The sequence below is a fragment of the Hetaerina americana genome, unplaced genomic scaffold (genome assembly GCF_022747635.1).
Source record: "Hetaerina americana unplaced genomic scaffold, ioHetAmer1.1.p SCAF_40, whole genome shotgun sequence".
Lineage (NCBI taxonomy): Eukaryota > Metazoa > Arthropoda > Insecta > Odonata > Calopterygidae > Hetaerina > Hetaerina americana.
In genome coordinates this window covers 3,268,901-3,512,693 of record NW_027286986.1, presented here as the reverse complement: position 1 = coordinate 3,512,693, position 243,793 = coordinate 3,268,901, and the positions used below count along the sequence as shown (strand labels likewise).

At 38.5% G+C, this 243,793-nt stretch overlaps 2 protein-coding genes across 5 annotated transcripts; one reads left to right on the top strand and one right to left on the bottom strand.

The window, feature by feature from the left end:
• Positions 1-701: 701 nt before the first annotated feature.
• LOC139692752 (kelch-like protein 30) lies at positions 702-19,300 on the bottom strand. The gene is made up of 11 exons (XM_071591003.1): positions 18,986-19,300; positions 18,704-18,863; positions 18,293-18,403; positions 17,953-18,195; positions 12,890-13,151; positions 11,655-11,870; positions 11,424-11,576; positions 9,205-9,447; positions 8,821-9,027; positions 7,608-7,787; positions 702-1,226 (listed from the first exon to the last, which is right to left on the bottom strand). The coding sequence occupies exons 1-11, from the start codon at positions 19,042-19,044 to the stop codon at positions 1,033-1,035; spliced, it is 2,028 nt and encodes a 675-aa protein (XP_071447104.1). The 5' UTR covers positions 19,045-19,300; the 3' UTR covers positions 702-1,032.
• Positions 19,301-19,613: 313 nt separating this feature from the next.
• Nf1 (neurofibromin 1) lies at positions 19,614-158,981 on the top strand. 4 transcript variants are annotated; one of them, XM_071591041.1, is made up of 55 exons: positions 19,614-19,754; positions 39,698-39,841; positions 39,971-40,154; positions 40,336-40,450; positions 40,615-40,721; positions 44,305-44,423; positions 45,865-45,993; positions 47,033-47,272; positions 47,900-48,078; positions 49,690-49,834; positions 49,933-50,061; positions 50,608-50,801; positions 55,221-55,404; positions 55,811-55,997; positions 56,495-56,536; positions 56,985-57,058; positions 61,250-61,423; positions 62,669-62,907; positions 66,825-66,996; positions 67,098-67,237; positions 71,160-71,375; positions 73,862-73,978; positions 76,692-76,870; positions 83,044-83,255; positions 83,437-83,693; positions 83,837-83,929; positions 84,078-84,211; positions 87,363-87,537; positions 90,369-90,608; positions 90,787-90,831; positions 91,037-91,228; positions 91,426-91,548; positions 94,435-94,573; positions 94,768-94,932; positions 95,361-95,600; positions 99,060-99,240; positions 100,075-100,258; positions 101,669-101,801; positions 104,019-104,180; positions 107,495-107,753; positions 108,607-108,745; positions 110,987-111,086; positions 111,232-111,355; positions 111,473-111,606; positions 114,847-114,987; positions 117,207-117,294; positions 117,551-117,721; positions 120,547-120,674; positions 125,063-125,275; positions 139,332-139,487; positions 141,143-141,238; positions 148,443-148,645; positions 150,498-150,684; positions 150,821-151,013; positions 156,138-158,981. In XM_071591041.1, exons 1-55 carry the CDS (start codon positions 19,695-19,697, stop codon positions 156,332-156,334), a joined length of 8,673 nt encoding a protein of 2,890 aa, XP_071447142.1. In that variant the 5' UTR covers positions 19,614-19,694; the 3' UTR covers positions 156,335-158,981. The 4 variants fall into 4 exon arrangements, with proteins under 4 accessions (XP_071447142.1, XP_071447143.1, XP_071447146.1 ...); XM_071591042.1 differs by lacking the exon at positions 139,332-139,487; XM_071591045.1 differs by lacking the exons at positions 90,787-90,831; positions 139,332-139,487.
• The last annotated feature ends 84,812 nt before the right edge of the window (positions 158,982-243,793 follow it).

The window sequence follows — 243,793 nt, the reverse complement described above, 5'->3', positions numbered from 1 at the left end:
TGAACTGCTTGAAACATAATGCTTTGATTTTTTCCCAATGTAAAAATAGTTTTAAATCAATTTAAATGACCCAGCAGTTGTAGATTGATCTTAGAAACATGTCATCTCATTGTAATATTGATTAATATAACTTAAAATGGTTGAAAAAATACTGAAAATATAGGAAAGCTGGAAATTCTGTAGGAAGTATTTGTGAATACATGAAAGAAGCCTTTAAGTCTTACTTCAAAATTTTTCAGTTAGGCCTTTTTTATTTAAATGTATTATATCTGATTGTATTAAAAATTTGTATGTAATACTTATTCTTTTATAATCCTGTGAAATATTTCAATTATAAGACTTGACAACACATTTGATAATATTTTCTACCAACCTCAATTTTACACATTTTTACATTGGTCTTTTCATGAATGTAAATTTGATAATGGCATGAACTTTAGCAAGGGAGTTGGCCATTCTGCTCTCTTGGCTACAAATAGATGCAAAAGCTGATACACACAGACATGCCTGCCTGCCTAAGAAACATTCATAAACACTGACAAAACATTATCCACACTGACATTGTGGAAAATGTCACCACTAAACATGAACTACCACTTTCCCCAAGTATTCCGGAATAATAAGTCAACAAACAATTATAAAAATATTTATTCAATAAACATTTCATTAATTCCAATGAAAATTTATTACATGGTGTTTTACATTACTTCTGAAAAGGCAAAAATTTAAAAAAACAAGTCATACTTTATGAACATTTTATGAGAAGTTAGGCAGTTCCTTTAATTAAATGCTTAGCTTATTCTCAGCTGTGACTAATTGCAAAATGGACAATCAATCATCTCAACATTTGATTGAACACTAGGAAAATACTTCAAATTAATTAATTATATTAGATAAAAATCAAAGCAATAAAACACTGGTAAACTTTAATGCCAATACTGAACATGAACATAATCACTGAAAACAACTATACAAATCAAGAGGCCTTAATCAGGAAAATACTAATTTAACAACATCATCCAGACACAATAGTCAAAATTTAATCATAGAAAAACATCCAGCACAATGTTGTGTCATAAAATCTTTAATCTCCAAGCCATTGCCTAATTTCCTTTCATTTGGTCCACCAGTCCAAACAAGTTCAAAAATATTTTTTTCAATATCATACATTTCTACAGCCAAAAACTTTTCTGCACTATTATCGGTGGAATCTTCACTTTCAGAACCTAGAAATAAAAAAATCATTATTATTAAAACAGTGACTTATCAGATTGACTGTCATCAGAGTTGACCAAGAAAGTTGGAGGTAAGAACTCATAAACTGCATATAATATGACTCATTTTGGGTGAGTTCAGGAATGATATTCTCCAAGCTGGAATGTTAGGCACATGCATTCCTTTACTTGAAATTTTAAGTCATTAATGGGATTTGCTTCTTTGGGTCCACTACATATAGTGATGTTGTCCAGCAATAGACCAATGGGGAGCTATCAATGGTAAGGAGATTATAATTTTCAAACAGCAATCCCCACAACACACTCTTGACCTACTTGGGTACATATTTTCCATTAATGCATATGCATGCATCATAGTCTGAACTACAGTCAATGACCATGGTCAAGCATCTCTAATAGTCATTCTTACCAATAATATGGGCGGACTCATATGTGCTCCATTATGTACTTGCACAAATCATTTTATTGAATAAGATACTAGCTGCATACTTTCACACCTGAAGGAGGTTGGGTAGGGCAGGTGCACTTTTAAAGTCTAAAACACGGGATGTAGAGATTAGAGTGCGTACCATCACAAAATAACTCAATTTGAAATGATAAACATGCCAGAAGCAAATGAGAATTTTTTTTTTCCAAAAAATCGCCTGTTTATTTAAAACATTTCCAGAAAAGTATATCCAAATGGGACCTAGCCTAAGTTACATTGTGTATTTTTAGTCTATACATGCACAAAATTGAAGTCCTTACTCTATAATACCATGCTGGTGTGATGTGTCCCCAAATGAATTTTGGATGGACACAGAATAAAAAATGTGCTATTATTTTGCCCATACATCTTTTAAGTATAGAAATTTGAAATTACTCAAAGTTCTCTTAAGTTACTTTCACTGTTTCAGAAGCAATATACCACAGCAGAGATCATACATGAGATGCAATTCAGTTCTTTTCTGAACTAATCCAGTAAATAGTACTATTATGTCTACATAATGAAATAAATATGCACCTATACGGCAAATATAGTCTATGAGTCTTGGAGGGGGGACCAAAGAAGCAAGCTCTTTAACTAAAATCATATAAGCCACAGTAATCTTCCTAAAAACATTTGTAATCATGTACATATTAGTCTGTGTTTTGAATTATGCACAGGAGCTAACGAAGTACTAAAATTTCCAAGCAAAGGACTTTGGGATATATGAACCCATGTTACCCATTAAGTTCAAAATTCTGTTTTCGCATATGATTTGCTAAAATTTTGACACTTCAAAATTGACAATAACAAAGTTTTTCCTACTGGTACTATGTATACATTATGAATTATTTCATTTTCTACTGCTATTCATAAATAAATGAGGAATATAAAATTCTATTAATAAATGTTACCCAACAGATCATCTGGAGTGAATTACTACAAGTAAAAGCTTAAGGGTTCTCTTTTGATATTCTCTCAATGTAGATGGTTCTGTGGAATGGATTCAAGTTTTGAGGTGACAACTGAATGTATACCTTAAGGCGACCAGATTAATCAAGCCCTGCTACCAGCCTTTTTTATTTTTAACAGTAGCCGTAGGTTAGACTTTCGTTGGATCATGACATTACACACTGCTGAAGCCCCAACTAACACAACACAAAATATCCTTAAACCTTTAATATACATTACATTCACTCATTCTTTAACCCTGCACACTTTCTGCTCAGAATGTCTTATCCTTTTCCTCCCTCTGCCTCTTTCCCAGGACTCTTCCCTCCATCACAGTCTCCAGGAACACACTGCCTCTTAGTATCCCTTGAAATCATAATGGCTCGGACCTTTTTAACCTTCATCCTACTTGGTTTTTCAAACTGTATACTCTGATAGGTAAGGTTTTTTTTCTTTTTTAAGTTTTCATCTTGTAATGTGTTGAGTTAAGGTGAAAAAATGTAACAAAAACAATTCAACATATTGTAATGAAATAGAAAGCATTTTGATCCTAGCATATTTTTTTGAAAGGGTTCATTAAGAATTATTTTCCATTATATAATATCTTAGATTAAAAATTAAACTTTGATCCCATCTGCAATTTTTGACGAAAATATTGAAAAATATGTTTCATTGAATCATTAATTCTTCAGATAGAAGTTTTTTAGCAAGTTAGTCAGAAGGTAACCCTTTCTTTTATCTTCCCTAAATTATGCACATGACGCTCCTTTCCATCGTGCTTTTTGATCTCTTCACTGCATTTTTAGAAATTTGGCCACCAATGGAGTGGCATCCCTTTCCTATTTGCCTTCCACTTTCACTTTCTCACAAGCAAAAAATCCTTTTTATGCTCTTCAAAAACATTAGAAGATTTGAAGTATTTGTCCACATACTAGGGTTGCTATTTAATTTTCAGCCTTATAATGAAAAGACAGTAATTTATTGTTGAAAATAGCTTTATTGTTTTTCGGAGTATTCTCTATGATAATCAATACACTTTTGCACACATTTGAACCAATTTTCATAACACTTTTTCCTCTCCAATTGAGATACCTCCAAAACATGGCTTTTGAATGAATGAACGGCTTCTTCAGGTGCCGAAAAACGTTGGCCACGCATTTGTTCTTGATAAACAGGAATAAAAAGAAGGCATTTGGAGCTAAATCAGGGCTGTATGGAGGATAACCCATCAATGCGACGTTTTGGCCAGTCAAATAGGTAGTTGTTCCAGTCGATCTGTGACCGCTTGCATTGTCATGATGAAGAATGATACCTGCTGATTGCTGCTTCTCTTGCCGTATTTCACCGAGCACTTCTGGCCAACAAATGCTCGTGTACCATTCAGAATTCATGGTTCTCCATTGCTCTAATGGTATGGTTGCCACATGTTCAGTTATTTAACAGGCGATCGTTTGCTTCGATGTGTGTGCTTTGTGCACGAATCACTTTTGTCGGATTTGGCTCGTCCTTGGAAGACCCATACGACAGTGGATTGCTTTTTTGTTTCGGACTCATACGCATAGATCCAACATTCATCACCTGTGCAGATGTTATACACAGCTTTTGATTCATCGCAATCGAATTTCTTGAGCATATCTTTGCACCAATTGACACGAGCATCTTTTTGAGCTTTTGTCAAATTATGCGGAATCCAACACGAACAGATTTTTTTCACAGCTTAATGTTCATGCAATATCTTATTGAAGCTCGTCATACTAATCCCCAACGATGCTTCAGTCTCACAGTATATCACATGATGATCTCCCTTTACTAGTTCAGGCACAGCATCAATGTTTTCTAGCACAACAACTCACTTTGAACGACCTTCACAACATTCGTCGCCGAGTGAAAGGCGGCCATGTTGGAATTCTCGATACCAGCATTTCACAGCGACAAAGGATGGGGCTTCACTGCCAAAAGTGGAAGTAAGTTGATTGATGCACTCCTCTCTTGATAATTCTCGTCAAAAGTCTTAAACAATCATTGCACCGAAGTGTTCACGAGTCAACTCCATTTTTTTGCTGAGACCAAAATTTTTCAAGTCACTGTAAACAACACGAGTGATGATCAGACGACAAAATGTTCGGAAGAAAGTTAGCCTCAAAAGGGTCAAACTTTCAGTTGGAAACGTCAGATGGTGCCTAAAGCACTTAGTGTTATCAAGGCTCAAAATATAAATAGTAACCCTCGCATAGCATATGCCTCAAGTTCTCTAATTTTTTAAATCAGATCTGCACGGTGCTCTTTGTCGCTGACCAACTTGAGCCAGTTAAGCTATCAAGGCGTCCCCTGACACTCTGATGTTTTGGGGGCTTTGAAGGAACTAGATGTTGTGATGAAATACCGTACATACAATGTCACAGGCATTCATAGTGGTGCACGAGGCACTGCAGTCCATGAGTTTAAAGCCAACTTTAAACACTAAGGGTTTTTACCTTTGAAAAATTCCAAGAAACTGCGGCAGATTCTGTGACAGTAACTATTGACGGAGTCATCCGCTACATGTGCATTAAAATGTAAACATCACAAAATAAGCATACACCAGTCTCAGGTAATGTGCTTCCGGTAGAATGCAATGTCCTGCCAACCATGCATTGACCAGTACCTTCAGAGCATACCTGCAATCATGTCACATCAGGATGGTTAAAGCCAGATATTTCAACATTTCTGGGAGAGTATTCTGGAACCCTCATTGAGGCCCCTTCACTTTGCATTAACTGATCATACTATTTATTTGATTTTGTGACCAGGAAGTTGAGAACTACTTCCCAAAAAAGTCAAGGTAATTAATTTCCTTAGTTAGATGTGCTTCTGGCATTTCTAACCAAAGTGGACGTCCGATGAATGAACAAAGTTGAGGGCTAATATCTCATGAAGGTAAGTACCATGAGGACTCAATATAACCATCACTTGCCTCACCATTGCTGACATCCAACTATCTCCGCTTCAGAGCCAGGACATATGAGTATTTTCCTCATGACTTCATCATTGGTGACGAGCTGCCTCTGATGGATCATTGTATATTGTGTACCCACTAAGTAAGAAACCACTGTGATATGAGGATAGTTTGAAAGGTTCTCAGAATCACTACAAGGTGTCAGTGCTAGAGTAATGAGTTTCCGGCATAGTAATAAGTAATCCTTTATCAGTAAACACGTAGCACGTCAGGGCTCTGGGGAAGAGATCTATAGTGTGGACGCTTCTCTGCTGGTGTTCCCCTCTAGTGGTTTGTGAAGATGGAAAAATTTGGAATTCGAGCAGTGATTAAATACTCTCTAAAGAAACGTTTTAAAGCAAAGGGAATTTAAGCTGACTTTCAGAACATTCTGGGGGACTCAGCTCCTTCATATTCAACTGTTGCCAAGTGAACAAATGAGTTTAAGTTTCGTCGGTACAGCTTAGATGATGACCCACCTAGTGGTTGGCCAAAATGTGCCACTACCCCAGAAATTATTGCAAAAGTACGTTAAATGGTCACGGAGGATCACTGACTGAAAGTGCAAGAAATAGTTGAAGCTGTAGGGATGTCATCTGAACGGGGCATATCACATTTTAACAGTAGAATTGGATATGAGAAAATTATCTGCTAGATGGTGCCACACCTCTTGATGCAGGATCAAAAACACATCAGAAAGTAAATTTCCGAATAATGTTTGACCCATTTCAAGAGCAACCAAAAAGATTTTCGGGGGCCACAGATGAAACTTGGTTCCACAACTATACTCCAGAGATAAACAACAGTCAAAGTAGGGGAAAAATGTAGAGAACCACCTCCATCAAAGAAAGCAAAGGCAATACAGTCGGCGACCAAGATGATGGCTTCAGTATTCTGGGATGTGAAAAGGATTCTGTCCATAAATTATCATCCCGCTGATCAAACAATTACTGGACAATACTATGCTAACATCCTGGACCAACTACAACAAAAGATACATGGAAAAAGTCAGGTTTGGCAAGGAAGAAAGCCATCTAGCATCAAGTCAGTGCATGCCCACACACAAGTGTACTTGGCATTGCAAAAATACATCAACTAAGATATGAATTGTTGCCACACCCCCGCCTTATTTGGCTCCATCAGATTTCCATCTCTTCCTCAAGCTCAAAATTTCCCTCGGTGGATGGAGATTCTCTTCAAACAAAGAACTAACAGCCGAAGCAGATGGGTAATTTGTAGGCCTGAAGAAATCTAATTTTTTAGATGGCATCAAGACAGTGGAACATCGCTGGACCAAGTGCATTAGCGTACAGGGAGATTATATTGAAAATTAAAAAAGTTTCACTGAAGTAAGTCGTTTATTTCTATTCAAGTCTGCGAACTTTTCAAATTACCCTCGTTTATTGAGGAGTAGTGAAACACTTCAAGCCACACAGAACAACATAAAACATGCACTGTTTCAGAGGAGAATGCTCATAAAAATAAGCATTTCCTGGCTAAGCAGAGAATAAGAGTGCCCGATTTTTATGGAAGAATGATGACTTCCACGGGACCACCTACACAGAAATGACCATCTCTCTAGAATAAGAATATCTATTTGGCAGTCTATCTTCATTAGGACTTGGAATAAACATGCAGGGTCCTTCTTACACTCAATGTAAATAAACCTAGTTGATTTATAGTAACCGTGTATCAACTATATAACATGCATGTGATTTTAATATTTAAAATGACTACTTGTACAGTTACGTAAGTACAGTTACGTAAGTTAAGTACGCTCATTATTTTTAGATCCTTCTGGGCTCTAGTAACCATAACATAAAAGCATGAAAGAAAATATGAATGCATCAGGTATTATTCAACTGCTGAAAAAATAAAATGGAGGATGGCACAGAAAACTAAATGCATGCTGAAATTAATTCTTTCCTGAATAGCCATGCATGAAAGATATCTGGTTTATAACTGAATTTTTGAAACTCACTCTGCCAGTCAACGGGAAGTCCAAAAGAATATATCTTCGAACCAACAATGCAAGTGTTTAATGCTTTGTTAAGAAAATATCCCACGCGCTCCGGTACCCATAGCTCTTCACCATCACCCAAACTCCTTTGCTGGACTGCATGCTTTGGAGAGAACCGCAATAAATGTGTGGTGTATATGCCTGGGACATAAAATGGAACCATCAATCAAATCCAATACATAACTCAAACACTATTGTTTGCCACATTTGAAAAAAAAGAAATGACACTCAAAAGAATATATGATATTGGTTGGCTATCTCCTGAAATACCATTTTCATTGTTATTTTTAATATGAACAAAGATGTTTGCAACAATGAATATCCTTCAATCTATTAGTTTTTTTTAAAATGTCTAGACATTAGTGAGAAATTAAAGTATTTACGAGTAATCCATTTTTTTTAAACTAAGAAAACATTTAGAATCAACTCATGAATCCTATATGTAGGAAAGGGAAGCGGTAGGAATGGCAATGGAATCCATTCATATGAAATGGTCTCATGCCACGGCAGAATCCATTATGGTGTCCAGGCAAAGGCTTTTGCTCTGAACCAAATCTTTTGCTTGATTTTATGCTCAGTTCTGGTCCACAAAATTTAGACTTGGCTTCTGCAAAGCAATTGACTAAGTGACACGAGGGTGGGCATAGGGGGTGAAGGTATAGGGACAAGCCACTCTGGAATGGGTTAGGTCCAAGTTCCAAACTCTACTTGTAACATCCTCTACAGAGACAACTTAACAGGACTGCTTCTAGACTGATGTTTATTGCATTTGGTTTCCCTGTGCCATAAGGTATGCTAAACATATTCATGATCCATGCAGGATTACTTTCAATTGACACACCAAAAAGATTGGAGAGACATTCTCCAAACAATAGCCATCCTGATTTCCATGTCATGGATGGAAGATTTGACTTAAACATGCAACATGTTCTGCAACAGTATTTTACATGAATGGATATGTTATACACCAGTGACATTCAATTTAAATTTTGCATGTGCACAGTCAGCAGACTGAATTGCAATGCTTCTTCAGAATAATTGCAAAAAATTACTCCTGTTTGCTAAATGAAAGTGGCATTTACCCCCTTAATACATAAGTACTCGGTTACCTGCTAAAGTAAGTATAATACAAATAAAGTCATGATTGAACGATAGAACTATTAAAATACTATACCCGTCAGATATATCCAGTCTTCATAGACCATTGCTGATGAAAACCCAATGTTCTTCGGAAGTTTCAATTCACTGATTGTAGTCCAAGAGTCAGACAACGTGTGGTAACAATACACATTGGAGCCAATGACGTAAATATTTCCATCGAAGACGCAAGCAGCAGCAGAATACAAAGCTTCTGGAATTGGCTTACACGTACACCATTCACCTGAGCAAAAAAAGCGTCAGTTCTGAAGCAGTTGAGAAATTGAAGAAAGCATGAAAGGTGAAGTACAATGAAATGTAAGATATTTAAATGCGTCAATATAGTTGAACAAAATTCTATTTGCAAATTTGGTAGCTGATGATTCAACAAACACAAGACTCCTTTGGTGAGAATTAATACCTGTTGGAATGTGGTATTTATCCATGGAATCGAGAAGCACTCTATGCTTTCCAAAGCCACCAATCAAATAAATGCTGTTGCCCACAGTGCACACGGAGTGGTGCCGCCGGGGACTGAGAAGCATCCCTTCTTGGCACCAATTTCCTTCACCAAGGCGGCCCAGAGTCTTGAACCTCCACATTGACATTATACAGCTACCATATCCAATATAATTCTGCCCACCCAATATAAACAGATCTTTACCTACATGGAGAAACGAATGACATAATGAAAACCAGGAATCTCTCAGAAATTCCATTGATCAATTTGACTGACAAACACTCAGGAAGTACTTCTTCCTGATGTCAGTGACAAGAAATACTTGGATATGGTGTTTCCGTACCCATTTGATGGAGCAACAAAGGCTATTATCAGCGAACCTGACCATGCAACTAAAAGTGAAGGTTCACTAATAACCGTTTGTGCCATATTTGGATGGGGAAGGGCATCGAAACCTTACGGAAGTCATCTCAACCATATGCAGGAGAATCATGAGGCATGCAGTGCCTAGTGATGAGAGTAGGAAGCCTGCATCAGTTTCTCTGGGCAAATGCACCTGCCTTTGGATCATTCTTCACAAAGTGATCTCTACTTTATTGCAAGAGAGACATCTACTTTACAATATTTTTATTGCTATTGAATCATTTTTTACAGTTATTTCCAAACTCTTTATGCGGCGTACATTTCCAACTCCACTCCCCTTTCATGAAGGAACACAATAAAAGCAACCATGCTCTTGGAGTGATAAGTAAAAAGTACTACACTCCTATTCTTTTGGAATCCTTTCCAGGGAGGAATCAATCTCTTCTTCCTATTAATGCTTTCATTCCCTAGTATCAACGTACATTTGCCACCAGAGGGTTTCCCAACTAACTCTGTTATCTCAAGTTAACTTCCTTTATTCATGTGTTCTACAACTTGGAAATCACCTTATAATTGGCCGATCCAGTCAAGTTGATGTCATGCAGTGCAATATAGCACCAAGATTTGAAGAGATAATTTGTCTTGGAGTCAAAGTGAAAAAAGGTGAGTGAAGGAGGCGATTTAATGTTTGGCAATGATGGCATAGCAATGCGCATCCTTATTTTCATGCCAAGTTATCTGCATCTGTATCACTCATTTATGATGCATAATTTTTGTGAAAACTTGGAATCAAATTCTCTTCATTATTTTTCCCCTTTCTTCCTGCAGTCTATTTCAGATGATTTGCCAACATGATTTTATTTGCTAGTTACGGCTTTCCAAGAGCAATATCTTCACGTTGGTTCAAGCTGAAAATCGAGATTGGTGCTATAAGCTATTATAAGATTGGTGTATATGATGAGATAGATTTCTTTTTGTTTGCCACCCACAAATTTGGCCACGTTGAACAAAATGCTCAGTAGCATCGCTAGTGCCTTTCAATAGCTGCTATTTTTAATGCAACAGTTCCATTTTCTTAGTATTAAGTATCAACATTTAAATACTTTGATCCTTTTCTGTCTGATCCAAGTATTTTTTTGGAAATTCTACCCTGAAAAATCACAAATGAACTTAAATTCTTCTCCTGGTGCATCTTATGGGCTGGGAAATATGGTGGCAAGAAAGTTACGTCATACATCACTGGCAACTCCCAGACACCACATAAAATGACAGACTGAGAAGTTTTTAGATAGAAACCTCCTTTTTACATCTACTGGTACTTCAGATAATGTACTTATATGTTCTCAAATGTTTGTTTGCCAAGATAAGTGAGTGAGGAACTCGTCATAGACCAGTCTCTGATGCTTTTCTGGTCTTCTCACCAAGGAGAGTGCCTTGATGATTTGGCCTTGCTCCTAACAATTGATCTCTCTGGAATGGGTGCACCATCTCTTTGCCTTGTTCAATATGTTACTTCATTAATAATCAAATTATGAAACTGACTCTTGTTAGAGTTTCACTTGAGTTAGCTTCGCTAATTTGTACTCGAGGCAACTCTAGCTGTTATTTCAAACGGAAAATTAACATTAAATTTATACTTAGCTCCTTTTACATTAAGTTATCAGGCTGAAATCCTGCAAAGGTATTTCTAAAATTTTATTTATCACGACTGAAAGAATTGAAAATGCACTGTTCTGCTTATCTTGCTCAGTTAAGCCTCGTTTCCATCCTTATTTCTCAAAACAATGCCATGTCTGATGCTGTGCTGAGTCACTCACCCACACTTGCAACTTTGTAACCACTGGGTTCATATGGACCAAAACTGATGTTGGAAAGAGGCAGGAGAGGCACAAGACTGGTCTTTTTAGTGCCAGTGTCATCCAATTCCTCAGACAGGTACAATATGTAAGGTTTCAACTCTGAATGCGAGCCTGGAAAGGAAAAACAAAACTTGAAGGATCAAAGAGAAACATCAACTGAGAAAACATTCAACTGAGAGAGATGCTCACACTCTTTCCTAAATGCTTTTATTCTTCTTGGGTTGGGATCACTACTCTTGGGGTTTATGTCGTGGCAAGAGGAGGATTTGGAATCTGCAACATGCCCCACTACACAGGGCACCTGGGGCGGTGTTCGCCCGGGATATCCAAGAATTTTCTTCGAAATTTCAATTATTTTTTCATCAAAGGAAACATTTTTCTCTGCACTAGCTTCACAACTCTGGCCTGGAATAAAACATTCATAAGATCAATTTATTTAAATGCACACATGATGCAAACAGGGTTCAGAAATATGAGGATCTTTATGAACTACCTTTTTCATTATATTTTTTTTAAGCTTATGAGTTGGAATACTTCCAAAGACAATGCTCCATTATTAAGAAAAATGTATTGATCACAATTTTAATTTATATAATGCTTTTTAATAGGCAAAAAAAACATCTTTTGCATTTTTAAACTTTTTTCAAGAACTCCTCATGCCCCTGTGAATTTGGACTCTCCAAGATTAATTCCACGATCCATTCCATGAAATAATAATTTGGAAATTTGCATTAGGCAGAACAGAATACTTTGCACATTTAAGAGGGTGATACATATAATAATATGCTTTTTGCAAAATGTATCAAATGCAGAATTGGTTTAGAATAGTGCGTGGAGAATTTAGATGATGGCTGGAGTGCTGCGAGATGCAATCTAGAAAATTCGAATTAACCCACTGGCTTGCAATGACAACATTTGACCAACACACATAAAATACCTTTGCATGGTGAGAGATCAGTTCCATACATCTATATATATATATATATATATATAGATATATATATATATATATATATATATATATATATATATATATATATATATATATACATACAGATACATATATACACACACACACACACATATATATATATATATATATATATATACATACATATATATATATACATATATATACATATATATATATAAATATATATATATAATGTTTTAATACTGTTTATGATGAAGAAATCATTTTTCAGTTTGTACAATTATTATTTTCTGCCTTATATTTCCAAGGTGAGATAACTAAACGGCTCACAGTTCACTCATGTACTTATAATTGTTATTTTAATCTGAGACTTTTCCAGGATACTTAAATAATTCAGGGCTTCACCTGGTTCTCCCAATTTTTCAGATCTATAGTAACCCTGTTAAGATTCCTTTATAGCCGCATGTAATATAACTTCATTTATTCATACCTGCACAGATATCTGGTCCATCATTTGCCGTCGTTTGTGAAGACGACTTGTCTTTATTTTCTTTTGAATGGATAACATATTTGAGTATGCTGGAAGCTAACGGGTGGGATGAGATGGTTGGATAAAACAGGAATGTCTTGAGGTCCCCCACACTGAGGGAGGAGAGGCGAACAGTTGAAAGTGCCCGAGGCAACAGCTCAAGACGACTGCCCTCCGTCTCTGGCTCAGACTTTTGCACCCAACTTAAACCAGCTTCAAATACCTGCAAATTACACAAAGGACGACTGAAGTTCCAAAATTTATTTTTTGAACCAAATCATTAATACTTGAGGAGACACTTGAGGAGAGGAGAAAAACATATATACTCAAAGCATTTTGAACAAATGTTATTCCTTATATCACTTCTGATATTAAAATAAACAATTGTTGCCAACATATACCAGAAACATACGAGCTTAAACACAGAGCCAAGAGTTCAAAGTACTTTGTAACGGCCATGGTTCGTTAACCTAGCCGGTAAAATATGAAAGTCCTGTTAGAGGCAAATCAATTATATACATCATTACATTTGGATGCTGCTTTGCGACGTAAGCCGCAAGGTGATGAAGTGGGTTTCGGACAACAGCTCTAATATGAAGTAATTGGGTTTCTAAGTGTGCTTGGAACCTTACTTGATGCTGTTTTTCTAAGGCACAGGTAATATTTTCATAATGAGTTTATAAGTCATCTGCTAGTGGACTACATCATTCTGTTTAAGATAAAAATTTTCCAGCACATATCAGTTGATTGATTAAAGACAAAACCAGTCAAAGCATCAACGGCTAACCTTTTCTAACATAACATGATTTCATAAAACACATACACCGATAAAAATTGACAAAAACATTTAGGTGTTCAGGTCATCATGCTTGGTGAAGATGGGTTTCCTGCATTAAAAACTTAGCTAAAACGTTTTGTGACTGCCACAACATACATATTATGTAAAGGGATATCGGGAGAGGAGTTATCCACTCTGGCAAATGCTACTGCATTGTGGCAGAGTGAAAATCAAAAGTGATAATTGAAAGTTACCCACCAGAAAATGTATTCAGTGCTGATTGAGTCTGAACAGAATAAATAGGCTACAGATTTTCTTGAATTGTGTAATTCTCGAGGTAAAAAATTGTTGGGACTGCAAGTACTTATGTAGCATGATATTGCAGGGGGATACTGGGAGAGATGAAAGGTGAGGGTAAAATGACAAGGTCGTGAGAAGGGAAGGATGAGGAGGTACCCATTGCATACAGTAAATCAACTATGTGGGGAAAATTGCTTCAGATTAAGAGAGATAAGAAAAATGAGAACACACAATAGAATAGAAGGTAAAACACACAAAAAGAGATGAGGCTAACTGTATGTATGCATGGGCAGTTAAGCCATAGAGATAAAGCAACACTGTACGAGGAGAATTTCATGGGGTCACAATGGATAGAATGCCGTGAAAATATACAGTTGCCTATTCTAACGGGGGAGATGGTAGTCCAGGGGGTAGGGAACTTACAGGGTTTGTCCGGAAAATAAGTGTACTGACTCCTGGGCTGGGCGCGCCGCTCCAGGCGCGCCCAGCACCGCTCTGACGGGCTGCGATTGGAGGGGGGTATGTTGGCAAGCGACGCTGAAAAAGGCAGTCGGCTTTGAGCTGTGGTGTAGTGAGGAGCTGTGTTAACGCGAACCTCCACGCTCGACCCACGTCACGGAACGCGATGCCGAAGTTTTTGGAGCAGCGTTATTCCATCAAATTTGCGGTAAAGCTTGGGAAATCGTCTACCGAAACTGTCGGTATGATTAACCAGGCTTACGGGGAGTCAGCCATGTCCAGAAACATGATCTTTCGGTGGCACAAGATGTTCGTGGAGGGCAGAGAAGAGGTCGACGACGAGTCTTCGAGAGGTTCCCGATGATGCCTTCGCGGGAGCGTTCCAGGAATGGGAACGCCGCTGGAACAAGTGAATCGACTCACAAGGGTCCTATTTTGAGGAATATTAGCTTAAGATATGTAAAAGTGTAATACATTTTTTTTCCTGAGCTCAGTACACTTATTTTCCGGACTAACCCTGTATGTACTGACAGGAGAACCAGGGTTGAACTCCAGGCGATGCCTTCAGGTTCACACAAACTGTGATTTTTTCATTCCTCAGGAACCAAAGGCAGCACAGGGAAAAGAACTGACCAACCTTATTACCATGATGAGTGAATTTCACACATCATTGGGCTTAGCACTAGGTGAGCTCTACCCTCACTTAAAAAACCAAACTTTAGGTTGATTATTGTGGTGGTTTATACTATAATGGGCATTAGAAATTGTTAAAATGTGACACTAGACATGGGTGATTGGGTTGGTGCGGTGGCTAGTTTACTGGCTTTCCACCCAGAGGGTTTGAATCCTGGATCGGGGAGATTTTTTGGTGATACCACATTCCCTCCTTGAGTTGCTTTGTGGAAAGCACTTTATGTGAGTGTGGCACCCATCAGATGGGACGTTAACCTTTCGGCTCTAATTATTTATTTGGACAGGATGATAGATCTTTAACATAAGAACTTGAAACCATAAATTATTGGCATTGAGGTTTTAATTGGTTGACTTGACAACTATATTTAGGTAGGACCAATGAGACATACCAACACCCCTCACTAGCAGAGGAAAATTTTGGCAATGAATGTGGCCATACAAACTGAACTACAAGAGTGGTACAATAAGTCCTTAGAAAAAAGTAGAAGAACCATTTTTTGGGAAATTTTTTTATTTTCAACATAATCTTCTTTCAACTCCATACATTTGTCCAAGCATTTTTCCAATTTTATGAAGCCGTCTAAAAAGTAGGATTTTGGAATCTCCTCAAAATAGGCATTTTTTTGATCGATTACTTCCTCGTTAGACGTAAACCTTCGTCCGCCAAGCCATTTCTTCAAGTCTGGAAATAAGAAATAGTCACTGGGGGCCAAATCTAGTGAATACCGTGGATGTTGTAATAATTGGAACTTTAATTCCATAATTTTGGCCATCACAATTGCGCAGATGTGAACCCGTGCATTGTCTTGATGAAAGAGAATTTTTTCCTTTTTCAGATGAGGATGCTTTTCCTTGATTTCATTGCTCAGCTGTTCCAAAAATGATGCATAATACTCTCCTGTTATCGATGTTCCCCTTTTCAATTAATCAATGCAGATGATTTCGCAAGCATCCCAAAAGACCGTGGCCATAACCTTACCGGCCGACTTGACCGTCTTTGCCTTCTTCGGAGCCCGTTCACCTTAAAAAATCCACTGTTTGGACTGTTGCTTTGTCTCTGGAGTGTAGTGGTATATCTCTGTTTCATCAACAGCTATATATCAATGCAGAAACTCATCAGGATTGCGACGAAAAAGCTCAAAACAACCTCAGAGTCGACCACACGATTGCGTTTATTCTCCACTGTGAGTAAAAGCACCCATCACGCTTTCATCATGATTTTTTTCATGCCCAATTTTTCATACAAAATTGAAGCTACTGTACCTTGTGATAGGTCTATGGTTTCTACTATTTTGCGCACTTTGAGTCGTCCATCACTTAAAATCATATCGTAGATTTTGTCAATCATTTCAGGGGTGGACACTTCCACAGGGCGTCCAGATCTGCATTCATCTTTTGAGGATGAGCGACCACGTTTAAACTCATTCACCCAATTGCAAACAGTTGCAAAAGAAAAGGAGCAGACGTGCCATGAACGGCGTCCAACTCAGCTTTGATTTATTTCAGCATCAACCCTTTCAAATGCAAGTGTTTAATCACTGCTCAAAACTCAATTTTTATAGACAAATTAAAGTTGTTTACTTCAATCGATGACACCAATGATACTATACGATGCATACAGCTGAAACTTTAACAGCTGACTCGTTAGGAGTGCTATTTAATGGAAAAAGTATATTTTCAATTCACGAGCGCCATCTCTTTGATTTTCTAAGGACTTATTGCACCACCCTCGTATAATCCCATGTGGATTACAACAGAGGTAGTGTCTTCTCCCAGAATGGTCAAACGTACTTAATTGTGGAAAATGAAAAAAAATTTCTTCTTTTAAATCCTACACATCTAAATTGCTGAATCTTCCCTCCATGTTGATATGATGCTCTGCATTGATGTTTCAGACAAGTTCCAAAGGAGAATCTTCTGGAGGTGACTGGGGGAAATGGGCTCAAATCTGAACTCACTTTGCTGAGCTAACCAAGAATCCTTTCACTGCAGCTCATTGCCTGCAGGTGTAAACATACCTCATCAAGCTGAGAGAGAACGACTAATGTCATGAAAAGAGAAATAGGGCCCGAGACTAAAGGTGTCCAGTGATTGGGAAAGGGAGTTCTACCGTGTGCAGATGGTAAAAGCATGATTTTGCACCAAGGGTAATCCCATGTTTCCATGATTATCACATTAACGTACATTTTCAGCAAGGAAGATATACATGAAATGATGACATTCATATCTTCATTTATGGAAGTATATGACCACAATTATTGACTTAATTTTCAAAAGGCTTTTCTTTAGCGCAAAAACTCATTTATTTATTCCAGAAAAAAACATACTATTTTTATTTTAGATAGTAAACGTAGATATTTTAGGCTGATCTTAGAATGAATTTAAATAGGGGAAATTTAAGTTGCTTAGTAGCATTGTGGTTTAGAAGTGCGGCAGTGTGTCAATAAATTAAAACCAGTAGACTATGGTGATTGACTGAAATTTAAATCCAATGGCTAGGCCTTGAGTTTCAATGATGAATGGCCATTAATGAATTTTCATATGATACTGTATTATGACTGACGTTATAATGATTTTATACCATCTTAACATGTGAGAATGGTGTTGTACGTCAAAATGTAGGGGAAAATTGCTATTGTTGATCAATCATTATGTTCTAATTCCAGCATATCATGCCAGAAAGTTCAATATTTTTGCGGTTGACAATTAAGTTCTGGACGATAGAGATTTAACAGAATATATCATTATGTTTCTATTATTCTCAGACTTCCCAGAATATTAATAAGTACATTACCTCTACTTCATCTGATGCTCGAAGAAGGTCACTGGATAAATATGACTCCAGGTAGTCAATGGGAAGTTCTAGAAAGTCATCGCTTTCTTTGACTGCTGAAAATTCCCATAAGGCAAAGCATAAGGCCTTGCGGAATAAGCTGGACAATGAAAGACTATCAGTTATTTGTAAAACCCTTAAGCAGGTGTCAGCACTCAATGTTCTCTCCACAAATTCAATGCATTGCTTTTCCACATCAGTGAACTAGAAAATTAAAACATAATATAGTTACAAGTTGTAAGTAAACTCGCTGCCTTTTGTAGGGTGCTTTATTTTTTGAGAAATAATATTTTTTTATCACCTGCAACATTGATGCTGTTTGAAGCAATGTTAAGGCATTTTCTTCTGTGATTTTTAAGTCATCCGAATAAATTTTAGACAATACTGTATCCATTGCAACAGGATCAACTTCCTAGAATGAAGAAACAGCCACTTTAGCAGTTGTTTTACCCTTGATTAATGATACCCGGGTAAATTTTCCCAAGTGTATCTTATACTCCATGGGCCATTGCCACGACAAAAGAAGATACTTAAGATGAATGCTTAGTCACTATGTTTTTCGAAAAATCGACTAAACTGCAATACTGCATGAACACTGGAGGCTAGATTGAAGTACCTTCAGCTGAGCGAACGAGTGGGTAACTACCAAGATAACGAGACCAATAATTTTTAGTTCATTCAATGCTGCTTTAAGTACTAGTTCTTGACCTACCTTTATTTCAATTATGTCTTTGTCCTTTTCTAGAAAATTGTGACTAAACATTGCCATGAAATAACTGCTTTGACTAATAAGCACCTGACGATGACAATGAAACTGTTCACCATTAACAACAAGAATTACGTCATTGTCACTGGTACTATGATATATTATGCTGCAAATAAAACAACCGCAATTTTAATGCCATTTGAACACATTAAATCATTCGTAGTACAGATAAATAGTTTCACTCGAGACCACAGTAAAATTCACACATATTATTGTCAACAAACTCACACTTTCTCGTGCGGTAAGACTGTCTTTACACCACGGTCACCAACCAAATGCCTTTCCATTTCTAGAGTTGCTATCTTTTGAAACTACGTTTTAAACCACACTTCCTTACCATAGTTAATTCCTTGAATTCAAGGATTTGTTTTACCTATTATTGACAGGTTAAAAACTTGAACAATACGATATCCACAATAACGGTCGAAGCAATGCGGGCTAGGATTATCATAGGATGTAGCTGTGGAGTGAAAATAACTCTATACAAATAGTAAATATCTTTTCAAGCTCATATTGACTTTGAAGTAACTGTTAATTTGCCGGGTTAGTCTTACTTTCGACGCTCGTCAATCAAGATTTATTAAAATTCACACGCCCTAGATGTCACCAATATCACCATAAAAACATTTTGAAATCTAGCGCGAAACATGAAGCAATTTTCATAAAACCACGTTGTCGAATTCAAACTATTTAGTTCTTTTAAATACATATTTTACTTATTTTAATTTTTATTGATGAAATTAATGAAGTTCGAGTTACAAATGATCGGCTCTTGCATTATTTAAGCGGTTATTTCACTGCGGTGTGGGTTGAGCACAGGAAGCGATCGATGCGACCTCTAAACGGTGAAGGCGGCGGTGTGAGCGAGCGAATGATGGCGGAAGATAATATGATGTGAGCTCAATTGTGCACTCTTTGTGGGATATTTACCGATACAATGGCTACCCAAAAGCCCGTGGAATGGGTGTCGTCATTAATCATCAGATTTGAAGATCAGGTGAGCGATTTGTTACCATTCTTCACCCAATCTTCATTGATGTCGACTGTGCCGCATACTCCCCTGAAGTTTATTTATTCGTGAATTCAGGTGACTCTCGAGTAATACAGTGCCATACTCACGTCCTTGAATAAACCTAGGACATCATAACACATAAAATTATGTAGTGGCGTGTTTTTTTTCCTGTTAGTGTTGTCAAATAATCATATCCCGCTAACATGATTCGATTCACCGGAGATGTTTAATTTCTTCTGTCGTTGAAAATATATTCAAACTTGACGATATTAGCCAGAGGGATGCCTTAATTCAACATTTAATGTATCTATGTTGTTAGAAATTAAATGACAGTCCAAAAAAAGTTTGTTCGGGATGTCCATTGATATTGCTCTGTGCAATAATTTTCATTCATAATGGTTTTGAGGAATGAATAAAGAGTCCTGTCATTCACTTCTTCTCTACGGCAATAGAGGGATACCCTGCTGCTATTTTCTAAAGCCGTCGAAAATGTTATTTTGAACCAAGTGTTTGGAGATTCAATGTATAAATTCATACGAATGAGATAATTCATATTAATTTCACTTCCTTTATTGTAAATTTGATGCTTTTGATCGTATATGTCGATACGTAATGTCTAGAAGAGGGTGTGGGCGTTGGGGTGAGGGTGGGGGATGACTGGGGGTTACGTGAGCTTTTCCTCTGTGAGGCTGGTTGCCATGGAGTCAAGATCAATAAATTCCTACCAATATTCTGAGTGGGCCGAGCTCTCCAGCTGTCATGTGGAGGAGCTGCATGAATGGAAGTATCGGAGTACCGTGATTCATTCAAGATCTGCGGCCTTTTCCATTCGTGATATATGAATTGTACATTTATTATTTCTTTAAATGCCGTCCAGCGGCAATGTGATGATAATATGACTGAACATGACCGTGCTGATATAAGTGGTTTTCTAATACCAGCAGGTTTTTATCAGGGTTTGCGGGTTTATATTTGGAAATAATTATAATCATAGAGCTTTCCGTTTATAATGCGTAATTCCGAATTAGGTGAAACTCGTTTTAATAATCGCTTTGGTTGAGTAGCAATTTGAGGAATAATTGCCACACGTACATGAAACATTTCATGGAGTACACAAGAGGAGAATATGCGCGTCAGCCTATAAGAACCCATGTTTCACCAGACGAGTTTTTTTATTGAACGCGGAAATGAAAAGGTATTAGAGAGGTATTACTTTGCTTTATTTCGACCTCAATTGGAATACGCGGCAAGTATTTGGGACCCACGGAAGAAACCCTAATGAAGGCATCGGAAAAAGTTACTTCGCCAGGTTTGTTGGTGTTAATTTCTATGAGAGTTAAGCGTAAAAGGTAAGAGAGAAAAGCAAGTAAAGCAAAAGACATGAGTAAAATTGCTACGGGAAAAGGGTAACGTGTCGGGAATGCTGGAGGTATAGGATGGGTGCCCGTCCCTGGGGTCACAGAGAGAGCAAGCCGTACTAAGGCTATATGTGAGGTGCGGAACACCGGAGATTACTGGTGACTCCGAGATAATTAGTATAACTCCACCTTGCATTGGAAGATTAGACAGCCAGAAAAAAAAAATCAGAAACACTGACGTATTCAAATTCTCGTACCTCCTTCGCACACAATCTTAATGGAATCGATTTCATGCTCTCGAGTATATTTACTTAGAGACCGACATCTAATGATTTAGTACACACACATCAATAATGCATGATATGCGTAGGAATATATGTGTTTTCATGGGTGTGCCACTTTACATTAATTAATTAATGGATATTTATACATATATGACTGGTGCCCGACACCCACTGCCATACGCCCTGCGTGGTATTGTGTAGATTAAAATTGTGTAGCAAACAAACTTGTGTGTTAGCTAAATTGAAAGCCACTATTTTTATGCATTGCAAGAAAGTATACATTCGTTTTTAAGTAAGAAAATGTGGAGAAAGTGAAACTCGAGAGCTTGGGTTTCACTTTAAGATTTATTGCATGGATTAAAGAAGAAATCTTCAATTTCTAATTTATCCCTAGTCTAAAAACTCCGTAAATAGAAAACTATGTATTAATGCCACTGTCAAGCTTTATTCAGTTTTTCTCCCGAAGCTGTTGGTGTCAAGTTGTTTTGGAGGTAGATATTTTGTTGTGTGTGGTAAGGACGTGATCACGCATGATTGTTATAGAATTTATTTGATTTCCCTTTCAGTTTTTTAATTTTTTATTTCGAAATACCCTCTTCAAAGCCAAGTTTTTCGGCCTTTTGTCGAAATTTATGGTTAGAATATTTTCTTCTCACTTTACTAGGGGAAGGCTTTCAGTCGTTTACTTAATCGCAATGTTTCTTTTTTCGGGTAAGATCTAACCGCCTTCAGGGGCTTGCACTACGTTTTATGGAGGTAAAATGTCAATATTTTTCAGGAAAAGGTAAAGGGTTTTTTTTATCTGTGTGCCTATTAGTTTGAGATGTATTTTTTTGAAGATGCGAATGCTTTTTATTCAGTCTCATGCAAAAATGTAATATTTTCTTATGGTAAGAACTAATTTTTATCATTTAACCTCAGAACTACTGGCATAATTTTTATTCAATATTGTACGTTATTCCTCACTATCGTTTGACATTCCATGAGGACTCGAAGGCGTGTGTGGATTTATCAGAGAAATAAATAGAATACTTTCTCGCTGTGGCCCCGATGTAGTGTGGGTTTCTCGGAAACCCCCACTATCGGTCAACTCTCCCAAGGAGTACCCTTCAGCATACCAGACAATGTATGGTGATGTAGCGCGGGTTTCTCGGAAACCAAGGCAAGGCAATGTCCGCAACCCAATTCCCTTGTTGCTACAATGTAGCTACTTTGCAGTCGACCCTCCCCCCGAAGGCGCGATGCTTTATGAAGCGAGACGCTCCTGGACCTAAACAATGCGAAAAAATAATTAAATAAATAAAAAGAGAGCAATACAACGACGCTGGTGGTGCTCCAGGAAGATATAGGAACTAAATATTGTGACATAGAGCATAAGCTCAACTAGGCGACCTCTGAAAAATAAAGCCGCTTAAAAAACGGCAAGGTATGTCGCCGTCGCAGGACCCCATCCATAACCCCTTCCTCACGCGATACCCTGCCTCTGAGTCCGTCGGTCGAGCCTACGACCACACCAGATTTAAAGGGTTAAATAAAAGACGCATAAATTGAATACGACTCTCTCATTCTGTGCTACGCTCCCTCCAATGATGTCGCGGCCGCCAACCACGCGACACCGAAACACTTTATTCTTTTGAGCGCACAGTAAAAGAAAATATGATCGAAGTTCAAAGGAAAAGAAAAGGCTCAGTGCGTCTGGAAATCAGTTAGTTTTTTATAGAAAATGTGTCTCTTTTGTACAAGTAGGTTCTTAATCATCATCAACAAAAGGCGGAGCCTTATCACTGTAGCCATCTCTCTCCATTGCTGTTATTTTCTTGTTAGGCTCAGTCATGGTTAATCAATGCTCGGATATAGCGAAAGCAACTTAAGGTAGATAATTCAAACGAGCGGTATTTTCCTGTTACGTACATATACACTCGACCCCGCAATCTGTCGCAAGGGCTTGTGGCAGGGGTTGTTCGGACGTCAGTCATATATGCAGAAATATTACTCATTTTCAGAAAATAATTTTTTTGCTACATATCCTTGGAAATAAAAGCCATCAAGGATTGCGATTAACAATTGCGAAGCGTTCATTTGTTGGTAACTCGCAATTCAAAAATGTGTGATAGCTTAGGATGAAAATTTATATCCACGACGTCGCGCTGGCCTTATTTTGGTAAAAAAATATAAGGGTTCATAAAACATAATGAAAATTTCGTTGAGGCTATCGATGTTGAAAGAAACGGATGAAGCGAAGTTCATCCTCTTCGTAATTCGTCGTTGAGAACGCTTGGAATACCTTTTGAAGTGAGGTCGACCCGGCCGGTAGAAAAAACGTTCATTGAACATTGAACGAGCCTTGTGTGGTCATAGCTTGCGCTGGCATGCGTCGCTTCTTCAGCATTTCCAGCCTCCAATCAGCCATCACCAAGGATTCTAACCAAGGAAGCCCTAGCCGCGCGGTGTGTTGTTTAGGGGCGGGGCTGGGTTCCAGACGCCGCCCGGGAAAGCCGCGAGGGAATTATGAGCTCAGGAATAAGTGCGGCGACCCTTGCCTCCCGGCCTGCCCGTGTGTTATTGCGCGATGCATATTTATGGTCTCTGACCCGACCCTCTCCTTCCCAACCCATCGACGCCAAACCAAATGTTACTTAACGCCTGTCTCATTACATTGCTCTAGGAAGACGAACGAACAACTCGAGTTAAAAGTGGACCAGAGAACTGTTGCATGGCGGCGTGGACTACTGACGCATTTCTTTAAAATATAAATCTCTTTTCCCTTACAATATAACATATTTCGGTTACTTATATGATACTTTTTGTCGCCCTTCATGCTGGGTGCTTTCCAAAAGTAATGCAATTATTTTTTTCCAAAGTAATTGATTGAACATATTTGCACAAATACTTAAAATTCTTCAAAGTACTGTCCTTAGATCTCTGCACATTTTCTTTAGCGACTCTGCCATGACCGGTACGAGCCCTGGAAGTCGTCTTCGGGGACCTCTCGCAAGGTCTTCATAATGGCTGATTGGATCTCGGCATTTCCTAAAATTCCCATTCTTTTCCTCCCACACCCCCGTCATTGCCTTGCTTACTGGGAACAGTTGGTACACTTAACGCATTTTGGAAGTATTTCAAGTGAAATTTTGAGGTTGAGGAGATTTAAGTGGAACTAAGGTAGCGGAAGAATAATTTATAGAGGTGGGAATTGATGTCGGATTCTCCAAGCAAAGACGTAGCAGGGAATTTCTAGAGACAGACCTGAAGCGTAGCCGCAACATGGTCTGTAGAAAAAGACGATGAACGAGATTTTAGGCTTTTAAAATATGGATACGGAGCAGGATGGGGAAAATATGCTGGGCAGTGGAGAAGTGTGTGTGGGACAGAGAGAGAGCTGTTTAGAAATCATAACGACGTATGAAAGATGGTGGATATAGGAGCGTTTGAAAGATGATGGGGTGATGCAAGTCTGTCCTCTTGCTCTAATCACCCTAACTGGTCTGTGATGTGATATGTATTCCGCCTGTGTTATTGGCTGTCGGTCATTAGGGATTAATTGTCGTCCTCGCCCTGGATTAGGGAGGTAACTTGTTTTAGTGGCATGTATCATGAAAATCATTTTAAAAAGTGTGCTTTTGACGGAAGTTACTTTTCATGCAAACTCATCGTTTTTGCTTATTGTATCAACATTACTTAACTTCGTTTCGGAGTTCCTATTTGTTAGTTCGCTGAAACTGTTATTATCAATGCTAGGAAAATGTGCTTAAAAATATATATGTATATTTTTCTTATTTTGCGTTGCAAAAGAATTCTGTTATTACTTATGGCCTTAAAAGATCAGTTAGTTTTTATCTGTAATTTCAGTATGAGAAACAAATTTGCACTTTTCCACAGATTTATTGTAACGCAGGACGCGTTTCAGTCCATCGAACTATCTTCAGGGACAAGACAAGATTCAACATGTGATGCATCATATTTATACCCATTTGAGGAATTGGGGGGGGGGGAGAAAAAGAGTAAGGAGTAAGGTGGGAGGGTCGTTTCGGAAAAGAAAACACTCCGCTCCTCTGCAAACAATCCAACACTCACGACCCAGGCCTCGACTTGCGAAGTCATCATCTCTGCAAATCGAAACCTAGGTTACGAATAACAATTTGTGTGTGGAAGAAAAAAGCACCCTCCTTTCCTATATTAATCACTTCTACAAAGTGACGCCTCAAACCATTCCGTTGTGGTCATCATTTGAGTGGACAGGTAATTTGTGTCCTGGCGGTAGGAAGGAGGGAAAAATAAATAAGGATTGAGCAGGAAGGGGGCGTGGTAGGGATTGGGAGGGATGAGGTACGAGTGATATTAAGGAGGACATTATCAGGGAAGGGTTGTTCGACGCATGCTGAGAGTGGAGGGTAGGGGGTGGTTGGATGGGAAATACGCAAAGGGTGGAGTCAATAGGGGAGAGGGAGTTTCACTGTTTGCTGTGGAAACGGGATTCTTAGGAGAGGAGAGTGGATGACAAAAATATTGTCGTTTAAAATAACATTCATGATGTATCACCTGTTGAATCTTGTCTTCTACCTGAAGTTGGTTCGATTAACTGAATCGCGTGTACGTTACAATAAATCTGTGGGAAAGTACACATTTTTTCTCATAATGACAAACTTCCACTACATCTCGCCTAAATATGTTGAATGTAATTTTAGTGTTTAGCAGTTCGCAGTTATGAATCCATTATTATGTAATAAGGAGTTGTTTTCAGCGCCCCGTCGTAACAAAATAACGAGTGTATAAATTATTCGAAAGACAGTTCAGCGAAGAATCAAAAAAATCTGTTTGAAGTGCTACAAAACTTTGCCGAGCTTGGAGAGATCATGAGAAATGGACTATCACTACAGTGAACTCAATGACACTTCGGCGACAATACTGTAATGCCTCTTGAAAATAGTCTAAAATTGGAGCAGTGTCAAAGGGACCAACAAAAGAAAAGGGAGGTAACTCGCGACGAAACTGACTTACTGACATCTGGTAGTTACGAAAAAATGGAAACGATTGAGCTGTCAGAATCACCGTATCGAGCAAGGCGAGGATGGGCAAATTTAAACTCCTCCTAACGCTTGCCCGTATGTCCCACGCACCGAAGTTAGTGGCAAAGATAATACCCGAAAAGGAATACTTTTTCTCGTTGAGTGAAAAGGAAGGGACTATTTAAGCAAAGCTTTTCGACAAGAATATCGATTAATTTGAATTTAGAGTAATGATAAGAAGTGGTGACGAGATTTCTTCCCTCCAAATTATAACGAATAAGGCAATGCGGCAAACCTAGTTTTGTCTGCGGTTTTAGACGTAAATGTTTTTCAAAATGTTATGGTGTAAAAAGCCATAAATTCCGAAGGAACTTTATGACACATCAACGAAAGCGGAGTGCGGCACGCTCTGCGTAGAGAGAGAAATGGTAATCGGACATCTTGAATGGAGAGAAGCTTTCGTTATGAGTGGGCTAATCTCCGCCCTTATCTGTTACCCTTAAAAACCCGTACGCCTAGTGGGCTTACGGATGAAGTCCAAGCTCATATGGCCCCTCTTGGATCTCTCTCTCTCTCTTTCTCTCCAAAGCAGTGAGTTAGTGAAACCAATTGCTGTTTTAAAATCAGCCATATTGATGAAGTATTTCTCTTCTGTGGGACCGGTCGGATTTACAGTTATTTTAAACCAAAGTAAAGGTTTATTCTTCGGGGTATGAGAGCGGGTACCACCTTCACGCCGTTCGTCACAGACTAGGCACGTCATAAAATCTTGTTTTTGGGTCATGATCAAGGGAAATGTATCTTATTATACTTATTCTTTCCATGTGGCTCTTTTCCGTGGACATTTACATCATTTCAGTCGTATTCATATAATGTTATATATATATATATATATATATATATATATATATATATATATATATATATATATATATATATATATATAATATATATAATATATATTTAAGCTCATGAAGCTCCTAGTATTGATTTTGATGAGTCTTGTCAAAACAATTCACCCGTACGTTCACAGTTCCTCGCCAACCCCTTCTCTCATGTATTAGTTTGGCGCCTCTTCTCTATTCTATCAACATGACAAAACGGGAAAGGAACACTTTTCACACTCGTACATTACCAAAATATGAAATCTAGTGTCATTCGCGACCCGGTAATTCCTTGCCCCATCTCACTTGTTCATCACTATTTTACAGCTTCTGTACTTGATTGGTTTTGCCTCGTTTGAATTCAGTGAACGTGAGGTATTTAGAGAAGTAATTACTTGAGACGCAAACTACATTTTTCTCTATTTCACTAGCTTCGAAAAGAACATTTGAGGGCATAATAGATACCTTTTCCGGTGACAAAATGCAGCCTAGGCAAGCGACCTTCCCTCACCTATAACTGTTATTAATATATAGTGGTAGTGGAAAATGTGTGCATTTTCACCGCTACATGTCGTGCTTAATTCTTTAAGCTTACTTAAGGCGGCGGGGTGAGGTGCTAGCCTGCCAACTTAGAGGTCGCGGGTTCAATGCCCGCCTAGATGGGTTTTCCACCTAGGGCTTGTCTACCACCACATGCCAAAAATAAATTTCGACTCTCGGCTTGCTTAAGCAAAGCACGATACCATTCCCCTTATCCAAGTTTGACTCATCTTCTCTCAATATCTTTACTCAAATGTTCCTGTCATTAATTCCCTCCTCCCCGTGAAAGACTCTTTTCCTAGCTCATTTCTTCTATGCTCTCGTTAGTCCCCACCCACTTTGGCCATTTTAGTCCAAAACACTTCCGAGATAAGTAAACTGTTCCACCTGCTGTAGTTCATTAACTACTATTTTAATATTTAACTTAGCTTTCCTTTTTCTCAAAAATCGCTTCAAATTAGTCTTTTTTGTATTCATTCTCAGCCCTTGTCAATCGAACTGACTTTCCAATGCACTCAACAACTTCACAACCCATTGGCGATTTCCGGCTTCCTTTTGAGGTTCAAGATGGCAGTTGGGCCTGCTTTCGGCGTGCGGTCGACGATGGTTCGGAATGCGTCTCTTTCTCTCTCTCTCCCTATTTTCCGCTCTCGTCCTATTCCATTCATAAATATTCACTCATTTTCTGGCATTCACCTTTTCACCCCGCCCTGAAATACGTCTTCCAGGGGTCATTACCTTCTCATTTTCAGCGCATACCCTTCAGTTCTCTTTCTTTCCCGTTCAACAGTTTTTTCCATCTCTAGGTTTTTATCTTATGTTTGGCCTCTACCCGAATCCCCGTCTCCAAATTCGCTAATACTCTCGCTTCCTCTTCTCAGTAGCGTCCATGTTTATGGAAAACACCTTGCTGTAACAACGCCTTTGAAATCCCAACTTAGCGTTCCTGCTTGCCACCATGCTTTTATTTCTGAAAGAATTTACCGTGCTCATAGTTTTATTTAATCCCGGTGTTCACCTTTCTCTTTGCTACAACCACCACTGTACGTGTATTTGGGTGTTACGCTTGCCGTCACACTCCTACCTGCTGTCATCTATTTTTTATTACAATTCGTCCAATTTAAACGATCGTTTTTTTAAAGTCATTTTTTTGAAATGTCTGCATAGTTTCTTCTCTACTTGGGAGCTTGCATCTTATTGAGATCTTATTCCAGTTTTCACTCTCTCCGCGCATAGATGATCGTCTGTTCTTCTTTTTCGACTTGAGTTCTGTGGATTTATTTCCGGTGTGTGCATTTTCATTTCTCACGGACATCTCAACGTTCTCTTCATAACCCACATGATTTTTCCAAACAAGCTCATCTCATCCGCAAATCCGACGGACTTAATTCTTTTCTCACTTGTGCTCACTCCCTTTGTCTCTCTGCTGATCGTTTCCTGTGCACTTTCGTAATGAGCTTTTTTCACCTCCAGCATACTTACTTGCCTTCTAGAATCTCCGCAATCTTTCCATCGCTTGCAATCAATTACCTCCTCTTAATACATACGTTGAATATTTTTTCCATGTGTTTTCATCATAGGTATTATAACCTTCATCTTTGTACTAATTACGTGTATTTCCCCCAAGCCTGTTTTTGGCCCCGTATTTCTATCGATCTTACAACTTTCATATTTATAACTCGCAACAATGTCGTCACTGCCTGTTCCATCATAGTAATAGTCCGATGCCTGCTACGATTCCCTTCTCCGTTTCTGGATATTGCGTTCGTTATTAACTGGTTATTAAATTCACCGCTCCTGATTCAATCCAATATTATGAACCCACGTTCAATTTCTCTATCGTCTACTCTCGACGTTTCGTCATTCCTCTTTCCTTTCACAGCAGATCTCATCTCTACCATGCTGCACAATTTTCACTTCCTTTTCCATATTTCCAGGTTATAATTTTTTCTCTTGTTTTAAGTATCTAGCCGGTGAATTCTTTCAATGTGTTCAGTGTATCCTTTTCTTCCTTTAATATATTTACTTTTCTGTTCTCTAGTTTGAAATCTACTCTTATACTTCTACGTGCTCGTAAAGTGTCACCTGAAGTCCCGTACCTATTGTATAATTATTCGCATCCTACAATTCTGTATATTCGTTCCATCGATATGCATTTTTCCTCGGCCACTTCAATTTAGCTTTGCCATTTTATTTCCCGTGGTCTCAATTCTTCGAAATTCCTCCTATCTTCTTTTATATTTAGCCTGTAGAGCGTCCTTATTTCTTTCACCGTGTCAACCATACATGGAGTTCTATTCGTGTCTTCATTCCTCCCTTCCTTCTTTTGCATCATCCTACAATTTACCCGTTCGATTTGATTTCATATACTTTATTTATGCTTTAGTTTTCATTCGAGGGAAGTGATCACAATTGAAATGTCTTGCCATGTTTGGCCGTGAGAGTGAAAATGATAATAGGCTATCGAAGGGTGGAAACAGGGTCGAAGAGGATAATTAAGTTTATATGTGTCTCTGTTGAAAAACCCAATATTATTGAACTTTCTCATAAACATTTGATGAGGGATTATGTCCGTTTTACGTTAGATCGTTTTATCAAATTGTATTTCAAATAATAATTCATTTTGTGAAATTTAGTTTGGTAGAATATTAGGATTAGTATAATAATGTCTGTTCTTCAATTCATTCTTTTAAGAAAGTATGTTCATTTAGGCGCCTAAATACGTTGTCATTTTATAATATTAAGGCTATTTTTTGATAATTTCCTGAGGAGGGAAACGAATAGAGCAAAGAAGCGTGGTGGAAGACGCAGTGCGAGGATAGCGAGGAAAGAGTGCGTAGGAAGGGTGAAAATAGGCGCGATTTAGAGGCAGGAGAATGCATGCCACGCAGTAAGAAGTGAAAATCTGTGCCCGCTATTGAAGATATACCATTGAAATTATTATTTGCGCCATGAAAGTTTCAAAAGAGACTGGAAATATTACGAAGAGGGCCTATGTGGCAACTTACGTGCCTCTATATGTAGTCGGAAATATATTTATACCGATATGTATGTCTATGTATTCGGCCAGCAAGTTTAAATGTAGAGCGAGAATGTACCGTAGGAGGAGGTAGGTTCGGTCCAGACACGAGGTCGAAAGGGCATCAAGGGAATGGAAATGTAATAAGGCTGTGGGGATGGATAAAATTCTGTCAGAAGGAAAACTTGAGAGGAAGTATATTCATGAACTAATTGGTATCATTTATGAGGGAGGAATTTGGTCGGAACATTTCATCAGATCAGCGTTAGTTCCCATGCCAAAAAAAGGGAGAGGCAGCCATATGTTAGAACCAATGGAAGAATGAATGACCTTTATTTCGCTCGCAGGTTAACCGCTACTGAGGATCATCAATATGAGGACCGAGAGAAGGATAAATGATTACTTAGGGGATGATCAGTGTAGATTGAGGAAGGGGTGAGGCACGAGTGGTGACATAGAAGTAAATGGGTCACTAATAGAGAGGAACGTAGAAATAGAATTCAATCTGCAAAACAATAAATGGGAATTAAAGTTAATGGAGATTTCATAAAATCAGGTTTGCGAAAGATCAAGCTCTGTTTTGCCAGGCAGCCTAGTGGTTGCAAGCATTGCTAAACCCATGGGAACATCAGTGCAGTAGGTATGGGATGAGAATTAATGTGAACAAAAACAACGGCCTCCGGTTTTCTAGAAAGAGAAAAGCTAACTTAAAATTTTAAATGGGATATCTCAAACTAGAGTAGCTGGAACAGTTCACCTATCTTGGAAGGGCTTTGGGCCATTATGGTCAAATTACGAGTAGAAGGGAAACGCGAGGGTAGGAGAAGCAATCTGCTAGGAAAAGAATTTGTCGAGGTAGAGAATTTATGAGAGGGACGACGTTGGGTAAGGTTTAGTAAGAATAGGTAGGGAAAACTTGGATAGGGGAGATGGTTATGTGCGGCTCGGAATCTTGGTCGTTGAGGCAAAACGATGACGGTAGGTGGGAGGCTGTTGACGGGTGGAGGATGGAGAAGATGAAAGGGACGGGAAGGAGGAGAGATGGAGGGGAACTGGGTGTGTGGCGTTTGGGAGGGGAGAGGATTATGTATGCATTAAATCCAAATGAAGCAGGAAGGTTGGATGCAGAGCTGCATTGCAATTAGTGATGGCTCGTTGAAGACTGACGGAGCGTTGGGCAAGCGAGGAAGGGGTAAGTATAGGATAGGCACAGAGTTGGACAGAATGAAAGGAGGAAGAAAGCATATGGAATTGAAGAGGGTTTTATTGTAGTGTTGGATGTCGGGTTGTGTTTTGTCGGGAGTAGTAAGGAAATGCATCGTTTTTATTGGCTATGGCCATCTAAAACATGCTTGAACCGGTGGTATACCAATAATAGTAATGAGGGGATTTCAAGAATAACAAAACATTTAAATCTATTAGAGCTCGATTATAAAAGCCTTTGTTCACCATGCAGGGGAGCTCCACGAGCAGACAACACCGGCTTGCCTAGGCATTCCCGTTTCTAGCAATCTGACGTGCATGCGGCTAACATAATATTTCGTAGGAAAAGACGTGACCATTTTTCGGAACTTTTCCCGCATCCTGTGGGCCACGCAACCCGCAAATGCACGATCGTCACAAGGTTGCATAACGCTGACTCAATTCGGGCTGGCGGCCTGCCCCCGCTTGCTGACCAACATTTCTTTCTTTTCGGTTTTTTTATCGTGATTACTTTTCATTCTATTGTTATTTTAATATTCGGCCTCGTCGGGGGCGGGGTAACGTCCTCGCCTGCCAACGCAAAGGTCGCTGGTTCGATTCCCGCCCGGGCGGGTTTCCCTCCAACTAGGTATTGGTTGTTAATAATTTTCTTTAATGTAATATGTGGGGGTTATGTGGTAGAAGGAGCGATAAAGTCTCAATCTCGCCCCAATCTCTAAATAAATAAAAATCTAAATAAATAAAAAAATATGTTCAATCTTCTCTCGAAGATATTACTTTATTTATGAATGATCATGTAGGTGTCGCTAGTCAAAATTTTACCGGTGATGACCTACTCTGAATCTTCGTTTTGCCATTAATAATGATAATTCGGCTTAGGCCTGGCGAGATGGACACTGTGGCAGTCCCTTCCTCCATCTAACCCATCACCATCTAATCATTACGGTGGGGATCGAGATGGTGTGGTGGCAAACGTACTTGGTCACCCAGAGTTCATCCGAGTTCGAATCCTGGAGACGGCAGATATTTTTAATTGGTATCCCGATCCCTCCTAGAGGTGCCTAGTGGATAGCACTTCGATTGAGTACACCATCTGTCGGATGGGATACATAAAACTGGAGACCTCTTGGCGCCTTTCATTAAGAGTAAACTAATGCCGACGCCGGGTTTCTCTTCACCCTTCCTCCGTAAATGACCTCAGCTCTCGGTTGCCTCCCCTAAAACTACTTCTTTCACCATTTACGTTGAATATTTATGGTTATCCAGAGCATTGGGTGAGAGTTTCTAAATCCTAAGTTTAAAGCATTGCCCTGTGGATTGAGCTTCAGTGTTATAGTCGCCTTTGGGTGTTGCCTGAAATAATGCTGCGTGTGTGAGGCTAGAGGAATAGGAGTGTTCAGAGAGTGCTATTTTTCTTGATTCCCACTCAAGCTATTGAGTCGCAAGTAGGAAAACTTGTATTGTCACATCTCTGGTGTGATAACATTAATTGGAGAAATTTCTCCGGAAATCAATGGGAAATATTTTGTATAAATTTATTAACATTTTTCTAGTCAAAGGTGTTTTATGTCAATTAATTTCGAATTGGCCCTGTGATGCGTGCTTATGCTATTGCTCACACTTTTTGTCAAGAATGACTTGGGATAAATAAAAATTCAACATTGATCTGCTCACCATGCGTCTCTACTTGCTTCAGCTTCGGTACTCTCCTTTGACGTGACTAAGCTTATTCCTTATTATGTAACTCTTAAGTAATGTATGTATTAATTGATTGATTAATACCTTAACCAGCCAATTATTAACCAGGGAAAATTGCTCCTTTAAAATGCTTAAAAATCATTGAAACTTGGAGTGTATTATCTTAAGAGGTAGAAGTCCCAGAGGGAAAAAAATATTGTTTATCATCATTTATCATCAATCATAAGACTCAAAAAGGCTTAATCTTCTATGGGAAATTCTGTGTAAATGTTAATGGCATTGGGTTAAATCAAAAGATTTTTTGTAATACGTTTTATAATGAGCTAAAAAATTAGCAAAATGTAGTAGTAGTTTCTACGGGAGGCAACCGACAGCTGAAGTCATTTGCGCCATTAGGGATGGGCAGAAAAGGGTGTAGGGTGGAGAGGAACCTGGCATCGGCATTACCCTACTCTTAATGAAAGGTGCCAAGGCATCCGCATCCGATGGACGGCGTATTCACTTTAAGTGCTCTCCACAAAGCATCTCAAGTTGTTTTCGGGATACCACTGAAACATATTTGCCACCGCCGGGATTCGAATATGGGCTTCTGATGTGAGAAGTCAGTATGTTTGCCACCGCACCATACCGATCCTTGACTTGCAAATGTAAATATGTTAGTTTTCCATCATTGTTGTATCAATGATGTGTTTTGAAAGCAATAAATTGTGACTGGTAGATGTAATTTGTTTTTAAAAAACTTTTGGGACACATTAAGATTCAAATTCATGGTAAAAACATGTTAATGTTACTCATGGTTTGAAATATGAAAATTGCATTGAAATGGTGAATGAAGAAGAAGTAAATGTATTGGGAAGATAGCATCTGCCATGGTATTTATCACTGTAATTTTATTACCGTAATTTTCATATTCACTCATCTATTACCAATCTCTCTGCTAATGCCATTCATCCAAGTCTGCCTTAAAGTCTTGCTTGCTGTCAATCTTGGTACCTGGGATCTTTGCTTCCAAGTTGAATTTAACGTTACCAGAATAAAAACCTAAAGTTGAGATGAGGCCCCTCCGTAACATATTAAATTCCTGCATCCTGGAATAAGCCATTTCTTTGTGATTTCTTAGCGATGTTTCGTTTCTACCCAAGATCACCTGAATCTTCAAGATTTTTGACTTCAAAGTAAAATATCGACCCCCGTTTAATATATGTCACACAGCCCTATGCATAATCTGTGCATGATCATGGAAATTTCACTCTGGCCCACTCAAAGAGGCAGGCGTGCTGATGGCTCTGGTGTAAATTGTGGGCTGTCCGCATCAAAGGGGAAGAGATTTGGGGTGACCTGCTGCATTGTTGCCATTTTGTTAGCAGATGTGCTTGCAAATACTTATCATTTAAGGATGATTTCTACTTTTTTCAGTGTGTGGCACCGATTTGGTTCTTCCCCATTGGCTCTAGATAAATGGTATCAATAATAGACATTTCTATTATCTATATGCTTCTTAATCTTTGAAAAATTACTGCCTAATTGAAAGCCTATTGAAGTGACTTTAATATTGACAAAAATCAAACAAAATCATATGGAACAAAAAGGTATGAAGAAGCGAAGGAACCATTGAGCAATCAGCTAATAGAATATTATTAGTAGAGGTAAAAGCAGAACCAATAAACTAGGTCATCTCTCAGTTCTACCTGCTCCCGAGCAATCATGGGGAGGAAGAAGTCGATAGGTTATACAATCACTTAGGGGACATAATGGGGTGTGTTCCTGGAGAGTGACATTTGATAGTGATGGGGGATTAGAATGCATTGGTAGGCGAAGGAAGAGGTGGTGGTGAGGTAGAGTACTATTGTTTAGGAACAAGGATGACTATGGGGAGAAAGCAATGGAATTCCATGGGAGACAGAAGTTAATCATGATGAATACTTGGTTTAGGCTTCACAAAAGGCTTAGCTGTGCATGGAAAAGGCCTGGGAATTCAGGAAGATATTAGTAAGATTATAATATGGTTAGGTATTGATTTAGTCACAAGGTAGTTAATTATCACAATTTTCCGGGAGTGGAAGCAGATTCCGATCATTATTTATTACTAATGAAGTGTAATGTTAGTTTGAAGAGGTTAAAATAGGGAGGGCGATTGAAGAAATGAAATATACAAATATTGACTGGGATGATAAGAAAGGAGTATCAGCAGACTGTAAAGAAAGTTATGAGTGAGGAAATGGGGATGCATGCAATAGAAGAAAAATGGGAGTATCACAAAGGGATTCTGAAAGCTGTGAATAAAACTAAAGGAACCTGAAATAGGAACATGGCAAGAAAGCAATGGATTTGCCATTGAGATGACTAGATAAAAGATGGGAGAAGGAAATGGTAGAATGTAAACACAGAGTTAGGTAGAAGGAAATACAAAGAGTTGAATAATAATTAGGCGGGAAACAAAGAAGGTGAAAGAAGCAGGTTGGAAGATTCAGTGCAAGAGTATGGGATGTTTACAAAGGAAGGCTGAAATTAGTTCACCGCACAGGAAGGTGAAATCAGTAAGTAAGGATCTGTGCAAATAGTAATAAATGAGCCAGGAAAATTATTAGTTTAACCAGGAAAGATTCAAGAGAGGAGGAAGGAATATATTGAGGAATTATATGATAAAGATATCAGGCGGGGATCGAGATGGTGCGGGGGCTAACGTACTGGCTTCCCACCCTGAGGGCGCGGGTTCAAATCCCGGCGGTGTTGAATATTTTTCAGAGGTATCTCGATCCCTACTTGAGGTGCTTTGTGGAGGGCACTTTGAGTGAGTACGCCGTCCGTCGGATGGGACGTTAAGCCGCGGACCCCTTGGCGCCTTTCGTAAAGAGTAGGCTAATGCCGACGCCGGGTTTCTCTCCACCCTTCATCCTTTCCTGTCCATCCCCTATGGCGCAAATGACCTTAGCTGTCGGTCGCCTCCCCTCAAAACTACTACTAGATATCAGGCGTACAGGCTTACAGGTTCGTCCGGAAAATAAGTGTACTGAGCTCAGGAAAAAAAATTTATTACACTTACATATCTTAAGCTAATATTCCTCAAAATAGGACCCTTGTGAGTCAATACACTTGTTCCAGCGGCGTTCCCATTCCTGGAACGCTCCCGTGAAGGCATCATCGGGAACCTCTCGAAGACACGTCGTCACGGCCTCTTTGACGGCGTCCAAAGTCCCGTATCGCGTTCCTTTCAAACTCCTCTTTATCTTCGGAAACAGAACAGTTCTCTAAAAAATGTGGATCATTTTTGCAGTGATCCGCAAGTTGTGTCGCGATTTCCAAACGATTGAGTCTTTGATCATCACTGAGCACTTTCGTTACCAACTTTGCACAAATTTTTCGCATCTGTAATTGCTCCCTAATAATCTCGTGCACTATTGTTTTTGGCACATTACACTGCTCTGCTATCATCCGAACACTAAGACGACGATCAGAGTTCAGTACATCGCGAACTTGTCGCACATTTTCGTCGGTGAGTGTCGTTGATGGGCGTCCAGGCCGTGGTTCGTCGTCGACCTCTTCTCTGCCCTCCACGAACATCTTGTGCCACCGAAAGATCATGTTTCTGGACATGGCTGACTCCCCGTAAGCCTGGTTAATCATACCGACAGTTTCGGTGGACGATTTCCCAAGCTTTACCGCAAATTTGATTGAATAACGCTGCTCCAAAAACTTCGGCATCGCGTTCCGTGACGTGGGTCGAGCGTGGAGGTTCGCGTTAACAGAGCTCCTCACTACACCACAGCTCAAAGCCGACTGCCTTTTTCAGCGTCGCTTGCCAACATACCCCCCTCCAATGGCAGCCCGTCAGAGCGGTGCTGGGCGCGCCTGGAGCGGCGGGAAAAAATCAGTACACTTATTTTCCGGACGAACCCTGTAGTCGTAGAAAAAGAATATGATGTGTTTAAGGATGGCTACGTCCAGGCATACTTGATGTTAAGATAGAAAGGGCATTAAAAGTAATTGAAATCAAATGATTCCACAGGGATAGGTAACATTCCCATGGAAGGATTTAGGAAGGCGTGGGAGGAAGAGTTTTATGGACTAATTCGTAGCCTTTATTGAGAGAGGAATTTGACTGAAAGATTTAATCAGATCAGTGTTTGTTCCCAACCCAAAAATGGGAAAGAAAGCCGTATATGAGGAATATAGAACTGCATTAACTTTGATTTCAATCACAAATTAAGTGGTTCTGAGGATCATCATCAAGTGGATGGAGAGCAGGGCATATGGATACTGAATGGGTGATCAGTTTGGGTTCAGGAAGGGGAGAGGCTTGCGTGATGCCATAGCAGTAATGAGGTCACCAATGGAGAGGAACAAAGGATACAATCAGGATATATTTGTTTGTTTAATATATTTTGAGACGGCATTCAATAGAGTCAATTGGGTAGAAAACATGAATGTGGCACAGAAAATGAGAGTATATTGTAGGGATAGGAGACTTACCTGCAACCTGTACATGTCTCAGTCTGCTCAGGTGCAGGTGAAGATTCAGTAGTAGCAGAAATTAAAGTAAATTGTGCTTTTTGAAGCAAGACAATAGTTATTGCGAGGAAGCTTTTGACGTCTGGCCTTTGGAGAAGGATGGAAAAGGTAAAATTGACGGGAAGGAAAACAAGTGAAGAAGTGCTAGGCATGGGAGGGGATTGTTGCTCTTTATGCAAAGGGAGCAGTGAAGATGGATGTGGAGCATTTTTATTGATACTGGCTTGTTGAAGACTGTGATGGAGGGGAGAACGTGAGGCGAGCAAGGAATGGGTCGAAACAGGATAGGAGTGTTGGGCAGAATGAAGGGAGGAAGGAAGTAAATGGAATTAACGAGGGGTGTATTTCAGTGCCGAATGTGTGATTGTGTTTTCTTGGGAGAGTAAATGATTTATAATATTGTACCCCTATAGTATAAGCTGTTTCCATCCAAAACCTACCTTAACTGTTGGAATACCAATAAAAATATAATCATTATATAATTTTACAAAGTATTAATTTTAATATAAATTCAAAATATTATGAACTGAGCATGTTGACTCAATTTCATAATAACTCATGGTTTTTTCTTTCATACACTTTTACAATTTTTATGGTTGATTTTCAATACCCTCTGGTTCTAAGGTGCAGGAACCGACTGGAATCGGTGCCTGAACTGTCCAATCCTTAATGAAGATGTTTGGAGAAGCAAAATACCACTCCCCTCATTCCTTAAGTAGTGAGCATTAAGCATAATTTGCAGTAATTTATTTTATGATTACGGGTCGCGGTAGTCCAAGGGGTAGAGCGTTGGACTACTGACCGGAGGGGCCCAGGTTCGATTCCTGAGCAAGGCACTTTTAGCACCTGCAGCTCCACCCAAGCTGTGTGATTTTTCGGGTACCAGATCTTCCTGCGAAACCATAACAGGCACAGGGAAAGGAACTGGCCCTCCTGCCCTGATGTGTGAATTTCACACGCCGTATAGGGCTTAGTACAGGGTGAAATCTGCCATCACCTACCCAAGCGACCTTCGGGTTGATTACTGTTTTTATGATTTTTTTATCATGGCTGTACTGAATTTCTTGTGTGTTGCCCCAGAATTCTCCTCTGTATAAGATACAATTAATTGTAACATTGTAGAGTTTGTTTGATGAGGTTAAACACCACCTTGTATGAAGACCTACAGTGTATGAAGAGAACACATTCAGGGTGGGGATGCTGGTAACTTTTGAAGCTGCTGGTGGTTTTTGAGGAAATGCTGACAGTAACACCTCCTGTGTTAGTTTTTGTGCATCCATATTTTACCTGTAAAATTTCAACTGGTGAAAAATGAGGGAGAAAGACTTGATATATTTTAATAGAAAGCATTACTTTGTGTAATTTTTAAAACGTATTTTACTTGTAATATTTCCTTTTATTACCGTAATATTCTTTTCATTTTTCAGTTGCCATGCCGGACTGGACCTCAAACCACTCATTCACGGGTGAACGTCGAGCAGAATAAAAATTGCCTTATACAAATAAGCCGGTATCGTTTTTCTCTAGTTATTTCTGGCCTCACCAAAATTCTTCAAAAGGTCAATGAAATGGTGAGAATCGTTCCGAGAATTATTGCTCTTGGATGATATTGTGGTCTTTTATCTTTTTTCTAGTGATTGTCTTCTGTGCAAGTAGTTTTATGATATAAGTTAAATAGAATTGTGATAACTGCCTTTCAGTATCCATCCTTAATGGCTGCACCAAAGCAACATGGTCCAGATATTGAAAGAAACTACTATGATTCCCTCTTAATTGTGATGGATACATTAGAGAAATGTTTGAGTGGCCAGCCGAAAGATACCACACGTTTGGATGAGACAATGAATGTCAAGCTCTTGCTCCGGGAAATCTGTCAGTTCATAGGTAATATTTATTAAAAATCTCACTTACAATAAACTCTCTTTTCAATGAAATGAATGACATTAGCTTAATTGTAGGACTTGGTGTCTAATTTATGGTGTAAAATAATAATTTTTTAGGCTAACTGCATACTTCACATTATAAAAAATCAATGCTTTATTTTGCCAATCCTCTTTTTTTACAGATGTGCATAACAATGAGAATCCAAATGTATTACAGTTAAAAAATTTAGCATCCAAAGTATTATTTGCATTAAGTTTAAACTTTTTCAATGCAGTATTTAATAGGATATCGGCTCGGTAAGTTAGGTTGTGTGGATGGGAGAGTTTAGTTTTTTAAACACTTAAATAACAATACATTGGTGTTTACTTTAATGTATCACTCTCTTCATTCTCTGTCAGAGTAATTATGTCAAAATAAGTTTCCTTTACCATCGCTAATATTTCCTAATCTTTTTCTACAGGCTTCAGGAGTTAAGTGCATGCAATGATGAAAATCCAGATTACAGTGATATTGAGTTGATTCAACATATTAATGTTAATGTGCACGGGCTAACTAAATTATTAAGTGGTAAGTATCTCCTTTAATACCCCAATGGATGATTGTTGTGATGTTTGAGTAAGCATATGGCCCACATTCAGTGATAGAGCTGAAAAACTATCAAATGAAATCAATTAATCCTTTGGCTTCCACGATGTCTATCTGATGAAGGATCTATGGTGCTACGGAGGGAAAACTGTCACATAGGGGTTAATTACTACCTACGTGATGGTAATTCCCGGGAGCAGAATGGATCCTTCAAATGAAATCAATGTATTTTATAAAAGGTATTGTATTCATGATGCCTCTTACTTATTTCTGGTTTGTATGGGGAATGGAGGGTTGCCAGTAACATGAATTAGCTGGTTACATGAGAAATATGTTCATAAACATGATATTTGATAGATTCCCTTTTATTCAAGCATTAATTATCCAGAACAAGAGAAATGAGGTATGATATCTTAGTATATATCTTTGAAAACATTGTGATTGTCTGAATTATTTCCCTTGAATGAATTTCTATTTTCTGTTGACTGAAAACTGACTGTGGAAACTTATCTGCTTTTAATGATGGTGGTTGTTGTTACAATTTGAGTCTTGAAATGGTTTTACTACTAGTATCACCTGAAAATTCTGGTTTAAAACTTTTTTAATTTTAAAGAATAATTAGTACTAAAGTTGGTGGAATATGGTATAAGACAAATAGATTTCTCTGGAACAGAAAATATGGAACTGGTTAAATTGCAATGTTAGAAAAAAAACTATAGGTTTTAAACTATATGAGCTTTTCCTGGGTAAATTCTAGAAACATGGTTGATATTTTTAGTGGGTCTTCTACAGAATTAAGATTTGAGACTTCAGCAGCAGTTGATGCCAAGAGTTTTGAGGTGCACCTTTCAGCCATAAATTTATTCCATCCTTCTGCCTAAATGCTGTACTTCCCTCGCATTTGGAATTCGGTGGGTAAAATTGACTTATAAAATGGCCTTGGAAGCATTTTGCTGGACTAAAAATTCCATGGCATTTTTAAAATTATTGTGGAGGTCTATATTCTTCTTTGACGACATTAAAAATTGCTCGATGGAAAATTTTTGTTTAATGACGAAAGATTTAACGTATAGTGACTCCCAGGCATGTTTGGTATATTCTGATAAACTATAGACTATCAGTCAAGGTAAATTAACTGTGGAAACTTAGACTGGCCACTGCTTAACACAAAACTAAATACTGTCAATTTTTATCACTATAAGAATCCATTCTTCCTCTCCTCATTCTTTGTACTGCCTTTCATCCCGTTCAACATGTCTCAACTTTTCCTAACTGTACCTCAATGGTCCAACATTCTGCCCTCTATATATAACAGTCTACAACATTCTGTTGCTAATCAAAATGGCCTACATTCACTTTTTGTGTGCTCTTTGAATTTTTCCATACAACTTGCTCTACTCCCCTACCATGCCTAGTATTTCTTTGTTCAAATGTTCTTTTTATATTTCCATTCTTTTCCACATCCACATCTCAAAACTATTCCATACTCTAAAAATGCTTCCATTTCAAAATGTAAAAATCATTTTCCTTGACTGGGTTGATTTTTTAACTTTGAAATTAATGGATTTTGATGTACATTAGTGGGATGCCTCCATTAAAGCTACTGTCGCGACATCTGCAGTTCTTTGAATCTCTAATGCTTGTTCTTCTGCCTGAATGACCAAGTTTTGGATCCATGCAAAACTCGACTCCATGCCAAATTTTTCTACATCCTTTATTAATATCTTTAACAAATAACTCACACTTCTTGAAAAAGCTTATTATTTCCTAATACATTTTTCCTTTAACTGCCCTTGCCACTCTTCCCATTTTCATGTAAAACACTTCCTAGATGGCCAAACTGTTCTGGCACTTGCTTTAGTTTATTCTTTACAGTTTTAATGTTTAATGTATCCTTCCTATTTCTAGAGCATTATTTTCTTCTACATTCATTTTCTTATCATTGATTCTTATCCTATGTCTGTCATTCTGGAACTGTAATGTGTTCAGCAATCATTAAAACATTTTGGCTAACTATGACTCGATAATCAACAAATCTATCTGATTTAATGAGTTTCTTACCTGCTCCTAATCCTAACTCCAGCCCTTCCCTTGTCCTTTTTACAATTTCCATAGCATATACATTTAAATGCTTGGATGGTACAGGGCAATCCTGTTTAAGGCCCTTGCCTATCCTGATTCTCCATGTGCAACCCACTTGTGCAGTCTGAGACATACAGGTTTATGATAAGTGCCCATGTACTTTTATCCTCCATCATATGCTCAATAACTGTGCACAATTTACTTGGTTGAGTGCATTCACCACAAGATCCAAACCACAAGACAAGTCATAGTGGTTGTATCCATTTTACATTTTTCCTATCTGTGATCTCATGACTGCAATGGAATCGGTCATACTCCTTCCCTTTCTAAACCCCAACTGATAATCCCCTTAGTAATTTTTGCCCTCTTCTCCATCCGTTAGATTATAATACTAAGTATTTTTTTAAATGTGAAATCATACTCACAGTCTTAGAGGATTCACCTACTGGGATTCATATTATTTGGGACTGGAGTTAATGCTGATGGAGTGAAGCCTTTTGGCTATTTTTTTCCCTCAAAAATTCTACAAATGGGCCCATCAAATGCTTCCATGTTTTTTCAAATCGTTGAGGTCCTCATATGCCATAATCCTCTCTCGATCTGCTGCTTCATATCTTCTTAACTTCCCTCTATTTGATATTTATTGAGCATTACACGTTACTATTCTGGTAGTTGTGTTTGTCCTCTTTCTTGCTGCTGTCAATTCCATTGTGAAAGGTTTCATATGTTGACGTCCATGGAGGTTTTGCCTCTCTTGTGTCCAACATTCCCATGGGAGAAATAATGGAGGTGGTTTCTCACTGCCTACCTTAATTGTGGTTTTATCATGCCACCATACCGTTCCATGGTTGGCTGTCAGGGGGTCAGGTGCCTTTCCTGCCATCTCATCTCATCCTGAGGAACGGATGCTGCATGGACTACCTTTCATCTTTCCCTCCTATCCTTTGACTTATGGATGACCGTGCCAGGCATAATTTGTATTACTCTCACCAGTCCAGTTCTAGATGTTATGAATAAATGAAAGCATGAACTCTTCCAGTGAACCAGAGTTGCAGTCAAAGGATGTTTAGTTAAAGGTTGTCAGAAAATATTAGATTTATTTAAAACATAATTGGTATGAATTGTTCATTTTTCTTGTGGTTGAAAACTCTGTCATTTACTGTCACAACTCAAAGAGCTATCATGAATATTTAGGTGCCATTCAGAGTTGAAAAATTCAACCAAGTTCAATTCTTCACGATGAAAAATCTAAATGCTCTAGTTCCTAATAGGTGATTGGGTGTTGTCTCTTTTCGTATTTGCATGGGTGAGTATCGGACTTTAAAGTGTGAAATGTGACTATAAAATAATGGATGAGGATGCGCAGAATTAAATTCAAAGCTAACCTCATTTTCATCATGTGATGGCATATATTAAATAAAATAAACAGAGTTCAGTACATTGATGTGGTAGTAGCATTCACATTTTATATCCATTATTACAGAAACTATTCAGAAATTTCGCTTGTTGAAAAAGTCTGCTCATCTGGTCCTCATAACTTCACTTGAAAAAGCAATTTGGAATTGGATGGATACCTATCCTCCTGAGTTTGCAGAACTACAGGTAACTTATTTATCATTGCAGTTATTTTCCTTTGATAATTAGTCTTTCAATTTATAATGTGATAAGGGGAAAGTAATGCCATATTGTAAATTGTTGATGGAATTTGAATGTAGTGTATGTAATCCTTCAATTGTAAGTTTTTTGTAATTTACCAGCACATATTCTAATGAACCTGTCAGTGGGTAAAGTCTAAGGAATCATTGCAGCAATGAAAGAGTACCTGCTTGATGTTTGAAGTTTTGGTTGGTTTTTGAAGTAAATGCAATATAATTTCAGCTTAACCGCGTAAATTCTTTAATGATGGTTTTGTTGAAGGGTTTACTTATTTCCTCAGTTCAGCTGATTTATGAAATTTTTATGTAATATTTAAGAAAATTGCCAAGAATTTCCATTGTGTGATTTGTGATGAAGAGTTAAACTTCTCTAGAGTCACAGAATTATTTCTGAACAATGTGGAATTAAAAGGGACAAATAATAGCAGCAGCATTTTCAAATCCTAAGGACTTGGCTTTCCCTGGGTTTTTAAGTTGATTTTAATAGTAATAATCTTCAGTTATATTGTATGTAACATAACATAAGTTAAATTTCCAAATTGGATATTTTTTTTGGATGCATAAATCACATTTCAAACAATGATCCAATAGATATGAGTTCATTTTCATTTCGGGCCATTAATATTGAGCATAGTTGATCATCTTTATCCACCTAACTCACCATCTGTGTGTATTTCTAGAAAGATTCACAAAATTTGATTCTCTTACGTATATGTGTAGCTAAATATAAATGTGAATATTGAATGCAGCTAAATAGGAAGGTATATTATGTTCAGGTAATATAAAGTATAGGCAATATTTATGAATGGAAGAGGAGATAATGCTGTCGAAATAAAAAAGAAATATTTTTCAAATGTTGGATCTTGTTTAAAATGTGTTATACGTGATAGGTATCACCAACAATTCCTTAGGAGTCCATTAAAAATAGGGCATTGGCTGGTGTGATATATTGTTAAATCAATGCATAAGTCCTCTTATTAGTTTAAAAGATATGCCGCTGTATCAGATTTCTGTTCCTGGCATAATTTTAGAGAATAAGTGAATTTGTGTGTGCACCCCTTATATATATGTACGTATTAGTATGTGTTCAGCATGTGAATTTCCTTCCATGTTTCAAATGGCATGCCATTGGGATGGCTTTCTTATCAAGGATTTCTTTGACCCCTCTGTTACTCTTGCTCTCATTGCTCATCTCAAGCAAATATGTAGTGTGTAATTATTTCAGTTGTTGAGTGAAACTAAGTTAAGCACTTCAACTACGGTTGCTGATATTATCCCTTATTGTCGTAAACCTGTTTGGGGTTGAACAAAGAAAGTGTAGATATTGATTCCTTTTGATAAATTTTCCGGGAAGGCTTATCCTTAATGTGAACCTTTTACTTCCACAGAGAAAACCAAATGAAAATCTTTCCAAATGCTGTGAAGGATTATTTGACATTCTGGATAGTTGTGGCGATAACAGGAAAATCAGAGCTGCTGTTTGGCCGTTACAAATAATGTTGCTTCTTCTCTCTCCAGTAAGTTATTGTGTTTAAACGTCTCTTTGGTCTTGTGTACGAAATACCTTTTAAAAAACATATTTTTATGATAACCTTCTATGCAGGAATCGTGCCCTGATAATGCACCAGAGGTGCCTATCATGCAAACATAAGAGTTGCAATTACAGGGTGACTCTGAGAACCCAGTGCACTTATCCAATATAATTTTTCCTGGGTTGACCTTTGACCTGGTGAAACCATGAATCACTTCACCAGAATCTATGTTTGAACACTTGAGCTTTACATTAGCTAACACCACCCACCACAAGCTTATGGGAAGGAAAAATTTGAATCTCACTACCTGCTTGTATAACATGTTGTTTTGTTAGAAATATTCTGAATTAAAATCAGGGTTACATATGCCTCAATGGCTTCCAAACGCACTCCAGTGAATGTATTAGATGGCCTGATAAATGATCCATACTCTTTTTCTGCCTTTCCAAAACCTATTTTTAGCTTATTTCAGGGGCTTACTCCTTTTTGTCAATTTCTTTCTTATTGCCCTGTTTTGCATGTCCCTTTTGCCTTTGTCATTATCTTAATTAAGATTTATAAATAATTAATTTTTGATTTATGTGCCTTGTACCTCATCCAAAAATAAATGAAGGCTGATGGAGGCAATTAAACATTATTAAAAGCACAAAAAAGTCATCATTTTGAAATAATTTACTTCTGAAATAAACAATGTAAACTGTGGATAATTATCTGCAAAGTATCCTAATGTGTTGACTCATTTCTCCGTGATTTCCATATAATTGATGCTACCCTGTCTATATGTTCTTTCCAAAGGATATTTCAGGGACAGGAAAATAAATTACAATATTCTAGATGATTTGGGAGCTGCATTTAAAAATCTAGTGAACTGAACACAATACATTGTGATGTAATTACAACTTCAGATGCCATGAAGGGCGTGAAATAATGAACATATTAATATTTTTGCCTTAAGGGTAACACATATTGTGTATTGCAGTGTTTGTTATACTTTTATATATCAATCAAAAATTTTTCTTTGCAGAAAGTTTTGGAGGAAATAGTGAATGCTGATATGGGGGCGCCTTGCTCTCCCCGTCACTCTAAGAAAAAACAATTCATAGATTCCATAAAACGGGCAGTTGGTCAGCATGGTACAAATAAATTCACTGAACCTGCTGCCTTAACATGTGTAAAGTTGTGCAAAGCCTCCACATACATCAGCAATTCGGATCCAAATAATGTTGCGTTTACTCTTGTTCAGAGTGTCATCAATGACTTGAAGGCAAGGAATACGCATTTTTGATCAATTAAAATATAATCTTGTTTTGTCGTGCTTGTTTTTCAGATGATGATAATAAATCAGGGTGTCCACTCGGGCGGGGGATCCAGGTATCTCAAATCAGGAAACTTAAGTCTGGAATTAGTCCATTTTTCGAAGACTGGAAGAATGGGGAAAAGAGCCGAGTGTTTTGAAAATGTCAGGGATTAATTATGTCAATTGGATTTTTGTATGAGAAAAGGGAATTCCCCATGAAAACAGGGTTCCTTTGAATTGTCGGTTAAGTTCATGTTTTCTGTTGGTCATTGCTTTTGCAGGCGCTTACGAAAACTGAAAGTAGAAAAGTAATGCCAGTGACATGTGAAGTGATGACCCAAAAGGAAATACCTTAATCAGATTACAAATATTTGAGAGAAAAATGACGGAATGTTTGCTGAAAAATTTGGGAAAAATTTGAGCCTGGGAATTTTGAAACAAGCGGTCACACTGTAAAATCTCTCTCAATGTTCTATTGATGATGGCCACTATGTCTTATTCTATGTCATCTCTGCCAAAATTTAATGTGCAATTTATACCATGTTGCCAAAGGTGTTTTTTGCAACATTTAATTTAATCAATTTCTCATTTCAGGCATTGCTATTTAATCCCATAAAACCATTTGCACGGGGCATGACAGACTTGGATTTAATGGTGGATTGTTTTGTGTCATGCTTTAGAATAAAACCTCACAACAACGAAGCACTAAAAGTGTGTCTCAATCCACATTTTCCTTCCATATACCATTTTGTGCTTGTGAGCTCCTTGTATAGGTAACGTTGAAAAATGTGTTATTCTCATTTTTTCATGGCCCTCATGTTGTAAATGTACTCTAGGCACATAGATGCCAAATCAGATGTAATCCTGCATGTTTTGTGATAATTTTTTGATGCATGACTTTATTAAAAACACAAAAAGTGTAGAATGTCAATTATCTTTTTACTAATTTAAAATGATGTTAATCACCGTATCAGCATTACTAGGTATATTGGATAAGGTGGAATTAAGCTGGATTGGCAGAAGATAATGCTGGTGGTTGTAGATCAATTGTCCAGTTTTGTTACTGGTTATCAAATCTGTCCATGGGAATTTATACAAATTGATTGCTGGTTAATTAACATAAAAGATAACTTGCCTGCCAGGGATAAAAATTTAGATGCTGCCATATACTCCAGAATTGTGACTCCTTTATGGGAAATCTATTTTGTGGATATTAATGTTTACCACAAAGGAAAACAAGTCCATTAAAGTAATGCATCTTTTTCTGGATGTAGCCATCAATTTTAGAATTATACCATTTGCTGGTGTACTTTTCCACAGACTTTATTTTAAGACACAAAGAGTTTCGCTGACTTAGTACATAATAATGCCCCAAGTCAGTGAAATGTATCATATCTTAAAATGAAATCCGTGAAAAATTACAAAATCTTTTAATATGGATATCAAGAACTTCCATGAAGTGAAGCCTGAAACTGTAGAGCATATACTGTTTGCTTGTTTTTTGCTCCATACCTGTGAAGATGGAGCAGAGGGGCATGCAAAAATATTGTTCTTGCATTCCTGATCTTCTGGGTTTTATTACCATTTGTGTTTTTTTTGTTAAGTTTGTAACATTGAAATTTCCGATCTATGAATTGGCATTCTTTAAAAAAATAAAGGTATAAAATATTTCCTTTATTTATCGCACACAAATGTTCTCTTGGTAAAATAATATTCAATTTATATCAATTACTTACATGAACTTGTGCTGCAGGCGGCAGATGTAAATCTTTAAGAGATTTGCATCTAATGAGGAAAATTATTACAAAACTTGAGCCATAATTGAGGAGGCCCTGCCAAAATTTTTTTGGCTTAAGATAGGGATTAGAAAGAATAATTCGGATTCAGAATTCAGAATTAAGGAAAATTAGAATAAACTCATCCCTAGTAATTTTGGATGTATCATTTCAACCACTCAAGGATCTGATGCATTTTTTCTGCCCTGTTAAAGTAACCTTAGAAATCATAAAATTTGTCAGACCTGTCATAAAATCTGTCAGATATTTGGCAATTTATAAGTCATCCTTTTTTTAAACTAACTTGCCATTTCTGTGTTACCTTTTATAGAAATGTGTTGAGCTCCCGAATGCCAGGATTTAATTCTTGACGCTGAAGATGTTAGATTAGGTTGAAATCTCAATCTTGCCTTCTTTCAGAGAGATAGGTACATGTTTTTGGGAACACTGTCATGGGGAAATAAATTATTCATATGCATGTGTGGAGAAGTGCATTGATTTTTAATGGCATGTAATGCATGGAAATACTGGACTGAATGTATAATAAGGAAATTCAAAGTGTATAACTGTATTTTTATATTATCTTATTTTCATGAAATCTTATTTCAGAATAATTACGCAACCACGCTTAAGTTGGTGGCCTCAAATTGATCTCGTGTACAATAGAGCATCAGAACTTAGGTCAATGTTCACCGATACTCTAAATAAAGTGACTCAGGGATACATCTCTCATACTCCTTTAAGGATGATTCAGGTAACAATAGGCATTAGTGTTTTGTTCTCAAGTAAGTTAGTTGATTGTCTGTGAAGTGATTGTCTGATTTTGGGTAAATGAGTTCTTCTTCCTTGCAGTCGTTAACTCTAAAAGGGAAGGACAGCACATCAAAGTTCAAAGACAGAGGAGAAGAAGGGCCTGGATATAAAAATCTCCTCCTGTGGATGGTTCGGCTGATTCATGCAGATCCCATGTTAATGCTTAATGTAAGTGCCGAAGACCTGGTAAAATGTTTATTTAAAAGGAGGAGATGAAGTTCGATGATCATTGTCATAGCTATCAATCAGAAGATTGGTTGTGATGATGGCTGTACAAAGGAGCCATATTTTTAATATATGTGCTCATTTTATAATAATATATTGATAAGTTAAGAATCTCTTGGCGTTAGAGTGAAATGAAAACCTACTTTTGACTTAAGTCAGACAGTAAGATTGTTTTCTGGGTCACAAAGTCCACATATATCTAGCACATAGTAGTTAAACTGTAGAATTCATTGTTCAGGTTTATAAATTGAACAGATTTGTGTTTTCATTCTTATCAATTTGCCTAGTTTTTTTAATGCTTAATTTCACTGTTGGTGCATTCTTCCTAGTTACTTCATTTTCATCATAAATTACTAAACTAAATTTTGCTCATTTCCCATTCCGACAAAATTTGACTTATACTCATTTCATGCATATAGTTGATATTTAATGTTGTAAAGACCCCTTTTACTCAGATTGCATTTACCTGAAAATGTATGTATGTTTTAGAATCAGGGTAAAGCTGGGCACGAAATTCAGAGTTCTACCCTGGAGCTTATCAATGGGCTTGTGTCTCTTGTCCACCAACCAACTATGCCTGATGTGGCCCAGGAAGCGATGGAAGCACTTTTGGTTTTGCATCACCCGGAGAAGATCGAGGTTTGGAACCCAGAGGCCCCAATTAACACATTCTGGGATGTAAGGTAATTATTTCTGCATGTGCATTAGGATGCCTTCTTTGCTCTTTGCTCATTTAGAATCCTTAAGAGCTATTTATGTAATTAAATGACTGTCCCATGCAGTGATTGTATTTACATTCATTGAAACATTTTGATTCAGTGTTTCGGTTCAGTCTTCCAGGTTCAACCTTTCTTTGGGGGCTTCATTTTCTAATAATCTTTATTAGTTGAGCTATAACCGAGATCATTTTGATGTGATGGTTTTTTAATAGTATTTCTTCTACCTGTGCCTTGAGGCAACCCGTTACTTGGAAATATAAGTTAAAAATAATTTTAAACTTAAATATGAAATACTTTTTATTTTTCCACTCCAAATCCGGTAGAAATTATTACTCTTGTTGAGCAAGTCCTCTTAATGATATATTTTAAACAATTTTGCATTTCACAATTTGATTAAGAAGCTAAGTGTATTATATTTTTGAGAATAATACATTTTTTATTCTTCTCTGAATTTCTTTCTCTGATTTCTTATAATTTTGTGGAATCTGATTTTTTTTGTTTTTTCTAGCAATGGTCTAAAAACCTAAACAAAAAAAATCCAATCTGTGATCACCTCCACTTGTGTTTTTGTGGTTGTATTTAATAAAACATAATTAATATAACAGTAGCAGCACAGCACAAGTCCATCCACTGTATAAACATGTCCACCATTGATATTCTTTATATCCATTGAATATAGATTCCATAGTTCCAATGAATATCCAAATGCCCTCCTTTTTGGTTAAATTTTATTTTGATATTTGGTTAATTTGAACAGTAATTAGAGTTTTTCATGTTACTATGCTAAGAGAAATTACTATCGCTAAAATTGTATTGCAAAGGTTGTGTTGATTGCATTTTATCAATGATCAAATACTGGATGTATTTAATGCTTATATACAGGGTTCGTCCGGAAAATAAGTGTACTGAGCTAAGGAAAAAAAATTTATTACACTTTTACATATCTTAAGCTAATATTCCTCAAAATAGGACCCTTGTGAGTCGATACACTTGTTCCAGCGGCGTTCCCATTCCTGGAACGCTCCCGCGAAGGCATCATCGGGAACCTCTCGAAGACACGTCGTCACGGCCTCTTTGACGGCGTCCAAAGTCCCGTATCGCGTTCCTTTCAAACTCCTCTTTATCTTCGGGAACAGAACAGTTCTCTAAAAAATGTGGATCATTTTTGCAGTGATCCGCAAGTTGTGTCGCGATTTCCAAACGATTGAGTCTTTGATCATCACTGAGCACTTTCGGTACCAACTTTGCACAAATTTTTCGCATCTGTAATTGCTCCCTAATAATCTCGTGCACTATTGTTTTTGGCACATTACACTGCTCTGCTATCATCCGAACACTAAGACGACGATCAGAGTTCAGTACGTCGCGAACTTTTCGCACATTTTCGTCGGTGAGTGTCGTTGATGGGCGTCCAGGTCGTGGTTCGTCGTCGACCTCTTCTCTGCCCTCCACGAACATCTTGTGCCACCGAAAGATCATGTTTCTGGACATGGCTGACTCCCCGTAAGCCTGGTTAATCACACCGACAGTTTCGGTAGACGATTTCCCAAGCTTTACCGCAAATTTGATGGAATAACGCTGCTCCAAAAACTTCGGCATCGCGTTCCGTGACGTGGGTCGAGCGTGGAGGTTCGCGTTAACAGAGCTCCTCACTACACCACAGCTCAGAGCCGACTGCCTTTTTCAGCGTCGCTTGCCAACATACCCCCCTCCAATCGCAGCCCGTCAGAGCGGTGCTGGGCGCGTCTGGAGCGGCGGGAAAAAATCAGTACACTTATTTGTATATACTTACTTATACTTACTTATATATATATATATATATATATATATATATATATATATATATATATATATATATATATATATATATATATATATATATATATATATTATGTATATTATTTATTATTAGGTAATCTAGGTCTAGTTATCTAGTTAATGTAGGTTTTGGATGGACACAGCTATTAAATAAATATTTTAAGACTCCTAACAAAACACAAAAATCCAACATTCTACTCCACATCAGGTCCCTCTTCATCTCTGAGTACTTTCTTCCTCCCTTCATCCCGTCCAACATCCCTAACCTGTTCCTTCCCTTTCTCGTTTGCCTAACATTCTCCCCTCAATTACAGTCTTCAACATCCCGTTGCCGGTCAATACCCCCTTTATCCACTTTTCCTGCCCCCATAGGATTTCTCCCAACAGACCCCTATCTTCGCCCACCATACCAAGTACTTCCTCATTTGTTTTCTTCTCTGTCCATTTCACCTTCTCCATTCTTCTCCACACCCACATTTCAAAAGCCTCCAGTCTATGTCTATCCTCCTGCTTCAATGACCATGTTTCCGCGCCGTACATAGCTACGCTCCATATCAAAGTTTTTAGGAGTCTTTTCTTAACATCCTTACTCAAAGTCCCTCTCATCAACTCCCTCCTCCTTCTGAAAGCCTCTTTACCTAGCGCAATTCTTCCAATACCTCTACCTCTTGGTTGTATTCTATATTTCTCTCGATTAATTATCTCATTACTGCAATGGCATCACGCGTACCTCTCCCCTTCCTAAATCCAAACTGATCATCCCCTAAGTAATCATGCATAATTCATTTGGTGATAGTTCTTGTAAAGGGAAACTTTCATTAAGTGAAACAATTTTTTGCATATAAATTAATGTAAAAATGACAATGCATTCCATGCCAAAAAAAGTATGCACAAGATTTATTCAAAGAAAATTATATATACATGGTTTAGGACCATGGGTCATCTTCATTCCTTCTTCTATTTCAGAATGAAAGAACTGAGAATTGAAACTTGATTTGTAAACAGAGAAAAGGATAAAATGAAATAGCTTATCATTTATGATATGCACCAAATGCCTTATTACTAGGTAGCAGTCTAGAGACATTTTTTTTTGCCAATGCTTCAAAATTTGGAAAAATACCACTCTTTGTGGCTTTACACCGCTTTAAGGCTGGTGGAGTTTGGTAAACAAGTAGTGGTGTAATTTTCAAATGCCATGTGCATTGGTACCAAATAGCAGCGTGAGATACCTCTTTATTGGCTTGTGGCCAGGCATTGCATTCTAGTCTGCTGTTTTGTATGCATATATAGCTTCACTTAGGCATCTTATTCCAGGAGGTACCTGCCATGTCACAATTAATAATCTATTGTGGCAGGTAGCCCTCAGAATCTACGAGATACTTGAAGTCACTGATGAAGTTCTCTGCTACCTTTGACCTCTGCTACCTTGCTGCTTCACCATGCCTCACCATACCATGGCTGACTGGCTCTTCTCTGAAACGTCTCCTAAACTCTTCTGCCTTCTCACAAATGATACTTAGCAATTACTTTTTATTTATCCATATGAGGCCAACCTTTTAACATTGTTGAGAATATGTAACCATTTCATTGATATTCTTATCAAGCTATTGGACATCTATCTCCTTAATCTTGTCCTTGTTGGTTTAAATGGAAGAAGGACCATTAAGTCTCAATTTTGCCCAAATAAAGACCTATATCTATCTATCTATCTTGAAGAAAATGCAAATTGTTTATGCTGACAGATTGTATGTGCATGCTCATGCCTTGTTCTTACTTTTCAATGATTTTTCTTTTCATTTCTAAGGTTATTTTTAGTCCCTTATGGTTGTCTTGTGAGTTTTTCCATGGGGACATTTTTAAAACTATCCACAAAGTATTATTAAACTTTGCGCCAAAAAATCACAAAAATCTGAACTCGAGTTGGAAAAATTTTGTGATCACTAGCATCTTCAAAGTGGCTAGCAAAATGAGTACCAAACAAAAACTGAATTAGCAGACATGAAATTACTGCAGGAATTTCCCTCTCCTCGTCACTTATTTTGTGAAAAGTTGCTCATTAAGTGGTCATTTTTGGTCAAAATATTTTTTCTTGTTACGCTAATTACTCACTGTGCAAATTGCTTATTAGGCAAGGTTCTCCTTTACGTGAAAATATGCTTTTCAATGTGTTGGAAAGGTCATACTTTGAGCTTTATCTTGGGTGTGAGCTTATATCTGTTGCTTCAGTCATTGTGGTGTATAAGTACAGATTCACATATAGCTCTGAGATTAAAAGGGATCCAGTTTTTGAAGAAGTGGTTACATCCATAATTAGAGTCTGTATGACATGGGTCGAAAAATTGTATAAGAACCATCAATATTTAGTGGGCCATCACCACTTTCCCTGAAATGAACATTTTGGTTGATTGATACTAAAAAACAAGTGTTGGGAGTATAATTTTCGGCATGAAAGTTGTATAAGTGTTGTTTATCTCTATTGGCATGCTTTGATTAACTTGTGGGGGTGTTAGTTCTGTAGTTTGAGTATTGTTTTCTTTAATTATCTAATACTATATTGTGATACAGTTCACAGGTGTTATTTTCAATATCACAAAAACTCATCCAGCACCAAATACTTAATTACACTGACATTCTCAAGTGGCTAAGAGAGATATTGGTGTGTCGCAATGCTTTCCTGCTCCGCCATAAAGACTATGCCACTGTGGGAAGCCAAATTGCAATCTGCAGGCAAGCACACATCAAACTGGAGGCAAGTCTCAGAGTTTAAGCTGTTCTGTCTACAATATTTTCTAGAATTTATTTTGTTCATTTTTTCCGTTGAATATTGTTTAAATATGTATTTAAGTATTGACTGATTTACAACTTTTTAATTGATGCACAATGCATAAAGTGTTCTCTTTAAGGAAACACTGGGACTACTCTGACCCTGCCTGACCTTAACAAATGACTTAATCTATTTAAATTAATCAAAAGTAGATGAAGTAAAAAGAGCATTAATGTCTGATTGGAGCCAAAGTGCTGTTTAAGGAATTAGTTCTTGGGGTTTTAATGAAACTGGTAGATTTTTTCAATGCACAAGTTTTTACTTTAAATTTTCTCACTTGTAAGACATGGACATTTGGAATGATTTACCTAATTTACGCATGTCTTTTTAGGTTGTTTTCTTTATGTACCTGTGGAGCATAGATATGGAAGCAGTTTTAGTTTCCATGTCATGCTTCAGTCTCCTGTGTGAGGAAGCGGAAGTTCGCTGTGGCTCTGAGGAGGTTTCAGTCACTTACCATTTACCTAATTATCACGTGTACCAGGAACTTGCTGCAGCATCCAATATTCTCACCACTGGTAAGTAATTATTTTAAACCTCGCCTATTTAAGCGTTTAATGCTGGTCAATAAGTGATTATAAATGCTTGCAGTCATGTAGAGTATACATACGATACCATTGAATTAGCCAATAGTTTTCATATGCTTTAGATATTTTCCATTGCTTATTTGTTCCTGATATGGCACTCTGGAATATCTATTCAAGAAAAGTAACAAGTGACCATACTTATAGATGGAGTTTTTACGAATTGTTTCAAATCAAAATTGTAGGACGTTGTCATTTATTTGTGGTATCTTTAACTTTCCCGTGGATATGTAAATATAAAAAGTTGAAGACCAATTGTTTTCTGGAAAATTCCTTTTTACTGAATGATGTTCAATGTGGAATTTGAGTTATTGTTATTATTTCAGTTGTATCTTTAATCACCAGAGTGTTGTGAGTGTAAAATAAATGTTTTTTTCTTTGTGGTTGACAATAACAGTTGTTTAATTTTTGAGTGTTCTGTTTCAATGCAGCCAGCCTGGAGTCAAAAGCATTTTCTCGAGAGTTTTATCAGGGTAGGTGTGACTATATTTACATTATTATTGCTGTTGTAATGTGCTGCTGAAGCATCTTTTGCTGTTTTGGTTTGTTCCATAAATACTCTTACGCCGCTAGAAAATTTTCATGCTCAACCGTACAGTTATTGTCAACTCCAGAATTTATGTAAGTCAGGCCCACACGTGATGGAGAGTATCTTGAATATATATTCCTCTCTTTTTATTTGCCTATTTCATGCCGCAGCACTCACTTCTGTTTGTCAACTGGTCATGGATCTTGGATCCCAACATGCAAATGAGAAGTCTTTCAATTAGACTGAGTATGAAATTTAAAAGCCATGTGTGTGTACTGTTTCTCTTACTACTTAGCTTCCTTTCCCAAATGGTATAAGCTGTTATCATTCATTATCAAGTAGGTTCCTCTTTAAGTTCACACCTCTGACTATTAATATGTTTCTACCCCAAGGTCGAGCTGCTTTACAAAAGAGAATAATGGCTCTGCTTCGCAAGATAGAACATTGTGCAAATGGAGTACAGCCTGTAAGTTTGATATTTAATAAGTCATTTGAAATGTATGGATTTAATCAGTATGGCAACAGTTTACAGAAATAAGTTGGGATGTTTTATTTTCCTCCCTAATCAATTTGAATTTTATTTGTAAAATACGCATTGACATTTTTCCATGTGAGCACAGTTGTAAAATAAATACATGAGTGTGCGTATTTCAGATATTGCGATATCCAATAATGCAGTGGCCTTTTCATTTTCTTTACTCTTCTCTTTCATTTAAGCGTATCCTGAGATGTCGTAACAATTTGTGTGTATTTTATAGCATCCAAAGTAGGTTAATCAAACTTCTGTCTATTAAATAAACATGCTCTCGAACGTCGGATGCATAGTTGAATGTGCATTCCATATGAGGAGTTGTTTTTCAGTGTCATCAAGGGGTCGTTTGCTTTAGTTGATGTGACCTTAGGCCTAATTGAGCATGAATTAAGTCAGCATTTAAATAATAGAAGCACATGCTTTTATTTGAAACTGTACCTAATGCTCAATATGTAGGTTCTTTTAGGTACTAACTTTTGTATTCAGGGAGGTTTTTGTAGTACCTATTGTACCTTTGTGACTCATTCTCTGTGTGTATTGATGTTTACCACTACATGCAATGTCATTGAATTGGTAATTTGGCCCCTTGGGCATTGGATGGCACAACTAATAAAGAGTGCACATATTAACACCTCTTTATAAAAAATATATCAGCTTAAGTATCTGTATGTGCTTGTTGCCTCACTAAACACATTTTGTGGGCAGTTATATTATATATGGTGTTATATTTTACTCTAAATAGTTAATGATTTTAACAGTTTGTAAAAGCATGCTCTTTTAATCATTGTAATAAGTATAAATCATTGTATTTAATTATAATGTGTGCAATGTGATAGTTTGCCAAGTAGAATAAGAATTACTGTGGGCAAGTCATTTCCTCAAAGAGGTAACTACCATGGCAAGCCATGTGTCACATGGGCATCACATGCTAAATTGACAAAGTAAAATAATTCATTAATCGTTAATAAGATTTAGTTTAAAAGGATTGCGTTAACAATCATTAAACATTTATTTTATCTGCCAAGTTTAATGAAGATTTTTCAAGACAATTCATAGCGTCTTCCAATCACTGTGGACTGGTTAGAAGGACATGAATTTGAGAGCTATTAAAATCATTTGCCATTTTAAGTAGAGTATGAATAAGTGTATTCATACTGCAGTTCTTACTGCCTTGGAGATCAATGCATGATAACTCTCCGACTGTTGTTTGTGAAGACACTACTTCAGTGCACGAGTCAGTTAATCTGTAACTGATATACATAATTAAAGACAACAGGGAGTCTCTGAGTTCGTTGAATTTTGATTTATGAAAATACACATTTGTACATAAGTGGACAGCGGGTCAAGCATCATTGTACCATGTGCCTAGATGGTCCATCGCCATATGACGTGTCCTATACACTTATATGATGTATCTATTACACTGTGTCAGTGTCTTCTGGGCAAATAAAGATTATTATTATTATTATTATCGCCGTCATTCTGAGTGACTGGGCTAGATAATTGTATATGCTTTGTTGGGTATAGTTCATTGTTACATACATAAGGCCCTACAACGTTTTTGTTTACCAAACGTGTGGTAATAGTACATAAGAAGATTCATTTTAATCCTGGAAAATGATCACTTTGAATATTAAAATTTTAATAATTTCTTCCTAATATATTTTTGAATTATCTTCTAAAATATATTTTAATTAAATTTTTTATTTTTTCATCATAAGACTGATTTCATACAGAATTTAAGGGCTAAACTGTGTGTTATAGAGAATTCTTTAATGTAAGGGAACGTAACAGGGGAAATCACCAACCTTTTTACTGGGTATAAATAGCAAATAGAAGCACAATTATAAATTTCTAATCATAGCAAATATGGCAAAGTGAAATTTTTTGCAGTATTCTCTGTATGCATTGAATTTGGAGACAAAATTCATGGTGTAAAATAGTAATTCATATTTCTTTGAAAATAAGGTGTATGAATTGGAATTTCAACATTCTCTTTGTGCTGAAATTACTGCAATATGGCACACTACATATGAAGCAAATCTTCCTTCTTAGCAGTGGGGACACCTGGATGCGTTATTGTCCGCAGTGGATGAAAACACTTATGAAAGCCATTCAACTCCAGCCGCAATGCAAGATGGTGGCCTATGTCAAATCACGTTGCCTTTTGCGAACCACTCACTTTGATGACATCAATTCGGTTATGACTTGCACTATTGGATGTAAATAAAACAGTTGCAAATATTTTTGAAACAATGAAAATGATTGATACCACTGCATTGTGTTTGTTTTGGATAATAGGTGCTATTCTCTAAATACCTATTCATTTTTGAAAAGTAACAATTTGGCCATTTTGAGATTTAATGAAGCTCAAATTGGTCAATCTTAAAAGCTCACCGTGTCTGTTTTACACTTGAGTTAAAACTCCTGATGATTGAATGCTCCCAAAACTGCAGCCAAACTGCCGAAGTGGTATGTTTAGATTATAAAAAGAAGAAAAGCTGAGTCACATTCCATCAGTGTCATTCTCATAGTAAAAGATCTTCTTTGGCTTTGTTTGCCCCCATGGCTGCATCAAATCGCAAATCACTTGTGTCTTTTGGTGAGAATAGTAAAACTCTTATCCCATGTAACTCCCTCAGGAGATGAATGAATAACTAGACTACTCAATCCGAGCAAGAACCGATGAGAATAGGTGTCTTTATCTGCAATTTCTATCCATTATGCAAAAATTGCTGCCGCTGATATGTGTGAATCTATTATAACAGTTGTTCACTACATGCATTTTCATCCATGAACATGTGCCCGAAGTGTGTAGGATTTCAATGCAACAATTTCAGAGTGTAAAAATCATTCGCCTTGACTGGGATAGTGCTTTAGCCGCTTAAGCTACCGAGGCGTCTTCTTAAACTCTGAAATTTTGGGGCTTTTAAAGGAACTAGATGTTGTGACGAAATACCGTACATACAATGTCACAGGCATTTGTATTCATGCGCGAGGCGCCACAGTCCACGAGGTTAAAGCCAACTTTGAAACACTTATGGTGTTTTCACTTTGACAAATTCCAAAGAAACTGCGGGAGATGCCGCAACAGTAACTTTTAACGGAGTCATCCGCTAATGTGCATTTCAATGCAACAATTTCAGAGTGTAAAAATCATTCGATTGATTTTTACACTCTGAAATTGCTGCATTGAAATGCACATTAGCGGATGACTCCGTTAAAAGTTACTGTTGCGGCATCTCCCGCAGTTTCTTTGGAATTTGTAGGATTTATTTTAAATGTATAAAGATAAGAGAAAGGAACTGATCATGGAATGCACTTCTGGTTTCTGACCAGTAGATGTGTTTAAATAAGTGGAAGATACTTAATATCCTTCCTTTTAACGTGTGGATGTGCAGAAGAATGGAAAAGGTGAAATGGACAGAAAGCAAAGCAAATGAGGAGAAGTACTTAGGCATGGTAGAGGAGGAGAGGGGTTTGTTGGAGAGAAATCCAAAGTAGACCAGAAAAGTAAATGTAGAGCATTTTGATTGGTGATAAAACATTGAAGACTGATATATCAGGGGTAGAATGTTTGGTGTGTTACGGAGAGGAAGATGTAAGGCATGTTGGATGGAACAAAGGGAAGTGGAGTCATGCAGAATTGGAGAAGAATTTATGATAGGGTAGGGTGAGACCTTGTATTGCTTAAGGGGAGCCTCATCAATGTAGCAGTGGTTGGTCAGTGTGGCTACTCGTATAGTAGACTGCCATTATTCATTGCATCATTTGTAACTAAGAAACTTCCTGTCGGATGTTAATTTTTGATTAATACTTTGAATGATTGTGCCATTGATATGCATTCTTTTGTGTATGTACTTCTGTGATTTTTTCTTATAATTAATTTGCTCTGAATCTGTGCTCTTGTCATTGAGATATTTTTCACATTAAAGTGCATTTGATGTACTGTGTACCATGTATAGATGTGATTGTGCTCTGGGTTTTTCCTGCACTGCATGCTCTTCTTGCTTCCTTTATCCTGCATATCCTTCCAAATGTCCTTGAGTTAACCATCCAACTTTCTGACAAAGAAATCCCAATCAATGCTTTATGGCCCACCTGCACAATCCTCTATATCACCAGTTTGTGTCCGTGCCCAAGGCGTGGGAAGAGACGTTCCGCAACTGGGAGGCCTCAACCAAGATGCTCACGTCGTATCCCAAGGCCAAGATGGAGGATGGCCAGGTGGAGGCTGCATTCCATCGAGGCATGGGCAAGAGGAGAGCTTCACACCAAAGCTCGGAGCATGAGCTGGAGGTATTAAGGCATTTACTTACACTATATTCACTCAATCCTAAATCATGAGGATTACAGATATGCTCTGCATATTGAATATTGGGAGTAATCTTTAGAGAGAATTGTGAATATTTTCATCAATCCGATGATGTGGATATGTACTCATTTATTTAGTCATGCGTAGGTATCATGCAGCAGTCTCAATCTTCATTGCGTCTCTTGCATAAATGCTGCCTTTTCTCGTTGTTTTGCTATGATATTGCCTCAGAATCTCATGGTAACTTAAACGGCTTTTGGAAAAGGGTTATTTCAAATCTTAAAAAAAAGGTGTAAATTTGAATTCACTGTTTAGAAGTGGGTACAAAGAAGATACCCCATCTACAAACAAATCATTCATTTTTGAAGATTGCAAGTAAAGTCTTGAAAAGCCTAAAATGGGGGAGTGCTGTGTTGTAATTCATGTCTATTTAATGAATACTTCACTCACTGGAAGTTATCTTCCTTAAACAAAAAGGCAATAAAATGGATATGCCTTTGTAATCCTAGAAACATAATCTAGACCAAATTACGAAGTTGTTGTATTACTATGAACAAGTTTTCTTGTAAAAATAAGAACACCATGTAGGAGATTTATCCACCTTTCCTTATTAAGCTCCTGAGATCAGAGGCCAACTTACATATTATTGTTTTCTCTATTAAAAGCAACTGATGGGGTGATTATGGAACATAATCTACATACTCAATAATGTTGGCAAAAAAGATAATTCTCTTAAAGATAATCTAACTTTTCAAATTGAGGCCAGACTGATAAGTTCTGCCTTTGGAATGATTAGCATTAATCGCATCCGCTACAGATTTTAGCTAGGCAAGAGGATTTTTTATAAATTTCATTCAGGTCACACTCATTGGACAGATTTTCCTTTAAAATTGTTCAAAATTTGTGTTTCTCCTGATATTCTGACACTCATTTGTAAACTCCTTGAAAATGAATAGATTAAAAAAAAATTATTTTTGGCTATAAAATTTTATTATGTAAAATTAACTCCCCATGCCGAGAGCATTCAATGTGTGGTATTCGTGCAGGGTCCCTTTAAAAGTTAAGAAAATTTTGTTTTTGGACACACCCTGCATTTGAACTTTTTCATCCTATTTTTTTCTTGGTTCCATGCTAATTGATGCAAATATGAGTCTTTGAAACATTGTAATATATTTCTGAAACTTGATTGACTTCATCTTTATAAAAATGTGCTCACTTTTGTCTTGCAGGATCAGATTAACGAGTGGGCCAATATGACTGGATTTTTATGTGCCCTGGGGGGAGTGTGCCTCCAACGCAAGTCTTCATCGCCTCGCCCTCCCCCTCTCTGCAGTATTGTTTCAGCTGTCTCTTCTTCTTCTCCTCCCTGTGTTTCCGCCATGGCTGGAAATGTTGTGGAGTCCCGTAAATCCAGCGGTGGGGTCCTCCCGAGTTCCAGCCAAGATGTCCAGTACTGCCCAGTCACCCAGTAAGTTGTCTGCTCGGTGCATTTCAAACTTTTTTGATTTCAGGTGATGTCTTGGGAAATACAAAACAATCTTGGTGAAACCAGTTTAGTGTGACATTTATCACTAAAGTTATCAGTAATTAGGTGAACATTTGGAATTGTCATAACGGCCAGTTTGATGTTATATTTAAGTTCTGAGGAAATGTGATGGACTGCTTATGGATTGCCTGTGGTGTTTTCTGCGTGAACCTTCTTCTATCTCAATTTATTTTAATGGACAAGCAACCAAAATTCTAAATTGAATAGATGCAGGAATGGGGTGTGACCTGCGACTGGTAAAAGGGAGCCATAGATTCTGGTGACTTATGTGATTCATTCTTGATTCTTCTTTTATATATATATATATATATATATATATATATATATATATATATATATATATATATATATATATATATATATATATATATATAAAAATCCTGTTCCTTCCCTTTCCTTGTTTGCCCAACATTCTCCCCTCTATCAAAGTTTTCAACATCCCACTGCCGGTCAATACACCCCTCATCCATTTTTCCTGCCTCCATAGGATTTCTCCCAACAAACCTCTCTCTTCGCCCACCATACCAAGTACTTCCTCGTTTGTTTTCTTCTCTGTCCATTTCACCTTCTCCATTCTTCTCCACACCCACATTTCAAAAGCCTCCAGTCTATGTCTATCCTCCTGCTTCAATGACCACGTTTCCGCGCCGTACATAGCTACGCTCCATATCAAAGTTTTTAGGAGTCTTTTCTTAACATCCTTACTGAACGTCCCTGTCATCAACTCCCTCCTCCTTGTGAAAGCTTCTTTGCCTAGCACAATTCTTCTCCTTACGTCCCTACTACTTTGACCATGTTGGTCCAAAACACTACCGAGATACGTAAACTTTTATACCTACTCTAGTTTTTGCCCTCCTATTTTAATGTTAAGCTTCGCCTTTTTCTTTCTAGAAAATTGTATAACCTTTGTTTATTAATATTGATTCTCATCCCATACCTGTCACAGTGAATTTCCAATTCACTCAGCAATGCTTGCAGCCCCTTGGCTGACTGACAAACTAACGTTTGGTCATCAGCAAACCTAACTGATTTTACGAATTCCCTGCCCACTTTCATTCCTACCTCCAGTTCTTCCCTTTGCCTCTTTGATCATTTCCTCTGCATACAGGTTGAACAACAGGGGTGATAATGGGCAACCCTTCCTTACACCTCTTCCTAACACTGCCCATCCGGACTCCCCGTTCCGTACCCACACCTGAGCAGTCTGAGACATGTAAAGGTTGCAGATTAGCCTCCTTTCCCTCCAATCTATTCCTATTTTCTGCAATATACTCATTAGTTTTTCCCAATTGACTCTATCAAATGCTTTTTCGAAATCTATGAAACAGGCAAATACCTCCTGGTTTTCTCCTATATTCCTCTCGATTAATAATCTCATTACTGCAATGGCATCACGTGTACCTCTCCCCTTCCTAAACCCAAACTGATCATCCCCTAAGTAATCATTTGCCCTACTCTCTATCCTTTATGATCCTGAGAACAACTTAAGCTGCGTGGGATATAAAACTTATGGTCCTTTAGTCCTCACATGATGTAGCCTTTACCTTTTTCGGAATAGGAACTAAAACTGATCTCACAAAGTCTTCTGGCCAGATTCCTTCCTCATAAATTCTGCAAATCAGCCCATATAGCCTCCTCCCACATTTTCCGAAACATTTCAATAGTTCCGCGGGAATGTTATCCATACCCACGGCCTTATTTAGTTTCATCTCCCTTAATTGCCTTTCTATCTCATCGTATAGTATGCCTGGACCTGAGCTATCTTCCTCTACGTCATATTCTTTTTCAATGTCTAACTTTGTTGGTCGAAGTTCTCTACTATACAGTTCTTCTATATATTCCTTCCATCTCTCCTAGATCTTTCCTATGTCAACTATTACCTCACCCGCCTTATCTCTAACTGTTAGCATAGATCTTCCTTTCTTACTTCCCGATAACGATTTAACTTTGCTGTACAGCGCACCGATTTCACCCTTCCTCTGCAGACTTTCCATATCCTCGCACTGGGTCTTCCACCATGCTTCTTTTGCTGTATTTGTTGCCCGCCTCAATTTATTGTTTAATTCTTTGTACTTCATTTTGCCTGACTCTGTATTTACATTCTTCCATTTCCTCCGCTCATCCATCTTTGTAATCATCTCATCCGTGATCCATGGTTTCCCAGTCCTTTTTGCGTTAACGGTTCCAATAGTGTCTTTTGTACTTGAACTTGTACTTTTGTAGAGGAAGTACTTGGTATTGTGGGCAAAGAGAGAGGTTTGTTTGGGAGAAATCCTATGGAGGCAGGAAAAGTGGCTGAAGGGGGGGGGGTATTGACCGGCAGCGGGATGTTGAAGACTGTAATTGAGGGGAGAATGTTAGGCAAACGAGGAAAGGGAAGGAACAGGATAGGGATGTTGGACGGGATGAAGGGAGGAAGAAAGTACTCAGAGCTGAAGAGGGACCTGATGTAAAGTAGGATGTTGTGTTTTGCTAGGGGTAACAAATTATTTAATTAATAATTATGTTCATCCAAAAACCTAAGCTATATATATAGCCTGTTGAGCTTATGTGGAGAATCCATAGCCACTCCTGCTTCTGGTTGTATAAGCACCTCAAGAACAATGATTGTCACCTTTCGAATTATTTTGCTATTAAATATTGCCTACATAATGAGAGATAAATTTTTCCTTAATATTCTGAATAAGCTTTCATATTTGCAAACTACCACAAACCTACCTGTATTAGCCACCAGAATAATGTTGAGACTTAATCTAAATAATCTCCTGGAGTCTAAACCTAATTTGTGAGGTCTTGATTTTTTCAGAAGCATCTCTAAGGCATCTATGGAATTATAAAAGTTTTCACTCCAAACGAGCCAAAAGGTTTAGTTTAAACATAGGAAGTCCATCCTTTAATAATGCTTTTTGGGAACAATTCCAGGATGATCAATTAGATTACTTTCTTCATGATCTCAAAAATGAGAAAAATAAAAAAAAAAGATCCCTCTTTTTTAAAACTCACTGTTGTAAAATATTTGAGAGAGATGCAATGAAGCCATTGGGTGCACAATTAATGACTCCAACTTCAAGTTTTGACGTTATTTCCCTATCTCTCCTCTTGCATCCTACCTTGGCTGTATTAGTATAAATACTCCTGTGCTTTCATTTTGCTATCTGAGTGTCTGAGAAGTTAATATTTTGATGCGGACCTTCCCATGCTTAGAATTTGTGAGTTACGCCAATGAGTCTCCAGGAGATGATGTTGACAAAGATTTCCAACGCTGTACTTGGTAAATGAATTGTTTCATGCGCTGTGCTGTTAGTATAGGATCACGTTTTAGATGGATCACATTCTGAAATATTTTATTCTACAGTAATAAATATTTAGGCCAGACCAAGAAAGATGAAATTAACAATAGAGCTGATGGGAATTTATTACACTGCTGCACAGCACCGCTGCAATGTCTATGAGTTTGTGATTGGGTTTGCTAAAAAAGTTATTAAATTGCTGGTTAAGTACCTAAAAAAATACTTGAAAATTGGGAACATTACTTAGTGGCTTGAATTACAGTGGCAATGTCTCCATGTTTCTGATTTTATTCATATAAAGGAATATTTTAGGTCTCATGGGACTGCACCATATGTTTGTAATGTCATTATTTTTATAATATTTTTTGTCTGTTGTACTTTGAAAATTATGGTTAATGTAAGGTCATTGTGAGGGCTTGTAACTGTGGATACTTTTGGTGTCAAAAGGTTTCTGTTTAATTGTTGTAAAAGTAGTTGTATATTTTTAAAAACTTTTTTGATGGAGAGGGATTTGCGGACTCTGACCTGTTTACTTTCTTTCTTATTAAGATTTGTGGGTCAACTCCTTCGCCTGCTGGTTTGCAACAATGAGAAGTTTGGCGCCCAAATTCAGAAGCATGTTAAGGAATTGGTTGGTCATGAAATGTCACCAGCTCTTTACCCTATACTCTTTGATCAAATAAAGGCGATTGTGGAGAAATTCTTTGATCAGCAAGGGCAGGTAAGATATGCAATCTCTCAATGCAATCATTTTGAAATGCATTCAAAGTTCTTGGCATATGTATCATGTATTGTTTTATTAAATTAACTTCAACTTTCTAGGTTATAGTCTCGGATATCAACACACAGTTTATTGAGCATATCATTTTTATCATGAAAAACGTACTGGATACAAAGACTGATCATCCATCAGAGCATCTTGGGGTGACTAGCATTGAAGGGATGATGCTTGCTATTGTCAGGCAAGTACATATTGATTTATGCTCTGTTATCATGCTAGTTCTATTATTGAAGAGAAAGAGAGGAAGCTGTGAGGAGTATGGTCTTTCTAAATCTTAACCATGTGTCTTCATTTTTCTACAAAATATATTTTTCCGTCAAACAAAAATATAAATGTTAAAATGAATTTTTTTAATTGTGTGATGCACTTTTTACAAATATTGTATGTACATCAGTTTGACTAGCTTGATGACTGAAAGAAAAGTTTTGCAATACATGTCCAATGATACATTATGGTGTTTTTCATTTTAAATGGATATTTGAAGCAACAATAATATTTTTTGGTTCCAGAAGCATTAGATGTAATATGGATGGGGAAAATCATTTTCAAGTCACGTACTGGCTATAGATAGATTTATTTACCATAGAACAATACATAATTGTATGGGCTTCATTAAGATTTGGGGATCGAGATGGTGCGGGGGCTAACGTACTGGCTTCACACCCAGAGGGCCCGGGTTCAAATCCCGGCGGTGTTGAATATTTTTCAGAGGTATCTCGATCCCTACTTGAGGTGCTTTGTGGAGGGCACTTTGAGTGAGTACGCCGTCCGTCGGATGGTACGTTAAGCGGCGGACCCCTTGGCGCCTTTCGTTTAGAGAAGGCTAATGCCGGCACCTCGCCAGGGTACGTGGATATGCACATATAATTGACCATGAGAAAAACGTGCGTTTTCTAGATCTAGACCACAAACACTCAACGATTGGCCTTGTGATTTGTTAATCCTCGTTGTGAATGCAACACGAATTGGAAATTGAATTCGTTTGAACTCAAAGGGCATATCGGTTGGGATCTTGGGAATCCTCGGAATAAGAACTTCATCATCTTTGAATTTTCCTTTGAGTATAGTAGCATGAATCACATTGATCATCAGTTTTTTTATCACCAAACGCGTTCCATTGCATAGTTTTGGTTGGTTTAGGTTTCGGAGAATCATGACTACTGAGCCAACCTTCAGCTGCTAACTATGCGGTGGTAAGCCAGGCACATCCAAGGAGTTTAAAAATTCTGATGGATGGTTGGTGACTTCATCTTCGTTTGTCGCCAAGTCAATAGATTTGAAAGAATGCAGAGTACCAACGATTTGATTCTTAATTACGAAGTTTAAGTCATCCTCATCTTTGTTCTTGGCCGCCAAAATTGCTCGCTCACTCAACCATTTGTGATTTTAATGGCTATCAATGTTGTTTGGGAATACTTTGTTGATGAGCTCATCTTTCGATGAAATAAAATTGCAAAATTTCCGAGGAAATGAAATCAATCCGCTCGATTCGTCGACAGGCCATTACCAATAGCCGGCCTCAGTGGCGGCGGGGGTAACGTCCTCGCCTACCAACCCAGAGGTCGTGGGTTCGATTCCCACCTAGGTGGATTTCCCTCCATCTAGGGTATGGTTGTATGTGATTGTCTTCAATGTAATGTATGTAATGTAGGGTTAGGTGGAAGAAGGGACTATTAGTCTCAACCTCGCCCAATTAAGTCGATAAATAAATAGTCAACAATTGCCTGGAGAAATCTTCAGCAGATGGATCGGTCAGCAATACAACTGTCATGTTTGTTGTCAGTTGAAGTTTCTTCACATATCACCATAGATTTGATGATTTGAGGCAAGCGTTTGTTTCATTGGCAGTCCTCGATATTGGAACAACTGGCAGTGTTTGGCGGAAATCGCCAGACAGTAAAATCAATGCGCCACCAAAGCATCTTGAGTCATTCCATGGATCTTTTCAATGTCCGGTCAAGTGCTTACAATGTGTGTTTGTGGACCATCGTGTGTTCATCCCACGTGATGATTTTAGATGCTAATAAATATTGGCCATTGCGGACTGTTTCGAAATCTCACACATGTCCCTTGTTCAGAATTTTGAAGGATTGATGACAACTTAAATGCTGAATGAGCAGTACTGCATCCTAGCCGTGTGCCAGAACAAGCAACTGCTACCGCAATATCCAATCTCACACAGACAGTGCTCAAAAGCAATGATACTCATATGAATGTCTTCCCAGTTCCACCAGGGGCATCGAGGAAAAATAAGCCACCATTTCCATCATCAATTGCCTTCACTTGCCAATGTATCATATTCTTGCTTCTGTTGGTGGTTCAGCCGGGGTACATTCGTTTGAACTGAATGTTCTAATTCATGTCAATCGTATTCAAGCTCATATTCCCATTCTCGATCAAAGGCATCCTTCATTCCACGATCTGGCGTTGGCATTCCTAACTTCACTAATAAACTGCCGCACATGAAGTAACACACGTCTTCAATCAACAGCTAAGCCTATTATGCAACTCCTCATTTACCTCAATGTCGAGATTTCTAGAACTTACCCGAATTTGATGTCAAACATCTTCTGACATGTTATCCTTGTATTTGTTCCACAGGTCAAGTGGATTGGATGGAAAGCATGTCGAAAGGATGATAGCAAATAATGTGCGTATCTGACTTTGAGATGCAGAAATAGTTGCCTCAGCCATTGTCCTGTCCCAATGATTATCGTTTTCAAGCAACTTGTGCTCTTGACATGCAGCACGAAATGAAGGGGTCCACTATACCATTAACAGATCGTAGTGATTCGAACGATGTTGGCCCTCGAGCATTCACCAGTACAAACCACCGCAAATAGAAGTGTTCAGCATTCTTCGGATGAACTGTATAAATACGGCCAAGAGCATCGGGAGAGCGCTCGTCCGGATGACTGTGAACCTCGTCGCCTTGCCTCCGACGTTGGAATTTATTAAATGAAGCGATATGATACAGTGTTTTACGAATGCGATATTACGATACGATATTTTAATGGTTATTCTGCTATTCTGGGCTGAGACGAATCCAGAAAACCCAATATCATTAAAATCGACGCTACTATATTTCACGGTGCGATATTACCATGGGATAATTTTAAAATATTTTATTGGTTATCCTGCTATTTGTGACTGAGACGATTCCAAAAAACCATATATCATTAAAATCGACGATATGATATTTTATAATAGTATATTTGACGAAACTATATTTGACGATGCGGTACTTTTACGATATTTTAATGGTCATTATGCTATTCTGGGCTGAGACGAATCCAAAAAACAAAATGTCATGAAAACAACGCTACGATATTTTACGACACGATATACACAATACAATACAATATCATAATATGATGCTTTTGCTTTATTTTAATGGTTATCCTGCTATTCTTGGCTGAGATGAATCCAAAAAGCCATATATCATTAATATATATATATATATATATATATATATATATATATATATATATATATATATATATATACTATATAAACATATATATATATATATTCATTTCATTTATATATATTCAATTTATATTTTGAATATATATATATATATATATATATATATATATATATATATATATATATATATATATATATATGTATATATATATATGTGTGTGTGTGTGTATATATATGTATATATATATTTATATATAAACATATATATATATATATATATATATATATATATATATATATATATATATATATATATATATATATATATATATATATATATATATATATATAAACATACATATATATATATATAATATGTGATATAATGTATAATATATGTAATATAATATATGTAATATAATATATAATATGTAATATAATATGTGTGTACAATATATAAATATAATATGTAGTTTTAATTGAATGGTGATCAACATCGTGCTGTTGAATTGAAAAGTTTCCTGGCAGAATTTGGAGGATAAAGAAAAGCATGATAAATGGGATATGTTACAAGTCTTCTGTCTAATATTCTAAGTTGACCCTTGCCCATTATGTTTGCATATCAAGTATACTTTGAATAAGAATGAGAAAAACTATTGTTTTCCTCTTAACAGGTACGTGAGGCACCTTGACATGACTGTGCATGCCGTCCACATTAAGACGAAGCTCTGTCAGCTGGTGGAGGCAATGATGAAGCGACGTGATGACTTGGCATTTCGGCAGGAGATGAAATTTCGAAATAAGTTGGTTGAATATTTAACGGACTGGGTCATGGGCACTTCACCGCAAATTGCTCCTCCCAGCTCAGGCGATGTGAGCATAATCACAAGGTTAGTGGCAGCTTTTGTGCACTAAAACTGGACAATTTTTCTGTCATCAGTTGAAAGCCACTTTTTGTAGTAAACGTATTAATACTCAAATGCTCACTTCTGAGATTAGTCGACATACCTTTTAAAGCATTTTTTATTGCTCTGAAAATTTATTTCAATTTTCACTGTGTTGGGATATTTTAGCTATACCAAACTGTAATGAATACCAGTGTTTTCAAATTTAGTATTATGTATTCCAATGGCTTTTGATTCAATTCTTGAGGTCATAGGTTTCCTCAATGGTATTTTAATTCATGTGTATTTGCTCTGTGTACCTTGTTTATCAGCTGAACCATTTGTGGGTGGCTTTGCTGGGACATTTTGATAATAGATTGCTTTATTTGTCGTCACAACTCCTTTCCTCTTCATCATTCTTGCCTAAGACTATCAGTTAATCCAAGTATTAACCTATGTTTATTAGTTGTGCAAAATTGTTCCGAGCATGCTGTTCCTTATTGAAAACTGCAGTTCTAATGCTACCTCTAAATTTTACTACTGATATTTCATTATCAAGGTCTGGTGAAAATTAGGAATTCATCCCTCGAGATCTTCAAATCAAAATTACGTAGGTTCTGCAGATAATCGCACTTCACTTATCTCATGGTAACAGTAAAATGAAGGTGATATGGATTATACACTATTTTATTTGCCATTTTGTCTATTCATCCATCCATGCAATTTTTGACTGCAATTCTCCCCGAAGGAGAATTAGAGGAATTCAAATGTGAAATTTTCCCAGAGTTCTCGTCATTATTGTTGAGGCCGGCATCCTTTGTTTTCAAAACATGAGTTGTACACTCCTGCGTGGTGGCACGTTCCTCTGTGTTTTTTTTAAGATGTGGCTTTCAGCCAAAGCTAAGCAAAAACTGCCCACCTCCCCCCTAAGCATCTGACTAGTTCGCCATGACCGCCCCCCGAACCACACCAAGCCACTTTTCATCTTTTGCATTCACCCCAACTCCCTGAGTATAAAGGTATGTATGTGTCAGAGCAGCTCACATTTTGTTTCCAGGTACCTGATTTCACCACCACACGTGGAACTGGCTGTATTATAGTTTTATTAAATTGTTTTGAATACTTGGACAGTATGAAGTAAATAAAAAAATCAATTAGCATTCATCCTTAAGATCATACAATGATGTACATTAAGTCAAGGTCTTGCTACGAATACACAAACCAATGTGATATTTCTACTGGCATCTCCTTTAATCAAGAAATTTGTATTAAACACTGTTTAACTATCTTTATGACTGTTTAATATAAGTTTTCACATTTAGCTATGTCTTCTGATTTGTTACTGTCAGCAATCCAGCAGATATAGAGTCATTGCCACTAGAAGTTTTCATTTGTAACTATGTATTGCCAATATAGTAGTTTTTAGCCTGACATTTAGCTATGTCTTCTGATTTGTTACTGTCAGCAATCCAGCAGATATAGAGTCATTGCCACTAGAAGTTTTCATTTGTAACTATGTATTGCCAATATAGTAGTTTTGGGCAAACATTAGTTCATGTCTCGATGTTGAAATGCCGTAGTTAACCACTTAAAATGGTAATTTTTTAATATTAGTATATATATGCTAATTATATATATCTCAAAAGTTTATATATTGTATTAGTAAGGCGACTTAATTCTGTTTGCCACAACCTCAGTAATAATATGCAGCTCTCAGTAGTCATGGTATACCACAAAAGTCTTCTAGGTTGATGGCAGGATGTGTTTCCTCCTTCCTAACATCAAAACTCTATTCCATCAAAGGCAGTTAGTTTGGATGGCATACTGAAAATTGATGATAATTAATGGGAAAAGAGATTAGTTCTAATTAAAGATTAATTAAATCAGCTTTTGAAAGTTCCCTAAAATACTCATGTTTACATTTTGTCTGTAAAATCATTATTTCCAGTTGATATTTGTGATCTTTACTAAATATATTAAATTGAAATTCATGAGTATCTAATGGCTCCCACTTTTGTGTTTTGATGTAATCATAGTGCTACTACTTACATTCCCTCATTTACATTTTGGGTTAGTGATGTATAACTTGCAAAATTTCCTCTTAAAAATAAGTAATTCAGTGCAGTTGTATTATCCCAAAATAATCCAAATTGCCAAATTAGTCATGGCAGGATACCTTAAAATTGATACCAAGTCTCTGGTTGAAAATTCACTCTCATGGCATGTATTTTTAAGAGAAATGTGGTTGACAATACCTGTTTTTCACCCATGAAATCAAGTGATGAGATACTAATTTTGTATTCCTTGAACTTCTTTACCTTTTGTCACTTTTGGACTGCAGCTCTGACTGCATGGAAACAAATCCTCACAGGCAAGTTTTCGAAATTTGATGATTATTTGAAAAGTTATTATTGAATTCCTGTTCCTGTGGAAACTCATTAATACCTGACTAACGCTATAATTAGTGTGTGCCTGTATCCATTTCGCCAAAGGGATTTGGATCAAGCATGCATGGAAGCAGTGGCTGCTCTACTGAGGGGACTTCCCTTGCAGCCAGAAGAGTCGGACAGGGGTGATCTCATGGAAGCCAAGAGTCAATTGTTTCTCAAGTAGGTGCACTTTTGTAGTTCTAATAATATTAATAATAGTTACATTAATTTATAACCTCTACGACCAGATTATGAAATATGTAGGTAGGTTGCTATTTGATAACGATGAAGAATTAAAGACAGTGAAAATCATGGCTTCCATGGACTGGAGAAGGGAAAAGTGACCACATATATATATGATATTTTAAAGTGAATTAATGTGCATGATAAAAGGGCAGCTGATTTAATCGGGGGTATCTCAGTAATTGGGCTAATGCTAATATTTAAAAATCACAAGATATATAATAGGTAGAATTATTTTAGAGCAAAATCATCATATTTCATTTACAGAATTAAAAACAAATATACCAATAGAGCAGTGAATATAAATATTATGGCAACCTTAATGGAGGCTGAATTTTATTTTAAGATATTGCAAAGGGCAGTGAAAGGAGTCTAACTCAAGTTCATTTGCACTTATCTTACATCTTGAAATAGATTACAGGTATAGTTACGTGCATGAAAAGAAAAGTCTGTAATTTATAAAAAAAAACAAAATTTTAAATTATTTAAATTATAAAAAAAATTTTATGAATCCGAATGCTATAGAAGAACATATTCTCCAAAAGGGATATCCGTGGGCACATAAGCCCATTTATATTATTGCACGCCCCTTATGAATGTCTTTGAGTCATGTCTCAGGTTTGGGATTGTTGTATTATAGGGTTTTCTGAGTGCTAAGAAATAATTTGCTCTTATAAAGATGCTCAATTCATTCCTCCCGGAATGCACTTTTGTAAATTACAAAATTTCATGTGTACATTTGTACATTATTATGCCCCTGACATGAAGTGTATAACACACTTGAGATTCTGGACAGTGAGATTGAATTTGAAATGGTTCTAGAGCCATCTTGGGTGATTTTTCTTGAGACTGTGACATTGGATGGTGTATTGCTGTCTCATGATATTGCGTGGCACTTATAAGTTCAAATTGCATTACTTTGCTCTTCTCTTGTGTGTCTTGGAGATACTTGGAGCTCTGTGCAGTATAGGTAGTGACCTAGAAGAGCATAAATAGGCAAAACTAACTTATTCTAAATCTCTACCTGTTAATTCAGTTAAGTTGTATGCAGTTTCTTTTGTTATTTTAAGTTTGCGTTTGTGGTGTTAAGGTTTAACTGTACCCTGTGAAGTCTATCACTGTTTTGTATAGAACTAAGACACTTTTTTAAATTGAACAATGATAGCATTAGTCACTGGACAAGTTTATAAAAATAACTTGTCTGGAAGTGGACTTTATCAGCTTACCACCACACAGATGAAATGTGAATCTCAAAAGCTAAAAATTTGTCTGGCATTATTTATTAACCATTGAAAATTGGTTGCTTCAAAGGGGATGATTTTTTTGATAGAATGCAAACATTGTTCTGATTTAAATGTAGAACTGCTTGAGGCAGCCTTTACATCCAATGTGTGACTTGTTATTCATGGAAAGGTTTATGGTGGATCATCGATCCATAGAGTTATTCAATAGATGGTAACATTAAAGCATAACCCATGGAAAGGTTAAACTTACCTCATACTTCTACCCTTATTTAAATGCTAATTATGATAAAATTATATTATCTGTTATTTTCATTGAATGAGGAATCAATGTTATTGGAAATGGGAATGCGTTAATTATCCAATGCCTTTATAATAATGTTACTTGCTGTGAACCAGGCTCTCTTGTTCTTTTTGATTTTGTGTTTTTAATGAAACACATTCTCAGGTGCATATTTTTATTTGCTGGTGATTTGGTCTTATAAATACAGGACATGAGAGAGACATAGGCGTGACAAAATTCATATATGTCAGGGTATAGTTACCTTGTAAATAAGTCATGTAGGTTACACTTGAAACAAATTTTTTAGTTACTTTACTTCCTTAAGAAGTATAGTGCATGAGAATTGAAAATTCTCATTGAATGATTGTTGCATTGTAGGCTTGTAATTGAAGTGTATTGAAAATAGACCAATGTGTCTAGGTAGATGGACAGTTCCTAGTTTGCACGTAAGTGTGGTGAAGGTTTGTGTAACTCCCTAGTGTTTTAGCAATAATAAATTTTGATTGAATTTTAATAAATTATTGATTGAAAAATTAGAAAGGTTTTACTTATTGTAGATCATTTAATCATGTACAAAGCAAGGTGGGAGGGTTTTTAAAATAAGAATGGGATGGCAAGGGAGGTAAATAGATGTTTTATGCTTAAGTCATACAATCCTCTCTCTGTATTCCAAGATTTACAGCAGCAGTGGATGCCAAATAATGAGGAAAAATGCCCAATGTAGCATGAGAATGGACTTCACCAGAATTAGGGATATTCCAGTAGTCAAACTAAATTTATCAAAATTTTTTCGGATAACAATCATTACAATAATCAATCTCCATTATACACCACCGGCATGGGTGAATAAAAAAGTGTGTATGATGGTGTGAGTGTGTACAAATGGTTTCGGTGTGTACAAATGGTTTCGGTGTGTACAAATTTACATGAAAGGAATGGAAGAGTTGTGGAATGAGTTGTCTATTAAATGAAGGAAGTGAAAAATATGTTGAATGCAAAATATGGTCTAAATGATGAAAAATATGGGCATGGGTCTTAAAATTGCATAAAAAATTGTTCACTAGTCTGCATTATGTTTTTCAGTCCCTGAAATACATAGTTTAATTCAGTTTTGGTTTTCTTTCAGGTATTTCACGCTATTCATGAACCTTTTGAATGACTGCAGTGAAGCCCAAGATGTAGATAAGGATGTTTCCAGGCAGAGAGTGCAAGCTGGCAAATTGAGCACTCTGAGGAACTCAACCATTCAGGCCATGTCAAACCTCCTCTCTGCCAACATTGACAGCGGTCTCATGCATTCTATAGGTTTGGCATAATGTTTTACTTAATCTTTTGATGGCATTTCCAATTTTTCATGCTCATTAAAAAATGCTATGACCAAATGGATTCTTTGAAGTTGTGATCCGAGTCTTAGCTAAATGACCTTCATTATTATTGAATGACCTGATATACCTTTTTAAATATTGCTAAACAGGACATTCTCAATCAGCCAGCCATCTAGCCTGAGCATTGTGTTAATAGTAAATGATTGACCTTTTGATGGTTGACAACTTTGATAAGTCGTTCCTTTAAATTCCTTATCCATGAATTATATGTTGACCATATTTGTAATGGGAAGGTACTTGAATTGCAGGTTAAGTACATCAAAATGCCTGGAACTTGGCAATGTAATGTAATAATTTGCATTTCAGTGTGAAAACAGCTTTTGCCCTTGCATTTGAGAAAATGAATATTTTTACTCATCAAGCCCCACACCATATGCTTGCGGTTTCAGTATTTTGTCACAGAGAAAGTGCAATATATGAGGTCTGGCCAATAAATACGCAAATTGGTGCAATATGGCAGCCATGACACGGACTATAACCCCATTGCCCACTACTAGTGGCGGTAGTAGCCTGAGACCCAATGAGCCGTCTGTGCTTGGCGAATCATCGAGCTGTGCGTATGGTGCCAGTTATGTTAGTTTCTGTTTTCTTTGTTTTTACTGCTCGTCGAAAATGGAAATTGATGAAATCATGGCGCTTCGAATCAACATCAAGTTTTTTGGTGAAGTGTGGTAAAAGTTATGAAGAAATTACTGAAATGTTGGCAGCAGCTGTTTACGGTGATAATGCTCTGAAGGAAAAACATCCGTGTATTCAAGTGGATTATGGGTTTTAAAGATGGCCGACAAGATGGCCACGAATGATGATGAAAGGCAGGGGCGACCTTCAACCCCCCGTGTCCACGACAACATTGATCGTGTGCGGTCCCTTGTCCTTACCGATCGTCGGAAAACTGTCCGAATGATAGCCGAGGAACTGAATTTAGGAAAATCAACAGTGCACACTACAATTTTGACTGAGCATGGCGGATGGATCCTTCCTTTGCCATGACAATGCACCTGCACATTCATTCAGCATTGATTGTTCGACAGTTTCTGGCAAACATTTCAATCACCTTGATCCTTGATCATCCTCCTTATTCGCCGGATATCACCCCCAGCAACTTTTTCCCATGCCCAAAATGCAAAAATGTGATGAGGGGACATCACTGGGAAGATGTGGACGGAATAAAGCCAGAAACGACGGGAAAACTAAAAAGTGTAACTGCCAATGAGGACTTCCAAGGGTTCTTTATAAAAAAGTGGAAAAGAAGAAGATGGAATAAGTGCATCGCAACGAATGGAGAGTATTTTGAAGGGGACAAAAGAGATGTGGGCTAAATTTTGCAAAATAAAGTTTATGTGGCCTCAGTTCCCATATTTATTGGACAGACCTCGTATTTAGAGCACTCATTTCTCCAGGAACAACTGATTCATTTCATGAGAATGAAGACATGAGTTTCATAATAATAAATTTTAAGTGTGCATGGAGGATATTCACAGATGCATTGTGTGGGATATGGTAAAGCCTTAAAGTTACAGGCCTTGATCTTACATGGTCCTCACATATGCATGCGCCTTTATTATCTGAAGACCCTACCTTACTAGGCAATTTAATCAACACTGGAGATATACGACGTCTGTCCAAAAAGTATCGTGAATTTTGAATTTCTGCGGGTTACGTGTATTTGATTTATTTTTGGCGTTATGTATGGTACTTATGTCTCTCCCTTATGCCAAAAGGTTCGGCCATTTTGAATGTTCCATTAATTTTTGACGGCTGGTTTGCTTGGATGTGATTTGGCTTGTCTTCGATTTTTGCCTGATCCAAAAAATGAATCAAAGAATCTGTATCGAATTTTGTGTGTAAAACGAAATTAAGTGCGCAGATGCATACCGAATGTTGACTGTGGCATATGGAGACCTTGGACCGAAGCAACGTTTATCGGTGGTACAAAACGTTCTGAGAGGCCGGAGGAGATGTGAACAATGAAGAGCGTGCCGGATGTCCGAGCACGTCATCGACAGATGAAAACATTAATTAAGTGAAGAAAATAGTATTGGCTAATCGTTGAATCATTATTAGAGAAGTTTCTGAGGACCGATTGGCTCGTGCCATTCAATTTTTACCAATGATTTGGGCATGTTTCGGGTTGCCACAAAAGTCGTACCAAAATTACTCCATATCGACCAAAAACAGGAACACATTAACATTGCTAATGAGGTAATGGAATGGCTGTCCGCGACGACCCAATTTGCTCTAGAGGATCATAACTGGTGACGAATCATGGGTTTATGGTTATGACGTGGAAACTCCCACTCATCCCAATGGAAGCTGCGGCATGAGTCAAGACCAGAAAAAGCACGCCAAGTTTGGTCGAATGTGAAAGTTTTGCTCAGAGTTGTCTCCGATTGCAGGGGTGTGGTGTATCATGAGTTATTACCACAGGGTAGAACAGTAATTAAGGAATATTACCTGCAATTAATGCAAAATTTGCACGAAGCAATCCAACACAAACGCCAGCATTTGTGGAAGAACAAAAATTAGCTTTGGCACCATGACAATGCCCCTGCTCACACATCATTACTTGTGCATGAGTTTTTGGCCAAAAACAACCAACTAATGATGCCGCAGCCACCGTATTCCCCAGATCTGCCCCCAGTGACTTTTTCTTGTTCCCGAACCCGAAGAGGCCCATGAAAGGATGACGCTAGGTTACGATTGGCGAGATAAATACTGCATCGAAGGAGGAGCTGAACAAGATCACAAAAAATGATTTCTTGAAGTGCTTCGAGGGTTGGAAAAAATGTTGGCACAAGTGTATAATATCTAATGGGGACAAAATTTGAAGGGGACAAAATAGATACAGTCAAATCTCGTTACTATGCCACCTTGCTACTATGCCGTTCTCGCTATTGTACCACTTTTGCTCGGTCCCTACAAAATTTAATACAAAATAAATTTACTTTGCCACCCCCTACTCTCGCTACTATGCCACTTTTATTCGGAGCTCTTCGAGGAGATGTTGTGTGCGTGGGACGGACAACTCAGCCAGCAGGGAAGCAAGAGTACTGGTCTGTCTCGATAACTTCCCCAGCCACCCTCCCGAGCTCCAGCTGAACAACATCCAACTGGTCTTCTTCCCACCCAACATGACGGCCAATTCGCGACTAATGGATCAAGGAATCATAGAGTACCTCAAGTGCCACTACAAGAAGCTCCTGCTATGCCGCCAGCTTGAGGAGGGAAAGGAGTTCAGGTTCACGTTGCTCGACGCTCTATACGTCATGCGGCATACTTGGGAATAGGTCGACGATCAGGAATTGTTCCGCAAAGTTCATCGAAGAGGAGATAAAAACTGAGGCACAGATGCAGGGATGAAGCTGCTCGAGATCTGGAAAGCTCTGCCTGCCGAGGAAAAGATGCTTGAGAACGGGGAGATCGAGAGCTGTCTGACTTTCTCAAAGCTGACGAGCGCCTCGCGACTGGCAGGATGGTCACGCTGGCAGAGATTGCGGAGGAGATGATGTGTAGCGCAGAGCCAGTGGAAAGCGAAGATGATGAGATAACTGTCGAGGAGGAAATTGTTCCGTTCATGCACCAGAGAAGTGGGAAGCCTGGTGTGTTGCAAGCGTGCGATCGGCTGGACAATGAGATCCGCCAAAAGAAGATGCACCAGCCGATGATTCTCGAGAGCTCTGGACTGAAGGGATACTTGAGAAAAAAAAGCCGTTTTTACAAGCCCTCATTACAATGCCACTCTTGCTCGGTCCTGACAGGTGGCATAACAACAAGATTTAACTGTATTCATGAATAAATAAATAATTTAAAAAAAAACACAGTCGTGATACTTTTTTAATAGACCTCGTACATTCCTGAAACCCATAATTTGTATGAAATTCCATTAAGATGATGGCTGATTTTTCTCCTTGGATTCATTCATAATTCCATGCTTTCATTCATTATATGTAATTTTTTTAATTTAAACGAGTTTTTGCAAATAAATTGGTCATTAATGGTTATGCATACCAATGTTTAAAATTGTCTTAAGATTAGTTATCTGTCGCGATGATAATGTGAGCTTCATGGAATGTTATGCTTTTTCTTATTCTGGTGGAAGGTTTGTCAGGTGTGACTGAGGTTTGTCAACAGCTTTACTGTCGATTTGCATTCCATAAATTAGCAGCACAGCTGTTGACAATCCTCAGTTTTATTTCTATTTGATATTTCTTTATATTATTATTTAATTATGAGAAACAAATTCACACTTTTCCACAGATTTATCTTAATTATCAGATCTGATAGATCATTATCTATTCTAGAGATAAATCTGTGGAAAAGTGCAAATTTCTTTCTCATAATGACGAACTTCCACTACATCTTGCCTGAATCTGTTGAATGTATTATTCAATTGGCTGAAACAAAATAAAACATTAAAAATGAAAAAAGCTGGAAATTTTGCAATAATATATGCAAATGTAATGAACCTAATTGCACTTCCAAATTTTCATTCTAGGCCTTTTATATTTTAATTTATTGCTCCTGATTGTTTGAAAAAATTGTTTTAAGGCAATTTTGTTATAATTGTGCACTGTATTTCATTCATAAAACATGAAAATATACTTGGAAAGTAATTTTCCCTCCAGATCAGTTTTCAATTTCAATTTTTTTACACATCTTACATTGCCATAAAGAAAATTACACCTACATGCAGCTCCAGTGAGTTGCATGCTTTATTTTGAGCCTAGAATAAGTTTTACAGTAATATAATTTGGCTATTGCAAAAATGCAAAATTAAATACAAAAGATGCATCAAGATAAATACATGATAAGTCCATCTCCATGTAATCACTCTGAAGAATGAAATTTACCCAAATTAGTTACATATTTTCATGTTTGATTTTATATTCAATGTACAGAAATGTATATGTCACATTCAGGATATATAATAATACGAGGAGGTACACAAGTCAAAAACTAGATAACAAGTTTCAGAAAGTTATTACAATAGGGTATTGGGCATTTATGATAGGTTATTGTTGTGATTCACACCCTGGCTCTTAAATTTGTGTGTAAGCACAATCAAAACAGTTATAAGACTCAGACCTGCCCCATCTGTGTGTTTTTGTTAGGCCATCATTAGTCTATTTGTCATTTTGTATTCTTCTACTTTTTCCTTTTTTGCAGAATATCTCCTTTGGAACAATTGCATCTTCTTGACAAATCATTGTCGAAAGTGAATTTACATACAATCCAACTTTTTTAGTAAATTATGTTCTTTTGTCAATTTTATCTCTCTTGGTAGACTATTGTATGCAGTCATAATTGTATGATATGGTCCTTTTGTCCCAAAATGTTTTCTTTCATTGCGACCCAGTGGATATAATATGCACTTAAAATTGTCTTTAGCGTGTGAGATCAGGTTCTTAGGGCATGAATTATTGTAAAAGACAAATTTAATTTTTTCCCCCAGTAACTTCTTTATTACTTTTAAGAAATATTCCCTAGATAGAGAATTCATCGCCATCTGGCAATAGGATCTTTTATATATTCAAGGTTGTGAATGTATTTAATTTGATTATTGAGTGTTGTAACAGCATTTGCAAATGGTATCCCTCCCACTCTCCCTCCCTAGATCTACCACTCTTTCACGTCCAGTGCTCCCCACAAGGGGTATCCCCCCCTCCCAACAAAGCGCCATTAGCAGCCAGTGAGTGACACCGCAGGCTGCCCTTCCCTTTCCTTTCCCTCCCATTTACATCCGACATTTTGACCTTTTAACCCCTCCACCCTCCCTCCCCCTCCCACTCTTGACCACACCCCACCCCCACTCTGAAGGTTTATATACAAAGTTGTCTGTTGTAAGAACTGCCTGATTATGATGACCGACGTCGAAACCTAGGTCATTGTTTTAAATAAAGTGTGTGTGGACTTAGGAAGTTATTTCCTTCATTTTAATATGTTGTGAAAATTCCATCAACTTATGCCTGAGACAACAAATTATCTTGAGTTAAGAATTTTTTGTATTACATATTTAGTCTAGCTAGTCGAAATACATCTGTAACAAATGATTGAATTCATAAAAGTGATTAACTTTGGTTACATTCCTTCCAGATCTGGGGTATAATCAGGATTTACAAACACGGGCTGCCTTTATGGAAGTGCTCACCAAAATCCTTCAGCAAGGGACTGAATTTGACACCTTGGCAGAAACTGTTCTTGCCGATCGGTTTGAACAATTGGTACAGTTGGTGACCATGATCAGCGATAAAGGAGAGTTACCAATTGCAATGGCACTAGCAAATGTCGTGACAACATCTCAAATGGTAAAGTTCTAATTTTCATAGAAATCTGAGACTTCTGTAGAACTCATGTTATATGTAAATGTATTTTGTATGTAGTTACAAACAATTTGGGTTGAATGCATGTATTAAATGCTATTTTACATTAAGGGTTTAATTTTTGCGTTAAAATTTTACCCTCTGTTTTATCCTTGATTTATTGTAGGATGAACTGGCCAGGGTATTTGTTACATTATTTGATGCCAAGCATCTGTTATCACCATTGCTGTGGAACATGTTCTACAGAGAAGTAGAAGTTTCTGACTGTATGCAAACTTTGTTTAGGGGAAACTCGCTTGGAAGTAAAATCATGGCTTTCTGTTTCAAAATTTATGGCGCTAGTTATTTGCAGAATCTTCTTGAACCTTTAATTAGGCCTTTGTTGGATGAACCTAATCAGAGTTTTGAGGTTGATCCTGCTCGGTAAGTTTGAATTTTTATATGGTTTTCCTACGTAGTCATCAGAGTGAAATTTAATCACGTTTATTTATAATTTTATATTCCGCATTCGTCATGAAACCTGTTAGTGACAAAATAATTCATTTGCCCCAAATGCTTCAATGTAGGTTGGATACAGGTGATGAGATTGAAGAAAACAGGAGGAACCTAATGGCGCTTACACAAAAAGTTTTTGACGCAATAATATCGTCCGCAGAAAAGTGAGTGGTTATGCACTGCAGTTACGCATTTCAGTGCTAAGTCATTGAGTGGTTTCTACTGAAAGTCTTGAGTGTTTGCTAATATGTATTTGGTAGTCTCATAAATGGTATGTTTTGCATCAAATATTCTCTTGCATGCTCTGCATAGGTTTCCGCCCCAGTTACGGAGTATGTGCCACTGTTTGTACCAAGTTCTGAGCAAGAGATTCCCTCAAATACCCCAGAGTAACATTGGAGCTGTGGGGACGGTAATTTTCTTGCGTTTCATCAACCCAGCTATAGGTAAGGGAGATTTTTCATTTTGTGTAAGCATCAATATTAATTGAAATGAAATGAAATCATTGACTTTGTTATTCCACACGCTTTATTCAAAATGAGATGACAATGTTAAAATATGACGAAGACGTTCAACGTCGAAGTGTGTGGAATTTCAAAGTCAATGATTTCATTTCAACATGTCATGTAAATTCCATAAAGTTATGTCAGAGACAACATATTTTATCAATATTAATCTTTATTATTTTTACACTCTGATCTATCCTCTAAGTTCTTTTCTCATCAAAGCCAGAAATACCCATTAGGATGGAACAAATTATAACTTGGCTTCAATTTTCACTTTTAATTTATTTGTCCTCCGTGGTTGAATGCATGTTTTAAGTCTTTAACATGATAATAAATAGGTGTAACTGAAATGAGTTACTTGATGAAACTATGACTGGGAAAATTGGAAACAACTCTATATGGTTCACTGAAACTGTTCTGAGATGCTTGTGTTAGCTCTCATTGGTTATTTCTAACTGGATTACCATGCCTCCATTTATAAATAATAGTAGAAATATCAAAATAATATTTTACTTACATTTTAGGCACTCAAATCTTATGTTTTCATGAAATTTGTGAAAAAATAAGAATATAATTTAAACTCTTACTTTTAAAAAAATTACACAGTTTAAATTCTTGTTATTATTTTGATTATTTTTAAATAAATTAGATTTGTTGTTGATAAAATAAGTAGAATAAAATATCAATCATCCGTGCTAATGGATGCATCACGAAGTATGGAATACCAAAATATACAGAAAATATGGTATTGATACAAACTGATTCAATTAATACAAATCGAAATCGTTAAAAAAAAGCAAGTGAAGTCAAAGTGAAGAAACAAATGTGATCAAATTCCTTTTTCCTTCATCTTGATTAATTTGAGTTTTTTCACTGATGAAAACATTAATTTTGTTTTTGATTTTTTGGCCATTTTAGGATCCCTGATAAGGATTCATTGTCTTCTCATGATGCTGGTTAAAATAATCCAGCATAGATGGTGACTTATTTGTGGCATAGTAAAATTACACATTTTCTCGCGTTAAAGGAGAATATAGGAATCTCAGTGCTAGTGAATGCAAGAGAAATAATAATAGAAAATTATTGACAGTACAAAAATTTTTAAAGAAAAAAATTATATTATAACTTTTGATTTTTTTGATCAAAATTTAAGAATTAAGAAAGCCAAGGGATATCAAACTTGTATTTTTTTAAAAAATTATGTCAAAGTTTAATGGTATTTACATGGTATGTCCCAAAAGTAGTAGGACTGACTGAGTTGATTACAAAAAATTTTATTATCAGAATTGATACATTCACTCAAAAGTCTTCGAAGTAGCACCCTTGTCCGTCCCCACACACCACTGCCAGCGGGTTTTCCACGCCTCGTGTGCCTTCTGGAAGGTGGTGCCTGGAATGCTGCTAAGCTTCCTCGTCACGGCCTGTTGTAATGCTTCCACCAAGCTGTGGTGACGTCCTTTCAGCAGGGTTTTGAGGTGGGAGTAGAGGAAGAAGTTTGGTGGAGCATTTTCTAAAAAAATTGCATCCTAACTCATGCGGTCGACAAGCCCTTGGCAGATCTATGCCCATAAGTAAGTCCGAGAGCACTCATGGCACCAACTTTGCACACACCTTCCTCATGCCCATGTTTTCAGTCACAAGTCGATGCACATCACTTTTAGGAATGCCAAGTTCATCAGAAACTATGCGAACACTTAATCTGTGATCCCTGTTCTAAAAAGCCTTCACTCTTGAAAGATTTTCGTCACTTTTTGAGGTCGAAGGGCGTCCTGACTGTTTGGGGTCTTTAACATCTTCTCTACCCTCCCGAAACAACTTGTGGCTCTCAAAAACACCTGAACTACCCATTGCATTATTACCATAAGCTGCCTTAAGCATGTCATGAGTCTCTTTCCTGGTTTTGCCCAGTTTCATGCAAAATTTGATGGCTTAGAACTGTTCCAATAACCAGTTCATGCTGGAGCCAACTGCCACTGGCATCCAGCCTTTCCTGAGGCTCCCCTCCCTCAAGCCAAGCCAGAGAAACCACCGTCAATCCATCCGTCTATCTAGGAAGAAATAAATCAGACTACTTTTGGGACAGTCCTTGCATGTTCATTCAAGACAAATGCAATTCCTGGGAATATAATAGTTGGATTTCATGTGAGTTGCAGCTCATAAAACTTTTTTCCACCTTCGATTATAGTCTCTCATTTATTTTATTTTTAAAAACCCAAAACAGATCTTCCTCAGATGATCTATTTCTTAAGCTAAGAGAGAAATTTCCAGATTTCTTCAATAGCTAATTCATGAGTCCAAAATTTACCTGATGTGAACATCTTAATGCTTTCTCAGTTATATTACTCACAGATTTTTGAATGGTTTGGCATGAGGAATTTCGGTGGCCGAGGCAGGAGGGTTATGAGAGGGTTGCTCTTGTGCATACCTTCAATTAAACTAACCCCAAATAGTCATTTTATGTGTAATAATTGCATGCAGTTTCATATAAATGGTTAATATTGACTGCTCCATCCATCCAATTGTAAAATGTCATTTCCCCATAGTGATAGGGGAAGGTAACATTGAAACCGACTCTGCAGTCATGCACCAAGCTTAGGGGAGTCTGGGGGTGCTGGCAGGCATGATGCACTCATTGGTAAACACCAAGGTTTTTAATTCAAGTCCCTTGTTGAGCATGGATATTCTTTTGCTATCTTGTGGTATTTAGTTCACATCAATAACAGTGCAGTGTCACGTGAATAAGGTATTCTCTCAAGAATACCTGAAAACACACATGTAATCATGTAATGTCATCGACTAGGAACACGGAATTGAAAGCTGTCATCGCTGTAATTACTGTGATGAGTCATGTTTATTTCATTAGAAACTTATTGTGGAGTGGAATGTGCTACTTTTCTGGATAACCCATTCTATTGTTATTTTAGTTTTAGGCTTCTTATATGATCCTAGTCATCAATAGCTCGGCCATTCAAAACCTATTGCAGTGTTAATTGTTCCAATCGCATATGCTTCATTGTATTATTTTTATGATACATTTTCTCCATTTGTGACCCCACTCCTGGAATGTATGTCTTTAACACTATCGTTGCAGTGTCCCCCCTGGAAATGGGAATAGTTAGCAAGCAAGCACCACCTCCAGTGAAGAGAGGCCTGATGCTGATGTCCAAAATTTTGCAAAACATTGCTAATCACGTGGAGTTCAGCAAAGAGCAACACATGCTTCCATTTAATGATTTCCTGAGATCTAACTTTGAGACCGGTCGGAGGTAATAATTATTTTTCAAATTTTGCTTTTCATTTTAAACTTGAGTAAATTATTTTATGTGGGTTTCATTTCCTACCAAATATTAAGTCTTGCATATTATTTCTTATTTTATCTTCCTTTCCTTCTTAGTATCTCTATGAAAACTTATTAATAATAGATATTTTTTTGTTCAATCACCATTGTCTGTTTTGCAGAGGTGTTAGTTTCATATTGATTGAGAGACAATTGCAGCATAATTAGTGTAGTTTAATAACTGAAGCTTACTGGTATTACTTCCCAAAACTTTGTTTTAACTGTGCTTTTAAATTAAATTCCCCCCTAATTTAAGCAATAGCAGTAATGTCTCATTTGATTTCTTGCTCTTTCTCGGTACAGTATTGTTTTTAAAACATTCATTTGAAATCACACCAAAGAGTAGACAATATATTTTTTGACAGCAGCCAAAATGTTCTCTTGTGTGCATGACTAAAAATTATACGGGAACTTTTTTGCTCATTCCATTAGCCAATAATATCCTAACTTAGTGCTCATTAGGAATAAGTGGGTGTGTGAAGTTTCAAGTCAATTGAGTCCTGGTAGATGGATTAAAAAGTGGCCCCAAGATTTCAATGAAACAAACAGATCCTAAGTGATCCAAATATCCAAAATAAAAGTGTGCAATGGCATAAAAATTTACTGAATTTATGTGACCATTTTTATTCACGTGCATGCTAAGACAATAAGTTTGTCTTTTTTGTAAAATCAAGGAATATGATTCCTGCAAAGATGCTTCCAGTGAGACTTACAGGGTTGTGATGAAGTTATGTGGCTTTACATGAATTTGTAACTTCAATTAGATTTTTCAGATAAAAGCACTTGTTACTTTGTTTATTGGATAACAACTCAATAATTTAATGACATAAATAGCTCAAAAGTTCACATTCAAATCCTTGTAGCCATAGCTTCAATATGTTGAGCTCACTCAGTGTTTGTCTACTTAGAGAATTATTAGTCAGAGTCTTCTAAATATCAGTCATACACAATATAAAATTTTCTTTATGCAACTCATCCTTCATTGAAATGGTTCTTCAGCATTTTAAACTTCTAAGTTTATTTCCATTGTCAAGAGCATGGTAGCATTTAAAGGGATATCTACTATTTGTTAATTTATTTTTCAAAACTATTCACGAAATCAATATTGCCAGTTCATTATGGCAAATATCACAAAACATAAAATAAGAGACTTACGTGCAAACATCACAACAAGAGCACTGGCAACAAAATGTGAGGAGCAAATGTTAAAATAGATGGTTTTAATTACTTTTGGATAAATTAAAGTACGGCTTGGGTGGTAAAGGTGTTCAATGATAAAGAAACAGGATCAGTGCTGTGAGGAAGTGGATTTAGGAGGAGAGAGAAGAGGAAGCGAGCGTATGGTGAGTAATAATTGAGGGACGAAGGGGGAATAGATGAGGGGGAGTGGTTTCGGGTAGTTTGAGATGGTACACTCGAGGATATCAGAGAAAGCAGTTTGGGGCCGTACGCAATGGGCCTGATATTGTTATAAATGAACGGTAAATCTGTTTTAAGCGTGCAGTTGGGAGGATCAGCGATAAATTAATGAGAATACGTACAGAACATGAATAAATGTATTCTATTGTTTCAGGCTTCACTTCGTGGAAGTAATTGATATCCATTATTGAAATAGAAAGAAAGACTCGTACTTTTCCACAGATTTTATTATACGGCACGACGCGTTTCACCGACTAATACTTTCACCGACGTACCTGATGATGCCGCAAGTCGGTGAAACGCGTCGTGCCGTATAATAAAATCTGTGGAAAAGTACGAGTCTTTCTTTCTATTTCAATAATGGATATGAATAAATGTATTTATTGGTTTTCTAGAATGGGTCAAAAATAGCTGCGTTTACTGCTAACATTTAAAGATTTAATATGTCATGACTGTATACTATGATTTCACTTCTAACTATATAAAAAGGGGCATAGGAGCAAAAAAATACCCATTTGAAGCTTGCCTTTCCCATTAAATTATGGGCAAATACATCACAGTAAATACTTAAATGAACATTGGAAATTGATGCAAAATGGAAAATCTAGATAAAATCATCAAAAATTCAGGTTCAAAATGGGCTTGTTCAGTTTTTTTTTAGCCAGATGCTTTTTAACCTCAACATAATAAGAAAGCTGAAATCTATACCTATTTTTGGCTCTAGTTGCATCACCATCAGTTAATAACTTTATCAAAATGAACGAAAGAAAATATTTCTGCATGGAAAAGTTTTATTTATCAACTATTTTTCATTGAAAAATATAATTGCTTGTGGTTTTTAAAACTGAACCACTTTCCTGGGTTTTCAATTTTTTCTGCAGCCATCCAATAAACAGGTGCATTCCATGAAAATTTCATCTCTAGCTTAAGTGCAAGTGTTGAGGAATTTGTGTTAAAATACAGATTGATGCAAATTTTGTTACACTTGAAGCACTCATTTTTTTGTAACTAGTATGTACTTTGTATTATCCAGGAAAGAGTGACTTGCTCCTGAAAAACTACCCTTTGCCCATAATACATTGAATGTCTGCGACTATAATTTGAAACTGTAATTTCCTTTGAGGTATGCTATATTTGTTCAACAAATCCTTGGACAAAATAAATGATTTGGTTACTATGGTTGTAAAAGTAATTATCATTTGCTCAGCATATGGCAAAGTTTTCATTTGTTTAAATTGACCTAATACAATTAATGAAGGTAAAATATAAACAATGGTTGAGATGGTAGAGCGTAATATCCAAGTGGCATTGTTTAATAGCTGTATGTTTTTATTTTTCCAGGTTCTTTATTCAAATTGCTTCAGATTGTGAAACGGTGGAGCAAACTAGTCATTCCATGTCATTCATAAGTGATGCCAATGTCCTTGCATTGCATAGACTTTTGTGGAGCCATCAAGAGCGAATTGGAGATTATCTCTCTAGCAGCAGAGACCACAAAGCAGTTGGGAGACGTCCCTTTGATAAAATGGCCACTCTGCTTGCTTACCTGGGTCCTCCTGAGCACAAACCCGTTGATTCACAGTGAGTGACATTTTCTGTTTCCTTAAACCTTTACTTCCACTCTAGATGACTCATAAATGTTTAACTTTCAAGTGCTTCTCATTTTAAGTTGCCTAACAAAATAGAAAAAAAAAGAACTCTTGAATTAAAAATGTCAGTTTCAAAATTTTTATTATAATATAATGTCTTTTTTTTCCAGCTATTCCTGCGGTACAAGATCAGACACATGCCTCCTTAATAATGTGTAAACAATTTTCCTTTTTCCCTAACATGTTATGTAGATGTCTGGTATGCTTACAAATTTTCATCTGAATGTGAAATTTTTATCGTTTCTCAAGGCTTGAAGCTTGTTAATTTTTATGGCTCATGTTTATAAGTGTGTAGACAACCCACATATTGTGCATAGCTCCCATTCGAGAGAACAGAAATACTGCACAATTAACGTTTAGTCTTCTCTTCTCCTCATACACTAGGTGGAGTAGTATGGACATGACAAGTACAAAATTTGAAGAAATTATGTCAAAGCACAATATGCACGAGAAAGAAGAATTTAAATCTATCAAGTCTCTGAATATTTTTTATCAAGCGGGTACTTCAAAGGCTGGATTCCCCGTGTTTTATTACATTGCCAGGAGATACAAGTGAGTGCTGCTTGCTGTTTTGCTGCTATAAATGAAATGTGAATAATTATTTCCTTCCAAGCATGAGAAGGGTGTGTGTAACATTTAAAATTTAAATTGAAATTTTAAAAATTGATAAGTGATTTTCTTCTATTGCTGGGACATTAATACTATATTCCTTATTGTCTCCAATAATGTTTTTACTCCTTTAAAAATAGGATTGGAGAGACCAATGGGGATCTTCTTATATATCATGTTATTTTAACTTTGAAGCCATTCTGCCACTCACCATTTGAGTTAGTAGTGGACTTCACTCATACCTGCTCAGACAACAGATTCAGGTGAGGTCAAGCTGAACCATGCCTTAGTTATCCATAGGAATGCAATACCGTATTTACAAGATTTTTTTTCCATCTGTAAGGGTGGGGTGTGTGCCTCAGGATTACTTTCTTCATTCTAAATGAAGTGTTTGCAGATTAACTCGTTAAATTACTTCAGAGTTAAAAAAAATAAAATTAGATTTTACATGCGATTTAATTGCACTCTGCATGGAAATAAAATTCTATGTGTGAAATCAAAAGGTTCTTTCTTTTTGTTTTTTCATCCTAGCTTCTAAGTGAATTTTAATACATTAGGAACACCAAAAGTTGTATTCTATTGTTTCAGGCTTCACTTAGTGGAAGTATTTAATATCCATTACTAAAAAGGAAAGAAAAACTCGTACTTTTCCACAGATTTAAATAATTTAAATCTGTGGAAAAGTAAGAGTCTTTCTTTCCTTTTTAGTAATGGATACCAAAAGTTGTGTATATAGTGGAAGCATTGAACAATCTTCAAATGAATTTGATGAAATATGAACAGGTGTAGTGCATTTATGGACATTTTGTTTGATATTTAACTATACTGTTGCTATAATTCACTGTACACATTAACAATTTTATTCATCATAAAGTTTTGGGTAGTTAAGCTCCTGGGAAACATAATAGCAAATAACTCATTGGTGGTCGTGGGGGTAGTGGAAAGTGGACAATTAAAGGCATTCTGCAAATATATGAGGGCTGTTGGAGAAAGAGTAATCATAAAAGTTTTATGCAAATGATTTAGTTTTCAAAAATGTAATTTTATGTTATATTTTGGGCTTATAACATATGATGTATATGTGGTACAACCATTGATTTAACTCCAGAATTGTATCAATGCCAGTTGTTGCTAGTTGAAACATGTTCAATTCTCATATGGCAATAATGGAGGTAACTTGCAGAGCTGCAATAAAATTTTACTTTCACCTGAAGAAATATTTGGCCGAGGCCTATTTAATGCTAAGGGGGGCTTGTGGAGAGGATGCTATTTCCATAAAAAACAACAAGAAAATGGTTCCAAGTGATCAAAGAGACGAGGCAATCAGTTTCTAAAAGGAAGGTGAATCCAGAGCCCTAGTCACTGCTCCTTTGTAGATAAACATTAACTCCACTGCTGGTACTGTGGGAGAAGGTCATCGATTACTGTTAAAAGCTCTCTCAGAAATATTTAATATTTCCTTGGGTATCTACAAATTGTTAATGGAGAAATTACCCTTGAGAACCGCTTGTGTGTGGTGGGATTTGCAAAATCCACCGCAAAATTGTGATTCTTTCATGAAAATCAAATTAAAGTGTGTTCCTCATCCTTGCTTTAGTTCGGACAAAGCCCCATGTGACTTTTTCCTGTTCTCCAATGTGTTGAAACACTTCAAGGGAATGAGTTTTTCATCCTCAGGATTTTCCAGCTAACTGAAAGTGTTACAATTTTTAATGGCTGCTACTGGTGCAATACAGGTGTCAAATCAATGAAACTTGCACAATGTGTGCATTGCACATTGAGGTAACTATATGATAAAATTAAAATTGGGCACGGTAAATTATTGGAATAAAAACGTTATCACCACTCTGTATTGGACAGCCGTCCTTTATAATAATACAATATTTAATGAGTGATACCTTTATAAGCTGTCAGCAAAGAGGAAAATACAGGAAAGAACTCATGTACTAAAAATATTAGAAAAGTTAACAGTTGTCCCCATTTCCAACTATCATTTTTAATGGGTAAAAATTACATGTTTGGACCCTGCAGTGGCTAATTAGATACTTAGGCATGCAGTAGACTCCCAATTATTCATTTCCCAGTTTGCTAATATTTCCTGTTCTCCTAACTAGATTTACCCATTTATTTTTCTGTATGTGGTGTATAAATTGCTTTTGTGGTGCACTTCAGTTCAGCCCAGGAAAGGAAGTTGTAGTTCAGAAGGAAATATTCGACGTGAGAACCAAGTTAGCAAAAAGACAAATATTTTGTTAATGAAAATGTCATTTTCAAAGTTGTTTAATTAAAAATATATGTTATACAGTGGCAAGACATGGAAGTATCTTTTATTATAATTTATGCTGGTATATACCCCTTCCCCATTATCTAATTGTTCAGTTATCTTAGTTAGCCTGAGCCCATGTAGCATTGTAAAATTGAGACATGACACTACCTATTTTGGCGCTATTGATAAAGCTGTGAGAGAAACCAATATACAGTAATTTGACATATCAAGAGGTGTGGATTCTTTTTTTGCGGCAAACATCTGAATTGAAAATTGAATTTGATTTTTGAACTTGTTTTACTGGTACTTAACAGAGCTGCTTAAAGTGAGTGATTGTTGAGAAATATTAAGTGGAATTAGTAGACTTGCTTTGATAGATGGAGAGAGACCAAAGCACATAGATACCTTATTACCTTTTGTGCTATTAGCTTCCAACAAAAGTATGTCTCTCTATTAGCAGTTGCTCTTTCTCACAGAGGAAAAGAGATTCAATTGCTCTTCGTTTATGGAGTGATATGGTGAGGGATGCAGCTTTGCAGGAGCCTATTAATTTGAAGATTGAAGTTTTTATATGTGATGTTTCATGCATCAATTTTCTAATTTGTACTTATTTGATTATATGAACATCATCTATACTTTTTGCAAATGAGATATTATACATGTGTTCAACTCTCATAAATGGTATTATCAAATAAATCTTTAAATTTACCCACATCTTTGGCGAAGATTGTATTGTAGATACATCAGTTTCATTCATAAATTTCAATATATATATATATATATGTTTTACATGGTGGAGATTCTAGTGGAATGCTACTGTTCACGCCTCCACATGTATTTCGACGATTTCTGTCACCTCATAAGTTGTATCTCTCTTGTGCAGAACGGAGTTTTTGCAAAAGTGGTTTGTTGTCCTGCCCGAGGTGGCCTATGAAAATATACATGCGGCGTACATATATAACTGCAATTCTTGGGTGAGGGAGTATACCAAATATCATGATCGGATTTTGGCTCCTCTAAAGGTAAATTCAGCTCATTTTAACTCAGCTTTTGTAGAAATTATGAATTTGAAGGACATTGCATAGTGATTATTGAATATGTAAACTTCTTTTCTTGTAATTTGTCTAATGGTACTTTCATTTGAAAGTGACTCTTAAATAATATAATCACTTCTAACAAGGTATCCAATTAATGCAGTTTTTTAAATGTCTTTTAGGGAAATCGTAAATTGATCTTCATTGAGGCACCGACGAGGCTGAATGACTTTATTGATTCTGATCAGCAGAAATTACCTGGTGCTACCTTGTCATTGGATGAAGATCTCAAAGTTTTCAATAATGCTTTAAAACTTTCCCATAAAGATACAAAAGTAGCCATCAAGGTGAGAAAGTAGTTTTGAAGTACTGATCTATCATAGAGCATTTACTGGTGGGTTGTGTGTAGGTAAAATGGCCATATAATTATTTTACAAAGTTGTCAATGATTCCATTTTGTAAAAAATTGCAAAAGAAGTCTGGCTGCCTAGGCTTTCAGTGTCCTTTGTTCAAGTCATAGTTTCAGAATTTGGCCAGCAATACCTGCACCAGACAAAATTTGGGAAATGCTTTGGACCAAAGCAACTTTTAAGTTTACTTTAGAAAAGGTATTGGTATGGAGTGCTTACTTTTACATTAATATTTTTTTCAAGTTTTCCTGTTTCAAAGGTTAGTTAAGTGTCTAAAGCATATTTTTTGAAATCATGATATGAAAAGATTAGTACATTACAAGATTAGTTTTTCATGCCAAGCATGCGTTTTCTTCATGTATTAGGTTGGTCCTACAGCAATACAAATTACATCTGCAGAAAAAACTAAAGTTTTGTCTCATCCTGTCCTACTGAATGATGTTTACTATGCTTCTGAGATTGAAGAGGTTTGTCTTGTTGATGACAATCAGTTTACATTGACAATTGCTAATGAAGCTGGACCTCTTTCATTCATACATAATGATTGTGACAGCATTGTTCAAGCTGTCATCCACATTCGAAACCGGTGGGAGCTCTCTCAGCCAGTAAGTACAGATTATTTGTTACAAGATTTTTAGTTTGATATTTTCAGTTATATTATTAATATCATTGGGTTTTATTAATTAATTAAATATGGGGTTATGGGAAAACCGTCAGCAGCAGGACAGAAGATGCAGGAGAAGAAGACCAAATTAGTTAGAATAGGAAGTAGAATGTTAGGACAATGATGAGGACAGGGAAATTGGAGAATGTTAAGTGAGAGATGGAAAGGGGAAAAATAGATATTTTAGGTCTATGCGAGGTGAGATGGAAGAATAGCAGGGATTACTGGAGTGATAATTATAGAATAATATACAGCGGCGGGGACGAGAGCCAATGAGGAGTTGCCATAGTATTAAATGAAGAGGTAAGAAGAAGCGTAGTCAACGTAGAGCAGGTAACGGATAAATTATTACTAATAGAGATAAAAGCAGAACCGGCGAACTTGGTTAATATTCAGGTATACATGCCACTGAGCAACCATACAGAGGAAGAGGTCGATAGGATATACGATCAGTTAGAGAACATAATCGCGTGTGTTGCTGCAGGGAAACATTTGATAGTGATGGGGGATTGGAATGCGACGGTAGGCGAAGGGAGAGATGGGGACGAGGTGGGGGACTACGGTTTAGGCACGAGGAATGACCGCGGGGAGGAAGCAGTTGAGTTCTGCAGGAGACAGGGGCTAGCCATCATCAACACTTGGTTTAGACACCAAAAAAGACGCAGGTGACCCACAAAGGTATCAGCTAGATTATATCCTGGTTAGACAAAGGTTTAGGAACAGTGTGATAAATTCGCACAGCTTCCCGGGAGCGGATGCGGACTCTGACCACAACTTAGTGGTTATGAAATGTAGCGTCCGTTTCAAAAAGATAAGGCAGGGGCGGCGGCGGCGTTAGAAAATGGAATGTAGAAGCATTAAATGGATTAAAAAGGAAGGAAAGCCAACAGGCGGTAGAGGAAATCATGGAGGATGGTTAAAGAGCTAAGTACTATCGAAGACAAATGGAAAAGTATCAAGAAAAGGTTATTGAAAGCCGCAAAAGACACTATTGGAACTGTTAACGTGAAAAGGACTAGGAAACCATGGATCACGGATGAGATGATTACAAAGATGGATGAGCGGCGAAAATGGAAGAATATAAATACAGAATCAGGCAAAATGAAGTACAAAGAGTTAAACAATAAATTGAGGTGGGCAATAAATAAAGTAAAAGAAGAATTGTGGAAGACGCAGTGCGAGGATATGGAAAGTTGTCAGAGGAAGGGTGAAATCGGTGCGCTGTACAGCAAAGTTAAATCTTTATCGGGAAGTAAGAAAGGGAGATCAACGATAGCAGTTAGAGATAAGGCGGGTAAGGTAATAGTTGACGCAGGAAAATTCCAAGAGAGATGGAAGGAGTATATTGAAGAACTGTATAGTAAAGAACTTAGACCAATAAAGTTAGACGTAGAAAAGGAACATGAAGTATAGAAAGATAGCTTAGGTCCAGGCATACTCGATGATGAGATAGAAAGGGCAATAAGGGAGATGAAGCTAAATAAGGCCATGGGGATGGATAACATTCCTGCGGAACTACTGAAATGTTTGGGAAAATGTGGGAGGAAGAGGCTATATGGGCTATTTCGTAGTATCTATGAGGAAGGAATCTAGCCGAAAGACTTTGTGAGATCAGTTATAGTTCCTATTCTGAAAAAGGTAAAGGCTACATCATGTGAGGACTACAGGACAATAAGTTTGATATCACATGCAGCTAAAGTTGTTCTCAGGATAATAAACAAAGTATTGAGAGTAGGGCAAATGATTACTTAGGGGATGATCAGTTTGGGTTTAGGAAGGGGAAAGGTACAGGTGATGCCATTGCAGTAATGAGATTATTAATCGAGAGGAATATAGAACACAACCAGGAGGTATTTGCCTGTTTCGTAGATTTTGAAAAAGCATTTGATAGAGTCAATTGGGAAAAACTAATGAGTATATTGCAGAAAATAGGAATAGATTGGAGGGAAAGGAGGCTAATCCGCAACCTTTACATGTCTCAGACTGCTCAGGTGTGGGTACGGAACGGGGAGTCCGGATGGGCAGTGCTAGGAAGAGGTGTACGGAAGGGTTGCCCATTATCACCATTGCTGATCAACCTGTATGTAGAGGAAATGATTAAAGAGGCATGGGAAGAACTGGAAGTAGGAATGAAAGTGGGCGGGGAATTCATAAAATCAGTTAGAGTTGCTGATGACCAAGCTTTAGTTTGTCAGTCAGCCAAGGGGCTGCAAGCATTGCTGAGTGAATTGGAAATTCAGTGCGACAGGTATGGGATGAAAATCAATATTAATAAAACAAAGGTTATGCGATTTTCTAGAAAGAAAAAGGCTAAGCTAAACATTAAAATAGGAGGGCAGAAACTAGAGCAGTTAGAACAGTTTACGTATCTTGGTAGTGTTTCGGACTGATATGCTCAAAGTAGTAGGGACATAAGGAGAAGAATTGCGCTAGGCAAAGAGGCTTTCACAAGGAGGAGGGAGTTGATGACAGGGACGTTGAGTAAGGATATTAAGAAAAGACTCGTAAAAACTTTGAAATGGAGCGTAGCTATGTACGGTGTGGAAACGTGGTCGTTGAAGCAGGAGGATAGACGTTGGTTGGAGGCTTTTGAAAAGTGGGTGCGAAGAAGAATGAAGAAGATGAAATGGATAGAGAAGAAAACAAATGAGGAAGTACTTGGTATGGTGGGCGAAGAGAGGGGTTTGTTGGGATAAATCCTATGGAGGCAGGAAAAGTGGATGAAGTGAGTATTGACCGGCAGTGGAATGCTGAAGACTGTGATAGAGGGTAGAATGTTGGGCAAAAGAGGAAAGGGAAGGAACAGGATAGGGATGTTGGACGGGATGAAGGGAGGAAGAAGGTACGAAGAGGGACCTGATATAGAGTAGGATGATGGAATTTGTGTTTTGTTAGGAGTCATAAAATATTAAATTAGTAGCCGTGTCCATCCAAAAAAAAACTTGCCTTAACTGGTAGTTTACCTAATAAATGAAATAAATTCAATAGTATGCTAATTACATATAAATTGGCTGCTAGGTGTCTCTTGATTTATTTGACTCTGTTGTCAACTTTTTTCCGAGTGGTCAAGTAGTGTCTCTTACAAATTGATATTATAAATTTGGAGAGAATTAAGAGATTTAATTTGGAGAACTCTTGAAAAGGAAATCCATGGAGTCGAGTCATTGGGTGTAAGGTGCAATGTGCACCTATGGAAAATATGTTTGTAAAATTATGCAGCAGCATTAGAATTATAATGGGTGAATGTTTATTTTTTCTGTTGCTCAAGATTTTTTGTGTAATTGGGAGGAAAGGGGAGATTTATTTATCATCCCTCAAGTCTTCCCATGCTGTTTATATAATTGACCATTGTTTAAGTTTTCAAGAAATTAGACCCAATGTGTGTTGGTGTTTTTGCCAGGATTCTGTCACGGTCCATCAGAAAATTAGGCCCAAGGATGTTCCTGGCACTCTGCTCAATATGGCTCTGCTTAACTTGGGTTCCTCGGATCCTAACCTCAGGACAGCTGCCTACAATCAACTCTGCGCATTGACTGCAACGTTTGATCTCAAGATTGAGGGGCAACTTCTCGAAACTTCTGGTGAGTTATCATTTATAGTATAGTCAAACGGTTTTTTAAATTGAGCTATTTGTTATGGTTTAACCTTGAAACAAGCATGCTAACCCACTCATAGGAAGATTTTCTAGAGGACAACTTCTTATTTACAGCAAGTTTTTATATTAGATAAATCGGCTAATCTTCATTTTGATTGAATTACCCTTGTTGAATGTTACTTATCTTCAATGGCTTTTTTGTCAACATGTTACAATTATCGAGTACAATCCCTCCCATTCCACCGTCGTCCATCTTATTTAATGTTTGAGTCATGGTAGTTCAGTGAGTAGGGCATAAGGCTACTGACCAGAGGACCCAGGTTTGAATCTGTGTCATCTCTATGGGCACCATTTACTTCAACCAAGATGTGTGATTTTTCAGCGACCAGATCTTCCTGGGAAATAACAGGCCGCTCACCTATCTAGCCAACTCGGTTGATCCCTGTAATTTGAACACCCACTAAACAATTCTGGGAATGCATGTTTGTAATTTTGAGACGTTCTGGAGTAGTGTATTGGGAAACTGTGACAAACCAATTTTGCTTCACCCTGGAGGTGTTATCTAATGTTCTAAGTTATGATAATGCCTCCTTTATTTATTTTTATATTTTGAACAACAACAAGATTATGTATATTTTGTACATACGTTTGCATCTCTGTAATGTAAGTTTTATGTGGAACCCACTGTCTAGAGGGTGTTTCTGTTGGTTATATCTTATCACTTAATTAAAAAGTTGTCTCATTCAGAGTATGATGTGTGGGCAGGTTTATTTGTCATTGCTTGTTTAATGTTTATAGTTGGAATATCTCTATCTTAAAGGCCTCTGCATTCCATCCAATAATACCATCTTCATCAAATCGGTGAGTGAAAAGCTAGCCCACAACGAGCCTCATCTCACTCTGGAGTTCTTAGAAGAGTGCATACAGGGGTTCAGGAGATCCAATATTGAGCTGAAACATCTCTGCCTCGAGTATATGACCCCTTGGTTAGCAAACCTAGTTAGGTAAGTTCCTAAGCTTTTGGCACAAATATGTCATGTAGCTGGTTGTATTAGTTCACACCTTGAAAACCTTGAGGATGACTATTAAATAAATAATGGATGATAAAAAATGAGGAAATGGTCTGTACGAGTAATATGCCATTCTTTTTATATTTTCTCATAATTTCAACTAGTTTTACTTGATTTAAAAAAAATTGGGAGTTCCTCTTTAGTTTGTTCCAAATATTTACTGGTGTATGGAGGAATGCCAATGTCAGTATAGAAAATTGTAGTTTGGCTATGAAATGTTGTTGTTAAATTGCATAATTATGCTTTAAATTGGGAAATCTTTGCTTTGGGGAACTGTATCTTATTGCTTTCAAAGTGCAGTGATCATTCTCCCAGCTATCACTCAAATGAAAAACATCCAGCCATCAAAATTTGTGTCGTCTTTATGTTATATGAGGCTTGGTTGGCCATTACTCCACTATTTGCGCAGAAGCCAATGTTGTAAGAGCCATTTTTGCTCCTGGAAAAGTTATATTGTGGTCCTAGAAGGGGAAAATTACGGGATTACGTTTTGTTTTTTGTGTGAAGGAGAAAATAATACCTTCAAGCATATGGTTCAAATTAACTTAATGATTACATTAGATCCAGTTGGTCTGGAAAAATGTCAAGGAGAGAGCGTTTGACTGCAAGGTCAGTAAGTGAGATAAGCAGAAAGAGAATCATTGTGTAACTATAGGACATTAAGAACAATCAGAAAATTGCAGTCTCTTCTTTGAAGAGTAATAATCCTGAAAATATCCAATGCGACCAAATGACTTAATGATATCTAAAAGGTCCCCCCTCTCTTCATACCTTTACTCTGTTTAACTAGCATTCTCCCTTCTATTTTGACCTTTAACAAACTGTGGCAGATTAATATTTCTCTCACCTACTTATTCTGCCTTCCTTGGATTTCACCTTGCACCTTCCTCTCATCCTCCACCATTTTTAAAACTTTGCTGTTAGTCTTCACATCTCTATCAACTATGTTTTTAATTCTTCTCCATGCCCACATCTCAAAAGCCCCTAATCTTTTCATGATGTAGTTTGGTCTTTAACCCAGTTTTTGATGAGCTGGTTTGGTATATGAGGGTAGAATTCATTTTATATTGAATATTATTGTATATTGCTAAGAGTCCACCCTCTATTTGTCAGGTTTTAACATTTTAAAATGTTAACACAGGAAGGAGAAGATTATAATGTTAACATTGCTGGGATCAGTCAGTGAATGCATTGCTATTTTATCATAATGAATAATGTTGCTACAAAACTTTGTAACTCCGCATGAACACATTTTTCATGTGTAGTTTTGTTTTAACTTTATTCAAAATGGCACAATTCCACGTATTTTATCATTTTACCAATGATTTCATGTCTTTATTTTAGGTTTTGCAAGCATTCTGATGACACCAAAAGGCAGAAGGTTGCCCTCATTTTGGATAAACTCATAACGCTCACAATTGAAGAGGTGGAAATGTATCCCTCAATCCAAGCAAAAATATGGGGAAGCATTGGACAGGTATCAAAATCTTCATCACAGCCATTCATTTTCTCATTCAGTCTAATCGAGTTTCCTAGAATACTTAATTTTATTCTTATTTATTTATTTAGTAAAAATTGTGCACATACAGCAGGATTGCCAATTTATAGTGACACGTATAACAGCAACATATAAGGACACAAACATACAAACATCAACAAATTAATCTGTGAAAAGTATTTGTGTCATAAGTGGATGAAAATAAATTAAAGTGAAGCAAGTTCATATGCCGTTGATTAGTCGTAATATTTATCTAGGCATGTGTGACTTATTCCAGCCAATGATGAAGTAATGTACTGTGGCCAATTTTCTTCTAATGAGCTATTGAAAATACTTATCAAGGGTCTGTGATATAACGTGCCAATTTTTTCTTTATTTGACTAGATTCGCAAGGATTAATAACATTGTGCCTTATGCACAGCCTTAATAAAATACTTTCGCTTTTAAAATGATACATTGTACATTTATGGTTCATAATTGAGCAGTTATCGTGTTCAAAATTATCTTCCAAAGAATCTTGGAATTGATTCATTTGCTATTTATCGTGCTAGAATCCATTTGATATCTGCTCTGCTTGAGTTAGCAATGCTTGTTTTTTATGCTAGAAAATTGAAAGTATGAGTTTAGATTATAAATAGTCATAGAGCATCCTAAGCACTAAAATGTACACCTTTAATATGAATGAATTAAGAGTGGTGAAATAGTCTTATTATCAATCTTGGGCAAATTGTAATGTTTGATGGATCTTCTTTTAGTGAATGTACTAAATAATATTGGTTGGAAAAGTCTGTGCAAAAATGAAAGCTACTTAATTTTTTGGGGTAAAACATTTTTATTTTTTGAAATAGTATGCTATAGGTTAACACATTTCATTTAAATAATGCAATTGTTCCATGTTTTTGGAAAAAACATTGTTTTCACGATCATTTCCTCATTTTGCATTGGTTCCTCAGGCAATCGCCTTCTTACCAGCCATCTCTTCATATTGGTGAAGAGGTGCTAGTCTAAGGGAGTCTAATCTGGAAGATAGGGGGCATGGGAACAAGTTGCAATTGTTACCCCTTAATAGCAGAGGAGTGAGCTGATGGAAAAGGACTTTTTTCGTGGACCAATATGGACATTTTTCTGGCAGCTCAGTTTTTAAACAGAATCATAATGATGCATTGTATGCACCTGCAATGGTTTGACCCATTTCAAAATAGTCACAGATGATTTTTCCTTGCGACTCACCAAAAACAATCTCTATGACAAATCCAGCCAAAGGTCTTTACTCTCTTCGGTGCAGACTAGCCGGCAACCCATTGGTTGGACGGTTCTTTTATTTCCGGTGCATAGAGATGCATCCATGTTTGGTCAACAGCGAATGATGCCTCAAGTCCTGTGTCTTTACCTGAAAAAGCGACAAACATTCCAAACAATTTCCTTTGAGGTCAACTATGAGTAATCGTAGCATTGCAGATTGCATTCCCATATCCAAATGTTAAAGGGAAATATTATATATCCATTCACTTATGATGTCTTTTGAGATGATTTGCCTTTCATAAAAAAGTTTTTGATCAACGAACACAAAATAATTTTTCATCCATTTTTGGAAATCACTCAACTTGCTCAATTCAAATCATTTTTAAACGAGGAAAATTTTAAATGCCGAGTAATGGTCCTATCTGACTGAAACTTCTTTTGTGTCTGTTCAAGAGATGCCACTGACTGAAAATGACTTTGATCTACATCAGTGTGGCCATCTCTTTGACTTTGGCATGGAGATATCAAGCTGCTTTGGTGGATGAATTCACTTTTGATTTATGCATTTTTCCACACTGTTTATTTAAAATTTTTAGTTTTTATTATCGTTCCCCTTTCAATGCATGAAAGACGGTATTCATCAACAATTATCTTGGTGTTGAAATTTACAACCTTTTATTCAGTTTGCCTCAACATAAGTTTCATTAAAGAGCATTGTTAAGGTAATAGCATTTCGGCATGGAGTTTTATCAATGTACTATATGTATATTTTTCCTGTATTAAGGCAGTTTTCTACCAATATTATCAGGCTGGTGAAATCAGTACATATGATCTTTTGGAGGGGCTAAAATTAATTGTAGTTTTTGATATATTTTAGAAAGAAATTCTGATATGTGTTGTATGTTTTGGCCATCCTCAGTGTGTAACTAATTTGGTATTTGGGTTTATTTGAAGGTGCCAGAGCTGATAGACATGGTTTTGGATAGCTTCATTAAAAGATCAGTCCTTGGGGGGTTGGGTTCTCCTCAGGCAGAGATCATGGCCGACACTGCTGTTGCTCTTGCCTCCGCCAATGTGCAACTTGTGGCAAAGAAAGTCATTGGTCGACTTTGTAGGGTGAGTATTTTGTCTAGGTTGGCAATTCTGCTACTGTCGCAATGCAAACAGTTTTTTTTATGTTATCTAGAGATGTTGGGTTATTCGTTGGATATGGACAACTAAAAAAAGTCAGGGACCTGAAAAATCACTGGAATTTTTTAAAAATTCGTTGCTTTTCCCATCTTCTCATTTTTCTATAAATGTAATGTGGCAGGATTTGGAAGTTGAAACATTTTCACTTTGCTGAAGCATGCTTATGAAAAATGCTTTCCATTATGCTAATTAGATTCTTGGAGTGGAATAGAAATAAACAGATTACCTCAGTAAAACTTTTCTTATTTTTCAATGTAGTCTCCCTGTACACTAATGAACTTGGTCCAATGCCTTGATCCCATCTCAAAAATTAGATTCCTTCAGGTCTGCAAAGTACCCATCTACTTTGGCTGTTTTGGATGCCCTAGCAGAAGGTCTTCGCTAGCAGACTATCAACTCTGCTCTTGGTAGTCCGTCAAGACCCTTGGGACAAGTTTAGCGCAGATCTTTGGTATCGCCAAATTTTCAGTGATAATGATGTTCAATGTTATTTTATCAATGCCGATACGATCTGCAATCATGTGTAAACTTAACCGACCGTCTGAATTCAACACTTGGTGCACACGTCAGGAAAAAATTGGTACCTATACTTTTGATACAAACCTTGTATCCTTCATTTACAGTTGTCTGTGCTGGTATATCATGCTGATACATATTTCCCCGATCAACAAAAAATGAAATGACTATAACTTTTTCCCAGTAGAAGGCACCACTTCTGCTTTTGTTTGGTGTTTGTAATGCTTGAGATTTTCACACTGAGCTTTGCTGCTTGCTCTCAAAATCAAAGTGATATAGTCAAGATATTATCTGCCGAGATGACCTTTAAAAGGAACTCTTCAACTGCAGATTGACTTAACACAAGTGTCATGCGGATTGTCTGTGAGCAGCGTCAAGAGCCCTCTGCACACAAGCATGTCTTATGTGCAGTTTTTCTGTTATTGATGCGTGGGTGGCACCTTAAGAAATCTCCAATATTTCTGATAGTGCTGTTAACATTATTCAAAGATATCCTCACCCAGGGGCACCAGAATTGCTAATTATGAGAAACAAATTTGCACTTTTCCACAGATTTATTGTAATGCAGGACGCATTTCAGTCCATCGAACTATCTTCAGGGACAAGACAAGATTCAACATGCGATGCATCATATTTATACCCACTTGAGGAATTGGGGGGGGGGGGAGAAAAAGAGTGAGGAGTAAGGTGGGAGGGTCGTTTCGGAAAAGAAAACACTCCGCTCCTCCGCAAACAATCCAACACTCACGACCCAGGCCTCGACTTGCGAAGTCATCATCTCTGCAAATCGAAACCTAGGTCTCGAATAACAATTTGTGTGTGGAAGAAAAAAGCACCCTCCTTTCCGATATTAATCACGTCTACAAAGTGACGCCTCAAACCATTCCGTTGTGGTCATCATTTGAGTGGACAGGTAATTTGTGTCCTGGCGGTAGGAAGGAGGGAAAAATAAATAAGGATTGAGCAGGAAGGGGGCGTGGTAGGGATTGGGAGGGATGAGGTACGAGTGATATTAAGGAGGACATTGTCAGGGAAGGGTTGTTCGACGCATGCTGAGAGTGGAGGGTAGGGGGTGTTTGGAAATACGCAAAGGGTGGAGTCAATAGGGGAGAGGGAGTTTCACTGTTTGCTGTGGAAACGGGATTCTTAGGAGAGGAGAGTGGATGACAAAAATATTGTCGTTTAAAATAACATTCATATTTAATTTTACAATTTCGAGTTCTAAAATATCAAGTCTTTTGCCCTTGTTTTTGTTGTGCATTAATATTAATAATAATAATAAGAATTGCTAATGCTTATTTCTATAATACCAGTTACCCGAGCTTCACTTTGCTTTAAAATTGATTGTCCCCCCTTGTTAAACATTTTACTCTATCTTCTAGTTGTGCTATTAGTACGGATTCTCCATGAGCTTCGTGTATCCCTAGTAATTAGAAAATCAGTGCTGGTTGTAGAAAATATATTTCACCCTTTGAGATCAGGAAAGGTCTTAGATTAATGATTCTCTGAAGTATCTAATAAATCATATACCTAATAAAGGGTAAATCATTTTTTAAATTAATTTTTTTAAATTGTTGACTTTAACCTTGATTTTCACAACATGCTAGAAAGTTATATTTTATGCACTGGTAGATTATTTAAGGCTATGAAATATGGAATCAATTCATTCATGGTGCTCTTAATTTAGATTTTAGGGAGGGTATGGGAAATGATTAGTGGTCTGGAGAATGTGAAAAAGTCAGTATTTTGAAGTTGGAAATAAGTGGCAACTCTTTTGTTCTATTAATGTGGGTTTTGTGGGCCTCTTGTAGACCGCTGTAAGGGAAAAAACCCTTGCATCAAGTTAGCTCTTGAGTGCCTGTGCTTAAATGAGGAAAAAATACAATCATAGTAACATGTCTGCTGAACAGCAGAGCAAGGCAGTGGTCCATGAATGCCTCATTTTGGTACGTCTTGTGTGTGCTACTGCATGGATTGTGGTATAAAACAACTGAATTAATTCATGATTTACTCTAGAATCATTGAATTATGTGTGTTTTTGATTGATAGACTTCTATGTAAAAACAGGAAATGACTTATTAAATTTTTAATGAATAATTTGATTGAAGTTTTTGAAACATTGAAGTTAATTATTAGGCACACATTGCTTTTTGGACAAACAGACCAGAAAATCAATTGGCTCCATCATCCTTAATATATTCTCTTGTTTAAATTGCACTCAGGGCATATCAATGAAATCACATATTCCTCACCATAATGTGATAGTGAAATCTTTCATTGAACCAATTACTCCTATAGCTGACAGAAAATTATTCTGTTGAAAAAGTTTTTTCACCTGCTGTAATTACATTGAAGAATTTTGAATTCCTTACAGTTTTCAAATTTGGATTCTGAGTACAACTTTTATTCAATTACTGTATCTTTTAAGATATTTCATGATGTTTCTTATAGTTTTGAATGAATGTTTTCCTTTGCAAAAATTGGAATCAAATTTGCCTGTTGAGTGCAGTTGCAATTTTGCCATTTTAGCTACCTGGATTTCAGTGGGTGAATATGGGCTAATTTAATAAGTCCATTAAATAAAACTCACTGTTACACTGAACAATTAACTGCAAATTCCTTAAAAAGAAATTGATGATGAATTTTTTGTGGATACAGTTTTCATGAAATTTTAGTCACTAACTTGGGTCCCTTGTGTAAAATGACACGTGTTGGTTTTGCAGGTCATTGATAAAACGTGTGCATCGCCTACTACATTGCTGGAGCAACACCTCATGTGGGATGATATTGCCATATTGGCTCGCTACTTGCTAATGCTGTCGTTCAACAATTGCCTTGACGTGGCGAGACATCTCCCCTACCTCTTCCATGTCGTTTCTTTCCTGGTGTGCTCGGGCTCTCTCAGCATGCGAGCCTCTACTCATGGACTTGTCATCAACATCATCCACTCCCTCTGTACATGTACCAAACCGTCCTTCTCGGGTACGTAACCGTGAGCCTCTGTCTGCAAATAATAAGTTAATCCTCTCCAATAGATTTACATTGATTCCTTTTGTCCCTTAGTATGTTTCAACTCAGCTGTATGCACAGTATATTTATACCTGTAATACATGCCAAAGGCTTTTGGTATTTGAGTAAAGGATGGTGATGGATGACTAAATAACCTAGGCAAAGATTATTTGCTGTCTTGCAGATGCATGCGGCTGGTCACCTCTCGGCCCCTTTTTAAAATCAAGGCCGGTTTAATAATGAAAACTTCGTTGCAATTTTCCACAGTTAAAACTTTATTGCCGACCATGGTTTCGATACACTGTATCATCTTCAGGTGATACAGTAACCTGAAGATGATACAGTGTATCGAAACCATGGTCGGCAATAAAGTTTTAACTGTGGAAAATTGCAACGAAGTTTTCATTATGTCTCGATTCCACAATATCACGCCTGACTCTTCACTTTTCGTAAGGCCGGTTTGTTTGAAAGAAACATGATCCTCTCTCTCTGTAAATCATGTGTAATTTTCATCATGTCGATTGCCTTGCAGCCATGAGTTCTATTCCTCAGCTTAGATGAGTTCTCCCTTCCTAAATTCTGCCTGTTTTTAAGTAAGGTCAACTGTGCATACACCGTTTGCAATTGTACATGGAAGGAATATTTCTTGGAATTATGAATTATTGCAATTATGTTTGTATGCATACACATGCATAGTTTCCCTTGGGCCCCTTGCTGGGAAGTTATTCTGAGTTTGCAGTAATATATTGTGTGCTTTTCCTAATGGTGGTGTACTAAAGGGAAAAAGCTACTGGTGATTATCTTGAAATATTGTTCACCCTTGCAGAGGAAACCCAGAGAGTTCTACGCCTCAGCTTAGATGAGTTCTCTCTTCCTAAATTCTACCTCTTATTCGGCATAAGTAAGGTCAAATCTGCTGCTGTGACTGCCTTCCGATCGAGCTATCGACATGCCAACGATCGATGGTAAGTGAGACCTAATTCAATCGAATAACCTTCTGTGAGATGTCAAACAGTAGTCTTAAGTAAAAGAATCATCGTTGTGGAAATCCATGGCCCAAATTCAGTGGACCCAAGAGGTGTGGATCAATCGTAGGATATGCCTCCTCATGCTTGCTTCCCTGCTGCCAGTGTCTCTCCTCATTCAGTGCATGGCGGCACTCACAAACCAATGGGAGATGGGTGGAGTCATAACTTATTGGTGGTCACGAAGGGAAAATGTATCTCCGGTAGACCTGAGCTGCCCAAAGACTGGGAAACTCTGTTGGATGTGAGCTCTGGTGTCCTGTTCACTCCCTGAGATTCCTGATTGAGTAGGTCACTATCAAATATGAACAAACAAGAGGTTCATTTTGTTAAAAATTTCTGGCTCTTATTACTTTTCCCTGTGAATCTTATGAAATAAGTCACCAAATATTAAATGTAATTAGTTTCATTTTGACATTATATATGATCTTATGTCTTTTGAAGAGCATTTAAAACAACCACTCACAAAATTAGGTCTTAAATACCCAGATAGCCCGTTAATGAATGTGAAAAACAATACTAAGACCAGGCACATGCCAAATCAAACAATGGCATTTTTGTGTAATGGATTAAACTTTTTTAGAACAATTGTGTATAGCGAAACACATGACACATGGTCCTTGTATGGCAGAATGTGATGGAATTCTTATGTGACACTGGTGTTCTGGTGTCCTGTGTCTGTTCTATAAATTGTTAAATTCACATGTACAGGGTGCGTTCCAAAAGTAATGCAATTTAATTTTGCGCATTGCATCTATTGGTTGGAGTAGGATCAAATTACTTGGAGTAGGTTGGGGGGGGGGGGAAGATTTGCCGCAAAACCGGTCTCAGTGCTCTCCAAGCTGTTAAAAATACAGAGGTAAACCCTTGGGCGGCGACCATGTCACGACAAAAATGGAATCAACGATCAAGCAACGTTACGCGATTACTACGTTTTGTCCTAAGCTGAAAAAATCTCAAGGGAAGAGTAACAAAATGATTCGTGAGGCTTATGGGGACTCTGCTCGATCCTATTCACAAATAAATTTTGAGGTGGTTTCGAGGCCTTGGAGGAGGGCCGGGAAGAGGTCCACGACGAACAACGCTCTGGGCGGCCGTCAACCAGCAAAACCTCCAACAATGTGGCTTGTGTTCGACAATTGTTGGACTCTGACCTGTATATATGTCTTGGGGTTAATACCCGTGGTTTGAAATATGGGGAAATGTAGATGACATGAGCATTGCAACAGGTTATTTACAATTTTGAAGACTTTAATAGCCAATCCTCAAGAACTTTAACAATTTCTCTGTATTTATAAGGAACTGGAATTCCATCAATCAATGTACAATACTCTGCAGCATGGTAGCCACTGATCCGGTGGTGACAGGCATGTCTCTCGTAGCACAACTCCCCTCCAAGGTCTCTCTATCCATTGTGATGGCAATGAATCCCCATGCTTGCTGTAGACGAGGAGATTTTCTAGAAATGTAGACCTTTCATGTCTAATGGACTTAGATGCAAATGCAAATGGCTCAATAGAAGGGCCATGTGTGCAGTGACTTAAGTTTTATGGATGCATGCCATGAACCATGTGGAGTAAACTAAAGGCTTAAATGCTTACTTGTGTGAGATCATGTGTATTAGTGTCTCATCACTTCATTATTCAAGCCAGTGAGGATCAACTTCATTCACAGGAATGCTTCCAAGGCAGCATGACTCAATGCCACAAAATCTTTTGTTCCATCAACACAAAAATGCTTTTGTTTGATTTGGCATGCACCAAACCTTATGTTCCATACAATTCAGTCTGCCACAGATCGTCATGTGTTGTGCTGGCATTGAGCCATGCATGTAACCAAACCTCCTTTTGGTTTGTGTTTAGTGGGCACCCATTGGCCCTTTCTGGTCTGGCTCGAATGATTAAGAGTGCATAGTGTAGTGTACATATTTCTGACAAGTCAGACTACGCAAGCAAATGATGTGGGATCCATAGCATTGAAATAATTCCTAAAGACTGCAAGGTTCTTAGCATATATAGCTGTTTAAGATATCAGCCTTTGTTTGTTTACAATTCCCAATTAGCAGGATAGTTTTTCCGTTAGGTATGGCCCATTTGGCATTTGATTTAATCTTTGCTCTTAATTGTTTGATTTTTCTTATTTTTTCATTAATTTGGACCTTTTCAATCTCTGATTCTCAAGGTTTGGCAACGATCGGTTCGCAGCAGCTAATCCTGACCGTGAAAGACTCTCCCTCACTTCTCTGGAGGTCATCACGGATGCTCTTCTTGAGATAATGGAGGTATAAATGCCTTGATCACTTTCAAATGACGCTGGTGCCTTATCCTTCCCATAGGTTCAATGTTGTTGAGAATGGGATTTGGCATTGCTCCTCACATAAATTTAGAACTATGAATTCACGTCTCACGCTTTGATTAAATTTTCAGGCGTGCATGCGTGACATCCCTGAGTGTGATTGGCTGCAAACGTGGACTTCTCTCGCTAAGAGTTTTGCTTTTTGCTACAACCCTGCCCTTCAGCCTCGAGCCCTCATTGTATTTGGATGCATAAGTGAGTTAATGGATGGAAAAAATAATTCTGCTCAACACTGATTTGAAGAATCAACTCTGATATTTCAAAATAAGGCAGCCATTCTTGTGGTGTAATGAATCAATTCCTTCCATGCAGGTAAAAGCATAACAGACCAAGATATTAAGCAACTCCTTCGCATATTGGTGAAGGCTCTGGAGAGCTTCAATGACATTGTTCTTCTCGAGGCTCTTGTCATGTGTTTGACGCGTCTCCAACCACTTTTGCGGCCGGTGAGTGTTTTGCTCTTCCTCTTTTATTAGTGAAAGTGAAGTTTGATTCTTGGATATGTTATCATTCATTATATTAAAATATTATTGAACTCAGATTTAATAATTGATTGGATGTCATTATTCAATGTCTTATGAATCCTGGAAAATAAAGAATGATCTTTAAGGGTCGTCATCTTATGCTACTCCAGTATTTGTCAATGTTTTATGGACTTTACTGGCTTGTTTGAGGAAAGATTCATGAACCAATTGTTACTTGAAGAATATTTTAATTCTACGATATCTGATTGGTGTAATGTGTACATGCCAATGGTAATTTAAAATTCTTCTTCAATTCTGAAGCTGGCATGGAAGAGCTTGTATCGAAGTGTTTCTTGAGAAATTGCTGGTCATGCGGAAGTCATAGAGGATGACTCCACCCAGTATGCACAGGATACGGGTTCCAGAATTTGGCTGAATCCTATCAAATCCGTGGATTCAAGATTTGATCGAATCCTTTCACAAAAATCACCAAATCTCTAATCTCAGTCATGTGGGTTACCTTGGACATGCACCACTAGTTGTGCAGTTTATTCCATTTTTCCGAGTATCAATTTGGAAATTAATTGGTTAAAATATTGAGAGGGAAGTATGTGCACCAAATCATGCATGTATGCTTGAACTGGAAAGCTTTCATATTTTTGTTAATGTTTTCCCTCGGTTTGAATGAACAACTGGAAGTGATGACAAGCTGGGAGTATTTTACCGTTACACGATATTCCTTCTAAATAACACTCTTTAATAATAATAACAACTGCAAAACTGAAAATTGCTTAATTTTTTAGGAGGGTCCATTTTTATTTTTCAGCATAGTCTCCTTTTAGTTTTGTGTATTGCATTCTATGCCATTTCAGTTTTTTGATCTCTTCCAAAATAATATGAGTGTTCAAACTCTGCAAAATAGGTATTTATTCTGCAATCTTAAAATAAAATCTTCATTCCATCAGTTATTTCCTTATATTGAGAGCTAGGAAGGGAGCCAATCTGGAGAATAAGGTAGATGGGGATAGAATCAGAAATCCATCAATTTTGTGGCCATGATGGCAGTTGATATTTTTGATGGAAAATGACTTTTTGTGAGCCAATCATGAGCGTTTTTCTTGCAGTTCACAAAGGTCAAGTCACCAGTTTTCAAATGGTGTTATAATGCTCGGTAGTACACAGTGCAGTGTAAACAATTATAATCTAGGGCCCAGATTCACCTAATGATCATCAGGTGTCTCCTCTTTCTGCCAAGGTGATTTGCCTAGCATAAAATAATATCACTGCATGAAATTCTCTTCCACCATTTTTTTGGAAATTATTCATCTTGCTTGAGTCAGACAAATTCTGAACAGATTAATAGACTCATCGGACTGAAACTTTGTGTGTTCCATCTAGATATGCTGCTAGCTTATAATGAGATATTGGTATGTACCCTGTTTTGCCGTCTCTTTGACTTTGTATGGACTTCTCAAACTACCCTCGTATAATAAGCCCTTGCTATTCCAGACTATATGGAACTAGAGGTTGTCCAGATTAAGTGAAATCTGGATTAACTCAGGATTTGACCCATGTGACCCCACAGAGTATTTTTCACCTCTATTCTTGTGCGTGCTTAATCACGGACTTAAAATGAATTTCAATGGTAAACAAAAAGCTCAAGTGTAGAGTCGATAAAATCTTATTTTTAAAAATACCTTGTGTAATGGCCTCGGAAATTAGCTCAGTTAATCTGAAGTAACTTCAATCAACAATGATAAAGTGTCATCAGCTACTTAAGCAATGACATTTCTTTGATTTAATTTTTATAGTAAGAAGAGGGAAATGTTTTGAGGAAGCTGCTTGCTTCTTTGGATGCACTTACAAATCTCTCGTAGAGTTCTTAACTGTTTTTAATATTGTTGCATTTCTGTGCCGAGTGGTTGATCATTAAAATTTATGATATTATCCGAGCTCTCCGAGACCTATTGACTGATTTTTCAGCAAGCCCTGCTTCAGATTCTGAAGACATTTTCCCCTGCCAAAACATTATCAGCTATTTCTTCTTCTGTTAATGTTTGTAAATCTGGATCTCATTGATCAACATTAAGGGATCCCTCAGAATCTTTAATATTCAATGATATATCCCTTGCAGACTGCTTAAGTCCCTGATAGTCATCAGATTCAAATCCTTTGCAATGGAGATCAAACTCCCCTTCATAAAACATTTTTTTCCATGAATTTGCAACATTTGCTTGTTTCAACTCCCTCCCAGAATCGGCCCAGTTGAAGCACTGAGACTTCAAGTTATAATTTTTAATTATTACTCTCCGTCCCCTTTTGTCTTCAATCTCATCACTTGACTCCAGCAATTCTAACACTTCATTGAAAAAGCTGTACGACCTCATTGCAAGAAATGCTCCTTGATTCATCAGCTTGTTTTGTGCAGGATTATTTGCTTCATATGATGCTATTAATTCATAATTTACAATACTACTGGAAAAGTCATAAATAATTTAAATATGGTTATCATTCATGTCCAGAGAAATTTGCCGGCAAAGCATATTTTATGGTAAAGTGCAACCATTACGTGGTCCCCCAAGAAACCACCCACACATGCTGCTTGACCAACTCCAGCCAAGTTAAGTGGGAGTCTGGATTAACCGCGCCAGGATTATTAAGGTTTTATGCTATTTTGATTTTGTAGCTGCGGTCATCTCCATTGTGGTGGTATTCTTATTATGGAGGTTTGTGGGAAACTAGAAAACATGTGTGTGATGTTTGAGCTTTAGAATCATATTGATGATATGGTTGCACTACATAACATAATTAAAAATCATTTCATAGTGCTGCACACTAAACTGCAGGTAACTTTACTGCTGTTTCTGTGATATTACCCCATATTTTTGATTTTCTGCGGTTCATATTTTGAGACTTGCAAGTTTTAAGAAATTATTAAGTGATAGTTATGCATTTGTAAGTCCTATTATTGCAGTGAAACTAATACTATTGACTTAATATGCACGATGAAATATTATAAAAACTACTTTCAGTTCATGCCGTAGCCAGATGGTAAATAATTATTTTGTTAATCAAGCATTGCCAGAAGATGTATCATGCGTAATTATTTTTTGCCTTGCTTTAGAAAATTTCAGGCAACGTTTTAGAGGATATGAAACATTCATGCAAGAAAAACAAGGCATTTCTTATCTCAGTTGTCAAGTGTATATTTTTATTTCACAGGAATCACCCATTCACCGTGCTCTATTCTGGGTTGGTGTGTCTGTTTTGCAGCTTGATGAAGTTACTTTGTATGCATCTGGCCTTGCTCTTCTGGAACAAAATCTTCACACATTGGATTCTCAAGGAACATTTGAGGAAAAAGTGAGTCTATTTGGGTTGCGTAATACTTTAGTTGGTATATTATCAGAAATTTTTGGATTTCATGTGGTAACTTTGTTGTTAGTCCTCTTCTCCATCCAAATGATTTTCTCCATGCCCACATCTCAAGGGCCACTAATCTGCGCTGATCCTTTTGCCTCAAAGGTTATTTTTCAGATCCATATTAAAGTTTTTACTCACCTTTTTTTGTTTAGTTCAAAAAAACTGGGTGATGCTACAACTGTGACTTAAATAGTCATCTGTTGATGTGCCTTACAACTCATCAATTTCAAAGTGTAAAAATCATTTGCCTTGATTGGGATTTAAATTTATTCTGGGGCCAGGATAAAATATTAGAGTGTATTAGGATGCCTTGGTAGCTTAATTGGCCGAAGCACTTAGCCTAGCATTGAGGGATCTGGGTCCTGGTCAAGGCCAATAATTTTTACACATTGAAACTATTACATTTGTAACCGTTTTGTTTAGCATTACTCAATGCATTGGTCTTCAATTTTCTCCATGCTAATGTTGTTTTTTGGCAATGCAGCTCTTCTTTTTCCTTAGTCCGCACTGCCATGCCCATTTCACTCAAAAAGACTGCCCCAGTATGTTGATACAGCCTCACGGTTATCATTGGAGTTTTCTTGGTCTCCATCTCTGGTTGTGGATTGTAAGAGAGAAAAGTCAAAAGGGGGTAGGTCATGGAGAGCCAACTCCTGCTGGGGCTAATTGTCTTGACTCCTTGAGATGGTATCACAGGATCTGTTGTCACATTTGATTATTTATAAAAAGAGAACAACTCGTTGCAGTAATTAAAGGAGAGAATATCACCTTTGACTTCACACAGATGTCACTTGACAATGGTCCATATTTCGATATAAGTGTCTTCTCGTGTCCCGATCCCTACTTGAGGTGCTTTGTGGAGGGCACTTTGAGTGAGTACGACGTCCGTCGGATGGGACGTTAAACTGCAGACCCCTTGGCACCTTTCGACAAAAGTATTCTAATGCCATCACCGGGTTTCTCTCCACCCTTCATCCTTTCCCCTCCATCCCTAGTGGTGTGAATGACCTCAGCTGTCGGTCACCTCCCATAAACCTACTACTGCTCGCTGTCTTCTCCATGCTCTGACTTTCTTTGCGGTGCATCCCTCCTGCCTGTAGATTGCCACCATGTTGCCTGAAATATGTACTAGTGTAGAAGCTTGTCAAGTCAAGGGGGAGAGCGTTGGACTACTGAGTGCAGGGCCCGGGTTCAATTCCAGGGCAAGCCTCTCTGGGCACCTGCAGCTTCACCCAAGCTATGTGCTTTTTTGGGTACCAGATCTTCCTGGGAAACCATAACCGGCACAAGGAAAGGAACTGGCCCCCCTACCCTGATGTGTGAAATTTCACACACCGTATAGGGCTTAGTACCGGGTGAACTCTACCATCACCTACAAAACTGACCTTCGGGTTGATAACTGTGTTTATTGTTTTTTTTTCATAGAAGCTAGTTATTTAACGTAATTATATTGGTTTGGGATATTGCTTCCAACAAATATGGAACATGGCAACTTTTAATTTTATTTGAGTTCCACAAGTCATCTGAAGAAACAAATGTAGACTCACTTTAGTTGAATTTTTTAATTGAACTGCTGACCGTCACTCTTCCCACATTTTCTCCTTTCTCATTGATTTGTTTGTTTACCTTTGTTCTCCGGCCGATTCTTGTCGAAAGAATTACAGTTTACCTTTTGCTTGATGTGAGCGTTGCCGGCTCTCTCTTGCTTCCCTATCATTCTCTCTCTCTGGACCCTTCCTCTCTTCCACAAGTGATCTAGGTTTGAGAGTCCTGGTGGTGAGGTTTGTCTTTTGCTTTGTTGGGCGGATAGATCATTCATATTTAATCAGTAGTGAGCCCATCAAGAAGAAAATAGTGATTTGTTTGTCAGTAAATATGATTTTACCTTTTCTCACTCTCTGTGAATTCTACACCCTATGTGCATGTTTATGTTTCCTGTCTTCTTGGGTAGTCAGGGTACTCGGAAGGATAACTGGTGTGAATTTCATCCCCTTGCTCACTTTACAATCACCAACACCATCATCCATTAATCATTAGGTCAATAATTGCTTGGCATTGAGGGTTACTCCATTATAAGTGGAAACCAAGCATAGTTTCAAAGTTTTAAATACCCGGCCATTGCATATGTATTGTTCTTACGCATATGATCTTTATTTCAGTCTTTAGAGCAAGTGATGCTACAGACGAGAGAACCGTTGGAATGGCATTTCAAGCAATTAGACCATGCTGTTGGATTGAGTTTTAAAGGTAAAAAAAAGTATATAAGTATATGTTTTCATACCTTGATTTAGTTTGTAGTGATTTGAATGCAAGCAAGTTAATTTGTGAACTTCATAAGTAAATCTTCATAATTATATAATCAATTGCAATATTGGTTTGTCATTGTGCGATGAACCAATTATTATCGCATTTCTCATGTGAAAAAAACCATCATAATTTTGTTGTCGATTCAATTATTTCTTGTTCCTAAGATGATTGAGCTTCTCTTTTCTTCCTCCATCAGCTAACTTTCATTTTGCATTGGTGGGACACCTGCTGAAGGGATTTCGTCACCCTACCCCTACGACTGTGTCCAGAACAACCAGGGTGCTCACCATGCTACTGGGAATCATTGCTCGTCCTCACAAAAGGGACAAGTTTGAAGTAACACCAGAAAGTGTTGCATACCTTGCCGGTATAAAATTTCTTGTCTTTGAAGATGCACAGATTTTTTGCACACGCTGAGTTTGAAATGCATGCAAATGACTTAATTGTAATTTCAGGTGAAATGTGAAAATGTTCATCCAGACTTTCATTTGGTTAATGGTGCAAGTATGTGTGACATTTAGTCATTAATAAAGCAGCCCACTCTCAGTAATTGACGGCTTGACCATTCCTAGTTGAAATGTTGAATATTTGTGAAGTACATTTTGAATGATGGGTGTCTAAAGGGACCCCTTGGAGGTTTTAATCACAGGAATGATGAGAAAAATCATTTCCATTTTTTTGTTTCATGATTATATCCCCTTTAATACAATCTGGTGGCAAAGTCAACAGTCATTTTATAAAGGAAGACCGCAATTACTTTTTTCATCATGTTTTCCAGATTGCCTGGCTAATCATAACAATTGACTGCAGGTTTCCTATCATCCTCTGATTATCATGCATGTCTTCATGTAACCACGCTTTTAATCCGAGTTAGGGTTGTGTGGTTGCAATTTGTAGTTCTTCTTTTGAAATTGGGAAAGGTCACTTTTGATTTTTCTCTGAAGTAGATGCTTACCTATTTATGATCAAAATAAATTTGAAAATTTGGTCAAATTGATCCTTTAATTTTCACACAATTTGCTAGACAATTCTATTTCATGTACATGCAGATTATTTATTGGCTGTAATTTATGGAATATGATTATTCTTGGTGCTTTTAAGCTGTTGGGTGGGGCTAAGGAAATGTGATTTTTACCTGTGAAATTTGGAAAAGTCAGGGAATTTTGAAATCGGTAATAAGTGGGAACCACCATTTGGTTCATCCCAAAACGTTGAGTAAATAGTTTTCAATTTTACAGAGAACTTTTAACTGCCCACGTGTGCTTCCAAATACTTGGATTACGTATGCATAGGATTAGAGACATAAAATTACCCACATTTCAGTGAGGTTAAGATTACAGTGTTGGAAACCTAAAACATTGCCAAATGCATTTGCTGGTATTAACTATCTAAAAGTGAACGGTCAAATGAATAAACAAAAGATATTTTTTAAGGAAAAACACCTATAAAGTTCTTGGATTTTAAAAGAAATTTAGCATTTGCACATGTCTGTTAAAATAATTCCTTTCATATAATTAGATTAAAAAAGATAAAAATGAGAATTAACCATGTTGTGGCGTGTGCAAGGTTATCGCCTGTATTTGATGAATATGGGTGTCACCCTACTTGTGGCATGTGAATTTTTGGACATGAAGACACTTTTCAGATATATAGTTTGCACAAAATATCATTTTATATTAAGTATATGCTGTGCTTAATCATTCTAGAGTTAATTTTTGAGGTGATGTAAATGAAACAATGGAAAAATCTAATATTAAAAGGTGAATTATTATTCTACTGTTTGTGTTTTAGCGTGTACAATGATATGGTAATTGATGATTAGCCATATTATATTGTTATATTGAATGCAAGTTGAAAATTGATTGTGTCAAGACTTAGTGCCTCACCAGATTACTGAGGCAGTGATTTAATTGTTGAGAATGATCAGAGCAATCTCTAGGTCTTAATATTTCATACCTATCTTATAAGGTAGTTAAAGAGTTTGTTTTTAACTCAATACATGGAAATGGCTGCAATATAAAGAAACTTAAATGATTGAACTTCTATTTGAGTAAAAGTTGAATGCAGACTCGCCTACGTGTCATTGGCCTGAGTACACAGTGCATTCTCTCTCCTCTCTGGTTTCATGTCACAATTACCCAGGGTCTCCCCTCTTTGCACCATATGAACTGTTTATTTGATAAATGCATTGATGCAATTTTTTAAACCTCTGTGCTGTTCATCCGTCATTGGATTTGATGCTTTAGTTTGTCTCAGATGTGCCTTTCTTCTTTACAGAGTTTTCATTGAAGCTATTTCTTAAACAAAAATACCATCACTTCTCCTTTCAATTGATTCCAGTCTTCTTATCTGCTGCTGTCATTGTGCATTCCTCACTGCCATAGGGAAACATGCAACAGATATGTAGGTTTTAGTAAATCATACAGGATTATATGGCTTCACAATGGGATGTGAAATCCGTTCATTCAGAGCCAGAGTGGAACATCCTCTCCCTGTGCTACCTGTGATTTCTCTGAAAATTTAGTGTAGTGTAGTCAGAAAATCTCATGGTTTGGTTTGATAGTGGGTGATTGGAAGCATTGTATGCATTTGAACTTGGAACTTTCATTCAATAGCTTACAAAATTTAACTAAACTAAAATAAATATTGAGTATGTTCTTAATATGCTAATAAACTAAATGCTATTTCACACTAAATAACTATTCAGCTACAAAACTTCAGGTTTACAATGAAATCTAATTTCTAGATACATGCTACACATATTGTGTGTAGCTAAAAAAATATATATTCAAGACTTCTATGATGTCAGATGTAGAGGAGCACTTATAATTTGTAGTATGTGCCATTTACAGAGTACTAATAGATGGGTAGGTAAACTTCTATGAGCAATAGTTTTCACTGTTATCTCAGGCATTTGCTTGGATGCTTTTTGTTTTGACAGTTTTCATTATATGTTTTCATACGTCAATCGTTATTTCTGTAAACATTGATACGGATTTATGAAGCTCAAATGAGAAACTTTTGACATGCCTTTGCTTTTATCCCCTATGATACAGTATAGTGCCGGAGTCAGAATCAGAGTGTTTTATAAAGGAAGGCTGTACTTGTGACTTAGAGGAATTCACTACCTTTGAAAACATGTCATCAAGGCTTCGAGCACATTTGATATTATTACATTTGAATTTTTTCCAGCTCTGGTCTCCGTGTCAGAAGAAGTGAGGAGTCGCTGTCACGCCAAGCATTCCTTTGCCAGGCCCATGCCGGATTCCGGATCTGCCGAAAATTTCCCTGGAGATATGCATATTAACCTTTTGCCTCAGGTAATTTTTTCTGTTGAATTAAGACCGATTGATGTTTATATTTATGTTTTTTAATCTAGCATCAATTGAAGGATTTCTTTCAATGAATTTTAGTGTTAAAATTTGTGTGTAAAAGATCATTGCACATTTTCCGGTGAATTTATCAAGGGGAGGTATAATGCTACAAAATCATGCCTGCAGTTAACATAGAATACTTGCCACATGTTTTGCTATTGCATCATCCATTATTTGTGGTCATATATTTGAAATACAAGGGTAGGTTCTTTCTCTTGGGTTTGTTTGAGGTAATTTTTTTGGAGGAGTTTGCGACTCTAATGCCATTGTCATTGAGTTTTCTTTCCACTATTCTGATAGTTACTTAGAGATAAGTTCCAAAATTGTTTTGAACCTTAACTTATTATATAGGAAAGATATAATTCAGAATGCATAATTATTTATGCAAACAAAATTCTAAAACTTAAGAAATTACATCATTTGTTTACACACAACTAATGTATACATAAATTAATGTTTCCTTGAAGGGCCAAAACAGCATTGAATAAGCCTAATACGTATGTGTAATAAGAGGGTAATTTGAAAAGTTCTCGGAGTGGAATAGAAATAAACAACTTCCATCAGTAAAACTTTTCTCATTTTTCAATGTAGTGTCACTCTACATTAATGCACTTGGTCCAATGCCTAGATCCCATCTCGAAAATTAGATTCCTTCAGGCCTGCAAAATACCCGTCTTCTTCGGCTGGTCGTTCCTTGTTTGAAGAGAATCTCCATCCGCCGAGGGAAATTTTGAGTTGAGGGAATAGATGGAAATCTGATGGAGCCCAATCAGGCGAGCAAGGCTGGTGTGGCAGTAATTCGTATCTTAGTTGATGTATTTTTGCATTGGCAACGTCACTTGTGCATGGGCGTGCATTTTCTTGATGAAATATGACTTTCTTCCTTGCCACACGTTGCCTTTTTCGTGTGCCTCTTGGTTTAGTTGGTCCAGGAGGTTAGCATAGTATTGTCCGGTGATTGTTTGAGCAGTGGGAAGATAAATCTATAAGCAGAATCCATTTTTAATCCCAGTAAACAGAAGCCATCACCTTTCTGGCTGACCTTATTGCCTTTGCTTTCTTTGGTGGTGGTGAATTCAACATGTTTCCACTGCTTTGACTGCTTGTTTGTCCCTGGGGTATAGTTATGGGCCCAAGCTTCAGAAACCGGTGCAGAAAACCTTGTTGGTTGCTCTTAAAAAGAGTCAAATATTGTTTTGAAATTTCCATTCTGATGCATTTGTAATCCTTTGTCAAGAGTCGCATCACCATCTAGCAGACAAATCTCTCATATCGAATTCATCTGTTAAAATGTGACATGCCCATTCAAATGACGTCCCTAAAGCTTCAGCGATTTCTCACTTTTTCAGTCTGTGATCCTCTATGACCATTTGATACACTTTTGCAATAATTTTTTGGGTAGTGGCACCACTGCATGGATCATCATCTAAGCTGTCCTGACCAAACTTAAACTCATTTGTCCACTTGGTGGCAGTTGAATACGATGGAGAAGAGTCCCCCAGAGTGTTTTGAAAATTGGCATGAAAATCCTTTGCTTTCATATATTTCTCTCCAAAGTATTTAATCACTGCCCAACTCTCAATTTTTTCGATCTTCAAAAATCACTACTCGGGAACAACAACAGAGAAGCATCCAAACCACAGATTCCTTCCCAGAGCACTGATGCATTATGTGTTTATTCATAAAGGATTATCCATTACTATGTGAGAAACTGGTAGAGCTAGCCCTGAGGTCTGTTAGTGATTCCGAGAACCTTTTAAATTACCCTCGCAATTCATGGTAAGGCTATAAGGACATCATAGCAGTTGGCCAGGAGCCTTTGGATACTCGTGGGCGATCAAATTTGTGTCAAACCATCCCCTGTAAAGTTTAGGCACAGCAGTGTAAGCTATATACTGGGCAATGAGGTGTCAGCTGGACCTTGCTGGTGGGTAACATTCATTCCTTCATGCTGCCTATATCATAATTTTAGTGTGAACTCTGTTGGTTTGTTCCCTGGTTGTTTTTTGATGACAGAATGAGATGGCTTATTTATGTAAATGATTTGACTCTTGCCATGTCTAGAATGCTATAAATGAAAACAATCATCCTTTAGGTGTGGACATTCCAAATATCCATCACCCACAGTAAATAATTTACTTTAAATTATAATCATCACCATAAATTATCAATCTGAGGGTTTGTTTGTGTGGACTCTCATATGTAATCTTATGTACATGAATGCTTGGAATGTTTCTTGGTGAATTTTTTTATTGTTAAACATGCATATGGAGTTCTTCACAAGTTTTATTGCAGAAATTAAAGGAGACTCAAGTTTCAATATTAATTCATTCATTTCACAGAACAGCAAGAATGTTCTGGTTACAATTGTCAGAGAACCATTACCTTCTAGCAACATTTGCTAATACAACAGAAATAAAAATATGTTTGTTTAGAAAACTCTTATTGATACACAAACAAACTTGAGCTTATTAATCCATGCTGGAGTATTAGAAATGTGGTTCTGAATACACTCAACTGCTCCAGGCATCACTTCGTGGAGGATTTGATATTCGTATTCATATCAGTGTTTCAACCGGTAAATTAGAAAATCTAAATTATCTGTGTTGTAATATGAATGTAGTCATTGGCATTCAAATTGCTTAGGTCTCATTCGTTGTGTGAAAGTTTTGTAAATATTTACATCTGGCTCCAAACCGCAGACCATGGTACTTCTTGAGCGTTATTGCTGCCCAAAGATGAGAGGCTGATTGACTTGCTCCATGGTGGGTGTTCCGTCTAACATCATACTTCACTGGGACTTATTTTATTTGCTCCTTAGTCTTTCTCATAGTACCTTACCCTTTATCCCTTTATTTTCCCTTCTATTGGGTTTGCAACAAAGCCCTTGTCTCAAGGTGTGCCCAACGTATCGGTTGTTCTCTTCGTTAATGTTCCATACTGTCTTTTCCTCTGTTATTCTTTTGTGTTACTTCTTTATTTTTTATTTTGTCTCTTCATTTGATCTTTACCATCTAACTCCAGCGTCAAGTTTTGAAGGTCTATGTTATTTTCTTGTCTGCTTTTCCAATGGTCCATGTCTCTGATTTATGGATGCCCATGCACCACACGAATACTCTCATTTATTACTGCCTTGCTTCTGCTCTTCTCTACCTTATCACTGTTGTTGCCACTTTGTGGTAAACACATTTTTTAACTTAAGATATTCCATACATAATGGGCATCAAGCTCCTTCAGTCACTTGTTCTGTTACTTCTGATATGGATGGAAGATTCCCAGTACTCTAATTTCTTTCCCCTTAATTAGACATCTGCCAGCATCTCCTGTTATTTACATAATGGGATTATTTAATTTTCTTTGTGTCCATATTAAATCTGTGATAATCTTCAGCGTGTTCAGTGATGCCGTCAGGCCTTTTGCATTCTCTGCAACTCCTGCATTTTATCTGCAAAATGGGGAACATTAATTTCATCCCCATTCCCGTGGACTCCCTTGGCCCATATCCCATGTATCCTCCAAGTGTTTGTTGAATAGACAAGAGGTTTTATTGCATATCCTTGTCTAACTCTTTCATTTATTTTTGCTTATAATTTTCTTCCACCTTTCTTTCATATTGTAGCATTCAGTTGCTCTGTGGCTGGCAGATTATTCTCCCCTCTTTGTAATCAAAGAGGGGAGAAGAGTTTTATCTTTCCAGTAATTAGAATGTCCTTCTCATATGCAAGGTTCAATGGCTGTTAGTTTACCAGAAAAAATGATGCGTGTTAAAAATTAACTTCTGAAGAAATTATAAGTTGAATTTTGCAGCAGCTGTCTACAATGTATGAAGCATCTGCTTAGCTGTTGGCATAAGTCATGATATGCTATAAGCCTGTATATGCTTGTGGAAGATAGAATAGTTGGAGAAAGAATGAGAGTTTTTCTCTCTTCATTGAAGTGAATGAATTGAATTCTTAATTCTAAGTGAAGTGCGCTGCCACTGTGTGTGAAAAGATGTTTTTCTTCAAAATATTGATTTTTATGGCATCAAAATCTCCAGGAAAGTTAATCCAAATCTGACCTAACGTATGTTACCTCTTGTATTGCTACCCTATTTGTGCAAAAAATTAGAAGCCCATATTGGCGTGATGTGTATCCAAACAAACACATTAATTTTCATATTTATGTCAGTGAGATATATAATGTATAAAAATAATAATGGTACCATGAACCGAGTTACATATCAAACGATGATATGAATGCTTGTGTCATGAGTTGACTTGATGAGTGGATCAATATTTAGATAGAATAAGTGATATAATTTCTAATTTACCTGTTTTCACTTTCCGGTGCAGAACATGAATTCGTCCGTGATTCCACCTGCAAACATGCCAGCAAATGACAGCATAGCGATGGTGAACAGAGGCGGTGGCTCCATGATCAATGATTCCTCCACCATTCCCAATCCCTTGGGGACACCCACCAATCGTAGGCAGAAGTCCTGGGACCTCCTGGATCAAGCGGCCATAGTTCAAGCTCGACAGCAGAAGCAGACTCAAGTGCAGCAGGTATGCCTTGAATGCCTCTTCAGTCTTCTCTCTTTGCTTTGCTCATCATGTGCCAATTACCTTGAATTTGGAGTTTGCAATTTTGGGTGTTTAGTGATTTTCTATTTTAGCTCTATGTTATTGAGCTGAAAAGCTCCTTTAAGTGAACTCCCTTGTAACTTTATTGTCTGCCAGATGAAATTAACTTGATTTTAATTCAGGTCATTGAGTTGACTTTTGCCTATCTCAGACAAATATGATTTATTCATAAGCTCGGTGATTTTCAAATTATGTTCAGCTAGATATGATCTTGAGTCATGATTTTTTCTAATATCCGACTACTTCTGCTGCTTTATTTTAGAGTCAGAGATTTGAACATATATTTGAATGCATTTTATAATTGAATGTGACTAATGTTAATTATCCCCCCAGAAAACTAAGCCATTGTTGGTTGATTTGGTATGTGGCAGAAATATTCCATTTCTGTATTCCACATTATTACATTCAATTCATGTTACCTATATTCCATTTGGTGAATTGTTAGAAGTGAAATGGTTAAGGAAGCTCCACGAGAAAGAATTAATACTTGGCTTAACCCTCTTAGTGCGGCGGGCCGATATATCGGCTTTCGTATCCCTGGCGAAAAGTGCGGCGGGCCGATATATCGGCTCTTGCGTAGGCATTTGTTTAAATCGTTGTAACTTATGGTTTTTTCTTTAATAATTTATGGTTTTTGTGCTATCGATAGGTTGAAATCCATAGAATTACGTAACTATTTTTTAAATTTTTTATTAGCAATTTTAAATGCTTTTAAAAAAGTATAATTCTTACCTTAATTTTTTGTTCAGTTTTGTACATGTCGGGAAGCTCAGCCTAATTGTTTGCTCGTTTTTTTTCTGAGTAGTCTTTCCACTATGAAAAGCCACTGAAAGGCTACTAATCTTTTTTCATCTGTAATCTCTTGAATGTGTTGTGGTGTCGTGGTGTTGATATATACCTGCTTATTCAGACTTTGTTGAGACGATGGAAATGAGAGCACTGCTTTGTAATCATTTTGGTTTCTCTTGCCGTCCGTCGTATCTAATCAATTGCGCCCAGTGTAATGGATTACATTGTCAGCAGTTCTCTGTGAGTTAGAACTTAGTTTTTTTCTGCCTTTAGATTGTAAGCACATTTCCGCAGTCTCAAGGAAAGGGGAAAAGTCCCAATTTGACTCAGTGAGATCAGCCTTTTCAACAAAATCGAACTATGCAGAGGCTGACAAAAAAATTTGTAACTCACTGGTTTTTCTTTATTTATTTATAATATTTTCTAAATGTCTTTTTGATTCTTTATTATATTTAAATATCGTAGTTTAATTGAAAAATGTTTTTAAAAAAATATTAGTTTTGTGTCTAAAAATCGAAATATTATTGCTAAAAAAATATTCTTCAAAGTTATGATACTGTAATAATTACATTTATTATTCAGATGATGTAAATGTATTACATCATTATTAACTACATTATTATATTTTAAAATAAAAAAAACGGCATATGGATATCTAAACGAATAACTTTATAATGTTTTTTTCCTAAGGTGATACATTTTCTTAAATTACGCTTCGCACTTCTCACTAGTACCCCTGAAATCCCCGCCGCACTAAGAGGGTTAAACCCTGAGTATTGAAGGGAAGATGTTGGATTCGGTTAGGTGTTAATGAAGTGTTGATGCTTCAAATCTAAATTTGAATTGAAATAATTGAATGATTCTGACTCGATTGAAATAAAATCATTCAAAATACAAAATTTAGCTTAAATTTTATTATTATTATTAAGTTAAATATGACATTTCTTACTTAGTGACTGTATGGTTAAGAAAAAATATAATATTGGTAAATGTTGCATTACTAATATATATGTTTATGCTGTCAAATTTGTGGCTCCAATGACGTAACTTTAATGAATACGTTTGAAACATTAAAAATATCAACGAGAAGTAATGGGGTAAGAATACAGTGAATGTGTGTTTGAAGTAGTAATGTGATTCTGTCGATTCAGTTTTTCCCTAAATTTTCTGAAAAATAAGATTTTGAAATAAATTATTGAAAATTACCTAATGTGTAAAAGTTTTAAATTTTAACTATTAAAAATGTAAACTTATAAAATACATTGAATTCCACTCAATTTCTTCTCAGATTCATAGAGTCTAAGCATACCTGATTGATTGTTTGTAATTGATGGCGGTGAAGTCTTTGGTGGCTTTGCACTGGTTCAGGGTGTCTATGCTTCAATGGCTAACTCCATCATCAATGCCCTGAGGATGGTGATGGAGTCAGTCATTTAAACTTAGGCAGCTAACACCCTGACCCAGTGCAAAACCAACAAAGGGGTCACCACAGTCGAGCACCAGGAAAATGCCAAATCATACGTATGGCAATTAATACAGACCAGAATTCAACTTGAACTAATGAATTCCTAAGAAACTGTGGGAGATGCCGCAACAGTAACTTTTAACAGAGTCATCTGCTAATGTGCATTGAACGGATTAGTTGTGGATGCGAGAAAATCCTAACATCATGGAGTTCTGAAATTACACTAAGAAAAATAAAGTCATTTTTCTACTTAAATTGAATGGTTCCTCAGCCATTAGTGTGTTTGCCACTTTTCCTGAGATTTCCGGATTCACATTGAACATATTGTCAAATTTTTATTTCAAAATTGTGTTATTAAATGTACATCAGGGACTCCCACGAGAATTATTTAGTGAGAAAATTGAATTACTTATTGTACGAGGGTCATCCGGAAAGTAGTACCCGTTCGTGCCGCATGAAGTGCTGACGACGCGAGTAGCCGCTGGACGAGGTCAGATAGCTTCAGTGGCTTGTCTGCCTTCTCTGAGCCAAGTTGCGTGACGCTATCATTGCCTGTGTTGTTTCTGTGATTGTTTACAATGTTTAAAAAAATTGAGAACGCCGCCAGTTGTGAAGTGAGGGCAGTGATTAAATTCCTCAATGCAAGAAACGTTCGCCCATGTGATATTCATCGCCAATTAAAGGAGGTGTATGGAGACAATGTAATGGACGAGTCGTCTGTTCGGCGGTGGTGTCGCAACTTCAACATGGGGAGGGGGAACACACACGACGATGAGCGTTCGGGGAGACCGTCTGTCATTACAGACCAACTGGTGAGCTCAGTTGACGAATTCGTGAGGAACGATCGGCGCGTCACAATTGATGACATCTGTGAGCATTTTCCCAATGTTTCTCGAACAATTGTTCATGAAATTGTTAAACACCATCTGCATTATGCAAAAATTTGTGCAAGATGGGTCCCTCGCGTATCTCAATGAGCTGGCGGCGAAGGACTATGCAGCAGGAATACAGAAACTTGTCACACGTTATGACAAATGCCTTAATTTGCTTGGAGATTATGTTGAGAAGTAGTTTAAAGTATCCTCTTTCAAATAAAATTTTTTATGTTTGTTAATATTTACTTTTGTGTCTTTATTTCACGAACGGGTACTACTTTCCGGATGACCCGTATAATCTTTTACATAAATCCCAAAGCTGACAAATGATAATTTTTAAATGATTTCAAATTAGAATTTGCACAATTTTTTCTATGAAGTTGTTGAATATAATATCTTAAATATTTGGTAAAACTTGTAAGTTGAGTTCTATGCGAGTTATTTCTCTAGTTTCGGTACCAGTGTTCATATTTTGCCAAAAAAAGAAGGAATTGAATCCAATTGTTGTAAATTCTCCAAAAAATAAAAGTCAGTAGTCTAGTGTTGTGATTGAAAAGTTTGCCACCCTGTGGACCAGGTGAAGGAATAATAAATATTAATACGTAATCTGTGCTATTTCAGAACTGAGCTATTAGTCGTATAATTTGGTCATGTGATGACTGTTATCATAGTAAACATCGTAAGATCATGTAAGCACAGAAAACTCTTGAAATATATAACAGTGTTGAAATTAATCTCGTACGAATAAAGTCTTGTTTTATGAGACTCATGCCTCATGTCAGGAGTCAATCTTTTTTACTTCATTATAATCTCAGCTGTTGATGTTTTTCGTATTGCTTCTTCAATGTTTTAATTGTCCATATTGCATTTACCTGTATTGAAGTACATATGGCTCCATGTACTTAGTGCATGAGAAATATTTTATGCTCACATTGAGATGGAAACAATATGATACATACATGCATGCTGGTATGTTGTATAAGAATTATGACTAATTACTAATTATGGATGTTTTTTTCTGCAGATATTTTTCAGCTGCAACCTAAGTTAGTAAAATGCTTAGAATCATAGAATAGGGTGGTGGGGCTCACATCCCATATACTGAATGTTTTTTCTTGAATGATCTTATCATCTCTCTCTATGTAATTATTTCTAGCCATTGCAGTCAAATTTTAACATGCTGTTTATGTGCTCCTGTTGAAAAATGTGTATGGATTTCATGTTTTTTAAATATTCTTACAGGTACCTGTTTCATATAATATTTCTAATCTGTAGTGTTGTAATAACCTATTCATTTTTCCTAAATCTTCATCTACATAAATAATTTTTGAAAGTTTCCAGGAAAAATCTGACTGTTGAGAACCGCCTTTGTCTGTCGGGATTTTTCTTGCATGTACAGATACTCTTTTAAAAACTTTCATTACGAACACAAACAAATTGCACAATTAGTGCTGAATGGTAATAATCATTCATTACTAAATTTAGGAGATAACTTGCTATAATGGTACCATGCTTGTGTTTGAAGAAGTAGGAACTAAAAAACTTGATGAAGGATATTACAATTATCTTCAATTGCAAAAACAATGTACCTTCATACAATTAGGAGGCTCCATGACATTTTCCATTTGTGCACAAAGAAAGAACAACCTGCGAGTAATTCATTCATTAACTCAGTAACTGCATTGATGTTTTTGGATCGTGTTTAGAAAGAAAGGGTGCTAATCTGACTAGTTTTACTGTTGCATATTACTTAGGAAAAACTTTCTTTTTCCATGGATTTAATCCGTGAAAAAGTGTGTCCTATTGTCCCATACTGCAGATTCATAATCTTCCTTGTTAATATTTCATTAAATCCCTCGGTGCATAGGTCATCTTTGCCTTGTTTCCTTCTGCCACTGCCTTTGACACAAAAATGGGCTGTGTTGATGATGCATGCAGTGATGAAAATGGAATGAAAACTGAATGAATGGCCATGTAGCTTTAATGTGTTGTAATTATGTGGTTTAGAAAGGATGAAAATTGGCAAAGATATGGTGAATGATTAGGAAATCTTTCGTTTTGAAAAGGTTAGTGGGTTAAATCTAACTTGATGAATATAATATCAATACATAATTGATTGATGTAGCCAGATGTTTTTATGCAGTTTGCAATAGTTGTAGGTGTTCTTGAATTTAAAAATTGAGAAAGAAATTTTCTTTTATTCGGCATCAGATCCCCACTGTGCTATTGGCTGGTGCTGCAATAGTGTGACAATGGACATTGTCAATGTACTTTATGCAGATGACTGTGGTGGATGTCATCGGAATTTGCTATTAATTGTGTCCAAGGCACAATGTAAGAATTGCTGGAGATATTCAGATGAGTTAGCTCAGGTTAATGAAGAAAACTGTCAGCATATATCTCATTCATTCCTCTCAAAATTTATCTTCTCATGATAACTACTCCCGTAAGTTTTTAGCCTTAAAGTCAAGGAGATTTTCAGTGAATGTTGTCATATATCCATGATGGATGTCCCATAAACATTTGCATGTGCACCATATTGATCCAATGATGGCTTCTACCACTCAAATAGAAGTTTTGGCCCTTAGGGTAAAACTTACTTATCAAAAACCTGCCCTTTGGCTTGGATTCTGCCCTGCAAATTATAGGTCTAATTACTGGTTCATGAAATTAGTGTAACTTTGCTGCCATAAAATCATGTCCTGCTAACATTAATGAGCAACAGAGGTGCACAAATGACAAACTTTTTATGACTCCATCCCAGTAAATAAGATGAGGCTAATGACATATTGCCATTCAGATAACAAATAATATTCTTTAAATATTTGCCGTTTTAACTTTCTGAAATTTTGACAAATTTTCATTTTGTTCATCTTTTGCATTTGTTCCTTTTTGAGCTAATTGAATATTTGTTGAGATTCCTATGTAATTCAAAACAACGCATAGTATATTACTCAAGATTTAGGACATTTATAAGCTTTCTCAGGTGTTTGTAATACTTGGCAGAAGTATTTATAAGCAGAAATAAATGCACCAAAGGTTTAAGGAAAAAGTATAAATAGGGGTTTTTTTCTCAAGCAGTATAACAAGTCCAATGTTCAGTGATCACTTATTTTTTTGGTTTCAAATGGCTCCTGTCTCAGTCTGTGGTGTTATGCAAGAGGTAGGTATTGAAAATTATGGTGGAACATATGGTTTCTTTTGTATTTTTCTCTTTTTCTTAAAAGGATGCTAGTGATAAGAAATTACTCATCATCAAAAGTTGTGATAAGCTTTATGGAGACTTCAAGTAAAACCTTGGGAATATGGAATGGATAGAATGTGGGTGTGAATGATGTGAAAAGAGAAGTTGATAATCTGTGGACGTTCTGGCTCCCTTAGTAATTATCATTTAGGATGCTTTCTCCCAGGATCAAATTAAATTTCTGCTGTGAAACACATTGCATGCACATGCCATGGAATACTTTTTTGTGAAAATATTGATTTTTGTACGAAGAAGAATGTAAAATTATTAACCTATTTGGTTAAAATTAAAATATACACGGCATTTGACGTTTAGTTAAAGTGCGTAATTAAGCATGGAGTTTAACATTGCTTAAGTTTTCTAGTATCTGTGTACATGATTCCTATTTTAGTTTGGTGACATATTTTATATATTTTTGTGTATCAACAGTTGAAGTTGTTTTGCTCTTTGAGTTCAGCTCATTCAATCAATTTTGCATCACAAACATCCATTTTGACCTGAAGCCAGGACAAAGTCACTTCTGTGTGTGACGTTTGTTAGAAGGCCTGTGACCATGTACTATTTGATGTGTTCTGTCATAACGAATGATAATTTTGCAGCCATTGCTCAGGCTTAGTGATATGCTAAAAATGTAGCCAGTTGGAAAATATGCCTTTCATCTGTGCCATTGAGTATGAAGAGAAGATGCAGGTGATTGAGAAAATAATTTCAGTAAGATTAGCACTCTTGTGACATGTCACATAGAACTCATTCATGAGGCATTATTACTATATAGGACCTTTCATTGATTCAAAGGTGACATTTTGATATCTGACGTTCAAACCTATTGTTTGTACAAAAAAATGGAGTTCCATATCAATAGTTTATAGCTGAAATTTGATAGACCATGATGATGTATTTTAGCTTACATCAGGATGTTGAATTGGTGGAGTTCATCTGAATGAAGGGAAGGCAGAATTGCTATCACACATCGTTATATCATTGGTAATTATCAATCCTAAGGTTGGTTTGGCACAGCTTGCCATTAAGGACTTCACCTCATGCTTGTCTCGCCATCTGTATACATTATTTTCACATCTCTGATAACCTGTTTCATATACTGTAGATATCCTGAGTCATACCCAGTGGTTCTTACTGATTATTAAGCCTTCCACATTAGTCTTGCCTAAAATGTTGTTGCTTGGTTAACATCTTCACCATTCAATTGTTCTCCTGAGGACACTTTTACCGTATCCTTTGCAGAACTTATTATGATCTCCATTTGACCTTCATCGTTCCCCCTCAATTCCATTTCTCCCAATCTTCTTCTCTCCTGGTGCTGTCTTCCACCTGGGCATCTGTCTTCCATAGAGGGCCATGATACATTTGTTGGACATTCTGTTGTTTATCGTGGAGGAAATGAAGGTCATCGAATTTGATTCATTTTTGTAGATTATCAAATGAAATACTGTTTTTAATATTTCCTCGTCAAGTTCTGTGGTTTTGCAATTCTATTGACATGATAAAGTAGTGATGGCTACTCTACCACCTACTACCTGGATAAGTAGCTACATAGGAAATGCAGTACATTGATAAAGGTTATTTAAAAGTCATTATTTGACTGAACAGGACATGGTAGTTCTGTAGGTGGAGCACTGGGCCACTGATTGGAGGACCTGGGTTCGATTCTGGCTGGTGCCTCTGGGCAACCTCAGCTTCACTCAACCAATGTGATTTTTCAGTTACGAGATCTTACTGGTAAACCACTGGCAGGACAGGGAAAGGAACTGGCCGCCTCCTTATTACCCTGATGTATGAATTTCACAAGCTGTTGTGATTAGTACTGTGGGGGGAGGGCTCTATTCTCACCTATCGAACTATCCGTTAGAGCGATAACTGTGGTTTGGGTTAATTGGACCTGAAGGTGTATGATGCATTTTTATCAAATTAAAATGATAAGCTTTGTGATATCTTCACAGTTGACTTGATATTTCAACTTTATTGTCTTAAGTCATCCCGTGAAGCATTAGAATTGCATGGCATTACACCTCAGAGTGTATTCTCCTTAATATTTGCTTTCGGGAAATGTTTAAACTCTATTGCCTTTATAAGTGAACGAATGCAATCAGATGTAATCGAGCTCTTTGCCATTGGGTGAAAATTCATTTAATTTTTATCTTAAGTGTTTTCCTATTTAATGATTCTTGTTCAATCCTAATTTTGCATTCTGGGACGGTGCCTATTATTGTGCAAGAGGGTGTGCATTTGCCACCTCTCAAGTGCATGTTTTGAATTATTTAATTAAATGTCTCAAAATAACTTCTCTAGTGTAGATCCTTTGATTTCAATGGCCTCAGGCTCCACTTTGTGAAAATTCATGATCATGGAATGATTTCAAAAACAAAAGGACCTACTCGGAATTATTAGAAATAATTCTGTGCACCAATGAAGACGTAAATCAACTGCGCGTGCCCGTGAGTTGTCACTATGCGGTTCTCTTCCTACCACAGTGATGGCAGTATCGATAGCAGCAAAGCAGCAGTGATGCCACCTTTCATTCACACTGTCTTATGGCGGGTGTTCGGTTTCCATTTGACTGCCCCTTATGATACTGACAGAAGTTATTGCTTATAACCTTAATAGACCACATTATCAATATTCAATATTTAATTAGTATTTGATACTTATGATTTTTAGTTTAAATCATTGGATTGAGTACACGTACCTTTGTATTAACTGTGGAAAAATTTTAAGGAACAACATCCATATAAAGGTATAGTGTAGAGTTAGGCCAGGCTTGAAGTTCTCTTGTCCATTTCGTTCACAACTGACCACTGCAGTTTTCAATAAATGCTTATGCTTACCTACTTAATAAAATTTGTTTTGTTTTGTTTTAACAGAGACATAAGAGTCATATGGTGTGAAATCTCTGAGCATTAAACAATATCAAAGAAGTGCAGTGAATTTCTGGCTAAAAATATGCTTCTATAAATACTTGAATGTTCAAAATGTTTGTCGTGGTCAATGAAAAGCTCATTTTGGTTCAGTACAGAAAAGTATTTCTGTCATCTTTTATTTAATCAGAAACATTTAATTTATGTTGACCTTTTGATTTGACAGAATGTGAATATTATCTTTTTCCAATATTATAATTCTATGGAAATTAAATCGTTAAGAATTTATGTCTTAACATGCAGTGATTGCTGGGGTCGATGATAAATGGAAGCAATTTTGAGGGCTTCATTACGGAGCTTCTTCTGCTATTAATCAATCAAAATGACATTGAAGGTTATATCTCTTGGTTCAATAATTTTTCTTTGGAGCTTGATCTTTGACGGTAGTTTAAAAAAATGTTGTGGCTGCATAAATTATCATCTTCAAGGAAAAATTGTGCATGCTTTTCAGATTTGCTTTTCCCTGGTGAAATCTTGTGTTGGTCATAATATGTATTTACAGGATGAATGCGTAAACATTTTCCTTGCAGTTAAAATAGGAAAACATAAGTGTTAAGGTTGAATAATACTATCATCTCATAACCAGAGGGACTTTGAAGCCTTCCATTTTTTATGGCTCTATGTGTGTGTAGTGACTTACCCGCTATACTTAGTGCTTTAATGAGGATGCCATGCGTACACATACAAACAGAACCTGCACTGCAGTACTAAATTTTACCAATATTGTATTTTTAAAATTTAATTTCTGCCTAAAGATGTATAACAATTGATTGTATGCCATACAGGTTTAAAGAGATTAGGCTGACAGGAAAAAGCTTAAAGTTAATATTTAAATGAGAGAAACTTGACATGGATGATTCTTGTATCAGCTGGAGATGGTCTCTGCAGTTTTATAATTAGCTTTGCTTTCAATGAGTACATGGATATATTTGAATGTTACTGCTGCATGCAGCTAAGTTTTGCATAAATGTGAAGCCATTTGATTTTTGTGGCTATAGTTTATTTTTTGCATTTAAACATTCATTATTCAAAAATACATCCAAGATTGTCAATTATACTAATATACCTGGAATGTTTCAAATGTTTTCTATATTAACTTAGTTAATTATGATCTTGTGCAAGCCTCACTTTATATTGTCTGTGTTTCATCAATTTTTCCTCTTTTGTGTTTCCTTATTATAGGTTTGTAACCTCAATAGACAACTTCCAAAATTTTTAATTATTCATGGCAAATAGTGTTCAGAATTGATAGGAATTGTTTTTGGAAGCTTTCTAAGATTTTATTGCCTGTAGTGAACTTCATTTCTTCCGGAAGCTTCAGAACCATGGGTTCAAATTTAAAAGTTATTGCAGGGATTTTAATGCCCATGGGAGCCAGACGTGAGCCATCTCTTGGGTTCTCACCTCAATGTTACTGGAACTTTCCAGGAAGGTTTCAATTATTGAAAGGGAGGACCAAAGTCTGAGAGTCAGAGGCAGTATATTAGGAGGAGGGAGTGCATGCGGCCACGTTACGGACTGGGCGGAAGTTGAAGGAAATGCTGTAGTAAATGACATGTTTTGAGTTGCAGGTGAAAGAGTGAGATAAGGGGATGAGGGTGGGTTGTGGAGGAAGAGGTTGTGGGATGAGGGATAGGTTAGCATTTGCGTTTTGGATGGTGGCATGTTGATGAGCAGAGGAAAGATCACCATAACAAGGGTTGCCTCTAGAATATCAGTGGGCATCTGACGATTATAGTTATCCTCTGGTTGCAGTCAGTGTGTATTTGCAGTGATGATTCCTCCTTACTCTTTATGCTTCACACAATAGTGATGCTAATTATTCATGCCTTTGTTAAAACTTGTAAATCCTGAAGTAAGATCTGGTGCTTTCCCGAGCGTATTTGCTTCATGAAGCTTTCTCGGGTCTTCCACCGGGTGGAAGGGGTTCTGTATAGGCCGACGTTTCGATGCCCAACTCGTGCGTCTACCCTGAGGACGATGCACGAGTCGGGCATCGAAACGTCGGCCAATATGGAACCCCTTCCACCCGGTGGAAGACCCGAGAAAACTTCCTGTACATCCTAATCCTTACCTATTTTACTTGCCTAAATGTTGTTTGATGAACCAGAATGGGGATTTAGATGTAAACTTAAGGCAAAGTTTATCTTCTTGCTCTCCAAGGAGTGTAAAAACAACTTTGTAATCAATTTAAGGTTGATTTGGTGGGTGATCTAGAGCTCGCTAGGATGTGAATAGTGCTGTAGTGAATGGAGTACCATGTGTACCATGCCCTTCTTTGTGTGAAACTCTCACTCACATTCAGGGTAACAAGGGGCACCTCTTCCTTTCTCTGGGCCACCTGTGGTTTCCCCCATAATTTATGATGGAAAATTACACAGACTGGGTGAAGCTGAGGGTGTGGGGAGGAATCACTTGCATTTGAGACCAGGAACCTCCCCTTCCCCCATGGTCAGCAGCACAGTAGCCATACCCTCGGAGCTACCATACTGCTGCACTGCAAATGTGATATGATAATTCAAGTCTTTCGGTAGGAGTTCAGAATTTAATACTTGCAGGAAAGATATGAATTCAGAAAAATTCAGATTCAAAGAAATTGAATTATGAAAATTACCCATTTTTTCATTTTTTAAGTGTTATTGTATTTTCCTTTAATTTTTATCCATTTATTTATTGAAATTGTCACAGCAAGTGTATAGTCTTTTTTACAGGTTGATGTATCAAAACTTTAAAAGTCTTCCACCATATAATCCATGAGTATGTGTATGTATTAACCAGTTTAACAGTATTCTTACATCATTGGTACTAATATGACTCCTGAAAGAAATATTTTAGAGATTTTGAGGTAATTTATATTAATGTTAATAATTTCATAGTTTTGCTTAAGGATAATATCCATTCATCCTCTTAAGAATAAGTGAACATTGTCCTCGGGGTCACTATTGTGTATAAAGCCAAAAGCAAACAAAAGTATATCTTTTATAAAGCCATACAACAGTAAAGTAATGGTTTTTGTATTTTTATGTGAATGCAACAGTCGTAACTGATAATATTCACTTAACATTTCACTGGGTGAATACGAGATAAAAGGAATGATTTTTAAAAATTGGTAATGATTTACAGTATTGGTATACTCTTAATTAATCAGGAAGAAGGAAATTTAGGTATGAATTAATGAAAATTGTAATCATCATTGTTCATAGATGGCTTCTTTAATATGGGGTGTTTTGTTTGATATTTTTCAAATCTGAGGACTGATAACTGATCTGTGAAACATTAGCTTTTCAAATTTAATGAGATTAATTTGGAATTTGTCATTCTAATCTCTGCTCATGCTTTAAATGAAGCATACATGAACTTGTGAGGCTGATTTAGCTGCAGTTAATTATTTAAATATTAATATATGTGTTGTGACATCGTTACACGGTAACAACCATTGAGGGCCATCATATTATATGAAAGCCCAAATATATTGAGACTAGGCGAAATGCGTTGAGCTTTTACTCATTGCTGTTATATTTTGATGGGATTGGCATGCTTCTTTAATAGATCTTCTGCACATAATGTACCTTGCTTGTAATGTTTACATTTTTGATTGTGAAGGATAATGCAGTACAGTGTTTTTTTGGTTTTTCAAGCATGCCCCACAAAAACTGACACTACCACTATTTCCTTTATGACCTGATTGGCTGAGTATCGTGCTGACCATGTTCGCCTCGCGGGTAGTGTGCTTTATTGGCTAACCCAAAGGCCGTGGGTTCAAGTCCTGCCCCAGGCATGGATATTGTGATTTATAATTTGATGATAAATCTTTTATTTTTATCACCTAATATGTGAAGCTGCCTCAACTGTGATGCACAAAAATATTCTGTTCCATTTTTAGAAAACAACCTACTACCATACCTTTCAAATTATGAGTGATGGAGCACTGAGATATATGATGTGTGCATGATGTGGTGTACAGAATTTGTGTCATAAATATTGACTAATATGACAATTAAATGCTAGGTGTTTATGAAAAAATGTGTAGTCAAAATGAAATATCTATATTCCCTATATTGGATATTTATCTTGGATATTTAATTATTGGTTGGGATATAATTATTAATAGACTTATTCCATAGGCATTTCTTGAAAGTTTCAAATATTTAGATTCCCTTTCATTCTGCTATCAGTGACGCCAAAACTGATGTTATGAGGAATTTGGAGAGAATTGATCATCATTCAAGTAAGGTCAGATTTTTATGATCATGCAAAAAATTGACATATATAATGGGACATCATGTAAGTAGTCTTAATCACACCATTTTTCCAGTAATTTTTTTCCTTCAGTTAGCAAAGGATTACTTTCAGTACCTACCATTGGAAAAATCCAACCATCCGAGGCGGTTTATTCATGCTCATCTTTTTTTTTTATTATTGTAAGGAGACGTTGGATATCTTGGAAGGATGCTTGTGCTTGCTGACTACGTGCACAATGACATTTTCATTGAGCACATAGACTGCCTCTTTTCAGATGATCGAACAATTGCTTTGTAGCATCGAAAGTGGATGAAAAATTAATTTTGAAATTCTATCGTACCATAAGCATTGTTTCCCCCCTGCATATAATTAAGTCCTCCTCTCAGCATCAATTGTGTCACATCTATAAAACTGCCCACCCACCCATCAGGCACAGTCGAATGGGGATTCTTCGAAAGGTTGGCGAAGCTTGGACTTGGGAGCCCAGCACCCAAGACCCCTGTTCCGCACACAACGATCCTCTTCTGTGCCTGCTCCCCGGTCGCAGAAGTCTGTGGAAGGTGTTGGGGCAGCGGGGCTTGGAAAAGTAAGGGTCAGGAGTGTGTTGTCAGCTGGGTGAGAGCGTTTCAGGGAGGAGGAAGTGATTCAGAAAGAGAGCATTCATTGATTGGGTCCATCCCATTGGTGTGAGGTCAATGGTCCAAAATTGTTGTTGGTATTATTATTATTTTCCAAAAAATCGTCCATAAAAGGCTACTGTTATGATCTTATTGCTTCTGTATTTTATTTTCATTATGATTCTTTATTAATGTTAAATGTTTTCACTTTTGGGACACATGTTCATTTCAATTCAGATTAGTAACTCTTCATTTTCTCCATTGACATGGGTTTTTTTTATATTAACTCAATTTTCAATTATTCCCTTTCAGTAGTACTAGTAGTTGTGTTTTCAATTTTCCAACGGACAGTGGATTTTAATTGGGCAAATTTCTTGTTAAAGGCATTTAATTTTAGGTAGAATCTTAATTCATAAAAATCTATAAAAAATGGCAGGAAATATGTTTAAGCAATTAGACATTTCTTAATGGTGATTTCAAGTTTTAAAACACTCAACTTTCTCTGTTTGTGCATAGTGATTTTTTTCCCTAGCTTTCCAAGTTAAGAAAATAATAGATAAAAATTGAATGGATAAATTATCAAAACTGATTTAATTTTGTATTGTAAACAGTTCATTTGCTATGTAACCCTTGCACCAGAATTGTTTTTTTATTAACAAATACTTTTCATACCCAAAAATATTTCTTCACTAACTCTTGAATATTTGTCTTTCTAAATAAGAAATTAATTGAAATTTGCTTGACGTTAATAAGGTGTATTTTCTACTTATTTCCTAGCGATTACTTTATTGAAGATTTATGAATACCCATAAGTCACATGTGTTGTAAAGTCTTTTAAGTATAAAGATCTAAGAAAAATGTCTTGAAGTACTCTTTACTTGATTTTGAATCGAAACTTTTGTTCATCAGACTTTTAAATTTTTCTATTGCACTCGGGAGAATCCTGCTACAATCATTAGTTCTTTCATTTCATCTGAGTTGGGTTAAAATGTAAATGTAGCCTGGTAGCCTATGAGATGAGTCAGACTCTTGGTTTTGAAGTCACACTTGTCATTATGTGGCAAGAGTCGCACTGACTAGTGAAAATTGATATTTTTGAGATGTTATCTCTTTCTCTCTCTCAATTACGACCTCCTCTCGCTTTAGCACGCTCTTCCCCCCCCCCCCTATCTTCGGTATGATTTGTGCACCTCACTGGCCCCATTGTTTGTCTCTTCTCTCTATTATTCCCTCCCCCCAATTGCTGCCTCTCTTGTCTGTCTCTACAACTTCATTTCTCCTGGTTTTTCTCGTTAAGATGGACTTCTACCATTTCTCCTGTTTGATAAAATGTGTTTTTTCTTTCTGTCTCTCTCTTTTCTCTCTCTCTCTCTCTCTCTCTCTCTCTCACGACATCCACACTCCCCCATCTCCACGATTTCAATGCCTCATGGACTGCTGTTTTCCACCTCCAAAACCTTTTATTGTTTTCGCCCCCCCCTTCTCTCTTTGCTCTTTCTCAACGCCCTCTTGTTGCCATTCCCTGGCGTTACCCACATCCAATCCCATCCCAATGACACCCTCAATTACACCATCCACCTTTTTTTGTGACACCGCCTTACTCTCAAACCCTTAACCTGTGCAGAATGCAAGGGTCCTCTTCAAAACTCAGCGATCGTTCTCGGTCCCAACGACGAAAGAACAAAAGTCGATGGAGGGCGGGGAAGGTGCGGGAGAAAAGGTAGGCATTACCTACCACCAGTGCGGTCGGATTATTGAAAGAATTAAGCGATTACAATATTCCTGGGCAACATCGCTGCAATTGCGAGTCGATGACAAAAAGGGTTCTTTTGAGGAAGAAGCATGTCTGAAGTAGTTGATACATTATCATTTTGCTCTGGAAATTGTCAGTCGGCTAGATAGGGGATGTGATAGAAATGTCTTACCATACAGTGTGTCACAGATGCTTACCATGGGGTAGTGGCTGCATTTGGAATTGCTTCTGTATGTTGTAATGCAATGTGTGGGGCCATAGTGGTTCCAGGTGGATTTTTCTCCCGAATTAACATAGGTTTTGCAGTGGCAAATAACACTAAGAATGCTGAAGTGTACAAAATGCTAGGTAGATAGTGATAGTGACTACACTTTATTTATAGAGCTAAGAATGGCACATAGAATTAACACTTATGTAAGATTCAACTTATTTCATTGAATAAACATTATCAAAGCTGTGCATTAAGTGGCTTTCTTGCTAGAGATGTCTTTAAATTGAAGTAATTGTGCATTAGTTGTAACTATTGTACATTACTTTGTAATTATTGCTTTTTATAGTTCAGCTATGTGCGGAATGAATGTAATGTTTTTTGTGGATTAATTGTGCTGCTAGTCATGTACTTTGTCAAACAGATAGTGCTCTCAGCAAACAATGCCATGGAATTTAGCAGTGGAATAGTGCACGAGCATGATGACATAATTGTCATTGTTTGTGAAGCTAGGAAGCAATTGAGAAAATATCTCATTAAAACTCGACAATTTAATTATCATTGAACATCCATCATCATATTTTTATGGATATTTTGCTGTATCAGTAGTAGTCAATAAATATCCCGCAGTATTTCATTTGGGAGAAAAAAGATCTGTGAAAATCTAAGGTGATCTATCTTTCTCAAGTGATGCAGTCTTTTATGGTATTTTTCCTCTCCTTTCAAAGTTACATTTTTTGACAGCTGATGACTCTGTGATAAAATCTCAGGTGTGTGTGTGGAGGAATATTATTGCCGGATGTTCTGTGGCTATGTTTTAAATGTTTATCACCATGTTGCATTGTGGTGCAATTTTGCTTTTCATGTTCTCATCTGGCCTTTATATCAAGTTTTTGTGACAAAGTATGCTTAAATTTGGAACAATTGTAAATGATTTTGTGGCTTTTGTGAACACCATGCTTTGGATCCTATTTTTGTAGCTGGTTGAAGCAACTCATTGAACTGCTGCAACCATAGCAACACTCAGCAGTTTATCTTATAGGCTCCCATTGATTTTTTTAACAGATTCATTAATTTAAGGAAGGAACATGTGAGGGGAATCGCAATAGTGTGGTGGCTAACGTACTGGCTTCCCACCAAAAGGGCCCAGGTTTGAATCCTGGAGACAGCAGAAATTTTTCATTTGAATCCTGATCCCTACTTGAGGTGCTTTGTGGAGAGCGCTAGAATTGAGTATGCCATCTGTTGGATGGGACGTTAAACTGTGGACCCCTTGGCACCTTTCGTCAATAAGAGTAGGATAATGCCAACGCCGGGTTTCTCTCTCCACCCTTCCTTCTTTCCCATCCATCCTCTATGGCATAAATGACCTCAACTGTCGCTCACCTCCACTAAAACTACTGCTAGGAACAACAGATGAACATCAGAAATCATCATATAATTTTATTCCTGCTTGTGTTTGGTTTCGGTTGATCAAAATTTCACTGAAAAAGCAACTATAGATTCTTAAAAATGGCCACATGAAGCAAAATATGGCATTGCAGATGAAGGCATGGATTTTGATATTGATACTTGGTACATTTGTAATTTAAATTTAAATGGAAACTTTATTTCATTGGAGGTAATCATTAAAAGTGTTGCCCGAATAATATAGGGAAAACGTTGCTTTGGCTTTGGTAGATTTAGTTTATGTTGCAATCACAAGCTGTTGGCAGTACATGCAAATGAGCATCAGTCTGTTTTTCCTTTTTATGAGAAATACCTAGGTCTTCATGCGTATTAGGGTAACTATGGAGTTGTTAAATAATATTTGATTGTGTTTAACTGGTTCTGAATTATCTCTGAAATTATTTTTTTAATTATCTTCATTGAAGGAGGTAATAACACTTACCATTAGGTCATATAGGGAAGCCTCAGTCCCCCTTCTATTGTTTCTGTCCATCTCTTTGCTGGCTCTTCTCAATTTTGCTGCCTTTGATATTTAAAAACTCACATTTTAATCTTTGTGCTCTTTTTTCATCATATGTTTATACGTACCTAATTGTCTTTCAAAATCATTTCATTGGCCATTTCCTCACTTTTTCTGTGTATGATTGGGGGTGTTTGAGTGATGGTGATTGAGGTGCCTAATTTCCTGTTTGTATTGGGATATTCCAAGTCCGTTGGTTATTGATGTACCCCTCTAGTTTTGTAGATTTGCTTGTTTAAGTCATTGTTGACCCCTGTGAAATTAATCACTTGGAATATATTCAGTCTTTCAAATTCCCCTTGACTGCTTGCCAGTTATAATATTTTAACTTTGTCTACTGGTGCTAATGCTGTTTTGCATGCCCGCTGCTCAGAATTCTTGGTAATCAATTTGGGTATGATTTTTATCTGTATTTAAATATAGTTGAAGGCTTTCTATTAGTGGTGGTCTATATTGTTTGAAACGGTTTGTGTGTGCACACATACTGGTTGATTATAAATGAAGTTTTATTTCCAATTTAATATATGGTCATATCTGTGATATTTTTCTCACTTCCTTTCGATGTCATTTAGTCATAGTTTGTGATGATGACAACCTCCAAGGGCAATGGGTATTCCTGGCACATAGTACTGAATGCATATTAGGTGTGGCAATTAAATAACTGGACTGGTGCTGCAAAACATTTTATTGATCAACAATTACTTTTGAAAGTTCATCGCCTTCAATGTACTCTCCTTGCTGATCCCTTCGACTCTCCATACAAATGCTCCATTGTTGAAAGCGGTGCTGGAAGTCCACTCATGTCAGCTTGTTGAGAAACTCTGTTGCCTTTGCTTTCACTGCATCCACACTCTCAAATCCTGTCCCCTTAAGCTCCAATTCGACCATAGGAAATAAAAGTCACAGGGGGCCAGGTTTGGCAATTACGGTGGGTGGTCCGCCATGGTGATGCTGTATTTTGCAATGAACGCCTTCATGGACAAAGGGGAATTGTGTTGGCATGCTGTCTTGGTGAAGAATCCAGGAATTTCTCTTCCTCAAATCAGATCTTCGTCTGCTCTTTCAATTATGAAGGTCAGTCAGAGCCTTGATGCAATAATGTTGATTGACTGTCAGGCTTTCGGGGACCCAGTGAACGGAGACAATTCCACGCTCGTTAACAAAAAACTCATCATGGCTTTGAGTTTTGATTTGATCATTTTTGTGCTTTTTTGCCGTGGTGAGTTTGGGATCTTTCAAAACAACTCTGCGTAATAGTCAGTATTGTAGAAAAAGTCAGCTTAAATGTTCCTTCTCCATTCCTTTTGCTCTGGAGTGAAAAATTTTGCCACCATTATTGTACTATCCTTGTGCATGTTGATTGATTCATGCAAAATCTGATTGATCCTGTCCTTGTTAATTCCTGACATTTCAGCGGAAGCTCGGATGAAGATTTTTGCAGATGAATTTACCAATTTTTCTGGATTTAATCGTCTGTAATTGATGTTGAGGATCATCCAGGCCACGGATTTTCTTTGGTTCTTTCACGTCCCTCCCTAAACCTTGTAAACCACTCAAAAACTTGCATGTGCAGCAGACATTCACTTCAGTACACTTTCTTTTACATGTCATGAGCTTCTGTAGCAGTTTTCCCCAGTTTCAGGAGAAACTTGAGTCGAATTCGTTGTTCCATCTGATAAGTTAACATATTTCGACCAGAATTGAACACACAATTGCTACAGCAAGACTGCGGCCTACAACTATACCCATCAAGCTCATGGTGGGGAAGTATCAATTGGCACACACGCACGTTCAATCCTCCTGTGGTACACACACTGTTTCAGGCAGCAGCAGCACTTTGGTTATTTAATTTCCACACTTTGTATATTATTTTGGAATCGCAGTGCCATATTTTTCTCTTAAATTACTTATTGTTTTTAAAGTTGCCTCAAATGTGTCAAAAATGGAACTAGTGAAGCCATTAGCTATGTCCATTTTAGTACTTTTGCAAACAATTTACCTATCTAATTAAAATGGCAGTTTAGCAGACCTAAGTAGTGAAATGACTCAAATCAGGAACAGCTGTAAGTGACAATATTTTGTTGAAATGTACTGTACATATTTGAGCATAAGTTCAGGGATTCTTATTTTTTATCCCAATAGAGATCTATCTTAGACTTGAAATTGGGTACAAAATTCATGTGACTTATCATAGTTCAAAAACCCCAATGACTGCTGGCAAAATGCAGTTGAGCAGTAATATTCATGGCAACAGTTTTGAAATAAAGAAAATCATCTTAATATTCTTAGCCCTCCAAACAATTTCAGTCATTCAGCTCGGTTGTCTGGATCATTTATATTCACTGATTCATTTTAATTATAAAAATGCAATCGAACTTGTTCTCATTTTGGTTGTCTTGAGTCAAGAATTTTAGTTAATATTGAGATTGTGAAGCACCCTTTGACTTGTGCACAAATCAATTTGTGTTTATGTTTGATAAGGTAGCCTAACTTACTATGGGAAGCCTTAGGTCTGCCTAAGAAATTAAAATATTGCCCAATGGAATGTGAAATAATTATGATATTGCTGTCATGACCACATGTGATTGACTGTCTGTTTATAATTACGTGAGGATAAGATACATATGATTTCCTCTTCCCATCACTTTTTATTAATGCCCGCGTTGAATATTGGGACCTGATAGCTCACTGTGGGAGAAGAATGAAGTGATGCTTAAAGGAGTCTTTGTCGACATTTGTTTGACTGAGGGAAAAAAGATTTTGAATTGGCGAGTGGACTAATAATTGTGTATACTGTTCCACAGTAGTGCATAATTATTACTCAAGTACTTACATACCTTAGATGTGCACTAACATTTTATGTAATTCACAACCAGTCGTATTCACAGTTTCGTTAGTCATTACTTGGTGCCATCAATTGTTGCAGAATTATTACGTACTTACAATTGAATTCTTGCACAGCATGGAAAACCACTTAGTTCTGCCGGTGATAATTTCAAGCAAATGATTTAGCTCATTCAAAGAATGCATTCGCATGAAGTTTTGCTTTCTTTGAGACTATTCTGCTCATCAGAGAGGGTAAATTTTGGCATAAGTGAAAAGAATTACAAAAGATTTATTGTGCTCCTCAAGCAATTTGTGTTGGTAATATATTAATAAACATTACAAACCATCAGGTTTTTCATAAACCCTGCCTTATTTAAATAATATGGAGTGAACACATTTGGAAAAGATATTAATAATCAGGATATACATATAAATAGCAAAGGCACCATTCTTTTTGGGTTTCATCAAAAATTTTTTCTCTATGGACAACTGTTGTGCCAGTGTTAACAGCCGACGCCTTCAGGTTGAACTGTCGATGTGTAGCTTTTGGCCATCCTTATGTTGGCAGCAATGTGATAGTGCTGATTTTCAGTTGGATGGTTGTTGAAGGATTCATTTCTGCTAGCTGTGTAGCAGGAAACTTTTTTCTGTTGAAATTAGCAGAATATTTCTAATTTTGATGGCTCTGAGATTAATCCAGTGGTAGTAAGATAAGTTCATTGAAATCACTGGAGTTCATCCAAGGGATATGTTTTATTGAGAATGAATCTTGCCACTGTTAATTTTGTGATTTTAAAAAATATTTTTTATGACGGAAAAAGTCAGGGTAATGTTTTCCACAATCAGGTAAAGTCAGGCAATTATTAAAAATTCAGATTCTGAAGCAACCCATCTTTCAGTGTAGTACAAATTTTTAAAATTAATTTTGCTTCATGGAATAATACCATTAGGGCCATATTTTACATGCATACTAAATTGGTAGAGTCATTTATTTCTTAGATCAGGATACTATCAAAATAGGGACAATTTCTAAATGCTGATTCATGAGCTTGGCTCTGAATATTGAGCATCATCTTTAGTTTATTAACCAGCAAATGGTGACCATTTTTGTAGTTGTTTTAGATAAATGATTGCCTTAACAATGCTCTTTTTAATTTCATTTTAAGTTGTAGCTTCTTAAAAGTTTGAGAGACTGTTTGGTTTTGAAAGTAAGATGAGGCAATAGGCTGGATAAAACCAGAGGTTTATTGAATATGGGGATTGATTTCCGAGTAAGTTTCCTTTTGATACTTATAGAGTGATATGAATTTGTTTTAATATGATAACTGTGTTAGTAAATTCAAGTTTTGATGTAAACAAACTACAGGGGGCAAAAGTTTTTCTGGAGTGGTTTTTAATTCTCGCACCACTGGGAGTAGATTTCGGAGATGAATAGAGGAACCTATATTCCTTTCATTTCCATTAATTCTCAAGCATTTGAAATGCACGACTGTGATTTTTGCAAAAACACTTTTCATTTATAATCATACCATGTGTTTGTTTTTATTTTTACATGCTTAGAATATGACATAATTTTAACATAGCAATGTACTTCTTAAATTAGAAGTTGAGATTATTCAATTGATATGTCAATTTGAGTTGGGATTTCTGATTGTTGCTATGAAGTATTGATTCTCGCTAAGTTTAGACATTAGTGCAAGTGCTTGACAATTTTTAGCACAAATTCATTGTACTGGAATTCTTTAATGTTTAGTGTTTTGTGCAAGAATTGATCCATGTTATTTGCTTTTTTGTTTAACAGCTCCACAAGGGAATTAGCAAGTAATGGAAGGGAAAAAGGTTTAAATCTTTGATAAAAACTGTAAAAGTTACTTATTGTTCCTTATGCTATCAAGCGTAATTGTATGGGCACATTTCCCACTGATATTGATATTGTCAGTTACTTCTTTGTCTTTTTAATAACTGAAAGGTGGGATTTTTGGCATTTTCATTTAATGGCAGCCCTAATTGTCTATGATACCTTAATTTTCAAATAAGTTCTCGTGCTCTAATATTTGTTGAAAAATGTTTGTGCAAAGTGTTTTTGTTGAGGGTATTCTACCTTCAGTATCCTTGTGATGAAATTTTTAATGCGATCCTTTGCCTCTCCATTGAAATACACAATCAAGACTCGAAGTGCCAGAGTTTCAGTTTCAAATGAAAACAACGTCCTGCTGGATCCAGAAGTCCTGACTGATTTCTCCACCCAAGCACTGGTTTTAACAGCCCTTGCCACCCTTGTAAAGTACACACCTGATGAAGGAGAAGCAAGGATACTGTACGAGTACCTGGCCGAAGCTTCTATTGTCTTCCCTAGGGTCTTCCCTGTTATGTAAGTTCCATGACTCCTCTAAGATATTCTTTCTTATTTCCCTTCATCTGCGGTAGCATGCATATGTGACCTTCTCAAATTGCAACTGGATCCCCCTTTATCTGTTCTCACTTCCACTGGCAAACACATTATCCAGTTTCGGTCTTTCCAGAGCCTTGGAATGGTATATTGAATGTTTTCTGGGGTCCTGACCCACAGTGACGATTTCTATTTTCAAAGGCCAAATGACGAGTTAATTTTCAGTTTTGAATAGTGAAGCAGTTGGTGAAGTAGCACTGCTCTTCTTTATGTCTGTGCACATAAACCAAATTGAAAAATATTGAAAATGAATTTTTGTAATTTTTAAATATGGTGTTGTCAATTGTTATTTTTTACTAAGGATATTCCTGTAAGTAGCTAACCTGATGAAGCTGGGAACTGAATGTATTGACCTCATAATTTGCCACTGTAGTGGAGAAACCATTAGGATACTTATGCGTCAATGAATTCCAATTAGAGAAATTTATCTGTAATATATGTACTGAGCAATTTGATTCCTCTTCATACCCATGCATGAAGGTGCTGATTCAGAGATTGTTCATTTAAATTATGGGTCCTGGCGATAAGATTTGGGTGAGCAATCAAAACGAAGTTACATAATCCACATGGAATGCAGATCCTATCATCAGCAGTATGCTGCAGCCTTTTAAAATTCCTTACGGACACCTGAAGAGTCATTTGTTGACAGCATTGCAAATTAAAAGAGCAGTTCAATAGAATGTCATTAACTTATGGAAGAGAAAATGAAAAATCGTTAACTTTCAAAATTCATTTTGAAATAATAATTTTCAGAATAATCAACACATGGAATGCAATGGAATAATAGCGAGTGAATAGTTGAAAGTGTTAAGTCAATTATTGAAGTAGACTCAAAGGATAATTCTTTCATTTTTGTACATGGAATAACATATAAAGGAGTCCATCATTTATTAGATCACATTCAAGTATTCCAAAAGGTATTTGCTTTCAGTATATAAAACCTAATTAATTGAATAGTATTAGCTACTGTTTTTGTGGTAAAATATGAATTGTATGCCAAATCCCTTGGCAAAGGCACTGTGGTGATGAGGCATGGAAGTTAAATTTTTAGTTTGCATCGCATAAATTCGTAGTTGTAGTTGTAGTTTTGAGGGGAGGCGACCGACAGCTAAGGTCATTTGCGCCATAGGGGAAGGACAGGAAAGGATGAAGGGTGGAGAGAAACCCGGCGTCGGCATTAGCCTACTCTTTACGAAAGGCGCCAAGGGGTCCGCGGCTTAACGTCCCATCCGACGGACGGCGTACTCACTCAAAGTGCCCTCCACAAAGCACCTCAAGTAGGGATCGAGATACCTCTGAAAAATATTCAACACCGCCGGGATTTGAACCCGCGCCCTCAGGGTGGGAAGCCAGTACGTTAGCCCCCGCACCATCTCGATCCCCTCATAAATTCGTATATGTATTAGTAGCATTGAATAAATTATTAGTTCATACTGAATAAATAAGGACATTAAATCTTGTGCATTGGGAAGAAAATCTTGCTATGGTGGTTTCCAATTCGTAAATTTTCTTGTTCGCAAATTGTATTCTGTGTAAAACGGTGAGATTAAAGATTCGTTGTAGTCATTGTCCATATTCTTGACTAGTCCCAAGATATACAGACTCACCCTCTCTACCCCCCCCCCCCCCATATTTAATGCTCAGAGTCTGCTCTCCTTGGTGATAAACAAGGGGTCGGACTTACGATTGTGGCTGGAGGGCATAAATGAAAAAGGGACGCTGTACCCACTTGCCTGTGCCACCCCTGCAATCTTTCCCTTTTTTCTCCCTACAGACATAGTTTGCTTGATGCCAAAATCACTAGTGTACTACTCACTTGTCACGATCAAGCCATTTTGGGTGCCGTGCAGGCAATCATACAGAATATGATTGCATGTGAAGACACCAGTCAGCAGCAATTGCATTACCTTCAGAGTTGTGGGTTTGGTGGCCTCTGGAGGTTTGCAGGACCCTTCACAAAGGTAATTAGTTTGCCTTTATATTATGCATTATTTAAAATCATTGAAATGTCTCTTTAGCATTTTGATATAGAATGCATGGTGTTTGGATCAAAATTGTGTCCTTATATATTCACGTTTAGTTTTCTCGCATTTTCAGTCTAATTGCACAGCAGAGAGTGCAGAGTTGTTTGTGAACTGCTTGGAGGCAATGGTTGAAACCTGCTTGCCCGGTGGGGATGACGTGGAGGCCACAGAGTTGTCGCAATATCTCTCAATGCTCAGTGTTTCCTCAAACATGAATTTATCATCATCTCTCTCTTCTCTGACCCTGGGATCACCTACTGAAAAAGGTTGGTGTGAAATGGACTCTCTATGCTGAAGGGTCTTATTTGTCTCAGTACAGATTCACCCACTTTTGGGGAATACATCTAACATGACAGATATTTTATTTTTTATGTAAGGAATAGAAACCTGAATAATTTTGAACAATTTAAATTGGGAATAAAATATTCAATAACTTGATATTTCGCTTCGATGTGAAACTCAGGCCTTCTTCAAACACTATGCAAAAATGTTTAAATTTACTCCTTTTCCAAAAATGTTGATTTTTTGCATAAATATCTGATTTAAAAACTCACTGGGTATGTGAAAGCTAAACCATTTCCTTGAATCTCTCTCAAGAATTGGACGATTCAAAATTTCAATTTGTTATGCTTCCTGTAGAGTTGGGCATAGTGCGGTGCGTAATGAGATGCCGAGGTGGTCAGGAATCATTGAAACTGTTTGCCGGCTCAGTTAGCCCTCCGTTCGGACTGTATTTTGCTGCTGCCTAAGTGTTTACAATAACCCTGGTCTAATTTGTTTCAGCATCATGAACATTTTCATTCAAACTCATATTTGCAGTTGCCTCGCCAAATATCCACCTTTTCTCCTTTGCTTTGTGTAAGGTGTTCAAAATCCTTGATTATCATTGCTGATTCTCTTCCGTGCAATTACCTCCCTCCCTTTTGAGCAGTACCACCCATAACCTATATAGCCCTCACTTCAGGGATAAAGATTTCAACTATTTATGCATGAGCCAATTTATTTGTAATTTATGTTTATGATTATTATTTTGATTTAATTTATGATAGTGTAAAATTGAATGCATAGTTCAATTCTTATTGCGGATAGATAAACCAAGGAGCATGATTTTTTCAGCCACTTATAATGCTGTTCCCTAGCTGATCAAACGATTGCTCAATTGGCAATTTCAGGCCACAGGTCTCTTCTGACATTCTTGGAAACAAAACGAGGGCCATTCGTTTACATTTTGTGAATACCATAGAAATGCAAATTTAACCTTCTTGTTTATTTACCCTATCTTCCTCACATGCATTCACTTAATATTTTTCACATATTTATCATGTTTTAGTAAAACCCTGATGGTCTGTATCATTAACAAATGGCTTTTACTTATCCATAAGGCTTGGTGAATCTTTTGTAGCTTTTTCACTTGTGACAAATTTTACTCTCTCTCCCGAGCCGAAGACTTGTCTCAAAGGAATCGAAATCTTCACTTGAATGCACTCTTTGAATGAGAAGACTCGTGTGTTTGAAACGCTCACCTGCAGGGCAAAACGATAATCATTCCTGTGCTAGGGCCCAAGTCTGTAACTCCTCTCTCTGGGAGAAAAGAGAAAACGTTTCCTTCAGTAGAATTCTCTTGATGCTAGTCCGAAACTGACAGAGGAAACTTTTTCTGCCAACTTGAAGGGAGAAAACCTTTTGCGTAGAGAAGTTGATGGTGCGAGGGAAAGTCCTCATGGGAAGTGATTTGCGAGCCAGTGAAATCTTTCGTTACTACCTCTTAACGTGTTTACTTCGGCCGGCTCCATGTTGTGGAGACGAGTATCGTTCTGATGATGAAAGAACTTGTTTATTCCATAGTTTAGAAAAAATATTATGTTGAATAAATTGATTGAGGATGTCAGTGCAAAAATCTGCCAGGACATTTGCATTAATTGGGAAATGAATTCCTAAAAAAAAATGCTATTTGTTGACTAGTATCAACACTTATTTTTGGGAGTAGAAAATATTTATTTTTATATCCAAGCATTCGAATTAATCATTTCTCAACGTTTGAATGCAAGAACAGCATTAGCTGTGATGCTAAAAGTTAACCATTGTAACCATAGAATGCAATGGAATGAAGAGGAGAACTTGTGCATTGAAACCATACCAAGCTAATTGTTGCTGTTGTAGTCTAGGACAGCGTAATTTCTGCTCCCATGAATTAATGCTGGGTGGTTGGCGGCCGCGACATCACTGGTGGGAGCGTAGCACAGAATTAGAGAGTCTTATTCGGTTTATGAGTCTTTTATTCAACCCTTTACAAGGTATGGGGTTCAGGCACCGGGGAGTAGGGACGAGCGAGCGGGGTAAGGCTGGGCATCTCTGGTGTGGTCGGAGGCTTGACCGACGGACTCAGAGGCGGCACGGGACGTAGGGAAAGGTGCAGGGCAAGGCTGGGCATCTCTGGTGTGGTCGTAGGCTCAACCAATGGACTCAGAGACAGGGTATCGGGTGAGGAATGGGTCCCTGCTCCAGGATCATCTCGCTTTATATAGCATCGCGCCTTCGGGGGGAGGGTTGACTTCAAAGTAGCTACATTGTAGCGACAAGGGAATTGGGTTGCGGACATTGTCTTGCCTTGGTTTCCGAGAAACCCGCGCTACATCACCATACATTGTCTGGTATGCTGGAGAGAACTCCTTGGGAGAGTTAACCGATAGTGTGGGTTTCCGAGAAACCCACACTACATTGATTCTTGCAAACATTTAAGTGCTGAATTTATTCGATCAAAATTATACAGTATTTCATTATTTAACCATTTAAGAAAAGCTGGTAATTCGTTATTTGCCCAGCTTCAAGAAATACGTTTTTTGATACTTTATGTAGTTGAAGTCTAACCAGGACAAATCGTGATCAGATTCCCTTAATAGCAAGAGTATTTTATTTTTAAATATTAAGTGTATTCTGGTTTTGGCTGTGGAATAAATGATATTTTGAAAATGTTTGAAATATATGTGAGGGAGATGATGATGGCTCTCTAATACTTCAATTTCATTTGCCATTGTGAAGAGGTAGCTTTTAAATGAAAAAAAGCATCTTTTATTTAATCATCATTCGATGAACACCTATAATTAATTGTTCCATGCGCATGCAATTGTGTAGGATTGAAGTCAACATGGTGGGAGGGCTGTGTGTACATGTTTTATGCCTGAACTAGAGAATTGTAGCGTGTTAAATGAATTCCAAAGCGTAGATAGCAGACTTCAGATATGTATACATTAGATAAAGGTAACCTTTATCATCCATTCTCATGAAAACTCACGCCAGCCGTACTAGTTAGGTAACCTACTACGACTTATACGCTGCTTTCACTTTACAAATAAAAAAGTTCATTAGCTCTTGTAAATTTACTAATTCATATCTAACTCTTAGAATAAAGGAAGTCTTTTCCTCAGCCTATTCTCTATGACCATGTTTATACAATTTTAAATATTAACAGAAAGATATTATAGTGAACAATTAATATCGGTATTAGTCAAACAAATCATTTATTTATGAATAAATGAAAAAATGCATGATCATGTTGCAAACATATTTTATTAATAGTGTAGTGACATGGATATGTGAAACTCCAATTCTAAGTACTGGTAATAGTCAATGATGCACGTAAATCAATGGCAGGTATCACTCTATAATTTAATACATATTGTTCAAGATTATTTAAACACAATTTTATTAACAAAGAACTAATAGCTTACAATCTGGGATTTAAAAAATACTATTATTTTTTCTATACAACAGCTTTGAGAAGCCATGGTGAATTTTCTGAGTTGTGTTTTGAATTAATTCAAAGTGAAATAAAGATTACCTTTGTGTTGTAGTCCTATAAAGTGTTTTCCTTTGTGTTTACCTCAGTGTAGGAATGAATATGGTTGATGCCTATAAAAGCCCCTCTACCCAAAACCAACCCATATCACTTTTATGCTGATGAATGGTTTATTTTTAATGCATGTACAAAACTATCCATTTGCTAAAAAAAAAGACGTTCACGTCAGAGCTTGAGTTATGTAAAAAAACGGCAATTTTTAAAGTAAAAGTACCCACTTAATCTACGTTAGCCGTCGGCTGCAATCTTGCTAGTTTGCACCATAGCTATTATTATAGCAGACTCAAATGAATGTTATTTATTTGCCCACAAATTTATATGGAAATAAAAAGTGTTTTCTTTCGAGTCATGGATTGCTTCCACAGGAGTAAATATGGAAATTAAATCATGATTATCGCTGTTCATTTGCGATAATTAGCAATATCCATTAACTACCTCCTGCTCGGTGCATAAATTGTAATTAGTTTATGTATGTAATGGAAATTCCATAATCATTAACAAAAGAGCAGGCTGAAATGGGCCACCTACACCAAAACACTGAAACCTTGTGACAGGTACAGGTAGGGATTTGGTAATTTAAGAAAAAAATGCTTAAGATATATCTAAAATTCTTCTACTGAATCGTGAGTTTTTGCTTTTCATCTAAATACTCCTAAAATGTGGAGATCGATCTCACAGATCCATAACATGGCTCACAATTTCAGAAAGAATTGTCAAATCACGGTTGAAGTATGTATTTTCTCGTAGAGAAAAACTTCACAGAGGACCACCCCTCTGGATCTATGCGATAGATTCTCCCATCGAATCTCCCGGGAGTTGCTTCGTGAGTTATGGACTTGGGCTGGGAGACTCATTTCCTACGGGAGACTCCTCTTTCTCCTTTCCCGGGAGAAACGAGTTACAGACTTGGGCCCCGTGGAATTCAAATGGAAATATGTAACAATTCTGCAACAATTGATGGCATCAAGTGATTGACCGATGAAATAGTGAAAAGGACTGGTTGTAAATCATGCAGTATAATGTGAACACACATCTAAAGTATGTAAGTGCATGAGTGGTGACTATGCTTTGGAAAATATGCACTCCAGTATTGCCTTTTTTTTCTAGTACAAAAGCCTTTATTCCTTCAGTCAAACAAATGTTGATGACGAGTCCTTCAAGCATCATTTCGTCTTCTCCCACGGTGAGCTCAATGCAGCAGATGTCAGATCCCAAACTTTAATTTGGGTCTAGATGAAAGAGTAATGGGAGGAATGAACAGAGAGTCACTCACACGTGGCCATGGCAGAAAAACCATAATTATTTCACGTTTCATTGGGCAAAATTGAAATTTTCTTTGGCAGACCTAGGACACTCCCCAAAAAAGCCATCCTACATCATCGATTTTGAACATGAAGTTGTTTGAGTGTGAGATATTGGTATGCATTTGTGTGTGACTAATATTTTATGGATGGTCGAATACTTATCGGTTATCTTGGGAGAGTGTGATCCGTTGGCTTGACGAACGTCGGCCCCTTGCGTTGTTCCTTTGCAGACTCCATGATGGATCAGGGCGGCCGTGGGGAGGGGGGCGCGGGTGGCGGGTCCCTCTCGGATGGCGGAACGGGTCAGCCGTCATCGGGCAACCATTCGCAGCAGACGCAGACGCAACATGCCCTGCACAACTCGTACAGTAGCGCACACCAGAGGAGCCTAAAGTGCAGCAAGGGAAACAAGCCGAAAACAAAGTGAAGGGGTGCTTTCCTACAAGCATGCAGTGATCCAGCCAAGTGCCCTCCCAGCCGGAGTCCATCCGCAGCACTCTGTTGGCGCTCCGTTGCTCTCGCCCTGCTGCACTACTGCTGCATTGGGCAGGCTGTGGTCAGTGGTGCAGGCCAGGGGACGGCAACAACAACGGCCACTGCCAGTGGAAATTAGTGAGATACAATGCCTGCTGTTAATTGGGTAACTGATGACAACACAAATGTATAAACACCAAATTATTACAATTATTATTAACTCAATTATTGTTGGATCTCTTCTGTGTTTCCTATTAAAAGGGTTTTAAACCTGTTTGGGATTGTTACTAGCAATGTTATAGGAGTTTTATATAGCGTTCATTTTATTCAACGATGAGATGCTGGATGTTGGCTATTTTGTCAAATGTGAAAATCGAAGATTTCTTGATGCACATGCATTTAAAAAAATATGGTACTGCATGGAATATTTTGTTTGGATCTAGAGAAATGGTTCAATATAAATATATGTATATGTATATATCTGTGTATATATCTATGTATATATATATTTATATGCTGTTTATTGAATTTCCTGACCTATTCTGTAGCTGTTTACACTGAAGCATATTATATGCGTATTGCATTTATGCATCTGGACATAAAGCATGGTTGCATTTTTTCTGTGAATTTATATGGCATTTATATGAAACATGTTTTATGAAACAAGCACTTTTTGTGAGGTTTTTAATTTCCACGTGCAGAGAAATTATTCTAAGCTCAAAGAGAGTTCATTTGTCAATGTGGTCTGCTCCCAGTAACATTTTTTGCAATTGAAATGTTAAAAGTTACATGCATTTTGAGTGTGATGTGTGTGTAATGGAATTAATAATGCCACACCTTATAAGTCATTTAGTTATCAATTGTGGGTCTATTGTACTAACACGAGCTCATCTTTGACAACACGCCTTTGGAATAAGGATGTCCTGATTCCAAGCACACTGTGGTGTCAAGTAACTAAATAAAATACGCTTATTATTTTTTATAGTGTTCTTATGAAACAGGATACGAGGAGTATCGCTTATGTAGATATCTTATTTTTTCTGTGAATGTTTTTTCTATTTTCAATGAGCTATTAAATACTCAGATACTTTATCTCATATGAATTTGATATTTCTGTGAAGTGAGCAGAAATCAACCTTGAGCTGTTTGCATGTGTAATTGGTAATTTAGTTTTGAAGTTATTTTAAAAGAAGGTACTCTCATAGACCTCTTAACTTGTATTTAACAGAGTGAGTGCATTCTTTGAAGAGGTGTTTGGTGTGAAAGTCTTAAGTGAAAATGAAATCCACCGATTATTATGTGGAAATATGATGCCTGGGAGGAGGGAGATTGAAGGTGTGCGTGTGTGTGTGTCTCTGTGCTTGTGTGAATGAATTTCAACTTTGATTGGCATGTGAATGAACTGTGTGTGGCTCTTTCCTGTGTGTGACCGGGAGTCCATTCAATAATTCAGTGTTACACTCATTCCATACGCATTTGTATGACGTTTGCCTTAGAAATGATCATTAACTCTCCATGTTTTACTTTACACATGAATGTAAGTGCAATGCAGGCATTGTGGTGTGGAGGGGTCATTCATTGCGTGAAACCTTTCTCTGTAATTTTATTCAAGCCTGTCGACGTAATCCTCTCATTCTCATCTTGTCATGCATCAGAAAAATATTTTATTTTTTATTGATGTGCGTTTGTTAATTCTCTTGTCATTCTTTTTTATATTTAAGAATATTTCAATGCTCTGGATTTTCAATCCTAATGGGAAGTGTGTGTGTGTGTGTGTCTTTGTACGTGTGGGTGTGAGTTTAATAAAAGAATAACAGAAATCATTGTTTCGATCCTGTTTCACAAGTATGTGAAAACATTTAATGCTTGAACAGAAATTTCATAGTGCAAAGTTGTATGTTCCATGGATTCATGGCTGTTTGGCCATTATATTGTATATTATTCCTGCTACACTTGTCTGAGCAGGCCTTGAAGTGAAATGTGTACGTATGAGAATTTGAAAAAAAATGGCTCAGTAATGCGATGTACACATTGATAGTTGGTGCTAAAAGGAGTGTTTATTTTTTATTAAAAACAAAGAAAAACGTGTGACTTCTTAATTGTGGATATGTACAAATAAAAGTTATGTATTTTGGTAGTAAAGTGTAAGTCAACTGGATAATGGATGACCAATTAATAACGTCTTTGTTGTTTGAACACACCCACAAATATATAAACAGCAAATGAATGATTTTAGACTGATCTGGTAGCTATGTAGAGGAGGATTGTGATAAAAATTTGTTTATGTATGATTTGTCACCATTTGCCCTCACCCTAAATAGACATTAAGGTAAAATGAACACCACTTATAATATAAGATTTGTTCATAATGGTATGCTTTCCTTGCATCTGGTTGTCTTTGAACATATGTAAAGCTCAAAAGTGCTAGCTTCCACCAAATGGTAGCAGTAATTTGTGGCTGTGTACGACGTTTTCGAATTTCAACATGTTTCTGACAGCCTGTCTTGGATGGATACTTTTATTTGAAGTGTAGAGATGGAATAATGTGACGTAATAGGATCTTGACTTTGCCTGTGTAAATTTTACTAGCTCTGTTAATTATGTAAATAAAATGAATTTTTAATCATATTACTATGAGATTGTTTATTCATAACTATATCATGGCATGTTGGAAAAAATTGTATGAAGGAATGAATATTCATTAAGTCTAAAACAAAACGGGGTAGGGATGGTTCGGTGGCTAACATAAAGGCTTCAAATCCTGGTGAAAACAAATATTTTCAGTAGTATCCCGATCCTTACTTGAGGTGCTTTGAGGACTATGTTTGTCTGTTTGATGGAACTGCGGACCCCTTGGTGCCTTTTGACAAGTCTCTCTCCACCCTTCCTTTCCCAACCAACCCTAGCGGCACAAATGACCTTAGCTGTCGGTCACCTTAAAAAAACTACTACTAAAACAAAACAGGCCCAGAGACTGTTGAGAAGTCAAGTCACCCTAAAGATATGTCTTTTGCATAAATGCCAAACGAGAAAGACTGAATCATTGCTCAAAACTAACAAAAATAGAAATGTTTGAATGGATGCAAGAGGCAAACTTGTTTTCACTGAGAAGAACGGTAGCTCTCTGGCATTTTGTGGTGTTGAACAAGAAATTATAAGAGCTGTGGAAGATCCTACAGCAGTTACTCACTTGATCCTTATGCTGATTTACGTAAATATACAGAAATAACACACTGTAAAAATCATTAGACTTGATTGGAACTAAAATCCCAGATCCCCTTGATGTTCAGCTGAGTGTTTTTAATCAAGAAATCCCAATTGAAGCTATAGCATTAGGATTATAATAATCCATGAATTGGCTTGTCATATTTTAGTGGGATATTTTTATGACATTGATTTAGGCCAACTACTGAAGAATACCAAGGTGTGGGTAATTGTGGCCCAAACATGTTTTATACAAAATTATTTTGTGCATTTTTTATGAGAAGGTAATAAAATTTTGTGACTTTTAGTCATTTTGATAATTTTTTTAATCCAGAAAATTTCAGCAATATAGAATTTTTCACTGTTTAATTATTTCTGAATTTCCAACAAATCCCATGCATTTTGATTCATGCATCGAATTTCAAATTACACCTCATAAAATAAACTTGAGTGTTTTCATAGTCAGCCTTCTATCATTGTGAGGGGCGGATTTTCAAAAATATCTCGTTTTCTCCTTAATAATGACACCATTTTATCGCCTTTCAAAAGAATCCCTGTGATACTGATTGCCGATATCCCTCGTCTACTCGGTCATCACTTTTCTCCTCGCCAATGCGTAGGTTATTTTTTAATTAGTTGCTAATAATTCAAGAATATGATCACCCCTAGTTGTTGAAGTGACAAGTTGATTCAATGAGTTCAACGCAAAAGACTTAAAATACCGATTCACAGATATCTTTGTCTTTACCGCCCGTTTTAAAAATATTTGAGCTCGAGATGGGGCACTGAAATTTCCACCAATTATAACGTCGTGATCACTTTGTTGGGATAAGAAATCTTTGATTGAATGATCTAATTATATTGTTGAATTACCTTTGTCGTCCGGCGGCCTGTAAAATGGGTATGCATAAATTCTTTTGGATTGAGGACTTTTAAGTGAACACCGAATGCTTTCAAATCCATTGCCTGGAATTAACTCAGACCTTATGACGCAATAATTGTTAACTGCAATAAAGACACCGCTCCATGTGTATATTTGTTCAGCCATTCCTGCGAACGGAAAATCATGTTGGGAAACTTTCACCGTCGGCGATATCAGTGGATGACCACCTTTCTGTTCCAATAACTATCTTTGCGCCTGTGCTTTGAATATGGTGATGATATTCTGCAACTTTGTTTTTTAAACTTCGGAAATTTACTACCAATACAGATAATGTTTCCTTGGCATTATGGTTGTTCGTATTTTGAACGAGGAATCTTTTTCTTATTATTGCTGAATCCCAGATAATATTTTCCGTCCGATGCTCTCTGATTGGTATTAAATGAACTATTGGGTGTATCTCAAGCACTGACCCTTATTCATTAAAAACTAAATAATTTGACAGAAAAGACTTTTAGGGTCCCACAATTTAACCAACACAGTGACCTACACTTGTTGGAGTTAGATTTTGTTTCACCTGTACCTACTGAGTTTAAATATACCCGAAATATAACGTCGAAAGTACAGATTTGGAAATATTTGAGCTTCATTTAACATTTTTTTAGCGCCTTAAAAAAAACCAAAGTCTCGCCGAGTCGCTCTGGTTGTTACCTCGCGCCCTCTCTGAAATATCCCTCAAGTCCTATTGCCCACAAGAGAATAATGTCGCTAAAGATTATCCAATCATTGATTAGTTGAATCATTCCCAGCTTCCCCAAATGTTAGGATTAGGGTTAATTTTAAGGATGGTGAAAGATGGATTAAAAACGTTGTTCATGTTCCCAATTTAACAAGTAATTTGTTATATGTTAGTGCTACGGCCAAAAAGAGTATGGTTTCTGTTTTTAATGCATTAGGTTGTGCAGAAGTGTTTAATTTCAGGTAAAGTAACCAAGATATTTCAATTTGTTAATCGACATCTCAGCCGTTTCAGAGGTGTTTATTCAAACATGGCGAGGCTCGAAAAACTTGTTTTTCTCATTCAATGCAGCATGAGGTAATCAACGAACTTTTCCCTCCGCAGTGGTTGCCTCAAATGATCACTCGAAAACGTCAGCATTCACAGCAGATGACGTTTCCGTTAACCTTTTAGTGAGTGGCAAAGGCCAGTCAAGTTTCCCAAAATTGAGCGTAGGACTTTGTTGTATCTCGAAAGCGGAAATTCACAGAAGGCTGTTTACATTCCCTTTGCACTCCAATATCTTTATAAATAAGAACTGTTCTCCCCAGCAAGGTAACACACTTTTTTTACACACTCGCATTCACTTTTGAGATAAATCGGCTATTTGCGACAGAGGTCCACACTCTCCCCAGGCGGGATTCGATCACTCGGTTCCTGCAAACAGGGTTCTCCTCCTCGACTCACCGCGTAGTCAAAGCAAACTTGTGTTGAGGCCAAATTCACATTTATTCCAAACATCATGTCTAACTCCTGTTATTCTTCCTAAAATTTATAAATTGTGTTTCCGAAGAACACAATGGAGGACTTCTACGAAAAAAATCACCACCATTTAAAGAACTAAGCTAGAGACAAAGCGAACTACCAACACTAAGAGGATTCCGTTCAATGGGGAAAACCCTGGGCATGTTATTGTTGACGCTGTTAGTATGGTAGCCTCGGCGATGCCAATGGAGATTAGTTAAGTGTGTATGGTGACATTCAAGGTAGCACAGAGTTATTACATTTTGCAGAGAAAAAATATCCACGAGGCTGCCCCAGCTCCCTTCCTGAACATGCAAGGTGGCGTATTCTATTGAGAGAGATTATAAACGGATGTGTATTAAATAATAATACGGTGTGATCACATTTGCAGTGTCTTTTTCACAAAAAATAGAAACGCGTAAGGGCAAGAAAAAAATTACAAAGAAAAATCATTGATGGGCGATATACCTTTTGTCGCTAGTATGCGGAATTGTACACCTTCCCTGGCTCCCCCGAATACCCCAAGTGACCAAAGACAAAGAGTATTCCTCCTGTGGCTCCTAAGTTGGGTATGAAAGCCCTGATCGCGGAGCGAATGCGGTCAGTTGGATATCTAGCGGTAGCCAGTAGGACACGCTGCTTCGGCTGTGTTGCCATTGTCGCGACAGCGTGTCCTTTTGCTGACTCAACTTCGGGCGAGGGCTCTGCCTAGGTTACGTGTTTCGTTACCCCGTCCACCCTGCCTTACGCCATTCTTAACCGACGGAGGAGCGCTCTTCCTTGGTTACGTGCTTCGTGACTGCTTCCACCCTGCCTTACTCCCTTTCTTTCCGTTGGACGAGGTCTCTGCCTAGGTTACATGTTTCGTGTCTTCGTCCACCCTGCCTTACTCCCTCTCCGACGGGCGAGGGCCTCGCACATCTTACAGTGTCTGCGACGGCGCTCGCTACTACCTCACCTTTTAACGAGGGCTCTGCCTGGGTTACGAGTCTCGTGACAGCGTCTAACCTGCCTCTACCCTCTCCCAGGTAATGTTCTGCCATTTTATTGCTGTCCGCATTCGTGTTGGTTGCCGAGGGTCCAGCCATCTATAAATTTCTTGTACCTATGTAAATGGTGTAATATGACTGATGTTGTATACAGGTACTTCACGAATGTTTTGGTAAGACTCGACTTATTTATTCTGACCCTCCCCGTTATCCTTTGTGTCGCACAAGAAACGCCCCTTGCGAGACTTTAAAGTACGTTTCACTTGAGGAATAATTTTCCAATCGGCTTCTCTTCAAAACCCGAATCCGAGCATTTTTTTCAGACGATGATGTCCGATAAAATGCATTTTTTTATTGTATGGTGATGATGTTCGGTCGTTGCTAATCTATTTATCTCGATCAATGACCAATAATTAAGTCGCTATCTGCTTAGAATGGAGACACTCTTATCGGAGTCTAGCACCTCGGTACCGCATTCTCATGACACCGTCCGTCACGTCGGCGTCGCGACCACTGCACCCAGCCGAGGCACGGCGAGGGAACGGCGACCAGTCCGAAGCCGGAACAGCGGCTCCGGATGCTGGTTGTATTCGTCCAAGTTCCCCATCACATTTCAACTTTTGCAGCGGGTGAGAATTTTTTATTGATGCGAAATTCATTTGTTGGTTTGTTGTAGGCATGTTGATGGCGTTATTTTTTCGATAGACGTTTAAAAATTTCTTATGATTAAAAGAAATTTGGAAGATGCTGCGATAGGTACTCTTAAATGGAGTAATCCGCTAATATGCGCTCCAATGCAATCCTTTCAAATTGTTCATTTCGGAAAATAGACTTCTTCATTGCTTCAAAGACTCACCTAACTAGACACATGCTACCATTCTACATTACAATTCAACGTTTTAAAATTCGTTTTTACATCATTTGCAATCCCTTCATCATTCCTTCCACCAAGGCTCGTCTTTCCACGGTAATTCCGCTTGCGTACTTTCCTCCCATCAATCGCATTCATTCCATTAAATGTGTGCGAAAATGTTATGAACCACTTGCGTTCTATCCATTCTTTCCTTCTCTGATTCGAGTTTATTGTAACTACGACACGTTAAAATTTGTGGTACGAGAATTTTATCTCAGGAGAGTATAGTATGTTTTTATCCTGGAACACAGATAGCGAACCTCTTGGCGATTGAGTGCCAACGTTTATGTACTTCTGAAGATGTCGCAAGTATGCGACATGGTACTCCTTTCCTGGCTCCTCCGAATACCCCAAGCGACCAAGGACACAAAGTTGCAAGTATGCAACATGGTATTCCTCCCCTGGCTCCTCCAAATCTCCCACGTGACCAAAGACAATGTTTCAAGAGTATTCCTCCCCTGGCTCCTAAGTTGCGTATAAAAGTCCTGGTCGCAGGGCGAAAACTATCCAAGAGAGATGGAAAGAGTATATAGAAGAACTGTATAGTAAAGTACTTCGACCAAAAAAGTTAGGCATTGAAAAAGAATATTACGTATAGGAAGATAGCTTAGGTCCAGGCATACTAGACGATGAGATGAGGGCATTAAGGGAGATGAAACTAAATAAGGCCGTGGGGTGGATAACATTCCCGCGAAACTATTGCAATGTTTAGGAAAATGTGGAAGAGGCTAAATGGGCTGATTCGTAGTATTTATGAGGAAGAAATCTGGCCGGAAGAGTTTGTGAGATCAGTTTCAGTTCCTATTCCGAATAAGGTAAAGGCTACATCATGTGAGGGCTACGGGGCAATAAGTTTGATATCCCACGCAGCTAAAGCTGTTCTCAGGATCATAAACATAAGGATAGAGAGTAGGGTAAATGATTACTTAGAGGATGACCAGTTTTGGTTTAGGAAGGGAAGAGGTATGTGTGATGCCATTGCAGTAATGAGATTAATAATCGAGAGGAATATAGAACACAACCAGGAAGTATTTGCCTGTTTTGTAGATTTCGAAAAAGCGTTTGATAGAGTGAATTGGGAAAAACTAATGAGTATATTGCAGAAAATAGGGATAGATTGGAGGGGCAGGAGGCTAATCCGCAACCTGTAAATGTCTCAGACTGCACAGGTGCGGGTGGGGAACGGGGAGTCTGGATGTGCAGTGTTAGGAAGAGGTGTAAGGCAGGGTTGCCCATTACCACCGTTGTTGTTCAACCTGTATGCAGAGGAAATGATTAAAGAGGCATGGGAAGAACTGGAGGTAGGAATGAAAGTGGGCTGGGAATTAGTAAAATCAGTTAGGTTTTCTTATTACCAAGCTTTAGTTTGACAGTCAGCCAAGGGGCTGCAAGCATTGCTTAGTGAATTGGAAATTCAGTGCGACAGGTATGGGATGACAATCAATATTAATAAAACTAAGGTTATGCGATTTTCTAGAAAGAAAAAGGCTAAGCCAAATATTAAAATAGGAGGGCAAAAACTAGAGCAGGTAGAACAGTTTACGTATCTCGGTAGTGTTTTGAACCAACACGGTCAAAGTGGTAGGGACCTAAGGAGACGAATTGCAGCTGGGCGAAGAGGCTTTTACAAGGAGAAGGGAGTTGATGAGAGGGACGTTGAGTAAGGATATTTCACCTTCTCCATTTTTGGAGAAGGTGAAATTGACCGAGAAGAAAACAAATGAGGAAGTCCTTGGTATGGTTGGGGAAGAGAGGGGTTTGTTGGGAGCATTCCTATGGAGGCAGGATAGGAATGTTGGGCGGGATGAAGGGAGAAAGAACTCGAGAGTTGAAGAGGGACCTGATATAGAGTAGGATGCTGGATTTTGTGTTTTGCTAGGAGTCACGAAATATTTATTTAGGATCTGATCCATGCAAAAACCTACCTTAACCGGTAGATTACCTAATAACAATATTATATATATATATATATATATATATATATATATATATATATATATATATATATATACATACATATATATACATATACATACCACCATTATATATATGTCTGCATCGAATGAAATCAGTGGGAGTTTATGAAACCAGCGCTGAGATTCAGTATAATTTATTGTTTTTCGATCGCTCAATGTTTAAAGCATCCTGAATGCGTAGTTGTGCAAATCGTAGTCCAGGGAATATTTTTGCGCTTGTGATCTGCCGGATTTTTCCTGCCCCACTACTCATTTTTTTGTCTTTTAGATTTATTCCTACCCCTTTTCCTCGCATGTTTGTCCATGCAAATTAATTAAATAAATTTTCATACCACCATTAAATATATCCGTATATAGGCCTCAAATATTCGCCTCCTGCTGGCGTATTACTGCAGAATATATATAAAGATGCCATTGAGAATCCGGGAATTGGAATAATGATCAATTGGAAATATGTAAACGTAAAACGTTTCACATATTTGAATCTTATTTAGATACGCAAATTGACTCAAACAATGAAACTATTGACTTGAATAGTATTACATAATTTTAAAAGCGTCCAACCGTTTAGTTTTATTGTTTAGTTATTTTATTGACTTCCCGCTCTCGTTTCAGTCAACAACTCTCTGCCACAATTTAACCATATTCCTGTCCGGTGGCATGGTTCTGTAAGGTCCTTGGGAGGAGGCAAAGGTCACCATGAGTAATCTGCATGATGACGCCTTTGCAACGGGGGAAGCATTTGAAGGCCTTCCGGTCGGTGATTCCAAAAGGGAATTCGACGATCAAGTGCATCAGATTATGATTATTCTCCTGCTGGCTCTTGGAGGGTCGGAAATGAATTTTGAGCTGGCGTCCAATGCTAAGAGTGCCGGAAGTTGGGGAGACATTGTGTTCGCCAATAAGGATAACGGGCGAAGGTAATTTACTACTCTTACTCCTTTATTGATGACTTTAAAGTGACTATTATAATATACACACAAACACATAAAAGGCGTGATCAAAAAAAGACATGACTGTTTTTATAACTCGTTTATTTAATCGAACTTGTCGCCCTCAAAGTACATGCCTTGGATTATGATACACCTTTGCTAATGTTTCTTCCAGCTCTCGAACCCTACCTAGTAAGCCTCCTTAGGCATCCTCTTCAGGTCCGCCGTGCAATTAGTTTTAATGCCCGTAATAGAGTCGAATCGGTGCCCTTTGAAGGTTGATTTTAACTTTGGAAACAAAAAAAGTCTGATGGAGCCACGTCTGAAGAGTAGGGTGGCTGCGGGATCACGGAAGTTCCGGTTCTGGCGAAAAACTGTCACGATCAGCGCCGTGTGAGCCGGCGCGTTATCGTGGTGGAAAAGCCATGCGTGTTCTCCACGTGGTTCTCCACGTGTCTCGCCTTTTTCGGCTCACTATGACCCTCAGCCTCTTCATAACCTTTAAGTAGAAACTTGATTGACGGTTTGACCTTGTGGGACGTATTCGTAATGAATCGGCCCTCGCCAATCGAAGAAACACACCAGTATGACCTTCACATGAGACCGGGACATGCGAGCTTTCTTTGGTCGCGGAGAATGAGGACCTATCCACTGAAAAGACTGGGCCTTTGTCTCAACATCATAACCGTAAACCCAGGTTTCGTCACCGGTTACGATGGTTTTAAGAAACTCTGGGTCGGCATTGGCTCGATCCAGGAGTTCCTGACTAATGTCCACACGTTTTTGCCTATGTTCATGAGTAAACACCCGCGGGATGAATTTTGATGCGACACATGTCATGTCCAAAATGTCTATCAAAATTGTATGACCGAATCTATAACTAATGTTCACTTCCTCGGCTATCTCCCTAACAGTTAAACGGTGATTTTCCCGCACCGAATCGTTCACCAATTTGACATGGTTGGGCTTACACGGCGCTGACCTTGACAGAGTTTTTCTCCACAGGAACTTCCGCGATCCAACAGCCACCCCACTCTCCAGACATGGCTCCATCAGACGTTCCTTGTTTCTAAAGTTAAAATCAACCTTGAAATGGCGCCGATTCGACTCTATTGCGGACGGAAACGTTGGCAAAGGTCATCAAGGCATGTACTTTGAGGGCGACAAGTTTGATTAAGCTGTATCCGTCGAAATAAACGAGTCATAAAATCAGTCATGTCTTTTTTGGCCACTCCGTGTACATTCATATTTTTCTCAAATAGATACAGCCATATGAAAATGGATTGAAGCACAGGAGAGTTGGTGAGGCGGAATCAAGCAGATCACCAATAAAAAGATATTTCCTTGACTGGGACTTGAACCGCGGAACCGCGGTAAGAAAATCGGCTCGGTAAGTCGAAAGATCCGTGATTCAAGTCCCGGTCAAGGAAATATTTGTGCCCAGGCGATCTGGTTGATTCCGTCTTCCCCAACTCTCCTGTTTTTCCTTTACATATGTGTGTTCCTTTCCATTTTCCTATGTCTGTATCCATGTGAATGGCTATTTGCTGGATTTTGTGTTTTGTTAGGAGGCATTAATAATTATTTGGAATCCATTATTAAAATAGAAAGAAAGACTCGTACTTTTCCACAGATTTTATTATACGGTTATACGGTTCAATATTGAACCGTATAATAAAATCTGTGGAAAAGTACGAGTCTTTCTTTCTATTTTAATAATGGATATTAATTATATCCACGAAGTGAAGCCTGAAACAATAGAATTATTTGGAAGTTTGCTCCATCTAAAAACCTATCTTCACCTGTAGATTACCCAATAATTATATATATATATATATATATATATATATATATATATATATATATATATATATATATATATATATATATATATATATATATGATTTCGTCGACGTAACACGGAAGTATTGAATAATAAATTGGACGGCAACAAACAATATAGAAACACAAAAAGATCCCTCACACGTTATTTCTTAATCATTTCGACGGAATTCTGCTCCGTCTTCATCGGAAGATATAGAAGTAATGACTGCTGGAATAGTAGCCATCCCGAATCCCTTAACAAATACCTCAACAACCTTCACCACTCCCTCCTCCAACGAGGATACCCTGATTTTCTCCTCCATAAAAAATACTCAAACATTCCTACACCCCCAAGCCTGCCTCAGACTCAGACCAACAGGACAGACCAACAGACTCAACCACAGACTCCCAGCCTCTCTCAATATGTACTACCTACTTCCCAGCCATTCAGTCCCTCAAATTCATCCTCAAAGACCTGTTCCCCATCCTCAAAAATCACAACACTTCCTCCAACCTTCTTCCCAAATGCCCCTCTGTCACCTTCAAACGGCCCGCCAACCTAGCAGATATCCTCAAATCCACCAAGCCGCTCTCAAAATCCCCTTACACCCCCAGAGCCATACCCACTCCATGTCATCGAGGAAGATGTAAAACCTGCCCTATTTTCACCACTCCACCCCACTCCATCCCACCATTTAACTCTCTCCCGACCTTCCTCCACTCCTCTTGCACTTCCAAGAATGTTGTTTATCTTCTAACCTGTAAACTCTGCCCGTCCTTTTATATTGGCCAATGTTACACACCCCTGAACCTTAGGATTAACAACCACCGCGCCTCGTGCAATCCCTCCTCCCCGTCCGGGGGTCTCCCCATCCCTAAACATGCTTCCCATCATAATACCCCCTTCAACCAGTGTTACAATGTTTCCATCCTAGCGTCCCTCCCCACAACCGATAACCTTATAGAATTAAAAACTCTTAAAATGGCATTCATTTACCTCTGTATACCTATCAGCATCTGGATCTCAATGTCGTTCACTGATGGGAGTGGCCTAATATTGTTACTTTGTGGAAGCGATGCATATCGGAGAGTTGAACACTTTATTTTTCCGCATGGTCTTTGTTTCGACTTGCGGAGTCTTGATCAAGACTTTGTAAGTTGAAACCTGGGTCTCAGATGTTGCAGTAGTTGCCGTGAGCAGATAGTTTTCTTTTCCGATTTTGTGTCAATTCCACCTCCTCCCTCTCCCTCCTTCCCTATCTCCGCTCCCCTCTAGCCCCGCCTCTCCCTTTCCTCTCCCCAACCATTCCTCTCACCCCTCCTCCGCCTCCCGTTCCCCCTTCCCCCGGCCCCTTCCCTTTCTCTCGCACCCCTCACCCCTACTATTTCAGCAGTCATTACTTCTCTATCTTCCGATTAAGACGGAGCAGAATTCCGTCGAAATTATCAAGAAATAACGTGTAAGTGATCATTTTATGTTTATATATATATATATATATATATATATATATATATATATATATATATATATATATATATATATATATATATTGTGTATAGGTTTATGTTTACATGTATTTAATAAAAGGAACTCATTTCTTTCGCAGATCTATTCGATTTATCCAGGCCAAGCACACAACTGAGAAGATAACGGCGAAAGACTTAATGTCAGAAAGTCCCAAAGATTTGCTGAGTCTACAGAAGTATTTTACTTCCTACATGATGGTGAAGAACAACCCCAAAGGCCTACTCAGGCTCAATGATTCCATCGAAGATCTTGTAATAATATCAAACGTTGGATTCGAATATGGCGGGATATCAGGTTCCTTTTTTTTAAAAGAGAATATCTTCGAGAATCCCAAGGAAGATCGGCTTTTTGCCAATCATTCTGTTAGATTCAAGTCGGAATTCCCGGGTAAAAGGGAGATTAAACTTAATTTGAAGAAAGCCGTCGTAGACATGCCTTACAATTTCTGTAGATGCGTTATGGCTGGAGAACAGTACAGGTACTTCGATGTTGACAAAGGGTTGCCCGGAAGTAGGCTTCACTACATTTATTGGAATTCTTTGACGAATGAAGTGTTGAATGAAGAGCGTCGAGCGTTCTCAGATAAATTTGTCAGAGGATTAGACCTCACTGATGCCGCTGGACATTTCCGTGAGCAGATGCTCTTGGAATATCGAAAGAACGAGGAGATGGTGGAGGATGAGGCTTTCGCGACCTACTTGAATGGCTTATCCATCCTACCACCCACAAAAAATGTCATCAATCCACAGAAAAATGCCGATTTTATGAATGTGGGGAAAAAGATAGCCAAGGGTTTGGAAGACTTTTATGACACAAAAGTGATGATGAAGATTGCCCAGAAAGAAGCGAATGCACTCGAAGGATTTTTCGCAAATCCGGGAAACGGATCGTTTGGATTCAGATCGGAATTTTGGACTGATGATTATCAGAATGAAATAATCTCATTCAAAAACACAGTTCATCAATTCACGGTCAAGATCGATGGATGGGAAAAATATTCCTTTCGCCTTGACAAGGACGCTTGTGAGCTAAGCCAACCGGACACGCCAGAGGAATTGAATAGGGACGCTGAAACTTTCCTGACTAAGCTGAAATTCGTTCTCAACCAAAAAAATCAAAATGAGTGCCGTAATTTTGTAAAAGATTTGATAGGTGAATATTTGAATGTCGACATTGCGGCGAAAAGTGTGACTGACGTGTATTACATCCTGAAGAGCGAGGTCGAGCAGTGGCATGGGACGAAGGCTGGGCGTTTTCTAACTCGTTCCGACCTGGAACGTTTTTTCGACGACCGCATGGAAGATATTAAAGCGAAAATCAACTCTCGACCGAGAGAGTCGGTAAATAATTTAATTGTGAGGACTACGCTGGACGGCATGAGTAAACATTTTGAAAATTGCAAGGAGAATAACATACTTGTCCTGTGTGGGTCAAGCGGCCTAGCCAAGACCGAATTGGCGAGGAGTTACGTCCAAAAAACCAAAAGATACTCCTGTTACGACGATTATGTCTGGATTGAAAGTAGATCGGTTGAGCGGTTTGAGTTGTCACTGAGAGAACTAGCCGAAAAGAGAGTTTTGAATAATAACAACTTTAAGTGGGCGGAGAGGACAGACATTACAGAATCTCTGAAGACGCTACTTGATGATCTCATGAAAAAAAGAACACTAATAGTCTTCGATTGCGTGAATACAGAAACAAAGGGAATAGTCAAAGATGTTCTATTGGATATCACCGTAAATAACCCTGGGTACATACACGCACTCCTCACCACCGAGGTCAAAGATTGGGTTGAATTCAAAGTGAAAAACTTTGATATATTTACCCCGGATGAAGCTGAAATATTTTCCAAGCAATTGGCGGAGAACATCTTAGATATTTCTCTGGCTGAGTCCACCATTTTGTGCAAAAGACTGTCTTATTTCCCTGTCGCCCTTAAGTTGGCAGTTGCCTATATAAAAAGGAAGTCATTTTTAAACCTCAAAATAGGCGAGACCTTCCCGATCTCCAAGTACTTGGAACTAATAGGATGGATGTATCATTCTGAACTGGATGAGCACGCCACCATCTACAGGAGAACAGTAGCAAAGGCGTTAAATGTCACCCTGGAAGCAATCAGGAAGACAGACCTAAGAGGCACAGTAGATCATATCTTGGGGATACTATCCTTTTGCATGTCGGACAGAATACCAGTGTCCATTTTGAAGATAGGTTGCCCTTGCGAACTGGACGAATTGGGAAACTGTCTTGAGGAACTGACTCAATATTCAGTAATTGAAGTGAATGATTCTAAGATCAGCGTGCACCCAATATTCCAGGATTTAACCCAATTACGTCTCAAGGAGGAAGAGAAGTGGGAAGGGATGCTTATGAAGGCCATATCTGCTTGCAGGTCGATGGAAGTGGGCCACAAATTGAGCGTGTGGAAACATGTTCAGGAGCAGCATAACATTTGTTTCTTCAACGAAGCCTCAGACTTGCCCTCCGAGATCACCATAATACTATGCGAGCAGAAGATGTCGAAGAAAGCGGAACTATTCGCACTACAATCCATTGAAACGATGGAGGAAAAGCTTGGCCAGAGACACAAGGCCACCATTTCTCTGCACATCGCGCTCGCTCACGTCTGCGAAAACTTGACGAAGTTGAATGAACTCAAGAGTCGTTGAAAGAAATCGTCACCCACTCACCGATGCCTTAGAAGGTGAAAGAAGAAGGTTCGCAGCATAGGTGCGATGCGATGCATAGAATCGCTAAAGATGACAAAGCTTGTAAAAGTTTAAATAGGTCAAGAAACACAAATTTTCGGTAAAAAATGACCACAGTTTTAAAAATAGCAGTGCGCGTTTCTAGGCCTGACGTAATGCTGGTCCACGTCCGGTATTATTTTGTGTAATCCTCAGTGGTCCACGTAGCGGTTTAGTTTTAATTTTTTCCAATGATCGCATGAAAGATATGTTTTTAAATAATTCTTTTGTTATTTTTCCGTGCATAATGAATCACTCATCTAAGGACATTAGTGGCAAATGGTAATGTCTGTATGCACATAATTTTTAGTGAGTGAATAAATATAAATTAAATGCTCAGCTATGTGCTTTGCATCACAGCCCACAAAGCTAAGGCCAAACGTTAAACACTAGGGTGTTTAAAATGTAGATAATCTGGCAGAAGAACTAAGAATTAAGGAGGATTTTAGAAGAACGGAATGCATTGGGCAAAGAAATAAGTGAACGGTACTACTCAGCCAAAGCCACTTTCTTTGGCTGAGAGGTTCAGTTAAAACATTTCGAATGTTCTGAAAATAAATATGCAATGTGACATTATCTATTTTCTCTGACCATATCTTTGATAATGTATTACGCATATTTCTTATCTTATTCTTCCGTTTCTACGAAATATATCAGATTAGCTCATTTCGAAAGGTTCCCCTTATCGTCAGAGATAAGATGCTTATGGCTGATATTTTATATTTTCCGTCAAATAAATATATATTCACTTTAAGATAATGCCTCGGACTGAGTTTTGACACATTGACTCTTTTGTCAAAAGCACTGTTTTTTTGGAAAACTTTTAGGAATGTTTTTTTGCGATTATATTAAAAAAGTCTATACCGAAAGATTACTATTAATTATTAGGTAATCTACCGGTAAATGTAGGTTTTAGGATAGACATAATTACTAGTTAAATATTTTGTGGCCCCTAGCAACACACAACATCCTACTTTACATCAGGTCCCTCTTCAGCTCTGAGTACTTTCTTCCTCCCTTCATCCCGTCCAACATCCCTCTCCTGCTCCTTCCCTTTCCTCGTTTGCCTAACATTCTCCCCTCTATTACGGTCTTCAACATCCCGCTGCCGGTCAATACCCCCTTCAGCCACTTTTCCTGCCTCCATAGGATTTCTCCTAACAAAACCCTCTCTTCGCCCACCATACCAAGTACTTCTTCGTTTGTTTTCTTCTCTGTTCATTTCACCTTTTCCATTCTTCCCCACACCCACATTTCAAAAGCCTCCAGTCTACGTCTATCCTCCTGCTTCAATGACCACGTTTCCGCGCCGTACATAGCTACGCTCCATATCAAAGTTTTTACGAGTCTTTTCTTAACATCCTTACTCAACGTCCCCGTCATCAACTCCCTCCTCCTTGTGAAAGCCTATTTGCCTAGCGCAATTCTTCTCCTTACGTCCCTACTACTTTGACCGTGTTGGTCCAAAACACTACCGAGATACGTAACCTGTTCTACCCGCTCTAGTTTTTCCCCTCCTATTTTAATGATTATCTTAGGCTTTTTCTTTCTAGAAAAACGCATAACCTTAGTTTTATTTATATTGTTTCTCATCCCATACCTGACGCACTGAATTTTGAATTCACTAATTAATGCTTGCAGCCCCTTGGCTGACTGACTAACTAAAGCTTGGTCATCAGCAAACCTAACTGATTTTACGAATTCCCCGCCCACTTTCATTCCTTCCTCCATTTCTTCCCATGCCTCTTTAATCATTTCCTCTGCATACAGGTTGAAGAGCGACGGTGATAAAGGGCAACCCTGCCTTACACCTCTTCCTAACACTGACTATTCGGACTCTCCGTTCCCCACTCGCTCCTGAGCAGTCTGAGACATATACAGGTTGCGGATTAGCTTCCTTTCCCTCCAATCTATTCCTATTTTCTGCAATATACTCATTAGTTTTCCCAATTCACTCTATCAAACGCTTTTTCGAAATCTACGAAACAAGCAAATACCTCCTGGTTGTGTTCTATATTCCTCTCGATTAATAATATCATTACTGCAATGGCATCACGCGTACCTCTCCCCTTCCTAAACCCAAACTGATCATCCCCTAAGTAATCACTTGCCCTACCCTCTATCCTTTTGTTTATAATTCTGAGAGCAACTTTAGCTGCGTGGGATATCAAACTAATTGTCCTATAGTCCTCACATGACGTGGCCTTTACCTTTTTCGGAATAGGAACTAAAACTGATCTCACAAAGTCTTCCGGCCAGATTACTTCCTCATAAATACTACGAATCAGCCCATATAGCCTCTTCCTCCCAAAGTTTCCTTAACATTTCAATAGTTCCGCGGGAATATTATCCACCCCCACGGCCTTATTTAGTTTCACCTCCCTGAATGGCCTTTATATCTCATCGTGTAGTATGCCTGGACCTAAGCTATCTTCCTATACGTAATATTCTTTTTCAATGTCTAACTTTGTTGGTCTAAGCTCTTTACTATACAGTTCTTCTACATATTCCTTCCATCTCTCTTGGATCTTTCCTGTGTCAACTATTACCTTACCCGCCTTATCTCTAACTGTTAGCATAGATTTCCCTTTCTTACTTCCCGATGAAGATTTACCTTTGCTGTACAGCGCACCGATTTCACCCTTCCTCTGCAGACTTTCCATATCCTCGCACTGCGTTTCCCACCATGCTTCTTTTGCTTTATTTTTTGCCCGCCTCAATTTGTTGTTTAATTCTTTGTACTTCATTTTGCCTAATTTTGTATTTACATTCTTCCATTTTCGCCGCTCATCCATCTTTGTAATCATCTCATCCGTGATGCATGGTTTCCTAGTCCTTTTAGCGTTAACGGTTCCAATAGTGTCTTTTGCGGCTTTAGATAACCCTTTCTTGATACTTTCCCATTTTTCTTCGATAGTACTTAGCTCTTTACCATCCTCCATGATTTCCTCTACCGCCTGTTTGTATTCCTTCCTTTTCAACCCATTTAACCCTTCTACATTCCATTTTCTAACTCTCCGCCCCTGCCTTATCTTTTTGAAACGGACGCTACATTTCATAACAACTAAATTGTGATCAGACTCCGCATCCGCTCCCGGGAAGCTGTGCGAATTAATCACACTGTTCCTAAACCTATGTCTAACCACGATATAATCTCAGCTGATACCTCTCTGAGTCACCTGGCATTTTCCATGTGTACCTGCGTCTTTTGTGGTGTCTAAACCAAGTGTTGGTAATCACTAACCCCTGTCTCCTGCAGAACTCAACTGCTTTCTCCCCGCGGTCATTCCTTATGCCTAATCCGTAGTCCCCGACCTTTTCATCATATCTTCCTTCGTCTACCGTCGCATTCCAATCCCCTATCACTATCAAATGTTTCCCTGCAGGAACACACGCGATTCTGTCCTCTAACTGATCGTATATCCTATCTACCTCTTCTTCCTTATGGTTGCTCGGTGACATGTATACCTGAGCAATGACCAAGTTCGTCGGTTCTGCTTTTATCTCTACCAGTAATAATCTATCCGTTACCTGCTCTATGTTGACTACGCTTCTTCCTACCTCTTCATTTGATACTATGGCAACCCCTCGTTGGCTCTCGTCCCCACCGCTGTAATTTATTCTATACTTATCACTCCAGTAATCCCCGCTATCTTTCCATCTCACCTCGCATAGACCTAAAATATCTATATTTCCCCTTTCCATCTCTCGCTTAACATTCTCCAATTTCCCTGTCCTCATCATTGTCCTAACATTCCACGTTCCTATTCTAACTAAATTGGTCTTCTTCTCCTGCGTCTTCTGTCCTGCTGCTGCTGGTATTCCCTTGCAAGGGTTTCGTGGGATGACGACCGCGGAAGCCTTGCCTCCCCCACTGCCGGGCATGGCATACGGCCGCTTGGGCCGAGCCCCGTGGTTGCCAGGACTCAAAATCTCTTTAGTGACCATCATATTTATCTTGGGAAAGATAATTGAGGTGGTTTCCCGTTGCCTTCCTCAATAGTGTTTGTAACGTGAAACCCTCACTTACTGGCCGCTCCACTTGGGTCAGACGCCATTGCAGCCGCCTCAATGAGGAACAGACGCTGCGTGGACTACCTTTCGTCTGGCTCCTAACCTTCGACCTATCTGGTATGGGTGACCCTACCAGGAGCAATTATTATTGCTCCCGCCAGCACAGCTCTGGGGGTCATCGGAACGCACAAGCCCTTCCACCACGTCAAGGTTGTAGTCCGGGTGCGGAAAGGTGCTACAAGAAATTTGACTACATGACTGGAAAACACTGCTTCGTTATTGCCTCACCCTTATAATGCAGCCCAAAATAAAATCAGGGTGAAAGGAAAATTACTCTTAGCCATCTTTAACGTAGAATTACAATATACTGACTATCAGTTATACGTATTACGCAACTTGGCATTAACCAATTTCATATAAATATTTCAATAGTTGAATTCATGATATTCTGCTTCTAGTGGTAATTTATCAAAAAAGCCGATGATAGGAAATATACCGCAATTCCAGCACACAATTTGAAAGATTTTTGCGATTACATTGTAACTCATGGGGTATTTTTGGAACCCGGCTGAAGCACGTCTGTGCATGGCTAGCGTGGACATGTCAATTGACGCAACGTCCTACTTTTGCAAACGGTACAAATATTTACTAGTACTTACCATCGACTATAGAATGCAGCACTAGTTTGAATTCAAGGCGTATGATCCAAGATACGAAGATATTTCGACCCCCGGTACAACGGGCAAATCATCCCTTTTCTCCCGAGACTCCGTCATGTGCACTGCCCCATTATTCGTGCAGGGCATTGGTTGGATGGATTATTCCTCTTATATTTATGGTTTGGGAAGTGGTGTGGGCTGGAAGCCCGAATTGAAAAATCGTTTTAAATTTCATGCAGGCAGGAGAACAGACGACTAATCGGAGGAGAATTGATGAGGATGGGATAAGAGTGTTGGCTATAAGTAATGAGGCGCAAATTAGAGGTTAATATCTTTTTTAAGTGGAATTCACGAACAATCTACGAAGGAAATATCTGGTATGAATGCGGCAGACGTTAAGTCATTGGCTACATAGTAAAAATGGATACTCGCGCTTACTTTTTGGTGACCAGAGAGGAATTTAGGAGAAAGAATTTCTAGGGGAAGTGTATGAGAGATTATTGTTGATTGAGTGGATATGTTTCAGAATTTATTTTCGGTGTTCAAATAAAATTATAATTTCATATAAAATGATAATTATTTTCCTTAAGTAGGTCTTTAAGAAAGGAGTACTATGGGAATTCCTTTTCTCATACTTACGTTTCTGTGAAATGAAGCAGATCAACGTATTGTAAAAGGTGTTTAGGTCTTTTTCTTATCATCAGAGATAAGGAGCTTAAGGCTTAAGCTTTTTACTTTCCATCTAATAAATATACACGTTTCAAGATAATCACTCTGAATACAGGTGAGCATTGAAATCTTATCTCACTTGTTAACACTGAGTCAGGTAACAGGGAGTACTCACTCGAAGTGCTCTCCACAAAGCACCTTGAGGGTGATCAGGATACCACTGAAAAATATCTGCCATCTCCAGGATTCATGCCCAGGCACTTTGGTTGGAAAGCCAGTATGCTATCCACTGCACCAAACCAATCCCCTGGAAGAATGGAAGTACAGAGTTAGGCTGAAGGCAATACAAAGAGTAAAATAATAATTTGAGACATGTAAAAACTTTAATATGAATAATAGTTATTTATGGCATGGAAACATTGTCACTAGAGCAGGAGATTAGAAGTAGATTGGAGGCTTTGGAAATGTGGGTGTGGAGAAGGTAAAATGGCAGAAAGGGAAACAAATGAGAAAGTGCTAGGTATGGTGGGCAAGGAGAGGGAGAATTGGAAGAAATCATAAGAAGGGGTCAAGTTGAATGATTGAACAAACAGTGTGTATGAAATACTAGGTGTACAATTTCAGACTAGACTTTGTCAAAATCCATTATTACTGAGGTATAAAAAACAAAGCTTTTCCTCCAAAATTTTCATTAAATACCTGATAAGAAATTTGATGGAAAGATACATTGTTTTCCTTGTTTTACTTCAGTGCATTGAAGATTTCAAGAAAAATTGTATAACTTGCTATTGTTAGTGACTATTCATTATAATAGACCACCAGTCATTCTCACCGGTGATTTTAATGCAATTTATTGATGGATGGACATGAGTCTATACAGCTACTCCTAACCTTATATTCATATAATCTGAAACCATTAGTCAATACACCAATCAGAGTAACTGCCACTACCCAAACACTTCTGGATGATTTTTCACTGATTTTGATGAATGCCAAACTCACACCATGGTGTTTCACCCTGACTTGTGTGACCACATTGCTGGAGCATCTATTTTTTGTAGAAAGCAGGTTGTAGTATGAAGAAGAGATACCATAGATTTTTGAATCCCTCAAATGTTAACTACTTTCACGTAATGCTAAGAAATCTAGATTGGAGAGAGATATACTGGAAAGACTCACTTAAAACTAGTTTTCATATGTTTATTTTGCACAACAACCTTTGATGTTGCTTTTCCTATTGAGCCTGTGAAACATTTCAATGAAAAAAGCAATAATTTGATCCAACCTGAAATGGTTAACATTTCAAAAACCCCACAGAAAGTGCCTGTACTAGTAAAAACCTCTGGTGACCCCTCACTGAATCAAAAATATTCTCTGCTTAAGAAACAGTTTAGGTATCTGATAAGAAAATCCAAAAAGGAGTGTAACGATGAGCGCTTTACGAAAGCATCTATTTACTCGAAAGAGGTCTGGAAAATGATCAAGAGTAACATGACCCACAACTCAATCCAGACACCATATTATGTTAATCACAAAAATGGTGGTGTCATAACTGACCCTACAAAATTAGCTGATGCATTCAATATTTCATTTATTTTCTTCCTCAATTCTATTTCTTTCACTTCTACCCAATGCACCCCAAACCACTTCAAGGGAGATCATGTAGTTACAAATAAGATGAAGCAATACAATGTACCTCAATCCTTGCAGTGAAAGTGAGCTATGCTACTATCTTTGGAAAGAAGGAGTAAAAAATTCACTCAATTTGGATGGAGTACCATGTAAGGTTCTTAGAGAATCACAAAAGTTTATCATGAACTCTTTGCTTTCCCTAGTAAATCAATATTTCTCTGATGGTGTATAACCTGATCCTCTAAAGGTGTCTAAGGTAGTCCCAATTTATAAAAATAAAGGTGACAAGAACTACTTGAGTAATGGCAGGCCAACGTCAATTATCCCTGAGTTTGGAAAAAAAGTTCAGCATGCCTAGTGTCCAAGAATTATTAATTATCTTAGAGGAAATAACCTCATTTCTGGGTATCAGTTTGGATTCCAAAGAGGAAGATCAACCGGGCAAGCTCTATTCGATACAGTTAGTCATATTATAAATGAAATAATTATTAAAACCAAAGAAATGGGAATCTACTTTGACTTAGGCAAAGCTTTTGATATGATAGACCATGTAATGCTACTTACAAAATGTGAGGTGCTCGCTGTAAGAGGAGCTCTGAGTTAATGAAAGACATATTTATCCAACCAACAACAGAAGTTTGTTTTCTTCAAAGATGGAAATGCTTTTTTCTCATCTCCACTCCAGGTGACCAACACACAGGTGTTGGGCCAAATACTTTTTGAAATAGTTATCAATGATCTACCTATTAATTTAATGGTTAACTTCAATAAATGTGCCATTTATAACGTGAGCTTCAAGAATTCCTGTAATTTGTTTAATAACTTACTGGATTCTGGTGAACTGGGCATGGCAATGGCTGGTGTAAAAGTGCATGGCCATTTACAATGATCAAATACAAATGATGTTGTTTTCCCCAAGGCACTGTGTAGCTAACAATTTTCATTTTCAGAGTTAGATGTGCGATATCATGGTGGTAGAAAATTTAATATTAGGTTTTATGTCAACAAAATTTAGAAAAATTAATATTTAGGGTTACATGCGACCAACATCTTAAGAGAGATGAACATATCTCCTGGGTATGTCCGAAAATCAATTCAGTTTACTACAAGGTGTCAGTTTTAAAACGCACAGTAAGGCGTTATATTATGGCTTGTTTTACTCTCTAATTTCTTATGGACTTGTAATCTGGGGACCACCATCCTCATTAAATTAAGTAATTTTAGTCCAGAAAAAAATATTAAGAGTCATATATAATCACCTTTGTTGTGTACTTTGTCAACCCCTTTTTAAATATTTGGGCATATTAACTGTACCTTGCATGCATATGTATTTGTGCAGTGACCTATGCTGTGAAAAACAAGAGTGACCTTAAAATGAATAACAGTTATAACTATCACAATACCAGAAGATGTAAACATTCACATGTGAAAACATCAAACCTGTCTATGGTAGCTTAAGGGCTGACATCAATGTGCACAAAATTGTTCAACATCAATGTAACCATTTAAAAAATTAGATAAGAAGTTCACTATTCAAATAGAGTCAATATGCATATCTGTTTGATGAATGTTATTATAGTGTAAATGATAATTTATGTAAAACTAAAGTGTATTTTAGTTTCCTGTCGTAACTGTATTTATATTTAGGAAAAATGTGATCTATGTCCAATTGTTGTGTCCTAAACACCTGTATTGGATTCTCAATACTGTACACTTTGTCTGCTGGAAAAATAAATATATTATTATGATGAAGTTTTGAAAGACAATGAAAAATTACATTTTTGAATCACATGCTGTTCATGTATGATCTTAGGTAAATATTTTTCATGCAGGAAAGCTTCTCAAACAGCTAGCAAAGTTAACGGAATTCTCAAGTGAAATTCCAATGTAGTGTCAAATTATTCAGAACAGAGTTCCTAGGCTTAAATTTGTGAAAAATAATGAAAGCCCAAGGCATAACTTGCTCTCACACATTTTTTCTTCCTGTGGGGTTGCAAGAGTAATAAAAATTTGAAGTCTAGCCAGTACTGCTCATTTTTGCTGTGATTAATTCAGCACTAGCTATATGTTTCCATGAAATTTTGAGTTGTAAAAATATTTCCCAGAAAATATTTCATTACTTAGTTCTATCAAACTTATACTTCGATCCTCCACAAAATGAAATGGAAGAATAGCCTTGAATTCATCAATTCCACAGATTTTTAAACAGCACATTTTTAGAAATCTATATCCCTCAGGGGTGGAATGCATTTATTCGTCATTCACAGAATTAGGAGAAAGCTGAAGGCAACAACAGAATTTCTACCAAAATACTGACTCCACTAAAAATATGCAGTGCGATGATGTTTCATTAATGTGTTGTGGGTGAGACAAATGACTCGATTACATTGCATGTTCATGAGAAAAAAAAATTTGGTACTTCATGAAAATTTGAATTGGAAATGATAGCCTACATAGTCAGGAAGAAAACAGGGTAGATGAAGAATTTAAGAAATGTAGAGGGCACATGAGTTTACCTGTGACACTAAAGGAATTAAAATGATCCCATATAATCAATACTTGGACAGATTGTACCACCAGGAAAAAAATCGGGTTAGGCACAAGAGTTGACAGATTCAATTATCTGTTCTCCCCTTGAACCCTTTCCAATCCTGATGAAACCAATGGCTGGAGCCCTGACATCATCCACGGACACAGACTCTTGCTAAGACTTCTCATGGTTTTGAGGGTAAGAAATTGCATGTGTGGTAGAACAGTATCCAGATTCCCCACTAATTTCAAATGAGAACATTTATTTCAACAGGTTGCACCAGGCACAATTATGAATTCTTCAGGAAGAAAATATCTTTGGCTCCTTTGAAATGGTTTCTTGGCCCCTTCATAAGCAGTTAATGCTGATATTAAGTCAAAACAGTAGATTTAAATCAATGGATTTTGGCCAATGTGTAATCAGATTCAGTGCAGTTTTCTGCATGGCAAATTTAAAAAAATTCAAAAGTTCCTGCTGCTTACGTTGATATCATTTAGTTGTGGTTTACTTAGAAACAGTCTTTTGCTCTTGGACTCATTTTACAGAAAATGGTCCTGAATCACCAAATCAGACAACCAGCCACAGTTATTAATATGCTGATTGGTTTGACAGGTGATAGTAGATCCCACCTGGCGTTAAGCTCAAAGGAAAGGCATGTGAAATTAACACATCAAGGGGGGAGGATCAGTTCATTTCCCCCAGCCTCCCATTGTTTTCCTGGCAGATAAAGTGCCCTAAGAGCCATACATCTTTGGTGAAGCTGAGGTTTCCCAGAAGTATCCACAGGAAATAAACCAAGGCCTTCCAGTGACTCTCCTCCAGGGCCTCCACCCAAAGGACTACCACATCCCCTCAAACCATACATTTCCCTCAAAATACAACAGTTGAATCTTTAAGTAAAACCACACCTCCCTATGTTGAATTCGCTTTAGACTTTGCCTAAAGATCCATGGTGGATGTTACTCATTGGAATGACACATGGAGAAGAGAATGCAAGATACACCAATGCAATTCACTTCATAACATGCAGAAACATTGCTGCAATCACTGGTTCACCAACCAACCTGAACGCAGAAGGAAATTCTTACAAAATATTAAGGAAGCACTTTGGAACAATGATTGAGACACAACAGATACTATGCATCTATAATATGTATGTTTGGATGGCAGGGGTTGGAAAAAGATTGTCAGTACTTAAGGATAAAATTACCACTAATACGAAAAATATTTCTAATTCATATCCAGCCCATCATTTATGTGCCTCATTTATGTACTTGGCTTGGCCAAACAGCTGAACAGAAATGGATTGGAAAATAAAAGAGGTACTTGAATCAACAGTATACTTGCAGAGTTGATCCAGAAAAAGAAAATGGTGGTGAATATTCACGGAGTAACTGCGACAACCCCAATTAGGGGAGTCATAAAGGATTGGTCAGTCAAATGATTTGAGATACCAGGAAAACACCACTCTTGCATTAGTTATCAATCAGCAATGTTGCATATTGAGACAGGGGAATATGGGAGGGAAAAAAGGCAGGGTATAGAATCAAACAGGAGGGAAAATAGAAGTAGAATGAATAAAAGCATAAAAATAGGTAAACTCTGAAACATAAATACACTGCAATATGGTGAAGAGGATCACACATAAGGGGGAAATATCAAACATCTACTGAATCAGAATAAAATTAATAATGAGTGGTAGTACAATTGCTTTCAAACCATTCCAAGACTGGACCACTATACCAAAAGTATAGGGAAAACATTCCCTAGTCCCAGCTTACTACGCATCTCTTAGGATATTCCCCTTAAAAAAGAAAATTCATCACAATTGCTGTTTGAGCCCATACACATTGCCATCTCAAGTAGAAATAAATGGCATATCTTGTATTAACTATGTGACGATGGCAAGTATGAATAGTAAAAGTCACCAATCTCCTAAAACGTAAATATTCGACCAAAAACATAAAAATAAATATGCAAAACATATATTTCATTGGAGTTCTATTACAAAAAAGAAAATCATAATTTACTGTAAACCACTCCATTTGCAAATTTCTACACAAAGATTTCATTTTTGGTGAATACTGGCCAGGATGACAATTGAAATCCACCCAAGACCTTTTCCAGGTCGCAAATGAAGTGCACTTTGGACAATTCATAATATCTAACCAGCTGTGCACTCAAAAAGACCATGCACCAAAACAACTGACTGCTACAGTATGTCCACCAGCAAAGGAAGCAAGGACACAAGGTCAATTATTACCTCGCCACTTATTTGCAGTCATTTCCTGATTTACCCCAGATCATGTCATGTTACAGCCTTCCTTTTTGATATTTTATTCTATAATCCCAATTCTAGATAGAGGAATAGAAAGGCAATATAGTGTGTACTCAAAAATATGATTCAATTTTATGGGCGGAAAATACAAACTAATCTAACCATGAGCATAGACAATAAACTTGGCAAAACATAATTGTTTATCAATAGTTATAGCCACCTCAGCCAGTGGAACCTTATGAAAACGTGAGAAATGCATAGACAGAGTCATAAGTATATGATTGCCAGTATTGACTGCTTGGATAAAATCCTCAGATACATTAGGTAGATAACACTAAATTCCAATGTTAAATTACTGTTGTCTCATGATTTGCACACATTTCCACCATTACTAAGGAGGTAGTGTCCCAATGCGTTATTTCTTATTTAACGTGGCATTCCCACAAAGTCAACTCACGGGCCCATAAACCCATGAGGATTCCTGGATGTGACACGTCTGCACCCATGACCAGGCGCAGATGGGTCACACAGGCATCCAGGAAGCCTTGGAAATAGTTCAAGATACAAATTGGATCAAGGATGTACAACATAAATATATCGTGCATGAATATTAAGTATATGTAGCATTGACCTAACAAAATACACTCCTGCAATTAGAATAAGCAATTAGGTGCACGTGCAATCGTTATTATTTACCAAAAAGTCCTGTTTTTGGAGTATGGAAAGGGAGAGCAAAGCGGGTGTGAGGAGAATAATTCATGTAGCTCACTGCACAGAACTTGACTTTCAAAAATAAATTAAAGATGCACATAAAAGCATATCTCCTTTGAAACACATTGCAGGTAAAGGGCAAGCCAAGCAAAATGATAATCTCAGGTATTGAAAATTTTAATTTAAGATGGTGGTACAGTAATAAACAAAAAATAAAGGAAAAATGAAGCAAAAGGAAATAAGTAACACAGAGGGACACACCTTGGGATGAAGAATGATGCAGACTGAAAAGCCAGACTGGCATCTCAGAGTCTGGTGGTGGCACAAAGCTGCCGGGCAACACAGAACACAACAAACCTCAATCAAGAACAAACAACAGAGACACGCACTGGTGCCACACCAGATAGGGAAGATACTTAATATTAAATTTAGCACAAGGAATGGATAAAGGAAGTGCATCCCGCAAGGTAGAATATATACCTTATGAAAATTATTAAAAGAGCCCAAAATAATCGTTCGTAATATGACACAAAAGGTAGGGGTTATTTTTCTGTTTCAAAGATACAATACCAAAGCCAGTCTGCAATGCCAGCCTTCTTCAATGTCTGCTCTGTTGCTCTTCCTCATGGAACGGCTGATGTACTTTTTATTTTCATAATTAATGACATGTATTCAAATGTGTGAACATTGATGCTCCTCTTTTGTTCTTCACTGGGCAAGGGGTGAACAATTTCATATTCACGTTACACATTTAAGGCAATGAACAGTGATCATGAGCACACTTTTACGTGACAGCACTAAACACTTGGACTAAACAAACCGAAGAGAAGTCTATGGTTCATTAGTCAGTGCAATATGAAATCCAACATGCACTCTATTCTTGTAAATCATTAGACTTGTTCCAGATGGCAGAATCAGCCATAATATATCTTTAAAAATAGTAAATGACTTCTTATGTAAATACGGCATTATGAATACAATTATGTATCGATTATTGCAAGGCTTATGTAGTCATTAATATATTAGTAAGTACCATTTTACATTTGTGAAAGAGTACATGGAAGACAATATGCCACTCATCGAAAGTTTAAAATCAATTCCCAAAAAAGTCCCACTCAAATCTAATGACATAAATACAAAAATGGTGGTGTTCATTGAAAATCTAATGTAAAGGCAAAAGCTAAGGGGAAACAATAATTATAATGATAATAATAATAATACTTTATTCATTTTGAAAAATGGTACAACCATATTAAATGTCGTCAATATAAATATTATTTAACATATAAACATAAGTTCTTAAATGCGATGAAGAATATTACAAAAGAATTCATACAATGAGTGAAGTGGGTGAACAAGTAACCAGGTATATAGTATACCCTATTCTTGAAACTCTGGTTACAGTCTGATTTCAACTGAGTAGGCAGATAGTTATACAGTCATATGTTCATATTATGAAATGTGTTGTAAGTTGATGACAATCTACAATAAGTAGTATTTAGACTTGATTTACCTCTTGTGGAGTAGTTATGGATGTTAGATCTTAATTGGTAAGTTTCTATATTGACTTTCACATGAATAAGAGCCTTAATGATGTATAAACTAAATACAGTCATGATTCCGTATCTGATAAAAAAAGATTTGCAGGAATCATGTGGGAAAGACCATTTCTAAAAGTTATAATGTTCTCAGAAAGATTTCAGAGATGCTGTTTAAAATATGAGTAAATAATGAGAATTCAACAACCACCACGAAGATCTAATATCGGCAAGGACAGTAATTCAGAGTAGTGATAAATGGAATTAGCTCAAATGCAGTGGAAGTTACTTCAGGTGTTCCCCAGGGAAGTGTCATTGGACCTATTTCATTTCTACTTTACGTTAACGACATTGACTCCGTAGTCAAGAGTAAGATACGTTTATTTGCCAACGATGTAGTGGTTTACCGTAATATCCGTGATCCTGAGGACACAGCAGCTTCGCCAGATAACCTTAATGCTATACAACGCTGGTGCGATACTTGGCAATTAGAACTAAACTTAAATAAGTGCGTAGTCATAAATTTTTCGAAAAAGAGCAATTCCCTCCTGAACGCCTACTGCATCTGGAACACCGATATGGAATGTATGGACTCAATTGGATACCTAGGCGTTAACCTCACTCACGATCTCTCCGGGGTGAAACATATACTTGGGGGAATATGTGCACAAGCTAACAAAAAAATTAGGATTTATTAGAAGAGTGGTTGGTAAATTTGATGAAAAGGTCAAAGAGAAATGTTATATTTCGCTGGATAGGCCTCATTTGGAATCCGCTGCAAGTATACGGGATCCTCACGAAGTTGGATTGATAGCCGAATTGGATCGCGTGCATCGTCGAGGAGCTAGATTTGTGAAACGTTATGATAAACTGAGTGGCGTATCCAAAATATTAGAGCAGCTAGGCTGGGAATCACTCAATGGAGCGAAGGTTAAATTACAGATTAAATCCTCGCATAAATTGGGAGGAGGTCTCTTTAGCAGTGATGTTGAAAATGTATTATTACCCCCATCATATTACGGTAGGAGAGATCGTGTTAATAAAATTAGAGAAATCAAGTGTGGAACAGAGAAATTGAAGATGTAATTTTTTCCACGAACGATAGGGGATCATAATATCATTGGTCAACCGCGGTAGGGTCATTTTCGGGTAAAATTATTCTGGTGGTGGTTTGCGGGGTAACCTGGCGGTGCCTTTCCGGGTATATATAAATAACAATAAACTATCCCAGATCGGAAGATATCTGAGGATTCGGGTTGAGAATGTTTCATTGGTATCTCGTTCCCTCCGTGAATCGTAGAGAATATTTCAACCGAGCATCGGACGAGGCGTTAATTAGTGGATCCCTTGGCGCCTCTTTCATTAAAACGTTGTGCTAACGGCGTGTTTCTCTTCACCATTCCTCCATTCCTAGAAATTTCTCTCTCTCCCAATGCAACACACCCTTAACGGCAAAAATAACCTTAGCTGTCACTAACCTCTCCAGATAACTACTACCGCTTACATTACACGTTGAAGAAGATGAATGTCCCGCTCCCGAGTAATTAAGCCAATCCACGCATTATGCATGGGGTCGACGCGGCAAAGCATTTGGAATTAATCGGAGTTGTAACTAGTGAGCAAAGACAATAAATATTCCCAGTGGTGTCGGTGTTCGACATAATTTTCTAGATTTTTTCACGATACTTCAAGTCCCCACATAAACGAATCCCTGGTTTTCCCAATTGTTTTCCCTTGCTGTCTATTTCCAATGCCGTCATCATCTATTAGTATTTTTCCATTAGCGGCCCGCATATTTTGTAATTTTCCTTTTCTTTCCCCGGATTGCTTCTACACTAGTTTATGAGCCATCTCACAATTTCCCTTTTTCATGTTGTTATTGATTCTCTCGCAGCAGATTTCTATCCATTCTTCCTTTCCCTTCTTGCACTCTCGTATTACCTGATTCCGCAACGCCACTCTTTTCGTACCGCTTTTTCACTCATTTCTTGGATTCTTGTATTTCCTTCTTCAACTTGGACAGCAACAAACAATGTAAGAACACAAAGAAGAACACTCACAAGTTAATTCTTAATAATTTCGACGGAATTTAATTCCGTCTTCCTCGAAAGAAACAGTAGTACTGATTACATATATATGTAGTCTTTGTACTTAATTTTGCCTAACTCTGCGTTTATATTCTTCCACTTTCTCCTCTCATCCATCTTTGTAATCATCTCATCCGTGATCCATGGTTTCCCAGTCCTTTTCGCGTTAAGAGTTCCAATAGTGTCTTTTGCGGCTTTCGATAACCTTTTCTTGATACTTTTCCATTTTTCTTCGATAGTACGTAGCTCTATACCATCTTCCATGATTTCCTCTACAGCCTGTTGGTACTCCTTCCTTTTCAACCCATTTAACCCTTCTACATTCCATTTTCTAACTCTCCGCCCCTGCCTTATCTTTTTGAAACGGACGCTACATTTCATAACAACTAAATTGTGATCAGACTCCGCATCCGCTCCCGGGAAGCTGTGCGAATTAATCACACTGTTTATATTATATATATTTATTAATCACAGCAGCAGAACTCAACTGCTTTCTCCCCGCGGTCATTCCTTATGCCTAATCCGTAGTCCCCGACCTTTTCATCATATCTTCCTTCGTCTACCGTCGCATTCCAATCCCCTATCACTATCAAATGTTTCCCTGCAGGAACACACGCGATTCTGTCCTCTAACTGATCGTATATCCTATCTACCTCTTCTTCCTTATGGTTGCTCGGTGACATGTATACCTGAGCAATGACCAAGTTCGTCGGTTCTGCTTTTATCTCTACCAGTAATAATCTATCCGTTACCTGCTCTATGTTGACTACGCTTCTTCCTACCTCTTCATTTGATACTATGGCAACCCCTCGTTGGCTCTCGTCCCCACCGCTGTAATTTATTCTATACTTATCACTCCAGTAATCCCCGCTATCCTTCCATCTCACCTCGCATAGACCTAAAATATCTATATTTCCCCTTTCCATCTCTCGCTTAACATTCTCCAATTTTTTCAATCCATTTAATTCTGCTACATTCCATTTCCTAACACGCCACCCCTGCCTTATATTTTAAAACGGACGCTACATTTCAAAACAACTAATTTGTGGTCAGAGTCCGCATCCGTTCCCAGGAAGCTGTGCGAATTTATCACACAGTTCCTAAACCTGTGTCTAACCAGAATATAATCTAGCTGATACCCTTCTGAGTTACCTCTGGCATCTGGCATTTTCCATGTATACCTGCCTCTTTTGTGGTGTCTAAACCAAGTTTTGGTGATGACTAGCCCCTGTCTCCTGCAGAACTCAACTGCTTTCTCCCCGCGGTCATTCCTCGTGCCTAAACTGTAGTCCACCACCTCATAACCGTCTCTTCCTTCGCCTACCATCGCATTCCAATCCCCCGTTGCTATCAAATGTTTCCCTGCAGGAACACACGCGATCATGTCCTCTTACTGATCGTATATCCTATCGACCTCTTCTTCCTTATGGTTGCTTGGTGGCATGTATACCTGAATAATAACCAAGTTTGTCGGTTCTGCTTTTATCTCTACTAGCAATATTCTATCCGCTGCCTGATCTATGTTGACTACGCTTCTTCCTACCTCTTCATTTAATACTATGGCGACCCCTCATTGGCTCTCGTCCCCGCCGCTGTATATTATTATATAATTATAACTCCAGTAATCCCCGCTATCCTTCCATCTCACCTCGGAGAGACCTAAAATATCTATATTTCCCCTTTCCAGCTCTCGCTTAACATTCTCCAATTTCCCTGTCCTCATCATTGTCCTAACATTCCACATTCCTATTCTAAGTAATTTGGTCTTCTTCTCCTGCGTCTTCTGTCCTGCTGCTGCTAGTTTTCCCTTGCAAGGGTTTCGTGGGATGACGACCGCGGAAGCCTTGCCTCCCCCACTGCCGGGCATGGCATACGGCCGCTTGGGCCGAGCCCCGTGGTTGCCAGGACTCAAAATCTCTTTAGTGACCATCATATTTATCTTGGGAAAGATAATTGAGGTGGTTTCCCGTTGCCTTCCTCAATAGTGTTTGTAACGTGAAACCCTCACTTACTGGCCGCTCCACTTGGGTCAGACGCCATTGCAGCCGCCTCAATGAGGAACAGACGCTGCGTGGACTACCTTTCGTCTGGCTCCTAACCTTCGACCTATCTGGTATGGGTGACCCTACCAGGAGCAATTATTATTGCTCCCGCCAGCACAGCTCTGGGGGTCATCGGAACGCATAAGCCCTTCCAACACGTCAAGGTTGTAGTTCGGGGAGGGATATCTATATTATTATTATTAGGTCATCTACCGGTTAAGGTAGGTTTTTGGATGGACACAGCTGCTAAATAAATATTTTGAGACTCCTAGGAAAACACAACATCCTACTTAACATCAGGCCCCTCTTCATCTCTGAGTACCTTCTTCCTCCCTTCATCCCGTCCAACATCCCTATCCTGTTCCTTCCCTTTCCTCGTTTGCCTAACATTAGCCTCTAAATCAGTCTTGAACATCCCACTGCCGGTCAATACACCCTTTACCCAATTTTCCTGCCCTCAAAGGTAGGTTTTTGGATGGACAAAATTACTAATTCAACAATTTCTGACCCCCAAAAAAACACAACGTCCCATTCTACATCAGGTCCATTTTCATCTCTGAGTACTTTCTGCCTCCCTTCATCCCGTCCAACATCCCTATCCTGTTCTTTCCCTTTCCTCCTTTGCCTAACATTCTCCCCTCAATCACAGTCTTCAACATCCCACTGTCAATACACCCTTCATCCACTTTTCTTGCCTCAATAGCATTTCTCCCAAAAAAGCCCTCTCTTCGCCCACCATACCAAGTACTTCCTAATTTGTTTTCTTCTCTGTCCATTTCACCTTCTCCATTCTTCTCCACACCCACATTTCAAAAGCCTCTAATCTACGTCTATCCTCCTGCTTCAATGACCACGTTTCCGCGCCGTACATAGCTACGCTCCATTTCAAAGTTTTTACGAGTCTTTTCTTAACATCCTTACTCAACTTCCCCGTCATCAACTCCCTCCTGCTTGTGAAAGCCTCTTTGCTTAGCGCATTTGTTCTCCTTACGTCCCTACTACTTTGACCGTGTTGGTCCAAAACACTACCGAGATACGTAAACTGTTCCACCTGCTCTAGTTTTTGCCCTCCTATTTTAATGTTTAGCTTGGCCTTTACCTTTCTAGAAATTCGCAAAACCTTAGTTTTATTAATATTGTTTCACATCCCATATCTGTGGCACTGAATTTCCAGTTCACTCAGCAATGCTTGCAACCCCTTGCCTAACTGACAAACTAAAGTTTGGTCATTAGCAAACCTAACTGATTTTACGAATTCCCTGCCCACTTTCATTCCTACCTCGAGTTCTTCCTATGCCTTTCAATCATTTCCTCTGCATACAGGTTGAACAGCAACGGTGATAATGGGCAGCCCTGCATTACACCTCTTCCTAATACTGCCCAACCGGACTCCCCGTTCCCCACTCGCACCTTAGCAGTCTGAGACATGTACAGTTTGCGGATTAGCCTCCTTTCCCTCCAATATATTCCTATTTTCTGCAATATACTCATTAGTTTTTCCAAATTCACTCTATGAAACGCTTTTTCGAAATCTACGAAACAGGCAAATACCTCCTGGTTGTGTTCTATATTCCTCTCGATTAATAATCTCATTACTGCAATGGCATCACACGTACCTCTCCCCTTCCTAAACCAAAACTGGTCATCCCCTCAGTAATCACCTGCCCTACTCTCTATCCTTTTGTTTATGATCCTGAGAACAACTTTAGATTTGTGGGATAACAAACTTTTTGTCCTGTAGTCCTCATATGATGTTTCCTTTGCCTTTTTCGGAATAGGGACTAAAACTGATCTCACGAAGTCTTCCGGCCAGATTCCTTCCTCATAGATACTACGAATCAGCCCATATATCCACTTCCTCCCACATTTTCCTAAAAATTGCAATAGTTTCGCGGGAATGTTATCCACCACCACGGCCTTATTTAGTTTCATCTCCCTTAATGCCCTTTCTATCTTATCGTATAGTATGCCTGGACCTAAGCTATCCTTCTCTACGTCATGTTCTTTTCGATGTCTAACTTTGTTGGTCGAAGTTCCTTACTGTGCAGTTCTTCTATATATAGTATACCTTCCGGAGATATATATAGATATATATATATATATATATCCGGGTCTGCCTGGGAAACCATAGCCGGTACAGGGAAAGGAACTGGCCCCCCTACCCGGATGTGTGAATTTCAAACGCCGTCGGGCTTAGTATTGGGTGATCTCTACCATCACCTACTAAACCGACCTTCGGGTTGATTACTGTGTTTATGGTTTTTTAAATAATATCTCATATATATATATATATATATGTAGGATATATATAGTAAGCAGTACTTCTATATCTTCCGATGAAGACGGAGCAGAATTCCGTCGAAATGATCAAGAAATAACGTTTGAGTGATCTTTTTATGTGTTTGTATATTGTTTGTTGCTGTCCAATTTATTAGGCAACACTTAAGTGGTACAGCGACGAAATCATATATACTATATATATATATATATGTATATATATATCAATATATTTATGTATATTTATATATATTTATATAAATTTATATATATGGCGGTGGCTTGCGGGGTATATATAATTAAAAATAAATTGTAAATGTAATTTTTATTAATTAATATTGTTTATCCATTGGTTGAGGTAGGCTTTGGCTGAACAAAGGCCCCAAACGGTACCAAGATATGCAGCCCTCAGCTCCTTCGCAAATTACAACCATACCTCCGCCACTATTACCTCTTCATCTCCGAATACTTCCTTCCTCACTCCAACCCCTCCAACATTCTTATCCTATTTCTACCCCCTCCCTATTTGTCTAACATTCTCTCATCTATCACATTCTTTTACATTCCATTGACAATCAATGTGCTTTGCATCCATTTTTTCTGCCTCCTTTGAATTTCTCTCGGCAATTATCTCTCCTCCCCCTACCATAGCGGCACTTCCTCGTTTGCTTTTCCGTCAGGTCATTTCACCTTTTCCATCTTTCTCCTTGCCCAAATTTAAAAATACTCCAATCCTCGCCAACCATATTGCCAACCTGGTACAAATGTGAATTTTTGCCATGGGATCCAAGCAATAACAACATCGATGCTCGAGTGAGATCTCTTACGGAGGCGCTGCAAGGTTCCGCTCTGGCCTCGATCCCTCTGACCAGAACACGACGAAACGAAACAGTGTGGTGGAATGAGAAACTTCATAGGCTTAAGATAAATTGCAGAAACCTACGGAGAACTTACCAGAAAAGCATTAGCCACGAAGAACGTACCATCAATAAAAGAAGATACTTTGAGGCAAAGGAGAACTATGAACATCAAGTGCAAAAAAGCAAGGAAAAAAGCTGGGAGAAATTCTCGAGGTCAAATATTGAGGAAAACCCCTGGGGGTTAATATATAAAATCGCGAGGGAAAAATTTAAAACCCTACCAACATACTCAGCTAAGACCAACGCCAGAGGGGAGCTTCTATTCCTGGACGAAACCATTTACAACATCATCAACACGCTAGTGCCGGATAACACAGCAGAAAATGAAACTGAAGAGCAAAAAGTAATTAGGCGTGAGGCTAACCTCCCTTGTCTGCAAAGTACGGAGATAGATATCACCGATGAGGAAGTTAGAACCGCGATTAAAGAGATGAAAATGAAAAAGGCCCCAGGCTTTGATGGCATAAACGCTGAATTGATCAAAGCAGCAGAGCCGTTAATCCTCAACTATTTAACTAGATTGCTGCAGGGCTGTTGCAGAAACAAGTACTTCCCTGCGGCATGGAAAAAGGGTGTCCTATGCACCATCTTGAAATCTAAGGAAAAAGACCCCTCTGATGCTAAGGCACACAGACCCATAACACTACTACCCGAAATGGGGAAAATGTTCGAAAGAATCATCAAAATGAAAATTGAAGAAGCAGTTGGTGAGGAGGATCTACTTCACAAAAGCCAATTTGGATTTCGAAGAGGCGGATCCACCGCAGCCGCGGCAATAAAACTGCTGCAAGAAATCAAAAATCGTAAATGTAAGTATAAGGTGGCCTTATTCATAGATTACGAAGCAGCATTCGATTCATTATGGTGGCCCCATTGCATAAACCAGCTCAAAAATTATAAAATCCCGGGACCAATAGTAGAACTTATTAAAAACTATTTCTTGAATAGAACCACCAAAATACAACTAAATAATCTGGAAGTTGAAAAGAACATTACAAAAGGGGCACCACAGGAATCCATACTCGGTCCTTTTCTTTGGAACATCTCCATCAATGATTTACTGAATCAGCCCCTTCCTGGAAACTGCAGATGGACAGCCTACGCTGATGACGTTGTGATCACAATGCCTGCAAATTCCAGGATAGAAATAGAAAAACTCGCAAAAGAATGTTGCCATATAGTGGAGTCATGGAGTACGAAAGTGAAATTAAAAATTTCTGTGAATAAGACTAAATACGTCCTATTCGGGAAACAATTGTCACGAAACCCAACTATAAAAATCTATGGTCAAAACATCAAAAGATCCTGCACATTCAGATACCTGGGCATTGAATTCGACGAGAGACTAACATTCCAAGAGCACGCAAATTACGCAGCAGGCAAGGTCAAGAAAATATTTAACTGCTTAAGAAGGCTGTGCAGAAACCGATTTGGCATCACCACTAATAGCTTAAGAACTATATACAACGGAGTCACCATCCCAATATTGGCATACGGCTGTGAGGTGTGGGGAGAGAGACTCAATTACAGCAGAATCCGGAGAAAACGGGAAGAGGCCCAAAGATCTTGCCTAATTGTAATATCCGGGAGCTACAATACGGTCTGTAATGAAGCTCTAAAAATAATAACTGGGATACAGCCGATAACGTTCTCATTAGAGGAAAGAAGAATCAAGTCACGGATGAAGCAGATGGAAGAGGCTACTCTAGGAGATCTAGCTTTGTCTCCAACTAAGAAATGGAGCAGGAACAGGAATTTTATAAGAGCGTATTTCCTGGATATGTGGGAACGGGAATGGGAAATATTAGAAAAGGGTAAAACAACCAGACAATTTTTACCTAGCGTGAAGGAAAGAATGAAGATCAACTTTAAAACTTACAACGGTATTACGCAAATTTTAACGGGCCACGGGGAGTTTAGATCATACCTCAAGAAAATAGGGGGAAAAAAGGAGGGGACGTGTGAATGCATGATGGAGGAGGACACGGCAATACACAGAGTCCTTTATTGCCCAATTTATGCCGAGGAAAGACGCTAACTGGAAGCTATCCTTGGGTATTTGCACAACGTCCAACAAATTGGGCAATACCTACATGAGGAACCGATTAGGAAAATATTGGAAAGATTTATCAACAAAAGATAAAGTAAGAACGGGGAGAGTAACGGAAAGGAATGACATGTAACTCATATTTTGTATTTTGTAAAATTAACGAAATTTTATTGGGGGTTTAAACATAAGGCACCCCCCAACAAAAACTGAAATTGAAACAATAAATTGCCCGATCCTGCTCGAACGGGCCCAATTAATTATTATTATTATTATTAACCATCTTGCTTTAGTTGCCATGTTTTCGACACGTGTAAAACCGCGGCCCAAATAGACGTTTAAACAGCCTTTTCTTTGCAACCTTACCCAACATCTCCGTTGCCAGTTCTCTCCTCCTCGAGAGAGCTTTTTTACCCAATGCAACTCTTCGTCTGATGTCCCTACTACTTAACTTTGCTTCGTTTTCTCTTATTCTCATTTCATACCTATCGAAATGACATTCCAATGCGCCCAGCAATGCTTGCAACCTCTTTGGCTGGCGGAGAGATTAAAGCTTAATTAACTGCCATTGCGTAGCTGGTTTTATGAGTTTTTTTTACCGATTTTCATTCCTCCCCCCAGTTCTTCCTATACCTCTTTCACCATTTCCTTCCCATTTACGTTGAGCAACACAGGTGATAATGGACACCTGTCTTATCTCCCTTACTTTCACTGCCCATCACGACTCTCCATCTGCCACTTTCACTTGAGCGGTCTGAGAGATCCGTGGGATCGAGATGGTGCGGTGGCCATCGTACTGGCTTCCCACCCTTCGGGCCCGGGTTCAAATCCCGGCGGAGTTCAATATTTTCAGAGGTATCTCGATCCCTAATTCAGGTGCTTTGTGGAGGGCACTTTGAGTGAGTACGCCGTCCGTCGGATGGGACGTTAAACTGCGGACCCCTTGGCACCTTTCCTTATAATTAGGCTAATGCCGACGCCGGGTTTCTCTCCACCCTTGATCCTTTCCTTCCCATCCCTAATGGCGCAAATGACCTCAGCTGTCGGTCGCCTCCCTTAAAACTATTACTACGGCTGACAGTTATGATTTAATTATTCATTTGTCGTGTGGGTGTAGTGCCGAATCTGGGGTGGGGAGGAGGACTCGACGGGGACTGCACCCCTGGCCAAAAAATGGCGTGGTCGAAGTGGCGTTTTGGGTGATGGCGTGTATATCTCACTTAACCGTGCAGGTATAGAATTTTATAGTGGGAGAAGATCGATGTCACTTGCAAGTGCAAATTAGATTGTTTCCCATTGAGTGCGAAGTCACATTTTCCGCGGGAGACCCACATGAGCCGATGCATCGTCATCAATGTCCACCTATCATTTATTCCCCTCTTAAATATTCTATCAGAGGAAGAAAGCAGATGCCGGGGGTGACTAGATGGATTCCGGCCTTGGCTTCAACTTTTAGGTTCTCTCAATAATACTGTAGAAATCGTGAAGAGCCATCTTCACTTTCCGTGAGAGCAATAGAGGTCCATTAACAGGTGGACTTGACTTCCTTAAGCCGCTGCAAGAGTTAAGTCTATAAGTAAAGATTGAATTTGTAAACCTAATCGTAGACTTTTTAATGCAACAATTTCAGAGGGTAAAAATCATTCGCCTTGACTGGGACTCGAACCCAGATCCCTCAATATCCGGTCGAGTGCTTTAGCCACTTAAGCTACCGAGGCGTCCTCTTAAACTCTGAAATTTTGGGGCTTTTAAAGGAACTAGATGTTATGACGAAATACCGTACATACAATGTCACATGCATTCGTAGTCGTGCGCGAGGCGCCACTGTCCACGAGGTTAAAAGCCAACTTTTTAAACACGTATGGTGTTTTCCCTTTGACAAATTCCAAAGAAACTGCGGGAGATGCCGCAACAGTAACTTTTAACGGAGTCATCCGCTAATGTGCATTTTAATGCAACAATTTCAGAGGGTAAAAATCATTCGCCTTGACTGGGACTCGAACCCAGATCCCTCAATATCCGGTCGAGTGCTTTAGCCACTTAAGCTACCGAGGCGTCCTCTTAAACTCTGAAATTTTGGGGCTTTTAAAGGAACTAGATGTTATGACGAAATACCGTACATACAATGTCACATGCATTCGTAGTCGTGCGCGAGGCGCCACTGTCCACGAGGTTAAAAGCCAACTTTTTAAACACGTATGGTGTTTTCCCTTTGACAAATTCCAAAGAAACTGCGGGAGATGCCGCAACAGTAACTTTTAACGGAGTCATCCGCTAATGTGCATTTTAATGCAACAATTTCAGAGGGTAAAAATCATTCGCCTTGACTGGGACTCGAACCCAGATCCCTCAATATCCGGTCGAGTGCTTTAGCCACTTAAGCTACCGAGGCGTCCTCTTAAACTCTGAAATTTTGGGGCTTTTAAAGGAACTAGATGTTATGACGAAATACCGTACATACAATGTCACATGCATTCGTAGTCGTGCGCGAGGCGCCACTGTCCACGAGGTTAAAAGCCAACTTTTTAAACACGTATGGTGTTTTCCCTTTGACAAATTCCAAAGAAACTGCGGGAGATGCCGCAACAGTAACTTTTAACGGAGTCATCCGCTAATGTGCATTTTAATGCAACAATTTCAGAGGGTAAAAATCATTCGCCTTGACTGGGACTCGAACCCAGATCCCTCAATATCCGGTCGAGTGCTTTAGCCACTTAAGCTACCGAGGCGTCCTCTTAAACTCTGAAATTTTGGGGCTTTTAAAGGAACTAGATGTTATGACGAAATACCGTACATACAATGTCACATGCATTCGTAGTCGTGCGCGAGGCGCCACTGTCCACGAGGTTAAAAGCCAACTTTTTAAACACGTATGGTGTTTTCCCTTTGACAAATTCCAAAGAAACTGCGGGAGATGCCGCAACAGTAACTTTTAACGGAGTCATCCGCTAATGTGCATTTTAATGCAACAATTTCAGAGGGTAAAAATCATTCGCCTTGACTGGGACTCGAACCCAGATCCCTCAATATCCGGTCGAGTGCTTTAGCCACTTAAGCTACCGAGGCGTCCTCTTAAACTCTGAAATTTTGGGGCTTTTAAAGGAACTAGATGTTATGACGAAATACCGTACATACAATGTCACATGCATTCGTAGTCGTGCGCGAGGCGCCACTGTCCACGAGGTTAAAAGCCAACTTTTTAAACACGTATGGTGTTTTCCCTTTGACAAATTCCAAAGAAACTGCGGGAGATGCCGCAACAGTAACTTTTAACGGAGTCATCCGCTAATGTGCATTTTAATGCAACAATTTCAGAGGGTAAAAATCATTCGCCTTGACTGGGACTCGAACCCAGATCCCTCAATATCCGGTCGAGTGCTTTAGCCACTTAAGCTACCGAGGCGTCCTCTTAAACTCTGAAATTTTGGGGCTTTTAAAGGAACTAGATGTTATGACGAAATACCGTACATACAATGTCACATGCATTCGTAGTCGTGCGCGAGGCGCCACTGTCCACGAGGTTAAAAGCCAACTTTTTAAACACGTATGGTGTTTTCCCTTTGACAAATTCCAAAGAAACTGCGGGAGATGCCGCAACAGTAACTTTTAACGGAGTCATCCGCTAATGTGCATTTTAATGCAACAATTTCAGAGGGTAAAAATCATTCGCCTTGACTGGGACTCGAACCCAGATCCCTCAATATCCGGTCGAGTGCTTTAGCCACTTAAGCTACCGAGGCGTCCTCTTAAACTCTGAAATTTTGGGGCTTTTAAAGGAACTAGATGTTATGACGAAATACCGTACATACAATGTCACATGCATTCGTAGTCGTGCGCGAGGCGCCACTGTCCACGAGGTTAAAAGCCAACTTTTTAAACACGTATGGTGTTTTCCCTTTGACAAATTCCAAAGAAACTGCGGGAGATGCCGCAACAGTAACTTTTAACGGAGTCATCCGCTAATGTGCATTTTAATGCAACAATTTCAGAGGGTAAAAATCATTCGCCTTGACTGGGACTCGAACCCAGATCCCTCAATATCCGGTCGAGTGCTTTAGCCACTTAAGCTACCGAGGCGTCCTCTTAAACTCTGAAATTTTGGGGCTTTTAAAGGAACTAGATGTTATGACGAAATACCGTACATACAATGTCACATGCATTCGTAGTCGTGCGCGAGGCGCCACTGTCCACGAGGTTAAAAGCCAACTTTTTAAACACGTATGGTGTTTTCCCTTTGACAAATTCCAAAGAAACTGCGGGAGATGCCGCAACAGTAACTTTTAACGGAGTCATCCGCTAATGTGCATTTTAATGCAACAATTTCAGAGGGTAAAAATCATTCGCCTTGACTGGGACTCGAACCCAGATCCCTCAATATCCGGTCGAGTGCTTTAGCCACTTAAGCTACCGAGGCGTCCTCTTAAACTCTGAAATTTTGGGGCTTTTAAAGGAACTAGATGTTATGACGAAATACCGTACATACAATGTCACATGCATTCGTAGTCGTGCGCGAGGCGCCACTGTCCACGAGGTTAAAAGCCAACTTTTTAAACACGTATGGTGTTTTCCCTTTGACAAATTCCAAAGAAACTGCGGGAGATGCCGCAACAGTAACTTTTAACGGAGTCATCCGCTAATGTGCATTTTAATGCAACAATTTCAGAGGGTAAAAATCATTCGCCTTGACTGGGACTCGAACCCAGATCCCTCAATATCCGGTCGAGTGCTTTAGCCACTTAAGCTACCGAGGCGTCCTCTTAAACTCTGAAATTTTGGGGCTTTTAAAGGAACTAGATGTTATGACGAAATACCGTACATACAATGTCACATGCATTCGTAGTCGTGCGCGAGGCGCCACTGTCCACGAGGTTAAAAGCCAACTTTTTAAACACGTATGGTGTTTTCCCTTTGACAAATTCCAAAGAAACTGCGGGAGATGCCGCAACAGTAACTTTTAACGGAGTCATCCGCTAATGTGCATTTTAATGCAACAATTTCAGAGGGTAAAAATCATTCGCCTTGACTGGGACTCGAACCCAGATCCCTCAATATCCGGTCGAGTGCTTTAGCCACTTAAGCTACCGAGGCGTCCTCTTAAACTCTGAAATTTTGGGGCTTTTAAAGGAACTAGATGTTATGACGAAATACCGTACATACAATGTCACATGCATTCGTAGTCGTGCGCGAGGCGCCACTGTCCACGAGGTTAAAAGCCAACTTTTTAAACACGTATGGTGTTTTCCCTTTGACAAATTCCAAAGAAACTGCGGGAGATGCCGCAACAGTAACTTTTAACGGAGTCATCCGCTAATGTGCATTTTAATGCAACAATTTCAGAGGGTAAAAATCATTCGCCTTGACTGGGACTCGAACCCAGATCCCTCAATATCCGGTCGAGTGCTTTAGCCACTTAAGCTACCGAGGCGTCCTCTTAAACTCTGAAATTTTGGGGCTTTTAAAGGAACTAGATGTTATGACGAAATACCGTACATACAATGTCACATGCATTCGTAGTCGTGCGCGAGGCGCCACTGTCCACGAGGTTAAAAGCCAACTTTTTAAACACGTATGGTGTTTTCCCTTTGACAAATTCCAAAGAAACTGCGGGAGATGCCGCAACAGTAACTTTTAACGGAGTCATCCGCTAATGTGCATTTTAATGCAACAATTTCAGAGGGTAAAAATCATTCGCCTTGACTGGGACTCGAACCCAGATCCCTCAATATCCGGTCGAGTGCTTTAGCCACTTAAGCTACCGAGGCGTCCTCTTAAACTCTGAAATTTTGGGGCTTTTAAAGGAACTAGATGTTATGACGAAATACCGTACATACAATGTCACATGCATTCGTAGTCGTGCGCGAGGCGCCACTGTCCACGAGGTTAAAAGCCAACTTTTTAAACACGTATGGTGTTTTCCCTTTGACAAATTCCAAAGAAACTGCGGGAGATGCCGCAACAGTAACTTTTAACGGAGTCATCCGCTAATGTGCATTTTAATGCAACAATTTCAGAGGGTAAAAATCATTCGCCTTGACTGGGACTCGAACCCAGATCCCTCAATATCCGGTCGAGTGCTTTAGCCACTTAAGCTACCGAGGCGTCCTCTTAAACTCTGAAATTTTGGGGCTTTTAAAGGAACTAGATGTTATGACGAAACACCGTACATACAATGTCACATGCATTCGTAGTCGTGCGCGAGGCGCCACTGTCCACGAGGTTAAAAGCCAACTTTTTAAACACGTATGGTGTTTTCCCTTTGACAAATTCCAAAGAAACTGCGGGAGATGCCGCAACAGTAACTTTTAACGGAGTCATCCGCTAATGTGCATTTTAATGCAACAATTTCAGAGGGTAAAAATCATTCGCCTTGACTGGGACTCGAACCCAGATACCTCAATATCCGGTCGAGTGCTTTAGCCACTTAAGCTACCGAGGCGTCCTCTTAAACTCTGAAATTTTGGGGCTTTTAAAGGAACTAGATGTTATGACGAAATACCGTACATACAATGTCACATGCATTCGTAGTCGTGCGCGAGGCGCCACTGTCCACGAGGTTAAAAGCCAACTTTTTAAACACGTATGGTGTTTTCCCTTTGACAAATTCCAAAGAAACTGCGGGAGATGCCGCAACAGTAACTTTTAACGGAGTCATCCGCTAATGTGCATTTTAATGCAACAATTTCAGAGGGTAAAAATCATTCGCCTTGACTGGGACTCGAACCCAGATCCCTCAATATCCGGTCGAGTGCTTTAGCCACTTAAGCTACCGAGGCGTCCTCTTAAACTCTGAAATTTTGGGGCTTTTAAAGGAACTAGATGTTATGACGAAATACCGTACATACAATGTCACATGCATTCGTAGTCGTGCGCGAGGCGCCACTGTCCACGAGGTTAAAAGCCAACTTTTTAAACACGTATGGTGTTTTCCCTTTGACAAATTCCAAAGAAACTGCGGGAGATGCCGCAACAGTAACTTTTAACGGAGTCATCCGCTAATGTGCATTTTAATGCAACAATTTCAGAGGGTAAAAATCATTCGCCTTGACTGGGACTCGAACCCAGATCCCTCAATATCCGGTCGAGTGCTTTAGCCACTTAAGCTACCGAGGCGTCCTCTTAAACTCTGAAATTTTGGGGCTTTTAAAGGAACTAGATGTTATGACGAAATACCGTACATACAATGTCACATGCATTCGTAGTCGTGCGCGAGGCGCCACTGTCCACGAGGTTAAAAGCCAACTTTTTAAACACGTATGGTGTTTTCCCTTTGACAAATTCCAAAGAAACTGCGGGAGATGCCGCAACAGTAACTTTTAACGGAGTCATCCGCTAATGTGCATTTTAATGCAACAATTTCAGAGGGTAAAAAGGGGCTTTTAACCTCGTGGACAGTGGCGCCTCGCGCACGACTACGAATGCATGTGACATTGTATGTACGGTATTTCGTCATAACATCTAGTTCCTTTAAAAGCCCCAAAATTTCAGAGTTTAAGAGGACGCCTCGGTAGCTTAAGTGGCTAAAGCACTCGACCGGATATTGAGGGATCTGGGTTCGAGTCCCAGTCAAGGCGAATGATTTTTACCCTCTGAAATTGTTGCATTAAAATGCACATTAGCGGATGACTCCGTTAAAAGTTACTGTTGCGGCATCTCCCGCAGTTTCTTTGGAATTTGTCAAAGGGAAAACACCATACGTGTTTAAAAAGTTGGCTTTTAACCTCGTGGACAGTGGCGCCTCGCGCACGACTACGAATGCATGTGACATTGTATGTACGGTATTTCGTCATAACATCTAGTTCCTTTAAAAGCCCCAAAATTTCAGAGTTTAAGAGGACGCCTCGGTAGCTTAAGTGGCTAAAGCACTCGACCGGATATTGAGGGATCTGGGTTCGAGTCCCAGTCAAGGCGAATGATTTTTACCCTCTGAAATTGTTGCATTAAAATGCACATTAGCGGATGACTCCGTTAAAAGTTACTGTTGCGGCATCTCCCGCAGTTTCTTTGGAATTTGTCAAAGGGAAAACACCATACGTGTTTAAAAAGTTGGCTTTTAACCTCGTGGACAGTGGCGCCTCGCGCACGACTACGAATGCATGTGACATTGTATGTACGGTATTTCGTCATAACATCTAGTTCCTTTAAAAGCCCCAAAATTTCAGAGTTTAAGAGGACGCCTCGGTAGCTTAAGTGGCTAAAGCACTCGACCGGATATTGAGGGATCTGGGTTCGAGTCCCAGTCAAGGCGAATGATTTTTACCCTCTGAAATTGTTGCATTAAAATGCACATTAGCGGATGACTCCGTTAAAAGTTACTGTTGCGGCATCTCCCGCAGTTTCTTTGGAATTTGTCAAAGGGAAAACACCATACGTGTTTAAAAAGTTGGCTTTTAACCTCGTGGACAGTGGCGCCTCGCGCACGACTACGAATGCATGTGACATTGTATGTACGGTATTTCGTCATAACATCTAGTTCCTTTAAAAGCCCCAAAATTTCAGAGTTTAAGAGGACGCCTCGGTAGCTTAAGTGGCTAAAGCACTCGACCGGATATTGAGGGATCTGGGTTCGAGTCCCAGTCAAGGCGAATGATTTTTACCCTCTGAAATTGTTGCATTAAAATGCACATTAGCGGATGACTCCGTTAAAAGTTACTGTTGCGGCATCTCCCGCAGTTTCTTTGGAATTTGTCAAAGGGAAAACACCATACGTGTTTAAAAAGTTGGCTTTTAACCTCGTGGACAGTGGCGCCTCGCGCACGACTACGAATGCATGTGACATTGTATGTACGGTATTTCGTCATAACATCTAGTTCCTTTAAAAGCCCCAAAATTTCAGAGTTTAAGAGGACGCCTCGGTAGCTTAAGTGGCTAAAGCACTCGACCGGATATTGAGGGATCTGGGTTCGAGTCCCAGTCAAGGCGAATGATTTTTACCCTCTGAAATTGTTGCATTAAAATGCACATTAGCGGATGACTCCGTTAAAAGTTACTGTTGCGGCATCTCCCGCAGTTTCTTTGGAATTTGTCAAAGGGAAAACACCATACGTGTTTAAAAAGTTGGCTTTTAACCTCGTGGACAGTGGCGCCTCGCGCACGACTACGAATGCATGTGACATTGTATGTACGGTATTTCGTCATAACATCTAGTTCCTTTAAAAGCCCCAAAATTTCAGAGTTTAAGAGGACGCCTCGGTAGCTTAAGTGGCTAAAGCACTCGACCGGATATTGAGGGATCTGGGTTCGAGTCCCAGTCAAGGCGAATGATTTTTACCCTCTGAAATTGTTGCATTAAAATGCACATTAGCGGATGACTCCGTTAAAAGTTACTGTTGCGGCATCTCCCGCAGTTTCTTTGGAATTTGTCAAAGGGAAAACACCATACGTGTTTAAAAAGTTGGCTTTTAACCTCGTGGACAGTGGCGCCTCGCGCACGACTACGAATGCATGTGACATTGTATGTACGGTATTTCGTCATAACATCTAGTTCCTTTAAAAGCCCCAAAATTTCAGAGTTTAAGAGGACGCCTCGGTAGCTTAAGTGGCTAAAGCACTCGACCGGATATTGAGGGATCTGGGTTCGAGTCCCAGTCAAGGCGAATGATTTTTACCCTCTGAAATTGTTGCATTAAAATGCACATTAGCGGATGACTCCGTTAAAAGTTACTGTTGCGGCATCTCCCGCAGTTTCTTTGGAATTTGTCAAAGGGAAAACACCATACGTGTTTAAAAAGTTGGCTTTTAACCTCGTGGACAGTGGCGCCTCGCGCACGACTACGAATGCATGTGACATTGTATGTACGGTATTTCGTCATAACATCTAGTTCCTTTAAAAGCCCCAAAATTTCAGAGTTTAAGAGGACGCCTCGGTAGCTTAAGTGGCTAAAGCACTCGACCGGATATTGAGGGATCTGGGTTCGAGTCCCAGTCAAGGCGAATGATTTTTACCCTCTGAAATTGTTGCATTAAAATGCACATTAGCGGATGACTCCGTTAAAAGTTACTGTTGCGGCATCTCCCGCAGTTTCTTTGGAATTTGTCAAAGGGAAAACACCATACGTGTTTAAAAAGTTGGCTTTTAACCTCGTGGACAGTGGCGCCTCGCGCACGACTACGAATGCATGTGACATTGTATGTACGGTATTTCGTCATAACATCTAGTTCCTTTAAAAGCCCCAAAATTTCAGAGTTTAAGAGGACGCCTCGGTAGCTTAAGTGGCTAAAGCACTCGACCGGATATTGAGGGATCTGGGTTCGAGTCCCAGTCAAGGCGAATGATTTTTACCCTCTGAAATTGTTGCATTAAAATGCACATTAGCGGATGACTCCGTTAAAAGTTACTGTTGCGGCATCTCCCGCAGTTTCTTTGGAATTTGTCAAAGGGAAAACACCATACGTGTTTAAAAAGTTGGCTTTTAACCTCGTGGACAGTGGCGCCTCGCGCACGACTACGAATGCATGTGACATTGTATGTACGGTATTTCGTCATAACATCTAGTTCCTTTAAAAGCCCCAAAATTTCAGAGTTTAAGAGGACGCCTCGGTAGCTTAAGTGGCTAAAGCACTCGACCGGATATTGAGGGATCTGGGTTCGAGTCCCAGTCAAGGCGAATGATTTTTACCCTCTGAAATTGTTGCATTAAAATGCACATTAGCGGATGACTCCGTTAAAAGTTACTGTTGCGGCATCTCCCGCAGTTTCTTTGGAATTTGTCAAAGGGAAAACACCATACGTGTTTAAAAAGTTGGCTTTTAACCTCGTGGACAGTGGCGCCTCGCGCACGACTACGAATGCATGTGACATTGTATGTACGGTATTTCGTCATAACATCTAGTTCCTTTAAAAGCCCCAAAATTTCAGAGTTTAAGAGGACGCCTCGGTAGCTTAAGTGGCTAAAGCACTCGACCGGATATTGAGGGATCTGGGTTCGAGTCCCAGTCAAGGCGAATGATTTTTACCCTCTGAAATTGTTGCATTAAAATGCACATTAGCGGATGACTCCGTTAAAAGTTACTGTTGCGGCATCTCCCGCAGTTTCTTTGGAATTTGTCAAAGGGAAAACACCATACGTGTTTAAAAAGTTGGCTTTTAACCTCGTGGACAGTGGCGCCTCGCGCACGACTACGAATGCATGTGACATTGTATGTACGGTATTTCGTCATAACATCTAGTTCCTTTAAAAGCCCCAAAATTTCAGAGTTTAAGAGGACGCCTCGGTAGCTTAAGTGGCTAAAGCACTCGACCGGATATTGAGGGATCTGGGTTCGAGTCCCAGTCAAGGCGAATGATTTTTACCCTCTGAAATTGTTGCATTAAAATGCACATTAGCGGATGACTCCGTTAAAAGTTACTGTTGCGGCATCTCCCGCAGTTTCTTTGGAATTTGTCAAAGGGAAAACACCATACGTGTTTAAAAAGTTGGCTTTTAACCTCGTGGACAGTGGCGCCTCGCGCACGACTACGAATGCATGTGACATTGTATGTACGGTATTTCGTCATAACATCTAGTTCCTTTAAAAGCCCCAAAATTTCAGAGTTTAAGAGGACGCCTCGGTAGCTTAAGTGGCTAAAGCACTCGACCGGATATTGAGGGATCTGGGTTCGAGTCCCAGTCAAGGCGAATGATTTTTACCCTCTGAAATTGTTGCATTAAAATGCACATTAGCGGATGACTCCGTTAAAAGTTACTGTTGCGGCATCTCCCGCAGTTTCTTTGGAATTTGTCAAAGGGAAAACACCATACGTGTTTAAAAAGTTGGCTTTTAACCTCGTGGACAGTGGCGCCTCGCGCACGACTACGAATGCATGTGACATTGTATGTACGGTATTTCGTCATAACATCTAGTTCCTTTAAAAGCCCCAAAATTTCAGAGTTTAAGAGGACGCCTCGGTAGCTTAAGTGGCTAAAGCACTCGACCGGATATTGAGGGATCTGGGTTCGAGTCCCAGTCAAGGCGAATGATTTTTACCCTCTGAAATTGTTGCATTAAAATGCACATTAGCGGATGACTCCGTTAAAAGTTACTGTTGCGGCATCTCCCGCAGTTTCTTTGGAATTTGTCAAAGGGAAAACACCATACGTGTTTAAAAAGTTGGCTTTTAACCTCGTGGACAGTGGCGCCTCGCGCACGACTACGAATGCATGTGACATTGTATGTACGGTATTTCGTCATAACATCTAGTTCCTTTAAAAGCCCCAAAATTTCAGAGTTTAAGAGGACGCCTCGGTAGCTTAAGTGGCTAAAGCACTCGACCGGATATTGAGGGATCTGGGTTCGAGTCCCAGTCAAGGCGAATGATTTTTACCCTCTGAAATTGTTGCATTAAAATGCACATTAGCGGATGACTCCGTTAAAAGTTACTGTTGCGGCATCTCCCGCAGTTTCTTTGGAATTTGTAATCGTAGACTGTTTAACCGGATCTATAAAGAGTAGATAAAATGTTAGTTACTTATGAGAAGGCTGAAGCTAAAACTTTAGCTAGCCGACTCAAGGACTCCTTCTTCCCACGGACAATACGGGATAGCAACTGCAGGGTTATAGATAGCAAAAATTCCACTTGCCACCCTCAGCGTCTAAAAAATAATTAGTTGCATTTAAATGCATGCTCTTCCACTAACCTTATGTGTTTTGTTATAATAACCCATTCTTTCCGAGTGACCTCATTCGTGTTCTGTTCATCTGTTTTTAAGTTTCCCTTTCAGTCCCTCGTCCCTCTCCGCGGGGAGAAATTCCTGCTACCTGCAACGTTGGGTCGCATTCCCTGCCTTTTACAGACTCTTTGGGGGTAGAGTGTTTCGGGGTGCATTTTCATGTGGTAGTTATGTTTCAATTTCTTGCTTTTTGTGTCCTGGCTTTCGTGTTGTAGGATGGATTTCGTGCTGCATCATGGGGTGCAGTTTTTAGTTGTTTTGCGGTATATGTGTTTGCATGAGTATTGGATGAAGGGATTTTTGCATGAGTGTGTGCGCTGCTGTGGGTGTAATTTTCCGTGTTGTTTTTTTACATGTGGTATTTTTCCTTTTTACGGTTGGTGACATAACACCCCCCGCCACACGCCCTTGCGGCGGCTTGCGGAGTATTATGTAGATGTAGATGTAGGTTTTTGTTAATCAATAATATATTTATGCACAGATTTTTGCCTCTTCTCCGCGTTGGTAAGTTTATTAACCTCGCCGAAATCCCACTTCCCGGTCTGGTTTTAACAAATCCACATGAAATGAGGAGAACCCACACAAAACAAGAAGCCTTAAACATTATTGCGTGCTTTTTTGGGATGAACTCCTGACTGTGCCTCAAGGGCGAATTGGAATTGACGCATTTGAGCCATAAGGACGTCGACCGTCGCACTTTTTACGCATTACTGTTTTCGAACATGCCAGGAAAAGGAATCAATTAAAGGAAAATCATTCTTGGATGACCCGGACCCACGACCCCTACATTAAGCAATCGAGGAAGTTTCACCTTCACCTCCGAGTCGTGAGTTCGACTGATATATTTCCTTATCCCAGGGCATGTCTTGGAACCGACCTCGGGATCGATCGAATATCTTGGATCGCTATTCTGCCGCGTCCATGCATTCTTTAATTCAAGCAATGCGGTATCTAAATTTCGGAATTTTCCTTGAATCCAAGTTTATTCATCAACAAATAAATTTTGAAGCAGTTACGTAAAATTTTTGAAATCTTACGAGAAATATTACTGGTCAGAATGCCAGACTTAGCTTGAAGAAGAGATTACCTTTTAAGTTTTGGCTAACGTTGCACAGTAGAATTGGGTAGTTTGGTATAGTTTTATGGGTCCTAAGGTACTATTTATTTGGTACTCTCTATATATTTCATGCTGGGGAAATTATTACTTCCTTGGAACAATTGAAATTCCCACTTTATAAGACCGATTTGTACATTATGAACACGTGCCAAACAATTTCGCGATTACGTCGACCCATGTTTATATGCACGATTGGAATATTGCGTCATAAGCAAAAGAAGTGTCGATCTTAGAAAAAACAAAACTGAAAAAAGAAGAAAGAGGGTACGGTATTAGTACATTAATTCAGGCAAGGTAATTTAATTGATCGGAATTTGGCAAACATCAACCAATTGGAAGTGATTTTGTTGCTTTAATTGCTTGAAAATTCAAAAGTTCACTGACAAAATGGTAGCTAGTATGCTTTTGTACAAAATGGAATGGCAACCGTGGGGGATATTAGGCTTAAAGGCAATTAAAATTATATCGGACGTTAGTGGAAGGTAAGTTTTCGTAGGGATGGCAATTGAATGGATGGATGAAATCGTGGCCATATTAAATAAAATAATACGCAGAATGAGTAATTATCGAGACAGAAATTGACAAAAGCTCTGACGTCCATAGCTAAGCTCGATATTTATATATTTTTTAAATAGCAAAGTTTCCTTGTTACAAAAGGAACGCTAGAATCAACGAGTCGTAATGAGTCACCCAAAAAGAGAACACGAAGAAAACATTATCATTAGTTAAAAGAGGATGTGCAAATGAAAGAATTCATTTTTTAAAGCACGTCATTAGGAACAGAGAAAAAAATGCAGCAGGAATTACGTACGTCGGCAATAATCCAACGGAAAGAAATGTAAATTTTTTCGATTGGAAATTTATGATAGAAAGTTGCTGATTCATCCGCTTGTCTTCATTAAGGTCAAAAATACGATCACATAAATTGATGAGCCACCATTTTAATATCACTTATAATCTTAGTTTCTTTCGTCGAGATGCCACACCACATTGATACCGCCAGATCTTTCTTTCCAAATTGTCCCTGCGGAAAATGGAACCACAGAAAGCGCAGTCAAAGTTATTTTAATTAAACAAAAGGTTAACGGACATTGAGGGTGTACAACAAGGGTCTGTTTCAAAGGCCAATTCTTTTTTTTTTCAAAAGAATGCCACATGAAAGTTCTGCCAAGCATTCGCTTCGTCCAAGTCTCAAATCTCTTGTCAGTGAAGCACTACGTCGGATTAACCAGAGGACGCCGGACGACAGCTCATCCGAAGAGACCGAGAGCGTCGGCTGGTGCCGCTTTTGTGCGAACGGCGGCCGCCGACGCCTCTCCACCATCACAACCGAGGAGGCGCAGGGCGCTAGCGTTCAAGTTAGAGAAAATGCCAGGCTTACCCAGAAAATATCAACGCGAAAAAATAATGAGTCAGAAAAATATGATTTGAAAAATGGAAGTTAGAAAATTGAAATATTTTTGGCGTAAGGAAATGTGTGAGCGTGCCAGGCATGGGTGTGATAGCCATGCATTCCTTATAGGGGTGTGATTTCCTGGCGATTAGGAGTCGCAGACGCCCACCGGGAGGAAGAAGGGCTCTTTTATGCATGGCCTCTCGGTGAAAGATGCAGTCCATAAAGATAACGCGTGAGTGGAAAAAGCATGATGCCGCGTCAAAGAAAATGCATGTTAGTCAAAGAAAAAAATGAAATTCTGGTGAAGCACAGATACGCATTTCTTTAAATGACTCTTAACTTGAGCCACACGTATTGAAAGAGTGATATGTAAGATACACAATGAGTTATTACGTTTATCCTTTTAATTAACAATCTAGTGTATTTTTCAATTCTCACTAGCTACGCCCCTATCATATAAATATTCATAGTACTCCATTCAACGGCTTCTAAATACCGCGTCCATTGCAGGAAAAATCACAACTTAATTCTGTTAATCTATTGCAGACAGGTTTTTGAAAGTACCTTCTTTTAATAACTTGGAGCGCTTGTGAGGCAAAAATACTATTAAGTGTTCTTTAAGTGCAATTGGTGTCTTAACTGTCATAGTTTTTTGGGTTCCGTGAGCAGGCGAGCGTGTTGTCAACCCAAATAACCCGGGTGGCTATTAAAATTATGGATTTAGAGCTAAAAAACCTGAAGAAGCCAGGCTATTGAGCGAAGTCAGTACCATAGGAAAATGTATAAATGAGGATAGATTGGATAATAACGTAAACAGACGATACATGAAGTTAATGGAACAAATTTCGGCATAGCTTAGTATGGCTTCATGGAATAATTATCAGGTTTAACAATTAATTGCAACGTGTAGGGTATGCATTGTTATTTATGTTGAAATTTTTCTTATTTTAGGGAAATGTTTTGAACTGAAATTTTGGGCAAATCGAGTTCTATGGGAAGAGGAAAGGGTAGTGGGCAGGAGTTTGCATGAGGCGTTGCTCACATTTTTCGGATACGTTTCAATGAATAATTATCCGCGTTGGAATCCATCCATTTAATTTATTTCCATCAATATATTTTTCGAAATCCTTTGAAGCATTTACGTTCTATAACACCACCATCTGCCAAAGCGGGAAAACGTGGAATTTTAACTTTATTCCACGACTCGTGCTCTGCTAAATGCGTTTTTTTGCGGTAGTCTGAGATGAGATGTGTCTTCGAGTGTGGAGATGGGGCCTCCAGCGATGAATTAAGAGTTCAACCCACTCGCGCTAGGGATAGGGAGGAAGAGAGGGGGAGGGGATAGGTAGCAGGGGGAAGGTGGGAACCAGGGAGGGGGGAGAAGGGACTTCCTCAGGGTTAACGATACTTGCGCACGAAGGGGTGACCTAGTATGACAGTGAGGTTGAGAACAACACCTTTGGATTATGCGTAAAATTATCTAGTCCATGAAGTAACCCATGTTTTACGGCAGGATATTGATACAATGAAGCCGGTGTCACCAAGGAGACACTCGCGTTAACACAAACCAAACAATCGGACGATCGCGAAATCACTCGAATTACACATTTAGGGACGGGAAGGGATGGCGTCCGCGCTGGGCACCGCTCTAGGTATAGGGTTTGCGGCGGACGTTGGGGTGGGGGGCGTTAAAGGGAAGGAATGGGGACAGGGTGTGAGTAGGGAGGGATTCGGGCGAGAGATTTCAGACGACATAGCATTTAGTCCTAAGAATGGAATTTCGACCGTGAAATATAGGGACGTTTATACTCTTATGGCGCCATTGAGAGCGAGATAAAAGCTGATGACGATTGCAGATTACGAAGTCTTCATTCCATAGAGCTCAGAAGGGGTGGTTTAGAGTTCGAGGGAGGCCCCGAGAAAATCCCCCGCACTCCCTCTCCTCTCCAATCCAATGGGTTCCCTCCAACCCGTTGCGAAGACCATCCTTCATTCCCTCTTCCTCGCCAGCCTCCTCTTCCCGGCCACTCATCACTCTCCTCGCCCATAACCCCCTTCCTCCCGGATACGTCTGCACGCGTCCGCGCACGCGATGGCGAAACGCGAGAGTGATGAAGGGGGACGGGGGAAGGCGATAAGGGCTCATTCCAGTGAAGGGCGGCGGATATTGCCCTTCCGCGTGGATTGGGTGCGTTGAAGCACTCGCGCTTTTTATACCACACTGACGACGGCGGGATGCACCCCCCTTCTCACTATTCTTCTCACCCCCAACCCCGTCTCCTCCGAAGGCGTAGCACAAGGGAAGGAAGTCGGCGAGGGGTTTGCGCCCCCCTTCTCCCCCATCCCCGGGTGATTATCATAACCCTAGAATGACGCTCCATCGTAAAACGCTGGTCTCCTTGTTCCCATAATTAGATCGTTTCCGCCGTGGACTCCTTGTGCCCCTCTTTCCCCCTATTGCCTTTACCTCTCCCCCCTTTCATCCCCCTCCCACCATTTTCATAGAAAAACACGCTCGAAATTAATTAAAACGTCCAAACATTAATAGGGATTGAGGTGACAGACGCTTTTCCAATAAAAGCGATCCCTCCTTGTTCTTAGGGTACCTTACTAGGGTAAGGTTCCTGCATTTTAATTTTACCCCTGGGAGGAGAGAGAGAGAGAGACGAATGCGACTTATTTTCCTATTTATAAAAATTTAAGTAGCGAAAAATTTAGTGAGGCATGAGATTGAGTGTATTTTCAAGTTTCGTGGATTTGGTGGAAAAGAATAACTTATTTGCTCCTCGTCGCCGGGTTTTCGCCTTGGATGTTTGGAAATGACTGAATCAGGGATGTGGAAAGGTTAAAGTTCAGGTTATCACGGTCTTGTACCTTCAATATCAACGCGTTCGTAGGAATCCTTCTTCATTTGACAATTTTATATACGCCAGCACTAAAATTTGTCAAGGGTTGCGATAACTCAGAAGCGTCAGAGGCTCTCCTGGCGAATTGAACGTGCGTGGAATTCTTAATTTCCCAGAAGAGATATTTCACTGCAGGAAGACGTTTGGTTTCGAAAGGAATCACATTTTTGTCGACGTTGTTTACCATCGACGTTTCAATGGCCCGCTTCACCATCATTATCATGGTTAATATGGAATTATTAATTACACGGCAAATTGGAGCTATTACTGAGAGGTCGTTTATTACAACAGGTCTATAAGACCAATGAGGTGAATCATTCACAAATTTTCATGCGTGTGGCGGGGGGTGTTAGGTCACCACCTGTAAAAGGGAATAAAACTACATTCAAAATCAACACATGCATGCAAACCTATACCCACAGTGGCGCATAACTTTTACTGGAATCTAACCATTTTTCACGAGCCTCTTATCTTATATACGTGAAACAAAATGTATCCCCATTTCACTATAGCTGTTAACATGCTAATCCACCTACTTCCCTCTTCCGCCACCTTCCCTCTCTCCTTCTCTTTATTTTGATTTTTCCGCGAACTATCCTTAGCTGACTGCAATCTCAGCGAACTAATCATCCAGGTATTTCACTTCCGTTTGCTCTTCAATAGCCCTCTCATACTCTGCTCAACTATTTCTTATTACCCGCTCGTTTCTTCGTCTATAATTTCACATCTTTTTCGGAGATACATTTCAATATTTTGAAATACTTTGGTTAGATATTGAAATTTTTGGTCTGAAATCCAGTTTTTTCGGGATTAAATTATTGTAAAATGTAGAAAAGAGTAAGTAAAAAGGAGATATATTAGGTAGAAAGAGAGATATATTAGGTAGGTAGAAGAGGAAAGCGCGACCTCGACCTTGGTGAGGGATGAGAAAACTCGGTTGCGGATTGGATGCTCACTGATGGGTACGCCTTAAGACCTCATGGATTAGGTAGGAAGGGAAGGTTCTGCTACCAAGGCAAAGGGATATGTGCCAGAAGGCCCAGGTGTAGAGGGGTATTCGAAGGAAGAGAAAGAAGGCTAACATTATAATTAGGAAGAATGGAAGATTTCATCTTAGGTGTAGTCGGATTGAAATGCTAATTACGAAGTCATGAAATTATTTCGTTTACATCTTCATGGTACCATGTAATTCACCGCTATGGGTGTGTGGCAGGGAGTGGTTCCACAACAGTTATGCAACGTGAACTTTAAGGGCTGCTTAAAAGATTTGTGCTTAAAGAAGTGACTGACTATATTAAGTAATATTTCCTTAAGCAGTAAAGGGTATTTTACACCACTGTAAAAGGAAAAAAAACAATAAGGAGGGGTAAGGATAAACTGAACTTCTTACGGGGTCTCTTTAGACTGATTGCCTTAAATAATATTTCCTTAAGCCTTTGAGAGAACCCTTTACGGCTTATTCATATTGTTAGTTCAAAAAGGAGGGGAATATTGAAATTGGTGTGGTGATGTATGGGGAGTAGCCTAAAGCGGTTTACGGGGAAGTTTTCTCCAACGACAGGGACCGGCTCTTGGCAGCCAAGGCAGCCTTAGCCACCCGCGCATTAATTCGGAAGAGACCGAGAAGGTTCGTGAAGAAAATGAGCCAGACGCCCAGGGACCCACTTCGAGGGAATAATACAAACACACACCCACTCCCTCACTCGGGTGCCACAGCAAAGCAATGCCAACACTCGGGAATGTGATTTGGACAAAACACTGGGCGGTCTGATGGCGTTGTCAAAACGAAAAATATTAGGGAATTAAACCCTTCAGTTAAAAGAATCAAACAAATGGAAAATGAAGGAGGGAGGAAAAATAATTCACGTAAAAACTAGAGAAACGCACTGGTGTTAAAAACCGATACGCGCGTTTCGATCCCCAAAGGAGAAAAACCACTGCCACTAAAAATCTCAATATTCCCCTCGTTTTTGTTTCTTTCCCTTTGACAGTGGTTTTAAAAAACCATTTATGGCCGAAGTAAATATATTATTTAATCTAGGTAGTCTTGTGGGTCGCAGCAGTCCAGTGGGCAGAGCGTTGAACTGCTAACCAGAGGATCCCGGGTTCGATTCCCGGGCGAGGCGCTCTGGGCATCTGTAGCTCTACCCAAGCTTAAGTGATTTTTCGGGTACCAGGTCTTCCTGGGAAACTATAACCGGCACAGGGAAAGGAACTGGCCCCCATACCCTGATGTGTGAATTTCCACACGCCGTATAGGGCTTAGTACTAGGTGAACTCTACCATCACCTACCAAACCGACCTTCGGGTTGATTACTGTGCATATGGTATTTTTATAGTTAGTCTTAGAAAAGGCTGAAAGAAGCTCAATTTATCCTTACCCTTAAAGGGATGGTTAAATAATTCAAAAGATTAAAATATTGCCTCTATACATCAACTCAGATATACTCGCATGCCTTTTTTTAAACTTCTTCTGGATGAATGTTGTTCCAAATACTAGTTAGGGGAATTAAAAACCAAAGGCTATATAAATATATCAAAGTACACTAAGCTACTTCACATAAAATAATTATTTCCTCAGTATCGTTGCTTTCAGTTATCTTAATCCCTAATAGCTTGTTGGAAAAATGACATTTTTACTTAGCCGGTTCTACTGTTCAATTCTATAAATTAATTCTCACAATCCATGCAAATATTAGACGAAGGAAGGAGTAATACATTTTTTACATAATCGCAAAAGTGATCTTTTCCAAGTTCATCCCAGATGCATCGCAAGTCTAGTTCCTCTTCGTTGCACATGCATTCGACGATCGACTCATTCGATTTCTCACATTGTCAGCGTAGGAGTCGAAGCGGGCATCAAGTTATGTGCAATGCTGGACTCATGAACATTATTAAATCAATTTTAATTACTTCTGCTAGCACGCAGGTTCCTTTAATCGTTTTTACGATGAAAATTACGACTCTGAGACTACCCAATTTTTTCTCCTGACTTGGAATGGATGCAGAGATTTGGTTTTGCTTCAAAAAGACCGGCACTCCTTACACGTAAATACGAAGCATAAATGACTGCACCGTAGAGTGTACAGGATTTGTATAGCTACTGCTAGAGTGATAAGTGTTTTTAATGCCTGAAATGACGTATTTTATTATTTTAGTTTATATAGTGCCCTGCGATCCACCACTAGGGTTTGTGGCAGGGGGTGATGGCACAACAGACTACCCTTAACCCAAAACACTTTTCCCTCCTAGCGCATCTATCATAATACAATGGGGCTAATAATGCCTACAGCATCATTGCTAAAGAGACATCCTTCCAATGTACGCAAGAGATTTAATTTGTAACTTAACCTTCATTCCGCGAAGGCTCCCCAACCCAGTTCCTCCGATAACCCAATTCCTCCACTCAGTTTGTCATAGCAACGCTTAACAAATCTGCCTCCTCTACGCTGTATCTGAACTGCGTGTGCTCATCCGTTTTGTCTACCTCCGTTGCCTAATACCGTTTGAAATTCATTGCCCATTTAGTGATAGACATGCGGTTTTATCGAGGTGAAAAATGTGCCGTCGTGGGTGCGCGACAATTCAAAGGCGAGGGCACCCGATGGCATCAGGCTTGACGAAGCGGAAATTCATCTTGGATGAAGGAAAGGTCCCGAGGTATTTTCCACACACTTTTCACTCAATTTCCTGCCAGGGTCTGAGGCCAAACGTGAGTAGTAACGAACCCAAGACACCTTTGGCACGCACCAGCCGGTTTTCCAGTGAGCAAAGAACGCCTCTTCGGACGGTAATGGAAAAGTTGTGGCGAGGTAGACAAAAATGCTTGGGATTGCAGGAAAGTTATACTGACTGGGAAGAGAGCTTCCCATTTCTTGGTATCGGAAGATTAATTTCGAAAAAACAGAAGACTTGAAAGCTTCATAAATATTTCATTAAAAAAATAGTCTACTCCTGGAAGTAAATGAATGAAGAAATAAGAAGAAAAAAAAGATCAACACATTCAAACAAGTCTTTCGAGAACAACCTGTTTGTTCTTTTTGCCTGCCTATTACTTTAAAAAATACTCAAAAATATTTTTAGGAAATTATTAATATTTTTTCTTTTAAAAATTTAAATCAAACTTTTATTATTTGGAGTAAAAAATGTAAAAATATGAATAATATCTATTTCTGTTGTTCAGTGTTGTAATTTTTCAAAGTCCGATAGTATTTATTGGAATACTTTCCTACCTATTTGAGTAGAACTAGATTCTGCAGTAAAAAATGGAAGGATTTTTTATGAATGGAAAAGTAATAATGACCTTGAAAATGCTCAGAAAACGTTCGATGTCAATTCTTTTCTCCAACGAACCTAAGCAAATTTAATTCGAATAATTTTGTGACAGAACGCGCTGTTCTTGAGATATTACCCGCTGAAATATTTAAAGAAATCACCTATATACATATATAAAAAACTCACTCTTAGGTACACATCATATATTTGTCTTCGTTACCCTTCTCTTAAATTTGCCTTAAAATATCTCAAAATATCCCTCCCTCTGTTAATGAACAATTACCTTCTCAGAAATAGGCTAGGTGCTTTTTCCTCAGTGAACTTTTAATGGTTATTATCCAAACCTTGCCTGCAGGCCTTTGACTGGATGCGCCCTTTTGCGCTTGGAGTGGACCAGAAGTAGTAGCGAGGAGGCGCTCTCTTCCTCTCTCCCGCCCGCCCCCTCGAGATTTGAGTGGTCTCAAAGGAGTGATGTCCGTCCCCCTTGAGTGATTTCCGATCACATGACGGCTATCTATCGTATCGGCGCAGAGGCGACCACGTGTCCCTGCCCCGCTCCAAGGGTGACGTTGCAGGCGAGGGTGGATCCCCCGCCCTTTCATTTGTTTGCACGTGGATGCATGCCTGAATTACTCAAGGCGTCGAAACTGGTCAAACGACCTTGGCAACTCAGAAATTCCGCGAGATGTCCCCTTTACCGTGATGAAAAACTTTTGCTCCAAAGGAGTCGACATACTTGATGGCGTAATCATGTTTAAAAGGAGAAATATTCCGAAACTGAGAAGAAAGATTTCGACGGGAAACGGGTCCATCTGGGAGTTTACGAAATTGAATCGCTTCTCGCAGAAACAAAAATTGTAAGAAATTCGATTCAAGATCTTCGAAGAAGAGATTGAGGTCACGTCGAAAGTTTAATCCCAACGAATGAATGAAATATTCCTTCCTTCATTTTCGATCGGGGGAATTCCCGCCCAACCGAGGTAGGATTCAGAGGGTCCACGACGACTGTTATCTTCGACCTGTTCTTTGGGAAAACTTTTCCTTTCTATGCCCGACATTATTTCCTCCAGTTCTTCGTCACTTATGCCTGACTTCGTGTCGTCTTAAAATGCCTATTTTCTTCCTTCCTCTGGGACGCTTGCAAAACTTTCTCCCTTCCACCGTGACCTTCAACATTTCACCGCCACTTAATATTTACTCCGTCCACTTTCTATGACTCTTCCGGGGTTTTCCCAGCAAATTCCTCTCCTCGCACTCTTTGATCAAAACTTCATCCCTTATGCCTTGTCAGGATTGGGAGACACCAGACGTTAATATCCGTGCGAGTGACATTTATTCCCACAGAAGAAAAGGATCGCGGATACGAATAATTATTTTTATTGTAATTAAAACAACAGTTTTCAACCCAATAGGTTGGTTTTATAGGCGAGGGTTGAGCTCGCTAAGCCCAAGAGCGTTTGAAATTCGCGTATCGGGGTAATAAGAGGAACCAGTTCCTTCTCTGTGCCGCCTTTGGTTTCCCAGGAAGAGTGTCTATTTGGAAAATCACTCAGCTCGGGTGAAGCTGAGGGTGTCCAGAAGCGGCACCCGGAATCAAACCTTCGGGCAGCAGCCCATCAGTCTGCCCGCTAAACTATCGTACCATGTACCCTTCATTTTTATAGATAATTTCATAATTATAAAGCGATAGAAATCACTCTGGAGACTCCAGCATGCAATTGACCCTTGTTCCATCGAGCCATCCACGCCACGACCCAAGCAAGGCTTAACCCGCCAAAAGTTTGATGGAAATCTTTTTTCGCAAAGCCCGTATATTCTTACTCGCACACTTTTCATTGTTGGTATGGATCCCAGGGTCTTAACAATTACCTACAAATTTCAGGGCCGACGTCCTAAGTACACTGCGGGGATGTTTCTCGGGCGAGGAGGAGAAAGTTCCCATGGGCCATTGTTTTCTGGTCGGATTTGAGGATTTCAGAATAGTGGGAAAAGAGGGAGGGGCGCGGGACGAAATATGGAAGGGGAGGGGCACATAAAATGTGCGAATAGGGGAGTGGCGATGCTTGGGGTTACTTCTTTTTTTTTAGGGGTTATGAGGGTTTAAGGGACGAAGGAGAAATGGCCAGCGTCGATCAAAGTGGGCGGGGGAAGAAGGGATACTATATACGTGTGTGGGAAAAATGGGATTCCGAGAGGAACGGAGGGAGGGAATGTTTGGGTCCATGAGTTGAGGTGAGATTTGGGTGTTTTGCTAGGCGGGAGGGGAGGAAGAGGAGGAGGTGGAAGAGGGAGGAGAGGGGGTGGGAGGGGAGGGGAGACAATATCATTGGCGGTGGTGGGGGGGGGATATGACTTGGTGAGGAAGGGAAACCAAAAGTAGGTGAAGACAGCCACCACATCATGCATGGCATTTCGTCGCAATGGCGTTCTGTCGAGCTATATCGATTACACGGCAATCAAGATGCACGATGCCGGATTCAAAACGGCGATCAAGCGTACAAGTAGTCTGGTGAGATAAAACTGATAGACTTTAATCGAGTTTCACTCACGAACTGATTGAGATGTTTCGGATTGAACACTGTGTCAGGGATTCCCTGGCACTTAGGCGAACGGCATTAACGCTGTCGGAATTATAAATTGGGCCATTTTCTTTTCCTCCACTAGGGATGGACAACTGAATGGAATTTACCGATTGATAAATAAATAAATAAATAAATATTGGCAATATTTTACATAAAATGAAATTTATTTATGCGTCCGGTTTCGATGTAACTACATCATCGCCAGGTGATGATAATGTAGTTACCTTGAAACCGGTGGCATTAATAAATTTCATTCTGTGGAAAATATTGCCAATTTTTAATTAATTATGATATCCAACCCTATCACGCCTGAAACGTATCGTTTTTCGCAACATTATAGATTGACGGCTTTCGAGATTGAATTGAGAAAGGAAAATTACTGACTGAAAAATGTGTGATGAAGTTATTGGCATGGTATCCGAAGAGATATGGTTGTTGAGAGATTTAGACTGAGCGATTGGACGCAGAAGATACTGAGAGGCCATTGGATGCTAGAGACGGACGAATGTTGGGAGAGTGATGAAAATAATAGGCACTTTTGGATTGGATGATGTGAGGAAGAAAGTGATAACGGCTAGTTACTCCCATGTGTAGCATGGGATTTTAGGAATTTCCTCTCGTGCTTGTAAGGGTTTCCGAGAACAGCAGTGTATATTGCCTCGGTCCATCGAAAACCTACCCTGAGCTGGAAGACTACTACTAAAATAATTAAATTAAATGCACGCAAAGGTGTTATACGTATGTATATACATAATGATATACATATTTATAAACCGAAATGTTAGTGCCCTTTTTATACATGTGTTTGTGTGTGTGTCAGGGTGTATCTGTTTCAATGCCAGGAATAGTGTGAATAAATTGGTTAATTACATTTAAAATAAACCCGGGTAAGGGTTTTAAACTTTTGGTAAATGCATAGCCACCTTCTTCAAAAGAAAGAAGAGAAATCGTAACAGTACGCCAATTGTATTATATCAGTTCGTGAGTCGTTTCAAAATAAACATAAATATGTTTCGTGAAGGATTCTCGGGTCTTCCACCGGGTCAAGGGTCAACCCTGAAGACGATGCACGAGTCGGGCATCGAAACGTCGGCCAATATGGAACCCTTGACCCGGTGGAAGACCCGAGAATTCTTCACGAATCAAATACGCCGGGAAAGCATCAGATCTTACTTCATAAATATGTTTATCTATGGTGCATTTGTTATGCTATCCCAGCGTTATAAACCTACCCTCGCAAAACGACGGCAAGAAGCTACGAGGAAGAAGACTCTTTAAATCTCAACGTAGTGTCACATGTGAATGTCATTTTCCCAACTATGAATCTATTACGCACAGGTGATGGTATTCCCACTTTTGAAGGTTGGCATCTTCGCTGAGAACATTTTTTTGGATTCGAGAACAATATCGACCAGGATCGGGTTCGATAGTCGGATGGCATGGCCGCAATTTCATTCATCTTTCGAATGATTTCGATCTTTTCGACCAAATCGTTTGAATCATATTTAATTGAAACTCAAGGAATTGTATGAAATGATTCATTAGTTGGATTTTCAATAAATTAACACCACACTTGTAGGCACGACTATTTTGAGCTGGCTGCTCCATTTCTCCCCTTGGAAAAAATGCCGTCGATGGTTCCGTAAGCGTGGAAACGATTTAGTCGAATGGAATTGGTATTCGATTCGATAGAAATCTATAATTTACGGGTGATGCTACTTCGTTTTCATGCAGTAGGGCTTATCTATGCTAAAAAAGTCAGAAATCGATGCTGAGAATAGTTATTAAAGATCCCAAGGCTTCTCTCCATATCCCTCGCCTCAAATCAAGGATATGTTTCGGTGTCACTGTGTGGCTGGGGTGGCTTATAAAGCTGGAGAGTGGTGAATAAATGGTGACGGGCGTCAGGGGAGCGGATATAAACGGGCGTGCGAAGGTGGAGGGAAGCTTCTAGGATGAAGAGGGGAAATTAGGGGTCGAGGCATCCTTTGGTGGGAGAACCGGGGTCCGATAAAAGGTTTTACGGTACGGCGAGTGAATAGAACTCCACGTTTTATGGATCCACATAAACCTATGAATTTCAAGGGGCAAGGGTTTTTCCAAAGGGATCAACGCCCCTCCCCCTTTGCCCTTATGGGTACAAACTCCTTCCAAAAAATCACGGGCCGCCGGCACGCGTCAGATTGGCATCGACTGTTCGGTGCTGGAAAGAAAATAAAAATCTCGTGTAGCAAGCGCATTACCTTCCATATAAAGTGCTCATTTTTATGGTCAAAGATAAGAAGAGAATTCAATGACTCTGCTTAACCTATTGCGTTAATGAGATCCTTCGATTTTTGTGTATTTGGGCCTCTGCAAGACAACATAAGAGAAGACTGTCGACGTGTCTCCGTTCATGTCCGACTATTTATTTTGTTATTAGTTTATTTTAAAATATTACGTCTTTTTGAAATTTATTTTCTACCAGGATTAATAGGATTCTGTATTTTCAAAATTAAGGATAATGAGCGGCGGCGCTAAAGATGTGGTTTGTTTCAGCGGTGATGAAATAAAAAACGGCCGCAAAAGATATACAATTGAACGAGGTCCTATGGATATTTCTTTCCAGGCGCTATACTTTCTGGAAAATATGAAAATACCATCATATTTTCCAGTACGTATTTAGTAGTTTCCAGTAAGTTTCGCACTGGATTCTGAATTGGAAATTCAGTGCGAAAGGTATGGGATGAAAATCAATATTAATAAAACAAAGGCAATGCTATTTTCTAGAAAGAAAAAGGCTAAGCTTAGTATTAAAATACGAGAGCAAAAACTAGAGCAGGTAGAACAGTTTACGTATCTGGGAAGTGTTTTGGACCAACACGGTCAAAGTAGTAGGGACGTAAGGAGAAGAATTGCGCTAGGCAAAGAGGCTTTCACAAGGAGGAGGGAGTTGAAGACGCGGAAGTTGAGTAAGGATGTTAAGAAAAGACTCGTAAAAACTTTGATATGGAGCGTAGCTATGTAAGGCGCGGAAACGTGGTCATTGAAGCGGGAGGATAGACGTAGACTGGAGGCTTTTGAAATGTGGGTGTGGAGAAGAATGGAGAAGGTGAAATGGACAGAGAAGAAAACAAATGAGGAAGTACTTGGTATGGTGGGCGAAGAGAGGGGATTGTTGGGAGAAATCCTATGGGGGCAGGAAAAGTGGATGAAGGGGGTATTGACTGGCAGTGGGATGTTGAAGACTGCATTAGAGGGTAGAATGTTAGGCAAACGAGGAAAGGGCAGGGGCAGGATGAAAGGAGGAAGAAAGTACTCAGAGATGAAGAGGGACCTGATGTAAAGTAGGATGTTGTGTTTTGCTAGGGGTAACAAATTATTTAATTAGTAATTATGTCCATCCAAAAACCTACCTTAACCGGTAGATTACCTTAAATCTTTTATATATATATATATATATATATATATATATATATATATATATATATATATATATGTATGTCTATGCGCATGATTGATTGGACGTCATATATTTGCATTGGAGCAATTTTTAAGTATATGAATCATACGCTTTGAAATTGTCGCATACTAGGGCGACATAGCGGGGCCTCCGTTAATAGTTAGTATCGTGGCCTCTCCCGCTGTTTCCTTGAATTTGATCTATATTTGGTTCTTGTTCTTGAACGATAATCGATTCGTAAATGCTTCGTTACATTAGGGTCGATAGAAAGTAAAGAGCCCTCTTCATAAAAGCAAGTTAACCTTCTGATTTAACATTCCGACGACCTCGAGCAATCCACCTTTGCCAATTCAATCGAGTTTTATAATTATCTCTTCCAAATAAAGGAAATACCTACCGGCTGAAATCAACACATTTGGGACTGAATTTTGAGTGAAAGCCAACGTGGAGGATGTAGATAGCTGTTGGCGTTTCAATTCCAAAGCGGGAAATAGGTTCCGAGGTATTCACGGGTAATCTTCCACCAGCACGCGAAGGACGAACCACAGGCCAAAAGAAGAATAAAGAGGGATTTCTGCACACGGCAGCTATACCTAGATGCTACATGGCATCCCTCTGCTTTACGGAATGACTCTTCATCCCGGGGGGAGGGGAGTGTTGAACGCTTAGAATGCCACGAAGAGGACTCGGAACTATAAATGTCGGAGGTCAAATATGAAGAGGTAATTTCTTAATGCGGAAAGCTGAGAAAGAACCAGTATTTGTTTTGACATGCTTAGATGATGTTAATTTCTTGTCTAATGAAGAGTTTGAAAGTCCTTTAATAACCTAACGTTTCATAAAAAATTGAAAACTTACAGTGCATCAAAATATCCAATGTCTCAGCTGCAACTTTTATTCACATTTAGGGAATCTATATTTTCTTTCGAGCTTGCTCAATGTTATCAAATTGACAGAAATTCGTATGCACGAAGATGAGGTTGAGTTAGATTAGATAACCGGCTTCAAATATGTTGCTCGCAACGGTGACACTACTTGAGCCGGAGGTGTTATCGTTTATGCCAGAAATACGCTAGACTGTAATTAGAAAGATACGCAATCTGCAGAGTTTGTAGATGTGAAACTGATACTTGAATTTATTGCCTTACATTACATCAGTACATGCAGATTAGGGTAGATAGAAATGCAAGTAGATCAAAACTATCGACTCATGAAATTATTATCTGAAATAGAGCCAGCAATTCATAGTTTTAAAATTGCATTAGTTGATGGTGGCCATTGTGTGAAGCAAAATATTTCATAAAATTAAAAACATTTCTATGGAAGTTTTAAATTCATGCGGGTTAGCGAAAACATTTTTTTCAAATTTAATTTTAAGAATGTTGAGTAAAGTCATATTGTTCACGCCGATAAAATTGGTGTATTTTAAAAATTTCCTCTACAATTTACATTTGGTTTTTCAATTTTGGTCAAAAATTTAGGTAGTTTTTTATAGTTTGTCACAAAGTTGTTTAAAAAATATATATTCCAGCCCAAATTATTTTTAAGATTTCTTTCAAAAAAGACAAAAGACCAAAACGTGCGCAGAGAATCTGAAAAAAACTCGAAATTCCGTCGGAATCCCAGGATCTTTTTACATGAGTGCAATGCCTTTCTCTTTCGCTGCGCATATTGGCGAAGGGAAAACCGCCAACCCCCCCTGTCTCCTTCGCGACGCTAAAGCGAAAAATCTCGCGGTCGAACTAGGGAAGCATTGCTGTAGTTGTGAATATGTGAGCGGACACATGAAAAAAAGCAGCTTTGTCGTGTGATAGGAATAGATTCTGTTTAATCCTGGACAACGCTTTCCACTCCACACGGTCGAATAATCTCGAAACAAAAATAATTAAATAACAATAAAAATAATAACAATAAAGTTCGCCACAAAAAAAGGTAAGCGTATACTTTCTTAATTACAAAATCGATTCTCATTTGTTGGTTTCGTCCGACATGAGAAAGAGAAAGAAATAAATAAAAGAGAGAGAGAGGGAGAGGAAAGGGGTGAGATGGAAGCTGCGCGGAAGTTTAGGCGGTTGTGGGGTGGGAAGAGTTAGGGTTATGGTTGGGGAAATAGGAAGTGACCCTGGGAAAGGGTATACATACATACCCGTGCATATGAATGCGTGTAAAATGGGGTGGAATGAATATCGTCCCTAAATCCTGAGAACGCTTCCGCTCGGCGTTTAGAAGCCACAAGCTACGCCGGGAAAACTTTGTGATCTCCAGAGAATTTTCGTTTGGATAAAAAGCGATGGAGGGGGTTCGTGGATATGGGATATTCTCCCCCTTGCTCACCCATCCTCCTGCATTCCGGCCATCGGCAGTCGTTAAGGTCGATTTCGCTTTTCCTCGTTCAAGTATATTTTTTGGTTGCGGAAATGGTTCGCTTTCACCCTTTGCACCCTTCCCCCTTCAACCTGCCGCACGGCATATCTACCCCTTCTTTTTTAAGGGCCTCATTCCCTCACACTTCCCTTGTCTCCTCCCATGTGCGTCCTATTTCATTCGCCAGTCACTTCTCCTCTGTCCTCCTATCCGATTCACCCACAAGTCCCATCATTCTCCTCTTCTTTCGATTTTTTTGCTATCTACAAAACTCGCAAAAGCGATTGAATCGATAAATTACTGATGAATCTATTACTAAAAATTTCATTTACGCAGCGCTTAATATTCCCATGTTTATAAAGAAGAACCTTAAGAAGACTCAATTATGAATTTCTCGAGTTTACGTCTATTCAACAAATATATTGATCGGGAAACAGACATGAAATTCATAAAAAAATCACAGAAATTATTTTTCTGTGATCGGCGATAAATGCGAAAAAGATTTCATATATATATTTGATGTATTTGATGTTTGATTGATTTTGTGCAACATTTGATGCTGTACAAATTACTCGTATTTGAAAATATTTACACGAAAATTATCTTCAAAAGAAATTGATTCAAAATGTGCAACTTGGCATGAGAAATAAACGGCCAGCGCGCTCCTTTTTAACCTAGCGATCGGTCATTTTATTCTAAACTGTCCATTCAACATCTCGCTACATCAAGAGGCAAATCTACACCCAGTCGTCGTATAATAAAGGATCCAAAGCGTTCTTTGCTATTTGGAGGGTTTGTTTGATTTTTCCGAAAGATTTATGAATGACCACGGTATTTTCTTTTATTTCCTAATCCGGGAAACCCGGTCCAATATACCTGTCTGGAAAGGCTTGATGGCATATTAAAATTTTAAACAAATTGGGAAAAAATGGAACTAATTTTCAATTAGAATCTAAGAATAAATGTACTTGTAGCTCGGAAATTAAGGATTATCCTAGAATGATGGTCCTTTAAACGAGCAAAACTAAAAGAAATATTTTATGTTTGGATTGAGTTGCTGCCATGTTGTAGGCATTTTCCATTCACTGGAATAATAAACAGACATTTTTTCGTTGATAACAGTAATAAGAGAGGCCCACGAGAAAAAGATCATTGATATTGATCAAGGCACTAGTGCATTAGATCCGATGGGACGAAAGTCAAGATGGGTAAGGCCAAGCAAGGACGAAACTACCGCACTGGGTGAGCAAACACAGATCCAGAATGATTCCTTTTCGTTCCAAATATTTTCTTCAACTTCCAATCAGGTACAAATTTACAAATTTAGGGTACAAAAAAGGAGGGCAAGAACTAGAGCAAGTAGAACTGTTCACGTATCTCGGAAGTGTTTTGGACCAACACAATCATAGTAGTAGGGACGTAAGGAGAAGAATTGCGCTAGGAAAAGAGGCTTTCACAAGGAGGACGGAGTTGATGAGAGGGACGTTGAGTAAGGATGTTAAGAAAAGACTCGTAAAAACTTTGAAATGGAGCGTAGCTATGTACGGCGCGGAAACGTGGTTATTGAAGCAGGAGGATAGACGTAGATTAGAGGCTTTTGAAATGTGGGTGTGGAGAAGAATGGAGAAGGTGAAATGGACAGAGAAGAAAACAAATGAGGAAGCACTTGGTATGGTGGGCGAAGAGAGGGGTTTGTTGGGAGAAGTCCTATGAAGGCAGGACAAATGGATGAAGGACGATGTTGAAGACTGTAGAGGGGAGAATATTAGGCAGACGAGGAAAGGGCAGGAATAGGATAGGGATAATGGACGGGGTGAAGGGAGGAAGGAAGTATACGGAGATGAAGAAAGACTTTATATAGGGTGCTGAATAGCGTTTCGTTAGGAGCCAAAAAATATTTATTTGGTAGTTATGCCCATCCAAAACTTACCTTAACCGGCTTATTACTTAATACCCATTATACATATATGTATATATATATATATATATATATATATATATATATACATATATGTATATATATATATATATATATATATATATATATATATATATATATATATTTATTTATTTATTTATATAAACACTATTGAGGAAGGCAACGGGAAACCACCTCAATTATCATTCCCAAGATTAATATGATGGACTATAAAGAGATTTTGAGTCCTGGCAACTACGGGGCTGGGCCCAATCAACCGCGTGCCGTGCCCGGCAACGGGGGAGGCAAGGCTTCCGCGGTCGTCATCCCACGAAACCCTTGCAAGGGAAAACCACCAGCAGCAAGACAGAAGGTGCAGGAGAAGAAGACCAGATTAGTTAGAATAGGAACGTGGAATGTTAGGACAATGATGAGGACAGGGAAATCAGAGAATGTTAAGCGAGAGATGGAAAGGGGAAATATAGATATTTTAGGTCTCTCCAAGGTGAGATAGAAGGATACCGGGAATTACTGGAGTGATAAGTATAGAATAATATACAGCGGTGGGGACGAGAGCCAACGAGGGGTTGCCATTGTATTAAATGAAGAGGTAGGACGAAACGTAGTCAACATAGAGCAGGAAACGGATAGAATACTACTGGAAGAGATAAAAGCAGAACCGGCAAACTTGGTTATTATTCAGGTATACAGGTACATGACACCAAGCAACCATAAGGAAGAAGAGGTAGATACGATCAGTTAGAGGACAGAATCGCGTGTGTTCCTGCAGGGAAACATTTGATAGTGATGGGGGATTGGCATGCAACGGTAGGCGAAGGCAGAGATGGTGATGAGGTCGGGGACTACGGTTTAGGCACGAGGAATGACCGCGGAGAGAAAGCAGTTGAGTTCTGCAGGAGACAGGGGCTAGTCATCACCAACACTTGGTTTAGACACCACAAAAGACGCAGGTACACATGGAAAATGCCAGGTGACTCAGAAAGGTATCAGGTAGATTATATCCTGGTTAGGCACAGGTTTAGGAACAGTGTGATAAATTCGCACAGCTTCCCGGGAGCGGATGCGGAGTCAGACCACAATTTAGTTGTTATGAAATGCAGCGTCTGTTGCAAAAAGATAAGGCATGGCCGGAGAGTTAGAAAATGGAATGTAGAAGAATTAAATGGTTTCAAAAGGAAGGAATAGGAGGTAGAGGAAATCATGAAGGATGGTAAAGTGCTAATTACTATCAAAGAATAATGGGAAAGTATCAAGAGAGGGTTGTCTAAAGCCGCAAAAGACACTATCGAAACCATTAACGCTGAAAGGACCAAGAAACCATGGATCACGGATGAGATGATTGCAAAGATGGATGAGCGGCGAAAATGGAAGAATGTAAATATAGAATTAGGCAAAATGAAGTACAGCATGGTGGAAGACGAAGTGCGAGGATATGGAAAGTCTGCAGAGGAAGGGTGAAATCGGTGCGCTGTACAGCAAAGTTAAATCTTTATTGGGAAGTAAGAAAGGGAGATCAACGATGGCAGTTTGAGATAAGGCGGGTAAGGTAATAGTTGACGCAGGAAAGATCCAAGAGAGATGGAAGAAATATATATATATATATACACACACACACACACACACACACACACACACACACACACACACGAGGGTCATCCGGAAAGTAGTACCCGTTCGTGAAATAAAGACACAAAAGTAAATATTAACAAACATAAAAAATTTTATTTGAAAGAGGATACTTTAAACTACTTCTCAACATAATCTCCAAGCAAATTAAGGCATTTGTCATAACGTGTGACAAGTTTCTGTATTCCTGCTGCATAGTCCTTCGCCGCCAGCTCATTGAGATACGCGAGGGACCCATCTTGCACAAAATTTTTGCATAATGCAGATGGTGTTTAACAATTTCATGAACAATTGTTCGAGAAACATTGGGAAAATGCTCACAGATGTCATCAATTGTGACGCGCCGATCGTTCCTCACGAATTCGTCAACTGAGCTCACCAGTTGGTCTGTAATGACAGACGGTCTCCCCGAACGCTCATCGTCGTGTGTGTTCCCCCTCCCCATGTTGAAGTTGCGACACCACCGCCGAACAGACGACTCGTCCATTACATTGTCTCCATACACCTCCTTTAATTGGCGATGAATATCACATGGGCGAACGTTTCTTGCATTGAGGAATTTAATCATTGCCCTCACTTCACAACTGGCGGCGTTCTCAATTTTTTTAAACATTGTAAACAATCACAGAAACAACACAGGCAATGCTAGCGTCACGCAACTTGGCTCAGAGAAGGCAGACAAGCCACTGAAGCTATCTGACCTCGTCCAGCGGCTACTCGCGTCGTCAGCACTTCATGCGGCACGAACGGATACTACTTTCCGGATGACCCTCGTGTATATATATATATATATATATATATATATATATATATATATATATATATATATATATATATATATATATATATAACTGTATAGTAAAGAACTTAGACCAACAAAGTTAGACTTTGAAAAGGAACATGACGTAGAGGAAGACAGCTTAGGTCCAGACATACTCGGCAATTAGATAGAAAGGGCATTAAGGCAGATGAAACTAAATAAGGCCGTGGGGGTGGATAACATTCCCGCGGAACTTTTAAAATGCTTAGGAAAATGTGGGAGGAAGAGGCTATATGGGCTGATCCGTAGTATTTATGAGGAAGGAATCTGGCCGGAAGACTTTGTGAGATCAGTTTCAGTTCCTATTCCGAAAAAGGTAAAGGCTGCATCATGTGAGGACTACAGGACGATATTGATATCCCACGCAGCTAAGGTTGTTCTCAGGATCATAAACAAAAGGATAGAGAGTAGGGCAAATGATTACTTGGGGGATGATCAGTTTGGGTTTAGGGAGGGGAGAGGTACGCGTGATGCCATTGCAGTAATGAGATTATTAATCGAGAGGAATATAGAACACAACCAGGAGATATGTGCCTTTTTCGTAGATTTCGAAAAAGCGTTTGATAGAGTGAACTGGGAAAAACTAATGAGTATATTGCAGAAAATAGGAATAGATTGGAGGGAAAGGAGGCTAATCCGCAACCTGTACATGTCTCAGAGTGCTCAGGTGCGAGTGGGGAACGGGGAGTCCGGTTGGACAGTATTAGGAAGAGGTGTAAGGCTGGGCTGCCCATTATCACCGTTGCTGTTTAACCTGTATGCAGAGGAAATGATTAAAGAGGCATGGGAAGAACTCGAGGTAGGAATGAAAGTGGGCGGGGAATTCGTAAAATCAGTTAGGTTTGCTGATGACCAAGCTTTAGTTTGACAGTCAGCCAAGGGGCTGCAAGCACTGCTTAGTGAATTGAAAATTCAGTGCGACAGGTATTGGATGAAAATCAATATTAATAAAACAAAGGTTATGCGATTTTCTAGAAAGGTAAAGGCCAAGCTTAACATTAAAATAGGAAGGCAAAAACTAGAGCCGGTGGAACAGTTTACGTATCTCGGTAGTGTTTTGGACCAACACGGTCAAAGTAGTAAGGACGGAAAGAGAAGGATTGCGCTAGTCAAAGAGGCTTTCACAAGGAGGAGGGAGTTGATGACGGGGACGTTGAGTAAGGATGTTAAGAAAAGACTCGTAAAAACTTTGATATGGAGCATAGCTATGTACGGCGTGGAAATGCGGTCATTGAAGCAGGAGGATAGACGTAGACTGGAGGCTTTTGAAATGTGGGTTTGGAGAAGAATAGAGAAGGTTAAATGGACAGAGAAGAAAACAAATGAGGAAGTACTTGGTATGGTGGGCGAAGAGAGGGGATTGTTGGGAGAAATCCTATGGGGGCAGGAAAAGTGGATGAAGGGGGTATTGACTGGCAGTGGGATGTTGAAGACTGCATTAGAGGGTAGAATGTTAGGCAAACGAGGAAAGGGCAGGGACAGGATGAAAGGAGGAAGAAAGTACTCAGAGATGAAGAGGGAGCTCATGTAAAGTAGGATGTTGTGTTTTGCTAGGGGTCACAAATTATTTAATTAGTAATTATGTTCATCCAAAAAAACATTGGCGAATGCATTACCCCCTCATCCATTCGACCCTTAATCCCTCCACCCTTAACCACTAACTAACCACCCTTAATCGCCATCTTTAATTTCCCTCCCAGAATTCCCATATATATATATATATATATATATATATATATATATATATATATATATATATATGTACGATATATATATAACTAGGATATCTATTTATGGGAATATCTGTTTCTATATATATATATATATTCATATATATATATATATATATATATATATATATATATATATATATATATAGAAACAGATATAAGGAAAAGGGATAGGAATTCACACAAAGGACGAACACAGGAGAGGTGGGGAAGGCGGAATCCAGCAGATCACGAATGTAAAAATAATCTAGACCGGGATTTGAACTCTGGATCTTTCCACTTGCCGGGCCGAGGCTCTTAACCACTTGAGCTATCCAGGAAACGTAATTTACGCTGAGATCTGCGATGCTTTATGCATCCAAGTGCCCCGATTCTTTGGCCAAGAGATGGCGTTAGGGAGCTGTTTCACCCACTAAAGGAGAAATAGAAAACACACAAGGAGAAAGGATAGTAGTATAGCAGTCATACAACATCATGAAGGCCAATTAGAGGCCAATGAAAGGCCATGCATTAGGCCAATGCGGCTCGTCTCTTCTTCTGGCGATGCGTCCCACGAAACGCACTGTTCTTATCCTTGCGCGTGTTCTGAGCATTTTCAAGGCCTCAGTAAGCCAATCTTAGGATTGGTGATTCTAATACATTGGTGAAATAATTATGATAGCTTCATTAAATTTATCGTTGAAACGGATGCTTTAAAAATTTTAAATCATAATTATACAACATAATATTTTGCTAATTATAATCAGTTCGCTTTAATTTTCAAAATTAAGATTGCGTGAACAATTGCCAAATATTTTGAAATCATTTCGCCATTTCTCCATCACGACGAGAAATTAAAAAATATTCGAATTATAATTTTTTAATATTTTAAGATAACTTGTGAATACATCTAAAATTTTGAAGAAAAAACAATAAAAATCTCTCTGATCGGTTTTTAATTTATAATTTTGTAAGATAACTTGGATTTTCTTTGTTGCTAATACTAATTTCTCAAGTATAGATTTCTGCATCGTCATTAAAAACCCACGCTAAATCAACTTTCTTGAAAGACCGGTTGCATCAAAGCTACCTTCAAAAACGCATAGTTTTTCAATATCGCATGTCGTGCATGAAGCCACTTAGATGTATGCTTAAGCGAAATATTTAGAATATATCCGCGGTTATAATTTACTTGATATAACCTTGAATGAGATATACTATATTTGGAGTCGTTCAACAAATGGATTGGAATTGGTTTTTCTCTCATCATAGTTTGCGTATGGGTTTGTGACCTGAGAACATGAGCGCAGAGGCCACTCGTAATACGCGGTGTCGCTTTAACGCCGTGCGCGCCGCGATGCCGTTTCTCGCCCATGTCGCCGTCATATTTTGAAGGAGATAATGCCAGGAGGGAAAGAGTTTGCCGACGCTATCCGCGGCCACCCTGTACTGCCTCTTTGGTCTCATGTGGGGGCAACCAGGGAGATTAAACAGCGCTGAGCAATTCTGGCAAACACAGCAACGCTCGTGTTTTCTAACAAACGCCTCTTGACGGTGGATCAGCGTCTCCGAAACCATTTCCAAATTTTATTGCTGTAGCTTTTGCTTCACTTAAATACGTAAAACACGTATATTATCTTCAGGACATAACACCCAGAACAAAAATCCTCTTCAGCTCTTTCATTTGATGACAAGAAGACGCCTTCAGTAGGAATAAACTATCCCTTCTTAGTCGAAATTTTTGCATCCCCCAAGCGACTGGGTGTTTATTTAAAAACATTACTAGTATACAGGTGACGATTTTGACAAGGGGACTGTTATAAGAACCTTAATCTTTTTTCTAGACAAGTAATGCGGTATTGTGAGATTGGAATGCTTTCGAATATCACGAAGAAACGCGATGTAACCTAACCGTAATCAATCATGATGACGTGAGTCCCTGTTTTGATGTAACGTAATTTATGTAATTGGGGTTAATACCTCAGCTCGTAGCCATGCGCGTCTTCGTTTTTTTCCTTTCATCGAGGAATAGTGCGTGCGTCGACTGCTCTATAGTAATACGCTGTTCATCTGCTCGTCCGTTTTGACGTCCCTCGTTCCCGTTTCTCTCCAGACCACCTCCCTCCCTTCGGGATTTCTTCGCTCATCCCCCCTCCTCCCTTCATCCTCCTCCCCTCCCGTTACCACCAGGGACGCACATCCCTCCCTGTTTTTCTTTTTTTATTAACTTAAACCACCCTCACTCCCCTTCTCCAGCCATTTTATCTCCTCTCCCCACCTAAATCCCCTCCCCTCCCATCGCTTCCATCCATCTATTCCCAAACCGGCCGGGACAATTTATCTCTTGCTTGCCACTCCGAGAATTGATTACGTAATCCAGCGGATTTTTCGAAAACTCCGCACAATATATCAGGAAGGATTTCAATTGGAATCCCTGTAGGAACACTGGTCGTTTAGGATTGAAATAAAAAGCTCTTTCTCTCCCTCCCACCTTCCCTCTCTCACTTCCTCCCTTCACGGCTTTGAATAACTGCCTCGGATTCGCTCCTCATCCTTCGGTGAAATAATAATCCTTTCTCCTCATTAAGCCAGCCCCAAAACCAACCCTTAGTGCCCTTCGACCCCCTTCGCACGTGAATTTAAGGTGGAGAGAGTAAAGAGAGAAAGACAGAGTTTAATTTTTTCCTGAGGATATTTCGTCTCTCTCCCACCTTCGGCCGTTTTACGAATGCTATGCAGCATAGTTCGCCGCCTCTCCTTTGGCGGCCGTTTTACGGGCGAGGGTGGAGGCTAAGGGAGTGACGGGGGGAGGGGATGGACGAGCCAGGGGGAAATTATGTCGCTCCATTGGACCCACCTCTGGAGGGACATCGGACGACTTCAAACTCGCGCGCCGAGGAACTCAATGGGAGGAACAAAATGGAACTCTTTTGTTTTTGCCCTCCTCCCTTTATGCTAATGTGACACTATAACGAATGAATCCACGCGAGCTAATGAGCTATGAACAAAAAAAAGCCTACTCGGATCAAACGGTCGCATTTTTACGGATAAGGTTTTTAGAAAGGATTAATTTTTAGCCGGCCAATCGTAATTAAATGATGTGTTTTTGGATCGTTAAGGAACTTCCTCAAAAAGAGGGATTCCTCGGCTTGTAACGAACCGATTACAAAATATTAAAAAGAAACTTTAACCGACACTTTCGGGAGTGTTATTTCTTTATTCCGTTGTCGACGGCAATATTCCCACCAAAATGACGTCCCCTCCATTTTGCATAACATAGATTGGTGATGGGCGCAAGTATAATTTTCGCTGGTTGGACTTTTGCGAGAACATTCCGTGGATGATGGCGGAGTTCCTCAAATGAGCTCCATTTCTATTTGAATCGCTGCGGCGAAGAAGTTGGGAAAAAAGACGAACGCCATCCGTATTAATTGAAACCTTTCAATTATTTTAGTGTGGAGTCGATTTTGTCCTTATAAAAACGTATTTCCTCTTCATTGATTGCGTCATGCTAAGGCTTTTGGACTGCAGTTTTAAATTTCTATTTTCAATGTAAGTACGAGATATAAAATTTTCTTTTTATTCAAACCATGATGATGTGGGAGGCTCTTCTAGTAATAAAAAAAGTGGCAACTCACATATGAACTTTTATATTTTCTCTGCCATTAAAGATATCAGGTCTTGTATAGATAGTATTCGTCCTGAATTATCATTAGATTTATGTCTATTTGAAAAATCACCTGAATGTAAAATCATCATGCCATTTGGTAAAAGCGATAAGGAGCGCAAGAGGTACCTAATGCCAAATGTAAACTTTAGAACATGTTAAATTATCCTGGTCGAAAAATACTTGATGCAATTTTCTGCTATCGTTCATCTTATAGATATGGAAATATAATTTACTAGCATCCTATTATTAATTCTGCTAATTACCTCGTGTTAGATGAAGTTAAATATCTGCTAATGTAATGTTATTGTCATGTTGAAATAAATGCAATTCTCCATTTCAATGGCATAGCTTTTACAAACGCAATTGTCTGCAAAAAGATTACTTAAGTCTTGCTTCCTAGTTTGATTACAAGTCTACGATGATCATGGACAAGCATGCCTTACTCCTCTTCCTACCACTGCCAAATCCACGCCCCACGTTCCTCTTTTCTTCCAGCAACACATTATATCGAGAGCTTCCTCGAACCGATTCTTGGTGTCATTTTCGAAAACCAGCTTACTTTTTAGCCGCATCTCGTATTTTTCCGTCAGAAGACAATGGTCGCAAGGAGCCGCCTCGGCTGTCTTTCCTCCGTGATTTCCCCTCTGGGTCACGCCGACAGGATGCGAGTTTACAGGGCGATCATTCGCCCGCAGTTTCTCTACGCTTGCACCGTGTTTGCTATAAGGAAAACGCTCTGGCGTCACCTTGAGCCCATCCGAAATAAGGCTGCTCGGGCGTTACTCCAAGTGGATTCGAACATTCAATCGAATTGTCAACATACGAGCGGCGCATTAACTCCCGTCCGTCTCAGAGTCCATTCGCTCGCAAGTTGCGTCATTTCAATTCCGCCTCGAACCATCTGGAAATACGCTGTTACAAACCATCTAGGGCTACGATACCGGAAGGAAACACACGTATGTACTGCATAAATATATTACTCGCCTATGAGTCTTTCCCATGTCTTTTAGTTTTAATTTTCTTCATAACAATAAGCCGCTTCACGGCCGGACTGATCTCTTCCTCCGTCCTCCATGTTATTTATGGTATCATTTTATCCGCTTCGCGGTCTTGCTACCACCTCTCCCCCTTGCCCAAGTCTACTCTCCAGCTGTGGGAAATGGGCGCTCCCCGCCGCCGTTTCCTTTTTGTACCGCTCTATGCTCAGAATGCGCGCCGGTGGGCCAGTTTTTCATTGTTTTTTTTTCATCTCTTTCTCAACCTCTCCCTTAGTTACAGTGTAGGCTACTCTAGTTCAACCTCCTGGCAGATAGAAGGACGAATTTAACTGCCCTTCATTTAATTCTCTGCTACTTAGTACTGATAATGACAATTTTCATTGTACTTGTTTATTAAAAGCCGTTCCATGTCGACTTACCTTTCTTGTTAGGTTAAGATTTCATATATAATTCCTAGTTTTAAGTTTCTCCTTCTCGCAAACCACCCTTCCACTTCAGCCAGGTTTATTTCTTTTCTACGTCATGCGTTCCTTGAGTATAATGAATGGTAAAGGTGAGATTCTACTTACCGGGACAGTGTATACTTGCCCGTTCGGGCAGTCAATGTTCACTGCCCATCGCCCATCTGCCACTCGCACCTGAGCAGTCTGTGGCATGTACAAGTTTCGGATTAGTCTCCTATCCATCCAATCTACTCCTATTTTCTGCGATATACTACCTTGATCAAAAATTTCCCGGAATTTATTCAGAAAATTAAAAATACAAGTTTATTCATCTAAATCTATATTGTCCCCTTCAAAGTAATCCCCATCGACTGCAACACACTTATGCCAGCGCTTGATCCAATCCTCGACACATTTTTTATATTCGGTTTTCGGTATGTCCATCAGTGCTTCCTGCGATTTTTCCATTACTTCCTCTCGGCTGCTAAAACGCGTTCCCCGTAATGGTTTTTTAACTCGATTGAACAGAAAGAAGTCACAGGGAGCCAAATCAGGTGAATTCGGTGGCTGTTGGATGGTATTTGTTGCATTTTTCGTCAAAAAATTACGAATAATGATAGCACTGTGCGACGGTGCGTTATCATGGTGCAAAATCCACGAGTTTTCTGCCCACATTTCTGGTCTCTTTCGGCGAATTGCTTCACGCAAACGTCTCATAACGCCCAAATAATACTCTTTGTTTACTGTCTGGCCTTCTGGCAAAAATTCATGATGCACTACACCGTTGTAATCCATGAAAACCGTCAGCATTGCCTTCTTTTTTGACTGAAAACGACGTGGTTTTTTTGGTCTCGGCTCATTTGGTGAACGCCATTCACTTGCCTGATGTCTGGATTGCGTGTCGTACTCATAAACCCACGTCTCGTCTCCAGTAATGATCCTTTTGATGAATGTGGGATCGGATTCAGCCTCGCAAATCATGTCTTTTGCGACGTCAACACGGTCTCTTTTTTGCATGAAATTGAGGTCTTTTGCTGCTACACGACGGAAACCCAAATCATTAACCACAATGTCTTGGGCGGATCCATAGGCAATGTTCAAGTCCTCCGCTATTTCTCTGATGGTTAATTTGCGGTTATTGACCAACATTTCTTTTACTTTATCAATTTTTTCACCGACTTTCGATGTCGATGGTCTGCCACTGCGTTCATCATCTTCGATTGACTCACGACCACTTCTGAACCGCTCGTGCCACTGGTAAACGACCGTTTTTTTTAGAGAATCGTTGCCGAAACACTTTTCCAACATTTCCAACGTCCGTGCGCCACTAAATCCGTTTTTTACGCAAAATTTAATACAAGTTCGTTGTTGCAAATTTAAATCCATTTCTGAAATTGTAAAAAATCGCCAACACACACAGAGATAGATGTACTCTTGGCTACGTAACTTTTGCAAATGTCAAGTTATGACACTAAGATTTAAAGGGAATATCAACAACAGATGTACCAATTTAACAAAAAAAAACAGAACTCAAATCGGAACGATGGGAGCGCCACACGGTGGTTATTCCGGGAACTTTTTGATCAAGGTAGTATTCATTAGTCTTTCCCAATTCATTCTATTGTCTTTTCGAAATCTACGAAACGTGCAAATACGTGTTTTATATATTCCTCTTGATTTATAATCTCATTACTGCAATGGCATCACGCGTACCTCTCCCCTTCCTTAACCCAAATTAGTCATCCCCTATGTAATCATTTGTCCTACTCTCCATCCTTTTGTTTATGATCCTGAGAACAACTTTAGCTGCGTGGGATATCAAACTTATTGTTCTGGAGTCCTCACATGATGTAGCCTTTACCTTTTTCGGAATAGGAACTAACACTGATCTGACATAGTCTTCCGGCCAGATTTCTCTCCCTTTAATGCCAAGAATTAATCCATGAAAACTCCTTACAATCCAAATTCCTCCCACATTTTCCTAAATATTTAGTTCCGCGGGGATGTTGTCTACCCTCATAGTCTTATTTCATTTCTATTTGTTTAATGCCTTTCTCTATATATTTCTTTCATCGCTCTTGACTCTTACCTAGTTCAGTTACTCCAATTATCCTTTAAAAATAACAAATGACTAAGAAGTTATGGAAAATCCCCTTCCAAATAGAAACTTCATAGCTTGAATACACTAGGGCGTTGTATAATTTTGTTGGAGGACATTTAATTTGAAAAAAAATAAAATTCGAGAGAAATTGTTTCTTTAATCTTTGCAAAACTATTTATCTAGTTTATTCATTTTATGATGGCATTCAGGTTTATTCCCAGTTAATTTGAACAGGACCCACGTCCAACAGGAAAACAGTTGCTGAGGTCCTATGAAAGGTAATGCATATAATACGCATTGCAATTCTCATTTAAATGTAACGACCCGTCGAACTTCTCGTAAGTCGTCATGTTCCCATTCACGGCGAGATTTCCGAAAATTCATTTGTACTTTCAAATATTTCTGTTCCAAGATAATATGGGAAGATAGGTATTTTTACAAAGTACGTTTTCGCAAAAACAGAAATGCAATAACTTCTTAGTTATTATTTTTTGTCAAAACGTTTACTTTTACAATTAATTTTAGTCAATATGCATGTAGCAACATCATCCAAAAGAGATCTCGTAAAACTTTTCATATTGAAGGCAAGTTACGGGAAACAGTGCGGTGAATTTGTTTCCCAAAATTTCAAAATGGATGAAACTATAAAGGCGATATCTAACGGGGAATCTCTTTATAACTTTATCCTAAATAATGCCTAAAATATTTTTCATTGTCAGTTGCCTTTTCCTATACGTGATTCCATGCGTCAATCGATTCTCTAAGGAGTGAGTGAATGATACATTGTCCTGGGAATGTGGGGTGATACCCTTGCCCCCTTGAGGGTGTCCTAAAGAAAATTAAACCGGAGTGAATGTCCGTTACTTGCACTGCTGAAAATACGGAGGGACCATGAGTGGTGTACTAGAGGGAAGAGTTTTGCAACAAGTATGAAATGTTTCATTTGTCTCAGAGCTCTCGATGCGAGCAAATGTTATTATTTGATGTTTAAACCATATGATTCTATACTCCTTGCCATGTGTATATATCTACGACAGATAGGTTTGCTTGCTTCGATGATAAAATTGTCAAGAGTATTTTCATGTACGGGAAACAGGGCACAGTCATTGCTGTGCCTACTATATGATTTGGACTCCTATAGCACAGAAAGGGAATATTCACAGTAATTACATTAATTGATCCTGTCGCGCTACCTTCGTATACTAATCCATTTGATAGTTGAAATCGGACAAAGCAATTGATAAACGTTTTGCGGACGAGTTTCGGAAAAAATTCTAAAATTCTCGTGTGAATTGAGTGTTGGGAGTAGAGGGATTTTTAGAATTAATTTTCTTGTATATGTCTCTATAAACGATGCATTTTAGAGTTAAACTAATGTTTTCCAAATGACCACCTGGTGTCCGCTGAGTTGAGAGCGAGATAGATATTGAGGGTTTTTGTTGGGTGATTAGACGAATGAATTAATCCGTCACGCGTTCCTTATGTCAAGAAAAATGGTGTTGAAAATCAATCACATTCTGTATAGTCGTTAAAAATTAAAATATAATCTAAGAGGATTGCGAATTTATTCATTGAAAACGAAGAAGAAAGCACGCGCGGATCTAACTACTCTTGTCTGTCAGAAGATTGTGGGTAAAAATCACGTTTTTATGATACAGTTATCCAATGTTGGAGGATAATCTTAGTACATACGGGACGGGCCATTTACGTTTGCTCGATGGAAATGTGAAAGATGTGTGATGCCTCAGTTGCATTGAGAGGGCTTTCATGTCTAGGAGACTAGAGATCAAGCGACTCCGACGACCTGCAATTAATTTATTCACATCCCAACGTCTCAGCTAACGCACTGCTTCTGGTTTGTGTATTCGATGCGACGTTCTCCTGACCCCCATCTCATTGTCAGTTTCAACGCGATGACATCCTCTCCAGCCACGCTTGGTCATCGCTCATTGCGCACTTACGCAATGACGCCGCCCTGTGGTGCCACCTTTCGCGGGAATATCGAACGGCTGCTTGGATATCCTTTAGTCGCGCCTTAGTCAAATGACCGCCGCAAGGGAATCAATGGAAATGAGACTGACTGTTTTCAATGATATTTCCTTAAGCCGTAGAAGGGCGTTTTACCCCACCGTGGAAAGTATAAAAGGAAGGGAAATTGAGGTTGGTGTGGTGTTTTACGATTTTCACACCAATGAGTTTCCTTAGTTTGCTCGTGTTATTTTTCCTTCCATTCATTATCCTGCTATTTATTTTCCATTTGTTTAATTATTTTAACTGAAGGGTTTAATTCCCTAATATTTTTGATTTTGACAACGCCGTCAGACCGCCCAGTGTTTTGTCCAATTCATATTCCCGAGTGTTGGTATTGCTTTGCTGTGGCACCCGAGTGAGGGAGTGGGTGTGAGTTTGTATTATGCCCTCGAAGTGGGTCCCTGGGCGTCTGGATTAATATTTCTTTTCCCCACTCGATCTCTTCCTAGTTAACACGTAAGTGGTTAAGGTAGCCCAGAGTCAGTCCCTGGCGAGGGAAAAACTTCCCCGTGAACCGCTTTGGGCTAACGCCAGTGTTACTGTGTTTGTGTGTATTTATAAGTTCCTGAATACGGTCCCGGGTAATAAGATTAATTTCCATGTAAATTTATTCGGGAAATAACCTCCCCCTCTTTGTTTAAATGTGTACCTCTTAATATTTGAATGTTGTGTCTCATATCACCGGCGAGGTATTAATTTTCCAATCACCACACCAATATCCCTAATTTTTAATTTTACAGTGGCGCAAAAACCCTTTACGGCCTAAGGAAATATTACTTAATATAGTCAGTCTATAAATAGGCCGTAAGAAACTCAATTTGTTCTTTCCATCAAAGGGAATGAGTTATTGCGAATCAAGGAGAAAGAAAAGGATTTTTGAAGTATCATGCAGCGATGGAATGTTTTTATCAATGTAGCTGTGCAAACTGTACGAGTGGACTGCGTTTCCTCATAAGGAACAATGGCTTTAAGAAATGTTTACCGTTGCGTCACTCAATCTTACTCATGGTCATTTATGATCAAAAAACCATGGAAGCCAGGCATAGAAGTCGCGATCGGATATGATTATAACGCCAAGTTAATTTGGATGATACGAGACGCCATAGAGTTCATGCTCGTAATACTTTTCCAGGGATAACCTCTTGTGTGAAGGAATAATTTATTGAATGTCAATGATACATAGGTTATTTTTTCAAACCATTTTTCCAACATTATTTCTTTTCTTAGAAAACTGCGGGCAATGTAGTAGTTAGTTAAATGCTGGTGAAAATATCGGGTGGCGGTAGTCCAGGGGTTGGGCGATGGACAAGTCACCGGAAGACCACCATGTGGTTTCATTCACCAGCAAGTCTATCTCCGGATACCCAATCTATGAGATTTTTCGGGTACCAGGTCTTCCTGGGAAACCATAACCGGCGTAGGGATAG

What these genes read in the sequence shown, in the direction of transcription:
- LOC139692752 (XM_071591003.1), bottom strand. Translation starts at nt 19,044, where the DNA reads ATGGAAAGGCATTTGGTTGGTGACCGTGGTGTAAAGACAGTCTTACCG. An exon ending in TGGACCAGATATCTGTGCAG is followed by an intron (nt 11,871 to 12,889) that starts GTATGAATAAAT and finishes GTTTTATTCCAG; the next exon opens with GCCAGAGTTGTGAAGCTAGT. An exon ending in TAAATACCACATTCCAACAG is followed by an intron (nt 9,028 to 9,204) that starts GTATTAATTCTC and finishes TTTTTTGCTCAG; the next exon opens with GTGAATGGTGTACGTGTAAG.
- Nf1 (XM_071591041.1), top strand. Translation starts at nt 19,695, where the DNA reads ATGGCTACCCAAAAGCCCGTGGAATGGGTGTCGTCATTAATCATCAGA. An exon ending in TTCAAAAGGTCAATGAAATG is followed by an intron (nt 39,842 to 39,970) that starts GTGAGAATCGTT and finishes ACTGCCTTTCAG; the next exon opens with TATCCATCCTTAATGGCTGC. An exon ending in CATTGTATTTGGATGCATAA is followed by an intron (nt 111,356 to 111,472) that starts GTGAGTTAATGG and finishes CCTTCCATGCAG; the next exon opens with GTAAAAGCATAACAGACCAA.